Raw genomic sequence first — 282511 nt, 5'->3', positions numbered from 1 at the left:
TACTACGACAGAAAACAATCCATGACTGCGCTCCTTGACAGGGATGATCTAAAACCCTTGTCTCAAGGAAAAAAAATAATGCGGCTGAAATTCCTGTACGAGCTTTATAATAAAACTTGAAAACAGATCCAGACGTATAGCTACGACATCCAGTACGAGCATCAGTTCATACAAATCACCCTCATGCCTTTCAGTCTTGCACGCCAAGGGCTGACACATTCAAATTTTCATGTCTCATTCGGGCCATTGTTGAGTAGAACAGACTCGACGCCAATGTGTTCACAGGATGCCACTCAGCCGAGATGTTTCAGTAGAGGCTGGAAATGCTTTTTGTGTGAATGTGTTTGAAATGTTCTTCTCCCACTCTGTAATGCTCTGTAACTCTATAAAGGCCTAACAGTATTGGGAATAAAAATGACTAAATGCTTTATTTCATAAGTCCTTGCAGTAATTTAAGGTTTAACTGTGGCCAATGTTTAGGAGCTGTGGGTTTGTGGGCTGACATTTAAGCAAATACCGGATTTACATTTAAAGCTCGTAACTGCCCTTGTACCCTTGGCATACACTGAAACGCTAACAGTAAATAACTGATCAGAACACCTATTATGCACAATAGTTGTAATCGGTAAACTATTATATGACTTGTAATCACTCCGTGGCCGGTTTCTAAGCGTGGAATAGTCCACTGAGTAGTCCTGACTACGTTTCAGAGTCTGATTTAAGCCACTGTGACAAACGCAAGTGAACCTGGAAGGGAGATAATCTATTGGAGTACCTTCAGAATTGCTTGCATTTCAACTTGTGCTGATAGTACCCGTGTTGATGCAAACTAAAATTCCCTAGCAGGGATTCTTGAACATGAGAGTTAAAGAGCAAATAGCCGAGTATTGTTCCCATACTTGTCGCGTGTTTACAAGGATAGCCGTTTGAACACAGGCAAGGTGTCCCCTGTCGTAGTGGCGCAGAGTGTGCAGTCAAACATGCAGAATTTTACGAATAAATAACGGTGCCAACACATACATACATGTGGCTGAACAAATAGCGAATGTGTTTGTTTTTGTTTGTTTTTCAGACGCAGGCATTGCCAATTTACTGTGGCAAAAACCTAGCTCCTGCAGCAAAACTCCTTGTTGTGGCTTCAAGTGTTGCTTGGCAGATTGGTATGGATGCACAATTTGAAAAGAATGGCACAATAAAAACAAGCTAGGAAAGAACATGAACGGTGCAAGAGTGTGTGTCTCATCATTGCACGCAACAGAGCTGGAAATGCAGCACATGAGCTCTTGTACTAGAATACCCGAACACTATGCAAGCTGCTGCAATAAAGCTGCAGCTACGACCCAACTGTCTTTGCTTACTTCAGCACAAAATTCTCGTTTTCATAAGGCTTTTCCTCCTGCTATGTTTTGTTCTTGCATTTTTAAACGCGACCAGAGCTCCTCACTTAATGAATTCTTTCATTTCCCACACTCCGCATTGCCAGATTGGCGTCAAACTGTACGACATTACATTGATGCATAATTTTCTAAACGATCGCATCTGAAAAGGCCTCACTCTATATGTTACGCACTACGTATTGCAGGTTTAATACATATATAGGAATTATGCTGTGCCAGCACGCTGGTGCTATTTAAGCAGCTTCAATATCATTCATGACAGCATCACTAACTCATAAAAGGTGTTCTTAAATTTTAAAACTGTACTTTATGTCTGCGTTCGCAATATGTTGTAAGTATGGTGACCTGTATAATAGCTTTGAAAGAAGATGTTGCACATACTGGTGCTTTGTTCTTCAGTCAAGTTTTGCAGCAAGATTGAATTTTTTTATCCCCATCATTCAGTAAAGACTTGGCTTGTTTGCTTGTCTGGTTCGAAAGAAAAAAAAAATTATGAAGGTCCAATGCACTTGTTGAAGTCTAGCTGTGGTGTGATGATTTCATGATTCGGTTAAATAAATGCTATTCAACTAAATGTGATATCTTAATCTGATGCAATTTGTAATCTCGTGCAATGTTTGCCTGAATGCTAAACTGCTCTCAAGATATGTGCCGAAATGCAAAAACCAATTCGGATGGATGCACTGGGACATGTTGCAGCAACATCAGGAAAACGAAGGTGATGTATGATGCTTTTGAAGGAAGAATGGTGATTAGAGTTCTATCACAGGGTGACGCATCATCATCATCAGCCTACTTTATGTCCACTGCAGGACGAAGGCCTCTATCTCCAATTACCCCTCTCCTGCGCCAAGAGATATTCCAACTAGCACCGGCGAATTTCCTAATTTCTTCGCCCCACCTAGTCTGCCATCCTCGATTGCGCTTCCCTTGTCTCGGCACCCATTCTGTATCCCTAATGGTTTACTAGCTATCTGACCTACGCATTACATGACCTGTCCAGCTCCATTTCTTTCTCTTAATTTCAATTAGAATATTGGCTATCCCTGTTTGCTCTCTGATCCACACCGCTCTTTTTTTGTCTCTTAACGTTACGCCTAAGACTCATCGTTCCATCGCTCTTTACGCGGTCCTTAACTTGTTCTCAAGCTTTTCTCAGTCTCCAAGTCTCTGCTCCATATGTTAGTACCAGTAAAATGCACTGATTGTACACCTTTCTTTTCAATGATAATGGTAAGCTTCCAGTTAGGAGCTGACAATGTCTGCCCTATGAGCCCCAACCCATTTTTATTCTTATTTAATGCCGGTGTCACACATACATTTCTGATCGCGATCGAGGCTGATCCAGATTGGATTTCTCAATCGCGATCAACAATGGTTACTGCTACACGATCCAACGATCTGGATCGAGTTATTATCATCTGCTGATTGTCAGAAGCTCTCAGAACTGCATAATCTATTAGCTACAAATTCAGATTTGCAAGATATGGTTAAATTTGGACAATAGCTTATTATCGCTGGTAAAAGATTTTCAAAAGCTTTTTTATTGAGCTGGCTTGATCGACTTCTTGTTTTTAGACCGTGTAGCAACTTCACCGTGTAGCAACACCTGATCTGGATAAAGCTCGATCTGTATTGGCCCCGATCGCGATCATAAGTGTACGTGTGACACCAGTATAAATTTCCTTCTCATTATCAGGGTTCACTGTGAGTAATTGGCCTAGGTAAATGATTGCCTTCACAGACTCTAAAGGCTCGCTGGCAATCCTGAACTCTTGTTCCCTCGCCCGGCTATTGATCATTATCTTTGTCTTCTGAATATTAATCTTCAACCCCACTCTTACACTCTCTCTGTTAAGGGCCTCAATCATTTGTTGTGTCTCGTCCCCATTGTTACTGAACAGGACAATATCATCTGCAAACCGGTGGTTGTTTAGGTATTCACCGTCGATCCTCACTCCTGAGCCTTCCCAGTTTAATAGCTTGAATACTTCTTCCAAGCGCGCAGTGAATTGCATTGGAGAGATTGTGTCTCCTTGTCTGACCCCTTTCTTTACAGGTATCTGAATTTCTACTTTTCTTGTGGAAAATTAAGGTAGGTGTGGAATCTCTGTAGATATTTTCCAAGATATTTATGTAAGCGTCCTGTACTCTTTGATTATGTAATGCCTCTATGATTGCTGGTATCTCTACTGGATCAAATGCCTTTTCATAATCTATGAAAGCCATCTAGAGAGGCTGATTGTACTCTGCGGGTTTCTCGATTACCTGATTAATGACATGGATGTGATCCATTGTTGAGTATCCCTTCCTGAAGCCAGCCTATCTTTGGTTGACTCAAGTCCAGTGTTGCCCTTATTCTATTGGAGATTATTTTGGTAAACATTTTTATAATACAGGGAGTAAATAATGGGCCTATAATTTTTCAATTCTTTAACGTCTCCCTTTTTGTGGATTAGTATAATGTATGCATTCTTCCAGTTCTCTGGGACCCTAGAAGTTGATAGACACTTCGTATAGAGATGTTGCCAGTTTTTCAAGTATTATGTCTCCTCCATCTTTAATTAATCGACTGTTATATATAAATATATCTAGGCATTCAATACATCTTGTGTCACAAATTTGGAACATGCCCATTCTGGAGAATCAGCCAAAAATGGGCACATGCTTTACTCAATGGCCCAAGAATGCGGTAGCCCAAATATAAGAAAAGCAGAGTACCTGTTGAACGTCATGCACTATCCCATTAAGGGGTGTGCGTGTGTTTTAGAGATACCTATAGGAATTAAGTGCCACTTTATGTATAGGTTAACCTGCAAATAAAATTTTATGTTATATGGACTAGGCACAAAATGGACCAGTTGGCTCGAATAATTAAGCCAACTGAGACATGGACTGATTTTGCTGTCTGTTGGCAGGTAAGACTGTCGAATAACAATATACATATTATAATAGCAGCGCGCAGACCAACAAATGTAACTCAGAACATTCCTAGCTTTTATTTTGGTTTCCGAGCACAGCTGCTTCGCACATTGGCACAAATGCACAAACTGTTTCACGATCAGAAGGAAATGAAAAGGAAAAAAAAAATATTGTTGCATGCAATCTTTCTTTTTGAAGTTGATAGGACAAGAACAGAGGTCACTTGAGCTTTGCTAGCTACTTGTAACTAGTAGCTCAAGTAGCTAGCTGCAGGTCACATTCCTACAGTAGCTGTTCAGTAATCAGTCTTATTATATTACTTGCGTGACATATACGCAGTGGTGATCAATGGACGGCGAGTAGCCTGAAATATTCAACCGACAACATTGGACCAGTTTCTGACCCGTGATACGCTTGCTAAGTTATAGCAACTATGCTTCTATAAGTTTTGTAGTTGTTCAGAAAATATTATATTTATTTTCACTGTGCATGCAACTTCAGCAACAATTATATTATAACCAGCAGACAAATGCGGGCCCGTAAACGTAGGAGTGTGTTTCTATTTTATCGCGACCGCCACATTACTCGTCCTTGTGTCTTTTACTTAGCACACTACCATAATTAGAATGAACAACTAGGGTAGAGAACGTTCGAACTTCTGCTTAATCTTAGTACTTGTCTTTGTAGTGTTTAATGCCGTCTGCTTCAAAGTTCGCGGCTGCGAGGTTGTCACAAAAGGAGAAATGGCAGGAAAAGATTTCTCCATGATTTCTCTCTCTGAACCAAACCTTTTCCCGCAATATATAAACGCGGCGATATAACCTAATTAAAAGATGAAGCTAATTGGATCAAATTCACAATTTGCGAGTTCGAGAAGCGAAGGCAGCTAACTCAATGTGTGCTCAATCGCGCCTTTTGGCAGCCGTAAACAACACGTGATCGCACGTTTCTCCGCACGGAGCGCCGGTCGACGACCACGGAAGTGTGGTCATGGTTTAGTATTTTCTCGACTTTAAGACGTTTTTCGGTGATGCGAGGACTGCGGTGTGGACAGTCGTAAGCAAACTACGAGGCAATGACGCTCTTCTACTTGCCCGGTACGGCGAGCCTCCTCGAGGAGCTCGACAAGAAGCTTCTCGTGTTTCTCCGCGACGGACGCACCCTGATCGGTTACTTACGGAGCATCGACCAGTTCGCCAACTTGGTCCTGCACCAGACCATCGAGAGGATACACGTGGGCAGGCAGTACGGCGACATTCCCCGGGGCATCTTCGTCATTCGCGGCGACAACGTCGTGCTGCTGGGCGAGATCGACGAAGACAAGGAGAAGGACGCCGACCTCGAAGAAGTGAGCGTCGAGGACATACTCGAGGTGCAGCGCATCGAAGCGGACGCTAAGCAGGAGCTCGAGAAGCAGAGGGCGAAGGCAATGAAGGACAGGGGAATGCACTACCACCAGGAGATCACTCACGACGATTACTGACGACCCCTGCGTGCGCGCTCGCCGAGTGCGTTTGTGCGTGCATCCCTGGTGAATTTACTGGCGTTGAAAACGTTCCGTTGCCGTGTATGGACAAGGACACGCTTGTTTCTCATTTTTAAGACTCACGAACGAAAGCAAGTTCGTGGTTAAACAAGGCGCGATTGTTTCGTTTATGTGAATAAAGATTTCATTCAGTCACGGCTGGCTTGCTGTACGTGATTGACAGGGTGTGCTGCGAATATTTATTTCGTGGCCGACACCTTGTCAGTAGATATCTCTTGCTTCTCGTAAAGAGTCTAAAAGCCCGAATGCATGTTAGCTCGATAGATAGGGGACGAATTGTTATCTGCTCCTCTGCTTTTGTAGCAGCTCGCACGATGACAGTTGCCAAGTGGTTGGGACGGCGATACATGCCGTCATGGCCATCGTCATCAGCATCACCGCCGGCCCGAGAAGTTTATGCGGATGTTTGCGTGCGCCCCGGATCCCGTTGCTTGAAGCGCTGCACGTTGTGTAGGGTGTCCCGCTGGCGGCAACGCCGCGGTTCGCGTTGACATAACGCGCTACTCGATGCCCCCATGTTCATGTACCGGCCTCCTCGCGACAAACTCATTCGTTGCCAAACGCGACGACGTCTGTCCGATGACAGCGGCTGACGATGTCCGCCGTCAGGAAAAAGTCGACCGCCGACCCGAAAAGCGTTACCCCTTCACTCTGCGTGACAGAACTTGTCCAGGTAATTCTCAACTGCTTCCCCGAGCTCTGCACTTAGCAGAAAGCTGCCTTGGCTCCCTTGGCGGGCCAAAACTGTCGGCGTGTCCGGACTAGCGCGCTGTTTATCAGCGACGCCGCGGCACCAGATCTGACAGCTGCGTTCTCTCCTCTCGCGTTTCAGCTGACTCAGCTGGGCATTCCGCTGGAGCACGTCACATGGCCGCGTGTCACGGTCACCCCGAGCCAGTGGCTCTGCATTCGTCACACCATGACCTGCCGAAAGTGAGTTTACGGTCGTGCCTTGCCCGCGGAAGCTCGCGAGCGTGGCATCTGTCGGGGGCTCGCGCTGCAGGCCCACGCGCCCCAGTGCGCACGTTCTCGCTGTGTCAGGCACCTGGAATACGTTCACAAGCTCTGTCTGATGAAAAGACCGGAAGCTTCGCACTAATTGAAACACGAGAGCGGCAGGTCTATGCTGGGACCCATCGCCTATGCTCCCTCACGCATGCGGGGACACTCACGCGCTGAAATGGGACATCTTGGATTAGTTTGACATCGAGGAATGTGCCCACATCAAAAATACGTCCTCAAGGGTCATAGAATTTGCATGGTTGCCACTATCTTTGCCGATATAGCAGCAGTGTCTAAAGGAAACTTTACTTTTGCGTGGTACGCAGTTGTAGTCAAGCGACCCAAGGAGAGACAGAAGTATCTTCAGCCTTGCAATTTGTCATCTTACACTACTTTAGTCCCTGTGACATGCATACATGACACAGGTTTGGAATTTCTTCGACTTACCTTCAAGGTTACTGGGCCACATCTTTCACAAAAAAACAATTTTGGAGTGGCACAGAGACTGTGGAACTTTCATAGAGAGAACAAAGCCACAAACTGTGAATATTTAGATCTTTAGAATGATGCGCAGGTGTCATATGAGGCTTTGAAAACCATGTTTGCATGTAGCTGCTTGAATCCTGACCTTACCACCCTTCTTCAAGAGCAGTGACATGTTTCCTAAGCTATAGTGTGCAAATTTGCATGTTCATCGGAAGCAGGAAAAAGGCTTGTCAGAGGTAATTCGAACTGACCGGCACAAGGGGCATGACGCTTTATATGTCATTTGCTGCAGTGCTTCCAGCAGCGCCGACAGGTGCTCAGTGGTGACTGTGTTCAACCCACAGCGGTCTGCGCCGCAGACTTACAAGGTCGAGGCACGCTGTGCCAAGCTGAATCCAGACAAGCCCCTTTTAGCCATCACAGGTAAGAAATACATCATTGCAGTTAGCAACTGTGGGCATTTATTCAGCTGAAGTATCATTGAAGGAATGTTCACAGTTGTGCTCATGGATTATTCATGGGGTGTTGGAGAACATCTGACGAAGTGGTTAAAGGAGACAAATCAAGGCAAGAGAATGCCAGGGCATCAAGCGGTGCTGTGAAGGAAGCAGATGGGCACATATGACAAATGGAGTAAGCGCCAGAACATTGCTTATTAAAGGAGTGCAGATTCTCCATTGATATTTTTCGTACTCTTCTATAACAATAAAGTCCGGCACATGCATGATGGTGTGCCCAGTAATTCAATATGATCTTCATCACGCAGTTCCACATTTCATAATTCCCACCAGCAGGGTTGGATAGCCTTTGGGCCACTTTGATTATGCAGTCCCGGATTATCCGCAAATTGTCTGCAGCTTCCAGTCTGACTAGCACTGACAGAATGGCATGTCACAGGCATGTGATCCAGCTATCGGGAACCGTATCTCGTATCTGAACAACGTACCTGAACAGCAATCAGTGAGGGTCCAATTGCATACAACCCCAGCTATCGGTGTGAAACAGCCACATGCAATATGGTACACTTGCTCGTACAACAGTTTCACTGACCCGAAAAGCAAAATACACCTGTTTACTACACATATAGCAATGAGCATGACACATTTAGGAAACGTATCAAGAAAAGCAAGCATGTGCGCCTGATTGCTGTCCTTGTCTCTTAAAAGAAGACAAAAACTAAAGCTGTAGCAATTACATGGCTCATGAAAAGCTTGCATGATGGCACACAAAGCACCAATGTAACAGATGCGATAGCTGAGGGCACAATATTTGCCATCTGGAACGCGCAAAGCATGCAGAAGCACATGGCATCTTTTACAACATGGCGGCAAATGTTTTGCACATCTTTTTCCGACAGCTGTCGTCTGCTAGCTGCTTGCGCTTGTCCAAGCAAAAATCTGCTGGCAGCTCCAACAATCTGCAGGCAGTCCAAGACATCTGGTCCATGAAAAAAAATAAACACGTTTCTGACAACTCTTGAACTAGTGGGCGGAGCTTCCGAAGCTGTCCGAGCAAAATCGAATGTGGCACAGCAGTCCCAAGCAGGCTGGGACTGCTTGGGACTGGTAATCGAAAAGGCCATTTGTGGAGTAAATTATGAGTAAATTATGGAGTAAACATAAATTATGAGCAACCGAGGTCACAGAGTTCTGGTGAACCACCACAGTGTTGATGAAAGCATTTGCGTCTCCCGGCTGTGTTTCAGCAAATGCACATGCAGCCACTCTGAAAATGTGCCGCCACCATTGTCTTTAACGTCGCACTATTTTGGTCTCAACGATGACGTTTTCATGATGGCTGTCACAATGAGTTTGTAGAAGGGAGCAACATTTAGTGTGTAGGCTTTAAAATTGAAATAAATTACCTTTTAGCCATCTGCTGTCAGTCATACTTTGTGAAAGCATTCCTTGTAAGCATGGAAAGTTTGCATTGTAGTCAATTCAGCCTCTAAATTTTGTACGTACACTCCTTTAATGCTTTATGGCTTATATATGCACATGATCTGATGTTAGAGCTACCAGTGACGGTGATCATTAAATGTAAAGCAATAATGCTTTACATGATAGCAGTGGTTATGACACTGGCTCTCCATCAAAATCCAGCGACATAGACTTAAAAATTCACATTGCACTTTCACAAACATGACAGCAGTTTCGACTAGTATAATCTAAAGAAGGGATACGGACAGACTAGAAGCAGACAGGATGAGCGCTCATGCTAACGATCATTTTACTGTACCAACTCGCCCAACTTTCTATCCTTTTGCACCTCACAGAAGTTCCTCATCGACACAGGAGCCCAGGTTATCATCCCATCAGCGGCATGCACGGATTGTACTGTAAATTGATACAGTACCTGCAAGTTGTTAATGGCTCTCGCATATGTGTCTACAGGCAGCATTCGCTGATATTGAACCTGGGCCTCCGCTGACCTTTTCATTGGATCTTCCTGGAAGCTAATGTAGGGTGCACGATGATCGGTGCTGACTTCCTTACAGCCCATGGCCTCCTTGTCAATATAGGACAGGATCGCCTCCTCGACCCCAAGACATTTTTTTCCATTCAGGGCATTACTTTGTCGGCAACTATCACTTCCATGCTTCCTGCGCTTTAGTTGTCGATAGTCCTATCACAGCTTTGCTGCGCCAGTTTCCAGAATTGACTGCCCCACTTGACTCGAGGTGGTACACCACTACATCACCGCCGTAGACCCTCCTGTGTTCTCTTACCCTCGTCACCTGGCCCTTGACAACCTTAATGTCGCCCATGCTGAATTCAAACACATGTTGGAGAGGGGGATTGTTTGGCCATTTTCCAGCAACTGGACATCTCCTCTGCACATGGTACTGAAGAAAACCGGCAACTGGCTCCTCAACACAGACTATTACTGACGGTATCTACTACCCAATATTCATGACTACCCCCGCCTTGCACGGAGCCCACATATTTTCTAAGCTTGACTTGGTGCTGGCCTATCGTCACATATTAGTGGCAATTGAGGACATTCCCAAAACAGCCATAACATCACCGTTCGGCCTCTATAAGTTCTTACGGATGCTCTTTGGCCTACGCAACGGTACACAGTTATGTGAGCATTTCAACGTGACAGAGTTGAGGGCCCCATGTCGCAGAAAATCCGGCTTTGGTGTCCCACGTCTAGCGTCGATCGTCATTTCAATAAAAATCATTTCGAACCACACATACCCAACCATGCAGGCCCTCCATGTAGCACAAGGAAGTTACTGAACTAATTGAATTTCTAATTGAATATGTAAGAAAAATTGTAAAGTACGATTTACACACAACCTACAGTCATGATAGCGTTAAATAGTAATTTGAATATATGAGAAAACACATTTCTGTTACACGGAAACACAAACCCCTTTTCCAATGTTTCTACCGTTCATAGAGCAGCCATGGCCTCCACTGGCACACAAATCTCAAAGGCCATAAAGCGGCACACCCAGTTCCTTGCAAGACCTCCAGATGGCACTTGCCTCCGCCGCATCCTGGCCCACGCAAGAGGCCGCGTTTCTATTAGAAAGCTTGCCTTCATGCATAGCGTTCACTGCCAGCCTCTCCCGGCAAATATTACGGTTACATAAGCCGCGGCTGCTGGGAAGCATGAGAAGCGGTCGGGGATCTTTGAATGCCATCGCGTTCCACTCCTAAAGGCGAAGCTTAAGCGTCCTCCAAATTTTATCCGATCCATCGTGTGGCCTTCCATTTGCCTTCGTCTACGAGGATGACCTGTTGGTGGCGAGGTCATCTCTTCAAGAGCACTTGCAGGATCTTCACCTGCTCTTCGAGTACCTCTCCTGACATAGCATCGTTATTTATGTGACAAAGAGGGAATTTGGGCAAGCCAGATCTCGACTTCCTTGGCCTCCACGTGGACTCCACTGGCATGCGACCCTTTCAACAAAAGTGCGAACCATCATCGACTTTCCAAGGCCACGTCCGTCCCCAAATTATGGCAGTTCCTTGGTCTGATAAATTTCTACCACCACTTCTTACGGAACTTTTCCAACTATTCCTTTTCTATTACTATTCTTAGCACTATTACTTTTAGCTTTTTTTTCTGTGGTCTGACTGGCACTTCGGCCACATTATCACTGGGATCGGCCAGCCATGGACGGTAGATGATAAGGAACAAACAGAATAGAGCAAAAGGAATCCTTACATTATATCAGCCTTAGTTTGCCTACTCCATTGCTTTATGACTGCATGGAGCACAGAAATGGAGAAACGATGAAAACACAGAACTTGCATATTTGGCAAGAAAAGCACAGAGCTGGAAACAAATAGGTAGCTCCTTTTGATTGCCCAGTTTCTGTCACTGAAGAGGCCCTGCAACACATTTTGAACATGGTAAACAAACCTGCCTGGTCGCTAGACAATACTATCGTAATTATTGGAACACAATATTCTTGCTATACTCTGTGGGAAGTCCAAAGTTCGTACTTCAGCTATCTGTTGCTATTTGTTGTTTTTGCTGTTGTTGTCTTTAACGTATGGCATGTAGCCAGTAGGGGGATTAACCAAGGTTTGCAATTCAGGCTGGACCTGCATCAGTCATCTGCCTCCTCTTATTCACTCTTTGAGGGAGTGGCATTAGTTCACACAACTCTTGAATAAGAGCCTGCAGTTTTGTTTCAAACAAAACCTAGTTTTTTCCATCAAATTCCCAAGATCGCCAACACTTTTTGTGCATATTCCTATGCACTTTCACATATGGTCATTGGCTGGATTCCTTTAGACATGACTCAGTAGTGACTAAAGCAAAAGCAGAGTGATTTCATCTCTGACAGGGCGGTGGCCCTATCTGTTTTTGGCTTCAGATCAGTTCTACCCTCTGCCATGTCGGTCCTTTTGTACTTGCTCATTTTATGCAGTGCACAAGGTACAAGATGAGCACAATGTTTGCCACTGGCATTTGCAAATAGCAGAACCTCATTCATACGTTTTGGAGAAATGCTAGAAAGAAAACTTTCTAACCAGACAAACGTAAGATCCGAAGTAACTAAAAAAATTTGACAGGCTCGGCTGTAGTTGAAATCTACTTGATGCGAAGCGTTGCGCGAATTGTGGCATGAGGCACAAATTGCCGTCCGCTCGTCGAGCTGGTGCGGTTTCGGCAGCCCGAGATGCGTTTTGTTGTTTTCCTATTGGGTAGTGTTTTAAGAGACCTGCGGTAAACCGAAATGAAATAGAGCTGGTGGGCAATGCCACCAGGGCTAGACGTGAGGCTCACATCGCTGCCTGCAGCAGGGAACGGCAGTTTGTTTGGCTCATCTCCTACTAAAAGCGTGAAGTACGCTTCCAACGGCACTATGCCCTACGGGCTGTAGAACAGATAGGTGAAGTTGCTTATCGCAGTGGGTTGCCGATGATAGCTATTAATGCAGCGTGCGACGGCCCAGGAGGAGATTTGCTGGTGGCAGAATAAGAAACTTAGTGTGCGCCGGCATTTTCAGGTGAGACAGGCGGGCGTCCTTGTGACTGAGTAAATGAGAGCAGAGATGGATGAAAAAGCGAATGTGAAGCGTGGATGTAGTATGGTGATAGCGAAGAGAGCATGAGGAGGAAGGTGAGCAGGACCAAGAGGCACACAGTGGAGCAGGACGGTACATGGCAAAAGTGTGCGAACCAAATCGTAGTGCTGCGCAAGACGGGCTTTGCGGCAGCGATGGCTACGAGATGTCGCCAGAGTAGTACGCTTTGTCTGTTCACCGATGACGCCACCGATACCATATGTGGAAACGAAAGTGCTGCATGAGTGGAGGTCTTCTGCGGTGGCTGCTGTGAATTGCGCCCACGCGTCACCCATGCGCTGCCTCTCGCTGTCTCCCAGTTAGTGAGGGAGTTGCACCACGCTTCGCTCCGTTTGCAACGTGGCGCATGGGACAGATTGTCCACATCAGCCAATATGTTGCGAAATGAAAACACGCATACAGCGGCGCTCAAATTTTGCATTAGGGAGTATTGTAATTGTTGGTGAATTTTTCTTGTTTACATTTGATCTGGTGGTGCGAAAGCACATCATGCGATCGCAGTCTGCAGTAGAGAATGGTAGCATGTTTGGGTTATCGCCAATTAGATCAGTATATGCTTGCAATGACACCACGCAGTGTGAAACAGATAGGTGAAGATACTTATTGCAATAGGACTGGCGGCAATAGTTGTGAATGAGGGGTGCGACGGCCCAGAACGTGATAAAAATGTAACTTGACCTGAGCAAATGCTGTCAAAATTGAATGCATCACGGCAATGTGCTGTGGAAGTTTCAAGGCAGTGTGGTCACCTGTCTTTTGTATTTGTGTATTTTTTGGCTTACTTTTAGCCTCTTTCCACAATAACAGTAGCTTTCTTTAAAGACATGATCTTCTTTGGTGACTTCAGATTGATTTAGGGTCTCTGTGAGCTGGGTATTTGGGCACTTTTGTCTCGTCAAATTATACTATTTGAGGCCTTCTAGTGAACACAAGACAAAAAAAAAGGGTGTGAAAGTGAAGCTTAGAATGGCCCACCATGGTAGCTTAGCAGCTATGGTCTTACGCTGCTAAGCATGAGGTTACAGGATGAAATTCTGGCCACGGCGGGTGCATTTCAATGGGGGCAAAATGCAAAAATGCCTGTGTCCCATACATAGGGGGCACATTAAAGATCCCCAGGTGGTCAAAATTAATCCAGAGTCCCCCACTACGGCATGCCTCATAACCAAATTGTGGTTTTGGAATGTAAAACCCCAGAATTCATTGAAGCCATTCAAGGCTTGGAATGAAAAGTTAATGTAGAGCTAGTTACAGAGCAGTAATAATGCATGATAAGGAGTCCGAGCGGAGATCGCTAGGAGAAGCCTTCATCCTGCAGTGGGCGTAAAAATAAGCTTATGATTATGAATAATGCATAATTAGTGCAAAAAGGTTGAAGTGAAACACAGGTGCGCTTATTCAAACTGCACGCACCTAAAACCAGAACCAGAAGTGTGGCTTTACTCAACGAAAAATATGGGCCAATCCCGGAGATAGTGCAGTCTAAACAACAAACCACATACAACACTAATGCACCCAAGAAGACCTTGTCGTTCTTCAGTGACAACAGCAGTTGACTCGCTTTCTTTTTTTATTTACAGAAGGGCATTTTAGATGGCTAGTACAGCTCAGATGATTTTTTTTATTTATGTGTCCTTACACAATATATTCCAACTTCTTTTTTTTTGCAGACTGTATTTGTGAATTGTCTTGAAGTCTGCTTGTCCTTTTTATGTATAGCTCAGTTTGCAAAAGGCACTCATCTCATTTCCCACTTGACCTTCTCCCTGCTGGTTAAAAAAAAAAGAAAAGTTCAGCAGCATGTTACACTTCTGTAACACAGGAAGGTGAAAGCCTGCTGCACACATGGTAATGCATTAAGTTACGCAATCAGAGGGGTCAGACTTCTTGGAAGACGTAACAAGTTGCAGTGTGAAGTAAACGTATAGCACTGTAGGTCGACCTCCTCAGCAACACATGCGAGCACCTAATGCACTACCTAAGTGAGTGAGTAAAAACTTTATTGAATATAAATAAAGTAAGGTACGATGGTTGGGGCCCCTATTCCAGGGCCTGTAAGAGTTGGAGGACAATCCCATTGCTGGCAAACAGTTGTACGAGTTGGGGTCGGGCATGAAATGGGGGGGGGGAGGTAGCTGGACCATGCCGTCGTCCAACTCACTCACGCTTAGGACGTGGTTGTAGTGAGGAACTTGCTCTCACCAAGAACTAGGAGTACAGGATTTAATTAAAATATTTACATTACGACGGCAGGTAAATTTCAGCAGTCAAGCATGACTCCCAAATGGAGCCCGAAAAAGGAAGCACAAAGCACATGAGCACACTGAGCATCCGAAAAAAACTGCTGCTTAAAAACCCTCTGTCCTCCCTAGATCCCTAGTTGAGGGAAAACTGCCGTTCAACCTCCGTCCAATCGGACCATCCAAAGTCATCATTGGAGGCATAGTCGACCTGCCTTTGAGGGGGAGGGCTTACACTCTCACATCTGCACTTTGGATTCACAGAACACACTGAGGTGAGCGGGTCCTCGTAGACCTGGGTTGTCACGCTTGACCCCAGCCGGCACCTCTTGACTGCAGAGCAGACTCCTCAGGTAGCTGCCGCGACTATCAGCAGACTGTGACAAATTCTGGGGCCCATGAAAATGCACCACAAAACACCCTTTTCCATGAGTCCTCTTGCTCCAAGTGGACCGTGAAGGTGACAGCAAATCAAGTAACAATACTCGGTCCGCCGAACGTGGCTAGCCTTGCTAGCATCGCGGACTCTCCGAAGGAGGCGCATGGTTGATTAACTTTGCTGTGGTCGCCAGTTCTCCGAAGGAGGTACATGGTTGGTTAACTTTGCTGGCGTGGCCGCTTCTCCAAAGATGCGCATTATTGGCACTCCAAAGCCACTCGTCACAGCGTGCTGGGAAGGGTTCGAAGATCGCTACCCCTGCAGGACGATCGAAACAGCTGCGGCGGGCAGGGAAAGATTTGCAGGCCAGTATCCCTGCAGGCCGATCGTAACAGGCCCCAGTGGCACGAGCGGCTCGCTGGGCTTGGTCCAGAAGAGCCAATTGGCTCTCCCAACCCGCGTCTGCAAGCTATCTCTTTCACTGCCTATTCCTCATTAGTGGATGTCGGTGTAATATGGGGCTGTCTATGTGCGAAGGCCTCCTGGGGCACTCCCATGCTTTAGTGTGGGTGTTTCTGTGCACCCCGGGCACTCGTCAGTGAACCTCGTGGTGTGTATTCTGTGTAGGTGGAGCAGGTTGAGGTATGTGTTTGTCTGAATACGACGCCAGCCCCTCTCCTGTTGGCTGTTTAAATCGAAGTGACGACGTCCAAATGTCTCCGCTCCTGCCTTTGCTGTAGGAGGATGTCACGAGAATTCGGTGGAAGGTCGTCGCTTCGCCATGCCGTTGCTCAGACGTTTAACCCTTTGAGGGTCGATTTTTTTTCGCCATATGCGACCGCCCAATGTCGATTTTTTTTATTGCAGATTCCAATTCTTCTTAGGGATTTATTTCGAAAAAATTTTACCGAAATTTTTCTAGCATGACCGTAAAGTGAGAAAAAAATATTTTGCGTTGGTATATATGTACTCTTCATTCATAATTTAATTAATTATGAGGTTTAACGTGCCAAAACCACTTTCTGATTATGAGGCACGCCATAGTGGAGGACTCCGGAAATTTCGACCACCCGGGGTTCTTTAACGTGCACCTAAATCTAAGTACACGGGTGTTCTCGCATTTCGCCCCCATCAAAATGTGGCCGCCGTGGCCAGGATTCGTTCCCGCGACCTTGTGCTCAGCAGCCCAACACCATAGCCACTGAGCAACCACAGCGGGTGCTTCATTCATTCATACTTAATTCATGAATAACAACAATAAAAAAGGAAATAAATTTATCAGAATAAAAAATTTGATGCATTTTTATGCACATAGTTCAAGGCTTTGAAGATCCGCACACGAGAATATTTCGCAAGTCTCAAATGTTCCTGCTCTTGCAGTAATACATACGTCCATAGCGTAATCGAACTGCGTAGGTGCGCACACTCAAGAAAACTGTTTGGTTGTGTGCCCATGAAAAAAAAAAACATGTGACAAACTTTTGCTAATCTTCATCTTATCACCAAGCAGCTAGGGCAATTAGTTTTCACGAGTCTTAAAGAAAAAAAAACGAAAAGGAACGGGAATGCATGCATGGCGGCATCCTTCCTATGCGCACCCCTGTGAGCACTAAAAAGTGAGAAACAAGCGGTTGCCCTTTGAGCGATTAGTAACAAGGTAGCCATTACTTTTGCAAGCGCAAAAAGCCGAAACTGCCCGCGAAACAAAATCCAAACGGCCACCCACACACGCGCGCGCCAATGCGCGAGCGGTAGCGTATAGACGCGCAGGAACAAACTAGCGCTAAAACAAAGCATGCAATGAAAACTGAGAGAGGGAGGCGGGCGAAAAAAATTCCTTGTATCCCCACATAGTGGCAGCACATGACAGAAAAGAAAAAGTTTGGAAGTTGGCTCCCTTTTTAAACATACAGACAGTGCTGTAAATATACGGCATCGACCATTTTTGGACTTGTTCGCGGCGCCGTATATTTACGTCATTGACAGTCAAAGGGTTAATCCTCGAGCAATACGGACTGCCCTCGCGTTTCCTGCCAGTCCCTCGTGTGCCAGACACCATATGGTAGTGTGGTGCCCTTCTAGTTGATTGCCTAAAATTTTGAGCATTGATTGGGGTGCCGTTCCATTTAGAAACAGTGGCAAGCCGCTTGTGAGTCGGATAATATGACAGCCGAATTGGTTTGGCACTCGGCCTCCTGAATGGCCAAGGCAATGGCTGCAGCCTTTGCCACGCATGCCGAGGTGGTTTTGAAGGATGCTGTTGTTATGTTGTTCTTACATGTAGAAACTGTGGTGAAGGTGTCTGAGCTGTTTCGACTGGTTCGACTGGCATCCATATAATACACTCCCGGTCCCATGCCAAAACGTTTGGGAAGAGTCTTTTCCCTTGCTCTGCGTCGCCCAGGATGATACTTGAGGTGCATGTTTTTGATAACTGGGGCACTGCGATGTGTGATCGAACGTTGCGATCTATCTGTGCCGTTTCCTCTCCGCAATACTGGGGTCTCAGGGGAAAGCCTAACCTCGCCAATACTTCGCTTCCCTGAGTTGAAGAACAAAGTTGTTCTTTCTGAGCATATGACGTCGCGACTGGGTACTCGTCGAAAGTGTTGTGCAGACCCAGTCTCTCAAATCTCTCTGTGCTAGTGTATTCGGGAGACCAAGGGCGGCTTTGAAGCCCATTCTTGTTATTGTGTTTGCCTGTGTGATTTCTTGGTTTGTCAAGGCCTGATACGGAAGGGCGTATGTGATACAGCTAATTACGAATGCGTGAACCAGGCTGATGGTTTCTCCCTCACTTAGGCCGTCTCTTCTTACTGCTCGCCGTATCATTCTGGTCACGTTTCCTGTGACCCTCTTTAGTTTTTGAAGGGTGTGGAATGTTCCAGCATTCTGCTGTATCCACATCCCCAATATTCTGAGTGTCTCCACGAATCGGCGCCCCGTCGAGGGTCAGAGTGAGTGGCACCCAGTCCTTCTTCCTTGCGTATTTCGCACGCACCCAAATGAATTACGATTTTTCGGGTGTGCATGCCATGTTCGCTGCCCTCGCGTATTCCACGACTGCGTCTATGGCCTTTTGAAGAGTTTCTTGCTTGTCCCCATAGGACCCGTGGTGAGCCCAGAACGTGATGTCATCGGCATATATCGCACAGCCGAGATTCAGGTGTTTATCTAGCTCCAGGGCTAGCCTTCTCATCCCTACATTAAATAGCAGTGGAGAGAGTATAGCACCCTGAGAGGTACCTCTGTCGGGACAGTTGAAGGTGTTGGACCTCGTGGAGCCTAATCCGATTGTGGCTGTGCAGTCGCTGAGGAACAAGCGCACAAAGTTATAAATTCGGGTTCTGTAGTTCACCGCTTCCAGTCCCTCCAGAATAGTGTAGTGGGAGATGCTCTCGAAGGCCTTTTTGATGTCCAATGCCAGTACAAATTTATCGTCCGACCCTCTGTTGGGGTGCAAGACCTCGTGCTTTAGTAGTAGAAAAACTTCCTGCGCCGACATGTAGGGTCGGAAACCGAACAAGTTGGAGGGGAACATGTTGTTTAGCTCTATGTGGTTTGAGAGCCGGACCTGCACAACCTTTTCAAAGAGTTTCCCGCGCACGACATTAGGTAGATGGGTCGAAGGTTGTTGATGTTACGTGGCTTAGCTGGTTTAGGAATGAGAATAATTTTTGCTTCCTTCCATTCTTTTGGAAGGACGCCGTCCTCTGCCCAGATCGTGTTGTTAAAGAATTTGGTCAAGCTCTCTAGTGTGTCGTCACTTAGATTGCGAATCATTGCGTTCGTGACCTGATCTACCCCTGGAGCCTTGTCTTTCCTGAAGGAGTGTGCCGCTGCATAAGCCTCATCAAAGGTTATTGGGGGCGTCCAGTTCCACTTGGTCCTGACCTTCGTAAACGAATGCTCAATCGGAACAGTTCCTACGTATATCTGTTTAATTTTGTCTATCATGTCGGCTTCCCGACCTTCAAACTCATTTTCCAGCAGCTTGAGTGTGCGATTTGCGACTGTTTTTGTTCCTCCCGGGTCAATCGTACTTCGAAGAATGCACCATGTTTTCTTTGTAGTCAACGTTCCCCATAGCAAGTCGCTGAACTGACGCCAATTGCTGTCGCTTAACTTTTGTGTGTATTCGTTAGCTTCCTGCGCTAGCTGAGCTATCCATATTCTGAGTTTGTGATTAAGCTTCTACCTTTTCTATCTTTTTGTGAGGCCTCTCCAGGCTTCCCAGAGGTGCAAAAGGTGACGGTCCATGACTGGAGCCTCTGTTGTTGTTTCAATTGTTTTTGTGACCCCAGCATGAATAACTCTAATCCACTTGGCCCATTCTCCTACGTCTCTTACGCTGCCGATTGTTTTCTGTTTTTCACGAAATTTGGTGCAGTCGGATAGCCTTGCCTTGCTGATAGCTCTTCGAATCCTGGCTGCATTAACCGATATGCTTAAAATATAGTGACTGTATCGTAGGTTTTCCCCAAGGTTCGTCCATCGCATCTCACTTTCGTTGTTGGTGAACATTCTCGATTCGCGTTGGGAGATGCGGTAGGGTTAGCTGGAAAAGTTCATAGTGCTCTACGACGTCTGCTAACAAGATGCCCTTGGGATTGTCTCTACTGTAGCCCTAGTTTGAGTGTTGTGCGTTAAAGTCTCCTAACAATATTAATTTATCCCTACTGTGGGCGAGTTGCATCGCGGAGGCCACCACGTTTTCAATATCCGCCTGTTTTTCTCTGGGAGAACTATAAATGTTGACAATAATTGTTTTAGGTTTGCCCCTTTTCTGCAGCCAAATCGTGATTATCTGGTGCTGAATAGGTTCCCCCCAAAATGCGCTACCCAAAGGTTCTTTCATTCTTTCTTTCGTTCTTTGTTTCCTTCTTTCCTCCTTTTGGTCTTCCTTTTCTTCATTCTTTCTTTCGTTTCTTCATTCGTATTCAGCCATTGCATCTTTTCTTGCTTACACTGGTATGGGCCATTTCTGATGATGATACTTTTCGCATCACTGAGCTGGATGCAGCTTTTTTCGGGTGTGAGCCATTGCAACGAGCCACTTAAAGGAGCCCTGAACCTCTTTTTATCGAAGTGGAGAAAAGCATCTGAAGTGAAAATAGGCTATTTCAGAAATACTTTGCCTAAAAGGTACTTCAATACATTCAGCAGAAGCGGAGTTATTGGCAATCAAACATGACCTCTGCCATGCTCCTGTTCCTTCTTCAATGCCTTGCGCTGCAAAGGCTACGGCATAGTGGGGCTTGCCCACAATGCTCCGCCTTCTAAATGTCACCATGACGTGCAGTTCAAATTTCGTTTTAGATGTTAACGTAGACACCACAACTTGCGCCTTTGGTGCCCACGACGTGCTAAACATAAGCGAAACGTGGTTGTCCTCAGCGAGCCACAGTGCGCTTAGCCAGTAGACTCGTGGCAGCACCCCTCAGCAGCCGCGGTATCTACGCCATGTAGCCAACCCCAGCTTGATGTCAGCTATTCGCCAATAGCAGCGGTCTAAGGGAATGATGAAATAGTGTGTCTGATCGCGAAATAGTGTGTCTAGAAGAGAGTGAGGACAGGGCCTTCTGTTGAAAAGAAAGATGACCGCGATCTGCTTACAAGCTCCACGCACCGCATATGACAGCAAAACTTGACTGAGATGCTCACAGCAGCATATACTATCCATGGTCTATGTCATTTCACCAAGCCCAAGGGGTGGTTCAGGGCCCCTTTAAGGCTTTCACTTTAGTAATATTTTATAATCTGCCTCATCCACCATCTTTCCGTTGGCCACGTGTCCTATTGTCTCTACTTTAATTCTGTGACAGTAACGGTACTTCTTCAAGCTATGTAGTTCCACTTTTTTCTCTTTTCCCCCCCATAAATATTGCATGTTTACTGTGATTGTGGCTGACACGCAATTGTGACTGTGTAGACATAAAAAGGCATGACGTAATGTAATCAAGTGCAATTGCCACCAAAAAATCGGGCAGTGGTTCTTAGTAAGCCATTGCTAACTCCTCAACCCCTCTTTTCATTGAAGCTTTGAAACAAATCTCAATAATTGTGTGTGCATACTGCTTGACAAGTGATGATGGGTGTGTATGTCAAGATTAGGTAGAGGTGTCACCAGAAGTTTTGTTTGGCTTGTGGAGGTGTCACGGCCCCAGTGTCTGTGACAGCAGGCCTCATCCATGACTGGAGCATTCCTCTTACTTTCAGCCATGATGCTACTGGGACTGTCGTCTAGCACTGCTTGCATTAGCAGTTCCTAGAGGCTGAATGCACAGTGACAGCTTGTTGACATAAAATTTTCTTTCATGCTCTTCAAAAAGGATTTTAGTCGAGGTTTTAAGTAGTTCCTTTTTTTTATCCTCGTGTAGCTTCTGGCTTGGTTTGACCTACTCTCGTAGCTGAACTATGTTTGATTAAATGCAATGCTGTGTGTGTGTCACCAGATTTGTGGTTGATCAGGCATGCATCCTTGTGGCGCCTTGCTCACCGTTTCCCATTGCTGTGGTGTGCAGACCAGTGGGCGCTGTACCTGTACAGCACACGCACCAAGAAGCTGCTGCACAAGAGCCGGCTGGAACGAGACCTTGTCTACTGGGCCTGGGTCACACCATCCACGCTAGGACTTGTCACACGCGACGCTGTCTTCCATTGGGACTGCTCTTCGGGTAAGTGATCCCCCGACGCTGGTCTAGGTGATGCTGTTGGAGTGGAGTTGCGCTGGACTTCTTTCTCTGTGCTGAGCAGTTATGCGAGCTAGGTATTCTAGTTTTTTTGCCCATAGTCTCGTGGTTCCTGGTAACATCATGGCTTCTTGTGACTTCATTCTTATAGCCTTGGAAACGAAAGTAAAGCTTAGGATGTATTTGCCCACTCGTAGGGGTGCAAAGTGACAGTATAGCAGTGACATTCAAGTGAAGGCCAATCTTGAGCATGGTTTATGTAAACATTTGTTCAGTTATATTACTTGGGTTGCTAGATCATAGAGCTGCTTAGCGCAGTCATTCACTCCAGGCAGCACTGTCCTTGCTTTCTTTTTTTCTTGCAGCTGGTCCTGTGGCATAGAAGTTAGACTTGCTGCTTTTGTTTGTCCTTGATGCGCAGCTAATGGACTCTTATATGTGCGGTCCGTTTGTAAAGTTTGCAAATATTGCAAATATAACTAAATGCATGGTCTGTTTGTAAATTTTGCAAGCTTTGCAATTGTAAGTCAGTGGTGGAACAGTTGCGCCAATTGCACCAAACTGCACCGAGAGCAGTCCTTTGTGTCATCCTGCGCCAAAATGACATTTTAGTGGAAAGTTGCACCCAGCCTGTGCCAAAGCATGTATAAGAGCGAAACCCTCCTTCCGTCGATGCTTCGCAGCTAGCACAACTGAAATCAAATCACCATAGCATGCTATCATCATCATCATCATAGCAGGAAGCACAGGCCTGTCAATTGAGTTTCTCACTATATAGTTAGAAAGTCTATGGGCCCATCGAAGTCTTCCAGTTCGTCATCCGTACATTTTTCTCTGACGGATGTACAATGTAGTGTTGCTGTACTGTCTTGCTGGTGCTTTATTTTGGTGTTCATCGAACCCACCCACGTGGTACCGCGGAGTTTGCTGAAGGAGGATATCATATTTTAGGATTAAAGATAAGTTTTTTCATTGTCTGTGGGTGGTAGCAGGGCTTCGCAAAAGAGCCACTGCGATCAGAGTTGCACGTCGTGCATAATTAAGAATGGTATTAGTGAATGAGGTTGAATGTGGTACACCGCGAGAGCTGGCACTTCAGTGGGCGGCACCATGTTCATTGACGCAAAACATTTGCGTTGAGCTTGAGTTGCTGTGCTATTTCGGTGAAATAGCGTCGCTGATGCAAGCGCAAAACCGTATTTGCATCTCGCACATGCACAGTGGCGCTGACGCTATTTTTTGGAAACCCCTATTTGGAAAATCCGTAACGTGCATGGCATGATGTGAATATATTGCATGATGTCATGTTCGGTGCAGGCGTGCGTGCTCGATTGGTCTTGCAGTCACCCTTTGCCAACAAGCCGTGGCTGTCATACTATGTTGCAGCCTGAGTTAATAAACATGTGTTTGTTGGCACTCTGTCTGTGGTGCCTTCTCTGCACCATATTGACGAACCGTGCCATAGTGGGCTTTGTGTGTCGTGGTGGAGAGGAGCATCACATGCTTTCCTGACCATGCTTGCAGGGTAAGCCTCGTGCAGACCCATCTCCACAACGTACTGATAGTATTAGTTAAAATTTACATGGTATATGGTAAGCACACATGCTTTGGACCCTGTGCCAAAAGTGCTTGCTGCTGCGCCAAATCGGCCTTTTGCCTGTGCCAGGACCTGCGCCAAAAGGTAAAATAGCTGTTCCACCACTAGGTTGGCCAGCCTGTTTCCCTGCCAAGTGCAGAGACGCCAACAGTGACAAGCGTCGTTGCCAAAACGGCGGTGGTAGTAGCAAATGCCAGATGTTGTAGTTGATGTTTCATTGTGGGTGCCTGTGCACCTTGATTTCCTGGAACTACGGCTCTGTGGGTGATGAGATGACGTGCGGTGATGTTCCGCTCCACAGATGATGCGTTCCAGGCGCTCACACAAGGAGCCGAGGGGAGATTGTGCTGCTGAAGAGCAGGGAAGTGTTTGCAGGGCGGTTGTATTGTCACCCGGAGACGATGCCGTGGCTGCGATGGTTGGGTGGCTACTTCCGTGACTTTGTCGGCCAAAGCAGCAAGTCTGGTAAGGTCCATAGTAGAGGCTGTCACCAGGACCGTCTGCACATTAGCCGGGAGTCGTTGCAAAAACAATTCGCGCAACAGCACGTCATCGATGGGTCTCGCGTTGTTTCCCAGCAGCTGCCTCATTCGGCGAAGAAGTTGACTAGGGCGTCGGTCGCCAAGTCCTTCAGTGGACAGAAGCTGCTAAATGTGAGAACGCTGTGAAGCTGCTGTGCGCTGTAGCAAGGCTGCCTTGAGATCGTCTTAGGCAGCGGTAGACAATGGGGAGTTCAACAAATCCGCTACTTTGTCAATAGCAGCGGGCGAGAGCGCTGCAACGGCGTAATGAAACTTTGAGGCTTGAGAGCGGATACCAGTGACATGAAATTGTGATTCGGCCTGAAGAAACCATGCCGAAGGATGCTGGTCCCAGTACTGTGGGAGGCGGACAGCGATGGCCGAACAGGAGGGCTCACGGCGTTCCCTGGAAGCATTCTGGCCTTGAGCTCTCGTAGCTTTGGTCTGGTCCATGGTCGTCCCTACCGCAGGAGCATATGGCAGTATCACGGCCGCGGTCACCAAACTGTGGCAACGAGCGACCACGTAGACCGGTAAAGTTTTGGGCTCTTGTGGGAGAGGAAAAACTGACGCTCCTTCTCTTAGCATAGCATCCTTTTTAATAATGCTATTCGGAACGCTAGCCTGGGTTGGAGCGTGCCAGCCGCTCGTGCCTTTACGTAATTTACGTAATTTACTCGAGCATTTACGTAATTCTCATGCGACACTGATGCTGCCGCCGCTACAAGTTCATTGCAGTTACGCTGAATATACAAAGTTCTAACACAGCTCTCTGCTGAGGCTTGAAGAAATTTGCACTGTGCTTGTTTTTGAATGTGATACATAGCGCTCAATCTATTATGCCATCACATGCAGCTCCACACATCAATGTGCTCACCACCATGATAAGGCTCGATAGATGGCCTGTGGGTTGTGGCCAGGATAGCGAGGGGGTATTCTCTGACTGGTGTCAACCAAGCACCCAATGGTGAATGAGCAGAATTGAAGCTTGTTTTTCTTTGGGAACCCTGGCCGTACTTCATTCACCAGCGGTTTATGAGAGCCAAGCCCACTGCAACGTATATTCCAAATTTAGTGGTTATGTAATGAGATAAATGCACAGTGAATGATGGAACGAAAAATTTTAGGGGTAGCGTTAAGAAACAGGAAGATAGCAGTGTGAATTAGAGAGCAAACAAGAGTAGCCAATATTCTTGTGGAAAAAATCTGTGGATCCCAAGGGCTGTGGGAATCAGTTTAAGCGACATTTTCATTGGTGTTTGTGAAGAATGCTGTTGCTGTTTAGCAATCATTTGCAAGTAGAGACGACACAATACAGATGACAATCATTTCCACTGGAAACGGCCTCGCTGAACAGAAACTCTTTGCACTCGCTCATGCCTTTGACACATGATGACTAAGGAATAACAAAGATGGAACGGCCATGACGACATGAAGATGACAGTGTGAATGGCGAGGAAGGCAGGATAACAATGGCGTGACGACACTGGGATCACTACAGCAGCATGATGGAACCACCAGAACAGCATGACGACTACATGATGACCATGGGATCACGCTGCTGGAGTAAGGATGATGGCATGACGACGACGGGTTGCTGACCATGGGATGGCGACACTGGTGTGACAATGATGATGGGATGATGACTGCATGACAACCATGGCGTGACAATGACTGCCTGATGACCATGGGATGACGATGCTGAAGTGACGACAAAACGGCAGCCCTGTGATGAAGACAATGGCATGATGATATGACAACGAAGAAATTATTACAGTGGGCATGAAGGCGATGAAATGACGGTGTGTCGATGTTGGAGCTCACATGCATCACTTGCTGCTGTGGGCCGCATAATTCGCTCTATATCCGGTGTTTCTTTGCACTGTGTTCAGTACCATGGGCCGCCATGCTTTGCATTATATTCACTGTTTGCTTGCAATATGTCTGGTATCGTGGCACTACATCCAGTGTTTGCTTGCACTGTGTCCTGCACCGGCCAATCGGGCTGCCTTAATTTGCTCTGCATCCGGTGTTTATTTTCACTATGTTTGGCACCGACCAATTGTGCAAGACTAGCCAGCAGTTAGCAAGGATGGCAATGGTACGATGACGATGACATTACATTTAGCATGACGCATGCATTTGGCAAGACAGCCTTCACCAGCAGAAGCAGCAAGGATGTCAATGGAAGAGGCAAAAAAAGCGTTGCTTTAATATGAAGCTGGACAAGTCATGTAATGCATAGGAAAGATAACCGGTGCTATATTAGAGTTACAGAATGGATACCAAGAGAAGAAAAGGGCATTTGAGGACGGCGATGAATTAGGTAGTGTGATGAAGTTGCGAAATTTGCAGGCATAACTTGGAATCAGCTAGCACAAGACAGGTGTAATTGGAGATTCCTGAGAGAGGCCTTTGCCCTGCAGTGGACATAATAATAGGCTGATGATTATGATCAATGAGAGGAACAGTTACTAAGCTAAATAAGAGTAGCTAGTCCATGCTAAGGTGATAATCAAGAATAGCATCCCTACCACCAACAACACTGGAAGGGTCTTGCAAAATATGTAGTACTCAAGGCTCATGTGAAAGAAGCGAGTGCATTAAAGGGCCCTAAAACCACCTTTGAGATTCTTTAACACATTTCAAATAAACATGCACATTGTGTATAGAATTGTGTACATCACAAACATGACAGTACTGTGTGCCGCAGGGAAGCTACAAATCCAAAAAACAATTGTGCTCTCCCCTCTGGGCTTTTCTGGTCCATTCTTCACGCATTGTGACGCCAGCAGGGTCATGCATGGGACATCACCAGGGTAATAGCTGTTGATTGGTGCAGCTTTGAGGAATGTCAGTTCTGATCCATCTGCCAGCATGCGTCTGCCATGAATTTGCACACCCGCTCTTTCTTGTCGTGTTGCTTGCTTCTCATGCGCAGTCAACTGCTTTCACGTCGTGTAGCATGTTGTGTACAGCAGAAATTGTGTGTAGCCAAGAAGCGTGGAGTTCTGGTAAACAAAAGCTGATGGCGTTTTCAAACATGGAAGGAACACCAACGTAACTATCAGGATTGACGTGGTGTCCCCATGCTTCTTAGATAAGTACACTGGAAAAGTAGCAAGGACAAGAGCTCAGTGGGTTAGCAGCCCTTCATGTCTGTGGCACAATTCGCCAGAGTGTTGTAGAGTGTAACACTATCTTTTCCTTTTGTTGACTCCAGCCCCAACAGAGCCGGTGTTCATGTTTTCACTTCATGAGCGCATACGCAACACGGAACTCGTGGGCTACATCACAGACCCAGGCCTCAAGTGGCTGGCGGTCACTGGACTCTTCCAAGAGGTGGGTCCAAAACACGTGCTGTTTTCTTTTCTTCTTCTTTCTTTTTTGTGTTTTCTGGTAGTATAACTCGCATAAAACTTGCATTTTTAAAATTTAGCAGTAAAGCCGAGGTGCAGGTTCTATGCGAATTTCACCCTGAAATGTTACTTCACGGCAGTGCAGCCATGAAGCCACACCTTAAGGCAAAGTTCTTCACATCCAAAGGGAAAGCTAGCGAGAGTGTCGTCTGTCTGTCCCGGCTCCTTCCCTGGGCCGTGCAGGAGCAGGTGGTCTCTGGCCTGGTCCAGCTGTACAGCGTGGACCGGCGAGTGAGCCAGCTGCTGCCCGGCCAGTGTGCGCAGCTGTGCAGGCACCAGTTCCAGGGCCAGGCACACGCTTCGCAGCTGCTGCTGCTGGCCGACAGGGGACCCGCTGGACAGCGGCCCGAGGGCCGGCTCCACCTGTCCGAGCTGGGCCCGCCTGCCAGCACGGGTGGCGCCCTACGCGGGCCCATCGCCGAGACGCTGGAGTTCTTCGACCCCCTCGACAAGTTCGACTTCCCTGTGTGTCTGCAGGTCAGCTGGGGTTTTTGTTTTGCTCATTTTAATGAGCTTTCTTTAGAGGGATGCCACATAGGGGTAATAATTTAAAGGGTCCCTAAACTACCTCTTGCATTTTACTCATTTTAAATTAAATTCATGCATCATGTACAGGGCCGGTATTTTGTAGCGATGCCTTTGCCGATTCTATGCCTATTCAGGTTTTTCGCGCTTGGCCAGTGGTCAGAGCGACGGTCTGCCCACATTATCAACGGGATCAGACGGCTGTGTGTGGCGGATGATAAGAATAGCATAGAATAGGGCATAAGGCATCGCTACAAAATAGCGGCCCAGAATACTGTAATGATTATCTTTGGCAAATATGGCAAACAGAAATGACAGGAACAAAGGAACGACAACACAGTAGTGCAAACAATCACAAGGGCATTTATTGCACCTTTCATAGATCAATGCCTGTTAGCAGAGTTGCTATCCCCAAAACGTGCCGATAGGCGCGCGACAAATTTAGGAAGTCCGACTCACCGCGACCGGATAGTGAGCGAATATGTTCGCCCCATGCTGGATCCCAACGCCTGGTCGTTCGCGCGTACGGTCACGCGAACAGTGGCGCGTTCCAACGAGGCCTCGCTAGACGGTCTCGCAGAAGCATGGATCGGTGCACTCACGGAACGTCCGTGCAACCTGCCAATCCCGAACCAAAGAGGAAGCGCCGTCTCCTTTCCGCGCCCAAGTAACCCCGCCGTGAGGCGGCGTTAGCAGCGCAACACTCGCGCCATCTCTCGTACTGCGCTTCAGCCACACCGACCGCCGCGGGCCCCAGGCCACGCGGCGAAGCCGGATTACAGGAGATGGGAGCTATGCGGGAAAACAACGTATCAGGGGATGCGTGAGAATCGTGCATCCCCACAACCGACTTTGTTCTGCACCAGCTTGACCGACGGATAGTAGCCATATCGACCTTGCACATTTTGAAGCGCTGTCAATAGCTCAATACGAAGCCATGTCTGCCAAGGCATCTAGCCAGGAGTGACTAGGAGTGAGCATGCGCTGGCAAGTGTATGTGTGGTCTGACTTTAAGTTTTACATGTTTTGAGACTAGTTGAGTGTTTAAAACTATTAAAAATTAACTGAACAAGTAATTTAGCACAATAAAAACCACAGAAGTCATGAAAGGTAGACAAGGAGAAGTGCATGCTTCTCTTTGTCCACCTCTCTTGTGTTCTCTGGTGTTTATTGCGCTAAGTTACTTGTTCAGTTATAACCTGCCATGGTTGCTCAGTGGTTATGGTGTTGGGCTGCTGAGCATGAGGTCACGGGATCGAATCCTGGCCACGGCGGCTGCATTTCGATGGGGGCGAAATGTGAAAACACCTGTGTACTTAGATGTAGGTGCACGTTAAAGAACCCCAGGTGGTTGAAATTTCCGTAGTCCTCCACTACGGCGTGCCTCATAATCAAAGGTGGTTTTGGCACATAAAACCCCATAATTTAATTTTTTGTTCAGCTATAGAAAACCAACTATCCCAACAATCGAATCCCGACTCTTCTAGTACAAGTTAACTAGACCCAATGGCGACGACACTGATAAGCAGGGTGGCCAAAGTTTAATTTGTATGCAGGCAGCTGCGGCCGAGTGTGAGCAGACGATAGTCGGCTTCTTCCAGAAGTATGTAATTGCAATTGAAATTCAAAAGCGGATTTTTGGTTACTGCAGCCTGTTTATTAAACTGTGTTAATAACAATAACAGTAGAAAAGAGTAACAACAGTAACAGTAGGAAGAAGCGGACTGATCCAAACACCCTTCTTGATTGATGTCAGCTATTGACCAATAGCAGCTGTGTATGGGAATCTGCTATATGATGAAACATAGTAGCCAGAAAAAAATGAGGAGAAGCCTTCTGTTGAAAATAGAATGTGAGAAAAAGGTGACTCACCCCTCCGCTTGCGAGCTCCATGCGCCATGCCTGACTGCAAAATTGGTCCAACGTGTTCACAGCAGTGTATGCTATCTGCCGACTGTGTTTTTTCACCAAGCCCAAGGGGCAGTTCAGGGCCCCATTAACAACAATGCCATGCTCCCCTCCGGGCTTCCCTGGTATCTTCTTCATGCATTGTGATGCCAGCCGGGTCGTATGCGTGATGTCACCTGGGTAAAAGGTGTCGATTGGTCAGTCGGCAAGAGAAGAAATTGCCAAATTTGTCGACAGCTGGCCATGTGTCCTGAAAAGAAGGGGGGCTCGCCCATTATGTGCCACTTATCCTTCTGTGACGCTACTGTGCAGGTGGCGTAGTGAAGAGGGCAATGAGAGGAGCCCTTCTGGTTCTGCGACGCTGCACATAGCTTTTGCTGCACTGCACGGAACTAGTGAGTAAGCAGGAGGGTGTGCCTGCGGAGATGGTTGCGAAGGAGAGTGAGAAACAGAGCAGCCACGTAGTCGTTCATCGAATGCTTGTGACCTCGTTATTACATCATTCTGAAAAATTTTTGCAGCTCTGTGTTCACTATAGAGTGGCACACAGCTGCTACAATAAAAAGGATTTTCCAGCTTAAGGGGGTTAATGGGTCCTCTAACTTCTAATTAGTAAATTACGCTTTTGCAATAGCAAGAAGGTTTCTCTTGTAGCGAGAGGAGGCTTAGTGGTCAAGGAAGGATGCAAGAAACTAGGGGTGGGTGGTAAAATGCTGCGCTGAATTTTGCCACACCAGCCCACTGTGATGCCATAGATATTGACAGCTTATACTCGGCTTTAGTTAATTGTGTGTCTGTGAAAACGGATGGCACTGCACGCTAAAGGAAGCAAAGGCTCTACCTAGCAAGTTCCCAGAACTTTCTGTGCACAAGAACGACTCAAATACTAGAAAATGCTTTGAAATCCGCAATGTTACACTGATGTAACTGAGCTGTTGTTCTGCCACAAGATTCATTCAAGGCACATTTGGCCCTTAATTTTCTCCAACAAAAATTAACCTGTCTTCATCAAGCGAATGAAAATAAATCTTGTAAAGAATAAAAAATCGCCTTGCATTACCATATGTACAATTTTACAATTTATGTTGCCGAGTACACCAAAGCATCAATGTTGTGTTGTTTTGTTGTAAAATTGTCAAATCGGATGAACAGTTGAAGTTTTTGAGATGGTGCTTGTCATTGTTGGTAGAAGAATTGCAATGGAAATGTGTAGCAATGCCTAGAATAACTTTCGATCAAATTGATCGATTTCTCTAGGTGCGGTAACGAAAGAGTTGACCCCTTGTCCATGGACAGCCACATAGAACTCGCCATGTGATGCAAATGAGTTCCAAGGCAATAGCCATTGTTTTGGCGCATTCTTTCCCAGCCATTTACGGTGCATGCTTATGTCTGCAGTGTTACTTTTGCTAACGTAACGTGCATAAAGCCCCTAATTATGGGTGTGTAAGTATTCAGAACTTTTAGATAACAAATTGAATGTTGTCTGTATTTGATTCGGGTCCTCAGATGGAATAGTCACTATCCACAAATGTGAACATTCTTTAAATAGTTGTCAACTACTTCACATTGCCAGCTGTGCACGATTAAACATGAAACTTAAGCAAAAATGAAGCACATTTCACCTCTGCCATAGTGGATATAAGGAACTAGAAGTTAAGTAGCGTGCTGTGTCGCTGAGCTGGCCAGGTTATTCCAGCTAAATTACAATCATTCATACTCAAGCTTCAGTCAGACATGACTTTGGCAATAGGTATTGCTCGTTGCTATTTATCAATGCCGGAACTGTGTTCTCGCAGGGTTAAATCTAAATATGGTCGATTGCAACCATTTCGATATCACACAGGAACCATTTACAGCGATCGAGAAATAGTGCTTTCTCTGTTCTGCCATTGCTGCAGTCAACCGCGAATTTTCACTGTATTCTCGAAGATATACACAGATGCTAATGGGCTGTCGAGATTGCTTTTTGAACGTTCATTCTGCTAATTCAAAACCATGGATCCTCTGAAGAATCCTGCTTATCTGTTTATACCATTCCATTCAGGCTTTTGATAAACAGTACTTCATAACGGGCAGTACAATGACACAAACTTGCTAATGTAACAAATACTTGGATGTCAATACTGATTTATATTAATGCTTAAAAAGGCTGTCAATTATTCAAACACTATAAGAAAAAATTTTATATTCAATTGGTTCACTTTCAGCACTATTTTTGTTTCTTATTAGATTCAGTCTCAAAAATTACTATTTGCACAACCCTACACCTAATTAGATGGATGCTAAAAAGGAAATTAAGTTTAGTGCAACAGTTAATGACTTTTCAAAAAATACCAAAAGAGCCACGCTTGCCATGAAAGGTATCTTTATAAGCCAGAAAACGGCTAAAATTAAATGTAAGTGCTCAGGCTTTGTTGATTTTCATCACGTAAGATGGACTATATATTGCATTCTAAAAGAGCAAAAGATTAAACTCTCCAAGTTTCGCACACTTTTGCTGCACAAGGGGGCCAATATGTGAGAAGACACATTGAAATCTGTGACGTCACACTTGAGCGCCATTGATGAAGTTTCAGTGCGAAATTCAAGAAACTATAGTTTGGCCATCATCTTCTATTCTAGTAATCAACCTTTTACCGTGAAATTAATGAAAATAGCTTTCAAATGGTACTTTTTTAGTCTCTAAACTGAGTTAGTGTTTCCTTTTAGTGTCCCTCTAATCATCGGTGTGTGGCATGTGATCATGTGGCAATGGTGGGCTTTCTGTTCAGGTGTCCAGCAGCCAGGGCCTGGTGTACGTGCTGACCAAGTGCGGGGTCGTTCACCTGTGCGACCTGGAGACGGTGACGCCACTCTGTCTGCACGTCGTGTGTCCCGACATCACGTTCACTGCCTCGATCACACCCACTTGCGGGCTCATGGTTGTCTCGCGCAATGGCCAGGTGAGCTTCGGAACTTGATGTCAGTTGAAGAAAGATACAAGAAAAACCTGTTGGAAATGGAAAAGCAGTTCTTTAAAACAGTAATCGAAGTTAGTAGTGCTCTGTAATCTTGCTTTTAGAGAAACACTAAAGAGAAAAACAAATTATGTCAAAATCCATCTTACAATAAATGGTGACGTTAAAGGGGCCCTGAACCACCCCTCGGGCTTGGTAAAATAACATAGTCCGCGGGTAGCATACGCTGTTGTGAACATCTGAGCCAAGTTCTGCTGTCATACGTGGTCTGTGGAGCTCGCAAGCGGAGCGCGAAGTCACTTTTCTTTAAAAACGCTCTCGTTTCAAAAACCCCATGATCCTTGCTCTTTTCTGTATGCTCTATTTCGTCATAAAGCACACTCAAATATGCGATTGCTATTGGTTACTGCGCTCGGCTACACTGCGGCTGCCGCGAGGTGCCACCACGAGTGCTGCCACAGCGCACTGCGGCTGTCTGAGGACAGCCGCGTTTGGCTTACGTTTAGCGCGGCATAGGCACCAAATCGGAAATTTGAACTGCGCGCCACGGTGACGTCTCCACCGTAGCCTTCGCAGTGCAAGGCATTGGAGCAATAAGGGGAGCACAGCTGAGGCCGTGTTTGATTGCCGATAACTCCGCTTCTGCTGAATGCATTGAAGTACTTTTTGCAGCAAGGTGGTTCTGAAATAGCCTATCTTCACTTCAAATGTCTTTCTGCACTGTGATAAAAAGTGGTTCAGGGACCCTTTAATGCACTTAGCATTGTAACAATGTAGCGACATGACACATTTGCATCGCCAAAACGTGCCGTGGACAAGGCGTGTATGGAGCTGGGCTCTTCTTACGCGCTTCGCTCTTAAAGCTCCTCTATCTACAAAAGTAGCGCCAACCACTATCCTCCTCCTCCGCTCCACTCCCACGCTCGGCGTGGCCTCGACAGTGGTGACGCCTATGCTGGCCCTGCCGTAGCAGACGACGGCTAACATGCTACCGGAGGAAATCCGTGGAAAAGTTAGTTCGAGCCCCGTGGAGCAGTTTTTTGAGGTGGCGTTTTCCTTTGTCAGTCGGTAAATGGCCTTAATAATGTCGTATTGGAATTGCGTAAGAAAATAAAGAAAAGGACCATTATTTAAGGCGTGAAGTGCCCGCACGTTGAGAATTCGTGTTGTTGAAATATGACGCATGCACTCGGTGTGCTCAAACACGCACGTAATTACCTCAGTTTCAGGCTTTCACTATGTGAAAGTATGTGTACATGGTTTCGTAGGTTCATTTACGTACCTGCAGGATACTTTTGTTTGGCCGGCTTGGAGAGATTCCAACTGTCTGGCGCCAGCAGTGCCTGGCAACGCTTCTGCTCCGCACCTTTTACAGATGTGTGTAGCTCATGCACGGGTTGTGGCGGCCAGGAGCAACGTTGTCACACGTAGACAGTAATGATAACTTGAACAACATACCAGCACATGGAATCGTTATTTATTTTATTACAGTGCAAGTGGTTGGAATTTGATAGCAAGAACTAACTTGATGGCATAACTGAACAGAGGTTCCGAAAATAATTATCCCGCCTCCCCCTCATTAGCACTTTTGTTGAAGTGCTCATTTTATATCTGTATATACGTGCGTCTGTATCCTTTTGCGTTGTAAGTTTTTGCAGTGAAGCAGTGTTGCTTCAACTGGAACACTCAACGTACACAAGACACAGAAAAAAAAAGAAAATTGATTCTTGGTTTTTATGTGCCAGAACTACGATATTATTATAGGCATGCTGTAATGGGGGACTCCAAATTAATTTTGGCCAGCTGGGGTTCTTTAACGTGCCCTAAATGGATGGGACACTGGCGTCTTTGCATATCGCCTCCATCAAAATGCGGCCACCGCGGCCGTGATTTGATCCCGCGACCTCCCGTGATCAATCAATCTGCGCATACTTTCGTAGTACTGAGCAGCAATGGCAGTTGGAGCATGCAAAAAAATATACCAAAGCGTGACGCGTGCTTTCACATGACACAGATCAGCCAATGGGGGAGAGGAGGAGGCTGGGGCGACAGGAGGGATGGAGGAGGAAACGCCAGGGCGAGCGGGGTTGCTGAAAGATCTAAGAATGGCACTACTTCTGGAAAATTGAGGGGCTTTATTTGCTCTAGCCATGCTACGCCATCGAGTGGCGCTGCCACGAAGCCTGCATTTACCATGGGTGCAGATGTATCAGGTATGCAAGGTATTTGAGGACGTAATGACCACTTCAGGAATAGCATTGATATTTCAGACACGATTCTGTACACTCGTTCGAAAGTGCTTCTTTTGCTGCTTTTTTATAAGACAGTTAAATACGACCATCTCCAGCCTCAATTTATGACAGCCTCAATTAGTGACTGAGTTAGGATTCAACAATGTCTATATATTCGGTCTAGATAGTGCGTGTTGATGTTGTGCAGTGCTTCCAAATAACAAGTTTTAGAGAGTTTTTGTCGTTGTATGGCTGTTTGTTTGTCTTTCTCTCAGTGACGCCTGCCATACATAGCAGCTCACGGGTTTAGATATTCGGAACTAGGATGCCATAATGAGGGTGATGTGGCTGCAGAAGTTCGCAGCCAGACGTCCTTGGGTGACACGGGTGTGGGTGCAAGCTAATCTGTAACTTGGAAGTGGTGCCTAACGAAATCATGCACAGGAAGCTTGATTTTTTAACCCTTTAACCCCCAATCCCAAGCTGTACTCCTCACGGTAAGTTGTACCAATATCACCAATGATGAGTGAAATTCGTTCAGCCCAGTGCGCTGCTCCATCCACCAAAGATGAGTTACAGTCGACATTGATGGAAAACCGCCTTTAAGTATGTTTTTCTGGAATTAATTCTGGGTTTAAAAGGTTAATCTGCCACTTGAAGCTGATTGTCAGTGGCGATAATCAGGCTTTTCAGGGTTCTCTTATCATGACCTCCATTTTCTGGAGAAATTCAACCTTCTTAGTGGCATCTGACCACTGGTAGTGCCCAATCGTAACTTTGTCACAGGTCTTGATTGGCCACGAACTCTTGTCTCAGCCAGAACACAAACCATTTTGTACATTCAAGAAGGTAGTGATCTCCAAGCACAGCTTCGTCTCCAGCACCAGACTGAGACCATGGTTTAAATTTGCTCGACAGGTGACAGAGGGGTTGGCATGGACGATGTTAAGTGCTTAGGCAGATGGAACGAGAATGTCAATACCTATGGCAATTCTAAGCCGCGTCCTCAAATGCCTCGCGCACCCGATATAATCAGACAAGATTATGTGAATATACTACGTAATGCGGGTTCAATTCCTCCCAGCAGTGGAGAAATTTTAGAAGGTTATTTTGTCACTTGAAGAGTGGCACAAACCCAGTAAACCCAGTGGGTCTAATGGTTGGTTTTTAACCTGGTTTCCTCAGAACATCAGCCATGATGCTCTGCCCATGAGACCATGAATCACCCAGTGATGCAAGTTGGCAGGAAAACAGAGACACAGACAGACAGACAGATACACAAATAGGTAGTCATTCAGACACCGGAAAGTGCATGAAGTTGAAGCATTGAATTTGGGAGTCTGCGACAAAAGACAGTTTCATGCCGTGTCGATGATATCTTCACAACAACGGCACGAAGCAAAGCTAGGCATGCCTTCGGTTCCACTCACCCTCGCAGCTGATAGCATTGCCTGCAGTGGGACAACGCTATCGTGAAAAGCTTGCTTCAACGAGTCTCTGAAGGTTGAGGTTACGCCTCCAGTTCTAAACGCTACACCATCTCGGCCTGCCTGCTCTTTGCACACAAGGCAGCTTACCTTTAAAACACAGTGCACAGGCTGTATGTGCTGCCGTTCCCTCCCCCCCCTCCTCACGCACGCTTGAGTGTGTTACTGCAAGCTTGCTCCCCTCCTCCATTGCTCGCGTGGGAAGACGGCGCAGATCAAGGCACCATCCTTCTTGGCTCACTCTCGCAAGCTTTCATTCACACCAAAGCATACAGCGTGTGAGGCACGATAAAAGCTTATCGCCTTTACTTAATATGAAACATGACACCGCTCCACTTTGATGTTTGCTCCTGGTCGTGCAATATGCTTGAGTAGTGCGTTTGCCAGCAGCCGCTTGTAATTTAACTAATTTACCATCTGCGTCCGCAGCTGTTTCCATTTATTGTCTATGTATTGTTTCGCGGCGGCAATGAAATTTCATAATATTGATATTGTATATAAGTACACTTTGTTATATTGGAGATCTAAATGCGATGTGTTCTATGTACAAGGAGTTTTAAAAAGTTAAATAAAGTACAGTTGAACCCGGCCATATCGAACTCGCAGAAAAACGCCTATCAGTTCGATATATAGCATAATTCGACATAAGCCTACTAAATAATAGGGTGTCATAAAAGCACATACCATTTATAAAATCACTTTATTGATGAAACTAGGTTACTTTCACATGAAATAGTCCTGCATTTTATTCTGCTTGGGCAATTCCGCTGCCTCCGACGCACGCACGCACTTCTCCGCATTGTCTAAGGAGTTGGAGAAGCTAAGGCCGCAACCTTCCGCATTCGTGCAGAATCAACGAACTAGTGTGAACGCACCATTCACTTCGGAAGATGTAGGCAAAGGTCCATCGTTGCTTTTCTCATTGTGCCCACTTTCACTTGTGCTCGGTACGATGTCGGCAATGTAGTCTGTTTTTTGGCTCTCCTGTGGTTGAGACACTATCATTTGCACTCACAAACTCGTCCACCGTTGATTTTTCAACAGCTTCCGGAAATTCTGACAGCTCACTCCAAACCTCGGCAACATCGGCAACGGCTTTGTCGCATTCATCAGAATTTACAGTCATCACCGAGCACGCGGAAGCCAGCACGGCTGAACCACTCGTACATGGCCGTGCGTACGCGTCAGGTGCCACGGGCACCAGGTCGCAAGCTTGGCCGCTTTAGCCCTAATCTCCTCCTTATTCTTCAAGATCGTGCTGACAATGCTCCTCGGAATCTTGCATGCTGCGGGGGCATCCGACTTCTGACCACTTTCGACCCGATTTATGATTTCAAGCTTCATGATGAAAGGCGAATTCTGCCGCTCCATCATGGCAACACTGTGGGTATTCCGTGACTTCGGGAGAAGGTCCACAAGGCACTCACCCAATGATCCAGAAAAGCAGCGAGACAACTTGCACTTTCACCATCTTGCATGACGAGGGCACAAGAGCCTCTGATTGGCTGTCTGAGCAAGCGTTGCGGGTGGGCCAGGATCATTTCTTGCAGGGGGGTTATCGACAGCTCGCTCAACGCAGCGCGGTCACGCTAGGGAGAGCGGTTGGATGGAGCCATGCCGCCGGGTTTGCCCGCCACTGCGAGGGAAAGCCAACTTCTGGGGTCACTTTTCTGCCGCTTGACGTTCAATATATCGGGAGTCGCTGCTATTTTTGTTCAATGCAGGCGTAATTTTTGCTGTATATACTCATTCTAACTATACCTTGTCCAGAAATTGTCGATAGGTGACCGGTAGTGGGGAGGTCATGGAATTCGTGGAGAACTGCCAAGCGAAGGTGTTTAGAGATCACAAGGGGTAATGCAGGGCCGTCGGGGTGAACGTTGTGGCGGTATAGTAAGCCATCTTGAAGTGTGAATAAGCAAAAGGAAGTGTTGGTAAGTGACGATTCCAAGCGGTCAATGATGATAAGCAAGGACGGGTCATGGCACTGCTCATCGGCAACATGGAGCAGTGGAAAAACAGAACACAGGCGTCGGTGTCAGTATCAGACGTAGAGGTCGCGTCTTCGACTGGGTAACGAGAGAGGCAATCTGTGTCCTGGTGTTGGCATCCCGACTTGTAGGTCACTGTGTAGGGATATTCTTGTCGGAGGGCCCAACGACCAAGCCGGCCAGTAGGATCCTTGAGCGACGAAAGCCAACAGAGTGCATGATGGTCTGTGATTCCTGAGAAGGGCTTGCCATATAAATATGGGCGGAACTTTGAAACAGCCCAGACGAGAGCAATGTAGTTGCACTCAGTAATCGAATAGTTGTGCTCTGCAGTTGTCAGGAGCTGGCTAGCATAGGCTGTAATGCGATCGTGTCCGTGTTGGCATTGCGATAAGGCGGCGCTGATCCCACAACCACTGGCATCGGTTTGGACCTCTATAGGTGTGGAGGGGTCAAAGTGGGCCAAGACCGGTGGATTGGTGAGAATTGTGATAAGGCATGAAAATGGGGCAGCCTGAGGGGAACCCCACGTAAAAGGACGTCTTTCTTCAGAAGTTCAGTAAGGGGTCGAGTGATTGCTGTGAAATCTTTCACAAACCGTCAGAAATAAGAACGGAGCCCCACAAAACTCCGGATGTCTTTGGCAGACTGAGGTACAGGAAAAGCCATTACTGCTCGAACCTTCTCCGGGTTGGGTTGTACTCCGGAAGCACAGACGAGATGGCCTAGCACTGTAATCTGTCGGTGCCCGAAGTGGCACTTCGATGAGTTCAATTGGCGCCCAGCCTTGCGGAAGACTTCAAGGATAGCTGCGATGCGCTCAAGGTGCATCTCAAATGTAGGAGAAAACACAAGGACGTCGCTGAGGTAACAAAGGCAAGTTCACCATTTGAAACCTTGAAGCAGAGAGTCAATCATCCGTTCGAACGTGGCAGGGGCATTGCATAAACTGAACGGCATAACCTTGAATTGGTAGAGGCCATCTGGAGTGATGAAAGCAGTCTTTTCTTGGTCTTGCTCATCGACGAAAATCTGTCAATAAGCAGATCAAAGGTCGATGGATGAAAAGTATTTGGCACTGTGAAGACAATCAAGAGCGTCGTCGATGGTAATGGGTAAACGTCCTTTTTAATAATTCGGTTTAGGCAGCGGAAATCAACGCAGAAATGCCACATGCCATCTTTCTTTTTGACGAGCACAATCAGCGACGCCCAAGGACTCGACGAAGGCAAGCATCTTGTTTACTTCCTGCTGAATAACTTGCCGCTCTGCCATGGACATGCAATACGGTTGGCGGTGAATGGAAACAGCATCGCCAGTGTTTATCCGATGCTTAACAAGGGATGTCTGACCAAGTGGTCGATTGTCGGTGTCAAATATGTCACAGTAGGAAAGCAAAAGGCGATATAGGGCGGCTGCTTGGTCAGGTGCGAGGTCCAGAGTGACCATGGGACGCAAAGGGGCGTCAAGGTTCAAGGCGTCCTGCGGGTAATTAGGAGGATCTGGAGACGCGTCGGCTGCAAAAACAGTTACGTGGTTGTCTGTCACTGACCGGAGCGTGGCCACCGCTATGCCTTCAGGTAACACTTGCTTCGTCAAGCCAAAATTGATAACAGGGGGACATCCGATTAGCGGCCAGGGTTACGACAGAGTATGGCACAGAGATGTCGCACACCAGGAGGACATCATGAATAGGTGCTACGACATAGTCGCCATCAGGCACAGTTGTCGTTGAGGCCGATTCGGTGAAGCTTAGAGCTTTTGGAGGTAAGCGAACAAATGCTGTAGTGCAGAGGGTGTTCGGTTATTCAGGGTGAACGTCTGAAAGAAGAGGAAGCTCGAGGCACAGTGTAGCGGTGGAACAGTCGATGAGGGCAGAATGCGTCGTTAGAAAGTCGAGCCCGAAGGTTAGGTCATGAGGGCAACTGGTCAGCACGGTGAACAGGACTGGAACTTGGCGGCCAGCAATTCCTATGCAAGCAGTGCACATACCCTGACGGCAACAGTGCCGCCATTGGCGACACGTACGGCTCAATTGATGACAGGTGTAAGAACTTTTTTGAGGTGACGACATAGGTTAGCGCTCATTGTGAACACTTGGGCTCCAGTATCAATTAATGCCATCAACGGAACACCATCTACGTCTACTTCAATTAGGTTCATGTTGGTGAGGAGTATCAATGGAGGATTTGGACAGGACGAACATGACATGATGCAGCACTACCTCCAAGAGCTGCATGGCCTAGTTTTCCGTCCTTCGGTTTGGTGAGGAAAAGCGGCGAGGTTGGGGTGATGGGGAGCGACGGCGTTGAGGTGACGGCAATCGCACGGAGGAGCGGCTGTCAGGGGCATCAGAAGTAGGGTACAGACGGCGAAGTGAATAACGGCGAGCGTCGGCGTTATTCACCTTCGGCGTTATTCACGTTGTTCAGGAGCAGGGAATGAGCTCCACTACGGCAGCATCCAGGTGATGCGGCAGTGGCGGGATACATGACTAACGCGGTGGCAGCGGAAGCAGATCGGCTTGTTGTCTGGGGTTTGCCATTCAGCAGGATGCCATAGTCTGGGAGCGAAATACTGGTCATTACAGGTTGTAAACATGGGAATGGGTGCCAAATCAGGTCGGGAGACGGAGCAGGCGGTAGGGATGCCAAGGTTTGCAATTTCTTGCAGCACAACTGCTTGAATAACAGAAATAGTGGGGGCCGCTTGGTCAAAGGTACCGTCAGGGGGTCGTGGATGAAGGAGGGTTGAACTCGCCGCTTCAATCTCACGGCGAACGATACGTGTGGCGTTCTCTTGAAATGGCCCTGTGACGGTAGGAGCAGAGCAAGAAGACGGGGCAGGGGTGTTTGGGAGCCAGGAAAACTGTGGGACGACGCGGCGGGTTTTGGCTACCTCGAAGCAGCGGCATTCTTTGACGATGGCGTCGACGGTAGAAACGTCATTATAGATGAGCAAATTTAAAGCGTCGTCTGCGATGCCTTTTAGGATATGGCCCACCTTGTCAACCTCGGTCATGTGCTCGTCGACTTTCCGGCAAAGCGCGAGCTCTTCCTGTATGTAGGAGACATACAATTCGGTCGACGACTGGACACGGGTGGCAAGCTCTTTTTGTGCAGCCTGTTGGCAACCGGACGGGTTGCCAAATAGGCCACGAAGCTGCACTTTGAAAATGTCCCAGCTGGAGAGCTCTATCTCATGGGTGCGAAACCAGACACACGGTATCCCGTCCAGATAAAAAATCAAATTGGCAAGCATGATGGTAGGGTTCCAGTGGTGGCTTTGGCTAACGCGCTTATAGAACATGCTCAGCCAGTCGTCGACGTCAACGTCATTTTGAACAGAGAATGTCCCAGGATCACGGAGACTAGGGACCGTAACATACATTGTGGTTGGCGCCGCAGGTGTAGGTGGCGACGGGGTGGTTCCATGGGAAGCCATGGCTGAGAAGACGACGGTGTGGCCGCTTCGGAGCTCCGTGGCGAGGACCGAGAACGTTCCACCTCCACCACAATGTTACGCAAAGTACAAGTCAGTAAGACGAGCAACTATTTACAGGTTATATTTACAACAGCGGTTGCAGTGCTGACCGGTTAGATTCACCGCGCGAGCCCAGTTCGTTCTTCCTCCTCTTTTCTCGAGTGACGGCGCCCACGTGCCTCGTTCAGACAGTCAAATACCACATGCGTGTAGCAATATTTTTAACGCGGATGAGACCACATGTTTTTATCAGCTCCTGCCAGACTGGTCGATGCACTTGAAAGGGAAGCAGTGCAAAGGAGTGAAGAAGTTGCATCTTTGTGTGACAGTCCTGCTCTGCTGCAATGCAACAGGCATGAAGAAAATTAAATAGCTCGTCATCGGCAAGAACGCGAGGCCTCACTGCATGAAAAGCGTCACCTCCATGCCAACAAACATGCTCTGCATGCTTACTGCTTGTACCGTGCCAACAAACGAGCCTGGATGACCAGAGAACTCTTTTCCGAATGGCTCATCAAACTCCTCGACCAAATGAGGAGGGATGACCAAAGAATTCTACTGGTTGTCTAGGATGTCCGTGAAGCGACAAAAAAATATTTTGCGTTGGTATATATGTACTGTTTATTCATGAATAACAACAATAAAAAGGAAATAAACTTATAAGAATGAAAAATTTGATGCATTGTTATACACATAAGGCTTAGAAAATGCGCACACGAGAATATATCACCAGTGTCAAATGTTCCTGCTCTTACACTAATATTTACGTCTGTAGCATAATCGAACTGCGTAGGTGAGCACACTCAGGAAAACGGTGGTTGTGTGCCCGTCAAAAAAGCAAAACATGTGACAAACTTGCGCTAATCTTCATCTCATCGCCAACTAGAGGCAATTAGTTATCGCCATTCTCCAAAAAAAGAAAACAAAAGGAAACGCGTGCACGGCGGCATCCTTCCTATGCGCACCCCTGTGAGCATTAAACGAGCAAGAAACAGGTGGTTGCCCTTTGAGCGATTAGTAATGAGATAGCCATCAGTTTTGCGAGTGCAAGAAGCTTAAACCACCCATGGAACAAAACCCAAACTGCCGCCTGCCCGCGCGCGAATGGTAGTATATAGACGCGCTGGAGCAAACTAGCTCTAAAACAAACAATTCAACGAAAACTTAGGAAGGGAGGCACAAGAAAAAAATTCCCTGTATATTCCCACAAAGTGGCAGCACATGCCAGAAAAATAAAGTTAGGAACTCGGCACGCGTTTTAAGTGTACAGACGGTGCCATAAATATACGGCATCGACCATTTTGGACTTTTTCGCAGCGCCATATATTTACATCATTGACGCTCAAAGGGTTAACTGTATTGCAAAAATTAAGGCATCTTCAAAGATGGTTGTCCAAGAATACGGCCCAAGTTTACCGATGCTTTGCTTCACGCACACATGCTTGCTTTGGCCTAGACATTTCATGGCTCTGATTTTCTATCAATGCCTTTTGTGCTATTCTGTTTCATGCTTTATACACTTCGTCAGTAGTCAGAGCAACGATTTGCATACATTACCAGTGGAACCGGCTGGCCATGAACGGCAGATGATAAGAGTGGCATAGAATGGAGTGGAAGGCTGGGCTACAAAAGCACGGCTCGTATCTTGACAATTGTCATGCTGTCGCTACAGATAGATGAAAGTACAGTGAATGCATGCATTATATTCTCATCGGCGGCTACTACATTTACTAGACTTCGCTAGTGTTGGTTTCAAGGCGCCAGCGACATGGCGAACGGCCATGCTGGTGGCATGTGAAAATGAAGATGTTGCTATTTCTGCTCAACTCAGTGACCAAATTAGCAATGGCCATGCCATCAAAGTCTGAATTATCGCATGGCACGCTGTAAGCTGTCCGAAATTTCTGTCGTCCTTATACATTAAGTCGTTAGGGCTGTAAGGCAGTGCCATAGAGCTTTCTGAATAATCAAGCACGTCTGTCTTATTGGTCAGCGACCATATTAAAAGTGCCACTCTTGCCACAAGAAGACAAGAGGCTTACTAAGCCAGAAAAGGCAGAAAAAATGAACTATTACTGGTGGCAATGCCACGTTAAATTTCTCTGTCATGGATTTTGGTGAGTTCATTTTTTCTGCTGTAAAGATGGACTGTATTGTGTGCCGAAGGAGTGAAAAGCTGAACTTAACAAGTTTGAGAACTTTAACTGGACCGAGATGACCAAAATACAAAAACATACTTTGTAATCAGCAATGTCACACTGATATACGGGAGCTGGGGTTTCGGTACAAAATATTTAGGAATGGTACTTTGACAATCATTCTTTCTTCAGATAACCAGCCTATTACCGCAGAGGTAATGAAAATGTAGTTTTGAAAGCAAACTTTGTTGATCACTCTTAAGTTGATTTAGCTGTTCTGTTTTGTATTGCTTTAACTTAGGGGTGATCCTTGCTCTAGCGCTCAAAGAGGAAAGGAAGTGTGACATACTTAAGCCAGCATTTGGTGCTCTCTGCTCAGAAAGGGAATGAACTTTTGCCAGCTCCCAGCATTTCTGTGCTCAGGTGGGCTGCTGCGAGCCTTGATATGTTTTATTGGATCTTGCCGTTGAGTGCGGGAGTTGGCCGATATTGAGGGGGACTTGGAGAAATTAAGGTTTATTTACATTATGTACAGAATTATAAACAGGTAAAATAACAGTAAAAATTCATCAGCAGCCGGAAGCAAAATGTATGCTCTGGCCCGTGGCAAGAACGTCTCTCCCTTTCCGACGGTTCTCTGGCTTATAACCCTCTTCAGTTCGTCATTTTCTGTCATTTTCAGCCAATCGTCGAGCCCGTGCAGGTGTCGTTATTTTCATCCAATTGTAGGGTCCATTCAAAGTGGCCCCATGTTCGGACAATGGGGACACTCCCTGGACTCTATTTTCTGATGGCCGCATCCGTCCAGCGTTGCCTCCTTGCCTGGTCGTCCTTGGAACGACTTTCCAGTGCTGCAAAGCAGCTTTTCTCGGGACTAAGGTCAACTACCTTAAACCGTGCTGAACTCTAGGTACACTTTCGGGAAACGTCGCACAGGGGGGGGGGGGGGGGGAGACAAAAGCTACACGTGCGACACACGAGGGAGGAATAGCCAGCCTGTCTGGCGGGTCCAGTAGCATGGTCGATGTGCACTGGTGTACCATAATTAGAATGCGACGGCAAGTGATTGTGCCCAAAGAACTTGACCAATGCTAATCAGTGGTCTGTATCTTAACAGTGTCGTGAAAACAGCTCCACACAATGGAAACAGAGAACCTAAATGTAACAGTTTGCAAAGACTGGACAGAATAAAGAGACAAATGCTAGAGACAGCTGAAGTGCTTTGTTGTGTCATCCCAATTGTGGGCGTACGCTCTGCGTGAGACTAGGGCTGAAGGCGAGCTCCGGATCTAGCCACACGCAGTTATTCCATAGTACTTCCCGATCTGTAGCGCTTGTAATTTCAGCTACGTTAGGTTTGGGTGAATAAGACAACCAGCGGTGTTTATTTAACATTTTTTGTTACGAGCAGTAAGGAACACTTTCAGAGGGAATTCCACTCTGTAGTAAGTAACAAATAGGCTTGCCTCGTTGTGCATTATAGTCAGGCAAAGAGGTCACTAACGGGTTGCGGCAAGTATCCGTAACTGATAGGTTCAAGGTCGAGGCACCAGGGAGCGAGTCTCCCCCGGTGACGCTATTTTATGCCTTTTTACCTTTGTGAGAGGAATGTCCTCCTCACACGTTCGGTACCATTCCTTTTCTCACGAGTCGGGGGGTAGGGGCGGAAGGGTGCATGTCGCGAGAGCGAGGGAGGACTGGGAGAGGGCGTAGTGGGTCTCTCCCGTGTCTACACCAGCTCTCGACGCATTCGCAACATGCGAACGCGACGATGCAAATACATGGGAGGAAATGGGTGTGCATGCTTCCCACTCAATCAACACAAAGGAAATATGAAGGAAGCCCTAAAGGCACGATGACAGACATGTGTCTGTCAGTTTAAAAGTCATTCTGTTATATGGAGAAAAGACGGGGAATGCGGGAGATGGAAATTTAAGATGATGAGCAAAACGTGAACAATGTGAATGCAGGAGCCAACGTTTCGACAAGTGGACTTGTCTTCTTCAAGGCGACGTATGCTTTCCTCGCCACGGTATATATAGGTGGGGTTCTTCTAAAGGGGAGAGGGTGTGAGGCAGGAGGATGCGGAAACTAGGGAAAATGTGTTAGCGTGTCGAATTGTGAGTAAAGGGACGCTGTGTACCAGGTCAAAGCCAGGGCACAACCCTCCCCCACCCCCACCCCGGTCTGTCAACGCACACGCATTAGCCGGCGTGTCAAGGGCGTCTGACACGCCAGCTGACAAAAAAAAAGGAAAGAAAAGGAAAGGAAAACATAAAGAAAGGGGAGGGGGGGATACGCCAAGAAATCAAACTAAGTGTTGTTGCCTATAGCTTGAAGTTTAGCATAGCGAATAGATTCTAAAGCTCCCTTTGAAACGTTTATGCCTATTGGTTGCAATGTCGTGAACTTATGAATAAGGTATGATTCTCTGTATTTTCTTTCTCGTTCAGAACGGAAATTTGACTGTCAGATGTAGAGTTTAAGTTCATCAAAGTTATGACATGGTTGGTTGAAATGCTCGGCGATGGCTTTGGGAAGCTTTTTAGCTGTGTCCGCGCGATGTCCGTTTAATCTGACGTTTATTGATTGTCCTCTTTCACCGACATATTGTTTCTTACAGAATAATAATATATCGGTGAAACAGGACAATCGATGAACGTCAGATTGAACGGACATCGCGCGGACACAGCTAAATAGCTTCCCAAAGCCGTCGCCGAGCATTTAAACCAACCAGGTCATAACTTTGATGAACTTAACAGTCATATTTCCGATCTGAACGACAAAGAAAATACAGAGAATCATACCTTATCCACAAGTTCAAGACATTGCAACCAATAGGCATAAACGTTTCAAAAGGAGCTTTAGAATCTATTCGCTATGCTAAACTTCATGCTATAGGCAACAACACTTAGTCTGATTTCATGGCGTATCCCCCCCTCCCCTTTCTTTTTTCCACTTTCCTTTCCTTTTTTTTTTTTTTTTTTGTCAGCCGGCCTGTCAGACGCCCGTGACACGGCGGGTAACGCGCGTGCGTTTACAGACCGGGGTGAAAGGGGGGGGGGGGGGTTGTGCCCTGGCTTTGAGACCTTGTACACAGCCTCCCTTTACTCTCAATTCGACACGCTAACACATTTTTCCTCATTTCCGCATCCTCCCGCCTCACACCCTCTCCCCTTTAGAAGAACCCCACCTATATATACTGTGGCCAGGAAAGCATACGTCGCCTTGAAGAAGACAAGTCCACTTGGCGAAACGTTGGCTCCTGCATTCGCCTTGTTCATGTTTTGCTCATTCCCTTATATGGTCATTTAGCTTCATTTCTAAATTTGCATTCCAGCACATGACTATGACTCTGCTGAACTATAGTTTTACAGTGAACATTCATCTTTGTCGCACACAGCACCAATCCTGCCTTTTTTTCTATCAGGGCAATGAAAACCCCTTCCTCTCTTCGCACTTTGCCTTCTTAAGTAAGCTCACTTCAGCCCTTGCTGTGATGTGCCTCAGTGAACAGGCAGTTATTCGCCTGACGCAAGGCGAACGGGTTTGGGCGATTCATACTGCTGTTCGCCGTGCATGTGAAATCTGTAGCTGCTAAGTGCTGCAGAAATGGATGCAAGCTCACCGAAACCTCGCTTCATGTGTTCTTGGTGGGGATGCGCAGGTTCTCTTGGTGGAGATCAAAAAGGCTGCGCTTCTGCGGCGCATCATAGAGGTGGTGAACAGACCGGCCATCGCCACTCGACTGCGCCAGACCTTGCCCTGAGTGTGCTCCCTGACTGCCCCGGCACTGGTCAGAGGCAGTGCAAGTGCTACACTGGGTCAAAGTAATGCTCTTGTGTTTTGTCTAGTCATCGGGACTGAGTGTGATGGTCCACCAGGGTGCTGTGAAGTGTTTAATGTGTACTTACTCTTTGTGCCACTTGCTTTCCTAGTGCGTATAAGGTGCAGAGTCTGCCTTAGGTCACGGGCATGCTCTATTCTGTTTGTGTACATATAACCAGCACTGCATGCAACTTGTGTGTCCAGTTCAACTTCAAATGAGAGAGCAAACAAAAACTCTATCTTTGCGACTAGCACAGGTTGCACAGTGTTAAATTTTTGAAAAAGGTGATCTTCAAAATCAATGTTGTCTGGCATGTTTGGTCTTTGTTGCTGCTACTTGTGCTAGCTGTTAAAACGTGGCGTGGCTTCTGTACAGTGGAAGACGAATTTGTGTGCAAACCTTGCATTCTAATACAGTTGCATGACAGAGAGAATTTCGCCGTTAAATGCAGCTACATGGCAATGTGTATGGCATTGCCTTGGAAGCCATGTGTAAGGGGGAAACAATTCTAGTGTAACCTGCACTTCTGCTTTTTACTTAAATTTGTTTAAATTTTAGTGCTCATTATGCACGCAAAAGTATTTTGAGGGGCCTTGATTTTGTTGCATAGGATTACTGCGATAAAATGTTTTTCACAGGGATTTTGTTTCATATTCACGATGTAAGGGCATTGTAAGGGGACCGTTAACTACACTGAACAATGTGGTGACTCAGTTAAATAGGATTGAGCTGCGATTAACATTTGAATGCATTAATCACATAAGTGGGCTGTAGGGAGTGCACGAAACATTGCAAGTACGTTGCCGAGGCTTTTCAAAAAACAGCAGTGATTGAATGGCTGCGCTGCTTTCAATGGCAGCCCTGGCACTGCCCAGCATTCTGGCTGCTGCTTAAGCCAGACTGCTGGCTATGCATCTTCTCACATATAAAGCAGGAGGGCTGTCTAAAAGCAAGGACCAAAGTTTTCGTTTCATCCTTGTTCAGTATATATGGCTGGCTCTCAGTTCTCTGCCCGTGCTTTCCCTTTAAAAACTGCAGCACTTTCTTAAGTCGTGCAGGGTCTGTTTACTAGTATAGGGCTTTGCGTGCAAGGTGTGTACTGGCATAGGAGATGTAGTTAACCAAAACTCCATGGGCCTGCCCTGAACACAGAAGTCTTTCTTTGCAAGAAGGCAAACTTTTCGCATGTTCAATGAGTTTGTCAAACATTGATGTGTCTGCTTTATATATATATATATATATATATATATATATATATATATATATATATATATATATATATGTACATTGTTTGTGTTTCGTGCTGTGTTTCAGGCTGAGGATTTCATGCTGCGACACTGTGCGAATGTGTTGTGTTATAAATGCTTCCAGAATTGTTTTCACTGGAGCTGCATTGCAGCATGCTTGGGAAGTTACATGTTTTCAAGACTGAAGCAAAATGATCGTCCTTTCATTGTTGTACTTACTTTGATCCATTGCATTTGTACTACAGGGGGGGTATTCTGTAGCATTCCACCTAGTGGACTGTCCATTTCAGCCGCTGCTGATTGGCTGGGGCCACTCGTCTCCTCCTCGCTTGTACAGCTACATCCAGTCAGCAGTGGCCGAAATGGACAGTCGACTAGGTGGACTCCCACAGAATACCGCCCCAATATATTTTTAGGCTGCTCTATGAAAATGTTGTGCAGATAAGGAAGCAGGATGTAAACAGCTCTTCCGGCGAAACCACTGGCCTCTTGACGCTAAAAGTTCACGCAAAGTCAATATTTTATGGTGCATTTTGTTTACTAATATGTTTGGGTGCAGCTCCTTGCCTGTTTCATGGTGGATGAAGTGCAACTTCGTGTCGCCTTTGGCGATGTAGAAAAAAATAAAAGTTATCGGGGAGAACAATGGTGGCGCCATCTGTGGCTGATACAGCAAAATGCAGTGTGTGCCCTGCCTTGCTGTAGCAGTGGCAGATAGAGGCGCCATTGCATAGCTGGGAAAACCTGTGCTTCCTCTCTAGCACGGCCACAGATGAAGTGTGCTTCCAAATGATTCTGAATAAAAATTCCAAGTACTGCACCCAAGCATGCTATTATGCAGAATGCAGCTCGGAGTGTTTGCCTTTGGTGTGAAATTTGACTGCGAACAAGCCGGCGGTGCAGCTTGAGGGAGTGCTTATATACTTATCTCCCTTGTTTATGCAACATGCTGTAGACGCGTTAAAACAGCTGCACTTTTTTTCCTCCCTTGTTTTGGAATCAAGTAACTTTTCTCTCTCTACGTTAGTATATTTACCTTGATTTACTTTTCTTATATATATTTGTACTATATATATTGTTTTATGCCACCCTATGTTTAAATATGTGAGCATGCAAGTTCTGGTTGAGAGGTCATTGCCTTTTCTAGAATTATTGATCACCTAGGTGTTGCCCTCAACATCCGTTACTTGTAGGCACCGCTGAAGCTTATGATGTTGTCAGAGTCAGCTGTTGCGGTCCTTAAACCAGCAATTTCATTTTTTCTGTGCTTGAGTTAACTTGGAATGTGAAGTGACAGTGAAAAAGCTCGGCAGTGTTAATTCTGTTTTATTCTGCCATGCTTTACCAATTACTAGAGGCAGAGATGCTACATCAGAAAGGCTGCAAGTGTACGTTTCATTAAGTTTTCTTTAAGGTGACTGCTTTTTTTTAAACACACGACTTCCGTGTTTTTTAGGGCGATGCAAGCAGGAATGTTTGTCTAACACTTGGCTCCGCAAACTGCACGTCGAGTTAGCAATACCTGCAGTTCTTTTTCAGCTTTGAGCATTTTACAGCGAGTACGTAACACGTCTTTAGTAGCAATTTCCTTTTACGAACACGTCGCGGCATATGGTGCTTGTGTGCCTCTTGGAGGGGGCTCGGATGTAAGCAGGCACATCTTTTGCCGTGCCGAACTTTGAGTCATGTGAGTGCCACACTTTTGCCTTTAATGAAATCGAATTAACTGTGAGCCTGTTGCGAGGAGCTGCAACCACACTGTGGGTGCCAAGTATTGCTGATTTAACTGTACTTAATGTGTGCTAATTTAGTTATCACTGGGTAATTATTAGCTGATACCATTTCAGAGCGGTTGTGTGGCTTGTGATGTTTCATACACTCTCCACTGGCTCACTTGTTCGATTGCTTGTAAGTGACAGTTCTTTTTTGTGTGTGTGCGCGCAGTGTCCCACATACTGTATTTCCTTGCATTTAATCTCCAACCCCATTTTTGTTGCCTTGCTGATTACGACGAAAGTGGGGCGACTGTTTAGAATTAGGTGTAACTGAAAGACTGTTACTAAGTCCCAGTAACCCGCAGGCAGATTTTAAAAAGAACAGCATTTTTTTAACAGCTTTTGTTGCTTTTGTTGCAAGGTGTCCTGTCTTGTCTGACGATTTTGTCTTTCACTTTTGATGAGCAGTTCATGGGTCAGTGCTGTGCATCTTGTTGGCGGTTCAGTTGCTTTGTGTGCTTTGTTTAGTTTTCACCATGTTGCCCTTTGTTCATTTACTGGTTGCTTAGCCCTTCAGTGTTGAAGCTTGCTGTAGTGCTGAACGTTATCATCTCTCTCACTGTAGGCAGGCTTGACTCGGTAAGTTGAGACTGGATGAAGGGAACACTGTGGGTTGGCTGTGAAGACAACAGGTAATGCGTCGCATAGTTTGGCATTTGCGAGTCAGTCACTTAATAGTGGGTGACCTGGCATCTTAAAGCTACACTAAAAGCAAATACTAAGTTGACATGGACTGTTGAAATACCATTAGAGAAACCTTGCAGCACTTGTTTCGGGCCAAGAAAAGACTTAGCTTACAATAAAATTGCATCTGAAGGGTTCGAATACCTTTTTAAAAATTAAATCACCCGCTACCCAACCCGCGCAACTGGGGAAGTTGGGTGGCGGGAGGTGACGTGGCAAACGCCATCACCACTCTTTGCTGCCGTTGGTGAGTAAAATGGTGGCTGACAGACGGAGGTACAGAGCCAAGATTTTCTGCTGCAGCTGATTTTTGGTCAAGTGGCGTAGACCATTTGAGCACTCCGTGACATCACATAGAAGTTGAATACTCTGCTACTTGCAGTTTGAGCGAGTTTCGCGAGCCAGCAAAACAAGCGCAGCACTAAGCGATAACGAAACTACTAAAACGTGAAAGCGAAAACAAAACCTTTCGACCGCCTGTGTCGTCAAGGGTAACTACAATGAGTTCTTTTTTCTAAATATGAAATAGAACTGGACAAGTAGCATTCTATTTTGTCTTATTATACAATACAAGGGTGCTTCTTGCAATGAGTGGTTAAATACTAGGGACAGAATTTAACTGAGGAGTGCTTTCATCATCGGGCACATACTTGAATGCCCTGGGGGAGTTTATAATTATGTCCTGCATTTACCTCAATTTCATGATTATTATTAAGGCTCTGTTCGTGATAATATTGACACCTTAGAGATTCTCGAGCAATAATCTATCGCTTTAGCTTGACTTAATATTTGCCTTAAGTGTCCCTTCAAGCAAGTCTGGGTCCATTGCATTAAAACACATAGGTGCCAGAATGCAAAGAGTTTGGAAAAGAAAAGTGCTTTCATCATGCTTTCTTTTGCCTTATGGTTGTCTCAGATGTGCTGTAACTTTTGATCAGGTTCTTGTGGAGGGAAGCGGTAGGTATCAGTTAAATGAGAATTTTGAGCTAGCTGATGATTTACAGCATGTCATCATGATTTATCGGTGTTAGATGCAAGTTTCATGTTGCAGATTTGCTTTTAAGTAATATATCAGCTGTGCTTAGTTAATTATGGTGCAGCAAGTACCCTACTGGAGAGCAATGGGTATAGATTAAAGACTCCAGAATGAGGGTGTCAGAGACAAGCAAGCAGTGTCATCACACCCACTTTGCTTGGTGCATTTTTTATGATATGCTGGTTTCGCTGACTGGCCTTTCACTGCCAATTTAGTCCACGAGTCTACATTTGTATGAGAATTTATTTCACTGTGCTAGTAGCTTATGATTTAGTCATTCCTGGAACCAGGTGGGCTCTATCACCTATCGACATCCTGGTACCAGGCAGACTGTATTGTCGTTCATTTTCGTTGTTATTTATTCCCTTGTGTTCACCTCTTATCACTTTTTGTATTTTTGACACTGTTCATGTCGATGGCGCTCCTTGTGTTCCTGTATTTAATGTGTAAACAATTTTCACACCAAATAAGCTGGAGAGCTGTTGGTGGACCCCTTCATCTTTGTCAAAGGGGCTAATTCATACTGCGCGTCTTATTGCGCCAGTACTTCCATAGCTCTCTCAGAAGTGCGTTGAACTTTTAGCGTACACACAATGGTCTTGTGCTACGCTACACCACGTTATGTTTGAGTGGGGCACATTATTGACTACACTGTACTTGGGAGAAGCTGTCACTGAGCGCGTGGTTTCTGACATACCAAGATAACAACGTCAATCCTTTGGCGGCACTTTCGCCACTTTTGCAACATGTAACACTCAGCTCGGTCCCTGTGTCTGGTGGGGCTATTGTAACCTGTTGTTGGGGTCATTTCTATCATCAATCCTTTCAAATAACTTGCCAGTGCATTGTCATCACGGTCTGCAGCCTCTTTAAGTCGACCTGCACGACAAAGGTCTTACCCGGAGTTCCACCATCACCCTCGTCACGCATGAACCCAACCCAACCTGCATATTTCGAAGCTTTATCACTCCGTCTAATTATGGTATGTCATCAGCTGCATTTTTCATCCCTTTGCGGCTCCAGTCCATTACCCTAGCAAGCCACACTTGTCTGCTTTTGACATTGCAGCGGCCTGCTAAGCTCAGTCTTTTGTTTAACATCCATAATGATTGTGCAGTTTTCTTGTCAAGGATACCGGTAAAATTTCAGTATTCTTTCAATTTCTTGGCCTTGATCCGAATTCCCTGTGACTACTAATTGGCCATTCATGCATTCGTGACTGACGCCATTCAGTAAACAGTAATTAGTGAAATTCGAGTTCATTAGGTGGCTTACTAGCAATCATCACCCAGTTTTCTTATTTGTACCATTTACTTGAATTTCATTCTGCAAAAATAATTGCTTTGTGTCAACTTTGCTATTTTTAATGATTGGAGGTATTTGTTGCTTGAACGTCCTGTATATCTACGTTTAGGGCTCACGAACGCACCCATTTCTTGCTGAGGTCGCAGTCCGTGCTGAACCACTACACGTATAGGGTGCTTAAAGACTGGTTGGCTGTACTTAACAAGCTGCTTTATTTTCGCAACCTGCTTCCATGGTAGAGATCAGGTATATTTACTTTGCAGATTGAAAATGTAGTGCATGCTAATTTCTACACACTCAAAAACACACACACACAAAATAATAATAACAATAATAATAATGAAAAAGAAAGGAAAAAAACATTACCTGCCTGAGCAAATCTCTGTTGTTAAACTGCAACTGCGCGGAATTTTTATTTAATCACAAAAAAAGCCAGAAAAAAAACACGGCCCAGCATTCTTATTGATACCTGAGGCACAGACAGTATTTGCTTTCTGCTAATCTGGTTGCAGACCACTGTACTGCTTCACAGCCTCCGGAGAGTCTAAATTCATTTTTATAATTCCTTTTGTGCAAGAGACTTCTTTTTTTTTTGCAATATGATTTCTTGCTGGAAAGGTACTGTAAATTGCTTACACAATTGTCTTATGGAGATTGTAATTTTCATGTTGTTCACACATAGCCTGAATTTGTGGGAATGCAGAGATGCGATTGGGGACCTTAGCCGGAAAGGAAACAAAGCCGCTAACCACATAAAAGCCAGTTTCTTATGCTCTGGAATAGCATGCTTGAAACTCGCTTCGTGCAGAAAGCTGTTGTATCTCAGCATTGTTCTAGAACTTTTCTCTGTAAGAAAAAATCTAAATTAAATACTGTAACTAGCTGGGCCAGTTGGTCTTGCACCATTTTTGTGTCAAGTGCGAACGTTTAACGGAAGCACACTCGTGTCTTCTTGTTTCTGTGTTCCTGAAGAACTTTCGTTAAACTTCAAGCATGCATTGTACTTCCTGTTTGCTGCTACTGTTTCGCCCACTATTTGCACTTGTCAGAGCTCCCTGCGGGCTAACGGCTCCTCATAGATGTAGATAAAAGTTGTGTATTCACAGACTATTCGATGGCTGCCAACTCTTTTGATACCCTGTCTCTGCTTTGGAACATGTGCGTTCAATTAGAAAGCAGTCACTCAATGAATGTCTGCTGTTCTGCCTAGCAGTTTATCAGTAGTTCACCCTGTGTCGAGCTACCTCATGTGGACCACACTGCTTTTAAAGGGCCCCTAAGCCACCCTTGCCATTTTGAATATGTTGTAAACAAGCATGCACATTGTGCAAGGAATGCCACGGTGATCATTTGATGAACATGGAAGCACTGTACGCTGTGGGGAATCGACAAACTATGTAAAAAGAACAATCCTGTGCTCTTCAGGCTTTTATGGTCCCTTCACCCGTTGTTATGCCAGTAGGTCCACACGCGCGATGGCACCAGGGTAAATGCTCTTGATTAGTCGGTCAACAAGGGACAAGAGCACCAGTGTGCCCAGAAATGGCCTGGTGTTCTTAGAAGGAAAGGGGTGGGGGGTTGCCCATTGCGCGCCGCTGATCTTTCCGTGAAGCCTCCGCGCAGTATGTGTCGTGCGGAGGGTGATGGAGGCATACTATGAAGGAGCCCTTCTTCTGGTTATGTGTTCTGGTTGGCTGATGCAACCGCTAGCTTTCACTGCACTGAGCAGAGTTGGTGAGACAGACTATAGAGAGTGCCCGTGGGGAGGGTAGCAAAGGCGAGCGTGAAACCATAGTGGCTGCGTAGTCATTCATCAGACACCTATAACTTTGCTATTGCGACACCATTTCAAGAACTCCTGCAGCTGTGTGGTAATTGTAGAATGGCACACAGCTGCAATCATACAACAAATTTTCAAGCTCAGAGTGGTTTAGGGGCCCTTCAAGGTACCCAGGATGACTAGGTGTATTCTGAGGTACCAAGAGTGGGAAGCAGCCGTCAGTGCTTTTAGGATGAAGCAGTATTTCTCAGTCTGAGGTTTGTTGTAGCTTTCTGAATCTGTGGACTGTACCTGATGCTTTTGATTTGCAGAAGTCGGGTGGTCCAACACAACATTGGAAACTGCATGTGACAAACGTGTGCTGGGGATGGAATTTCCAGTGTCAATCAAGGAGACTCGGAGAATTGAGTTTTCACGGGATACTAACAGCCTCTCTTTAAGCCACATTTTGCACGCTTTCATGACCCATACTGTACACAGCAGGTTATCTCATCAGTCTCGCTATATGTTTCTGTGCTTGCTTTGCAACACTAGATTGCTTTCGATTCTACTAGCCCCGGCAGCTTAAGAAACAAAGACTGCGTTTAGGAAGGTGCCTGTCGTTGCATTAAAACTGCTGTGCGCTGGCGGGTTGTACAATGTGACCAATAACCAGCATTTGCAAGGAAAGTTTTCTGGAGAAGCAAAAACTGTAAAAGCTTTAAGATGCATAAATCTCCAAATGAGCAAGTGCATGGTCATTGCACATGATAAAGCCTAGTGCATCCTGGCAGCATGCTTTCATTGGCGCCTTCCAAAGTCAGTTTCCAGAACTACAATGAACTTATTGCAGATGGTGATGCTAAGCTTGTAGCAGTCTCTTGGACTGGAAAGAGCTATAGCCCCTAAATGGACCACAATGTTACATTACATCTAGTCAGGAAGCACACCTTTTCGTTTGCTAGGCCAGGCATGTGTCTTTGCCCAGCTTTACATGCATTTCCACCACTGTCTAAGCTTGGGCCTATGTTCAAGGCAGCCATGGTGTGGGGCAAGATTTTATGCATAATGACGTTGAGAATTGAGACAGGTGAAGATGTGTTGTAACATATGCTTGTCATATGTGAGGTGTCCCAACTGATATGCAGCAAGATTTAAAAAAAGAAGTGAAACCTTCTGCGTGGATGACACTAACCGTATGTTAGCAACCACTTGAAGAAGTTTCGTGCTCTTATTGAGCAATTAGCACTGATTAATAATGTAAGTCTTTGGTTATTAATTTCATGGCCACAGTGTCAATATGTGGCTTGTGAGGCACACTTAAGAATGCCACTTGTTTACGGTGTGTTACCTTTTGCATAGCTCTTTCTTTTGCAATTGAAAGAATGATGTTGCGATGTTCGAGTGGTGGGCTACACGTGCTTGTAGAGCGTTTTTTGGGCTGTCTTTCAGCTTCGAAAAGAAAGAGCTGTGCAAAAGGAAGCACATCATGAAGAACTGAAAATGGTGTTTTCAAATGTGCTTTACAAACTATACATTGACATTGTTGCCATAATGTTGATAATCAAAAACTTACTTTATTGATAGTTAATAAATACTTAGTGAGAACACCAAGCATACTGGAATCTTCTTCACGAGGTAGCTAAAACACAGTTGGTTTCATCCACACAAAAGGCTTCATTTCTCTTTAAAACTTACTCCATGTTAGCTGGGACACCCGGTACATGCTGTAAGTGACAGAGGACGACAAAGTAGCGTGGTCCCCTCCTCCTCAATATTAAGGTTTTTTCTCGGTGCCGTCCCGCTGGAATAACCTTATGCTATCTCGTCCATAACTGTGCCAAAATGGTTGTGCCTGCGAGTTGACGCGTCCGTGTTCATGTCCAGTAAGAGTAGGTTAAGTTTTGTAATATCCCCGACACTTGACTAAACTGTGGAAGACTATGACAGACACCGCATATGTTGTGTCTTCTTTCACTGTTTAATAATGCATCTAGCCTAAGAAGCTAACTATTGCGAGCGACCCTTGTTACGCAGGCTGTTCTGATCGTCGTTGAACTCCATCTGTATTGTAACTTTCCAAGTGCAATCAAAGCACAAGGAGGATCATAGCTTACTGCGATCAAGCTCAACAGTGCTTGAAAGCGACCATGTAGCAGTGCACCATGTGCATTGAGCTCCATACGCTTCTACTCGAGCATGCTCGAAAATGCGTCAAAAATGTGTGGCCAGGGCTAGATGCATGTTATAACTATCCAATAAGACTTAGTCAACCAGTGTGCTTGTAGCTATCCAATAGGACTTGGCTAACCAGTGTGCTGTTTGATGCTTTATCACCGAAGAAATTGCGAAAAAATGTGATGGTGTAAATATACCCCTTGTCGATTGACTACAGTTCAGTTGTAACACTTACAGTATTGCAATCGCAAACAAATGTGAACTGAAGTGCAGTGTGATCTGAATGGGAAACAAACACCAAAACTTCATGCACTGTGCACAAGTGGGTTGTGTACACAAATGGCTTGCCTATTAGTCTGGCAGTTGGCAATCACATCTCTTCTTGACTGAAGCAGTGACAACTTCCCTCTTCCTCTTTTATTTTTTTGGTCTTGGAAGTGTAGTGCTTCAGGCTTAATGTGTTTGTACTCATCTTTTGTGGCCTTCAAGAACTGCTCAGTGGGTGGATTGATAGAAAGTGTCAAACTATGACATATATGTTCAGTGTTTGCTGTTGTATGTATAAATGGTAAGAGAGCACCTAATATTTAGGCATGGCATTTATATGTGCTTCTTTTTGTTTTTTCTTCACTCGTTATTGAATGGACAGTGTTTGTGTGCATACATATATATACCTGTGCAGTCGCTTTGAAACTTCTGCCTTGAAGTATTGCAGCCTGCATTTGATACATCTGTGTACCGCCTTTGTAAAAGACATTTGATTTGTTAGCAGTCACCAAGCACCTTGACGTGAAATAAAGTGTTACCTGCATTAAGTAGCCTGCGAGTTTTATTGGGTGTAATTTAGGTGCATGAGTGTTGGACGTGCAAGTAGTATGTGTGGCCATAATTAAGTGGCAAGAATTCACTATTCTTGTTACCCTAGGGAAAACCATGAATAAATGTGCAGGAATGCTGTGTTTGTCACAGGGTAGAGTCAGAAACCAACATGCCGCTCATCATTTTTGATGTATACGATATCAAACACAATAAGACAAAAGTGCTAAGTTGATATTATTTGCTATCCACACGCATCTTGCTTTTGAAATGCCTGCAGTCATAGGTAATAACTGCTACTCGATGTAAACTAAATTTAATAAGTATAGTACCTTTGATGTGGTATGCTTGCACTTTTTTCGCTCTTTAGGGGGTGGGTGGGGGGGGGCTGAGATGGTGCAGAAGGCTGTATTTGAATGTGGCTTGGCATTTGAGCGTGTTTAACAAAAACAAGTGATTAACCCAACAGCTATAGAGTTCAGTCTCTTCAGGAAGAAATTTCATGGTTCAGCTGATGTGTTATTTGGGGAAGTAAGATTTATTGTGTACTCTACTACAGGCGTGCACAGAGATTTTAACCACTGGGTCCAAACTATGTCGCAATGCCTCTCCTCACAATCCACTTTCTTGCGTGCTGTCCACTGAGGGTCATTCGGCAGACACTCAACGACAAACGAAATGCAACTATAGAATATAATACTTATTCAGTATAATTGCTTGTCACACTTTTGCAATGTGCTAGTGCAATGGGTATTTTATTCACAGCTTTTGTCTAAATCACCTGCGACCATGCGCTATAGTACAACTGGTGCAAAAAAATTCTTTTTCTCCTTTTGTATGAAAAAACCTGCATGGCACTGATTGTCACGCAGTCTTAAATGTGTCATTTTCTTTTCGAAACTCACTTAGTACTGCAAGACTAAAAATTTACGTCTCCACAAAAATTTTGCGTCGTGCTTTTTAAGACAGTAAGCATTAACAACTAAGGATACAAACTAATGGGCAATTTGAGTGAAGGTTCAGGCGCTTGCACCTCATGTCTTCTCCCAATTAAAGCAAAAGCCCACACTCTTTTGACAAGCGAACGGATGACCGAAGCACCGTTATTAGATGGTGCATTACCTTGCTCAAACAAAAGGCAAAAGTGATGATCAAAGAGCAATCATGGGACACATTAACTGTATGGTGGCTGTGCACTCAATAATTGCGCCTTCTCCTAACCCCTAAGCAGGCCAGGAGTGGGTTTGTGGCTGCCCTGTACGCGTGCCTATCTACATGCACTACCGCCGCTGCTTCCACGCCTTTCAGTTAAAGCGTATGACGTCACTCGTAACCATAGGCGCCAACTACGCAGGGGGTATGACGCCTGAGCTCCCTCTGAAGTTTTCCGGGGGGCGGTGGGAGACAGAGCTAGCTTCCCCCCTTAAGTATTATTATCAGAGTTCTGTTACCCACATCATTTGAGGTTTCTTTTGAGTTGCCTCTACCTTTCCACTCACAGTTTTATTGTGGCTAAAAGCTTATTTCTGCATCATTGTCAGTGCGGACGTGCGCAGCCTTTAACTCATACTTTTGCTGTATTTCTGCAAATCCTGACAATAAAAGGACAAGCGCAATAGGAGCACCACCAGCAGCTGTCTCATCCATATTTCCTAACTTCAATTTTTTTTTAATATCCACTGTCAATATATTTAAATATACAGCGTGTCCCCCATAACTTTAGCCAAATTTTTAAAATGCGCAAATGCTACGTAGCTGGACAGAACAAAGGTAATGTTGTTTGCCGTCGCTTGGAGATGCTCAGATTAATGTTTTCATTATGCCTCCTTACATAATTAGTCTTAATTAATCACAACTTCTCAAATATAGTTCAATGAAAAGTGTCTAGTCACAAAATTGTAGAGGAACATGAAAAACTCCCGATATAGCTTTCTTTTGCTCAATGCGTGCTTACATAAGTTTTTCCATGCAATATTGCCGCGCGACTGGCCGCTCGAAGCGCGCTTACCCGGCACCTCCACCAAATGCAGTGAGGCTGTTCGCCTAGCAGCACTTGATCTGGTTTTGTGATATGTATATATAGCAGTTGCATTCGCTCGCCTCAAACGACGCCGGCGCGATGGCTCCGGCTTTCTGCACAAGTAATTAATAAACCCCCTTAGTAATTAAAGAAAAGCAAGCCCTCTGTGATGACTGTCGTCTGCTGTTGCGCCTGCAGGCGCCCCGCGAGGTCCCGAGGGCGCCTTTCTTTTATGTATGCGTGTACGTAGCGGCTGTAGCTATTTTGCCACCAATATGTCACCGATTTCTCTGCGCTGTCTAATAAACACAGGCGACAACGCGGGTGATTACTTGGCGATGAACACGCGAAGCCAGAACATGTGTTTTGTTTCGCTCAAATTTATCCCGCTGTAGCGCGCGCGCAGCGCTCTCCATTGTTTGCGAGGAATTGTGGGTAGACATCTGAGGTCGCCATCTTTTCTTTTTTTTGATCACGTGACCCCCCCGGTTGCGTAGTGAAGGCGAGGGAGGCTGGCAGGGAGGGCAAGGCGAGCTCGATCAAAAAGCTCGCCGCGGCCTTTAGTGGGTTTGTGCCGTGTTGTGTGACGCTGTGGTGGCCGCTGCACGAGAATGCTGTGATGTAAGCAACGAGATTGAGGATCGTTTGACCCGGGGACCGTGCTGCTAGCTCGCTCTGCTTCCTCTCCGTGTGTGTGTGTGCTGTGTTGTTGTTGGCCCCGCGCGCGGGGGTAGTATCCTCGCTTTTTATCACAGGGCGCTATGCGACTCCCGTGACCGTCGGAGACGCGGAGCATATCGTCGCCCGAGACGCTGGCCGAAGCGGTCCGCAGCGGAGGAGCTTTCGAGTTCACGCTCTGGCGACGCTGGTGCTCTAGCAGTCTGGGCTAACCCCCGCCGGGCAAGGCGGCGACGGCGGTGGAAACAGTACCGGTCCTGTGCGATCCGCGGCAGCAAACCGTTTCACGAAGGTGAAAGACCTTGGAGAGAGCTGCTCGTCGTGCCGTTTTGTTGTCGGGCAGCGCGGATTCGTCAGCGCTCTGCCGCTCAACACAAGGGTAGACGGCAACAGCGGCTGCAGGAAAGTGGCGCCCGCTGCTTGAAACTCGACTGCTCCTCCGATCGACCTTCTGTTACATTTTTTCTTGGTTCCGGGTCCATCTGCACAACGGTGCGGGCCGAACGGCCGCAACAAGCGTCGTCCGTTGCCGCGCCGCCGAGTTTCGTGTGTGCGATCGGTGTTGTGTGCATGTGCTGCGTGTGAGACCTGCTTGGATTCCCTGCGACGAGAACGGAAAGCGCGCTGGCCTCGCGGTGATGTCGGCGGGCGCAGCGGGGGGACAGCACCGGCGGAGACGCGAGTTTTGGCGGCGGACGCCGTCTACGGCCCTGTGATTGTGCTTCTCTCGAAGGGGGACCCCTGTGCCCCCCCAAGAAAGCATCCAAGCTGGCGTCGTTCAGTGCCCGAGAGAAGGCGGCCGTCATGTCCGAGTACCAATGGTGAGTTGCCGTTTTTAATCTCCCTTCCCCCCCGCACTCCAACCGGACCAGCGGCGTCTGCCACAGCTCGGTCGGTTGTCCCGAATGCGGCGAGATCAGTCTCTCGCGATTCCCTCCTTATAGTGACAATAACCGTGCCACGAGCTCGAGTTGCAGCCTGTCGCGGCGACGATCTCCCTGTTTGAACGCCTCGAGAACAAAGGCTCGCGTACGACTCGATGTTGCATGCAGCTGCTAAACACGGCGACCCGTAGGTTGTAATGGTTCGGCGTGTCTCAATTTATTTTCCCCTCTCTAGGCCTAATGCTGAGCCGAAACTGGCCCCGGCCGTGTGAACGGCGTCCCCCAAATGTGGGTCAGAGGCCGCGTACGTCAGACAGGTGTGAGTGGCCGCCGTGGCTGGCACTGTACCACACTCTACGGAAGCCGTATCCTGTGATGAAACGGGCCCATCGTACGAGCATCCTGGTCCTTGCGTTGTAGGTTTTGGTCATCCGCCTAGACACCCGGAGTCTGTCGGTATCGCGTTTTGTTTTGCTTGCGGAAATGGCATCGCCGGCGTCTAACATCTGCCCCGCGATGGGAAAGCGCGACGGAGAGGACTGCGCTGCTGAGAGGGGAAAGGGCCATCCTTTGAGCGGGTGCGCTCTATGAGAGGAAGTGCTGCTCCCTCTGGGTCTGTTTTTCTCACGGGTTCTTTTCACGTGAGAGCAGCGGAGCACCGTTTCCCAGATTGGATGCCTTATCTTGCATGCATGCGCCTCCATTGACTCCGGGCTCACCGCTGGATGCGGTCGATACCAGATTAGGAGGGCAACGCGTGAGACAGTAGACACAGTTGGGAGCTGACTGCTGAATCGGCGCGTGAAACGACTCGATTGTTCCTTTCTTGCATCCTTCGGAGGCACCTGGCGGCTTTGTTCTCATTGCCTGTTGATTGCGATCGTTTCACCCTTTGCGTGAGCGCGTCACACACGTCAAAACGGGTGGTTGAAACCACGTTTAAACATCTCGATGTTCCATGCACGCTTGCCAATTTTGTTGTTTGGTTGTCTTTAGCAGACGTTAACAAAAAAGGAAATAAATAAAACGTAAATTTCGTCGCTGGTCGATTCTGCTGCCCAAAAGAAAAAGTTAACAAAACGGTGTTATCGCATCCCGTCGACGATTGCGGATTACCTATCGTGGCTCGATCGTAGCAGCACTTTTGAACGGATGCCGCTTCAAGAGTGTGTCTGAGTTGGAGACGTGAGCGCCACGAGCGCTCCTCATCGTGTAGCTGAAAAAAGGAAGTGAACAGATACGTCGTTTGATGATTGAATCACCGCCGGTTGCGCTTCGTCGTACCACTGCGTGCCGCGCTCTCTCTCTCGCAAGGCAGTCCAGAGAACAGCCTGCCAGGCTAGTTGATTGTACTACTATACCTTTGTCATCTTTTAGTGCTTGACAAATAACCAACTGTCGACATACCGCCCATGATTTGTCAACCGTAGGCCATGTGGCAACATAAAGACGGCTGCGGGGCAGACAGCGTCGTCTGCTCGCTGCGGGCCGGGGGGAGTACGAAGGATATATAGTAATGAACCGAGGCCTTTCAGAAGGAGCGCGTGTGGTTAACGGGTGCCGTCAAAGAATAGCTCGAGCGTTTATCGCACAACCCATCGAGCGTCGTGGTCGCGCAAACCCGTCCTTTGTCAGGGCAGTTCGGTCAAGCCGGAAAGCAGCAGACGGCTCTCTCCATCGAGCGGCCTTCCCTTTGTTGTCGTTAACGAGCGCTGTCTCGCCCGGGTCAAGAACCCAAAGTAGCGGGACCGGTCGAACGTTTCGGCGTAGCCATTTCTCGTCAAAAAAATAAATAAAGACCGGGGACCACGCCGTCGCAGACGGTTTGCCGCGCGCCCGACCTGGCCCTTCGTGGAATCTGGGTTGCGGACGGATTCTGCGGAAGGAACCCCCTTTTCCCAAGTTCGAGTCACGGAACCGTGCCGCCTCTCCGCTTTTGCAACCCGCGTTGTCATCGCGAGATGTTGAATACGTGTGATTTTACACTGTATCGATAAGCATCGGCGGAACATAGCTGGCATGGCTTCTCCGCGCGGTTGTCTTGTTCGTAAGTATTGAGTTTTCTCGCCAAGCGTTGCGCAACACAGTGGACAGGCAGGCCGTACGTAAACGCGTACTTCTGTGAGTCTGGTTGCAATTCCAATAGAGTTCATTTGGGCTTGCCAGACCGATTATCGAAAGATGGCAGGCATCTACAAGACTGCAAGTCTCGCTGTCGCTCCGCAAGCCTTCTGGAAACGCCATTTGGTTTTTCGTATGCGTTAGATCCAGAATGCAGTTCGAACGATGAAGAAAATAGAGTATCACACATGCAACAGTGCAGCCACTGGCCTACTCGCTACGCTGACAATAATACCGCATTTTCGAAACTCGCTTGATCGTATTCTTCGTGACAGACCGCTACAATGGGCATCCTGTCCGCTCCCTTGTATTTTGCACTGAAATCGATATCCGTAAAAGTGATGGACCGATATTCAGAAGCATCCACACCATTCATAGCCGCTGAAATTAGAAGTACTGACATTTTTTCTTCTCTCTCTCTCTCTCGCGCGCGTTATGGCAAGTGTCAGACCGCCCTAATAATACCGGTGTCAGGCGGTGCATTTTCGATGGGGATCGACTTTCTCGACCGCAATCGGCCTCCCTTCCGCAGCATGCGAAAATGAGTCAATCACGATCGACCGGAAACGTGCCGCGTGACAGTAGTTTCGGTACCCTCTGGGTCGCGATCGGGGATCGTTGCTCGGAGCGCGCGTTGCTCGATCGCGTGTGTGCGTACTGACGTCATCACACATTATTGGCTCGCTCTTTTTGAGCGGATTTAGCGGGATTTCTAGGGGATTTTACCGCAGCCAAACCAAACTCGCCGGAGCGTTCTTATTTTCTTGCTTTCTCCTTCTTGTTGTGTGTAATGTCGTCACAACTAGCCCTACTGCTACGTATCGTCAGCCAGTTTCGCTATTAGTGACGACGTTGTGATGACGTCGCTGTCCGGGGATGTCGAGACCAACCTTTGCATCGAATTAAAATACGCGCTTGCCAACTTCCGCACCTGGAAAGCGTCGTCGTTCTATGCGCGAGAAATGTGCGGCAGAGATCCTACGAGTCCGCGTCAGTATACTCGTCTAATTAAAGCACTGAGCCCGCCCTCAGGACGGCAGAGAAAAATAAGGTTTTGTTGAACCTTGCGGATGAGCTGCGTTGGCAGCCGTGAGCCACACTCGGTACAACTGCTTCTGCTGGTGATCTGCGGAATATTCGAGATGGCGTATGCAAACGAATAAGCTTGTTACAGCGGTGTCTGCAAGGCGGGGTTTAAATTTTCGAACTGCGGCTTCGTTGAAGTAATGCGGCTAATACAGCGAGAGACGTTGGGCGAGTATACATGAACGGGAAGTAAGGAAACAGAGGGGCCCGACTTTTATTAGTCATATCATGACAAGCCAACAGACAAAGACACTAACCACAGCATTGGGGAAAATACTTGTACTTATTAATCTAATTAAAGAAACGATAAATTAATGTAAATGAAAAATCGATGAAAAAAACAACTGGCCGCAGCTGGCGCGTGAACCCACGTCTTCGCATTACGTGGGATAGAGCATCGCATGCGGAGACGTGTGTTCTTGCCCCACCTGCGGCCGGTTTTTTCATCCACTTTCCTTGCCATTAATTTATCATTCCTTTAATTAAGAGGAAGACGGGTGCTTCTGTCTAAGTACAGGTACAAGGAGAATTCGTTTTTCTCGGCAACCATTGCACCAAATTTGGCGGGGTTTGTTGCATTTAAAAGAAAAGCTTAAAATCTAGTGACTGTTAGTTTCGAATTTTCGATTTAGGTCGTAAATTTTTTATTAAAAAATGGCAAAAATCGAAAATTTTATGAAAACGAAACTATCATGTTTACAACTCTTGTAACTTAGCTATGAAAAATAGCACCACAATTCTGGGAATTGCATCTCATAGAACATCTAAAGCGGAGAAAATTGATATGCTATGCATGAATCTAAAAAAAAAATTTAGTATTATGGAAATACAGCTTTTGCAGAACCCTTGTACACGTCGTAACAAATTCACGTAAGATATAAAATGAGATATCAAATTTGTCCGCTTTCAATGACCTAGTGGATGTCGGTTACAGAACCGCGATATCTGTTTTTGATGCAGAGCTATAATTTGCAAACTTCGTGCTTCTATTTTTTTTTTCAAACCTACAAATTTTTGAAAATCCTTTTAACAAAATTGAGACCCTCAATCGAAATTCCGCTTCCAACAGTCACTAGAATTTAACTTTCTCTCTCACATGCAAGAAATTTACTTAAGATCGCTCGAGGTGTTATCTCAGAAAAATGTTCTTGCGTTTTACGCCGCGTAGGTGTTGGGCCCTAGCTAAAGCTTGCTCTTAAAATAATAAGTACAAGTATTTCCCCAATACTGTCCTTTTTGGCTTATTATGATATGAACATATATATATGTATTATATCGCCACAGCAAAGGAAGGGAGAAGGAAGACACACCGACAAATTAAATCAGCAAGTTCAACTGACCCAGGCGCGGTGACGCAACAACACCAATTTTACCACCGTCGCTTTCTTTCGCCGTCCGTGCGCTTCCGCGCAAAAAATAATGCCGTACCAACTACAGCCCACCAGTCTGCCCTTTTGAAGTTGTTGAATGTCACGGGCCAAAACCGCGATCTGATTATCGGGCGCGCGCCCCCGGTTGTGTAGCGTGCGCCCAGTGCGCGTTACACGGGACGTTTTTGGAGGGTTTACAGCGGTGATTCGCAGAGGAGAGAGAGAGAGAGAGAGAGAGAGAGAGAGAGAGAGAGAGAGAGAGAGAGAGAGAGAGAGAGAGAGAGCTCTTCGTTGAAAAGCAGTTTAGCCGGCGTATATTCATGCTACGACATGATACTCTGCAGAGAATGGGTCTAAGGGAAAGTAAGAAGGATACTCTACCCCATAGTCACACGGGGCACTTTCTGTCGCGGTCAAGCCCGATCGGAATCGAAATTTGTCGATTGCGATTGGCTCCCTTCCGCAACCTGCGCTGTAAGGAGCCAATTTTTAGTGAGATGCCGAATTTATTTAGTAGGGCGTGCGTGTTCAGCGGCAACCACACATACGTTGGCTAGCGCTCAGCCCTGCAATCCAAGCCTATAAGTGCAATGCGTTTCAGTGTCGGCGTCCTTGCAGTGCGGGTGTGTTTGTTGGCATAATTGTAACTGGGCTGCAAGAAAAATCGAAACCGTTTCGTGCCATACAGTGCGTTACGAAATGTATTATGTAAGGGTTACGCGTTTGGGCATACGCTGGCCAGCTAAATATGATCTGAACTGGCGCTCATTTCGTGGGGCAGTCGGGAAGGAAAGCTGCGCTGAATGAACGAGGCCGGTCAGTTTGGCCATTGCGTAGCTCATCAGTTTCGTTTTACATTTTAGCGCTCGATGTTGTGCCCTACTGTTACGTCTGCGTCGACTAACGGGCGGACGCCGTGCGTGGCGTTCGACGTCTATTTCTCGCGCGCACCGACGTATCCGGTCGCCGGGATAATTAATGGTTGGCGGCGAACGACCTGCTTGCTTCGGTGAAACTTCTTGGTCGCAAACAAATATCCAGCGGCAACCGCAGTCGTCACCCCAATTTGCACTCGGACATCACCGCATCCTGCACGGCCACACCACGCGAAATCGAGCCTTTTTTTTTTTTTTTTTGCCGCCGGCGAAAGTAAGCACGAGGATGTAAAGTTTCGTAATTAGTCAACCTTGTCGGCCAAATGGCGGTCCTAATGGAAATTTCGGCGAAACCGCGAACACCCCGTCGTTGTATTCGCGGCAGCGATGTGTCACGACGCGGCTTGCGCCGATTTGAGTCCGAAAATTTTAATAAACCGTCGTTAATATTGGCTGTCGTTCTTACATTGGCTTTATGGCGCCTGTGGCGTAACCGCGAATAAGCCCGAATGATCGAGCTCGTTCAGAATATTGATTGGCGAAGCAGGTCGGAAAGCCGTCGAACATTTTTATCCCTTTATTATTTTCGAAAATATCTTTGAGTGTTTTTTTTTTTTTTTTGTGGGCGAGCGATGTGATATACTGGCCAACATTCAGTCACCAGTATGTGACTTCACATTTATGCTGCGGTATTTTGCTATTTTAACTGAACGTCTCCAAGAATTAAAGCTTCATTACCAGAGGTATACGCTTCGCGAACGGCGCTCACATTACCTCTCTGGGTGTTCATTGTGGTCACTGCGGATATTTCTCGTTTCATTGTGCACAAATACGTTTAATTAGCTAAATCTATAGATTCACCGAGTCAACGAGATGTCAATGAAAAATTTGTGGATGATGTTGAGAAATGACCGACAATGTCACTTAAAGCTAACCTGCAGTTCGTAAAGATTTTTTTAGAGAAAAATAAAGCCTGTGACATAAATAAGAATAAATAAAAGACACCGATGTGACCGTGACGAGGCTTCTGCGCGCCAACGATTGTATCAATCTTTGCGCAAGCCTCGTCAAAAAGGGACACTTGGAAGGAGCGCCCGCGCATTTTGCTCGACGCGTCAGCAGTTTTTTGGCGCGTATCATCACCACCATAAAAACTTTATCTTCGGTCCTTATTAAGTCCTTGTCAAATGCGAGGTAGCGCGATCTTGTGACGGCTCGCTTTCCGAACCGTTGTAAAACCACGGCCCAGGATTGCACGTTCATAATATATACGCGATGTGCTAGATGACGACGTCAACCCCTGAAACCGCTTTTATGACTGGTGCAGCGAGGACGCATTGCCACGTTAATTTTTTTTTAAGATCTCGCAGCCTTTTTTTTATTTTCCTTTGCCTGTTCTTGTAGAAAGAAAGGACTACATAAGACCTAGGTTGCTGTATACGCTGCTATCGGTCATTCCTCGGCGTATTGCACAACCTTTGCATTGGAACCTTACTCAATAAGTAAGATTATAAATGTTACCTCATTAAACTTAAATATGTGTTGCTTGTTCACAATGAAAAAAAAAAAAGTGAGAAAACCTCAACTGAGCATTGACTCAAGCCCATAAAGGTAGACGTTGTTCACAGAAAGGCCTCGGTTATTTTTTTTTCTTTGCCACATTTAGTTAGCACATCCGCTACGTTAATGGTGGTTTCTGCCTATTGGGCTTCCTTTGTAGTTTCGTCCCACAGTCGGGTGTATGACGTCTTTTTCCCTGTCACGAATTTTTCTCGCCTAGCGGACTTCCGAAGAATAGATTTAGCGTCACTTGATAGTGTTCTGCAAAGTCAAGTAAACCACACATTTTCTTGATCTGCCGGTGCCTCACTTATATTGACATTTACCAAGTCGCGCCAAGACGCGTATTTGCTGCTCCACAACGGTCGCTTCGTGCTCCAAACCTGTTCCAAAGTGCCCACTTTGCTGCTCCAAAGCATCCTTGGCCGCTTCCACCCCTGCAATTGCGAATACCGATCCCAATTGGAAGTGTGGACCCTGTGACTGAGTGGTTGGAAGAAGGGCGCTGCGGCATTGTGTTGCAGTGGCCACAATAACGCTCGCCTGGTTAGATTTAGGTGCACGCTAAAAAAATAAAACAAATACCTCCACGTGGCCAAAGTTAATCCGGAGTCCCCCTACTGCTATATATATATATATATAAGAGACGACCCCTTGAAAAGCCAATTAACTATGTCTGCTGAAAATTCTCGCATCTTCAGGATCTTCAAAAGCGTACATCTGCAGAACGAATTAAGAATTTTAAGTTATTGAGCGAGGTTCGTGGAGTTTACGGAACGTGGACTCCATGCGAGAACTTCTCGACAGGGGGACACCGGACCCTCGTGAAGCTAACCTCCCTTCAGTGTCATGGACTGATAGACTGCCGAGAAATTTTCGTAAACATTCGTAATAGACGCGCGCCCCGGGTTTGGTTTAGAACTGCGTAAAAAAAGTTGCAGTGATCTGTCGTTCGGCCGGCACTGCAGAGCCCATAGCCTGTTCACGCTGAAAGGAGGAAAGCCCCGTGGCGTTGACTTATTCGTAGGCCGCGCAAGACACGCTCGACACAGAATGAAAGTCAGCGGGCTTGCATACTGTCAGTCTGGGTCATTCCGCGAACGGCCCACCCTCTAGCCGTTGCGTCGCCTTAGCAACCGTTTCTGTTCGCCTTCGGCGGTTTCGCAATTGCCGCCGTGTCTTCCACTGTATAGCCACCGGCACCCTTTGCAGGGGAAAAAATAAACGAAAGAAGCCGTTAGTGGTGGACCCACTGGGAACGCCAGCAGCCGTCTCTCGCCGGTCAGCGGGCAAGCGTGGCAACGATTATTATACGCGTCGTTTTGTGGCCCTCGAGGAAGTCGAGGAACTGCGTCGATAATGCGCGCGCCGGGTTTCCGAGAAGCATAACGGACCCCGAGGGTGTGCGGCGATCGCCCCACCCCCCCCCCCCCCCCCCCTGTCGCCCGACGCGCACGCACGCACCAACAAACCAACCCCGAATCGTGGCGTTATTTCCCGCTGTACGGAATTTGGGGCTGCGGGATAGCGCGTGCCGGAACGACCCCGCGATCAGCCCTGTTTTCTTCATCTTTTTTTTTTCTTCCTCGCCGCATAAACCATATTTGGGCTTCCAGACACCTCGAAGGCGTCGGGAATGTGAACCATCCGTCGACTGTGGCGAGTGCATCGGAGACATCATCGCGCGACGCCGTCTTAAGCGCCATTCCGGCACAATTCGTTGTTCTGGCTCGAGGGAAGGAAACGGGCCGCGATGGTGGAAGCACGACGTCAGGCAGCCTCCCGCGCAAGGCAGCTTCCTCCGACGACGCCCTTCCCACTCCTCTCTTCGGGCCCTGTCGTGCGCGTTTTACCCGCCGTGGCGGCGCACTCTCTATGACATTGCGCTACTACTAAAAGCCCAAGGGCGCGGGATTGAATCCCAGCCGCGGCGGCCGCATTTCGATGCGGGGGGGGGGGGGGTGAAATGCGAAACACGCCCGCGCGTTGTTGTGTGCACGTTAAAGAAACCCAGGTGCTCAAAAAATAATACGGAGTCCCTCACTCCGTCGTGCCGCGTAATCAAGTCGTGGTTCTGGCTCGTAAAACCCCGGTATTTTATTTATTTATTTATTGTCTGCCCGAGGTCTTGTCAGCCGGGTGGTGGGAGGCCTCGACCTAGGTTCAGAGGGGGATTGCTACGCACTACCGCGAAGGTAGACAAAAAAGAAAAAGACCATCCACATAGGTCGCAGGGTAAACTGCAAGAGACTACCGGCACGGCCGCTCGATCCAAAAGCACAAGGTGCATTGCATCGAGCGGCCGTGCTACCGGGACACAGTTGCGGACTGGCTCATTTGCGAACCCATACAAGTATTCACTCATACATCCGGGCTGCTTCTCACCTGAATGCGAAAAACTACGACGCCCACAAGCCGGACCTGACAGACATGTTGAGTGACTTCTCCGGGCCAAAAAACATACGGCGGAACTCCAACTTAACGGCACTTAACTTAACAGACTGGGAGCTAGCGGTGTCCAGCTCGGATCCCGCGGTCCAGCTGCGGACCGTCAACTGGGCTGTGGAGAACGCCCAAAGTGAAGGGCTTACGACCAGTTGACTTTGGGCGTTCACACACCTCCCACCGCCTGGCAGAGCAGAGAACCCAGTAATTCAAAGAATTCTTGAACATCTGACGAAAGTTCTTCCTCTTTCCGCTGTCCGCGCGTTGGCTCTTTGGTAGTACGCCTTTCGCGGTTGTCAGCGCTCTCGAGTTTTTATGTGTTGGGCCATGTAGTTAGTGGACGCGCTCGTCACCATCAGTGACTCAATCACTGAGGGAAATTTATTGTTAAGCTTATTTACCGTCGGCCCTCGCCACCCGAGATGCTATAGCTTTATTTAGCTCGGCCGTTATTCGGGTTAAACACAGGCGTACTGGGCATTTTTCTGGAAGAGCCGTGAGGGAAACGTGAGCGGTCTGCACGGTGCAGCCACCTGGTGGAGCAGAGCTCAACCAGACAAACACAGAGCTAATGTTGCAGTAACCAAGTGCATTTTACTTTGACGCGGCCGTAAATTTTCGGCAGCAACACGATTACACCACTGGCGAAAATTTACACCCGCAGCGAAGCAAAATAACTTTCGTTACTGCAGTATTAGATATGTATTTGTCTGGTTATAAGCTCCGCGCCATCAGGTGGCTGCACCGTGCAGGCCGCTCGCGTTTCCCTCTCCGCCCTTCCAGTAAAACGTCCAGTACGCCTGCGTTTAACCTAATTCCGCCATGCTGTCAAATTCGCGATATTGTCAGTTCTTATTGGCACAAAGGGCTGCTACGGCCTCTCTGATTCGCTCAAAATGCCGCCATTACAGAATTTTGCAATGTGTTCAAATTGGACGACGTACAGAATAGGCACTCCTGCTCTACTCTCCCCGCGCTCGGTTGCTAGAAATTACCGCTTGCCTATCACGTCGTGAGGGCCTCTTTGACCCGTGAGCCTTTTCTGTATATTTTTCATCGCTAGACTACACACATTGTCATGGTGCGCTCCCTCCTAGTCTCTTTTTCTTTCATTCCTCCGTGTATTCTGGGCACTTTCAAATTCCATCGTGTCGTGAATTCCGCCTCGTTGGCGTTTTGAACCAACCAGGGAGCGCGTATCAGCCCTGTGAGCCAATCAGAACTGGCAAGATGGCGGAATTTTACAGTGTCCAGACGTTGCCGGACTGGAGTATATGACTCCTGTGCAGCTCGTGTAGACCCTAATGCCAGAGTTTCCTCTCGTATTTTTTTTTTTTTTTTGTGAGATACTATTTGGTATGGACAACCGGAAACCACATGTCGCGTCGTGTAGAGGTCAACGCGCCTGTCTACAGAACGCGCTCCTAGCAGTCAGAGCAGCTTTCAGGGCGGCCATCGGGGCAAGCGAAGAAGACAAGGGGGCACCATGCAAATGTAGCAGCGCATGCTCATATCCATACGGTCTAACACGAGTTGTCATCGCTAGATTTCGGTGGCGCAGCCCCTAAAGACGCGGCTCGGACGTTCCACGACAAGCGTCGTCACATCTGGGTGCTCTCTATAGCGATTCCCCGCGCTCTCGCACATTTTTGCGTTGAGGCAGCGCACCATCTATAGTGGGTCTCGAAACTCTTAAATACTGTTCAATGTCGACATGCCATTTTTGAAAGCCTCGAAGATCCTCGCCCGAACATGTGGTTGCCGTGGCGTGATGTTAAGCGGATCCACCAGTGCGCGGCCGGTCGCGCTGGCGTATCTCGGAGGCCATGGCTCGGCGTTGCTATACGGCGACGTGCTTGGAGCTGGAAAATGCGTGCTGCAGCATTCCCTCCATAAATACGCGAATGAAAGTGTGATCTCGCCTATACGCCGAAGTGCGTGTGTTGGTGCGTGTACTGACTTATTCCTCCTCCTCCTCTCTCTGTTACCCCTCTCCTCCCCCCAAACTCGTTGCTTTTATCAGTCACTCTTTCTTTATTTGCGTCGTCTTTTTTGCGGTCGAGGCTGTCGTCGTTTCAAAGTGCGATTCATGCAGTAGCCTCATCGCTGCACCTAGGAATGTTTTGCCTCTACACACATCTGCACTGACTGCGAAAAAAAATGTTTGCGCGGATGAGCGCGCTCGCGCGCTCAGTTGCTGTGACGTGTTTGCATTTGCGCGTTTCAGCTCAATGTTTAATGCGCCCCGAATTTAACCTCCGGCTCTATCTGGGATAAGCACGCGCGCGCAGCAAATAAATAAACAAACAAATAGAAAAAACAAGAAACGAAAGAACAGGGAAATAAAATGGCTGCCAAGTAAAAGAAAGGAAAAAAAAATAAATGAGGCCAAGAAGGTCGAATGGTTTTTCGTTGCGGCGCGTCTTTCTTTATTGCGCCCCGCTTGCCTCCTTTCTCTCGCTGTTCATGCGCGTTGCAGAGCACGGTAACCTCGATCGCTCCTGTGTGACGCGATATAAGCACACATGTACAGTAAAAAAAGAAAGACCAAGGCTAAAACAATGCCCGGTCGTGCGTCCTGGTGCGAGCACAAGTCGTTTCCCTAAATCTATCCGACCCGCGGCACCCATTGTACACACACAATATATATATATATATATATATATATATATATATATATATATATATATATATATAGAGAGAGAGAGAGAGAGAGAGAGAGAGAGAGAGACAGATGACACCTTCCTTCAAAACGGGCCGGCGACAAACACTGACCTATATACAATTTCTTGGGCAAGTTGGTGCGATTTGGAAAACGTGATTTTTGGGACCTAAAAAAACACCCAAGGGAGAAGAAACACGCACACTGGCGCTCTGTGTGTGTTTCTCCCTGGCGAGTGTCTCTTTTTAGCGTCCAAAAATAATGTTTTCCAAACACTGACCTAGCCTATCTGATCTAATCAGGTTTTACTACATCTACTGCAGTGCTGTCTCCGCTTCATGTTTTCTTTCTCCTCTGTATCGTACGGCTAATCAGTCATGCCTGCAACAGCCCTCGATCCATCGACCGAGGACCGTTTCGTTTTTTTGTCCACCAATGTACTCTAGACGTTTCTTGCTTGTCTGGACCGCTCCCGAGCTAATCCTTCTGTCCGCTTTGAAACCACGTGCTTTCGGCAGGTGGACGCTCTCTGTACGGTTTTTGCTGAGTGAATTAGAGTTTTCAATTAGGGAATGCGAGCAGCACCGAAGCGTTGGAGGACGCGCACTCCATTGTGAGCACTTCGCAGTCTTTTGTGTTCGCTTTGGCTTCTTTGAGAAGCCTTGCACGCCCGGAGATTTGCGTCCCCCAACGCTTGGGTGCGGCTTGCGTTCCCTAGTCTAAAGCTATCTAATATCTTGGCATTCCATTACGATGTGTGGAGTCGTATCCTGGCTTTTGCGGCATTAGAGACAAGCCTCATCCTGTTGCGAATATTTCCTCCTGTGTGTTTTTTTAGAGCGCAGCCCTTTGGCGCCCGTTCTTGCGTTTCGCATCGCCGTTGTGCCTCGCCGTAACCAAGGTCATCATCTGCGCGCGCTCCTGCTGTCATCCCTCGCGCGCGGCGCGAGTCTTGCTCTCCCCTTCTCCTCGAAAGCCGGTCACGTGTTCTCGCCTATCCTCTCGCCACGTTCCTCCGTGCAGCGCCGTTGCGGTGACTCTCGCCGCTACCATCCACTTCGCCGTCCCCCTCTCCCGCTGTCGCGGCACTGCCGAGGTGCCGGCGGCGGGCGCTCCTTGCCGCCTCGTGCGTGATCCACGGCTTTGCGCCCCTCAGTCTCCGCGTCGCGTGGCTGTACGTCTCTCAGTCGTGTCGCTCGCTTCCCCGGTTGCGGGGCGCGTTCCTCAGTGGCATTTGTTGCGTCTGGCAGTGCCTGCGCCTGGCTGTTCTCCCGCCTCCACTCTTGCCCTATTCCTCCCCTTGCCTGGCGCAGTGCCGTTGCGGTGACTCGAAAGACAGTAATAGCGTTTCGTCCCCCTTACTTCTGCTTCCCACCCCAACCTTGTGCTGCCACATTGAAGCCTATGAGTGAATGAGCGTGTGACCTCTACTCAATATCCCTGCTCTCCACCCGTTCCCTCATCCCACCTGAGAATAACATTAAATAATTGCTAATCTCCCTCCCCCCCCTCTCCGCGACGGTGACCCACTATAAGATGGCGCGTCGCCGGAGCGCCGGCTCGATAGCGGCGGATCGCGGTGTGTGCTGCCCAATCGGAAACGCAGAACCGCCTCTGTTCGGCACTGCGTGTTTCGTATACGGTTGCCTGTTGTTGAAATAAGGCAGCATCTGCGCTCAAAGATCGCATTACCAAGAAGCGTAATCGTCGGCCCATTTTGTTGCCTCTGGCAGCCAGCTCGGGTCTCGAATAGCAAGGCACTGGCCTTTGTAGGAACCGAAGTGTGTGCCACTCGGATTCAGCTTTAGGAAATGGGGACTGGCTTGAGTTGGTCCGTACCCGAAACGATTGTCGCTAACCCTATCACTCGTTTTTTTCCCCGATAATGCAAGGGTCGCGTTCCTTTTAATTTTGAAGCAACTGGGAATACTCTTCTACCTGCACAGACATAATTGCTTCCTGAAGAAAGTCTTGTTTTTTTTTTCGGGGGGGGGGGGGGGACCCACGCCTACTTGTCTGTTCTCCGACGCCATTAGTAAAATGACGCATGTGTCATGCAAATGACAATTGTATGAACATCATTTATGTATAGTTAAAAGGAAGAGGTCTGGACACCGACCAAAAATGGTTTAAAATAGTTATTTACGTTTCGGCACCCCCACGGGAGCCTTGTTCACAATGAAAGAAGCGGCAGAGCTGGCGCCCCTTTTCATGTGCGTCTCAGAACATGATTAAGGCACCTGGCATACATGGGCGGCAGATTGCCTTCGTTGCGATTAAGAGTGTGCGCCGTGGTTTGGATGATTAGGGACTCAAGATAAAGACGCGAAGAATGATTTCGTTCCTTGGCAGAAATCTCGTGTGATTGCCAAGGAACGAAATCATTCTTCGCGTCTTTATCTTGAGTCCCTAATCATCCAAACCACGGCGCACACTCTTAATCGCAACGAAGGCAATCTGCCGCCCATGTATGCCAGGTGCCTTAATCATGTTCTGAGACGCACATGAAAAGGGGCGCCAGCTCTGCCGCTTCTTTCATTGTGAACAAGGCTCCCGTGGGGGTGCCGAAACGTAAATAACTATTTTAAACCATTTTTGGTCGGTGTCCAGACCTCTTCCTTTTAACTATGCATCATCCCGACCAGACGGGCTTCCGTCATACTCTCAACTTCGAACATCAGTTATGGTTTTGTGGCTGACCGCTGCATTGATCTGCTCGAAGAGCCACATATATGCGTCGCTCTTCTCCCTGCTTTCTCTCTCACCCCGACTGGCTGCGGGCCATGTGCAGTGGCCGTCGAGGGATACACAGGCGCAGTTATGAAAGCTACGTGGGCGCGGAGTTTTATGGCGTGCTTTACTGTCGCGGCCGGTCATTAGATATGCACCGACCTTCACCGACGGCCACTCGCACGGCCCGCTCCACGCTTTGGAGATGACGCACGCCTGGAAGCTGTTCGCCCCGCGAGATCGCATCATCATCATCATCAACAACGCAGGCGCCGGCACCGCGCCGGAGCGTCATGGAATTTGGAGGACGGGAAGACGTGCGCACCCTTTCACCGCGAGTCGCGTGGCTTCTGTCGTAATCAGTGCGGGGCTCATTTGACAGAAAACGTAGAAGCTTGGCCGCGGTCGCAACAAGCGCGGCGACGAAGGTTCCAGAGTTCTCCCAGCTTTGTTGAGGCCCGACAGAGCCCCCTCCCACTTTGTTAACTATTAGATGTTCGTCCGGTTGCGAATCTCCTCGGTCGTACGATTCCATCAGCTGCGAAATAACTTGAATGAAATGCGACTGCAACGATACGAGTGGTTCTTTCTGCATTCCGATCTAATATGCGAGTCCATCGTAATCTGTGCAACCACATAAGTCGCAGCAAGCCAGAAGTCTTCATCACATTTAGGTGGCGTAAGTTATTGTGCGGTGTGAGAATTTACGTTAAGATCCTGTTTAGAAGTCCTTTCGAGAAAGTCCCAAAATAATATGGCATCCTTCCAGCTAATAAAACAGTGTTCTATAGTTTCCGGTACATCGCCCAAACGATAAAGCAACCCGCCGTGTTGGCTTAGCGGCTATGGTGTTGGGCTGCTAAGCACGAGACCGCGGGTTCGAATCCCGGCCACGGCGGCCGCATTTCGATGGGGGCGAAATGCGGAAGCACCCGCGGGTACCTAGATTTATAGGTGCACGTTAAATAACCCCAGGCGGTCAAAGACCACTACGGCGTGCCTCATAATCAGATCGTGGTTTTGGCACGTAAAACTTCAAAATTAATTAATTAATTAATTAATCGGTTAATAGACTCAAAGTAGAGTGCTGTTAAACTACGTAAATAACCACGGCCTCCGAGATCTTCTGGCTTGCGCTGTCCTTGAGAGGCAGAGCGCTCCACCCGATTTTGGAGGACATGGCACAGCTGTGCTGGGCATACAAAACACAGCGGCGACGCGAAGCGCTGCTTTCGTCTGTTCAGTACGAAAAGAAATTTCAGGGCTCGAAAGGTCCCGCGGGTGTAGAAGAACAAAAGTTTCGGGTCTGACCAGACGACGAAGCAAACAAACTCGGAGCACATGGACAGGAGCCGGGCTTTTACACAAAGCGCGGTTCCGATTAATGTTGAATTCCAATGGCGGAGTCGGAGCAGCCGACGGACTCCGCGAGCGAGCACTCGACTCTGGCGCAGAGCAACGCCTCCAGATCCGCGAGTGGAACACAACCTGCGCCGCCGGAGCAAGGCGGAACCGGAACTTCTATCGCCGAATTACCCAGGATACCTTGCGTGTTGTCATTTCCTTCCGCTATTTGCTCCCAGCACCGCCGCACCGGTCACTTGTCTCTTTAGCGCCGTTCATCTGTTGTTTTTTTAAAAGTGCGGAATGGATATCTCGCCAAGCGTGCAGCAGCTTTTGCTTCCTCGCGAGTCGTGAGCGGTGGCGCCTCCCAGCAGACAAACGTGGTAAAGGAAATACGTCACGCAGAGTTCCGGTCCACTCCGCCGATTTTGGCGGAGCATCTTTTTCTGCTCCACGGACCGACTCCCGCTCTGAATCCCCTCCGACTCTCTCATTGGAACACCTTACTCCTGCCCTCACTCTGCCATTGGAACAAACTTGATCCGAAACGAGCAGAAAAACTTGCTCCGACTCCGCCATTGGAATTCAACATAAGTTCGGTTGTCATTTTTGGTCAGAGCATCTTGGTTTGCCATAGCTCTTCTATTTTTTTTTTTTTAGATGCTTGTTGTTACTGCTCATTCAAGCTGACTGCTCAGGATATTTCTGCTCTTCTTACTTTCATTTATTCGTTGCGAATGTTATTATCTTGAATTCATTTTTCTAATACATATCTTTAATACATTCGTGGAAGGCACCTGAGTGTTGGTCAGTGCCCCTACTTGGTATGTCCCACTGCCAAGATCATCACCATCATCATGACGTTTGCATTCATCACGTGTACGGCGTGCGTGGGAACGCGTATGCTAATCGTGGCTTATTTTAGTGTTGCGTTGTTTTTTTTCGTAGTCCGTACGAGGGTGTATGCGAAGTTTTCTTGTTTTTGATGTGACTTTTGGCAGTGACTGAAAGGGCGTATTCGCCTCATTCAACGCGTGGCGCTGCCGTGGTTTTTGCTTCGGTAGTCACCACATCCAGCCTGATTCATGCCCACTGCTGGACGAAGGCCTCTCTGCCAGCGGTCTCAATTTGCCGTTGTTTCTCGTCGCTGCGGTCGATTTTGACCTATGCCTCTCGGCTTTATCCCCGTTGAAGGCCGTTGACCCGCTCGCTGTTGTCGAGGCTGGGGCGGTTGGCCTTTGGGGGATTCACGGTATCGGGAATGCGTGGCCTGCCGCTCCATGCGCGCTGATCTTCCCAGTGGGGACAGTAGCTTTTGGGGACGCACTTTTCCTCCGTTATCTTGATTGCGCTGCTTGCATTACTTTTTTTTTTTTTTGCCAGCTGAGGCGAGAAACGTCATTCAAAGCGGCACACTCGCCGAGAGACCTTTGCTCAGAGGGGAGGGCCAAGCATATGTAACGGCGTGGAAATTTTCTCGTTATCCGTTCTCATATTCTTAACAGATCAACCTGTTATCCGTTCTGTGCATTGCAAGACCTGGCCATTTGCGCTTCTAGCTTTTCGGTCTCATAGACTGTCAGCCACTCCCGCTTGCTCTGTTGAACGGTGCGGCCGTCTTCCCTTCTCTCGAACGTTATACGCCTGTCGTTTAGCGTTCCTTCGCTTGGTGCGTGGTTCTTGGTTTCTCCTCGAGGTTTTTTGTCCTCGCAGTTACGGCCGCGTACGTACGTTAGCACTGGTAGAACGCACTGGTTGTGGGCTTCGTATCAGTTTGTTCGTATCGGGTTTTACTCGAGTGTTTCCGAGGTCTTTGTCTTCTCTTTGATCACCTTCTTGTTCTTTTTTCTTTTTTTGCGTAACTTGACATATGACACGCGATGGTAAGGTCAAACGAACTGGTGTGTGTGTGTATATACACACACTTGGCATATGAAGTAAAACGACAGCCGAACGCGCTCACCGGCGCGCACGTGGTGTACAATAGGCCTCGAACAAGTGGCTTTCACCAACAAGCACGAACACTAAGGATAATTTGCTAACGCAAATAACATGCGAAAATAAGCACTTGTATAAATTTTGCCCTGTTACAAATAGTACAAGATTTACATTTCTTTTATTCCGACAAGTTATTGCGCGTTATGTCCGGATATCATAAATGCGTCACACGTGTGTGTTATCTTTTATATTCACGCAAAATATTAATAAGACATTTGTTGTGAAAAAACAAGAGAGAGAGAGAGAGAGAGAGACTTCCCGTCAACGCTAAGGCTCGAACGCCTTAGTGTGAGCAAAGCGGGCGAAAGGGAACACCTGCTTACCAGTAGCGCGCCAGGTGTTGCGTGAGGGGAGAGGGCATCGCCGCGACGCCACGTCACCCTTGTCGTCGCTTTCGGAAGCCTCTGTTATCGGCACGTTCCTTGCCTGCGCAGATGCGAGCAGACGGCGAAAGCGATCGCGATCATCTGTGTTCGATGTGCTCCAATGTCGAAACTCAAGTACACGGCGCGTCTCCGCCGAGCAGAGCAAGAGAAGCCGGGGCACAGAAGACTGCACTTCGCCTTTGGCTATATTGGATACAAACAGCCAAAACGAGTACAGCTCGGTATGGATAGTTAGAGCGTTAGACGTGTGCACAGGATGATTTTTCGCCCAACCATTCCGGCCTCGAGAAATCGGAATCGATGCCAGCGAAAGTGCGAAACATGCAATCCGTATAGCGTGGGTTGTCTTGCGAGGATTGAGGGAGCGGGTTAGGTGAGGGCAGTGGATGGGAGGAGACGGAGAGGGAGAGAGTAGGCTCCGTTTTTATAGCACGAGTTAAAAACGGGATTCGCCGGACTCGCCAGCCCGGGGTCCGAGCGGTGTTCAAACTTTCATACTCAATCTTCTTCAGCCGTGCGCCCGGACCGCTTTCGCGTCGGACGTTCGTTCGGCGGTCCCGTTTCCTTCGTGCTCGCCTTGATGAGCGCTAAATTTTAATCCGGCTCTGGGCGTTGTGTCGTGGTTCCGTGGCGCACGGGCGACCAGCGAAGACTTTGCCAGAAGGCAACCGCAGCTTACTGCGCCTGTTTGTGCGTGCGCGGGCTGCGGCTTCGAGAGACAAAAACAGCAACGAGCACACAGCAGGGAAAACCGACGAGGAAAGCTGCTGGCGGTCGTCTGCCCGCGGATGCATAATGCAGCGGGAGGCGCGCGCATCGCTCTGCGCCGCGGTGTGTTTGTGCGCGTTCACGTAAATATGGAAGGGTAGTGCTTTGCCCCCGTCTTGCCCGCCGGCCTCACTGTACGCGTACGGGCGCGAATGTTTTTCTTTCCGTCTATCTATTTCGCGTGTTCTGAGGCTTGGCATCGAGACGCCGAAGGCGATTTGTCGCTTTTTTTTTTTAATGCATCTTGTCGCCCACACCCGATCTTTCTCGTTTTGGGTTTTTTTTCTTTCTCTCTTTCCTTTTGCTCCTTTATTTCTTCCACATCCTTACACGGCCCCTCCGAGGAATCTGAATGGTTGGTTGTCCGTACCGTTCCGCTGCTAAGGCGTCGTTGATGTCCCCTTTTGAGCGAAGCGCTTGTACCAGCGATTGAGCCAGGGCTCTCAATCTCGTGGTTTCGGAACCGGAGGGTGCTGATGGCAACGTTAACGACCCTCGATCGGGGTGTGAAAAAAAAGTAAAGAAGAAAATATAAAATAAACGTTTAGCAGATGTAGACGCAGGAGCCGCCGAGCTACGGCTAAAGACAGCGGCAGACTTCCGGCACCGCGCCTCTGCTATTGTGTGAAGACGATGTTGTTGTTCGTCTGCACAAATGGCACGTAGCCACCGCAGGGGATCGGCCACGAATTGGGCGGCTTGGAGGAATTGGATGAAACAAGTTTAGAAAAAAAAAAAAAGCTAGGGGAAGACGAATTCCGCTCGATGTTCAAAGTGACACAGTCATCACGCTAAAGTGGACCGAAAGATAGCTAAATAATTATTATAATTTACTGTTTTAGGAAGGCAGCCGATTGGTGTCGAGAATAAAGTCTTTCATCGCGGTGCTAAAAGTCATCGCGGCGTTGTCGTCGCGCGCGGATACGTCACGGCAGGGAGGCCATCGTTACTGCGGGAAAAATCGTCCGATGCTCTATGAGGGAAGCGGGACGGTCGCTACATTAAAGAAAAAATATCACTGACGCAACATTTTTTGACGTACTTCTTTTTTGTCGTTACGGGAAGTTCGTAGACCTCGAAACCCCACAGAACAAAGTAGCAGACCTCAGCGATACCTTCTGCTTTGAACAAATGCACTGAGACAGCATCATTCTCCCGCTGTGAAGACCGACATGTTATAATCCGCACTCTTCTATCTGTAATATCGCATTTATAATTAGAATTGAAACCTTTTGAAATTCTTGCTTTAAAGTGACTGATAACCAATTTTCACGATACCATTTTTCTTTAGTGCAGTAGACAGCTTACCGGTCAAGAGTGCCTAATCATGAACTACAGTAACGCGGAAAGCGCCGTGGCACATTATGTGAATTGCACTGGAAGCAGGCTGAAAACTGTTATATGTGAGCGCGATAGCAATTATGCGCCGGAATTGGTGGCAAGCAGACAAGTGCGGCCGCAACTGTGAGAAAATTGTTTCTCAGTTTATTAAGCCGATGCTCCTGCGATTCATGTTTTCTTGAGTGTTGAATTATTAATGCGAAAACATTCGAATGGCCTGTTCCCTGAAAAGCAGGGAACACCTGCTTTTCAGGTAGCGCTGCAGGAGTTGCGCGAGGGGGAGAGGGCGTCGCCTCGACGCCGCGTCACCCTCGCCGTCGCTCTCGGACGCCCCTCGTGAGGCTTATAGCGCGTTAAAAAGACAAGGACGAAAGTGAGACGTGACACACACAGGCGCTAACTTGCAACAATCTTTATTTCGAGCAGGGGACCCATACATATATACAACTTTTTTGCGTACGTCATACATGCGCTGTTTGCAAAAAAACCCTTACACACTATTGCGCAGGTACGATAACTCTTACGCTAACTCTTTAACTCTTTTTGCAAACAGCGCATCTATGATGTACGCAAAAAAGTTGTATATATGTATGGGTCCCTTGCTCGGACGCCCATGTTATCCGCACAAACTCTCGCCTGCGTTCTGTCTGCGCCTCGGTAAGGCCGTATCAAAACGTGCCAAGCTGGCCATGCGCCTCAATGCTTGCCCGCGATGAGTTCATTGCACGAAGCGCAGTTGAGCCGCGTTCAATTGGACATTAATGCTTTCGCATTCTCAACTCGTAAGAAGTGCTTAGGTGTCCTCAGCTTTTTTTTTTTTTTCTTTTCTATACGACGATTCGTGTTTTCCTGGTTTACTGTTCTACTGATTTGGTCAGTAACCAGCCAAGGGCGTTTTTTTTTTTTTTTTAGCCAAGCCTAGTTATGATCTCGAAAGCGAAATGGCGCTTTTACCCGCGATAGCGGTTAATCGTGTTGCCGTAGCAACGCGTCTGCTAGTATTGTAGTGCCGGCACCCACTTACGGCACAGCTAGTCGATGGCATTTTCTCTTTCACGGGGAGATCGCACAGCTTTGGGTACTTTACTCGCAAACTCGCGCGCGTACAACGACATGTGCGTTGCCATGCAGTGTGGTGAATCGTAGTTGTGAATGTGATATTACGGAAGAAAGAGAAGGGCGAGCTGTGAAAGTTTCGTGGAAAACACAATCAGGCGGCTGTGAGTCTTGTCAGTAATTTCTTGTCACAAGGAACACGATCGTTTAACAATACACGAAGGAACGCAGCTAAGGTTAGCACGCAAATGCAACGTAATTCCCAGAAAGTAATCTTGCAGCGACAACCGTGAGACACATATACAGACTTGTTTGCAAAACTGTAGGTAGCTTTCCCCTGACGTCACGGACGCGGCATCTCACCCGAACATGGCCGCCACGACGACGTCAATGCACGACATCGTCACGCGTAACTCGTTTCGCTTTTTGACAGAGAGGCCATTTATCTCGGGAACCTCACAAATCTCTCTCTCTCTCTCTCTCTCTCTCTCTCTCTCTCTCTGTTAACGATTTTTCGCTGGGCGCAAGACGCTACTTTCGTGCTGTAATGTTTATGCAGCTTCTAGACTTGATTGTGCCCCAATATGGCGGCCACCATGAGCTCAATGCAATTGTTTAGCATTGGAGCCTTATATAGTATCGTGGCTACAAACGAGCGGCGCTTTTGTGAACAAACGGGTACTTCCTTTTTTCTTGCCTGCTCGCCTCTTGAAACAACGAACTGTCTTTGTCAAATATAAATTTTAAGAACTTGACCGCATAACTTAAGTCCTGCGAGAAAATATACGTGAGCAGTGTTTACCGATATTTTTTTTCTTTTTTTTTTCAGCACGAAATTTAGCATGTTTCTGCTCTACCGCTGCTGTGACTCGCGCGATGTCGTTTTGCGATGACGGACGTGGCCTGCCGAGGTTCAGCTCATGTAACATTACCCTCTTCCGATGGGGTACTACTACGAGCACTTTTTCTTAATATTTTTCTTTTTGCTTTAGTCGATAGCTGGTGGTTCGACAGTCACTACGTGTGACCTGAATTTCTTGAACGCGGAACAGATCTTTAATTGCGCCGTCGTTCAATGCGGCCAACTCAGTACGGTGCGCCCAGTGGAGCGTGACTTCGGGCTTGTCGCGCAGGGATCCTTCCGTGCGTTACGGAAATCGGAGGCGGTGGCCACGGTCACGTGGTGTCGCGAACGGCGTGCACACGTGAGCTAGGGGCTACCCGCGCGGGTCAGTATTCCCCGGCGCACTTTGGCAGGCCGCACCGTGACCGTCCAGCAGCCTCGTCGATGTTACAACAGGGAGAGGGGAGGTGGACGCGAGAGAGCGTCGCAATCGGAGGAGCAAGCTTCTGCGCAGAGGCGCAGAATTAACGGCCAATGCAGCACGGCGGGTGTGGCTCGCGTACTGGACAGACCGGACCGGACCACGGCGCCGAAATGGCTGGGGGGCGCGCGTCGGCGTTTCACTGTGCCGCGTGACCGCCAGCACCAATTTCCTTGGCGTAAACGAGCTCGACACACACTCCTCGTTACGATTCCGCGCTCCACTTGGCGCGCGTTTTTTGAACGGGTTGCAACTGCCAGACATTTGTTGCGCCCGTTCGAGGAACTAAGCTCCGTGCCGTGATTACGGAGTCGGCGGCTATGTCCGATAAAGCTAAAGAAAGATAAAAGGGGGGGGGGGTGGAATGAAATACGCAGAGTGTCGTTACTATGTCATTGCCCATATAGAGATTCCTTCAGTTACTATCGGGGGAACTCTGGCGCTGCGATCGTCCAGCTACTGCGGGAATAATGGGTAGTGCACGGATTTGTCTAATCTTTGCGCTTGGGGCTTCAGACGTTCCTGTAGCTTCGTTTATCACGCTCTGTGCGGGCCTGAATTGGACTAATTTTCGAAGCAATTTATACTTTATTCTTATTGCGGGAAGTAATAAGACTCCGCGAGCAGGCATAATTGCTGCCAATTGCAGTGGTTCCGCGTGTCCATGCGTCCGCGGCGTAATGGTTTCAATATCGGGCTTATCTGCTAGAGGTCCTGAGTTTGTATCCTGCCGTCGGGCAGTCTTAATGCGTTTTACTTAATTACCTACAACGCACTTCTTTCTTAAAGAATGATCACGTAGCCCCGTTTAAGTCCAGAAGGACGAAGTTTAGGCAAATGCATGTACTACCCGTCATTCCCATGCTGGCTATAAATGACTCTGCTTGCTCCTCCCGCATACACTATCGCCACAGTTCCCGCTAGTAATTGTATGAAACTCTAGGTGTCACTACTCCTTCAAAGGATGCCAGGAGTGCGGTGCCCCCCCACTTAGTCTGTGGGGCCCTGTAGAAGCCTGGCCTCCGAGATCAGGTGGCGTGCGCAGCTAGTTCTCTGAGGTCATGATGCGAACGTGGGGCTTCCTACTATACAATTTCTAGAAGGAACACTGGAATTGTGATCGTTAAGCTGTACCGTGGGAATGATCGAGTGCTACGCTAAACATATTTGTCTAATATTTGTGCTTGTGGCTTCGCACGTTCTAGCGGCATTATCCATGACACTTTATCGTTCAAAGTTTCCAACATATATTTCTAAACGCACGAAGGCCATAAATTCCTGCGCGTACGAGTAGTCATTTCGAGTCGTTGCGTTCGTAACGTAATGTCTTGCAGAAAATTATCGATGTACAAAGCCGCAAATTCGTTTGGAGCCCGATGGACGACGTTTCGGCCAGATCCGTGTACTAAACGAAGCAGAACAACTCAATCTAGCAGGTTTCGAGAACTTTCTTTTTTCTACGACGGAAGGACCCAAATACGAGAAAATACTTAGTAATCCGTTACGTCACGCTGACGCATCGACTCCGCGTGTCGGGAACGAAATTGAAGGCAAATTTATACCTTCATTTCCGCCTCTAGTGGTAGTCAATGTAATCATCACTTTTCTGGCAAAAGGGGGGAATGATTACGAAGGTTAGAAATCATATAAGTATAGACTGATTTAAACCGAGAAACCGGTTATATATTAGTAACACTGGTGTCACGCGGTCACTTTTGATCGCGATCTTGATCGCAATCGTAGGCTAACGAGCATGTGGTCCTGAGAGTTGCAGACGATCGGCAGACGACGATAGCCAGTTACCCACCATGACAAAGGAAATAATATTTTATTCGGCAAAAATAAAGAGGTTTACGTTACGATTTTTACACCATGTTTCATGAGCGCTTCGGACCCACTCCAGTGCGTTAGAGATCACCCAGAATATATAGGGTGTTCCACGTAGCTTTAGCCAAACTTTAAAAATACGCAATTGCGGCCACTTAGCTGGGCAGAACAAAGGTAATGTTGTTTGGCGTCGCTTGGAGATGGTGGAATGATGTTTTTTTTTCATTCCGCCTAATGAAATAAATAGTCTTAATTAATCAACTTCTCAAATATAATTCGATGAAAGCTGTCTACGAGAAAATTTTAGAGCGACATAGAAAACTACCGATACAGCTTTCTGTTGCTCAATACGTGCTACATAGAAGTGTTTTGCCGAGCGTGAAAGAAGCCCGCGAATAAACGCAAAATTGTCGCGCCACTGGCTGCTGGAGGCACTTTGCGTGTATTCGCTGGCTTCTTTCACGCTCCGAAGAACACTTCTATGTAGCACGTATTGAGCAACAGAAAGCTGCATCGGGAGTTTTTTCATGCCGCTGTGCAATTTTCTCACAGACAGTTTTAATGTAATTGTAACATTTGAGAAGTCAATTAATTATTTAAGACTAGTTATGTAATCAAGCGGAATTAAAAAAAATAATAATTTGAGTGTCTCCAAGCGACGGCTAACAACATTATCATTGTTCTGTCCGGCTACGTGGCATTTGTATATTTTTAAGGTTTGGCTAAAGTGACGTGGGATAATACACCCGTATAGGGATGCCCAGCCTCTATCCCTATGGTTGTTGGACCGCGTATAGCAGCGATCGTTGTCGATCGCGATCAGGAAATTCGATTCCGATCGGGCTCGATGACGACCTAAAGTGACCGTGTGACGCCGGTATGAAGCATCCAACTAAAGAATGAAATTATCAAAAGAAAAAAAAATGACAGGGAAGGAAGGAGGCTTGGCTAAACGAGAAAAGACGCAGGAACGAAATTGACGTCACGGATTTCGACGGCTCTGGTCTATAGTAACCTTTTCATGGCGGGCTTCACCCACCTTGGGTGGTATCACCGGCTGGCCTGGAAACGTGGGCGAATCCCGAAGGAAGTGCTGCTCAAAGCGTTTCACGCGGGAAGAACGCGAGGAACTGGACGTTTGAAAAGAGCGCCTTTGGGCACGAGAGAAGCGTGCGTGCGACGATCGTGGCCGGTGGTTAAGAGCGTCGGGCTGACGTGCCGGACGACAGAGGCCCGATCCCACCCTTGGTCACGAGTTTATTTATTTATTTATAGCGTTGTAAACCGACTTGGCGCAATTTGTTAGAGGGTCACAGGGAACGCGAGGTGTGTCGAGCGTTACGCGTGACAGCGTTCACGAAATCGCGGAAGAGGTGCGAGCTATCTGTAGAAACGTCGCTCTGGTAAACGAGCATACATGAAGTGCAAGGTCACTCCTGACGCACGCGCGGGCGGCCGTCGAGACTGTGACAATCTTGAGCGCTGCGATAGCGATAACCGTACTTAAGAGAGTTAGCGCTGCTAAGTTCTTGCCCAGCGTTTTTTTTTTTCTTTTCTTTTTTTTACCTGTTGACATGGATTACGAGGCATTCTGTGAAAGGGTCAAATGCTTCGCAAATTTTGGTAAGCTTTATTGCTCCGCGCCGGCCGATATCGGAGAAAAACGCGTCTAAATTCGTGACGTCGCACTGACGTATACCGGCGCTCACGTTTTAGCGCGAAATGAAAGAAAGATCGAGCTTGGTGACCGTCATTTCCTCATCTCGTAACCAGCCTCTTGCCGCGAAATCGACTAAAATAGCCTCTCGAAAGGCTGCTTTATCGGCCCAATCTCGTTCGGTTCGTCTCCCTTCGTGTGCGCCTCGGATGTCCAGCCGAATGGAAGCGCGATCGCATGTCGCGCGGCTTCGCTTCTTCTGAAATAGATGCACGAGTGATCGCCCTTCGCCGCTGGCGGTGTCCGCGCAAGCTCCCCTCAAGGACGTCTTGCGCCGACTACGGGCGCGCAGCTGCCGATTACAAGACGCCCACGTGGTTGTGTGGCCGCCGAGTGGGGGCCGGGATTGCTTCACGCAGATAAGGCGAAGAGGAAAGGACAGCGGTCTCTGGAGGATAGGTTGCGGAGCACTTGGCAGTTCGCGCGGGGGAACATGTAGTCACATCTTTATGCAGAGAGAGAGAGAGAGAGAGAGGGGGGGGGCGCGTAAGCTGCAAGTCTGCTGCAAGCGCAAGTGGTTTTCTAGATTGCTAAAATACAGGGCGACTAAAAGGTGTAAATGTTATAAATAGCATCCCTTAGCTTCTCTTTGCCGTCTTTTATTTTCCTCCCGCCGAGTTCGCCCTCTCTGCTTTCTCCAATGCCGTCCACTTTCTTTACCGCGTGCGTCCTCGGCCGTCGCCTACAGACCGTGCGGCTAGCCGAATTCGCCGCTCCTTCTCGTTCTGCTCACAGCCGCAGGTAACAAATAATAATAATTTCGAAATGCTCCCTTAATGTACGGCGGTCGCCGGTGAGAACTTGTTCGGGTGATAATTAATCTCGTTGAGAGGTCAATTCCTCGTTGTCCAGCGCATAACGTTACGGCTGAAGCCTCCCTCTCTCTCTCCACGACGTTTTCCGGCGGCAATGCAAAAAAGCTGCCGAAGGTGCGGCGTCTTCGAGACCCCGCTTCATTTCGGGACGCCTTCGCTATTCCAGTGCTGCCTCACGATAGAGTGTATAAGCGCGACTGAACGAGGGCGTGGAAAGAAACACATACACAGGGACAGCGCTACGTTCAACTGTCGATTTTATTTTCCCACGCATCGATAAATATATACCGTACGAGCGGAAACAAACGAGACAGCGAAAAAGAACATTCAGTGGTGCATGTCGATGAACGGTACACGTGTCCAAGGCACGGTCAAAACATACACTGCAACGTCTACAGCGATAAACTGAGGAATCGTATCTCTTTTTTCAGATAGCGACACTGACGGCTTGCTCACCTTTCCTCTAATTTTGCAATTTCGTAGGCCTTCACAATTAATCTCCCTCGTCATCCTGCTATGAGCCCTATGCTAAGTAGAAGTAATTTCAAACGTGGGTTTGCGGGGACAATCTCGGCAATAAATTCCCCGATGGCCCGAGAATATACCTATAGTGACGTTATATTTATGCTCTTTTAGTCACTGGTCGATGCATCTGCCACTTTGACAACATACGTCCTTCCGCGCGAAAGCGGAATGGCATAGACAGCGTTATCAGTGCAGGTTACAAATTGTTTGCGATGCTGAGTAGAACATGCGTTCCTTTCGTTATTCTCTGAATTAACCTGTTCGCATATATCTTCTGTAGACGCTCAGGGGCAGAGAAAACCACGTTCACCTCCGACCTTGCCGCTATTCTTCTGAGACTATGTGAAATACAATGAACGTATGGTACCACAGCAACTTGATTTCATGCATCAACGACAAAGGGGACAACACTTCAGTGAACGAGGTTACGATTTTTGAAACCACCGAGTCAAAATTAGCCCCCCGTAGGCGATTTCATAAAGTTTTAGACTTGGGACTGTACTTTTCACCACAAAAGGTCTTCTAGAGTTATCAGCCGAGAGGCAGTAAGCCAGTCCTACCATTTAATTCCGCTCATTCAAAACTCGTAGAACGCGCAGTAGTAACATCGCGTATCAAAGTGGAAACAAGCTTCAGAAATCAGGCCAAGCGCCCGGCAGATTCTGGTTACCCGATGCGTATGCTCACCTCTGTCGCGGAGGGCTTGAACAGGAAGTGTACAGACGCATTGAACGGAAGCAGTACCACTGCTACAGCAAAGTTGTGGTACCATACATTCATTGTGTTTCACATAATCTCAGGAGAATAACGGCAAGGTCGGAGGTGGACGTGGTATTCTCTGCCCCTGAGCGCCTACAGAAGATATATGCAAACAGGTTAATTCAGAGAACGTATGCTGGTCAAAGTGGCAGATGCATCGATGTGAGACTAAAAGAGCATAAAAAATATCACTATAGGTATAATCTCGGGCCATCTGGAAATTAATTGCCGAGATTGTCCCTGCAAACCCACGTTTGAAATTACTCCTACTTTGTATAGGGCTCATAGCAGGATTACGAGGGAGATTAATTGTGAAGGCCTACGAAATTGCAAAATTAGAGGAAAGGTGAGCAAGCCATCAGTGTCGCTATCTGAAAAAAGAGATACGATTCCTCGGTTTATCGCTGTAACTGTTGCAGTGTATGTTTTGACCATGCCTTGGATACGTGTACCGTTCATCGACATGCACCACTGAATGTTCTTTTTCGCTGTCTCGTTTGTTTCCGCTCGTACGGTATATATTTCTCGATTAGTGCGAAAATAAAATCGACAGTTGAAAGTAGCGCTGTTCTCTGTGTGTCTGCTTCTTTATACGCCCTCGTTCAGTACACGCTCTGTCGTGGATTCAAACCAACTAGCCCGCCAACGTGTTTTTAACCAAGTGCTGCCCCGTTTTCGAAGTTGTCCACGCCGGTCTCCGAATTAGTCAAACGCCTTTACAACGAACGCCTCTACAGCGAGATGACCTGTATAGCGAAAGATGGATCATGTCCCGGCTGAAATCCCATGTTTCCTACGTATGGTGGTCGCCCCTAAAACGAATGCGCCTCTACAGCGAAGTAATTTGATGTCCTCGGCAGCTGATTTGCTGCTTTACAACGAACGCCGCGTAATAGCGATTGCCGTGGCTGATCTCCGCAGACGTCACGGAGGTGTACGCTCTGCGCCAGCACTAACGGCGTTGCTGTGTAGATATGCGTACTTGACGAGCGTGCCTATGTCAGAAGTAGTCCTGCTGCACTGCTCAAAGAAATCGCTCAATTCGTATGCGCGGCTTATTGCGACGCACAAGCGGGTGCGACGGTTGACGAATACGTTGCTTTTTGGGGACGACAAAATAATGTAACCGTGACTGACGACCGACGACGTCGCTAAAACAATCTAGGGCGGAAAGGACGCGGATGTGTATACGCAGGCCGACAACAGTGCCGAAGATCTTGTAAACGAACCGCGAATTTTGACGCCGAGGGAGGCGATCGATGGCAGCGTTGGGCGATCCGCAGCTTTGCTGTGCCTCCCGCTTTTCGCCGCTGGTCATGCTGCGCGAACCTCGATGCGATCAGGTTGGCCGCAGTCGTCAGTTCTGTCACATGGATTGTGCACACACACAAAAAAAAAAAAGTTGCCGACTTATTTCACTAATTCTGTCTTGAGTTTATGCTAGATAAATGTTTCTGTTATTGTGCCTACCTGTTTCATCAGCATCATCATCACCACCAGCCTGTTTTACGTCCACATGTCAGTACTGGTAAAATGCACTGATTGTGCACCTTCCTTTTCAATGATAATGGTAAGCTTCCAGTCAGGAGCCGGCAATGTCTGCCGTATGCGATCCAACCCATTTTTATTCTTCTGTGAATTTCCTTCTCATGATCAGGGTTCCCTGTGAAAAATTGACCTAGGTAAACGTTATCCTTTATAAACTCTAGAGGCAGATTGGCGATCCTGAACTCTTGTTACTTTGCCCGGCTGTTTATCATTATCTTTGTCTTCTGCGTAATACTCTTCAATCCCACTCTTACACTCTCTCTGTTAATGTCTTCAATCATTTGTTGTGACTCGTCTGCATTGTTGCTGAATAGAACGATGCCATCGGCAAATCGAAGGTTGCTGAGATATTCGCCGTCGATCTTTGCTCCTGAGCCTTCCCAGTTTAATAGTTTCAATATATACTTCTTCCAAGCACGCAGTGAATAGCATTGGAGAGATTGTGTCTCCCTGTCTGACCCCTTTCTTTATAGGTATCTCCCTGCTTGTGTAGAATTAAGGTAGCTGTAGAACCCCTGTAGATATTTTCCAAGGTAATTTACGTAAGCGTTCTGTGCTCCTTGATTACGCAATGCCGCCATGACTGTTGGTATCTCTACTGGATCAAATGCCCTTTCGTAATCTATGAAAGCCATATAGAGAGGCTTATTGTACGTAGAGCTTATTCATGTACGTGATCCATTGTAGAGTATCCTTCCTGAAGCCAGCCTGTTCCCTTGGTTGACTAAAGTCCAGTGTTGTCCTTATTCTATTTTAGATTATTGTGGTAAATATTTTATATCACACCGGGTTGGGAGTAGGCTAATGGGCCTATAATTTTTCAATTCTATGACGTCTCCCTTTTTTGTGGATTACTATAATGTTTGCATTCTTCCAGTTTTCTGGGACCCTTGCAGTCGATAGACACTTCGTATAAAGAGCCGCCAGTTTTCCAAGCATTATGTCTCCTCCACCTTTGATTAAATCGACTGTTATTCTATCTTCTCCTGCCGCTCTTCCTCGTTTCATGTCTTGCAGGGCCCTTCTGACGTCATCGTTAGTTATAGGAGGAGTTTCTGTATCCTGTTCATTAAGGTTTCTAATTGTGGTATCCTGACTCCTCTGGGTACTGTACAGGTCAGTACAGAATTCTTCCGCTGCTTTTACTATATCTTCGAGATTGCTGATGATATTGCCCTTCTTATCTTTCAGTGCATACATCTTGGTTTGTCCTATACCAAGTTTCTTTCTCACTGATTTCAGGCTGCATCCATTTCTTACGCCTTCTTGTCTTTCTCACGTTATAGTTTCGAATATAACTTATTTTCGCCTTGTTGATGAGTTTTGAGGGTTCCGCGAATTCTATCTTATCTCTTGAGTTGGCAACTTTCATTTTTTGTCGTTTCTTTATTAGGTCCTTTGTTACTTGGGAGAGCTTGCCTTCTGGTTGTCTTGGTGCCTTGCCTCCCACTTCAATTACTGTCTCTGAAACCAACCTAGTTACGGTTTCATTCATTAGCTCTATGTCATCATCATCTCTCTGTTCTAAGGCTGCATACTTGTTTCCAAGTACCAGCCTGAATTTGTCTGCTTTTACCCTTACTGCCTCAAGGTTGACCTGTTTCTTCTTGACCAATTTTGCTCTTTCTCTCTTCAAATTGCGGTGAATCCTAGCCTTCACTAACCTATGATCACTGCACTTTACCCTACCTATCACTTCTACATCCTGCACTATGCTGTATTAGCAGAAAGTACGAAGTCAATTTCACTTCTTGTCTCACCGTTAGGGCTTTCCCAGGTCCACTTTATGTTGCTACGCTTCCTGAAAAAGGTGTTCATTATTCTCAGCTTATTCATTCCTTTCTGCGAATTCTACCAGCACCTCTCCTCTAGCGCGTCTAGAATGGACGCCGTGGTTGCCCATTGCCTGTTCACGAGCCTGCTTTTCTCCCACTTTTGCACTGAAGTTACCCATTACTACTGTGTACCGAGTTTGCACATTTCTAGTCGCTAATCCAACATCTTCACAATACTGATCTACTTCCTCATCGTCGTGCCTGGATGTTGGAGCGTAGGCTTGTACTACCTTTAATCTATACCTCTTATTAAGCTTGATTATGACTACAGCTACTCTCTCTTTAATGCTGTAGAATTCGTAAATGTTGCCCGATATGTCCTAATAGATTAGGAATCCTACCCCGTATTGCTTCTTATCTAGGAGATCTCTATAGCAGAGTACATGTCCGTTATTCAGCAATGTATAAGCCTCACCAGTTCTTCTAATCTCGCTAAGTTGATGATATCCCAAACAACCAAACAATGTCTGATAATTGCTCAAAGAATCCTGCTAAGCTAGCCTCACTCTAGATGGTTCGGGTGTTAAACGTTGCAAGGGTCAGTTTCCATTGGCGGCGTATCCGGACCCAAAGATTCTTAGCACTCTCTGCTGCGTTACAGGTCTGACCGTCGCCTTGGTCAGGTGCTCCGCAGCTGCTGGGGGCTGAGGGCCATTGGGTAATTGAGTGAGCCATGTGGGAGGGTGTAGCCGAATATTGCACCAGGGAGGCCAATTCCTGTTCTGGTGAGGGAGTGTCTTGTTAAAGCTTAGTGGGGCTTCCTAATTTGATTGTACCTTGATTAGTGTAGTCTTATTAGCTCTCGGCATCTTTTGCCGGTGAAAGGCGTCACTCCAAGCCTGCAGATGTTGTGCATTGGAAGAGGTGAATTTCAAGCTCACCATGGTAAAAAAAAAATAAAAGAAAAAGAAAAAACCCTCGTGTAGCGGGATTCGAACTTCCGACTGTGGCAACCGAGCATGTAGCCAGCCATATATTGTGAGCGCTGTACGATGCGCGACCTTTTACAACGCAGTGGTGACCCCTTTAACGAAGGATTTTGGAGGTTCCGAGCGCTTCGTCGTGATGGCGTTTGAATGAGCTACGCTCAGCCTTTGTCTCTTCGTGCTCTCCCGCGCGTTCTGTAAGTGCGTGCACCCAAGTCGCGGTGCTGCCGAGTCTGCGTAGATCCACGGGCGTTTGCATTCGCCTGCGGTCGCTTGTACGACGTCATCCGTCATTGCGTACAGTAGTCGGTTGTTCCTCCCATCGCGATCAACACTCGACTTGCGCTCCCGCACCCGTCGTCGCTTTCTTCGCGGTCACCGCGTGCATATAGCCCGCGGAATACGCGCAACGGTGGGAAAAGAATGCGACTCGGCCGTCGCGCGCTGTTGGAACAAGCGCTCGTGAGGGCGAGGTCTGTTTGCCACACCCGGGAGATTTGAATTAAAAGAGTTGGCACCGAAGGCGAACTGGTATGCGCATTCTTTTATTATTTCTCTCTCTCCCTCTCTCATTCTCTCTCGTTGCGTTTAAACTAGGTCGCCGGGGGAAAGGCGAGCCTAGAGCGCGGCCGGGGTGTGATGCCCGACGGCGGCTCGCCACTTTTTTTTTTTTAATTAAACGGCGCCGCTGCCCCTCGAGGAGGCGGATGGAAGGGGGAGGTTGTTGCGGCCGTTCTCGCCACGGGGTTCATCTCCTTTCGAGGCGGGCTCGTGCCCGTTTTGTTGCGTAACGAGCGCCGTGGCGCGTGCTTTCTGCGAAAGGCGCTTTGTCGCAAGCGGTCGTGTGCGTGTTTGTGGGCGGGTGCTTTGGTACGTGCGCGACTGGCGCCCGCCTGTCCCCGGGTACGCGGCGTTGGTCGTGCCTTACACCATTCCACGGCTTCATTACGAGGAGGTCCGCGCGACCGCTCTTGCGTCATTCGCCGACTTTGCAATGCGTCTTTCTTGGCGTGCGTGTACACACACACACACAAAGAAAGGAAGAAAAGCGACAAAGGAATGAGAGCGGAATCGACTTACGCGGCGGTGTTGCCGAACGACCGTGTTCGGAGGCTTCGAGAGCTGTCGATGCTTTCTATTAACGCATGTAGCAGCGCCTATACTGGATTCCGGGGGACAAATACGATTGCTCGTCGGCAGGAAGTCTTGGCGCCTTGGCAGACCAGCTGCTGCGAGCAGCTTCTATATTTGTACGAGCGTGAAGTAAAAAAAAAACGAACAAACAAAGCAATGAAAGGCAGATTTAAACAACATATTGCTTAGTAGACGTCACCACGTAACGTGCTGGGATGATGTGTGCGGGACCACGTAACAAAACGACGTCTGCGACGATAAGTTCGCTAAGCCACTACAGTCTCGACACGAGAAAAGGGCTACGGACTCTGAAGTGCGCATCTGTTCGGCGAGGCAAGTACCGACGCACACAAAGTGTGAACTGTAAAGGTAGGCGTAAACGATCTGACCAAATTGACTTAGTCAAGGACTCTCCGCGCTGTGCAATAAAGTCTGCCTGTGACCTTCAGAAAACTTCTGGTCGCTCATTTTCCGCACCGAGGTTTGCCAAGGAAGCAAAAGTGCTTTGTGACGTGTAGTTAACTATAGGCACATTCTTCCATCCATTCTTGATCCCGATTCATCAAGTCTGTATTTCTAGCATCTCCTCCTGTATTTAGAAACCTGTCGTAACAACATGTGTCAATAATAAAACTTGAGTCTGATAAGTATAACACGCCTCGGGCGTCGAGCTCATGTACGTAGCTTTCTTGGGCATATTTCGGAGTAAAGTTCACTTATCACGTTTTTTAGCTACACAACAAAATAGGTGCCAGTTAGATCGTCCTGTGCTGTAAGGCTATTGCAAGTTGCTATTCTCTTGATTACTCGCTAAATGTAAGTCTAAACTGGAAGTCTTTTGGGACCTCTCGGGCGGGGGGGGGGGGGGGGAGGGGTTGTAATCATGAAAGTGGTCTGTATAGCTTCGCAAACAGCAGTCCTTTACTTCTCCTCCTATTGTCTCTCCCGATCCTTTAGTCCCTTCCTTAACGTGGTGTAACAGTCCACACCACTCGTGCCGACCTCGCCACATTTCTCTCTCTCTCTCTCTATTTAGTCCCACACACTCCCCACTCCGCAGGCCGCCGTTCACCTGTCAGCAGACTCGGATACAGTGGCAGCGCGGCCAGCGGTATTTCACTCCTTCGTTTTCTTGTTTTTGTTTTCCTAATAAATAAACAACAATTACTACTAGCACTACGAAGAACCGCGTCAGGTGTGAAGCGGGGGTTAAAAAGGCCCATGAGTATTTGCAAACGCAGTCTTCGGCCAGTGCTAGGGAATCCACATATATAAGTCGATCGTGAAAATGTTTACGCGATGACGGTTAGAAATTTTGAGTAAGCACTTCGCCTAGTGGCCTCGCCGACCGCTTTTCCAGGGTCCCTTTAATATTTGTCGATTATACGGTTTGCAGGACTTTATCAGGCAGTCTTGGGGACCTCGCTAGGATCCACACTAGGTCTACTCCATCTGCAAGTTTTCACACTTGTCCTGCCTGAAAAGTATTTTTGCCAATACGTTTACGGGGACAAAACCATTCAAGCCATCTAACGCGTCGGATGACATACATACAGTCACCAGAAAAAGTTTACGGGGCACGGGCTTCACGACAAATGCGCATTTCTGCTGTGTTAAGGCGTAGCGCTTCTAATTTAATGGATCACAGTGTAGTTCGCAAGAACTACCCGGCCCACGTGAACGATGTAACTAACCAAGCGGGTTGCAACCCCAACGAGCGGGCCAACTGCCTGGCGCGTGAATTCACGAACCGCGCCCGAGCTAACGGTCCGGCTCTTCCACACGATTGCCCCTTCAAAGATAATCTTACGACCTTTCATGAAATTACATCACATTACAGACACAGCAGGAGGAAATTCCCTCCCCCCAGCCTGAAACTGAACAGGGCTCACGCCGTTACTTTAAGGCTCCTACACACTAGGTCCTGCCTCACCCCCAGAGCGCTTAGTTGTATAGACCCCAAGTTCCCGCAGTCGTGCTCTAAATGCGGTCACGCATGCTGCTCCTTCGGCCAGATGCTCTGGCTGTGCCCGTACAACGCGGGCTCCGACCTTCAATACAAGTCCATGTGGGACGCCTTGCTGACGAGCTCGGATTTCAGGGACCAACTAAAGGCCTTCCAGAGGGCCCGCGACGTCGCGGAGAGTCACCACCTCCCTGTCCCGTCGTGGGCGGAGCCACCAACTTGACTGGGGAGCCTTCGGTTCCCCGCTATCAAGTTTCTCAGGAAACTCCGATAAAGTTCTTGTCACTGTCACTCCTACGGAACAAAGCCTTTAATTAGAGGCTACGCGCACAGGCTTCGCGGAAATTTGGCTCTTTCGAAAATGCCGCGCCTCGTAAACTTTTGCGGGTACATGCCTGCTCCGCGCCTGGAGTGCGTCAACGCAGGCTTCGCGCTGCTGAGCTCGTTCGGCAAGGCGAAGTGAGGAAAAGAAAGGCGCGCCCGCGTGCTTACATTTAGGCGCACGTTAAAGAACCCCCCAGGGGTCCGCAGTCTCCCGCTACAGCGTGCCTCATAATCAGATCGGGGTTTTATTACATCAAACCAGAGGATCGAATCGCGTTACCGGAGGTTTTCGTTTGTGCGAGTGGACCATATGGAGAGGTCGGAGGTGTCGAAGCGTGCGTCGGGCTCTTAACGGCCGACGTAGAACTCACTCAGCGCGGCCAAGTGAGCAAACAGCTTGCTTGTCGGCGTCATCGCAACAAGTGGCGAGGCAGAGGCCGCGTCCCCGCCTGATGGAGGGCGAGTACGACGGGAAAATGGTTCTGGCGGCGGGTGCCGTGGCTAGCGGTGTGCTGATCACCGAGCGCGGCCCTCTTCAAATGCCGCGCTCTGCGTCATCACCTTGAGGCGAAATCCGTTTAGGGGGAAGAGGGCGAGGGGCCGTGCAGTCGTGATGGGAGCGGTGGTAGAAGACAGTCGGCGCCGAATGACGCAGCCCGCTCGCGGGTCCCTTTCCTGCACGGGACGGCCGCATTCCTCCGACACGGGCTTCGGCAGCGCGGCCTCCTCCTCCTCGCGCTGGTTGTTCGGCTTTCGGGCTATCGGCCGCCGCAACGGAGTAGGGAGGGGGGTGCCGACCGGAACGAATTTGCATCGAGAATTGGGTTGTGCGCTCGGGCCGGCCCGAGTGGAAAACAATGGCTCTCGAAAATTGAGTCTCGTTCCCCGGCCATCTCTCTCTCTCTCTCTTGTTCGGCTTCGTGATTGGAAAACGGCCGACGTTCCTGTTCGCGTGGCATGCAGCGGTCGCGATGCAGTCTTGACAAATGCGTGGTTTGGCGTCTTGTTTAACACCGTGTACGTACAACGGGGCTGCGCGACTTCCCTTTCTTTCTTGAAGCTGCAAACAATGATTCGTTTTCCGCGTACGAGAGCGGGCTCTTTCGTTTTGCGTGGCTCTCGTCTTATTTCGGGTGCTGAGAGACTCGTAAGCCATAGCGCGTCTATCTATGCAGGGCAATATAGCCAAATTGGAAACGCCTTGCAGGTCGTCAAAATGGGGGGGGGGGAGAGAAGAAAATAAAATGGAAACAAAAGAAGTCGAACTGGTAAAGAGTGTTCTCTATACCCTGCGTCAAAATAATAATAATAATAATAATAATAATAATAATAATAATAATAATCAATGCAATAAATGAATAATGTACACCTTGAGTTGTCGATCTGGCCTGCTAGAGAGAAAGCTTTTGCGTCATTTTAAATCATGCGTCATCCTCGAGCTTTCGTTGAAACATAATGCGTGGAAGTCATGTTATCATGTGAGGCTGAGCGCACTGGATTGGCGTTCAATTCGTGCTTCTTCTTGCTTAGTATGAGTCTTTTTCTTCTCGGCGTACGTGATATTAATATTCTCAATGTGAATTTATTCGCCAGGTCGTAGGACGACTGTTGTGAATGTCACATGCTTAATGCTGCTCGTTTACAGTGTCCTCCGCCGCTGTGTCTTGAGTGGCTGTGTCGTTGCGCTTCTGAGCTCAAGGTTAGCGGTAGCAATCGCGGCCAGAGTGCAATAACGATTGTGAACTTCGATTAACGTGTACGTTAAAGAATTCCCCTGGGTGGTCGAAATAATCATGAGATCCCCGATACGGTGTGTCTCATAATCATATCGTAGTTTCGGCATGTAAAACTCCAGAATTTGATCATCTATAGTAAGTATCACCGGCCCTGATCCCGTAAGATAAGTACGATAGTTATACAGCTGAGCTGCACGTTTGACTCGTGCTTTCCGGGAAGTCAGACCAAATACTTATTTTGGCAGGACGGAATGATTGTCATCGGTCCTCATACATACCCTTTGAACGCAAATATAGATTCAGTTGGTAGTTCAGCGACGTGTCGTCGTCTTCCTTCCGGCCTGTCAAAATAAGTCTCTGCCTATTTTAGAGCGCAGCTCCGAAGCGCCCGTTCCTGCGTTGAGCGTTGGGGTGCCTCGGCGTCGTACCTCGCAACCGAGCGAACGAGCATACCGAAAGCGAACGCGGAGCGCAGCGTAAGATGAAAGAAAGGCGCGCGAGGAGGGAAAATACAGGCAGGAGGAGCAACACCACCTAGATTAGCTGGAGCAGGCGGAGGCTACAGCGAAAGCATGAGGCGGAAAGGGGAGGAGGAGCGGAGGAGAGACGGCCTGCTCATGCGGCGAGTTGCCGACGGCCACAGTATCTGCAGCCGCGTGGGCTATCTCATCTGCGCTTCCGAGGGGGCGGCGTGAGGTGGGGAAGGCTACCTACGCTCGTCCGCGGCGTCAGGTGCTGAAAAACCAGCGTGTGTGACGGGTTGCACTGCTCCTGCAAGGGGCGACGGCGAGCGGCTGCTAGCAAGGCTCGATGTGACGCTCCCTTGGGCGTTGTCGCCGCTGACACTGGTGGCACGACTTCGCCGCTCTCGTCGTTAGTGGAACCAGCGCGTGCGAAGGAAAGCGGTAGTGCCTCGCAAGACGGGCTGTGCGGAGACGATGGCTACGATATGGCGTCAGTGTAGCGCGCGTCGTGGGAACAAAGCGCTGCATGAGCTGCGTGGCGGCTGCTGTGAGTCGCGCCCACGCGCTGCCTCTCGCGATCTCCCCATTAGCGAGGTAGTCGCGCCATTTGCAATGTGCCACACGAGACAGATTTGCCGCGCCAGCTACGCTACTCACAGCGCTCTGTTCCTAACACAAACCGTGTACCTATACAACCATAATACAAGATCTTGACACGCGAAATGAAAACACGTATAGAGCTGCGCTCAAATTTCGCATTAGGGGGTATCGTAATCGTTGGCTAATCTTTTTTTTTTTTTTTCGGGAATTGTACGCAGAATATACTTGTCGGTGCTGTTTCTGTGTGCACTGTTTTCTCGCGACCCCATTGTCAGCTCCTTTCTTTCTTTAGCTCTCTCGCCGTACTGTCCGGTATGAGAATGTGTTCAGTGAAGGGCGGGGGGCAAGGGCTTCTCTTCTCTCTCTTATCTTTACTCGGCAAACATCGCGAGGCGGGTGCATTGCCCTCCGCCCCCGGAGGACGACGCGAGCGCGCGATGGGAATTGTTTACAGCGGGCGTCGCCTTTTTTTTTTTCTTCTTTTTTTTTTTTTTTTGTCCGCACCGGCTTAGTAAACGTGTTCCGGTTGCAGTGTTGCCGCTGGCGTGCTACGATGTGAGCAACGCGGTCTGCAATGTGCGCGGCGCGCGCTGTCGGCTTTGTTCAGCGCAATATATTGTGCCGGACGGACGTATAACGGGCTTCAATGAGAGTTATTTCGTCAAACGAGATCGATAAATTGTGCCTCTCGAAGAGCGATTAGGGGCGCTATAACGTAAAGCTATTCCAAACTTTTCTATTCCAAAAAGCCCACTGCGATTGGTTACAAACTTTTTTTGGACCACCCCCCACTTCACCTGGCTGTCACGCGACGTCACGAAAACCGTGATAGCTCTCCATCTGATATGACGTGTACACACTGATTATGCACAGTTTGACCGAACAAAACAAAAATAGTTATTTCTGATTCGACGTCTTTCTGCTATTAGCCGTCTGCTATTGGCCAAAGTTTTCGGCCTGCACCCACTTCACCTGTCTCTCACGCGAAGTCACAAAACCGGAAAAGCTTACCGCGTCAAAGTGACGCGTACGCGTTAAAGATGCATTAATATGCCGAGCAAAGCTGAATTTTCTTCCGAATAGCCGCAGGCTTCCCCGTTCCGAAAGGAATAAAAGATGGCTGTCGCCGATCGCTTCGGCACTGGCTACTCGCCCTTGCCGGAGAGCATGTGTTTATATGCGTGTAATAAAACTTTTTGCGTGGCCGTGTAACGTTTTCGAGAACTTTCGGCACGTTTACGACCTCGTTCTGCCAACTCTTCATTGCTGAGGATTCGTTTTAGCGTCATTCTTAAGCTTCCGTTGCATGCCGCCGCGATTGTCGACGGGCCACCACAAGCTAAGAGAAAGCGGACCGATCGCAGACGCCGGCACCACCCTCTTCATCCGGTTATCGATATTCATTGCAGTGGCTCGGCCCCATCGAATCCCTCTCCACTTGAGCATGATCCTCGTCTCTTGTGAGCTAATTAGATAAGCCGCTCAGTGCAAGCAATGTTATTCGTTTTTCAAGCAAACAAAAGTGAGCTCCCATGTACGAGGCGAGCATTTGATTGGTTTGTTCAGACAACCCTGCGGGTGACCGCCCGATGTTTGCGTCGGCGGTTACGCAAATTTGACGTCAGGAGAGTGGAATAAAAACATATTGGAATAGTTTTACGTTATACGACCCAGGTTGCGTCTTCTCGAGGGCGCACGCCCGGTACAGTTAGGAAAGACGCCAACAAGGCGACGAGAGGGAGGCAGTAGAAGAAAGCAGAAATCAAACCAATGGGGGTTTGAAGAGAAACAACGCTACATAAATTAAAGTAAATGATAAAGTATTCTCTCAAATCTCTCTTTATTTTATTTTGTGTGTGTGTATGTGTTAAGATGTTTATTACTAGAAGAAAACTTGAAGTCGGAGCTTCCTTCTTTTTTTTTTTTTCGGATTTCGCGCTGAAACCTCAGCTCGGTACGTTACTGTGACGTCACTGGTGTCAAAGGGTGTTTCGTATTTTGGCCGTTGTAGCGCAGTAAAATTTCTCGAAGCTTTTCCTTTGGCTTCCTCTAGCTAGAATACACTAGTCTATGCTTACGTTGCCTAGGCCTGAGCAGACTCCGTCAAAATACGTGACGTCACGGTGAACTATAGTGCGGAAACTTGGAGGCTGTGTCGCCACCAGTCTCTTCTGGTTTATCGAGCACGCGGAGGTGGTCTAACTAGCTCTGTGCACCCAAAGTTAAGGGGGACACGAATCGCCGAGCGTACACACGGGTGCGAAAGGAAGGCATACAAAGTAACGCGGAAACGGCGTCAACGGGCATTGGGTATACGCTAAGACGCTTGGAGGCGTTATTTCTAAAACTCCCTATTGGCTCTTTTTATGTTTCGGTATTGTAAAGGAGTAATTTACTAACACAGCTCAGCTTTTATTTGTCTCTAGCGCACCTGTAACGTCCCAAATTGGCACACGTGTTACGCAGTCGGGGGTATTCAGTGTTTAATTTCGACCACTCGGGGTCCTTTTACATGCACCTACGAACACGCTAGCTTTCTTTTTTCAATCCCCCCCGCCCTTCTCATAAAAGTGCTGTAGCCGCGACTGGATGCTCTCGAAAGAAGAGAGAGCGCGCTGCGCGTTCCTACGCGCACCGTGTGCACCACGTATACCAACCACGCGTGCTGCTACACGAGTCCCGAGCTACTTGCTGTACAACGTGGTTCGGACTTGCACGACGTGGAGAGTGCGTGTTCTGCAGAGGCCCGTTGCGGTGTTGTGCCTGCCACATTCTGCTGCTCGCGGCGGCGAGACATAACACGTGTTCAGTTAAACGTGCTTCCGAGGGGATCGGCACTATCGGCACGGCATTCAAGCAGTGAAGGCTGGCCGTAAGGTGATCTCGAATTGGCTGTGTACAGGAACACTGTGGTAATTCTCGCCGCGGCGCTGTCTGGTGAAACCTAGGAAGTTTCATGAAGGCTTCTTTCGTTCTTTCGTTCTTTCTTTCTGAAGTGCAAGCTCCTGTAGTTTCTTACCAGCGGAGGTGAAGGCAGCTTCCGCTGTACTTCACCTCCGCTGGTAAGAAGCTACGGGAGCTTGCCTGATATGGAATGCGCTCACACATCAAGGCCTTTAGTTCGGTTAATGTAATTGCTAGATTATTGGATTAATGTGAGTGGATTGGTAATTGAATTGCAAGTGTAATTAACATACAATAATAAAACATTGAAACAAGCCATAAAGCTTCTAGATACACGTTTCGTCTCACGTAGGTGTCTCTAAAGCACACATATCTCTCAGCGGAATAACGCATGATATTCAACGCTTCCTTTGATTTCCTTGTTTTTGGTTAGAACACGTTGGCGGGCTGTAGTTGCTTTGAATGCACAATAGAGTGCGTGAGCGCGACCGAACGAGGACGTATAGAAGGACACAGACGCACAGAGACGGCGCTTGCTCGGGCTGCCCCGCTTTTTTGCACCGTTGTACGTGCGTGGTGCCATGGGTGTGTGCCCGTTTCCGGCCAAGCGTCACAGTAACACAAGCTGCATGCGCATGTATTTTCTACTTCCCTGTGGATATGTACACCTCCCGTCGCCATCTTTCACCCTCGAGGGGCGCCACCTGCTGCCGTAGTGACTGGCCGCACTCTGTATGGGCTCCGCATTTCGAACCATCCACGAGCGGTTCCCCTGCCTTCTCACCACTGAAATACCATCAAACGACGCAGCTCGGCGAGCGGCATCGATCGAGCCCAATTTCTCCAAGATCTGGTGAGATCCTCACATTTTATTGGCTTTGGAAGTTCTGCACCACCGACGCCGCCGCGCTGGGCCTTACCTGCGTTCACCTCGCCAGCCTAGACGCGGGCGCGCGTCCTCTCCAACGCCCATTTACTCCGCTCAGATGGAGACCGACGACACCCGCTCCCCTGACACGATGGACGCCGACGCTTCGTCCGGTCAGGCCGAGGACGACACCAACTGGTTTCTCGTCGCTCGGAAAAAGAAACGCTTAGCAGAAGCTACTGCGAACTTGCCACCTCCTCCGACACCCGAAGCACCGCGCAAGAGGAACGCGCGACTCCCGCCACTGCCTGTCGACGACCACAAGATTGTGTTCCGCCCGAGAGACGGCCTGAACCTCGGTGCGTGGCCTCATACTTCTGTTGCTCGAGCCATCGGCATAGCAGCGGGGCTGGACAGCGCCGTGCTCAACGAGCTCATCATTCGTATCCGCACTGAACAAAACCTTGCGGTGCTCAGCACACCGGACGAGAACCTCGCGGCACGGCTGCAGAACGTTCGATTCATCTCCATGGGCGTCACTCAACACGCCGTCCAAGCGTACGTAGCAGCCCCAGACAACTCCTGCAAGGGTGTAGTCTCAGGCCTTGAGCCCAACACCACTACGACGACGCTGCTAGAAAACCTCCGCTGCTCAGAAGCCCCTGTCTTACACGCTCGCATGATGGGACCTACGAAAACGGCCCTGATCACATTCTCCGGCACCCACGTACCCCGCTACGTCCGTATGTACGGAGCAGAACTCCGCTGTCACGTATACCGACCGCGCCAACAGGTGTGTAGCTTGTGCTTGTCGATGGGCCATCGGGCGGACGTCTGTCCCACGCCCGACAAACCCCGTTGCCCGGCGTGTGGCATCTCAAACCCACCGAAGGAACATGAGTGCACACCTAAATGTATTCACTGCAACGGCGCTCATCCCGCTACTGACCCTCGCTGTCCATCGCGTCAACTGCCGCAACGCAACAAATCGCGCGTACTTCGTGAAAAAAACAAACATAAGGACGAGCGCCCCCCGCCCGGATCAGCGCAAGGCCAGCCTGGGACGACGACTCAGCAGAGCGCTCTGGAAACTATGACCCAAGTAGCACCGACACCGGGGAACTCGGCGGAGAACCCCTGGACTAGAGGACGCAGCCGCAGTCGCGGATCACCCGGGGATCGCCGCCAGACTGACAGGAGTCGTTCCAAGGGCCACTCCAAGGGCCGGACTCCCAGTACCAGCCGTTCGAGGGACCGCGGCCATAAAGGAGATGGATCTGCCAAGAAGGAGCAAGCGGTAAGCTGGGCAGCGCAGTTCCCACCTCTGTCTCCCTCTCCACATCTCCACACCCCTTCAGTCACACAACACGTTAAACCTAAACCCACGCAGCAACCCATGGTGACCGACAATGAGCCGCATCTTAATGACTCTGCACAAACCTCTCGCACCAACTACTGTACACAACAAGCACTGAACGAAATGGCCGTCTCTCTAAAGACAGAATTGGTTGCCATAATGCAGGCAGAAATGCAAAAAATGAAGGAGCTCATTATGGCTGAAGTCACAGCGCCACTTCAACAGCTAATACAACAGGCCCTGCAACCTGCTGTCCAGCAGATAGTGGCCGATATTAAACAACAAATAGCGGCTTCACTAGGCCAACTTTCGATCCCTCCGCCTTCATCCAAACGCTCCCTGTCCCCTTCACGTGAAACACAAAGATCACATCCTTACCTTCGTCCTGCCCGATTACCGTCACCGGACCGAAAACCCGCCTCACTGGGCCCGGAACACTCACTTCCCGGCACCTCCCAAGCCGATGAGCCGCCCCCCGGACAGTCTCCGGGTATAAAACACAAACAAATAATACTTGATCATGGCCAGCAACCGTAAAGGGACAAGCGCTACCCCCCAACCCCTAAGCGTGTGGCAATGGAATTGCAGGGGCTACCGCCGGAAACGCGGATCCCTTACGCCATTCATTGCCACACAGCCCCATCCCCCCGATGTAATAGCGTTGCAGGAAGTGCATTGTACTCCTACACTTCCCGGCTACAACACACACACAGACACAATAAATAGCAACACACCACACCTCACAGCCACTTTAGTGTCCAAACATTTGACCGTTATCGAACACACCCTCGAAAGTTCACCCATACCGCACGTACTTCTCGAATTGGTCCCGTGCTCTCGCTCCCATAGCAGCCTGTTTGTGCTTAATATCTACAGCGCACCTAATGCGAGGAAGCATCAGTTCGGACATCTTTTTGCACATCTATGCAAGGTGGCTAAACAGATGGTCATTGTAGGCGACTTCAATGCCCCGCACCCGGCCTGGGGTTACCAAACAGAAACACCGAAAGGACGCCGGCTTGCTCAAGTTCTTGCGTTACATCGCATGACTCTGCTGACAGAACCAGATCAGCCAACACGATTAGGCAACAGCGTAAGCAGAGACACGTGCCCTGATCTCACCATGGTCAGAGGGGTGGGTCAACACTCTTGGCGCAATCTCGTGGAGAACTTGGGCAGCGACCATTACATTCTAGCTACTGAACTGCAGGTACAACCAACACGCACTCCTGAACGTACTGTTAAGCTAATCAATTGGGATAAATTTAGGCGTAATCGGTCCTCCCTAGCTCCTCAGGACACCCTCTCCCTTCAGGAATGGATCAAACAGCTCCAAACTGATCTAAAAAGGGCAACTCAATACATCACTGCGACAACAGAGACACCCGATGTGGATCTCCATTTGCTCCATCTCTGGGAGGCCCGTAGAGGCCTGACCCGGCGGTGGCGCCGGCAAAAACATAATCGGAAACTTCGTCTGCGTATTGCCCGCCTAACTACGGAGGCAGATGACTACGCGAACACCCTCACTAATAACAATTGGCATAGCCTTTGCGATCGCCTCAGCGGCACGCTAAGCACACCTCTGACCTGGTCGCTACTCCGCGCATTATTAAACCCTACGCAAACCAAAATACACACTAGCAACAGAGTCCGCACCATCCTCCACAAATCAGGCCTCGATGACACTACTCTACTTCACACTCTACAGCAACGCTACATTGCTACAGGCACCCGCCCCACCTACAGAGACTACCCACACATAGATGCCACCTCCCTAGACGCCGATATTACAGAAGCCGAGGTTAGGGCGGCCTTACAGGGTATTAGGCGCAACACATCACCCGGGGCTGATGGGATTCAATACACACTCCTACGCAACCTAGATGATGGGGCCATTAAAGACTTAACTGCATTCTACAATGACCACTGGAGGAATGGCACGCTTCCACAGGAATGGCGCCATGCGGACATCATGCTAATTCCTAAGCAAGGCAAGCCACTGTCCCTCCAGAATCTCCGGCCTATATCCTTAACTTCATGTGTAGGTAAACTCTTCGAGCGCGTTGTACTTTCGCGGCTACAACCCTTCCTCGAAGACAGCCAATTCTTTCCGGATACACTCTTCGGCTACCGCCCTAACCTCACTGCGCAAGACATTTTGCTGCAGCTTAAGGAGGACGTTGTGGATGGCCCCACTACGGCACAAACCAGAGCTATTCTGGCCCTGGACCTCAAAAGGGCTTTCGACAACGTCTCCCACGATCTAATTCTCGACAATCTGGCTTCTTCCCAATGCGGCACACGTACCTATAACTATGTCAGAGCTTTCCTATCGGACCGCACAGCCACTATTGGCATAGGAGAGCTCCGGTCGGACGTCATCGCACTCACAGGTAGAGGAACACCACAGGGCTCGATCTTATCGCCCACCCTCTTCAACGTGGCTATGGCTAAGCTGCCCCCCTTACTAGACCAGATACCCACCATCCGGCACGCTCTCTATGCCGACGACGTTACGATCTGGGCAACCCAGGGATCCGACGGGGCCATCCAGGATGCTCTCCAGGAAGCTGTACGTGTTGTGCAGAACTATGCAGCCACGGGAGGCCTTTCCTGTGCAGCCGAAAAGTCCGAATTGCTCCTCGTGCACAGGCGGCGCCGCAGAACCGACGAATCCCCTAATATCTCCCTGATGTTGCACGGCAGCCCCATCCCTCAGGTAGCTAGACTCCGCATCTTGGGCCTCCACATTCAGTCGGATGGCAAAGCCTCGCACACAACGCACCTTTTGGGTCAGCAGATAGCACAAGTCACACATATGATAAACCGCATTACTAATCGTAGAAGAGGCCTTCGCGAGAAAGACGTCCTCCACATAGTCCAGGCTCTGATAATCAGCCGGCTCACATATCACCTCCCCTATCACAACCTCACCCTCACTCAAACTCAGAAGATGGACGCCCTTCTGCGGAAGGCAGTGAAAGCGGCTCTTGGGCTGCCTCCACATGCTTCCACAAAACGGCTTCTTCAGCTCGGTATCCACAACACCGTAGGCGAGCTTTTGGAGGCTCATCGCAATGGTCAGCTCCAACGTCTCAGACGCAGTCGTCAGGGCTGCGCTATACTTTCTCGCCTTGGCTACCCTGTCCCTGAGACACCCACACACGCCCCACAATATCGCCTCGCTCCTGCTCTACGCGCTAGCATACAAGTGGCTCCAATTCCCCGCAATATGCATCCCGAGCGACACGCCGGCCGTAGACGAGCCCGAACTCAGGCCCTGGCACGCATTTTTGGAGACCGCACCACAATTACACCGGTTTTGTACACGGACGCGGCCCGCTACCCAGAGAGGCGGGCCATGTGTTTAGCTGTAACTGACAATACAGACGCGCTTAGGGTGTGTGCCACAGTTCTAACAACGCACAGCTGCTCAGCAGAGGAAGGGGCAATAGCCCTGGCCATTGTCCATGCCTCGACCCTCTCCGCACAGGACACCCCCATCACCATAGTGACAGACTCGCAGGCTGCCTGCCGGGCCTTCGCGCAAGGACTCGTGACTGAACACACACATCGAATTCTCTCCTCTGTCCCCCCTCCCACGTTACACAGGGTGCGTATCGTCTGGACTCCTGGACACGCCTCTCTCCATGGTAATGAACGCGTTCATGCGGTAGCCCGAGGTCTGACTGGCCGGGCACCATCGGAAGAGCTGTCCAACCCAGACGACGCACCGCCAGAGCCCCTACAGTACACTGAGACGCTCGAGTACTACCGACAAAGTCGCCATAACTATCCCCCTCCTCATCCTTCGCTTAATAGAGCAGATGCCGCGGTCTGGCGGCAACTGCAGACCAATTCATTTCCTTGTCTCCACATGCTACATATCTTTCATCCCACCCTGTACCCTTCCTATTGTCCCCACTGTGGGGCCAAACCCACGGTGTATCACTCCATATGGGAATGCCCTAACCCTTCAGGTGTTCCTCCTATACCCAACCCTACCCTTTCCTCTTGGGAGTCTGCGCTGCTCAGCACAAGCCAGCAGGAACAGCAACGGCTGATCCAGCGGGCTCGCGAAGTCGCGCATGGCACTGGAGCCCTGGACTGAGGGCCCCACTCATCGAGGAAATTTTCTACTCGCTTTATGAAATAAATGTTTATTCTCTCTCTCTCACCCTCGACAATCGCAGGGTCGCCTTCGCCATCGTGACACCGCTGCGTCCACGTCTCGCAGTATTTGGTGCTTGCATTTCGGCATTACTTGCGAATAGCTAGTTCAACGCATGGTGGAAGCTTTGTCGGGCGGACGTATGCGTGGACTTGTCGAAAGGCGAAGGGTTCCGTGACACGGTCGTTCCCTGTGTGGACAGCGCAAGTACACCGCAGTCCAGCAGATTCCGTTCGGTCATTACCGTGACTTCGCGGCGAAGGCGAACTTTGAACATCGGCGTTCTTCGGGAACTATTTCTTTATTGCCTTTTTTTTTTCTTTTTTTTATCGCGAAAGCGTAGTTAGAGAGTAGGCGCTCACCGGTTTTGTGAGTGGAGCTTGCGCTGAATGCTTAAAGGGACACTAAAGGTTACTATTAAGTCAACGTGGACTGTTGAAATACCATCACAGAAACCTCGAAACGCTTGTTTCGTGCCAAGGAGAGACTTATTTTAAGTGAAAATGCTTTCTGAAGCGTCCGCGTACCTCTAGCGCAGTTCAAATCGCCCGCCCTCCGATCGAGGAGTACTGACATCATGGTCTCATAGTGACGTTGCGCCATCGGTGAGTAGAACGGCGTCCGCAGACGGCGCTACGGCTTTTCTGCGCAAAACGCGAACGCGCGGCCAGAAACAGAGCCAAGACAGAGCCGACAGCAGAGCGAAAGCGGGAGTATGGTGGCTAGCGGAAGGAGAAACGAATTACGTCCCACATTACGTCCCACGGCACACGGAGAGTCCGTTTTCGTTAAACTATAGGCTGCGGCGAGCTCGCAGCGTGGTCGGCGTGGTCTATGAGGAGCGACGAGCCTTTTCGCACTCGCAACAGGGCATAAAAATGTGCGAATCGACGCAAAACTCGGCCTAGAAACGTGCTTCGCCACAGTCCTGGCTCAATAGGACCCAAGCTGGCACGACCCAGATGTCGTTTCCCGCACCGCCACCAGGCGCCGCTACTATACCTCAAACTCCAGCGCAAGACGCCCATAAGCTGGTACTTCATTCTATGACGCTAACTTCGACGCTCGTCGCAATGGACCCTGACACCGACAGATTGGCTCGCGATGGTGGGCTCAACTTCAGCGATTTGAGCACCGACGAGCGCGACCTGCTGCTGAGGGCTCGCACTGCCGGCGTCGTTGCGTACTACGACGGCGGCCTCGACACCGGCTCTCCGGAGCGGGAAAGCAACGAGGGCTTCCCACGACATCACATGGACGTGGCATTCTCGCTGCTTGTTCCAAATGAAAATTTCGCGAGCAGAACCCTCACAGCACGACGCGATAACGAAACTACTGAAACTCCAAAGCGTGCGCGGCGCAGAGTCGAGCGCGCGGAGTCGAGCGAAAACGAAACCTTTCGAACAACCATATTACTGAAAGGTAACGTCAAAATGTTATTTTTTCTTAGAATCGAATATACGTAGACAAGTAGCATTTTTTTCCGTCTTATAATCGAATGAAATGATATTTTTAATACGAGTAGTTGAGTATTAGTAACACAAATTATGAGGAGTCCTTTCGTCATCGGGCTAGTACCGGAATGTCGCTGGGGGGTCTCAAATCGTGTCATGCATTTACCTCAATTTCTCGGTTACTAAAGCTCTGTTCGCGATTATATTGACGCCTTAGACGTTCTAGAACATTGCGCTACCACTTTAACTTGAGTTTCTGGTAACCTTTAGTGTCCCTTTAAGAGAAAGCTTAGCGAAATTCTTTTCATTAAAAGACTTATTTTTTTTTTTTTTTTTGTGCTGGCGTGCCTATGACCGCTCACATGCTGCGTTGCATATTATAATTTCTTCTCCGGTTTTTTTTTTATTTTTTCACTGACCTCTGGAACACTTGGATCCCCATCCCTTCCTACCTGACGAATTCTTAGGTCGCCGCCGAGTATATTTTGTGTCGATATCCGGCTCTTATTGGTTGTTGCTTTCATTCCTGTTTTGTAAACCCACACCTATACCTAAGGTTTCGAGCTCAGGTTGGCAATATTGAAACATTTAAAAAAGAAAAATTCCCCAGCGAAGAAAGGAAACGGGAGAGGCCGTATTTTGTGCAGTCCTCCATTTTGTCCTTTTCGCAAGACGTGTGCTTCGCAGCTCCTCGCTGTGTCAACTGTTCAACTTTATGCGGGACGCTGTCCACGCGGGAGCGTGTTTAGACCAGCTGGCAATGTGATTTAAGGGTATAAATGTATTTAAACACCTAAATGCAGCACAGTGTTCTGAAAGGGTGGAGCTTGAGTTCATTATTTATTTGATGCGGCGTTTTGCTTATTATATTGTGTTATATATACCAATGTTTTTTTTTATATATATTTCTGTGTTGCTTTGCCGCTGACTGACCATTGTATTACCCGGGATGTTGACCGTTGGCACGAGGCATGCAATGCTTGCCTCCTTTTGTCACAGCTCGTGGACATGTTGTAAAAGAAATGTCCGAATGAACTGAAAATGAAATTAGATGGCACGCATACACCGCCGTTACCACGTTTCAAAAGGGACACTCTCATCATCATCATCACTCCTGAACTATAGGGGAGAACGAGTCGCCCCTTAGGTCAAGTTGGGCCGGCCGCCAAAAACTCTGGACGCTTGCAGGTTCCCGCCGTGGGCGCGGACAGTGCAGGGTTGAACAGAGAACGTTGTTGAACGGCAAGCAGCCCACGAGAACCAATTAGGCAGCAGCGGCTCCTTATCAGCGGTAGTGCAGCGCCGCATGCCGTGCCGAGGGTGTATTATTCATTCAGGGTTCCAGGCTTCATTCCCTCCTCCCTGCGCAGCTGCCGTGAAAAATGGAAGTAACAAGCGCTGTCGTCGTGCTTGTTTTCTTGCGTGCGCGCATTGTTTTCTTCACTCTTTTTTCTTTTCTTCCCGCTACTTACCGAATACAGTGCGTGCGGTACATACGGCGGCATGTAGGGCGAAGCATTGCTGCCGCTGCTGCCTGCGTCCGGCTTTCTCGAGAAGTCGTCGTGTCTGCGCACTACTCTGAAGTACTGGTAAAAGAAGGGTGACGTCGTGGCCGAGGGGGGAGGGTGGCACGCGCACAAAGGACTCATTACGAGAGACCGGTGGCTCTCTCGCGGGCGCCCTTTTCTTATGCAGAAGAGGGTTAGCGGGGCGGCGGCGTCGTCTGTCGGTCTTGGGGACGAATGCATCTCTGCACGCACACGCGCGCGCTCGCCTCGTCGTCTTTGTCGTCTTTGTCGTCGAGTTTCTTTTATTTATTGACTTTTTTTTTTTTCACGGACACGATTTGCTCAGCCCCACTGCACCACTAATTCACGTTCACGCCAAGTCATCGGGGCCACGGAGAGGTGGGGGGGGGGGGACGCAGTGGAGGATGGTAGGGTAAGATTTCTCAATGTTCAGCCGGAGGTGCACACAGGGTCTTGTCGCAACGGCGGGACGCCTGTGGCACAGCTTGCGCGACTTTCGTTGCTGCTCTGGGGGAGGGGGCAGCGAGGGAAGGTGTCGCAAGCAGACGTGCGCAGGCCCGGTGTTGGGACAGTGCCGTGGAAGAACGACGCCGCCGTTCGTCTGCTGCCCACCACCCCGTTAATGAAGGAAGGAGTGGGTTGGTGGCGAATTTAAACAACTGGTAACGCGAAGTACTGCGACTAACGTGTGCGCCATGAGCAAAGAACGGAGTCGGGGAAGTTTTTTGAGCGGCGTGTCAGCCGAGAGGCAGGATCGGTGCGGAAAGAAGCGAAGACGTCGACTGTCTCTGCCTGCACGTCGGAGAGCCTTTGGGACGTCGCCGAGGTGGCGCGGGCTTTATAATCAACTCCGGGCAGCGTTGAAATTAAGCTTTCATTTCCTCGTCGCTGCTCTCGCCTTCCTCTCGCGCGCTGTCAGTCCGTAAGCGGATTTGTGCCGGGCGCTTTCTCATAATTAGCGCCGGCGTTTCGACACGAGCGCGCACCGGTTTTGTGTGTGTGTCGGTGTACGTCTTGTCGCAAGTGGGGCGGACTCGACTCTCTGGCTTTAGAAGCGGAGACGTTCGCCGTTTCCTTTAGATCTGCCTGGGTTCCTGGTGTTACGACGAGAAACGAGAAGCGACTTTGTTTTACATTACTGTTCGGAGGATCCGAAATTTCTTAGGAGGAATTGCGCAAGTCGACGGCGCGCTGTAATTACGCGATACGGCATGGAAAAAAAAAAAAAACAGACCAGTGCTTAGGAACAAGACAGCAGTGCGCTGACTTTTCTGGTCCCGAGGCCTTAGCCCGTTCTGGAAACGAGTGTATAGCTCTATCCCAGAAGCGACTGATACATATGGTATGTTATGGTACATTCGACTGGTCGCTTTAGCGCTCTGTCTGCGCGCTTTACATTCGACAGGTCGAAATCGAGCGTTCAGAACGCATTCGTCTGGTGCATTTGGAGCGCCCCACTCCTGCTCGGAGCGCGCGGAAGTGTTCTCATCTTCGAGATGGGAGCGCGACCGAGGTCCGACATGGCTCCTCCGATTGATCTGAAGGTTCGGTTTGTGTATGCTTCGTCTTTATCCAATCTGGTGGACTCCGAATTGCTGCAAACCGAACGGAGCTCGGTAGGAACCAGTCAAACGTACCACGAGGATGCCGAAGTGCGGAATCACGCTGCGTTAGAAGCTTAGAACATATGCGACATTTGGCCAGGATTGCACCGCACCGGAACTCCACAGCTGGCGCGTCGCCCAGTCGGAAGCACGGTTGTACGAATGCACGTGACCCTCCGCGTCAGGGTGTCGTCGTCTGCTCAATCGCGAGTAGCAGGAGGCAGAGGTTATTTACAGCACGTTTGCAGAGGGGCCCCGCTCCTGCCCCTGCACGCTCCTCCCAGCTGCTAGCTTCTGTGCAACCGTTAAACGAACATATTGCACGACAATAAGAAAAGTGGGAGGTTGGGGAAGTGACAACTTATCGTTAAGCGGCCTCATTACATGACCCCTCCTTGCTCTGTCATGGAGGGTTCCGCTTCCGGCCAAACCTTATGGTGAAGCATAGAAAACAAGAACATGTGCTGCAGAAGCTAGAGTATAGTGTACTAGAATCCATCATTTTAGTGTCCATGGAAGAAAAAAAAAAGAATGTCATACAGATACGGGCCTTTCGTAACGTGCTGTAACAAACCTCTCCTGCAGCAGGAACTTTTCTGCAGCGATAAATTCCACTCGTCTGCACTTGCTGAAGTGGTCGAGGAGGCGCCTTTCGTTCCATCTCGGTGAAGATTCCATCCGGAACGAGTTCATGGCATTTCCTGCACTTGAGACGGGCGTGGGGCGCAGAAGTAGTGCAAGGCGCGTGCAGGAGGTCGTGCCTGCACGAGCTTGAAAGTGGCACTGAAGTTGCTCACGAAGTGCTAGGCGCATTCGAGTGCCTGTACTTACTCTGAGCCCTGATTGGTAGGAGTGAGTGGACAGCTGGAGGTACTGCGTACGCTCGGGAGGACTGCGAAAATCGAACCTCGCATTCACTGCAGTTTGCGAGGCTTCTTTAGATGCACGTTTCTCTCCAACGATCACCACAATTTTTTACCAAAACAAGCTGCCTGTGGTTCCACTTTCTTGTACTGCTGTCGTGTAGTACGCGTGTGTGGCTTCTTCGATTCATGTATTCTATTTCTGCAACCATGCACAGAGCAGAGGTGTCCACTTCGAAGTCAACATATATGCCTACATTCGAACAAGAGAAAAATTACTCGCCATCCCGGTCCTGCGGCAGTGTATGTCCAGCGAAGCTGTGGAAAACCGCCACTACAACCGCTGAAGGGGTTATTCTTTGTAAATACGAAATCATTATACGGCCCATGACGCGAAAAATCCGGCGTTAACATCCGCTGGTACCAAGCTCATGTGACCAAGCGCTGACGTCACGTTTTGACATGATTGCCAAAGAAATTGCGTCATTACCTCAAACATCGCATGATGACGTTGCCACGTCAAACGTTACGTTACGTTGATCACGACATCGTCACTTCACTATATCACCCAATGAGGTCATCACGCCAAGCGTGACGTCATCGTTATGTCACTTGATGACGTCATGTAATGCCTCTTGGAGAAGCAGCACACTGCGCGCTTCTCGCTTCTTTGCACTGTCTCGGGGATCGGCCCACACTTTTGGTTTAGCAGAGGTTGCGCACGCAGATACGACAAATCCCCGACCAACTAGACGCAAACAGCTTCGCTGTGAAACAATGTGCCAGATGAGACGCCTAACATAGGCCCTAGCTCGATAATAAAATGAATCTATTGCTGTCCCTTCACGCGCTTCGTCAGTGGTTCCAACAGCGCTTCGTCTGCATTAACGCTATAGGATCGGCTGTCCGTGAGCGGCGATCGAATGATGAGAAAGCAAGACTCGAGCGAAAGCAATAGTTACCTGATCCTATCCCCGTTATCTTGTAATGAAATGTATTTGTCCGCATATTCCTACGGAAAAAATTAATCGGTTGTAGTGCCTGGATGGCCAATGCGGTTCCAGGCCAAAGCGCTCCCGTGTGGCCTGGACATGGAGAACCTAAGCCCGCTGGCGCGTATCTATTGTCTGTGCACAAAGGCCTATAAAAACCCTTGAAGCCTTTACACTGCTCTCGGCACCGTTGCACTATACTTTATCGCCATTGTATAGTTGCGAGCGCTTCAGCCTTGAAACATTCGCGACGGATAGTACTCATGCAGCAGTCGGCTAGCTCCTTTGATCTCCGTCTCTTGCCAACACCACCAACAGCAAAAAGGTTTTACCGTATCTTCCGGCGTATACGTCGCTGTTTTTTTCCCAAAATTTTCGCGTATTATACAACGGTGCGACATTATACAGGGGGATCATTTTTAAGCTTTACAATATTTCTTAAAGCAAGCCTGCTGCAGATAGTATAACTCTAGTCCGTGAGCTGGATTATTCACAGAGGCGGACATTGCATGCACTAGAATTTGAAACACCTATTCAAGTAGTTTTCAGAAATTCACCAATTATCTTCTGAATCAATTACTTTACGGCACATATTGCAATTTACGAATTGTAGCCGGTGAGTTGGCAGAGCGTATCCACGTGGAATGAATTTCCAGAATGACACCAGCTTGAAGGTATGCACCATCAAACTCGCCGTAAAAATCCACTGTTGTTCTACTTACACGCTCTCTTATGCGTTGAAGCAAAACAGTAACTGGAACGCCCATGTATTTCGTCCCACACATTGGGAAATAATATCTCGAAGCGGCTGTCATCCTGGAAATTCATTTCAAGTGGATACGTCCCGCAAGCTCACCGGCTACAATTCGTTAGTTGCAGTATGGGCCGTAAGGTAATTAAGCAATGAATTAGTGAATTTTTGTTAACTAGATGAATATCTGTTTCGATTTCTCGTGCTAGTAATTGTCGCCTCTACGAGTAATCCAGCTCAAGGACAAGAATTATGCTACCTGCCACAGGCGATTTTTACAAATTCCGTAAAACTTACAAATGATCATCCCACATTTATATAAAAAAGCATCCGTGCTAGAGCAACCAATATCTGCGGTTCTTCTTTTTTTTTTTTATGGGGGGGGGGGGGCTAGTGCTAGAAACCGTGCGCGGAAGCATTTTAAAAGAAGTGGAATCTTGTATTAACAGTGCCGTTCGTAACGATGTGTGCAGGCAGCGCGGCGGCAGCAGCAGGGTTCAGCAGCTAGCAGTGAACATAGGTGCTTCCCGTATTGGAGGTCGTGCTGTTATAGTTTAGTTTCCTAAAGAAAAGGTTAAACCCGCAGAACTGACGCAATAAATAACTAAAGGGTGCAACAATTGTTTACTGTTACGCTGTGCCGCACGTGTTACAAAAAGCACCACTTGATTATCAGCAGCATCAGTTACCCGTGCGACAAGTCCCCGTGCTTGCGGCTTCCGGTCGCCATTTCGCTTTAATTGTCCATATGGTATATGGACACTCCAAGCGCATTTCTTCCGTCGCCGTGATGTTGTGTATAAAGTCCTAAGGACGATAACACCGTCGCCGCGCGGTGTGCGAGTGGAAAGCACGCGAGGGAAGCCGACGATCGCGGCTCAATCTGGCGCGCGCGGAGGAAAGCGGGGAGGAAACGCGCTGTCTTCCGTCGCGCGGAAGGCCGTGGTGGGATGGGAGGGAGGTGGGGGGGGGGGTGCGTTGTGCTCCGGCAGCAGCTGCGCATTTCGCGATCGGGCGCGAGGGGAACTCATGATCGCGGCTCAATCTCGCGCGCCGTTGGCGGCAGGCGGGAAGCCAGCGTGGGAGAGAGTGTGTGGGTGGGGGTTCATCTCCGCCAACAAGTGCGTGCCTTGTACGGTCGTGCGCGCTGTATCTTGAAAATGATCTGCACACGGCTCGTACCTTTGTGCGCGCTGTGTGCTCGCCGCTCTTGCGTCGAAGCGGAAGACCGCACGAAGGTCACTTCGCTCGCTGCTGCTACCGCGTTGCTCACACCAGCGTTTCGACAGCGGCTGTCCGCGCTCATCGTGTGATGTGTTCATGTTCGCTCGTGCGCGCTGATACCATATGCTTGTCAATTCAGTTATTAAGTGAATGTTTCTAAGTTTATACGGCCGCTAAAGCTACTATCCCTACTTCGTATAGCTGTGCACTAATTTGCTATCGTAATCGATGGTTCGCCTTGCGGGCGAAAGTGCGGCTTTTTGCGTGTATGTGTGTGTTGGAGTAGGATGGCTAATTAGAGGGAAGTGCAATAAATATTGGTTTAAGAGGAGCGTTGGGTGTTGGTTGAATATTTTTCCTGCTAGAATTTGCGACTCGTAAAAGTTTTGCTTACAAAACTTTTGTGTTCTGAAATGGATAAGTTCGGAATTTCGCGAAGAGTGTGCATACGGGCATGGTTTCATTATGCCGAACGAGTTAAAATAGGCCATTTGCTTTCTTAGGAACTCGAGAAAAGTGGCGGGGAGTGGAGGGGGGGGGGTGCGACTTACAATCCGGAAAATACGGTATATCGAGCCTCTGCTCCAAGGACCATACGACATCAAAGTTTTTCCGCTACGGCGTAATAAAAAAAGCAAGAAAAAGAAAAGCACTGCCGAGAAAGACAAAGCGATATCCTGGTGTGTCTTGCCTACAACAGCGGTGAGCGGCGTACGATAACATTTTGTAAAGCAAGCAAGCAGTGAGTGGCGTACGATAACGAAGCCTTCGGCCGCTTATCTGGCTGTCGTCTCTCCTTCCATGCCCTTCCATCTGCGGCGGAGCGGGCGACAGCAAAGCGCGGTTCCTGACCTCGCCGGCACAAATAAAGCACGACATCGGATTGCATTGCGCACGCTTGTTTCACCTAGGGTGCGCGTCGGCAGGGTTGCCAGATCTTCGGGAGAAAAAGTAGCCGAACGTTTCCGGAATGTAGCCCCAAAAACGTCGCCAATTGTGGTAAAAGTACAGTTCACTATAGCAAAAGCTTTATTTGGTAGCCGAAAAAGTAGCCACAATCACGACAAACCAAGAATTGTAAATATTTGACGCAAGAAGAAAGAAGGCAATAAAAATAAGAAACTAGTTTTCTGCTTCACTTATGGCAAACAAAAATCACAGAACAAAAACATAAGCTCACTGTATGCTGTCCTTGCACCACTACGACATCTCTCCAAACGTTCCCATGCAATCTGTATGACATAACACACGTTCTACTCCCCTTGACGTGCAGTTGCAAGCACCTCTAAAGGAAACTTGCATACACACTGGCACCTGTAATGTCATCGCTGCCATGACATGTTTTCGGCTGTTGTAGTCGTTTCTGGTGCCAAGAAACATGGTCTTCAATATTCGCTATTGAGGGAACTGTTGCTGGGGGTGGGATTAGGACGTCACCTATTGCTTCTGTCCGATGTGGCACGCAAAAGCATGGTCTTGAAGATTAGTCATTTTCTGTTACTCAGCGAGAACTGCTTCAATTATCCGTCCCTGATAGTCTGGACTGCCCGAGGCGGTGATTTCAGCTAATGAGGGTTGCATATGAAGTGTCTCGAGCAGTCCTGGACAGACCGGGATGACAAGTCGAAGAGGCCCACTGGTCATATGGCAGCTATGATATATTTTCAGCTTCTGAATTTGCTTCCGGCACTTGCAAAACACAAAATCATTGACTTCGAGATCTAGCTTTTGGGGCTATTGCTTCAAGGCAGCCATCAGAGGGAGTACAATTTGAACTTTACCTGTACCAGTTACCACCGCCAAAAGTAGCCAAGTCGCTAACTACAAGTTTCGGTCACAAGAAGCCTCTAAATATAGCCAATTTGGTTAACAGTTGCCAAACCTGGCAACCTTGCTCATGGGGGAATGAAAAAGACTAAAAAGGAGCATCGCAGGATAATTTTGAAGCCTAGTGCCGCGGCTAGAGTAGCTTCAGGGCATGGAATCCACCAAGCCCATCGACTACGACGTCAAGTTGTAGAAAATGAGGGAAAAAAGAGTTTATTTAGCTTAGTTACATGGGTCTAGTGTGGAAGCCCACGCCATGCAGGAGCATATAAACATCTCAGTTCACATCAGGACTCTCTGTCGTCACTCTTGAAAAGTACCTGCTCTTAATCCTGTCATCTTCCCTAGGCGAGTCGACTAGGGAATCTGAAGACTGTCCAGCAGCAAGCCACCATCGTCGACTCCGTTGCGATACCACACCCATGGTATCGATAACCCACAGTAACTCCGCCTTGAAGAAACTGGTTTGGAATTTGTGGAAGAAAAAAATCATCCGGTGACACGTGGTTCGTTCGTCGTTGCCCACCCCGTTCCTCACTCAGTCTGGCAGGCGAAGCGTAGGCTGAGGGCCTTTTGTGGAACCCTGCAACAGCCGGTTTACACACTGTCTTTCTTCTTTGCTCTGTCAGCCAGGGAAAGGGCGACTGAGGTCTTTTCATGGAACCCTGCAGCAGCCGGTTTATACACTGTCTTGACGGCTGGATAAGTTCTGAGGGATGGTTGGCGATTTGACTCGTCTCATTAACTGCGCTCATCCATTCGTTGTCGTGGTTCCCTCCCGTTCATCATTTTCTCCGGTTTCTAGGTAGTGGTGGGGTGAGTGCTCTTTGTCATTGTCCGCGTCATGCTGACGTCTGGTTAGGAGGTACGGTGGTTTGACTTGTAGCAAACGTTCAGGTAACGCCCTTTGTGGTGTTAAGACATAACACTAGTCATGAAAAATATTAACAAAAGTTCATGGGAAATAACCCCTAACCTGCACGGAGAGTGTGGAGAGAGCTGAGCGGATGGCGAGGGCTGACCTTCAGAGGGCGTCTCAATATGTATTGTAAGGTTCGGCACCCTTGGAGGGCCTACTTCCCAATCGTCAACACATAGGTAGGCCCCGAAGAGAGGGAGGGACGGTGTCAGAGGAGGTCGGCTTGCCAAGGCTGTCTAACGTCATTCTCCCTCCTAGTTTTTTTTTTTCTTACATGTATGTATTCTGGACACTCAAATTCTGTGATGTTGTCAAATGCCGTCATGTTCGTGTTTTGAGCCAATCAGATCAAGAGTTAGCCGCCCTGTTAACCTATCAGAGCTGACAAGATGACAGAATTGCACGGGTGGTAGCCAATATGGTACCTTCAGATGGCTGCACCTCTACGGCGGTGTTGGAGGCAGGGAAGGTTTTATAGCATAGCATAACCAGATTATAATGATGTCGAATGGAACCGAATGCCATGGCCAAACCTGTATTTTGGCAGGCGCTGGACCTGAACCGAATTTCTTTGAATGTGCCAGAAAAGAAAAGTACACCTAATAACAATTACCAGTTTGGAACAGGATGTTTCAGCTATGTTGGGTGATGGCCTTCTGCTTTCAGCTTTCTATCAGTGAGCACCTTGTGCACCTTTACAGCCTAGTATTTGTGTTTGCTCACATAACTAGCAAGCGAGGCACTGTCCTGAGCATGGGAAGCAAGATTTTCCTTTCTGTCATATACAGTGTGCAGGTGGTATGTCTCTTCATCATTGCCACGTGAATGTGGGGAGGACACATGCTTAATGCGAAATAAAAAGTGCGTTGTGTAAGCAGTTCCGAGATGCAAACAATGTAAGAAGATGTCAGTGTGTTGTGGAAACTGAGGATCTAGCCTGTACTCAAGATGTGTGACAACTGCATATGAAATTCCTAAGGCCTCGTAAGATGGACTGTTTGTCAGACTGACACAGGGGATTAAGGCAGGTCTTCAAACTGTCATGAGCCACTTTTGTAGATGAATCCACAATTTCATTTTTTCTTTGATTCTGCAGTAGTTTGCAACCACCGAAATACTTTTTGTTGTCTTAACTCTGCAGCTTGAGGAATATCTTTTAGGGATGCATAGGTCACACACGTGTCTATTTGTTCTGAAATGGTACTTTCATTTTAGTTAAAGCCACCAAGGATTCTGTGATGATGAACCTATTTCGCGGCTTCCTTGACAATTTGATGAAGCCGAAGGCTAGTAAAATGGGCTAAAAGCTCTGATGTCGTTGAAGATGGATGTCCGTACCAGCACACATATTCTTCATGCAACTCTGGAATGACAAATGCAAATGTTTAATTTTCTGTAGTTTGGTTTTTGGTTTCTCAACCATGAACGTGACTTCATAGACTGGACCTTTTTAAACAGCAGCTGCGGCAGATTTTTGCCATCCGTGCTGATCGCTCCAAGGTCACGAAAAAGAAGCTTACCAAGCATGTTCAGCACACCACTGAGTCGTACACTACATATATAGAAGATGTCTTCGCCCTTTGTCATCGTGTCAAGAGCTCCATGGTGGAGAATGACCACGTGCGGCATTTACTCAGGCATTGGGACCGTTGCATTGCATTGCATTGGAACCCCACTACTGTAGCCGACATAATCGCTACATGCCAGCACCTCTATGAACTTCATTGTCTTATGTCTTTCATATGTCAGCCTTGTCCGCGTGTAGACCAATTGGTGGGAGAAAATGGTTACCTTCAAGTGCATAGCATCTTTCACAGAGCCAGTTGGCAGCATTGAGAGGTCAAACCGTGCAAATTACAAATTTTTTACATCATCTCCTTTTTGTGTTTGTCTTGTGCTGTTGTGCTCACTGAGTCTGAATCTTAATACCGCTGTGCCTCTCTTTCTTTTTATTCTTGCCATGCAGGGCGTACTCCTTGGTGGACTCATCACGTGTCTCCACCTTTCTCATCTCCATTCTGCTCATGGTGTATGGCAGCTTCAGGTGAGGCCATTTGTCACGTGTAGATGCAAGCCACTCAGAATGTTGGTTCGCACTCTTGCCCGCTGTCATGTGTTTGGGTGTGAAATTGATTTCCTTTTTTTGCTTAGTCATGGAAATGGGTGACAAAAAAGTACTGACACAAAAATATTGTGCGCTGCTTTCTTTCTTGCTTTCTTTTAAATGTCGAAGCATCAAATGAGGTGTTAAGCGAAATAGCTGGCATCTGTCATCTGGAGCAGTGAAACTGCTCCTAAATTCCCATTAGCTGTGCCGCCGCATCACAAGCGTGCCTCAAGACTGAGCAGAGCAGATGAAAGGGAACACCTGGTGCCGCAGTAGCACAGCAGGTGTTCCATGGCGTAATTAATGGGCAGATAGCTATTCAAAAAAAGAAATAAATATTGGACAAGCTTAGTATTTTCTGTCAGTACTCCTTTAATGCAACCTGAGTGCAATTTTCTATAGATGTGCGCGGTACTGTCAGGAATGTATAAAAATTGCATTGCATTTAGATGCCATTGCTCCGTATGGTCAGTGCCAGTACACTTTTATTTGTGTGTTGAGGGAGCATGTAGGAGGCACCGGGAGTATGAAGGAGGCACATCAAACCAGCAGCAAAAATATATCTTTTATTTGCAAGCACATGTGGCTTGATGAATCGGCATATTGTCTTGAATTGCCATGGTTGGCATTGGTGTCAGATGAAAAGTGTAGATTTTCTCAGTGAAGGAACAGTGCCGCCACCTGTCACTGTTATGGCAAAAGATGGGGTATGCCACAATATTTGTTGTAACAGGGGAGAATGGCACCACTGCTTTGTTGAGGCAGTTTTCCAGCCCCGCATGATGCATAGTTGTAGTTTATTCTGGATGAATTGGGTAATTAGTGCATCCAGACAATGGTATTAAACAAAATGCACTGCAAATTACCTATATTGCACAAAGCTTTGTTACAAGCAAGCCAGTGGTTGATCTAGATGAGTACTGTACATCCAGCTCCCTTATTTAAGCATCAGTTGGTAGCAATATGCCAAGTGCTGAAACAGCCTTATTTAACTCCTATTTAAGTCCTTTGCTCTGCGACTGCCTCTTGTAGAGTGTCTCCAAAGCATTGTAAGGACACACATTTGCTTGTTAAAAACTAGTGTCATTGCGGAACTTAAAGGGGTCCTGCAACATTTATATTGGAAGGCATGGAATGTGTCCACTTTAAAAAGAGCATCTCCTCCTGAAACTTTTACATAAAAATGTTTTTAAATGCACCTTGTACTTATGGAGTTACCAGCTATTGCTGCCCCTGTCATGCCTATTGTGGCCTTTTTCAGTCTTTTTGTTGATTATATGTTGTGTCCAAAGGTTTACCACCACACTGTTGTGGAATGATGCCCACTTTGCTCTGGCTATCACTGCGCTGAGCTTTGGTATCAGCATGGTCTTCCAGCATGAAGGCCATAGTATATTACTACAGTGGTATCACTTTGCCCATCTGGCAGGAGTATTGTTAGACGGAGATCACGTCTGTAATGTTCTTGTATTGAGTTCAGTTGTTTCGAAATAGGTCATTAGATAGCATGTTTCTATTGTATTTTAGCAGTGTATGTGTTGACAAAAGACTAAAGGAAAAACATAGTGGATATAATTATTAGTGCGCAGTGCTGACAAATAAGTGCAATGTTGCTCACATGTAGGGTGCAATGATTGCTCCTGTTTCACATACACCTATAGGAGAGTGAAGTACCATATAGACTCGTGAAAGGCCTGGACCCGTGGAAGGCCACATACGTGCATTGGCGAATTTTCGCACGCTGTGTACTTCCGCGTGCCACTACTAGATGGTGAGAGCTGCGCATTGATCTCTGATGCAATAAATAGTGCATCCAGGGATCCAGGGTGTGCAGAAGTGAAAGCTGCACTGGCATAATTTTGGCCAAATGTTTCAGTCCCATGTGAGAGCCGTACCGTAACAAAATTGGGAAAAAAATTCACTGACTATTACAATACTCTCTAATGCGAAATTTGAGTGCAGCTCTATACATGTTCTTATTTCATGTGTAGATATTTTGTATTATGATTATATAGGTACACAGTTTATATCAGGAAGAGAATGCTGTGAGTAGCATGGCTGGCACGGACAATCTGTCTTGTGCAGCATGTTGCAAATGGAGCAAAGCGCAGTGCTACTGGCTTGCTAATTGGGAGATCTCAAGAGCCAGCATGTGGATGATGCATCGGCATGATTCGCAGCAGCCGTCACAGGCAGACCTCCACTCATGCAGTGCTTTGTTTCCATATATGGTATTGGTGGACGTGCTCGCTGCAAGCCACCGGTGAGCATATGGCAACGTGCTCCTCTGGCACCATCTCGTAGGGATCATCACCGCAGAGCCCTTCTTGTGTGGCACTATGCCTTCATTCTCGCGCTTTCACCATACCCTCTCCTCAACTTTCCTCCTTGTGCTTACCACTATTGCCGTCTTCATCTGCCGCTGTGCTTTGTGTTCATTCTTTCATCTTTTGCTGTGCTCGTTCGCTCGGTTATGTCGAGGGATGCCGCCAAGTGGCGCCGACGCTCAATGTAGCAACAGGTGCCAAAGAGCTGTGCTCTAAAGAAAGTGCAGCCCTTGTGTGAGTCTATACGGTACGCACACTGGCTCTGGGAGAAATTAGAAATGTGTACTAAGATGTTAGTGAGACCTGCGCTCTAAAAAAAAAAAAAGTTCGGCCCTTACACAAATCTATACGTTGTGTGCACTGACTTAGGGAGAAACGAGAAATGTGCTGTAAGATGTCAGTACCCTTTGAGACCACATAGTTGACTCTAGACTTCTGCTTATTATGTTATATTGAGTTTACCTCTTATGGATATATGCATTGCTACAAGTAACTTAAACATATAAGAAAATGTGGGGTGCTTTTGGCAATCCTCCTTTGCTTGATGTGTTCTCACTGCTTCATGCAGAAACATCAAGAGTAAATTTGGAAGTTTTTATGTCAATACATGTTAGTTCTCGGTTATTGCAAGAAGCAGCTAGTTCATCCAGAATACGTCTGGGCATTCTTCTCTTCTGACTCATAACTACTGTCACTGCAGGTAAATGTGAATCACAGTGTCTCCAGCACTGTCATGGTGGTATATTGGTTTCAGATAGGTCACACATTGAAGATGTAACTGTAGGAGGGCACAAGTGGGGGAGAGGCTAGTTGTTAAAACTTGATTCAAAATTTTTAAATAGTGCAATGGGGCGCAGGACAGTAGAAGGACAGGACATTGCAAGTACTAAATTAGAGCTTAAAAATTCTTTCAAAATGCCCAATGTATACTTGAAGTGGGTTCGGGGACTGAGCTTAGGCACTATAGCAGAGATGACTACTGTATTTAGGTGTTGCAATAAAGGTTTCGCACCTGGATGCACACGGTATTGCCGTGTTGCGTAATGGAGTAGTAAATGGTATCTCTTTTCTACGCAGGTCACTCAACATGGAGCAAGAGCAGAAAGAGCGCAACGGCCAGGGAGCTGAAAATAGTTAGTGGCCTCCTTTTATCGTTGCTTTTGATTTCTGTTCAGCTCTGGAGCTTCGGGTGCTTGCTGTTTCATTCAAGCGCTGCATTTAGTGTTGCTCACAATGCCATCACAAAAACTCACATGGAAGCGATTGGTTTGGAGGAAGGGTGAGATTATGATTTTTTGTGTAGTAGATTCAATTGGGCACCTAAGAGAAGTATTATTTGAACGAGGTAGTTAGATTATACTTCTGGAATACTAAATAATGTGTCATTCTTGCCTTGATTGTAGGTCTAGTAAGCCAGATAATAAATTAAAGAAAAGCAATAATGTATGGTGATGCTGCATTGAAATTGCTGCACCAGCTCTCCGTAGTGTCAAGGATTTGCACAGCACCTGTACAGGACCAGTTAAGTTTTATTAGTAACAAAAGATTAAGACACATCTGGAAATAAGCAAAAGCTCAGCATTATAACATTTGTCACTTTCTTTTTTTTGCACTAAAAGTGTCAAGTGCACAAGAATACCAAGGTTCATGATGTGCTGACATCAGTGACAGTGCAATTAATGTCTGAAAAGTGTGGCTACTATTTTCTCCCCTATTCTTCAGCCTTTTCTTACGCCAGGAAATGCATATGAAGTTCTGAAAGGATGCTCTGCTAGTTTAAATTGATTTAGCCCCACTTTTTTTTAGTGTCCCTATAAATTAGTGAAAGGTTTCAACGTTGTAACAGTAGAACGTGCAAGAGATTTACTGTGTGCCATGGGGAAGCAGGATCACAATTGGGTAGGTCACATTGAGTCAACTTCACTCTTACAATGGATATCGTAGCTTTAGTGAGGAAACTGTCTGCTTATCTGTGTGTGTGGTCATTTGTGCCAGGCCTATTTTTGTCACGGCTTCCATAAAAGTAACTAGAGTGCCGTGTTTGTTATCTTGGCATCAACAATCCAGTATTTGTCTAGCAAGAGTAGATATTGTTCCTTTTCCTTTTTTTTCCCTTGATTGCCTTTGTACCTGAGGTTCTTATCTAGAAGTAACTGTGTGATTCCTGATAACACGGGGCCACGGACTTCCAATAAATGAAACAGGACACTGATTTTTTTGTACTTGCATTCTCTTTCTTCCACATTTACCCATAAGATGATGTGAAATGCATCATTGTATTCAGGATTTACATTTATTCACTACAAGTCTATTGAGTGTGAAATGTGCTACAAAGGCTAGGGTTAACAAATTGTAGAAGCACCGTGTTTAAAAAAAAATTCAGATTTGCCTAAGGCAGCATTTCAGCAATAAAGAAGGAATTATGAGTGAAATAATGGCTTAAATGCAAGCCTAGGTTTTGGTTATGAAATGTAGATTACACTGACTAATACACTCGTATCATGCATGTTTTTGCCAAGAATATATTATATTACCTGGTTGTATTGTTATGTGCTGGTTTTGTTTGCATTTAGTTTCCTGCACCTAATTACCACTCTTAGTCACCATTGTGAACTTTTCTCACATCAATGGGCCAATTTTTCGATGGTGCTTTTGATCTCGTGAAGAAATCTATCTAGGTGTAACAGAAGTCGCAAAATGTTGACAGGCCTCTTCGAGGAACGTGTGTTTCTTTGGCTGGCTGGTCTTTGTACTACTTGTTTCTTTTGGCTGTTTCTATTGCAATTAGAGATCATTTCACTAGGCACTCCGCAAACATGAAAGATGCAATCCATTGCATATACAAGTTACAACACTGTGAGCAGTGTGTATAGCTGTATAATTTCTGTGTAGCCATATATGTAAGTTTACTTTCGCTGTTTCTACTGTCGTCTCATAACTCGGCAATCTTCATAAATCTGCAGGTTGCATTTCATCTTTCATTTGTCATTTCATCTCACATAACTGTTGCCAGAGATATTTCATTTCTGTTTGCTTTCAGTTTAAAAAAAAAAGAAAAGCATGAGCTTAGACTGAAGCGCCTGTAAACCCAACAGAGGCTCTGACTGTTAATAATAAATTACTACAACAGTGTAAATGTAAAACTGAACAAATGTACACAGGAAACTGGAGATTTGAAGTGATGAGCAGTGCTAGAACAAGGAGTGTGACGGTGAGTATACTTGTCTTTGTCTAGGCAGACCCTTCTGAAGACAGGTCATTTATTGGAATGTTGAAAGCTGCCTTGTGACAGTTCCCTTCTGACAGTTCCCTTGTAACATACAAACAACAACCATACAGTGACAAGTCCCCTTGTCACTATTGATCAGTTCAAATGTACCAGTTCCTAGAAAAGATTGCTAGAAGCTTATGGTATACAGAAAATAATGTATGAAAGCATGTTGCACATTGCAATTTGATTGTTTGATAACACCTTGCCCTAAGTGCTGAAGCATTTCTTTTATATCCAATACTATAAGCTTTACAGGGTCGCTATAATGCCTTGCCACGTGATGCTGAATACACAAGTTCTTGTTGCATCATTGAAGCAGACCAGCATTGTGTTTGGATAGTACCTAGGTGGGAAACCGTGCCAAATGCCAATGGCTCCCTAACTACCACGAAATAGTTAAGATGTCGAGCTGGAGCAACGTAATTACGGTATCATTGGCAGGGCCTGTTCCTCTGCCTGTACCCTTAACAAACATTGTTATACAAGTTTGAACAGTCTCTTTGTACAGTGCAGTACTTACTATCACAGTACACCATGTAAACTACGCACATTCATTTGGAAAGATTGTGCGCTTGTTGGAAGGGCAGGAGGGAAAAGATGTGTGATGCAACGTTCAGGGCAATTTCTTATGGCAAAACCACTTGTGCTTTAGCTTAAGTTTACAATGTTCAATTTCAACTGAAAGGACAGACATAGACATGGCAGTGGTACGGACGTACACAATTTAGCAAAAACCATCAGCTGAATGTTCCATGCTCTCTGTGTAGGCAAATGAGATAAACATGGCACAAGCAGTAAAAACAGATAAGAAAAAAGAGAATTAATTGTGGACAGTAAGCTGTGAACATGGCTTAGTAAATTGAGATACACAAGGAAAGTGGGACCAGGCAAGTACCAGCACTGTGTCACATAAGCATATCCATACTCAACAGTTATGCCAACACCTTCACACAACTTTTGCTATAGTTCATAATCCCTCTTTGTGGTGGCTCAGTAGCCGTTATGCTTTGCTGCTGACCATGAAGTCGCGCATTTGATTTCCAGTGGCATTGACAGCCGCACTCCGACAGAAACAGAATGCAAAAACTTCCTACTACAGAGTTTTGGGGGCACGTTAGTAAAGCAAATTTTTTTTTATGTGTGGAACTTTCCTTGTCCTTGATTTTTTTCTGCTAGTAATTAACAATTTCTAACGAAATAAATGAAATTTAAAGAAAACTTCACAATTCTAAACTGATTTATTCTTCCCATTATGTAACCTGCTAAAGACCATAGATAAATGAGGTCTAGCCCCCATAACCACCTAGTCCAAACTTCTGTTGATCCTTTGAGTTGTCTTTACAGTTTTACAGTTGTACATTGACATACGGCAATGGTCTGACCATGGGTTCTCTCCCCCTGTGTGTGTGCGCAGATGTGCAGACACTGGACACGATGCAAGCTCTATGCCTTCCACTGGGCGCTTCCATCTCCCTTCTGGTCATGTTCTTCTTCTTCGACTCCATGCAGATGCTGTTTGCCATCTGCACTGCAAGTGAGTGCTGCACCCCGTTAGCCTATAATTGACATAGTTTAAGATTTTAAGGTGAGAGCAATATTATGGCATTTTAAGATGAATGGGAAAGGGAGTGCTTGCAATGTACAACAGTTGATCTCAGATATATCAAATCTCGGATATATAGAATTATTATCTGTATTCAACAGTTGTAAAATCGCCTTAAATTCTATGCAGAAATACAGCGATGTACTATGCATACATCGAACTCCTGTCTACCGCCACATTCGAGATACCGAACGCTGTGCCTCTGCAAGGGTGCTTCTCCTAACGGGGTCGTGATAACTTCTTGCGTCATCAGAAATATTCATGTCGATGAAACGGCACTGTTTTGGCACATGCTGTCAAATAAGGCATTGAATGTGAAGGGCAGTACATGCCATGGAGGAAAAATTAGCAAGGTATTTGTCTCAAAATATGGATGGCTCATGCATGACGGGTCTGATTTGCACTCCAGAATGGCAGATTTTTTTAGTAAGCTTCGCCGCACAACGCAGTTGTGTAATGCGGTGAAGCATACCAGTAGAGGAAAGAACTAACTGCCGTGCAGTGAAGCACACGCTGCCTGTGGCCGTTTGTCATTGGGAAGGATATCGCTATGGTGCTTCAATATTGCAAAAGGTTTCCCTGTCCAATACGCACATTCCACAAGAAAGCGTGGATCGCACTCAATATTTTAAAGTTTCTGCGAAGGGCATCTGACCTCAACTCCCACTTGGACAGATCTTTACAATACAATTTGGATTGAACAAAACCACTGCACGCCATATCCGCCTCTCCTGGAAAGATGTGCATGTATGTACCTTATTTTGACTAACAAAATATAGGGGCAAAGACAGCGACTCGCTCTCATAAATGTGCAAAGCACATCAAGAATAAGCATGATCAACAGAATGAAAAATTTTGCAGATATTTTTTCAGCAATAGAAGGAAAACCCCAGACGTGAAACTGGAAGTGCGATTCAACCCAAGCCACCTGAGGCTTCATTCTTAATTTGTATAGACAGCTCTCGTCATATGTGAACCATAGGTGTACATTTCATTTGCTTTACATCACAATGTGTGTCACCACTGCAGCTGGGTACTTTGCATCACCCCGTCTCCTCTGACCTTGCTTTCAAAAGACAGTGAGTTGTGTGGCAAACTTCTTTCTCGTCCTGTGTTCCTGTTCTAGTCTAACAAATGACGCTTGCTGTCTGTCATTCAGTGTCGGCCGAAGACATTTAGTAAGAAACTTTGTCCTGAATACTGAAACTCGACAAGAAAAAAAAAATCTGGTAAGTTGCCTGTAGGCAATGCTCATGAATACAGGGTTAAATGTTTTCAGGAATCATACAAATTGCACTTTCTTGATTGATACTGTATTCTTATTAGTACTGTTAACCTCAATAGGACGAACATGGGTCCAACAAGTTATCTGATATAACAAAGTAAATATAAAGTGTTTCTTTAAGATATAATGAGGGTGTTTTAGTGTTTTATGTAGCTTCATTATCACTAGGTTCAACTCTGCAAGAGCCTACAACAATTGTTTTATTCAGATCTTGTGGGTATGCGCGACTCTCATGCGTCCCCTGATTTGTTGTTTTCCCGCATAGCTCCCGTCTCCTGTAATCCGGCTTCGCCGCATAGCTTGGTGCTCGCGGCAGTCAGTGTGGTTGAAGCGCATTGCGAGAGATGGCACCAGTGTGGCTCTGCTAACGCCACCTAACAGCGGGGTTACTTGGGCACGGAAAGGAGAAGGCTCTTCCTCTTTGTCTCAGGGTCGGCTAGCAGCGCAGACGTTCTGCACGTATGCTGATCCATGCTTCTGTGAGACCGTCTCGTAAAGCCTGCCCTGGAATGGACGAACACAATCGTTTGAACGCGCCACTATTCATGTAACTGTACAGATGAATGACCAGGCGTTAGTGTCCAACATGGGGTGAACATATTTGCTCGCTATCCGGTTGTGATGAGTCGGACTTCTGCGATTTGTCGCGCGCCGATTGGCATGATTTGTGGATAGCAACTCGGCCAGCAGGCATTAGTCTATGAAAGGTGCAATAAATGCCCTTGTGATTGTTTGCACTGCTGTGTTGTCGTCCCTTTGTCCCTAGAGCACGGGTGAGAAACCCGCAATATATTCTTTTGTCTTAAGATTATACCGGTACATATTTTACAGCCAAGCTGTAAATGGGTAGCCGATTCGTCCGTGCATCCATCTGTCAGTTGTCTGTATGCCAAAAACTCCTCCGATGCAACCCCATGCTCATGTGCGTAAAAAAGAGAGAGAGAGAGAGGCATGCAATTAGCCAACACCTAGATAGCACAAGGCCAGTTTACTCTGGTCCATGACGTCACGCTACCTGGCCCGAAATTTCCATTGACAAGGCTGGTGTGATGAAAGCCACGTAAAAATCACTGATGCCTAATTGGGAGCATTCTCATTAGATTCTATGGCAGTCAGGCCAGGTAACATGACTTCATGGATTGGAGTGAAAAGGCCTTATGCTATCTAAGGGGTGCTGGATTAGCTGCGCCAGTAGGGACGTTGTTCTTCTGCATCACATCCTAATGCATGTGCAGCAGTTTCGCTCCAACTCCAAAATGGTAGGCTGCGCATGATACGTACTCCTTAGGAGCAGGCAGCTTTCGATCAGCAATGCCGCAAGCAGAACTGGGAACGAGCTTGTCTTCACTGTGCTGATTCTGCAGCCCGGGCACAAGAGCAGGCTTGTGCAGCCGAGCGCAAGCAGTGACTGCGTATAGAGGATCCGGCAGCCTACCAAGCTGTCGTTCAATGAACCGTTGGGATTAACCCAGTGATAAACACAAGGTCCGCACGTTTTAGCTTCACTGGTTAACCATCTGTACATAGTTCTTGGGAGGTGATCTTTTCTTCTTCAGTGTTCCTTGTGGTCATTTCTGATGAAAATAGTGAGCTCGGTTTGTTTAGATAACCTGGTGGTCTGTAATGTTTATATATTGTGGGAATTTATAAGCTATTCTTTGTCATCTGTACATGATCATCATCATGTGGGTTTCATATGGGGTTCTTCTTCATCATCGCTTGTGGGGCTGGCTCTCGAGTGTGATCCTTGCTGTGGGCGTGGTCGGTTCGCCCAGTCTTTGACGCGGAATAAACGTCGTGATAACTGCTGCGTCACAATATTATTTAGAAAATTTGCCTTCATTGTATAACTATGCATCTCTCGGACTGCACGAGAGATGGAATGGGAAAGGATAGGCCTAACATTTAGAAATATGGACAAATGGCAGAACAGATTAGAGAATAAACATTGGTAGTGGGTATTTTAGTTGAAATTAAAAGGTAGAAAGGCAGATCATTACAATAACCATTGTTCTCACCTACAGTAACAGATTGGGTGCCAAGATAAGCACAGTCGAGCGTAGCTGGGGACTGATTATATGAATGAAATGGCGTGATTAGGAAACTTCAGGCATAACCTGAAGATGGCTGACACCAGACTGTGGTAATCGGAGACCTCATTGGTCTGGTGATATTGATTATAATGTTGTGACCCTCGTGTATTCATTTTTGTTCTGTGCAGTAATCGCCACCATTGCCCTAGCCTTCCTGCTCCTGCCCATGTGCCAGTACCTCATAAGGCCGTGCTCCAGTGGCAAAAAGTAAGTCAGCCCCATACGTACACCACTTGTGCCTTCAGTCGGCAGCCGAGTGTTCTGGTTGCCTGAACCGGCCAAGCAGGTCAAACAGCCAGTTAATTGGGTACAGCCAGGCGTATATGTAACCCCACGCCTAATGACTCTGTGTTGGTATCCCACAATGCCGCTGGGGTTTTAAACAGCCGCTCCCTCTGCGCACTGCATCTCCTGCCTTATGACTGCAATTGCAGCATTACACAAGCTGACCTCGACAGGCTCGGAACAAAGGTGCACAAAGTGGGGGCTTGAAACTGTCACCAAAAATTGCACACACAGACTGCGCTAAGGAATGCATGATGTTCAACTTGCCACCCAGGAATGCAAGAATCAAGCATGTCGCAATTTAAGCCTCGAAGCTTTGAAAACAGTGTTGAATTCCGAGGCCTAATTAGGACGTGCCCAACACAATTGCTCCCGTTATGCTGACCTGGATTTTGTGGAATGCATCCATGAGTATCGGTTTGACAAAGTGGGCAAGGAGGAACACACAGTGTTTTGCTTCTCGCTGAAGACAGCTGCTTTTTTATAGTTGCTGGATGGTCGCCATATCAAGCCCTGTTCAGTCCAGACATAGATGGAAGAGAAGGCGGCATCTAAGTCTGCAACAGTGCAGGATACTCTAGCAAACTCCGTTAGCAGTTCCACATAGAGTGCATGCTTATTTGCAACATGTGTGTAATGCTGAAGTAACATGTTAGTAGGACAAGAAGAAGGTTATAACCACGGTGCCTGGTTTTCGTAATTCACAACCACATGAAGCCACAGACAATGACAACAAGAAAAGCATAAGGGGAACTACATGTTTGGGTAATTGAAAATGTAGAATTTTTAAATAGATAAATGAAATTGGATGAAAAAACAACTGACTGCAGGTGGTGCATAAACCCACATCTTCGCATTACACGTGTGAAGCTTATACCAATTGAGCTACCGCAGCGCTGTTTTCCTGTACACTTTCATAGGTATTTATGTATATGTCCTAAATAAAGTTAACCATGAGAGTGTTAGCCACCACCACCACTCACGGCCTAGGTGAGGGCTGTACATCATCTCTGCTGCAAGGTGTCACGTGATACGTGGAGGTGTCACGCATCATGTGACGCCTTTCGGCAGAAAGGATTTTTTACATGGTGCTGCATGGTGGCGCTGAAGTGTCCTGTTGCCGCTGAGATCGGTCCCTCTCTTCCTCTCTTCTTCCTATTGCAGAATTTCATTTGGAACGTGTGGCCGCTTCACGGCAGCAGAGCTGGTCTCTTTTTCCCTCTCCGTGGCCATTGTGTGTGTCTGGGTGCTCACGGGACACTGGTTACTCATGGACGGTGGGTATTGCCCAATTACTTCCTGTTCTGTTTTAATAAGCAGGACGCCTTTGACAGCTTATAACGGCTACCAATACAGTGCAGCATATTCATAAATGAAGCGCCGAGGCTGTCAAGATCAGAGTGAGCCGAGAGTGGATGCATTTTGAACGATGCAGTCGGTCGAGCCGCAGCATGTTGCGGGTCTTGTAGGTATGCGCATAGTTCTGAATTTGATAAATTTGTGCGCTGTGGTTTCAGTTGTCCAGGTAGAGGATATTCAAAGCCAAACTTGTGTACATTGTATTCAGGCGCAACATCTCACAACTAGTTTATCTAGCTTGCAGTGTTTGATGCAATATTTTCTGCAATGCTTCCTGAAAGAGCCCCGAAGCTTATTTTTTCTTTATTCTCATTCTTTTTTCCTTCTGTGCTTTGGGTTAGCATGGAATTTAGTACTAACAATTTCTTTTTCTTGAACAATTCTTTTGCACGCTCAATTGTGCATTGGCTTTCATTAGCGTTGCGCTAAGGCATCAAAAATGTTCACTAACTTGATAATTTTTCCGTGCCTCACAATTTTGTGTCTTGAGGCAATTGTTTCGCACAAGAACTTGGACATTACATGTTTAAGTAGTGGAGGTAAATGTTACCTATGTTTCCTATGGTTAAAACAGAAAAGCTTAAAACTAAAAGTAACACGAAGAAAACAATAATTGAGAAAGAACCTAGAGAAGTCAAAATGGCAAATGTCAATGTCTGATGTCAAAGCAGTATTGAATTTCTATCAAGTTAGAGAGAACAAAAATTCATAGTGAAACTGACATTTGCATGCATATTATGCTCATTGCTATAAGTGTATGTGAACAAACATACGTACAGATAGTATATCTGGCCCGTTTAAGTAATAAATAGTTGCATCATTGAGGCTAATATTGATTAAAGTAGACTATATTTTTGTCACTCAACTTTACCTAATAGTATGTGACTATCCAGTTGCTTATGCCAGTTCATGGTGCAGCTGCGGTAATGAAGTGCCATTTTGCGTTTTGAGACCAATGATGCAATCAACACTGGCTAGGTACTAACATCTCTATTCATTGAAGAATGTAGTTCTTGTAACGGCCTTATTTTGTTGCAGGTGCAATTATTATCTGCAAAAGCATGCATGAATCAAGTTCTCATTTAAAGTTCTTCCAGTTTCAGATTGCACTATCAAAAACACTATTGCTTATAGCGATGTCTTAGTGCACTTAAATTTTAACAGAGGAGGATGTCACTGCTACCATAGATAAATTGCACAAAACTGCCCTTTAGCTCGAGGTCACGATTATACTGTAACTGCATGAGTCAGTCTTTTGCAACAATAATTTCTTACAATGTATTTTTATCCATTAGCAACAAACAAAGAGAGCTATAAATCCTTAAGCACAACACTTTATTTTATACCAACAACAAAAAAATTTTTTCGGGTCCATTTACAACACAATACCAAATTTTAGTAAAAGTGAGCATGTAGATTACATAAGACTTTGCAATCAATGACAATAATCTCTTTGCTGTTGGTCTTGCATAGTTTGCAGTTTAGCATTAGCCAGTGCTAGATATCTTAGTGGAACCTTGCCCATGTGCCTGTGCTTAGTTCATGACCTCTTTTGATACCTCATTTAATTGACATCCCTGCCTGCTTCTTTCTGTTTTCACAGGGCAATGGTAAGCTAAACTAATCATTTTTGTATCCTCGGGATTTTCACTGTGCATGCTGGAGAGGGAGAAAAAAAATGCGGGAAGTGGTGGTGCGCGTTTGCCTGCCGATGTTTGGGATCACTCGGGTTTGATGATGCAAGCTGTGTCTCGGAGTGGATTGTCATGCCTGCACAATGGAGAGCTGCAAAACATTTGTGGTATTAGGTGTACATTTCTCAGCTGCACTAGCTTATCCAGTTTCTGGCATTTTAAGGTCAGTGTCTTACCTGGAGAATACATGTGTAGGACATAGGTAGGACATAGGCATATGGGGCTGAAGGGGGGATTAGGGGGAACATGATGTGATAAGGACAAGGAATAGAGTCTGCAAATGCTAGTTGGGGACAAATTGTATAACAGACCTTCATGCTGCAATGGATGCCAAAGAGGCTGATCATGTTATGAGGACGATGCCACAGTATATAATGAACTAGGTCGGGGAATGCGAGTGACTGCGGAGGCCTCTTGATTGGCCAGCTTGACCCCTTCACAGTGGGGATACACTTACGGAACACTTGGAACAGAAATAGTATGTGCCGGTTAAAGTAACGAATCCTGTAATAAAACAGATACCTGCTGTTTTCCGTGTTCGCTTTTTGCCTTGATGTCCTTTCGTCTCGAGACGTTTTCTTTTTCGTGAGTACGCAAAATGTACCATTTCTAGTATTGGCAGGTTAAAGCAAGCAGCTGTGAATTTAGTGCCATGTACGAGTAATGTTGCTATCCCAAAACGACACATCTCAGCACAGCCGCAAAATGCACAATTCCTGCCTTAGAATCCTGGGTGATGTTTTGTGTGCTTATGCAGTTTTGTTTTTGTTTCTGCTCCTTAAGATCCTTTATTTGTGGAAATTTCTTGTTTGCAACTTTGTCATTATGTTTTTGTGCATTCACTGTGATCAATGACTGCTTGTTCCTGCAGCGTTTCGCAAATCATGGTGGTGCAAGACTGTTGCTAGCTAATGCTGACAAGAACCGACATTGTGACAGGAACAAGTGCCACAAATTACCAGCTTGCCTAAAATCACACATTGCTTCACAGAAACAGGACATGTGGTCAACTTTGGCATCAAAAGAATGCAAAATTTTTTTGCCATACATGCTTGTATTGCGCCATTATGAAAGGATGGGCTTCATGAATATTCAGGCTTCAAGCTACAGCTACCTTATCACATTTAAATCTTTTGGCTGTTGGTTAACTGTAGTAGTTGTGAAATTTTGTCATTTTTGTCGCTTATACTTTTTTGGCCTGTTTAACTGAGAAGCAGTCTTGGAAGTGTGGACGTGAACTGGTGCTGTGTAGAGCGTGGCAAAGGGCATGCCATAGGAAGCTTCCTATGATATAACTAATAAGGGCCCTTCCGTTAACCCCCTTTCTTCTCATTTAAAGGGCATACCAGTGACTTGTAACAGTGTTTTGCATTTTGCGTCCAATTCTGATGCCACTTGCATAAAATGGTGGGCCACTTTAAAAGGTAGAAGAGCACTAGGGGATCTATTGGTAAGCCTAAGTATCAATGTTGGTAATTTCCGTTGATGATACTAGGACTAACTTGTTCTTTTGTTAGTGCTTGCGCGCCTATGCTATCGTCTGTTGCTGTCTACTGTGCCACTCTGTTCTTGCGTTAATTTCTTGCTTTTTAGTGGTTTCGAGACATCCGGGCAAAATGGAAGTACATCTGCTTTAGCTTTGTTTGTGCGAAACCTTTTCCTCTTTCTTTTTTTTTTAAGAATAAGAAACAAAGTGACCATGAGTTGATCAATTTATTTGACGAGCATTGCAAACTGTTGCCACAGATGTCCACAATGTTCGTGCATGAGCACAGCACAAGAAGTTTTTGAGTAGTACCGTGCATGTCACGGGTCACCAGATCAGCCAGGAAGAAAGTGGGCCAGGTTACCGAAACAGTGCGTGAATAACATCTAGGAAGACACAAACTGGGGTGGAGCTAAGCAGAGGGAGAGAGCCAGGAACGATTCAACGTGCAGCGTCCATGTTGCACGACATGTGTCGATCAAATGCACTTAAGGCGCCGGAGGCGGTGTCCGTGTCCGACTTCATCATCTTTGTTTTCTCTTCGGAAATAAGGCTGCGTGAGTTACCACGACTGCGAGGGCCATATGGAGACTTTCAAAGTTTGGCTATTTGTGGCAAATCATGCAAACAGAAGAGACAGCAAAAACAACAAAGACATGAGAAGTGCTTCCCTTATCACCTCCTTTGTCGTGTCTATTCTGTTTGCATTATCAGCCATGAACATTGACCAATGGGTCCAGTCTTGAGCATTGTGCTGTTTTGATATGTGTTTGAGCACGCACATTTTGACCACTGCAACTGACTCTGCCCCCTTTGTTTTCCCCCCCTCCTCCGCCCATCTCCATCCACTTTCTTGACGATGCAGCGATGGGAATGGGTCTGTGTGTGGCGTTTATAGCATTTGTGCGACTGCCCAGCCTCAAGGTGTCCACCCTGCTCCTCACGGGGCTCCTCATATACGACGTCTTCTGGGTGAGTGTGAACGACCACACAGTGCAGAAAGGGGGGGGGGGGGTGGATCTTTGACTGCGCCATTCCCGTGCATTCTGCATTACGTACCCATCATCTATAAAGTTGTGAACGTCTTACCATTGAAGTTTGTTATTTAAAGGAGATTTCTGTGTGGAGTGTTAAAGCTGCCCTTTGATTTCTGCAAGAGAATATGATGGCGCTGTATGTCAGCATTGACCTAGTCATTTTTTGGCACATCAGTGTGCCCTGTGGTGCACTGGTTCCAGCATGAAAGTTTTAGTTAGATGGTGCGCTCATATATTCTGACATATGGCAGTAAAGAAGAATAAATGTCCCGATATTGTAGGTATTTATTTCCTCATGCCTTGAACATGTAAAAAGTAATTTTACACTGGCGGATGAATGGTGGAGAACATTGCAAAGGACCCCTGGTTCTGCAAGAATGTGTTTCTGTATCCATTGCTGCCCGCTCTCTGGAAAAAGATTAGTGCGATCATCCTCTAGGTCTTGAATTGAGTCTTGAATACAAGAGTATGCTTTTTGTACAAACCACAGCATCTGTCTACTTTGCAGCATTGTTCAAATTCAAATGCATCTGTGTTCAGCTGTATTGGGAGCAGTGCTAGCAGTAGCAGGGCTAATGGTACTGTGCTTGTACGCACGGATGGCTATGTCTAAGTGTGTGCACTTCCTATATTTTTTAACTATATTTTTAACTATATTTTTTATCATGGGTACCAAAATTGGTATTGGCTTAAAAAGTTGAAAATTATGCGTTCAAAAACAAAGCACTGTTTGTTGGCCATGCTCATGAACACCCAGCGGTCCAAGAGTGTGAAGACTGTAATTGAGCTACCTGTGTCGTTATGACCACATTGGTACCTAAATGTGAAAGTTGGATGCATTCTCCCTTTTTGTTTTCTTTAATAAATTCTCTAATTTAAATTTTTCTTCTATACTAGTTTTGCATAGAAAACATAAGCATCCATAGCTGGTCTGCAAACAAGATGGTCAAGGTAAAAGTGGAAAGCTTGTAGTGCTGATGTTAAAGAGACAGTAAGACAATCAATAAATCAAGATGAAGCAGTAGGTTATTGTTGCAAGGTTTCCAGAGCAACAGCTTTCTTTAAAACAGAGCTTTTGAAAGCAAGAAAATTACATAGTGATAGGACTAGGACAGGATTACCACCGCTGCTGAGAAAATGTGATGCCACCTCCCTTTGATGTAACATTTTCCATTTATGACAGGCAATTTGCAGTCAGCCATGGATAATAACAAAAGCTCATTTCAGTAGACTCTCGTTAATACAAATTCAAAGGGACTGTAAACACTTATTTGTTTTATCAGAAGTTTGTTTTAGCAGAACTGATTTACGATAACTCAGATCTGTGGCACCAAACTGTCTGCAAAATAAAACTGTCAACTGAAACAACATTAAAACGAAAAGCCAGATCTAAAAACAAAGTTATTGGAATTGCATGATACAAAGAATTGCTTTATGCAACCCTTATGCAATTGCATAATTCTTTCTTGTGGTCGCTGTGCAAACCTTTGCATTTACACGAAAAGCCGAGAACTTGCCTTGCTTGCTCGGAAAATTCTTCAGTGCCCTCATGAAGAAAAGCGCACAGCGGTAGCCTGGGCATTTTCAGCCTCACCGTGTGTAAACACCACTGGTTCCTGTGGTTTATGGGTATTATCCTTACGATAATTATTAGCCTGAAGAAGCACCATGAGCATCTCCTCAGTTATTGTTTCTGTAGTGCTAGCCCTGCAGATTTTCACATCATCTTCAACTCTGGCATAGCTGTCGGGGCTCACTGACATGGCAACTCGAAGAGGTCATGCAACCACGTCTTTCATAAAGCGGCCGGTCGCAACTGGTCGCTTTGGTCGAAAAGCGACTGTTCAGTCGCTTTTCGACGAAAGGTCAGTCGCTCGGCACTCAACTTTTTAGTCTTGCGACTGCTGTTAGAAAACTGTCGAACGAATAAGCAGTGCAGGAGCTGAACGTTTGTATATGCCTATATTTATTTTGCATGGCTATGGGGGCGCAAACGGATGGAAATGGTATCAATCACGAGACATTTCGGTGGGGTGATAGGTAGGTTGGGCTAGCCAGTGTGAACATCGGTCACCGTGTGTTGCCCTTTGGTCGTCAGTCGTGGTTGGTCGCACGACTTCTGTCAATCACCAGTGTGAATGAGCCCTTTAACGTTCACAAAACACAGCTTGCCTTTCATGCAGCTAGTAGAATCCCTACCTTGAACTCTGCCCATCTGTGCCTCTCGCTGAGTCGAGCATCAAGCTCCTATGATGGCTGCAGAAGAAGTTTGGCTCAACTGAATGAGCAGTTCGTGTTGAGCAGAATATCTTTGTATTAGGTCTTTGGGGAACCAAGCAAACATTCACACGCTGTTTGCCATACCTGAAAATTTGGCTCGACTGGGTTCATCTTAATGGCAGTCTACTGTACATTGCATTTTACAACATAAGAAAAACGCCATGTGGCCAATTTTTGTTCAGTTTTCGTGTAGATGAAGTCACTGCTGTTACCTCTTTGCACTGTTGTGTCTGCACTGATTGCAAGAGCATGGCGCCCTCTATGTTTGAGCCTTTGACTAGGAAGCACATGGTAGAGCCGTGCAGAACATGACCTAGGCGATCACTGGCATGGCTGCATGAGAGGCCTCAGCTAACATTCTTACTTGCTGACATAAGAAGCTGACACCTGAAGTAATCGAAGCATATGAAATCCATTCAAAAAAGTTTGGAAGAGCTGATTCCAGCTAATTGTTACGTGACATATTGTCACTCAAAGCTTGTGGCAACTGGTGAACAGCACTTATGAATGGAAAGCTTTGTGATTTCGATGCCCCATTGTTTGCACATGCTCGAATTACAGAATAAGCTAGCGCTCCATTTTGTTGCAATTTTCTCTGTATCTAAGGCATCCCTTGGCAATAAAACAAACATTCCGGGGATTCTAAAAGAGTAGTCAAATATTCTAGATTTATTTGATGCTTGCCTTTAAGCCTTTAATGATGGCACAGATAAATACCCCCCAAAAATTTAAAAATTTTCTGTCTAAATGTGCAAAACACATAGAGAATAAGCATAATCAATGAAAATAAAAAATAATTTACAGAAGCTTATTCAGCAGCAGGAGATAAACACCAGGCAGAAAAGTGAAAGTGGGCTTTGCCCTAAGCTACCTATGGCTCCATTTGGAATTTGTACAGACAGCTCCTGCCATATGTGAACCATGGACGTACATCTAATTTGCTTTACACCATGTGTGTGACATACTACGGCAGCTTGAGATCTCGCATCGGTCTGTCTCTTTTGACCGTGCTTTCAGAAGAAAGCAGCTCTCGTTCCAAACTTATTCCTTGCCCTGTCCTTCAGCTCTGAACCAAGACATGATGCTTGCTGCCTGTTTACACTGCGGCAGCCAAAGACGTTTAGCCAGAAACCTTTAGACTCAATACCGAAACTGCAAAAAGATAAAAGAATATGTATATATATAATATATATTTGTGCAGTGTGGTATCTGCAGGCAACACTCGTGGGTAGTTATATCCTCCCTTTAATCTCGGCAATCTCTCCTTTACTTTCTTTTTCAGCTTTCTCAACGGTCACTGCTCACACTTTGTATTGTCATTATGGAGGCAAGCAGCTCGGGCATGGCCTCTGCTAAGAGTTACTGTACTAATAATAATCTACGTTGGCGTGACAGGGTAGAGTTACTGCATGTCTTAGGGTGCCACATACTGTGCTCAACCCGTGTGCTCCCTCAAGCAGCAATTGTCTTTTTGTCTCGTTCTCTGTGCAGGTGTTTTTCTCCTCTTATATCTTCAATGCCAATGTCATGGTCAAAGTGGCCACGCGGCCAGCAGACAATCCTGTAAGTGTTTGCGTGTTTGGTGTTTCTTGTCACGAATTTTCGTAGGTTGCATATCTGATTTCAGCAGGTTTCTGCGCTGTGTCGGTATCTGTGTGTGTATGCATGTGGCATTGTCTCGAACATGAAATTTTTTTTTTCTTACATGTTTGTTCTTGGTTAAAGGGATGATAATCACATTTCCAGACCTTGTGGGTAGTACGCAATCAATGAGCAAGTCTTGCATCCTTTGCCAACAAGCATTCCAAGCAAATTGTTTAGCTATCGCTTTCTGAAACCCTGGAAATTGATGTCACAGAGAATAATGGTGACATCATGTCAAGAAATGAAATGCTATGTCTTTATTAAAAGCAAGTCTGTAATGGATGCTTTTGCTAGGTTTTGCTCCTTGCTGTGTCTTTTTCCTTCCTATTGCATGACGGTCGGCACACGTATCCCTCATGTGCAATAAATATCTAGCAGGGCCAGCATTCAGTGTGAACAAGCTTTTTGGATGTCACTTTAGGATGATACCTATTGACCAAGACGTTGGGCAGAATTCCCACCACTCTAATGAGGTGCTGCACCGCAAGCCTCGTTACACAAAAGCTTTGTTCATAAAAGTGATTGGTCGAGAATATGGCTCCAGTTAGTAGTGCTCTATTTTCATCTTTTGTGTCATCTTCAGTGCCATCTTGACACCATGCTGTACACAACGATATCGCAACCAGTTAAACATCTAAGGTGGTATCTCGATTTACGTGGTCTTTGAAAACATTGATTGTCCAAATGTGTGTTGTACTTGATGTGGCCTCTTGAATTGCATTGTATTTTCACTAGCTGCATGCAGGGTGCCAACAACTCTTGCTGCATCTTAACACTAGGGCTCTGGTTGACCAGATGGATTTGAGGAAACAGGCAGATAACCTGCTGAAGGCAAGCCCAAATAAAAACAAATCTTGCGCCGAAATGTCCCAATATGTACCGTGTCGCATCCAAGTATATTTTAATATACCACATTGTTCTGATTAAGTATACTTACTGAATACTGTACCTATATCTATGTAAAGTTTCCATGAACTGTGTGGCGAAAGCATAGAGAGAAAAATGGCCAAGGTAGCAGTCATGTAGTCTTTTGTGAATGCCACCTTGTGCCCAGCATAGATGAGGAATCGGCTTTGGATTGCTGTCCTTGTTTCCGCCACAAAATGTGCTCCTGTCCGACTGCAACCAAGTTTTTGCTTACGAGCCATGCTGCATCGCACACAGCGCTTGTGTTCTGGTGGTGCATGCTCACTAACTGCCCTGTTTTTTGTCCCCCCCCCCCCCCCCAGGTGGGCCTGGTTGCCAAGAAGCTCCACCTGGGCAGCATGGTTAGGGAGGCCCCTAAGCTGTCGCTCCCTGGAAAGCTGGTTTTTCCAAGGTGATTAACCACGCGTGCATCTCATGGGGTACGAGGAGGGTCGCATGCTGTGCCGGATTTCGCAGGACCGTTCTTAATGTCGCCGGAGAGTCTTAACTTTTGAACTTGTGGGCACGTTCATCTGCCTGCGGTTGAGGCACAGTGAGGCGCAGCCAAGTGGGCTAGTTGGGAACAAATTCGCAGCTGTGTTTAGCATGGACAGAAAACAAGGGCAAGTGGCAGAAGACAAAAACACAAGTGCTTGTGTTATTCCCTTCTTTCTCTTGTGATTGTTTTTCTCTCGCACATATGCAGTTATGAATCCCTTCAGAGCAGCTTTGTATGGGCTCCAGCTGTGCAGGTTGTCTTGACATTGTTGAAGCTGTTGCTGAAGCTGCTTTTTCTGTACTCGTCAGCGATGGTCCTGTGCAGAGGGTATTTATGCCTATCATGAAAGGGCTTCTCATAGAGGCAGCATAGATCAGTGGCATATGGTACACATTATGGTAAAACTTAGCCAGTCAACGTGAGCCCAAAATGTGACCAATTCTATGATGCTGTGATGCGAAGCTCTTAATCAACTTTGAGACCTCTTCAGTTACGGTGCTTTCTCTTCTACCATTACCTGCATCTGGGAAACTAAGAGCCAGTGTTCAAGTGCACACGGTATGCAAGTAGTTACTGCAGTGTAAGGCCTTGACCACATGATGTCTGACGATTGCTCGATGGCGCTGCGGTGTTTGTTAATTGTTGTGGCATTGAAAGCGAATTTGAAGAAGTAGTGTGAAGCTTTTACAATTGTGGTTTTAATGAATCCCTTGACAAAAAATGGGTGTTCCTTTCTGTGGCAATGTTAATTGTGGGTCGTCATTAGTGTGTAAATTTGCGATAGCAGAATATTTGAAATGGAATCTTCTGTGATGGCTATTTTGAAAATGTAATGTACAGTATGGTCAACCGTTTAATGTTAACGGGAGCACCCACTTGGCATTCTAACATCAGTTGCGGCCTAGATATGGCATGGAGGCGTGCCGAAAACACATGCTCATATGCACGCACACATGCACGCACGCATACCTAATATTATGACCCAGCTGATCGTAGCACAGAGACACAAAGCAGCTTGTAGCTTTAAGTTACTCGCAGGTGGATGACAGTACTATTTCTCTTTTGTGAAACTTTCTGCACCTTGTTGGTCTTCGCAGCTCTAATTCGACCTATTGGATAAATGTTTCAATTATATTCGTGATAAGTAGCGGTGTGTGGATACCAAGTAGTCGATTCCGATTCGAATATCATACCGAATCAAGAAAAAAAAAAAGCTGAATATTGAATCGAATGTGAAACGTCAGAAAATTTTTCACAAAATTTAATGCTTACAAATTTTGAGCAAGAAAATGTGGTGCTACACATGCTCAGGAGTCTCCTAGCATTGCATAAACAACAATGTCAACAAGCTGTCAATAACATAGGGACATAGAAATCAAGTTATACAGTGCGGTCTGCTCTTATTAATGGGAACACCAGATGAATATGCCAGCGCTTGACCACAGCTCAGATCTAGAATAGGAAGGTCTGGAAAATATATTTTTTTTTATAGATAGAATCTCTCTTGAATAGAATCAAGTGCATTTTTCTTCTGAAGCTGATGAATTAGCGACATTCTGTTGTACTGAATACCAATGAGGTACTCGGTTTAATAGTGGACCTGTGTTTTGCAGCAATCTTTTATTTGTTGCATCAAAAGTTTTGCTTTCCTGATTTTCTCCAACATGCAGAAGGACTATCCCAACTTTACGGCAGGTGGGTTATTGTAAGGCCAATCTGCGCGATGAACGAAGGAACCCCGCATCATGTGACTCAATCGGCACTCCGCGCGTAGCTGCCATTCGGTGTTGTTTGCCACCTGTCAAAGAATCTGAATTCTGGAGGGTTACGGCAAGTTCGTGACGCTTGCACCGAGCTCGATGCAATCCACGCATCGGGCTTGTGTTGGGGAGCGCTCGCAGTGACAAAGTCCACTGCCCCGTCGGCCGAAGCAACCCGCTGTCCTTTTTATTGAATGGTAAATAATTCGATTCGCGAATCAAATTACTTGGACATTCACTATTTGATTCGATTCGGCGATATTCAATATTCGCACACCCCTAATTATAAGTGTTCCTCCACAGGAGTGGGCTATACTACTGTGCAGCAATATGGTAACATGCAGGCTTACCATCTTTTATTCACTTCTGGTTACCTTTTGTTGCTCAAGTTTGCTTCTATTACCGTTGTGTGAGTAATGCCTAAGAACAGATGAGCAGGGGTCTGCTTGGAGCCTATGTTTCGACATGGGGACTATACTTGATCGAGGCTTACGAAGCCGCTTGGCTCAGGGCTGAGGATCCCCTCGTTTGCTCACTGTTAGTCGATTCATGTCTCCGGCTTCCCATGATCCCTGTGCCATACGTAGTGGCAGGCCGAATAGAGTTAGAGAGAAAATGAATATAATAGAGTGAGAACATAAGACATCTATTTTGGTTCATTGATTAATTGCAGGGTGATAGTGATCCTGGCCGGGACAGCATGTCAAGTCTGTTCCAATTCTCTTCATTTTGAAGCTTTACCAGTAGTCTGGGTGGGCCTTGGCATGTTCGACTGGTTTTAAGCGGTGGACGATAAGAAAGGAATAAAATCAAGTGAAAGGAGTTCTTATATTGTGTGCTGGCGCATATTATACAAGGGATTGTTGCCTTTGTCTTGTGGGATGTGTTTAAGTTTTCCTCCCCCACACGCCACATTCTCTCATCCTTGTCACCTCGCTCCCTCTCCTGGCTGCAGTGTGCATAGCAGTGGCCACTTCTCCATGCTGGGATTAGGTGATATCGTGAGTACCCTCTCTCTTCGTCTCTTTTTCCCCCCTTCATACTTTTCCAGCTTAAAGTAACACTAAAAGATATTCTGCCCATTCTGATAAATCACTCCTCCCAAAACTATCACTTTCACTTTTTTGGTGGAAAAAGTGTAGGTTATATTAGTGGAGAAAATGAAGACCAAATGTGCTGCTTCTTAATTTGTTGCCTGAATTGTGGCCCGAGGGGCATCATTATTGCAGCACTTTTCATGACATTTTCATGTACAGTTGAACTTAATTTTAACGAAGTAGCAGTCAACATGAAAATGTCTTTGTTATTTCTGACATATGTTATAAGCACATATTCATTGCATGCTGATATTGCCAAGACACACTTCAAGTTTTGTACTTCATAATATCCGATAATTCGTTACATCTGTGTTGGTTATATAGAGATTCGATTGTATTCAGACGCATTCAATGTGTGAAAAGTCCAATAAAGCTTGTCATTTCAGTTTAAGTTTACCATTTTTTTCAATGCAGCAAGGTGCTCCCTCGTAAGTGAATTGTTAACGTGGCTACTAGCACCTTCCAAAATCTTTCAGTGTTAACGAAGATTTGGTGTGGCTATATTGAGGTGATGTCTCATATCTTTATATATATATCTTTATATATCAATATCTTTTTCACCATACCAGGCTTCCACTGATGGTAAAACAGACCTGTTTGGTGTTATAGAAATGCCTCCTACTAATATAGCTTAACTTCATACCTTCTTAAATTTTTAACGCCATTTGGTAGTGTAATTAGGCATATTGCATCCAAGTCAACATTGAAATCGCTTCAACGCAAAATTTCTTGCAAATGCTAATCACATTTAAAATTCCATAAACTCATGTTAAACGCATGCACTTCTTTTTTTGTGTCACCAATGCCTGCAGTCATTGTGTGTCACAATCTTGTTAGAAGTTTAGTAGCCACTGTACTAACTGCCGCGTGCAGCATTTTTTGCACCAGTGGTAACCGAGCAATGACTGCTACACCAGTAAATATATTGGCACACACTTTCACAGCTATATACATGCTTGAGAGGACACCAAGTTCTCAACAAATGTTCGCAGACTTTGTGGTCATAATGAGCCTTTTGTACATTACGTAGCTGTCATGGCCTGCAACCTGCTTAAGTATTTACGAGTCGTAGAATAGCAATTTGCATTTGTAGGGCCGCATTTGTGCTAGGCATTCTACAATCACGTGCGTAAACTACATCTTAAGGTTCGTTGCGCCCGGTACCTCGTGATTCGCTACAGTATGTGCTTGCCTGCCGAGCTCTGCCTGAAGGCACAGTTCACGGTGTCCTTCTGTTGGAGAAGAGGGGGAGAGAAAGTTGCCTGGTGATTAGCAGCACATTGACCTGCCTTTCTAAGCTCAATCTGGGCATGGTCACCCTTGCCGGTTTGAGGAGGCATAACGCCGCGTCCATGCTCGTGTCGTTTCTGCAGGTGATGCCAGGCCTGCTTCTGTGCTTCGTGCTGCGCTACGACGCCTACAAGAAGGCCCAGCTGAGCTCGGCTGAGACGGGCGTGCCGCCACCCAACCACCTCAACAAGATCTCCTACTTCCACTGCTCCCTCATTGGCTACTTCCTGGGTGGGTCTTTCCTCTCGGTGACGTCACCGTTGTATCATTCGCGCCTAACTGCAGAGAGGCGAACCCTGATACATCCTGCTACATTTCAGCAACATATGAGAAGCAAAGAGAAGCATAGCGCAAAATTTTTGTGTCACTGCACCCTTTATGGTCATGGCTGACCGTTTTGATAGCAGTCGAAGAGAGCTCAGTAAAGGCTAGGAAGCCATGGCGTTCAAGTGTCGTGTTACCAGTTGAGGCATCGCCCCCCTCCTTGCTGCTGACTGACCATTTGATTTCTTGACTTTGCTAGAACTGTTTTATAGTGCTGGTAACAATAATTCTCTCTTGTGTTTAACATGAATGCTTTTCCCTGAATAAAACCTGTTTGAAGTTCACCACTATGTTTCGTCCCTTCTGTGCCTCTGGGTGTTCTTTTTTCTGCGCCTCCAAGTGAATTCTCTAAACTGGCAGGCCTGCTGACGGCCACGGTGTCCTCGGAGGTGTTCAAGGCTGCCCAGCCTGCGCTGCTCTACCTGGTTCCTTTCACGTTACTTCCGCTGCTGACCATGGCCTACCTCAAGGTGAGCTCAAGCGGGACGTGTGCCGAGTGTGCTGTCCAGATGCCCTTACTTATGCGCACGTACATGCGTGTGTGGTCTGTTCTGTTTATGGCTCGCTCGAATGCAGTAGGCCGATCGCATGGGCAGCAGGCAGAAAGAAAACATGAACTTCACAGAAGGAGAAGGGATCGGTGCTGGTCTCATTTCGAATTTTGAACAGTGCAACACTGAACAAGGACAAAAGAAGTGGATGCACACAGTGCTAACTTCTAGCAACTTCTTCATTCCGAAAGAGCAGATACACAGGCAAACCTCGATATAATGATAGTCACGATGTAACGAACTATTTTGATTTCCCGATCTTAGTTCCATTAAAAACTCTTTTTTTTTTCTTTTTGCGATTTAACGAAGTAATTTCGTTACACGGTTTCTATTTAACAAATGTTTAGGTCATTTCAGGCATGTACTTGAAGCCTGTATGGCTACTAAATCTATAGCAAAAAACTATAAACATGTCCGCCTAGGCAAAAGTTATTGCAGGTGTCCTTCCACATCGAAAGTTTGATGACAAAAACGCCGTCAAAGTGCGCGTGCCGGGACGCGATAGGGAGGAAACACCGCTGCGTCATTTGTTGCGGGGCATGCGACAGCTCACAGCGCTCGGAGACATGATCAGGCGTGCGCTAGAGGGGGAGGGGAAGGCATAAATGTGCGCCTCTTTGCCCTCTCCCCCATCGCGCGTGCGTCTCTACCTTGCACACGACCATGCGCAGGCCACGCGCCATATCATGGAGGTAATCTCCTTGCGGCAAGTGCAAAGTGCGAGCTGAGACGGTTGGTGCATTAATGCGCATTGGGTTCTTGATCGTGTAATGTTGGCGGTCATGTAATCTCAAGTTTCCGAGATACAGTGTGAAGCGCTCGTGCACGTTATGACGGTGAGTTCACGGTCATCGAGTGAGATCTGTTAGTGCTTGCCCGAGTGCGTGTGACACCAATAAAACTATGACCCTTTTAACGCGATAGCGTTAAGGAGCTCGTGTCGCAGAAAAGCCGGTGTCGTCGGCGTCGGCGTCCGCGGCGTTGGCCGTGAGCGATAAATCACGGCAGGCACTTCATAAATAAAAAGCAACTTCCAAGATGGGCTGGGTGGGAATCGAACCAGGGTCTCCGGAGTGTGAGACGGAGACGTTACCACTGAGCCACGAGTTCGATGCTTCAAAGCGGTACAAAAGCGCCTCTAGTGATCGCGGTATTACCTTAGAAACGAGCTGTTTCTAAGGCTCAGGCGTGCGTCGCTTGCTGAGGCGTACATTTCGTTGTCGCGCCGAACGCTGCGTTGCTCGACGCTCACCGCGTCCGATGCGGGGCGCGTAGTCGCTGTGCCGTAGCCCAATACCCCTTGGCGGGTCGACGGGAACGCTGTCGCGTTCCACTCTTGAAGGCGAAGCTTAAGCGTCCTCCAATTTTTACTTCGTGCAGTTGTCTTTCCTGCATATCGCCATCAATGCTCCGTTTATTTTATTTTATTTTTGCTGCTCAGGACGAATATCCGTATCATTTTACACTTTTGTTTGTAATTTGTGGGTGCCGGCGATGGACACTAAGCATGGTCAGCCATGGTGTCCATGATATGCGGCGCCGAGCGACGCAGCGCAAGCAAATCTCGGACGCCATGAGCCATGTCGACGCATTACTCTCGGCGCGATTTGCACCGCAGGCACTGGCGCTCATAAGCGCACTACATTATGAGCCGTCCTTGTGGCGATTTGTTTGTAGGTGCTTAATAACATGATACTATCCCCCAGGAATGCTCTGCAAATTTGTGAATTTGTTTTTACTGCTGAAACTTTAAAACGTCGAATTAACTAAATTCGCAACTTAACGAAGTTTTGTGTTGCAAGTTTAGCTTCATTGTATCAAGGTTCGACATATATAAAACAGATAGAAATAGAGAACAAGCGTGGGAATAAGAGATTGATTGAAACTGATATGTAATCATGTCATGTCACTCTTGCCATAGACACCAAGATAATGTAGCTTTCCACTGGGTAGTGCAAGTGAAGACTGATCTCAAGGATTTCACTAGTCAACTGATTGCAGTGCCTGGGAATAATCTTCATGGGCTTAAGGTCCAGGCTGCCACCACATTGCTGGCAATGACTTGCCATTCTAGTATCGTCCTCTTACATGTAAGGAACATATGTTAGAGCTTCTACAACCTCAAAAATATGTCTGCACTCCTTCAAGCTAGACAGGTGCTTTCTAGGCAGCGATGCGAGCTCAAGTTCCACACCTTGGTTTTTCTCGCAGGGTGACTTGAGGCGGATGTGGAGCGAGCCGTTCATCAGCAGCCCGCCTTCCAAGCATCTGGACGTCTGACAGACATCGTGTGCACGTCTGTTTCTTCTGCCGCTACCGTTCTCGCCTACATGCCCACACATCTGAGCACATGCGTGTGTGTGTGTGGGACGTTGACTGACAAGCTGCATGCGATAGTGCTTGGAAGAAAAATGCATCGACCTCATCACTTCAGCACCTCACGCAACCTGCCTCTCATCGTCATCTCCCCCTGGGGACAATGACCGTTGGCCGTGACTGGAAGTCATTGCACTGTGGCTGGTCTGTTGGGGGGGGGGGCACGTGCACATTCATCATCCCTCCATCTAGAGGTTTGGGTTGGACTTTGCACCCATCTGTGACTGGCTGGCACATTGCTCGTAGGCCACTGTGAGTGGAGGAACGGAGTGCGGCGGAACCTGTGCACAGTGATGTGTCCAGAGTCATGCCGTGGCTGTCTTGAGCAGATGTTTGTGTTGACGGGTGAAAGATGGAAGTCGAAAAGAGGCGAGCCTCAGGTGCATCCTAGGCAGGAGCTACCCCATAGTTTGTGCCTGTCATGCATGGCATTTCTTTTTCTTCTCTTTAGTATTGTCTGTTATCGACCCCAAGTGGTAGACATTAGCACACGTGAAAGAGTCTAAAAAGAACAAAAAGAAAAGAAAGCGACAGATTGTAGAAGAACAGCGAATCAGGGACATTGGAAGTTTTCCATATTGTAAGCATCACACAGGAAAACGAGCGCTCGTCTTTTGCTCTCCTTGAGACGACCTTTCCCATCTGAGCACTGCTTCCAACATGGGTAACTTATACCAGTGTCACGCGGCCACTTTTGATCGCGATGAAGCCCGATCCAGATCTAAATGCTCTACGGCGATTGGCTCCCTCACGCAGCTTGCCCAAAGGAGCCAATCACTGACCACAAAATTCTATTCGAATCGGGCTTGATCACGATCAAAAGTGTGCTATGTGTGCTACACCTGCACTATATATTGCCTGTTTCAATAAGCTTCTACAGTCCAGAGTGGTAGAGTCGTGTGTGTTCTAAAGCTTTTAGAAAGAAGAAAATTAGAAGGATGGCATTTTGGGGCATTCTTGCAACGGGCTCAACTGCACTTGCCAGTGCCATCTCTAGCTCGGAAGAGGCTCCCATGTGCTCTGTATACTGGGTGCATTGGCCTGTCTTGTTGCAAAGTCTGAGATGGCAACAGGAAGCAGGGAGAGTGCGCGGTTGATGGTGTTTCTGTTGCTTGCCTATAGGTCATGTCCAAAACATGATGACCACAACGTGGTTCTAGCTCTGAAGTCACTTCCGACACGTGCAGTTCACGAAAGCAAAGCCTTCGAGATCTGTTTCAGTTACTGTGGAGATACGGATGCTAGGGGCTGGCTTTGAACGCTACCTGTTCAACCATTCTCGCTTCGTTTCTCCCGTTGTAGTGCAAGCTCATGCTCTGTGACCGTTTAGCGCGGAACGCAGGTCAGTATGCCAAAAAACAATACTTTTTTTCTAGCTCGATTTTATGAGATGTGAAAGGGTTGGACCGGCAGCCTGTCCTGTTGGCGAGCAACAGGAGATTGACATCTGAAGACGGTGTGCTGATCTTGCCCATTGTCGTCCCGCCTGTGGCCAAAGTTGGCAGAGCAGAGAGAGTTGCCGAGCCGCTCAAGAGATACTAATTAGTCTGGAGCACAACTTAACACTCTTAGTGACCCCAGAGCCACACTACCTGCATTCTCTATTCACAGCTAAGCTTCATTTCTTTACTGATTTGCAAGCCTTTATTTGTTTTCTTTTTTCTTCACAGTAGAGTCTTGCAGGTATGATTGCATTTCGTTGAGGATGCAAAAGCTGTGCTCTTTGATTGCCTCCTGAATCACCCCATATAGTCGTGAAAAGATACATACTGGTGTGCTGCATTGGTTGCACCTTTGCTGTTGAAAGAGCAGGGCCAATTTAATTAAGTATGTATCTTTAGTCGTCTTGCCAAGCTGACTTGCAAGAGCAACTGCAGGGCGTTATGCTATCTTTTGTAGAAATGTTGCTATCAACCAACAGCTGCAATATGTTCGTATTTTTCAGGAAAGCAAGTAGCAAAAGCTTGAGCCGGGACACCTTGGCACTCCCTATCGCTCAGGTTGATTAACTCTATTCATCACATAAAAGTTACTGAAAACTTGTCCATCAGGCTCATGGTGCGGTGTCTCTATAACGCTGCACGTAACAGTTCCAGGACAGGCACCATTCTGCTTGCTTTCCTGTGAAAGTGGCACCAAAAAAAATATGTTGCTTCACCCTAAGTATGAAGCAGTTGCAGTGATGGCTTGCATCTGTGCGTTGTCATCTGCTGCCTGCCAAATGATATGCGCATTGTATTGGAGAAATTTGTCAAAAATGCCTGATTCGCATAAAGTGCTACAATAGACATTATGCAAAATCTGCAAGTGCACTTCACCACACATCTTCCTTTCACATAACCAAGATGGCAGACTTCTCGCTAAAATCATAATCGGAAGTGTCAACATGCGGGATGGTGACATAATTCCCGCCACCGTCAATTCCCCGCACCATCCAAGCTTTAGAAACACGCGTCTCAGCTTTGACAGCGCTACTAACGTGGGAACATGGCCACATTGGTTAGGGCAAGGCAGCTGTGTGGGAAAGCCTGCATACAGACTTTCACATATCGTCTATTTCGTTTTTTTTTAGTATGCTAGCATAGACTAAGTCAAAACAGCACATTCTGGCTGAATGTAAACATCATGGCTGACACACAAAAAAATTTGTCTCGGTGTCAATATGTCATCATAGATCCTGTGACACAGAGTCAGCTGTCAGGCAACGTTCAACCTATGAGTGTTGCGGTCATAGAACGTCCGAGATTTATGGGTACTGTGACAGCGCTGTGTGCATCTTGTCTCTCTGTCTCAAGTTGGATTGTTCAAAAATGCTACAAAGTACTGTGACGAGCCCATAACAGCTGTTGGATATTTGAGGAAAAGTGAATTGGCATGCAAGTAACATGTTCCACTGCCGCTGCTTGCAAAGCAAGCATCTTGCTTTTGGGGCAGGAGCTCTTGCCCCATCCAGTTTCTCTGTTAAGCCTTCTGCCTGACACGGCCACCTTGTGCAACCCCTTTTGTGTGCTGCAACTTATTTATGGAACCATCGTCATTCGTCATGTCCGCTCATTTTGCTGCAGCTATGCGCATTTCTTGTGCCACCCATTGCAAGGTGCAGGAGTGGCCAAGAATCTTGCTGCTGAAGAACGCTGCCACATTTGCGTTGGGTACTATCGGTTCTTGGCGTGCAGTTGACAAATGCCTCACTTGGAGTGGATTGCCCGAGCATCGTTTACACATTTGCCGAGCACAGTTTGCACAGGGCCGCACTTAGTTGTTCTGGTTCACTGCCAGGTTCAAATGTGCTTGGAGTGCCTAAAGCAAATGCAATGGCCAAATGTACTGTACTTGCTGTTGAGTTCGCCAGCTGTATTGGGAATCATTAAGCTGAAACTGTACTCGTGCCTCAACGTGCAGTGGAGGTGATGAAAGAGCCCAAGACAATGATGACCACCCAATTTGAAGAGTTCTGTGGTGCTATGTGAAAATTGAGGATATCGGCAGTTCGTCACACTTGATTACAAGGTAGCTGTTGCTACTGCATTTGTGTACATCTTTTAGCATTGTGGTGTTGTGGAAGCGAGTCTATTCTCATTAAGCATATCGCATTTGTGTACACCTTTAGCCTTTAATGTTAAGAAACATAGCTAAACACTAGTAATGACACCTTTTGCAAACTCTGGATTGAAGTCTACAGAAGCTTCCAAATCAGCCAGCCAGCAGCCCGTCAGTTACGCCTTGTTATGTTCACTGCAGCTTTCTGGTTGCGTGAACAACATATTCGCTCTCAGTTTCCTTCCTGTCCTTTATGACCTTAGGTTTTGTCATGGCAGCACAATACAGCATATCACCTACTGTGATGGTTGTCTAAAAGCTTAATACCAGTACGGTACAGGTCCTCTGCACATCACGCAGACTTCGGCCATGATGCATGTTCAGTAGCGTAGTCCAGGCCATCAAGACCTAAGCCAATGGCACCCATAGCCAACTACAGTAAACCCTTGTCATAACGAAATAGCTTTATTCAAAGCTTTAGAGCACAGCTCTCAGGCACCCGTTCCTGTGTTGAGTGTTGGCGTACCTCGGTGTGAGGAGGAAAATGGAGGAGGAGGATATGGCGAAAGCGTGAAAATAAATGCATAGGGCCGTGCGAAACATGTTCTGCGGCGACGATGCTTACGAGATGGCGCCAAAGTAGTGCGTGTCGTCTATTCACCGATGACGCCATCGATAAGGCATGTGGCGAGCGCATCCACCGATACCATATATGGAAACAAAGCCCTGCATGAGTGGAGGTCTACCTGCCATGGCTGCTGTGAATCGCACCCCCACATCACCCATGGAGTACCACTGCCTCTTGCGATCTCGCAATTAGCGGGTCAGTCGTGCCACATTTCAGTCTGTTTGCAACGTGCCGCGCAAGACAGATTGTCTGCACCAGCCAATATATCGCAAAATGAAGACACATATGGAGCTGCGCTCAAATTTCACATTAGGGAGCATCGTAATCGTTGGTGAATTTTTTTGTGGTTCCGACCAAGGAAGTTAAAGAAAAGAACATCTGCTGGAGTAGAAGTCGCCTATGCCGGCCTATGAGCTCAGGTGAAGCTGGTGGCGGCAATCTTGCGGAAAGCAGGAAGCGGCCTCCCAAGGGCTTCGCAGCGTTTTGCGCCAACTTTTCCAGCAGTGTTTAATTGCTTAATGAATTTTGAAGTTCAAATGCAACACTGTGGGCTATGAGGCAAGCCATTTTGAAGGTCTCCGGATTGCAGATATACGAGTGTTGGGGCATTTTTCCATCTTAACGGCATCAATATGCAGCTGCCGCAATGTAAACAAAAATTCATGCAATAATTAGCGTTTATTCACTTTCTTTAATGCAGTGTAGAAGTTGATCAATCATGAAAGCTGTCAGAACAAAAAACAATTAAAAACTGAAAATGTAGCATGAGAAGTAGCAGTACATGCAACAAACATAAGTATTCATTATTATCTTCATTATCATCAGGTCTTGCCAGTGCTTTGCCATCCTCATGGGATGGAGGGTCTCGGAACTTTGGTTGCGACTGTTTCCTTTTAGCCTGGAATATAAAATTTTTCCTTTAGTCTAGAGCAAGGTAATGCTAATCTGCAACCTTATTTAAATGAGAAGAATAGCGTTAACATGTCAACTGCTTGTACGTCAACTTTCCCATATACGCCCGAGCACGCTAGCACATTTTGAGACCCGCACAGCACCACGCATGGCAAGATACAACGGCCCGAAACACGAGCTGCAATGACTGCCGTGCTTTTGCACCCCCCCCCCCCCTCCGCAAGATGGCGATTCAGCGGCTTCACTTTACAGCCACTCACTCCACTCCAGTGGTTTTTCTTTAACCTCCTTGGTTTCAACTAAATTACTTGCTTTGTAGATTGGATTAGTATTCGGAGTTATGATTGGCACAGGACTTTGGTTGGTATGGAGTTGAGAGTGGGGAAACTGACATGGGGCCACTTATTGCAGCAAAGACAGCGACCCTTTGGTTTTCTTTGTATCAAGCTGGAAAGGCAAAAAGCCCTGCAAAGGCGAATCTGCCATGTGGCGGCAGCTCCTTGGGACTATGACTTTGTCATGCCATGCTAGCAGACAGATGAGGCAGCTCTTCACTGTCATCAGCAGAATTTTGCCATCATCATGTTGTATTGTAGCTTTGTCTCTACATACTTTGTTATGACAAGTGTTCACTGTTTTCTGACTTCTCTTTCTACATGTTCTGAGCACGAGTGACCCAGTGGTGCATACCTCTATGCATGTTGCCCTGCAGGGTAGTATAATGTACATTCATGTGCATTCGTTTGCTGATGTAGGGAAAATAGCTGTGGCTTTTGTCTCCTGTATAAGATTTTCGCAGTTCGGTGTAGAATTGTTTGCTGGCCTGTACTTATTCCAATGCTTTTATTTTCTTCTTTCAGACTTTGGCACAAAACTTAACAGGGGTACTAAAGGCGAACATTAAGTCAAGCTGGAGTGACAGAATAGGGTTCCAGAATGTCCGAGTGTCACTTTTATTGAGAACAAAGCTTTTTTGCAAGTGAGATAGCGACATAAACATGGGACAGTGTTTGCTTCGCCATTGTGAACGCATGTCTCATTTGTAATTGCTGAAGGGTACTAAGTAGATATACAGTAGTTCAATTCTGGTGTTAAAAAGATAATTACGTTGCAATCAAATGTAAAGAGCAATGCATTTGCTCAATCAAATATAACGCCAAAGAAAGAGCTCCTTTTCGAGGCAGCATTTGTTACGTGGCGCCCCCTTTGTGTGCGACCCACTGCAGAAATTGGTGCAGAGCGTGACCTCTAAAATTGTCAGTGCAGAATAAAACACGTGCATGATGCAATTTAGCCTAATCTGTTCATGTTATGTGCTTTGCTCAAAACATGCACTGTTTTTTCAATGTTGTTTTTTTGAGTGACTAAGTGGTGTCTTGGCAAAGAACAAGTGAACCATAAGCTATGTCACTCTAACCTGACATAATGTTTGCCTTTAGTTCCACCCGAACCTTCGGAAGCTTGCACAAATTTTCAGTGATACTAGCTTTGTGATGGTGTTATGAAATGCACATCCTGCCTATCAAAGTCTGCATGAGACTTTAAGTGACTAAAGGCCAACGCACCTCAGTGGTTTAAATCTGAGCACACCTCTTTGTGTTACCAGACGTTAGTGCACAAACTTTTGAGGCTTACGTACCCCTCTTGACATGGCAGGTGGCCTTTTTGATCTCGCCTGCACTGTCGGCACAGTCCAAATGTCCAGGCTAACTTAGCGCACAGGGAGCCTCGAACTCCTATCTGCTTTTAAGCAAGAACCTTTCTCTTGCAACATTTTGCCAGAGAAGCCGGGTGTTCTGCAGAGTGTAGGCCTTGACAGCTAGCAGATGGGGAACTTGACGCAGAGGTCGCAGTTGCAGAGCCCCAGATCGAGCATCGTGCTGTATCAGAGAGTACAGTTGAACCTCACAATAATGAAATCGGCAGGGAACGCGAAAAAATTTGCTTTTGCGAGAATTTTGTTGTTGCGAAGTGAGACAGCACAGATAGGTAATGCATTGCAGAACGAAACTTCACTGTCAAAATTCCGTTAGCTTACATTGGCAAGCTTTACTCGAGGATATAGAACCGCATTGACGACAGTACAAAGTGCGCCACATGCGTCGATTGGCATGGCAGTGGCAGCACTGCCATGGAGCAGTATTCTCGGTCACTTGCTTTTTGAGATACGGTCACTTGAGCGAGATTTTACATAACTCGACACTGGGCGCAGAGCATCAGTGATCCACGCCATGTTGACGCATCTATTGGCCAGCACAAATGTGATCGTATCTTGTATAACCGAAGGCAGTCTAGGTTATGGCCCCTTCGCGCGAATGTACGTACGGCACTGAATCCGCATGTGATGCCTATCGAGTGTCACCAAAACCAGCGTATTGAAGCAAGGGATGCGTAATTCCGGACAGCCGCTCAGTCACGGCCCAATGTGTGGCACTCCATGCCGCGACCGCCATTTCAAGCACCGTAAACGATTCCGCGTAGGTGGGACGGGGATTTCCTTGTCTTTGCTGCATTTTTCTCACTGAGACGCACATTACACACGGCACATGTGTGCAAAAACTGTCGTCACATGCCTATAGCAACATGCGTGCTGCTTCAAACGGGCGATCAACAAACGACGTGTTTCCAGTGCAGGCAATCGCTTCCGGCGCTTGGTTGTTTTTGTAAACAAAAATGGCGCCGCCCGTGCAAGTGTTGCAGTGGTATTTTACGCAATTTTAGTGCGAAGCAATCACATTTGAGCACATTTGGAGCCTGCTAGCCTTGCACGAGTAAGTAATATGCGGGGTTAATTTCTGGCAAATTTCGTTGAAGCAAGATTGCAGTAGGGCAACATTTTGTTGTCGAGAGGTATGAAATGCATTGAATCCTATGGGCTTTTGCCAGGGATACGAAAATATTTCATTGTCGCGGGATTTCATTACCGCGGGTTTCGACTGTACTAGCAGCCATTGCTGTGACGGTTGAAAAAAAAAAAAAAAAGAAAGCTTGCTTCTTGTGATCAGAGGCCGCAGCCACTAAAGAAATGAACTGCAGTGCTTGGACAATGCTTCTTGTGAGGATACAGCATTGGGCGTGCAGCTTCGGCCACTCCAGTGACTGCCAATCCTTCAGTCCTTCCCCATTGCACACTTCGTAGTAGACGTGCACACTCAGCACGCCTTATTTCAGTTGAACGCACAGGCCTCTTTGTTTCTGCTACCACAAGGCTGGAGAAAGCTAAGCTTAGGGGTTGAAGTCCCGCAACCCTCTGTCCCCCGGTTACATCTGCAAGCATCGCTAGTCTGCCAGAGATCATTCGCATCGTCGATATTTGATAGGTTCTTGCCCCTCTGTCTAACAAGGCCACTGGCCTGCTTGCAATTTGCAGAGGAGGTGTCTCTGTTGTGTGGCAGCTTTGTGATCTTTCAGTCAGTCAGTTGGTCGTCGCAATCGTCTAAAGCATTTCGTCTTTCCCAGTCTTCCCGGGGTTTCTTAGGAACGCGCCAATGTGATGCGGCTTTCTCCGAGTGTTGTTCTTTTTTTTGTAGGTCGTTGATTATTTATTGCATTCCTGTACACACAGTTGAGAACCAGGTGACAGCAGCTCTATGCGCGATATGTGATGCTGAGGGCACCTCTCTCTCTCTCTCCTTTGAGACTCAGATCGTTTCATATTAGATTATACATATTATATATATATATATAAATATATACATATGAAATGTGTGTATATACATATGATGAAATGTGAGTTTGCGGCTTCCAGTTGGACAAAGCCACGGCGATGTGCCACTGCGACTTTTATCGTTGTACTATTGAGATTAGCGCTTGACAAAACATAGAGTGAGCTGCAGTGGCAAAAGGGTTTTATATCCATGTGTCTGTGTGTTTTGTGGCTTGTTCCTTATACATATATATATAAATATATAACAAATGTTGTAAGAGACCTTAATTCATGTGGAAGCACAAAAAGTATATTTCATGCCTGATTGTGTGAATTGCGTGGTGTGGGCTACGGTGTGATTGATCTGACGCACACCTCGGTGTCTCCTAATTAAAGGCCAAGCACAAAAAGTGTGTTGAGACGAATGGACTGCTGTTGTTTTAGACTCCTTTCTTTTTGTGTGTCTGTGTGTCTGTCTGGTTTTTTTAATAAAGCCTCACTGCTGCTTGTTCCCTGCTGCTTGTTTTGCACTACTCGGCATTGCCGAGAATCTGTGCCATTTCACTAAAGTGCCTCCATACTGTTGCTGCAATGATGTGTTATGAAGAAACTCCCAAAGTTTCGGGAACTGAGCTGAGCAACACACCGCCAACAAAAGTGTTGGCACTGCCCTGTTGAGCTCGAGGTCACAGTTTCGATCGTGGCTGCCGCATGTCCGTGGAGGTGAAATCCACTCGTGTACTTGTGCACTCGGATTTCTCGGAGTCGCCCACTGCGGCGTGCCTCATAATGAGATCGTGGTTAAACAACTTTTGTCTGATTACTATCGGCTTTATGATTGACAAGAGAATTGTGATTGAGTTAGCTATGCACCAACAGAAAATTCAATTATAGAAATGGTGGAACAGTTGATCTGAAACAGTGTGCACTGAACTCTGCACGGCAGAGGGAGCAAAGGAGGGATGATGATGACAGCAACAAGCGATTTACTATTAATTAAGTCTCATAGAATGAGAATAACACATTGTGCACTGGTTGGAGTGTTCCATGTACAAGCTTTAGTCTATCTTCATTCGGTTGCTATGAATTAAGTGTGACATTTTCGTATTATTTTGATACCGCCATCATTCTAATGTTTCGTGGTTTGCAGTGTGTAGAAGGAATACTTGCTTATGTGTGATGTCGATAGGAAATTAAAATGAATTTAATTGACTTTGTTTGAACCTTTGATAAGATTGAGTACGGGTGTCAAAAAAACGTAACATATTTTAGTAGAGGCCTTATAAATATTTTGTAAGCTAATAATTGCATGCCACTCATAGACAATGTTCCCCTCAAGTAGCCATGTTTCTTTATTGACTCTTTTTTAGTGTACAGTACATAGCTGTTTCATTTAAGGTCTGACGTGATCACTAATCTGCAGTATTTGTATTCGCTGACAGAAGATAAACAATGACCGTTAACCGGGTGTGCATAGGATACTGGCCTCTTTTTTTGTGTTGTTGACACTGTTTAGTCATGGACTCCCATAATAGCCACATGCCTAATTCAACAAGAATTATTTTTTTAATGCAGCTAGCATTCTTTGGAAATTTCATGCACTATAAGGGTTCAATCTATCTGCATCTCTAACCGTTTTCTTGGTGACTTGCTTCACTGGGTAATTCATGGTCAGTGCCACTGGGCATGAGCTGCCTCTTCAACGAAAAAAATAAAATACCTTCAATTTCACCATTGCTGAACGGAGTCTATTCACACAGGCACCCACACGTCAACTTCGTGGCAGCACCACTAGATGGCACGGCATATTCAGTCGGAAGTGCGAGAGAGAAGCCCAGCTGCATAAATGCCTCGTATGTGACACATTTCGGTGGTGGCAATACAGTACGGCACTACATTGTTTCAATGCTAATCGCATTAAAATCGACAGTCATCCCGGGATGGTTTCTGACAAATTTCCTTTAATTTAGACATTTTTTGATGCTGCTAAAGTACTATAAGCTACACCCCTGAACTTGGCAGGCGACAATTTTTACCACTAATAGCTGCTTGCCAATATTTTGTGCAAAAATTAGGAAAAGGAAATTTCTACGACAATGGTGATACTCCCTAATGCGAATTTCGAGTACAGCTGTGTAGGTGTTTTGAATTCGCAGTATATTGTGGCAAATAATTTAGTTCTGAAGGAGAAGGTGCTCTCGGCGGCAGCGCTGAGCCTCTGCTCGGGCAACCGGTTCAGCAGCTGTGGCAGACGAAGCATTTCCACTGGTTGCATCGCTCATTGTTCAGAAAGAAAGTGGGAACACGGGAATGTGTAGATCGCACGGAGTGCATTCTCTAGCGGCGCCGCCGCCGCAGGCAAAGTGGTGCATGTGCAGTGGGTCCGAAGCCCACGCCAGCACTTTGTTTCCATGCTGGTCACATGCCTGGTCGTGCGGCACTCCGCTTTCCTCCTCGCCATTTTGCCATACCCTCCTCTGCTTTCCACCTCCTGGTTGAGCTGCACCCTCCTCTGCACTTTCCTTTTCGTGTCTTTCATCCCTCCGCTGCGCTCTGCATTCGCTTTAATTTTTCGCTGTGCTTGTTCGCTCGGTTGCGGTGACGCCGAGGCTCGCTGGAGGAATGGCCGCCTAAGAGCTGTGCTCTAAAATAAATGTTTTATTGCGACCAGTGATTAGGCAACGAGGACAAGCAAGAACAACAAGGACGAGTGCCCGTACTTGCCGTTCTTCCTTGTCCCTGTTGTTCTTCTTTGTGCGCATCACCTAAGCGCTATGGTCCCAATAACTATCAAACCAACTAGCCCGAAAGTCTGTAAACAAATCGGTCCACCATACAATTCTGCATTGGCTATCGTTCAATTATTGCAGTAGATAGCTATAGATGTGGGCTTGAAGATAAGCTCATTAAGCTGAAAGAAAATAGTATACTATACTTAAGCAGCCTCCAGTGCAACTCCTATTGCAACAGCAGTTACTCCACCAAAGCCCCAAACTTCGTACAAAGCTCGTGATGACCTCTGTGAATGCACTCAACTCTGCACAGCAACGACGATGATGGTGGCAAAATGACAGTCACAATTGCGATGGCAGAATGACAACATGCTGACGATGGTGGCATGACAACGACACTTAATTGACCGACATCTAAGACAGCAGAAAGCCAACCTTTGTCTGAGGAAATGTTCAGAATTAGTTCAGCGCTGGAAGGCTGTGCTGCATACGACTGCTTTGTCACTTGCTAGTCATGATGCATTTGCGGGTTGCCTGCTGTTGCTTCCGAAACACGTGCACAAATAGCGCATTACTGACTAGAACGTGTCTCTGCCACACACGCTGCAAATCGCACACCAATTGCCAAGCAAAAAAGTTGCACGATAGCACTGTGGTTTGCGTGCTGAGCTCCCAACCACATGTTGCTAGAGTTCCATTACTTTTATCTCCAGCTGCGACTGTGAACCAAGTTTTGTCTTTTTTTGCCAAATGATGAGGGGGCGAGGAGGTGGTGTGACAATGGCAGTGTGAAAAATGGACAACAAACAACAAGAATTACAACGTAACTGCCAGACAGACGGATCAGACTCAGTTACAGGCTCTTCTCCGCATATCACAGTGAAGTTTAGCCAGACAGGTCTTTTAACTGCAGCCAATCCCCTGCAAAGACCACAAGTAAGTATGAGGTACGATACTGGCCTTGTAAATGTCTCCAAGGGCTATGCACTACATATTCCTGCATTGAAAGTCACATAAGCTTCAAGCAGGACATGCACGGAATGGCTCTGTGCACAATCCCAACGTAATACTTCTACCAAAAACTGTGTCTAACAAGGTATCGTCAGGCTCCAACCTTCTAGCCGCCTTTTGGACAAGTTGCATGATGCACAAGAGGCTTCAGACAAAATGATATAGACCAGCGCAAATACTTCGTAAAGCTTGGCGGTAAAATTCTGTGTGACTACGCCCGCGTCTCCTACTTGCAAGACTGTCGTGGACACTTGCTAGAAAGCTTGAAACGAGTTGCTGGGAAGGTATTTGCGGGATATATTCAACACAACTCAGGGCGCATATAACGCTCAGCAGTACAAAAGTTGAATTTTTGTGTAACTTGAAATGTCGGCATAAAAAGAAGGTGCTGGCCGTACAGACAAAAGTGCTCTGTTTATTGTGCAATTTTTTCCGCACTTCTTTTTGCAGTCTAGAATCATGCATACAGTAAAAATGTCATGTCACATTTCCACTCACTAATCATTGTGATATATTAACAAGAAATCGCCCGCCATAGTTGCTTAGTGGCTTTAGTATTGTGCTGCTAAGCACGAGGTCGTGGGATCAAATACCGACCACAAAATGCAAAAACACCTGTGTACTTAGATTTAGGTGTACGTTAAAGGACCCTAGCTGGTCAAATTTAATCCGGAGTCCACCTACTACAGCGTGCCTCATAGTCAAATTATGGTTTCGGCACATAAAACCCCATAATTTAATCTTTCATTTAACAAGAAATCCTTAACCAATGTACAATTGCAACTGCAGGCGCAATATAAAAAAGAATTGTTGAAAGAAGGAAGGCTGACAAGAAAATCACATTAGAGTAATGGTGCTATGACCTTGTAGTGACTTGGGATTATGATTTTCACAGAAAAGCTTCCATACTGAAGAATCCTTTTATAGTACGATCCTTATTAAACCAAAGGCCATTTGTAAAATCAAGACTAAAAGCCCTATGCATAAACTGCTACACTAGCTGAAGACTTGCAGTAGCAACTTTAGGTCTCACTAGCACACTGCAACACTGACTCTCATGCCTTTGCTCATCAGTCACTGCTTCAGGTGCATGTTGACGAACTCGCGTTAGTGAAGGTTGGAGACTGTAAGGCCAAGGTGAGCTGTTTGCAGCAGAGTGATATTTGGTGCTTCTAGAACGCATATGGCGAATGTTTATCATTACTCTAAGGACATATTTCATGCATACCTTTGTGTTTTTTTTCCACATTTTCTTGCGATGTGACATGACACTCGAGAGGCTTAAGACAAAACGACAAGAACCACATAAGCAACTTAGTAAAGCTTGCAAGCAGGATTTTGTATGACTAGACATCTCGGAAACACTTATGACACACTTAAGAGGCCTCAGATAGAAGGCTTCATGAAGCAGTGCAAACGTCGAGTAAAAAAAATTAATTGTAATACTAAAAAAGAGGGGAAAAATAATAATACTATTTGAGGACAAAACTAGCATAATATTCACGTTTAAATTAGTTGGCAATTTAAACTTAATCAGCTGGTTCCGCAAAGTTCGTGTTTGTGTGCAGTGTACACAATTTTGAACTCAACTGAACAAAGTTAAAATTTGAATGTAAGTGGAAGGTATTAATAAGGGGATATTGACATAGAGACATGACTGTGCTTTTTTTTTTTTTTGGAATAGTGCATATGAACAGCAAAATGGCAAGAAGAAAATAATTTATACCCGCCGTGGTTGTTTAGTGGCTTTGCTGTTGCGCTGCCAGCACGAGGTTGCGGGATCAAGTTTGTTCTTTATTCTATGGCCACATTATCGATAGGGGCGAAATGCAAAAACACCCGCGTACTTAGATTTATAGGTGCGCGTTATAAGGTACCCCAGGTGGTCAAAATTAATCCGGAGTCCCCCACTATGGCGTGCCACATAATCAGATCGTGGTTTCGGCACGTAAAACCCCATAATGAATTTCTTCTAATTAAAAAAGAAACGTAGATGCGCACATGACGCAGACAAACATTGATAAATTTTTGTTTAGAATGCTCGAGCGACATAATATTTGCACCGCGGGCGCTCGCTCGTAGCAGCTGCTTAATGATACGCTCAAAGGTCGCGAGATTGTGAAGTGGCTCGTATTGTGAACTCTACACTCGCCGCTTCATATTGTTATCTGTGGTTGACAAAGAGATCGACAGAAACACAAATGCCACGCCGCCAAAATAGGACAAAAAATAGCACAGCACAAAAAGTAACTGGCATCTGCGGTGAACGCATCAGTAAGGCAGCTACATTCCAACTGCGTGATGGCTGCGCGGACCTTGATGAGCCCAGGACACATCCTGTCTGCTTTGGCGAAGCTAGTCCAAGATAGGCAGGGCACTCAATTGGGACAAAACTGATGAACTTGCTTATCAACAATTCGCACATGGAGCCCGAGTCGCGCGCGCCTGAACGTTTGCGTATACGCGAACCGTGCGGCGCGTGTTTCGGTTTCGCATGCGCGGAACAAATCCGCGAGATGACGCCAGTGACGCTTTCTTTCTCCCACATTTGACATCATCATCATCATTGGCGAGTGTTTCGCTTTCTTTGTTTTTGTGTTTTTCTTGCTCCAGCGCGCAGCGCGCGCTGTCGCCATGACAGAGTTGGTCTGTTTCTTTTTCTCCGTCAGGTTGGCCGGGCGCGCAGGCGGCGGCGATTTATTTTTCCTCGTTCTCATCTAGGATGTGGTCGGGCCGGTGAGAGGGGAGCCCGTTGTAGTAGCAAGCGAAACATCAGCGGCGGAGCGCTGCGGCAGAGCCTGCTCTGTTTTAAGTATATATAACGGCTGAATTTTTCTTCCCAGCGGCGCGATGAGTGCGGTGAAGAATTCGAACGTGCCCAATCCTCCGAGCTCCAAGAAGCGCAGCGGAGGCTTTCTCCGCCAGGCCAAGTCTCGCAAGGACCACCCGGCCGACTTGGAGCCCATCACCGAAGAGGAACTCGCCAAAAAGGAATCCATCTCCCCGGAGGACGTTCTCAGACTACAGAAGATCACCGAAGGTAAGGGCACCGGTTCCCTTGGCGAACAGCGTTCGAAGGTGTGAACGGCGGCGCCTCTTTTTCTCGCAATGTTGCAAAGCGGTGGCGCCCTGCTGACTACCTGACGCCGCGCTCTCATCAGCTGTTTGTTACCGTTTTGCTGCGGCCGTGTGACGACGCGCGCTGCGACGCGTGCTCGTCTGCTAATAGCAGTGGCGCGTGTACCGTACGTGCTTGTGCTGCCGGCTCGCGCGTTTTATCAGTATTATTGATCTGGCATCGGCCTTTCTTTTTCTCTCCTTTATTTGTGGTCGCGGCCGCGCTCGCGAAGGTCGCCGTTCCCTCCTGCCGTCCTTCTCTTCGCAGAACGGGTGTTGCGGTCGGCGTTCTATGTATTCCATTTGCAGCGATCTATACATGTCGCCGGCGCGTCTACTCGTGTTCTCGTATGGTCTTGATTTAGCCGCTACGTTCAGGGCCCTAGTCCAAACATATGGCGCAGCGACTCTGGAGCTGCGGCCTTAATTCTTTAATTATTGCGGGTCGCCTGCATAAATAATTGATTTGAACGCCTGTCATAATGGAGCACGATCTTGGGACGGATGCCGCGGTAAAGGGAGCTGACATCCGAAACTGCTGCGAAGAGAATGGCGTTCCGTGAAGCCTGTGAGCAGACGCGCGAGATGTGCTGCTGCGAAGCCTTCTGGAGGGTGAATGCGAAACCGCGAAGAGACGCAAGGTTGAGCTCGCGCATATGTTTCGTGTCGAGAGTTGGCATATGTGCGACGTTTGCATCTCTTATTAGACCTGGCACGACTTCGCGAATGCGTCGATTACTTCCTTTATGAAGAGAGCGCTATAGCGTGTTGCGAGAGATTATGCGGCAGGTCCGGACCTCGCGCATCCTTCGTGTTTCTTCGAGCTTTAGTCCACCGATTATGTCCTTTAATTAAACGAGCGCGAGGTCGCGCTTTAGAGGCGCTCCTGTGTAACGGCCGCATCTTTCGTCACGGCTATGCAATAGCGTGCACACGCACTGTCATTGTGTGGATGCGCTTGCCGACCCTAAAACGTTGTGGTTTCGACACCACTGCGGCGTCGACCGGCACGGTCAAGTTTCGCGATGCGATGATGCACCTCTCTCGCGCTTGCTTGCGTTCACGACAGTTTACGCCGCGGGATGCGGTGTGCGGGAAGAATAGGATGAGGGGCGTGTGACCGACCCGCGCCTCACGACGTCAGCGGTCGTTTCCCGTCAAAGGAATTCGCTCACCGCAGCGGAAAGCAGATTATTGCAAGCCGTCTCGAACGCGCGCGTGTGTTTGGATTGCCACACGGAAGTCTCAGCTCCTTGCTTTTGTGCCTTCGGAACTGTGCGCAGTAGGGCCTGGCGAACGTGCGCAGGCGCGGTGCACCCTATTATATGTACCGTACTACGTGCCGCGAGGGCTGAGTAATACGGTAGTAGTGCGAGGAAACGGATGCTGGGCTGATATGCCGTCTGCGCTGTTGTCGGGCGCTGATAAACCACACGTCGTCGCTGCGATGCGTTGTTGCGGTCGGCGCGCGGTGCGTGTCGCATTACTTGGAAGTGGTTTGGAGCGTTGCGTTCGGCTGAAATGGTATAGCGCTAGGATTGCAGTGCTAGGGCAGGCTAGGAACGCGAATATATATATATACACACAAAGAAAGAAAGAGGCTCACTTACGAATATGACGCTGCGGAGATAATCACGCAAATCTTGTTGAGATGTCTTAATTTATATCCTAAATGTAGATAAAAATGCGATCGTTCTCCACGAGGCTTTGTAACTTCAAGACAGTGACGAACGGGTAAACATGAACGCGGTAAACGTACGCGGAATAATTTTGGAACATCGATGATGCATTTAGATAAAGAACCAGAGTGACGTCGAGTAAAGATTGGCACATGTGGCCTCAGAGTTACGTAATCGTAGATTTAATATAGACATTAGGTAGAGTGAAAATGAAATGACATATAAAAATAGTAAAGTCGCATACGAACTGAAATAATACACAGTCGAACGCCTTTATAACGAAGTGCCGAACGAAATAGAGGAAACACCGACTCAAAAGGGATTTGTGAAGTTTTTGAAGACGTTTCGGCTTCCGCACGGATGGAAGCCGAAGCTTCCTAACAGCTTTTTGACTTATCCTTTTTGGTAGGCATTGTCATTATATATTTCGTTCAACATGCGTCCTCCCGACCGGACGACATGTCGACAAATCATTCGCTATATTGGTCACTTCGTTGTAAAGGTCGCGCACCGTGCGGCTGCCAATATAGCATGGTATACGCACGTTCGACAAAAGAAAACCTTTGTTTAGCATGAATTCAATAGAGATTTAGTGAGGTAACTGTAGTGATGCTAACCCTGTGCCGATGTCGTAACCCATGCTAATGACCAATAATTAGCTTCTATAAGCTAAGAAGCTTTCTTCTATAGCGGCCGCCATTTTCATGCATGAGTGCACGTGGCCACTCGGGGAAGCTTTGAAAATGCGGAAACCACGGAAGAACTTGTTTTTCTGGCAACGAAAGCCTACAAGCACACGCACAGAGCCAGTGCTGGCACAACTCGGCGACGTCTGGTACAGGTTTTATCGGGCCTAGCGAGTGTGTGACGCGTCGCCGTTCGACCGCTTTTGTTCCGCAACGGTTTATGGTGGGGTGGCGTGCGACTAATTTATATGCGCGGTTTACTAACCAGTATTCTGTTTTTCTTCTTTTTTTTCTTCTCGCGTCGAAAGTAAGCTGGGAGAATTTTACGGCTGCGGCGGGGAAAGTAGACGCTGTGGTACAGCAACGGCAGCCTGTGGGGGAGCCGTCAGCCTGCCAAAGCCTGTGCACTCCGCTCCATATGATGTCTTGCTACCTGTCCGGACTGCCATACTATGTAATGCAGATGCTCCCAAATAAGCCGCGCGCGGTGACTTTGACGTCACCTCTTTCGTCACGCCGAGCTTTTCGGGCCTAGTAGACAAAGCAACAGCGCGCGCATGCGATCCCATAGATGAGATGAATACATATATATAGAAAAGTATCAGTCATAGCTCCCGTAGTATAGCCTTCTGAGCCGTTTCCTTTTTTTTCCTTTTCTTTTTTTTTCTTTGAAAGAAGTCCTATTAGGGTTATTATAATTACACGAAGGTATTTCGCCCTCGCCAGCAGCAGTACTTGAGATAGCTATTCCGGCGGCTAGCTTCCCACGCTATGCGTGCCGCCCTCGCACCTGTTTAAGCTTTTTCCTAGACGCTAGAGCTATACAATGTCCGCGCAACCTTGAGCGATCGGAAAGCGCGTTTTCCATTCTTGGCCGGCGGAGAGGGGAGACTTCGTTCCGGCCGCGAAGCTCTCTACATCTCAGTAAGGTGCCTGGTGGTGGTCTCGTGCTGACGATGCCCTCTCGGTGAGCGCATATTTCCCCCCTCATCTTTTAAGAGATTCAATACATACAAGCATTTGTCTCGCAAACCAGATTTATTTCAAGGGAATTTTCCACGTCTCAATAATTTCTCTCGTCGTATTCGAGTGCTGATTGCCGTGTAATAGTTTGTTAACGAAGCTTCCCCTCAAGTCTAAATATTTTAAGGCAGTTTTCCTAGTCTCTAAAGCCGCTCGAGTTCACGCTGCTCCTCTGGCGGCCATTTTTCCAAGAAATTATGCCTTCCAACCACACAGAATAGCAAAAATCGACTGTCGCGGACAACATCAGCCCCTTTCCACATAAGTATGAGGCTCGGAGCAAGAGCTATGGCGCTTGAAAGTAACCGCTGGCTTGACGAACCAACCGACTGAGCTACCTTTCCGGGCAACATTGAAGGATCACGAGTTCAAATCACAAGTTATGTTCCTTTTTTTCCCCTTTTTTTTCCTTTCTTTTTAATGTCTTTTCCTTCATTTTATCACTGTACGTAAACCCTCCTAAAAAAATATATATATATATATCCTTAATTATGTGTGGCTACACATGTGCAGGTCATAAATACCAGGTTCTCTAGCCGAGTGCCATCCATGCGGTATAACCGAGCTCAGATTGGCCCACCTTGACTGATCAAATTGGGCACCACTGTAGGTTAAATGAGGCGTACAACTCCTGCGGGACCCGCCGTGGTTGCTCAGTGGTCATGGTGTTAGACTGCTGAGCACGAGGTCGCGGGATCGGACCCCGGCCACGGCGGCCGCATTTCGATGGGGGCGAAATGCGAAAACACCCGTGTACTTAGAATTTGGTGCACGTTAAAGAACCCCAGGTGGTCGAAATTTTCGGAGTCCTCCACTAAGGCGTGCATAATCAGAAAGTGGTTTTGTCACGCAAAACCCCATTCTCGAATTTTTAATTGAACTCCTGCGGGGACGGTAGAGTATCCGTCTCCAGCTAGTGCAAAAGGACCGTGATTCAAATCCCGGTGCAGCGCAATTCTCCACCGGAAAATACAAAAAAAAAACGTGTGTTGAGAAAATTGCACAAACAGGCCTGGAGTGCGGCCTGATCCCGGTGACCAGAACCGGTAACGCACTCTCTCACCAGAGCAGGATTGGCCACCCTGGTGCAGTACTGGGCCACAACCTCCTATATGAATACAACAATCAAACCCCGGCCCTCAGTCCCCAGCAGCCGCGAAGCAACTGACCAAGGCGGTGGTCAGATCTGTGACGCTGCAGAGGGTGCTAAGAATACCTGGCTCCGGACAGGCCGCCATTGGAATCTGAACCTGGCAACGTTTAACGTTAGAACGCTATCTAGTGAGGCGAGTCTAGCAGTGTTATTGGAGGAATTAGAGGGTAGTAAATGGGATATAATAGGGCTCAGTGAGGTTAGGAGGACAAAAGAAGCATATACAGTGCTAAAAAGCGGGCATGTACTGTGTTACCGGGGCTTAGCGGAGAGACGAGAACTAGGAGTCGGATTCCTGATTAATAAGGAAATAGCTGGTAACATACAGGAATTCTAGTAGCGTGACGTCATAAATCAGTGCACGGGCCTCGTGGTACGACCTATGAAGGAGAGGGCACAGACCTAGTAGCATGACGTCATAAAGCATGAGTGCACAGGCCTGCCAGCCGCGACGGCGCTCGAACGCAGCAACTGCAGGTGCTTTCCAGCGAAGCCGTGAGTCAGCAGACGTGCCCGTGTAGTACTTCAGATAGGCGTGAGAACTCGCTCGTATAGACGGCGCTTTGATGTATCAATGGTCAGATCGGCATACGTCAGTGCAGGATTTGTTAATGCGATAGCGTTGTTATGTAGGTGGACCTCTCGCACGCTTTGTGGGTAACCGTCTGGCGAAAAATACGGGCCGATCCCGAAGGCAGCGCAGTCACTGCAGCAGTGCCCCGGAGCGCTGTAGCTGTCACGGGGGAAGAATGCGAGGAAAGGCTGGGCACACGCGCCAGGCGTTTCAAAGAGGCAGGCACCGTCAAACAGAGAACTCGAGGCGCACTGTGACGCGATGGCGTCACAGTGCGCGCGAAATCGCAAAATAGATGCGAGGTACGTACGGAAGCGTCACTTTGATGGATGCGAATAATGTGCAAGGTGGCACCTCTGACGCACGCGCGCGCGCAGCTGTCGAGGGAGTGTAGGCGTGGGATATACGTCAGATACGCAGAGAGTTAGCGGTGCTAAGTTTTGGCCTAGTCCTTATTATTATTGTTTGCTCCATTCTGTACAGCTTACCTTAATTGCCTTCGTCGTCAAAATTATTTGCATCGCAAAACTGTGCACTATTGGCGGGCACTTTTCTAAAACAGGTTTGAGTGCCCCATACACGGTGTCACTGGAGACAGTCCTGCGTTACAAATCGCACAAAACGCGATAGGGGCGGAGGGTGTAAGACTATACGTACACACACACTGTCGCACGCACGAAAAATTTTGCGCCATTTATTGGGATAATCTTGTCCTCGGGCTAAGAGTCGATCGTCATCTATCTTACGTGTGTATGAATTTCTTTAATTAGGGCTGAGCCCTCCCGGTAACTTTCGGGTCACGAACGGCATGCGCGTGCCAGCGTGAAATTGCGTTCCTGACAGGAAAGTAGGCGAGATCGATGACGATCATCGCTGGACAAACTGAGCCACACGGGGTGCAGAATTCATTAGGGTTTTATGCTCGTAGATAAATTTTGTTTGTTTCCCTGTGGTACGCTCCTGAAACATTCCGAACGTTTCGGCCTGGTCGTCGTTCTTGCGGACGTTTTTCACGAACGCCGTCTGTCCGGTGCCTCCACGAACAATGTGCGCCTCTGAGCGTTCTGTGGCCAAAAATGAAACGTGGCTCTAGCCCGGTATTTCGGCTATTTCCGTACGCTTGTTGGTCTCAAAAGGCGCGCGGGCTATATTTAGCGGAGAAATATCCGAAGGGGGGATATTTGTCGGGTGATTTCCCGGCCCTTCACTGCGACGACATGGTAGCGGTATTCGCGTATATCCTTAATTTCCTTTTGCCGCGTGAAAAAAGCTGTCATGTTTTCGTCTATTTTCGAAATATGATGTTTTTGTTGATATAGCTATAGCCGACGGTTGCTACCACAATCCATGATACCACTAGCAGCTTCTGCGGCAGTTTAAAGGCAATTGACGGCGCCTGTATTTTGCCTTTGTTGTCGTGGCGTTTCGCTGCTCAGCATTAGGTCGCGAGTTCGATACCCGGCCGCAGCGGCCGCGTTCTCTACAGGGGCGGAGTCCAAAGGAAAACAAACGCTGGTCTACTTATTATTTCGGTGCGTGTTAAAGAACTCCAGGTGGTCGAAATTAATATGGGGCACGTGTTCCCGCTTTATATACGGGGTGATCACTTCTATATATGTCTTACGGAAGAAAAAAAAAAATGCCTGTGACGGATAGCATAATTCTAGTCCTTGAGCTGGGTTATTCAGAGTGGCGGACATTGTAGCAAGAGAAGTCGAAACACGTACTCAACAAACTAAAACATAACTAATTAACTTCTTAGTTAATTACTTTACCACATGTTGCAATTTACGCATTGTAGCCGTTTGCATGGCGTATCCACTTCGAATGGACTTCCTGAATGGCATCAGTTTGGAGATATATCCCCCCTTAATCTTGTCCTGAAAAGGTACTGTCGCATTTACGTCTTTGACAGAATGCTGTTGTTCTATGTGTTAGAGCGCAAAAGTAACTGTAACACGCATATCCGTTTTGTCCCACACTTTGAGAAATAATATTTCGACACTGTTGTCCTCCTGGAAATTAATTTCAAGTGGATACACGTTGCAAGACACCAGCTACATTTCGTAAATAGCAATATGTGCCTTCATGTAATTAAGAAGTAAATTAGTGCCTTTCTGTTAATTAGTTGAAGATGTGTTTCGATTTCTCGTGCTAGTAATGTCCGTCACTTCGAATAGTCCAGCTTTAGGACAAGGATTACGCCGACTTTTCCCCAGGCGATTGTTTTTAAAATTTCGTAAAGCTTAAATATGATCACCCCACAGATACGGGGTCGCGAAAAATAACTCTTGAATAGAAAAAAACATGAGCACTAAGTTTCTGGCTTACTTTATTATGTAACCTTGTCATATTGACCAGCGTGTCCCAGACCCTTCGCGTGAAGTCGTTTGCGAAACGGCATTACATTTTACGGCACTTATAGCTTCTTCTTCTTCTTATTATTATTATTATTAGTCCGCATTTCTCGATACAGCGCTATGTAGGCAAAGAGTTTTCTAGCAAGACGTCGTTGCGCTTTGACGATTGGCTGACCTCAATTCTTCAGTTGTATTCATACCGGCCATGTTTTGCGATTATATCGTAAACTTACGATATCTGATTTGCGTGGGGTTTAGTAATCTTTTTTTTTTTTTTCGAAAGAATGCGAATGCAGACCCCTGTAGATCTTCAGAGCCTCATTTTTCGGACCCTCTCGATTATTAGGGCCTACCCGCAGCACCGCCATCTACTCCACCAAATAAATTTATAGTGGCTACCGAAATTTCGGCCGCCGTTGCCTGAATATTTCATGAATAAACATGAATGTTTTCGTTTGTTTGTGACGCAGATCATTATAGCTGTGACTTGAACAGAGGATGACCTGTTCAAAGCACCGGTTCAGAACAAATGCGGTGGATTACCGTGGCAGACAATGAATATATTGAGTAATAAAACAATTTTAACGTTTCTGACCAAGGAATTGGTTTAAAACGCTGACTTTAGTATTTTTCCAGTTTCAAGGTTGACTTGCCTACAATTTCGCTTAAGAGGCATTGGTATCCATATATGTGGTCTGCAAGCAAGACGGCTAAAGAAAAAAAAAATGGAATGCTTGTAACGCTGATACAGAAAGTAACACCAAGAGAAAAAAAAAAGATGTTGCACAATGCCGAAGTGGTAGGTTCCTGCTTCAAGGTACAGGGGTTCTGGAACATTTTCGGGAGGGGTCGGGGGCAGGGGCAAGTATTATCGTCTTTGTATCTTGTGTTATTTATTTTTTTTCTAAATATTTTTTTTCTAAATATTTGTCAGTTCCTTTTTATTTACATTACATTTTATTATTTTGATAATTAGTATAATTTTAATGACATCAGTTATTAATGTTTTAATTCATTTTAACCGTGTTAAATTTTACATATTCGCACCCTCGCTTATTCTGCATTGGTTTACGCTTTAAAAATTATTGGAATTTTCAAAAGTACTGAAAACCTGCGCAGACCGCGCTAATGACAAAACAGGTTCGAAAGCTGCGACAAATCTTTTTTAATATTTCTGCATTCGCTCCCGCAGTGAAGCAAATGTGAACCGACACAAGTACGCAAATGTGATACAAGTAGACAAGAAAGTAGGTACAAGGCTATTATCGCCCACTGACGAGCTTCGTGGCTGGCATGACAAGAGGGCGTTGGGCATGCTGGAGAGCTTGTAAAAGGAGGCCGAAGGTCGCTGTTCGTTCTGCCGCTCTACTCACGAACTCTTTCACAACGGCATCCAAGTGCCGTTCTGCAGTTCTCTTCTTGTGCTCGTGGAGGAGGAGAAGGTGTGTCAGCCTCCTCTGCGTCATTCGATTGCGTAAAAATGTTTTTACTCGCCTCGGAGCACTGAAAGATCGCCCTCCTGGAGGGGCTCACGCAGGCACAGAGAACACCAGTTGCAGGTGCCGGACAACCTGGTCCATCGTCTTATGCATATCTGCAGACTTCCCGTGCAGAATTTGTAGAAATGCGTTCACTTGCGGGTGTAGCCTCGTCACGCAGGAGCGTTGGGAGAAGCACCGAGTTGCGCTGAAAGGCTGCCGATGTCAAAATCTGCAGCGTGTGCTCCTAAAAGCTCATTTAGGTCGTTTGCCGCGAAGTATCGACCTTCAGCAGCGTCATTCAAAATGCGTTCGAGGCTATTCAGCTGCTCCATGTCAGGCTCTTCAAGTCGCCGTCGGATCTCGCTGGTAATACGATCGGTAGCGGCAAAAAACTCATTTCTCTGTCACGACTTACCGTCGTGCGCTGCAGACTCCTCAGGCTTGCATGTGAGCTGAAGCGTTCTGAACGGCTGCGAAACTCTGGGCACACGAGGTTCCTTAGACCTAACTCTGTTGCTCTTGAGTTCGTCTGCTGCCATAGGACGTCAAATGAGGCGCCAGACAGAGAGTATTTGCTGCTGCTGCTGCTGCTGCAGCGCAGGAGCAGAATTTCAGTGTAAACGGTCGGAACCCTGCCCCTCTTGGGAAAACGTTGGGGAGGGGACGCCCTCCCTCCCTCCCCCCGCCACCTGGTACAGGAGTCCTTCGGGGTGTCCAGAACACCACTTTTACTAGGAACACAGCTTTCGAAGGGATGAAATGACATAAACATAGCACTAGCACTGGATCGCCTCCGGCAGAGTTGCAGAACACATGTGCTAGCTCCGTTGACGTAACACTTCCTATTGCGGATAGTCTGTCTACGGTCTGCCACGGACAATAACGAAAGCGTTCAATTATAGAGTTTCCTTTCGATAATGTCATTGATTTAAAGAAAAGTTAATTAACGACATAATGTTACTTCATAAATTGTACTGGCGATGATCGCGCGCATAGATTATGATGTCCGCCCTTGCTTGGTCAGCAAAAAATATTTGATGAATGAATTAAATTAGTAATCGTAAACTGAAACACGCGGCATAAATGACGTCGAGACGATACAGTTCAGACATTTCTGTTCAACAAGATATATTTTTTATAGCGGTTCGTCGCAAATGTTTGTGTCGGAAGCAGTTCTTCGAAGTCTGGGAAACGTGCAGTCGGCGTCGAAAGTTTACAGTCCGCAGCGGGATATAAGAAGAGGTTTTTCGAGTGGTTTGTTACCGTAGCCGGTGCAACAGTACAGCACTGTGCTGTCGCATGCACAATATAGTGTACTAGCACTGGCTGAAAATACGAATACCTCGCTGAGGTCCGAGGCTGCGAAGATATTCAGTGTTTTTTCTCAGATCTCGCGGTCCGTAAACTTGTGACATTGACCGTATACGTGACGGCATCTGCAGGAATGAATGTGGCATTCTCGTCCACACTCATTCAGAGGAACAGTACATAAACAGCACGACGTAAATTCGGAAAACGAAACATTCTTTCATTTATTACGGGCAAGAAAGTTTCCTTACTAGCGGTAGCTTTAACTGAGGGACGCTAAAGTGAAAAATGATTCCTTCTGCATCAGTAAATTGCCGTTCTACAACACCAAAAACACCATTCTTACAACGATAAGACGTTTGGTAAGCCAGAAAAAGCGCAAGAACGAAATACGTGTGGCGACGCCTACTTAAGTTCCCGCACCTGGGAGCTGTGACGTCGTGGATTTTGATGGCATCTTCCAGGGCCTACTAATTATGCATAGCGGTACAGATTGACTACATTGTGTTCTAAAGGAACCAAGTATTAAACATGGCAAGTTTCGGGAATCTTTATTCAGCCTACGCGGCCCAAATGCGAAAACATACTTCGGAATCCCTGACGTCACGCTGACGTACCGGCGCTGGGGTTTCGGCGCGAAATTCAAATACTGATACTTGAACCTTCATTTTCTCTTCTAATAATCAAACTATTTTTTTGAAATGACTGCCTGCAGGGTTCTGAAACAATGCTTCATTAGTCTAAACTGATTTGTTGTTTCGCTTTAGTGTCCCTTTAAAGATGAAGTTTACCGTTGTGACTTTCGCGCACAAATGGCACCACTCGTACGTCATCATTGTCACGTGACAGACTCGGTGCCGCAGCGTTTCGCGTGTCTGACCGCACTTGGTTGGAAGAAGTTTCCAGTTCTCGTCAGGTCTGGTCCTTGGTTCATTTAGGATGCAACGCATTCATTGTTTATCGATTAACTGTAGTTCGGTGCTGAAGCTGTCAAAATGCATGACGTCACGCCCAGCTAGAGCGCGAAATTCAAGGTGGCCTCGCAACCTGTCTTTCGTTTATTGCGTTTTTTATGGCTTACTTAGATTATGCTCACGGTGTAAGACTGACGTATTTTTGCTAGTACTTCAGTATAATTTGTGTCGTCTTGAACTGCGCGAACAAACTTTCAATTTTGACGTATACTTGTGTCGTTCGGCATCCGGGATGCCTCTGCAACAAAGCTTTGAACATCTGTTTTTTCAAACCACGTGGGCGACGTGGTTCAAACCACGAGACTTGGAACTATGCGGCAGATCGCGTCATCGACATAAATTGGATGTCGCGTGACGTAAAAGATATTGCGTGACGTACACTGTATAGCCTGTGGTAGAGATTTCGTGGCGTTCAGCGAGCATTACTGACCAGTGACGTCACAAGCGAGTGTTGGGACGCGCACCTGCGTGCAGTTCGGCAGGCTCAGCATTCTCCGTCTGGAAAGTGCGCCGCCTGCGCACTTTGTCATTGCGCGCGTTATTCGGCGCGCAGCAGCAACAAACGTCATTCTTTAGTTGTGTGCCCCACACAATCCTGCCAGGAACTGCCTAGACAATGGACACAGAAACGCTGAACAGCAATTATTAAAATGAGCGCAGCTAGGGGACGGCGATTATTTTGCTTGACGTGTGCATTTTGTGAAGTAAATTTACACAATCAGATTTTTTTTTCTTCGGTAATCGCTCGTTGACGGACGAAGAACAAGATCTGCATAATATCAAATGAGCTGTGCTCGGCCGTGACGATAGCTTTGTCCAGAAAAGATTAGACCTCTAACAAGCTTAAATTTTCATTACTTGACCATGCAGCTCGCGCCTAGGCACAGAACTGGTTCAACAGTACACATTGCAAGCTTTGACACCTCCGTAGATATCCCGCAATTTTAGCCTCGCGCGCGGACACGATCGCTCCAATAATGATTGTTTGCGTCGCGGGTCTTGCGGGTAATAACCGTTACGGTTGAGCGGACAGCGTCGCAGCATCGACGATATGGAAGCTTTTTTTTTTTTTTTTTTTTGAGGTTTAAAAGGCAACTTCGAAGTGGCACCACAGACAATATCAGATACCGGATGTATGCAGTGTCCGTGCCAGATAAACATGCAAATGAACCGGCCGCGATCGGGCCAGCAACCATTATACGCAAAGCCGGATGCACGTGACAGTTGCTCAATGAAACGTGATGCGCATTATATGTACCTGCTCGCATGCGCGTCGCCAACGACTCAATGCAGCGTGCGCTGGCGTCGCCGCGATCTATATATATAGCTGCGCCTTTAATTCATTCTTTGATTGACGTCTTGTCGCATGCACTGGCAAAACATGTGTGACTCAGATGCGTGCAGCGTAGGATTGTCGCGTGATGCTGGACCTTTGGACAAATGTCACAGCGGCAGGAACCAAGAGGTCTTTAAACTTGTACAGCTCCTTGGACGGATCACACTGCGCGCGCGCCGTAGCACGCCAAACTTCCGGCGCGAGGGAGTTTTTGCCATGAATCATTCTTCGCTGCGGCCGCAGCCACGCAGTCTAGACGTCGGCATAGAAAGTTTGGGCGACTGCGGCGGGGGTCGGAGAAAGGCGCGCTCGCCATAAATTAACCGTTAATGCACGCGTCCTGCAACGGTCTTGGCGCTGGCTTTATTTTGGTCCGAAGGCTCTCTCTCCCGCGCGACATCCATAATACTCTGGGCGCGCTAAAACCGTGCAGTGTAGCGAGAGCCGCGATGCGGCGGTGAAAGTAGTTCCGGGCATTATACGCCTACCTCGAGGGCGCACGTGTGTTGCTGCAATGCCGTACTCTCAGTATTCCCAAAAGCGGAGTCATACAGGGCAGCCATAGGATCACTCGGACCCGAATAGTACGCCGCCGCACATTTTGCGCAGTCGTCTGCGTGCCGATCTGGCATCCTTTGCGCCGCGGAGGTACACAACGCGCTCGCTTCAGCGCCCACTGCACGGTTTTAGTGCGCGGAAGCTGCGGCAATTCGGTGGCGCGGAAACAATGGCCAGCCAGCGTAGCCAGCGTGCAGTCTCCCTGCAGCCTTGCGTGCTACGCTGCGACGGCTCGGTGAAGATAAGGAGCCGCGCGCCCTTTCTCGATTCTCCCTCCCCCTCTCCCAGTCCACCTCCATCTGGGTCACGGCCTACATTTCCGAGGGCCGCCGCGGTGCCCGCGAATTTCCTTTGCCATCGCTCGGCGCTCTCGCGAGACGCCTGTAAAAACCTTTTCGAGGTGTCATTGATAGCTTGCAGTGCTGCCGTCGTCACGGACGGACGCGTTTTCGTGTGTGCAGCGAAGGGGGTAAATGCGCGGCCCGACCTTTCCGGCTTGACACGATTCCCAACGTATTATTTCCTTGCGCTGACGCGGCGCCGTGAAGGTAAAGTGCGATCGTGATAGCAGAAGATAACCAACGGAGGTCAACGCCCGTGGGCCCGTGCAGCCTAAAGGCTTGGCTGCTTGCTATCAGTGAGGGATCGCCTGTGAGAGACCAACCCATGTTTCAGAATCTGACTGCAAGACTTTAAGTGGCTGTTTCGTGGGGTTTGGCATCCTGAGTTGCTATTTATTTTTAACAGGTGTGAACGTCTCAAATGTGCTCTGGGTTGTGAGAGTTGTCGCAGTTTAGTGCTGACGCGTAAAGAACATTACAGGAGTTTCTGTATACCGCCCACACAGGATATGCAGTCGTCACAGGTATAAGTCAAACTCACAATCTCGTGCTTATGCTGAAGACAGTAGTAGCCTTGTGTCAAAGTGAAAATTTCGTGTATGTTGCACTGTGTTATTGTCACGTGTAATATTCATAATTTTTCACTTTCATTCACTTTTCTTTGGCATTGGATACCTAAAGCTTTGTAATTTGTACCTACATTTATGCATATGGTGCTCTTAAGATATACAGCCTACACTGCACATAAAGTTCCTTCTACAGTGCACCAAATTGTACACCTCAGAACGCCGAATGCTTCTAATGCATGTTACTTTAAAATGACATGGTAGGTATATATGCACCAAGTTGTACCTGCAGTGATATATAGTTATTGCATGACTGTTTGTTGTAAGTTCATGTGTCATACAAGGGGTCAAATGGCTGCTTTAAAACTAAAAAAAGAACAAAGAGAAACCTGACTCAGCCCTGTGCTGTCACAGCAAGCTGTGAAGATAGTAATTAAAACCAGAAACAATGTTAATTAGTTTCACGAGAAAGTGTGTGCCTAACGTACCAAATAACCAAACAGTCTTTAAGTTCAAAAGCTATGTAGCCTACAACCTTGACTTGAATATGTTCACAGATGTCCTCTAGTAGTGGGTCTTAATGTGAACATTTTGGCTATGTTTAACAAAATTATGCGCGGTTGACATGCACCCATGTTCTCGAAAAGATTGTGCATAGGAAACTAAGGAGACGTATGTCGAGCATGCAAATGCCACGCGTCAATGACTCGCCCCATACATATGGCACTCAACAGTGGCACATTCATTCGTTCAGAGCATTATTAACTAGGCGGAGCCCAGCCATCCGCTGAGGTCATTGAGCACTTTCATTCTTCAGGTCGTTAGGGAGTGCCTCTAGCTCCTGCCAAATGCATTGAATTCATTAGCAGCCAGAAGGAGACATGTGCTATGTGGGCACCCCAGCAGGGGTAGACTTCTCCTGCTGAATGGCATAATAAATTAAACTGGTGCAGTTATGAATGTGTATTCTGTTCTGTAATGGCTGTTTTGTGTTTTCTTTTTCGGTGAGGAGCCGAGGATCAGGTGAATACCTTTCTGAATTGATGAAAGCCTCTGCATCAAAGATAGCTTGTTGTATCACGAGCAAGTTTGGTGCTATTCTTTTCTGCTATGAACCAGCTGTGAGTGAGATAACTGCCACAGGCAGCTGGCAGAATCTTAGACTGTTGGCTTATATGCATTCTGCAAGCTCGCCTTTGCGTGTAGTTTTGAAAAACTGTGTGTTCCAGTGTTTGGCATCAAGAAGCATTGGAACAGTGCGAGACCTAGTTACAATAAAAACGTGAAATTGTGTGTCAATGTGTGTTGACAGTGACACATGAACAACACATCACATTGTCGTTAGACAGTGCTTCACATAGCATTATTTCCTACAGATGTGGTATTTGAGTTACTTTCTTAAAGATGGAGACATTCCTATCTGTTCAACTTGAAGACAGTTCATTGTGCCCTGCGGGAGAAATTTCTTTCTTTTTTTTGTACTTTTTACTGGCTGTAGCCAGTCCTCCGCATGGGCTGGAAGTGTTTCATTGTCTTCAAAGACCATTGTACTGAGTATGCACGTACATACCCCAGCTGTTAGAGCAGGGGACGTTGTGTGCTTATGCCTGCGATAGTTCACTTCTAGCTAGCAACAGCTGGATCCACCCTAGCAGCCTGCAAGCGATGGCCCTTTGTTGCTATGTGCTCACTTGAGTTGCTGAATTTTCGAATCTGGCATGCTCTGTGGATAGTACACCTTTGAGGTTTTAGGGGACGATGGGAGTGTGAAAATGGCAAAATATCCTCAATAAATCTCATTGCCGATTCCCCCCCCCCCCCTTTTGACTTGCATCGTTTGTGCACGCACTGTACTCTGATGTGGCAGAAATTCGAAGCAAATTTTAGGGAATGCAGTGAAAGGTACATTTCGGCCTGAATAAAATGCAGATTTCTTTGTGCTTCAACACCTGCCGCTTAGCACTTCTGCTGCCACTGTCCATGGCAATTGGTGAATAGACGAAGCTGCCTGCTATTGAAAGGGGTCACCCGGGAATTCCGTATTTTAACACGAAACAAAGGAGACATTTTTGTACGTCATCTCGGTATCCTCACATGACGTCCAAGTGCTTTTTTTTTTCCTTTTGTGATACTAGTTATAGCATTGTGCAAAAAACTGTATTAAGGGGTACCGAGGGGTTTGAATTTTTTTTTATTATTATAAGCATACGAAAGCCAATGGCGAGGGCTATTGAGTTGGAATTGAGGTCTTGTTCACTGTCCTTTGCATGCGTACTTGTTTTCCTGCAATAAAGTTTTATCATGTTGTTTGAAATGTGCTTAGTGTAAGTATCAGTTGCTTTGTACAAAATCTTTAGAGTATACGTGACAAATAAATGAAGAATTTGTTTTTAACAGGCACTATTCAGTATTATCTTCTTAAAGAGCTTTGACATTTGTAAAGAAAATTTATATTGATAAATGGTAATTAATTAAACAAAAAATTCCCAAGTGTCCTTGGCTATCGCCCAGAGACGCAAAGGTGAAAGCCTTGTAAAGCCTACTGTAATTCACCTTAATCCACCTTAGTAATCCTACTTCAACCTTAATCCTTCTTGATCCACTCTAATCTTCTTTAATTGACCTTACCTTAATCCACTTCACTTGACCTTAATCGACCTTAATCCACCTTAATCCAGTCACTAATCATTAATTAACTTTGTTAATCCTTAATCATCCCTTATGCATGGCTGGACATGCTTTGGTTTACTTGTGGCCTTCCTTGGGTCATGGGATATTTTCTCTACCTCATATGCAACCTTGAAACAGTGACATTATAACAACCTGGGAAAGAGCAGACAAAAGTAATGGAAAACAGGGGGGAAACGATGTGCCTTTTAGAAACCGAGCGGTTGAATTAAACATAAAGGAGCAATAAATTTGCAGTAGCCTTCATATTCTAATTCAACAACAAGATAAATGAAAGTGGAAGAAAACACAACTTGCCGCTGGTGGGAGCTGAACCCACAACCTTTGCAGGACTTGCTGTGCTGTACCAAATTCAGATATGGCAATGATTGTCCTTCTGTCCAGCTTTATCATATTTAGTATATACTTGTATTTATAACCTTTTCCTGGTAGTATTAGACATCGCCACTCGTGGTCATGACGGCCACGTGTGGAAATTCCGCTAAACTTTAGGCATTGCGCAGTCTATTTTACCTTTGGCTAATAAGGCCTTTGCATGTCACCTGAAGACATCAGGGCTGCCAAAATTTAAACACCCTCGCCATGTGAATAGTTACAAACTTAATTCAGAATGGACTCTGCATTCCACTTTGCAAAACTGCTTTCCTTGCCTGTCGCGTTCATATTGTCCCAACTGTGGCGCGAGTATTTTTGGCCGAAGCTCCCAGCCGCTGTTAAACATTACGTTGGAAAATCGAGGGACAAACACACTAGTCAGCAGGAACTGACGTAACAAGAACTGTCTGTGTAATACCATGCGATAGTCACTTCTTCTTTGTCTTCTTCTTTGTTATGTTTCCTTTAAATGACGATTTATCCTCTTATCGTCGTCTTTGCCACACTAGGACAATAATATGGTTGTTGCAAGATATGGTGTCCCTTTGTTCCTTTTATTTCATCTTACAAAGGAGGTGGTTGAAGCACATTTCACAGATAGTCGATAATTTGCATAAAAGATAGGTCTTGTCAATTATCTTCAAGGCCAGTTTTCGTAGTAAAGGCCCCTCAGTTAGCTCAAGAAGACCTTCCTTTCTTTCTTCTTCTTTCTTTCTTTCTTTCTTTCTTTTTTTAGTTGATTCTTTCTGAACAGAAACTGGAAAACTAGAGCAAAATATCTTTTGAGTCAGTGTGGTGGCATATAATAAATTTGTTGAATTTAACAGAGCTTGTGGATTAATGGCTCTTGTAGTACTACATAAAAATAATGTTTGGCGACTAAAGAAAACTGGAGATTTTGAGTCTTTAATTTACCTAATCGCACATGTTCTTTCTTGCCTTTCTTTTTCACCAGGATACCTCTGCTCCCCTGATGCCAATGTCTACGACATTGACTTCACACGCTTCAAGATCCGAGACATGGAGAGTGGCATGGTGCTGTTTGAAATCGCAAAGCCGCCGCCCCCGTCTACACCTGGTGAGGATGGATTCGTGATTGATCGATTCATATCCAAACTGTGTTGGGCCTATGAGACACTGTAGTCAAGGGCTCTGAATTAATCTTGACCACTGGGAAGTTTCTTAACATGCTCCTAAACCTAAGCACACGTGCATTTTTGCACTCTGCCCCCATCAGAATATAGCTGCCTTGATTGTGAATTAAACCCATGACCTTGTGCTTGGCAGTAGAGTGCTGTAGCACTTAGCCACTGTGATGGTTATGCTTTGTGAGGGAGGGCGAGTTTGCTGTACATGTTTTTGATCCTGGGCATTTATGTGTCGCACTGGAAGTGAGTCGGCATTGTTACTTGCCCGGCACAGATTTGAACTAACCTGCAGGCTTCAAAAGAGCAGGGTCAACCTAATGCTGTTTCTCAGATGGTTACAAATTTACCGGCTTTTGCAACAATGGCACCAAGCAGTGTTTTACTGGCAGTTTGCACCTTGTGCACTTAATTTAATTACTGTACTGATGTCTCACAACTGGTGAATTTTTTTTTAATTTCTGCCATTTATTTATGTCCGTTCACATACTAGGCAATCCTTTTGAGGCAGTACCTTTTACCAAGGTAAAACCTCACCCAGCCACTGCCAAAAGCTGTAATACAATTGACATAACTGCTGACAACCAATTGATTCACTTGTTGCTGTCCATTTAAGTTTCCACTGTAGGTCCCATAAATGCGCATCAAGTGCATAGGTTCTGCGCTGAAGCTACTTTGATTCTGATGCGCGAGTGCTACGATTCTTTTCATGGCTTTTTGCCTCTTGCGCTTGGGCATGCACTCACACCTCTGACGCGTGCATTTCGTCAAGTCTGGCTTGACAAAATGTGTTTTCTGGCTGCTGGCAAAGCAGATGGCACATGCTACCACAGTAACCACTTAGGCTCCATGATATGGTTACAGATACTGTACGGTGTCGGGTGTGGCATGAGCTGTAGACCACACAGCAGTCATTATACTGTAGCTGTATGATCAAATGAGCCTCGCACCGTCCAATGCTGCAGAAGACTGTCTAGCAGTCTGCGAAGACTTGCAGTGATTTGCAGTGGGGCCTTTAACACTGGGATGCCCAAGCGCAGCACTACATCCAGGGAAATCCTAATAACTTGTCCACCTTTACTTTTGGCCATGGAGAGTACGTTAGTACAGTAGTTATTGTATTAGTAAGTGGCTTGCTGAACTATCTACAACTGTAGAGGGACTTTCTCTAGCATATCAGAAAAACTTCTATATGCTGTGCATTACGATTCCTGTGCTTAGATCTGGATTTTGAGGTATCAAAATGGCTTAGCATGGTATGATACATTGGACATTACAGGGTTAAACTTCTGATGCAGATGGCACTGTGGCTTATTTGCACCTATGCAAAGTTTCTTTGGTGCAGCAGCCAAGTTTTGCTATGGTGCGCCAATGCACAGGATACAGGTATGACTGTACTATGGCTGGGAATGCCATCGGGGTTGCTGAGCTTGGCTCAACCAGCCATTTAGGTGCTACTGGATTACAGCAGCTGATTTATAATTCATTTGCTTTTGTCACTGTCAGGCACCAGCCACATGTTCTTGATTAAATAATACACATACATTGATATCAAAAAGCAACAACGAATTCTATCCATAACATGCACTTGTAACATGTCATGGATTCTTGTATAGCTTCTACTAATGCAATGTGCAGCCTCTATAATTAATCGCACATATTTTTGCTCAATGGACAACATGACCTTAAGCTCTATTAAACGTCGCAGCAGCCAAGCCAGTGCGTTGAATTTAAGTTGCAGCTCAGACAGGATGCCACTCTTGTTCACTGGACAGTGTGACAGAGTGTAGAAAATTAGGTGCCACGGGACAACACGTACAGTCACGTTCAGTGTGAGCTGCAACACGGTGCTCGTGGTCCAAGGGGCTCCAAGACAGCGGGACAGGGCCAACACATAAAAAATTGGTTTAACAAATTTCAATAATTCAAATGGCTTTCTTCAATTTGTCATATGTACTGTATTTACTTGCATAATGATCGCACTCACATAATGATTGCACCCCTGAATTTTGTCGTCAAAATTCAATTTTTTTCTTTCCTGTGTAATGGTCGGACCCCGAACTTGTCCCAGCGATATGTCGTGTGCCAAGTCTAGCTAATGGTGATCGCGCCTACCATCTGTCGAATGCTGTCGAATGCTACACAAACGACTCTCGAAGACATACCAAGCGGTCTGCATGCACCAAACATTCTTAAGCAGATGCCCCATTCCATTCCTCACTTTCCGCACTTCCATGAAAAAAAAGCTACAACTAAACTTACCTTGGCTTTATTATTTGTAGGCTTCATTATGGTTTTAGTGAACAACAACAACAAAAAAGGCACCTTTCGATTCTTCTTGTCTGCACTCGTGGGCACGCAAGAAATCGTGAGCGGCAACAATAGTGACTACGTTCACACTGATACGTTAGAAGTGTACCCTATATATACGCCGACTCTTGTAACACAGTTAAGATATTCCCCCACCCTTAATGGAAACGTGCCATATCAGGATAGTAGTGAAGACAAATGCCGCAGTTTCCGCAGCATGCCCGCCATGTGTTTCTATGTCACTGGCAGCTATGTGCGCCCATCTCTGTTTCTGTCCCCTCAAAGTGGACATGGCTGCATTATTATCACAGACTTGCCGATATTAACGATGTTATTCAATACTGATACCAAAGAAACAGTTTCAGTGTGCTTAATGTACTCACGAGAAGAAAAACAATTGCGTTGGGTGCATTTGGCTTGCTCTGCTAGCCGCCATTTTTGTTTTGGTGTCCCGCACTGTTACAGCAGAAGCCGCCTGTTTGTTGACCTGTTGTCATCCCGCAGCAAACGTGGGATGAAAAAAAAGATCTTTTTGCAGGCAATTTAACCCGCCTAATGATCGCACCCCTAAATTTGCGTCAAATTTTTTCAACAAGAAAGTGTGATCATTATGCGAGTAAATACGGTAAGTGCCACTGTGCGGTCCTTGTGCCCCCTCAACCATGGGCACCGTGTTGCAGCACACATTGGACACGACTGTACGTAACGTAAGCCTGGTGGTACAGTTAAACTCCAATATAACAAACATAAATACTATAGCAGATTATATATAATGAAGCAAATTTAACATTTTTGTAACTGATAATAGTGTGTAATGAATGTATGCTTATAATGAATATTATGGAGATATTTCTGTATTGGATGCAACTTTGTTATAACGAGGCCTGTCAGTTGTGGTAGTGAAGAGAGGTCTGATTGAGATCTGTTGTGGGCAGCGCTGCATGCACATTGCCACTGCGTTGATCGTCCATGAACAGGCACACAAGGAACATTCATTCCAGCATCATACAATGCAGCACTACTTTGCGTTTCCATGCTAATCATTTAAAAAGATGTCACGCTGACCGCTGCTTCATTTTTTGCTCAAATTTCGCAGCAAGATTGCATATTTTAGGCCCCATCATTCGGCAAAGTACTTGGTGCCATTGTTTGCATGGTTTTTTCGGGTCTTATAGTTACGAACATGCAATGAAAGCCAGTCCACTTTCCTACATCAGTCTCCATTTCTCGTGGCAAGATGCACCTAGAACAGTGGGGTATAATTTTTTTTCTTCAGGAACTGGACAAGGCAGAGATGCCAAGTGTTTCGTTGAATGATGCAGCCCAAGATGTACGAACTTGCTGCAAAATTTTAGGGAAGATGCAGTAGCAATAAGTGCAGAACCTTCTTTTAAAATTGGTAGAAGGAAGACACAGTCCACTGTGCACAGTGCCTATTATGAAAAAGGACGCACAAGCACATGTGCCGCATTCGGCAGGGGCCTCTTACTGCGCCATCGCTAGGTGACTGCGAGAAGCTTTACAGATGTTAGCAACAACAGGTGGTGCTTCGAGCTTTTATTGCTCAACTGTAGCTGCGGCTTCACATTCGTAGCTCTTCCTGGTGCTCATTGCTGGCTCTAGTAGCTGTCGAGCCTTTCCTAGTTGCCCTTTGGTGGTTCCTAGGAAGCCGACGTATGCACAGTACGTTCCCTTTCATAAAGTCGTTGCATGTACTTGTGTGCAGCTGTGCTATATCGGAAATTGCTGTTGGATCTGGAGCACAAGCCCTTTTGCGCGCCCATGCTGTTCTCATTCGTGGGACAGTGTGGCATTGGGATTTTTTTGTATGGGGTTTCTTCATTAATTAAGTAAAGCTCCTCTCATGCAACAAGCAGACCTTCCTTGCAGTAGCAGGGGGATGTGCCTTTGTGACGCAGAATTGCAGTGGGTTGTGCCAAGCTGCAAAAGCGAACTCACGTTCACATCCCGCTCTTTGTGCAGAGCAAGGCTGCGGGCAACTTTTTTGCAAAATGCACCCAAGGTTTTCATAGTCTGGGTCAAGGAGGAAGCCCTGGGCTGTGTGCATCAACTTTGCATCTTGTACGCTTACAGATGGGGACGCCGCAGGCGAAGAGCAGCAACTCGAGGGCGAGTGCCAGGACCCCAACGCAGGGCGCTTTGTCCGGTACCAGTTCACTCCACAGTTCCTCAAGCTCAAGACGGTGGGGGCCACGTGAGTCTCTCTCCTAAACGTTTCCGCATTTAGCGAAGTCAGAATTTGACACAGTATGGTGGAATAGTTGCTTGACAGGCTTATGGTTTACAGTGTATAAAGTGCATCAGTATGAAGAGGAACACGACTTAGTAATGTATCGCAATCTTTCAGCACTAAATCATGTCACTGGAACATGAAATAAACTGTATTGAATTGAAGTCTGCCCCTTCTACAATGCCACAAAGACAGCACCGGCACCTTTTTAAGTTGCTAGCTACGTTTTGTGGTGATGGGGCCAGCTGTACTTGTTTCATGCAATGTAACAAAGGCCATTGTTCATATAACTAGTAATTTAAAGAAGTAATTACTGCTCCATCATAGTAACAGTTGAAGAAGGGGCCAAGTTGTTCTCAATAAGTTGGGTCACATTAGTAAACACTCTTGCTTTTACGCGCAAGCATGACTAGCCACCTCGTGAAATCGGCGGTGTCTGTTTGAAGCCGCGAAGCAAGCGAATGAGGAAGGTGCCCAGAGGGGAAGAGAATCGCGCGCCAAGGAAAGTACAAAAGAGGGCACTGAGTGCGCGGCAGTCACTCCACCTAGAGGAATGTGTTGCTAACATTGAACAAGGTGAGGATGGAGAAATGAAGCGAAGTGTCATGGAGGAGCAAGGTGCACGCTGGGTGGACCCTTTAGGTTGACCTCCTCTGGCGTTCGCTACAGGTTTTCTTTGCGATGCATATGTACCAGGTTCGTCTCGTGATGACGTCATCCTCGCGCGCCGTAAGCTGTGTGTGCAAGTGAACGTGTGTGATGGTGAGCCGACGATCGGCTCACTCTCGCATGCGCAAGGGGAGGCAGCGCACTGTATTTAATTGCGTGCATGGCTCCGAGGGAAGAAAGGGGACGTCGTGTGCAGGTTTTATCTTGAAAGCAGTCTGCTTTAGGGCCAGTGTTTTGACAGCGAGTGTCTGCAGTCGTCAAATGTGGAGTGTTCATGTTTGCCTGTCTGCGCTGACATGTTAAGTAATTAAGATAGTAAGCAAATGCTTGCTATGAGGCGTTCTACTCTGGCGGCTGCTGCATACGGTGCAGTCGCGCAAGCCCTGTCTTGCATACGATCTGCGATGGAGACAGTGCAGGCGTCTAGGCGCGCCGAGGGCCGATAGCGTCGTGTGTGCTATAGCACCCATAGGCTTGCACGTCACCCGTGTCTACATGCAACATAACGAACCTTTTACTTATGTGTTGGTGAGCGTGTAAATTTTTCCAGTTATAGTATTACTTGCCCAACTAGACTACTTTCTAAAAAATATATTAATTCTGGGGTATTACGTGCCAGAACCATAATCTGATTATGAGGCAAGCTGCAGTGGAGGACTCCAGATTAGTGTTGAAACTCTGGGGTTCTTTAACATGCACTCATAGCAAGGTAGACAGGCATTTCTGCATTCTGCCCAAATCGGACTATGGCCACTGCGGCAGGGTATCAAACCCATGACCTCGAGCTCAGCAGCACAACACCATAGCCACTGAGCTACCGTGGCAGGTCAACGAATTTCCAACAGATGGTTACATTTAACACTAAATGCTTATGTTTAACACTGAATTTGCATTTAAATTCACGCACTTTTGCTCGTCCTGTGCTGAAATGAAAGGAAGTTCCATGAGATAGATTATTCTGCAAGAGACCTACTGCATTTACTCGTGTGAGGTCCACAGTTTCTTTTTTTTTCCAGATATTTAAAAGGTGCGGGATTTACATGAGGCTGTCTTATGACTATTCGCTCAAACATGAAACTGCGCCCCGACTGCTATGCAGAGCAACACGACCATTGGTGGCTGACAAGGAACCACCCGATGTTTCGGACACAAACTACGCAGTGAAAATGTCAGAAAAAATTGTAAATAGGATTGTTTGTTTTCAGTGTGCCAAGACAGTTGAAAATTGGTTTACAGACTTTTGTTTGGTGTTGCGCTGCATTCAAATAAAATTTGCTTGAAATTTCATGATGGCCAACTCTGCCAGTACAGTTCACCCATCAGGTAGCCCAATGTGCCTTGAGGGTCGTTGGGAGTTGCAGACACTGTGGACACTCCAGTTTCGCACGGCCAAAGCTTATGGCTTGCGAGTGGTTTTCTGATTAGAGCATTTTCGTGTTTTGCATGTAGTATTTGAGTAAGCAAATCACAGTTTACCCTGAGCTTTGTTTTATTTAGTGCAGTAGGCAGCCTGTTAGCCTGCGAGGCAACATGTACAGCAGGAGCCTGGGCTCTTGTCGCTCATATAACTGATCCTGGTAAGCGTGACACATTTCACTCATTTGGAATAGCCTGCAGAAATCTATAAGGTGGAAAAAGTTTATTGAAAGGAAAAATTGTCATCTACCTGAGATCAGCATTGAGCCACAAGGGAAACCCAAATGGGTTTAAATTGGCACTGCAACAACTTTTTGAACAGGGTTAGAAAACGTTCACAATTTTAGACGCGGTTGCCATGAACATGTCTGCCAAATATTATTCTTCTATATGCAGCAGGGAGCCCACAATCTCGCATAAAAGATTACTCATTCTCCTCTGTGGCTTTCAAGGCTCCCTTTATTGTGCCCTATCTATGACTTCATAGGCCCATGCGGCAGTCCATAGATGCCAGCCATGGGGTGAATGCTTGCGATCTAAAGTTAATCCCAAGCAAAAGCTTCCACATGTGAGCACACCACTCCAGTCTTCTAGCAGATGAGGAAGCGGCACTGTCAGCATGTCATCCCAACAGTGCTTCTTGGTCACACTTGAGCACCTTTGTCGGACAACAAACTTTAAAGGTTACGATTATGTGTACCATGAAAAGAAAAAAAAGAAAAGCTAAGGAAGGAGCAATAAGCAGAGCATTGCTATCAGCGCTGCCCCAGCTGAGAGGAAACATTATGTAGAGGAGGAATGGGGTCAGTAAGCATTGCAGTCTTCAAATCTCTATTATTAGGTCCTTCTCCAAAAATTTCTGTGGGAACGTTTTCATCGAAAGGCAAAAAAGCGAAGGAAGGAGCAATAAGCAGAGCATTGCTATCAGCTTGCAAGGCTCCTTCAGGGCGTTGGTCTCAGGTTTGATATCTGGACCAGGACGAATTTTTCTTCAGCTGCTACGCTTTCTTCCCAAAAAGCCAGTTTCAGGCTTCCTTTGTTGCTTTATGCCACTCTCAAATGAATGATAGTTTTCCCTTTCATATGTGGAACGTGCTGGGGTGCATACAACGCAAACTTGCCTGCTGCGTGGTGCCTGGCATTGCATTTCATTGCCCTCTCTCGCATTTTTATTCCTGGCCTTTCAGAGTGGAGTTCACAGTGGGGAGCAAGCCCGTGAGCAAGTTCCGCATGATTGAGCGGCATTTCTTCCGTGACAAGCTGCTCAAGACATTTGACTTTGAGTTTGGCTTCTGCATCCCCAACAGCAAGAACACATGCGAGCACATCTACGAGTTCCCCTCCCTCTCCCAGGAGCTGTGTGAGTGCTGCATGTATAAGTGAATGCTTGCCTCATCAACTCGCATCACACCCAGTCACGCAACAGCGGTAAAAAAGATGTCTCTCGTAACCCCGTATCCAGTAATCTCATATCATCGTTTGGTATACCATATACACAAATGCCACAACCCTTCTTTTTATCCAGTACTCCCATATGATCAAATGGGACACCATACAAGAGCCTCTGTGTTCCCTTATGGGTATATGGGTTTTTTGAATATGCGAGTTAAGAGGAAGCTTTAGCTCGGGAGTTCCTATCTAAATACATAAGAGCAGGGAAACGGATTTTCTTGGCAACCACTGCACCAGTCTTGCTAAGGCTTGTTGCATTTAAAGAAAGAAGTTAAAGTTAGTCACTGTAGGCAGTGGATTTCTGCCAATAATTAAAAAAGTATTCTTGGAAATTGCAAAATTTTAACAAACTCATGTTTCATTTTTGCAACTCTAACTCGGTTCTAACAACTGTAAATCAGCAATTCTGTAAACTGCATCTAATAGTACTTCTGTACAAAGTTCATATATACAAGCTCTGTAATATAGCACTAATCTGTGACTAGGACTTTTACGAAACCCTTGTAAACATAGTAACAATTTCACATACACGTTAAGCTCATATATCAGATTTGTCCCGTTTGAAATTCTCTAACAGATGCAGTTTATGGAACTCCAATGTATGTTTTTGGTGTGGAGTTACAGATTTTGAAACTTCATGCTTCTGTTTTTGTGAAATTTACCCACCGTATTTACTCGAATCTAGGCCGGCCCCGAGTCTAAGCCGACCCCTGAATGTCCGAAGTCTGAAGCATATTTTAAAAACTTACCTCGAATGTAAGCTGAACAAAAGAGTGAGGACAGCGTTCACAAAATGAAAACAGTATTTATTTAATATGAACGTACCGAGCTCATTCTGTGTGATCATCGCTGTTAGCCTCGTACGCTTGCAAGCTCACATGCGCGGACAGTGTGGCACGGCTTGTACGCGTCGAAATGCAGCATGATCACGGTGAACAGCTCCTCTCTGTTGTTGCACGCTTATCTTCCTTATCGCTATCATCTCCTCATTGCAGCACGCGCAAAAGGCATCTCTCATTGCCCCCTCCAACGACAGGCAGTTTTCTCATCAATGTTAAAGCCCCAGCCGGCTTGAATGTTTGACGAGGTCTCTGCGGCTAGCACAACTTTTTGTTTGTGGCATTTGCCTGTTTGGTGCCATTACGATAACGCCATGCCTAACGCCACTTTAGCCGCGGTACCAATACGACCACGACCTACTGAACGCCAGACCTGCATAGATGACGAGAAGTTTATTTGAGGGATCGCGAGCCATTTGTGCACAAGCATGAGTAATAGCGAGTGTGAGAGAGAAAATGTGGGGGCTTTTGCTCCTTGAATATATGACTGTGCCTAGGAACTTCGGAGCAGGCTTCTTAGCGTGCATTGTATGCGTTTGTCCCTAGGCATGCCGGCATAGTAGTAGGCGTAGTAGGGTCGAGTTTACGCTCGGATGCTGGCTACCGGCGCGGTGAAATAGGTGAAGCAGCGGGCACTGTTGGCCCATTTGCTGACCGCTGTGACCGCGTTGACCTGTGGTTGGTACATTATGTTGTCAGGTCGTCTTTCGTCAGCGTATTCTTTGTTTCTAGGCTTCGTCGGGATGGCAGCATCTCATTGGTGTAGCGTCGAGAAAGACTTCGCCGTCTTCATCGGTGGCGGAGTATCTTTGTCCGTTCAACGAACAGCAACCGCACCTCCATCGGTTGCTGCTTTTAGTTTTCTGGATATGGGCTCACGGACTGGCCCCGGGCTGGGCCAGTGTATGGTCAGTGCTACAGTGACAGGTAGCGGCCTGGTGGCGGCGAACGGTACGGTCATCGAGGGCTCCACGGAGTGGCGGCGAGGTAGTCGGCGATATCGCGAGGTCGTACGCCAAGGTGTAGTCACAGTGCTTTAACGGCAAACTGTCGCAGTCCCATCTCTAGGTATGGGCATCGGCAGGAGATGAGACCCGCTTCTCCGCAGTGGTAGCAGAGCGGGCGGTAGTCGGGAGCGCGCCAGACATCAGTCTTCCTTGGGCAGTTTCACTGGATGATGGGTAGGCGTGATGGCGGCAGCGGTGGACGACAGAATTGCATTGTTACAGGGCCCTGACGTGGTCGCGGAGGGGGACCTTGACGGCAGCCGACGGTGGCGTAGGTCATCACTTTTGGCTGGGGCTGCGTTGATTATGGTTGCACCTCACGAACTTAAGGATCGCTGAACCTCTTATTTGACGATGTCAGCGATTGAGGCCACCTGAGGCTGCGACCTTGGAAAGAGCTTCTGGAGTTCCTCGCGAATGACCGCTCTGATGGTCTCCCGCAGGTCGTCGCTGCCGAGTGCTTGAGCATCGGCACGGTTTGCGGTCAGCAATCGGCGATTATATTGCTTTGTCCGCATATCGAGCGTCCTCTCAATTATTTTGGCCTCGGAAATAAATTCGGTAACAGTCTTAGGCGGGTTGCATATCAATCCGCCGAAAAGCTCTTGTTTCAAACCATGCATCAAGAAGCAAAGTTTTTTTCTCTTCCTCTATGTCTGGGTCGGCGTGTCGGAAGAAGTCATCTCCTCCGTAAAGATTGCGATGTTCTCATTCGGCAGCTGCATGCGGGCTTCCAGTAGAGCTTGGGTTTGCTCTTTGTGCAGGATGCTCGTGAACGCCTGCAAGAAACCGTTGAGGAAGGGGACCCATGTAGACGGGGTTGATTCCTGGTTCTCAAACCACATCCTGGCGGCGTCTTCTACAGCAAAATACACATGTCAGAGCTTGTCGTCGGAGTTCCAGTCATTGAATGTAGCAAACCTTTGATATGTTTTCAGCCAGTTATCTGGTTCTCCAAATGATAATCCACCGAAGGTCGGAAGGCACGATGGGGGACGCTGGGGCTGCCATGGGGGTTGACTTGGCAACAATCTTCCTTGTCCTCTCAGGCAAAAATCTGTGCTCTGGGAGAATTCCTTGCAGCCTGCGGTTACCTCGCTGATTCTTGGTGATGCTGGTCTTGTCTTCCGCTTTCATGCTTGGATCACGGCTTTGTCGGGGCGTCCGGTACATGAACACAAAGCACCTCCACCAAATGTCACGTAGTAGTAGTGACGGTGAAGAAAGCAGCAAAACTGGGAATGATGAAACTGCTGCTTATTGGGTGAACTTGTGCCCTGAAGGACAGGCTAGACTCAAAGAATGGCAACAGTGGCAAAGACAGTTGGTGATTGTCGAAAATCTCGTCGGCGTTTCAAGCATGTCAGCTTTTATACATCAGCCATCGAAGGTTCCAGAGTAATTGTTGGTGGTCACGTGTCTTCCAGAAAGTTCTACACAACTCGCGTTGCACGTGTAGTCAGATTACACAAGCTTGGGTGACAACAGATGGCAGAAAGAACAATCGATAATCTTCAAGAAACTTTTGATACATGCGGGCGCATCCCGTGCTGAGCGATAACATTTGTTAGACCGTAAAAAGCGGTCACCCGAAAAAGATATACAAGTGCACGTGTCAATATCGATGTCTGCGATCTCAAAATGACAAAAAAAGTAATTTCGTCTTCGCTCTGCCTATCTACGCACGACAGCTGCATGCAGCTGTGTCTGCTGCGCATTGCCTCCTAGACAGCAGCAGCATGCTGTGTCGGGTAGTCTACTGTGACCTCCAAGTAGTGCCACGAGCTCTCTTGCTGCCGAGACACTCAACTTTTAGGCGGGTCTTTGCTCCTTTGGCTTCCTCCCTGTGTAGCTTTCAGGGCACTAGCAGAGAGAAAAAAGTGAGAGGAAGTTGCGCAAGAGTGCGATAACTCCGTTTATGCTTGAATTATTAGAAAAATCTTTGTGGTGCGAAATTCAGGAGACGACGACCTTTAATAGTGAGGCTATTCTATGATTAGCTGGAAAAGTGTTTCAGAGCCCCCTAAAGGAGTACATATTGACGCAAAATGTTTTAAGCTCTGCTTTTTCAGCTTAATCAGTAGCCATTGATCCAGTAATCATGGTAAAGAAACTAGTTTTGTTCAGTGCACAATATTTTAGTTATATGCTCGTACGTTATTACCAGTCACGGTTGCAATCTTGAAGGGCACTTCGTGCCCCGTGATGTCAAAGGCATGCTTGAAAACGATGATCACGTAAGCTTGTGGACCTGTGATGCACATCCATCTACCATGCCAACTGGGCTCCTGTTTTGTCTGCTAGTTTGGTGGGAAACCTGTGCATTGCTACACCATCGCAGTGCTTTGTTGGGCAGAAGTTTAATATGCAGTGTGATCCTGGCTTTAGAGGGTTTCAGCGTGTCTGCAAGCTTCTTACAATTTGTGGTTCACTGGGCAACCGGAGAAGTGTACGACAGGAACTACGTAATCCTGTTAGGGACATCTGGTGACACAGTGTCTAACCAGAGTGCATGCGAAACTAATACTACAACTTACATATTCTACCTAATTGCTAGTATAAAGAGTTGGTACCGACATTATCATTAACATACTGAGCTTTATATTAATTTCCTTCAACAATAACACTGAAGTGACAAGAAACATTTTTTTGAATGCAATGTACTACTGTAAAATTCCAAGCAAGCGTCCCCCCTACGGTGAATCCAAGAAAGCTCGTGGAGGGTGGGAGGTAGAGGGGCCCTTGCGCGGTCGCAGAATGAAATTCAAGGGCTACAGGCCCCGGATCCAGCAGCCAGCAAGCTAGGCTTATACTATCTCCCAGCAGATACATGCTCGCCTGGCTTGCTTGTTCGATTCCGTCGGCATCGATGAAATCAAATGTATTGCAATTTAAGTGCAACATAGTAGTGTATATGGTGTGCTGACCAACAAAGGCACTTTATTGCGAGCTGCATGTGGTCGTGTTGCAAGTGCCACTGGTCTCCGATTCGACAGCCCAGCGAGCTAAGCCTGCCGGCTCCTAGTCGTGGGCAGCTGGCTGTCAACAGAGCCGACAGTGCGAATGTGACTTCGAGGAAACACGTCTACACTGCTCGCATAGTCGTGCTTATATTGGCATCTTATTTAATACGAGAGATCTGTGCAAAAATGTTTTCACTTTATTTGCAACGTCATTCCGAGCGTCCACGCAGGGGCGCCAGTTTTGGGCAAAGCTACGTGCTGCTAGCTCATTTGTGCCATGTGCCCTGAATTGTCATGTGCAGCAAGTTGGGCTCTGACACGTATGCCAAGTCGGATTCCTACTTTGCACGTTTGACCAAAATAGCGACTGACGAAGGCCATGGCGTGGATGTGGCTATGCAGACACCTGGCTCTGGTGAACAAGCCTCAGCAGTAGTGTGCCTAAGCACTAAATTACTTTCTCACCAAATTGTGTTATTTTATGTATTTAATATGCAATGTTGTAAAAAGTTGACAAAGAGCTGCAGCCAAGCAGTCCGGTGAAAGTGCACGAAGCGGTGAACAGAGTGAAGAAAGGGAGAGGGCGCTTGCTCGGTAGTTGGTGTCAATTTCAAGTTACTTGAAAATGGAGGGGTGGGGGCACTTTCTCAGAATTTTACGGTAGTTAACCAAGTTATCACAAGATATCGCCACCAGATTTGCTACTTATGGCCACAGCACCAGTATTTTGCTACTTATGGCCACAGCACCAGTAACCTGGTAACCTGCAAATGATAAGTGTGCATATACACTTGGTGTACACACGTACATATACTCTTTGCTTGCAGTCAGTGCAAGATACCCAATGCAAACAGTGCTGAAATGTTTTTTGAATGGCAACTCAAGCCACTGATATCGCATGCTACTCAAATCAGTCGCCGAAACGCGTGAAGTAACATTGTTTGCAAATAGGTTTTACGCTGATGATAGAGGTCCAACCTAGGACCTCCTATCTTGTGCTTTTTTACTTTGGCTGAAATGCGTTGTGCGATAGCGGCAGTGATGCTTGATTTTTGTTGTTTTTATAGCATTCATTGTACTTCTTTAAATCTTGGAATGTTACCCCACTAGAGTAATGCCCTCTGGGGGCATGTAGTGAAGTTAATCTTAAAAAAAAGTTCTGCTTTTACCGATTCTCCACTTGCACCAACCTCAAAATTAATATTTGTTCTAAGCTGCATTTACTATTGATACTTTACAGATGACACCTATGAGCTTGCAGCAATGAAATGTTCCAGTATCTTGAGCTAACATTTAATTTGTCGGTATCCCTTTGCAGGGACAGGCATCCGCGAATCGCCATAGTTCCGCCAATGGAAAGATTGCCTATCGCATTGGCTAAAACGAGCCCTGTTTTGCTCATTAAATGTAAATTTATGTTTTTTATTCTTCACTAAAAGTCATGAAAAATGACCTTTGTTGCCCCACACAGCAAAAACATGAATATGCATAAGTGACCTATCACATGACCTTCTGCTAGTGTAAGCAGTTCTTGGTCATTTTATTCATATATTAATGCAATACACTTTTTTCTATTGAAAGTTGTTCTAACTTACAATATACAAATAAGCCTTGGTTTTTGGTGAGTTGGCTTGGCGCGTCTATTGACAGAATAATGATGCCAGGGGACAGCCAGTCATGACGTAGGTGGGTACTTGGGGAAAGATGTGTTACAAATGTAAGGAAGGTCTGTACAACAATGCAAACTTGTATACCAGCTTGTTATTTTCAAAAGTGGTTGAGAAGGTATAAGTGCAGGTGGTTAGCCACAGTTGCAGTCACTCCTGTTGAAGCAGAATTGTGGGCCACTTTCACAATATGCGAGGCGGGTTATCAGCATCGGAGCTCCCACTTCTCACCATTGCTGGAGGAGGGACTCTTTCTTTTTTAGAAGCTGCTTAGATCGAAAAATTCGGCTTGCTAAGTATCTACGTGTTTTTGGAAGTAACCACTGCAGGTGTAAACACTACAGAGGGTGAGCTTTTGGTTTGCCATAAAAAATTGCGTTCTTAAAAATGAGAAGTTGATCCCTTTAAGGTTCACATGAGGTTTTAGCATAGTATCCCATGCGATCATGTAGTATTATTGAATATGGGTTAAGAGGCACGTGTGTACAGTAACCGATACGATCCTGTGGGATCATTGGATGTGAGAGTTATGGAGCTATGATGCCTTTGTATAGTACCCTGTATGATCTTATGAATCTCATGGTCTTGTGACCTAATGAATGTCCATGGGTGCTAAGAGGCACATGAGGTTTTTGTACAGTATTTTGTGTGGGCACATGAGGCTTTTCTGTGTATCCTGTGGTACCGCGTGGGATTATTTGTGTTTGTGGTGCAATGTACATTTACACACTCTCACTCTCTCATACATTTGACTGCAGGTGACGAGATGATCGCCAATCCATTTGAGACCCGGTCGGACAGCTTCTACTTCGTGGACGACAAGCTGATCATGCACAACAAGGCAGACTATGCCTACAACGGGGGTCTCCAGCACCAGTAGAAAGCCCGGCGGTGGCCCTTCTTTCCTCATTTTCTCCGCTCTGCTGCCAGGTTCGCGCACCACTTGGCTGGGATCACCGGGGGCCACACGGTGACACCTGCATCTCGCCTGCAGACTCCCCACGCCCCGTCTAGGACACAGCCCGTGCACGCACACACACACATACACACACTCCTCCGCGCCTGCCATTAGGTCATCGCCACATGCACACGGCTTTGTTGCTGCGTGGGAGGATGGGCTTTCCTCCTTTATTCTCCATTCTGTGCCGGAAGCGGCAGCACAGTTGTAGCTGTCAACCATAAAAAGATGTGTACAGCCCTCGCACAAGAGCACCTTGGCATGTCTTGGCTGAGTAGGAGTTTCTAAAGGTGGGCACAGATCACTTCTCGTGTTAGCCTGCCGGTCTGCGGAACATGCCTTCAAGAAAGAAGCTTGAGATGGGCGGCTGCTGTTGGAAAAAAAACTAGAGTTGACATTGTGTACGTCATCTTTTAGTCAATGCCTCACTTTTCTTTTTCTGGGTCCGTTCTTTGTTTGTTTGTTTGTTTGCTTGCTTGTCGGTATGTTTCACAACAGTATTTTGTGGGGAGCTTCAAAAGAAAAAGAGTTGGGTGAGAAAACTGTTGTCAAGGGGGAGAGACAAATGGTGGAGAATAAGATATGAGGAGGAATAAACACCTCCCACAGAGTCACCAATCACTTCCTGTTTCATTAATTGGGCAGTATTGACATCTTGAACATAACGTCACCATGCCAGTGCGACACGAAAAAATATACCACAATAAGCTGTATCCATTATCACAAGTTTACTGCAATGTAGGCAACTCTTGAATGCTTCTCTGGGGTGCTAAGCTTTACATGGTTAGGGTAGGTATAGTGGGGAGGAGGATAGCCTTTTTATTTTTTTTTTTCTGTACGAGTGGTCTCATTCAACGCTTACTGTGTTGAGCCAGGCGTGACCACGTTCACTAGTCTGGTGCTTGCTGGCAGAAGCACTTGTCCGAAATGACTACCAGCTCAAAATTTATTTAAGGAGCATTTGAAGGGTTCTCAATGGTTCCTGCTAGGCAAAAAGCTTAAAACTCGAGCTCAGCAAGTATCGAGAGCTATATGGCGCATGGCGTGTGTTTGCAAAACGAGGGAATATTTGTTTCCTTGCGCTTTTCTGGTGTGCCCACAGTTTGAAAAATTAATATTATAGTGTTGGCTAATTTCAGTGCTATAGCTTTAACCAGTGGCACATTTTGTGCATCATTTCAGTTTGGTATATTAGGGATTTTGAAATACTTTATAGCATTGCTACGCACACTTTCTTTTTGTTTTCAGTACCTGGTCTTCGTGATGACCTCTTCGAGGTAGCAGTGGAGATGAGTGTCCGACGTTCTTTCGCTGTACAGCTATGTTTAATGGCTGTGGTCTGCTTTGGAAGCAAACTCATTACGTAGTGTCACAGATGCGGTGGTAATAATGCAAGCTCAAAAATCATCCGAGCGTGGCCAGTTTAATCACATCACCATACTCTTGTTTCTGTTTTGATTCTGCTATGCTGCTTTCTTTTATAAGCTTTCCTCGGTTCAGGTATCATCATTAAGGAAGAAAGTGTTACTAACTTTAAATCAACTTGTGGTGGGTCACAGAGATTGCTTTTCACTGTCATGTCACATCATGTGAGAAAAGAATGTGGTTTTATTGCAAGGGACAAGCATCGCTACAACTAATGCGAGTATATATATTGCAAACTCTTGTTTGTCTTTACTGTCAGTTCCGGTGAACCGAATTGTTCATTCGACTTACGGGCCCAGTGTGCTGAAGTAGCTGTCGGTGCAAAATAAGCCAGCTTTTGCAATAAGATGATGAACCTTCACTGTCAAGCATACATTTCTGTCTAATAGGGCTTCTCTTACTATCTCCGCTGCAAAAACTGCCTGTGCTAATGTCAGAAAAATGCTTCCTGCCTCAGTTTGACTAATAAATTTGGAGCAAAATCAGCGTCGCCACATTTCGGCAGAAGCACAGGTCACTGAAAGAGCGTAAGCAGGGTGATTTTTGTTGAACTTTTCTTTTGTAATTTTTCCGAAAAGAGGTTACAGTCTAGCAATAAAAGACAGTTATGGCATAAGAAGCAAGCAGCATGACTGCTTGGTAGTTAGTATGCTGCTAACGCAGAGCATAAGCATGGTGTTAAAAGTAGTGCAGGGATGGGAGAATTAAGTGTCTACAAACCAGAAGAGTCATTGCTATGGCTGCCAATAGAGAATGGTTGTGAACATACTCTCAGCGGTCGAAGCTGCCATTGAGTCGCACAAAACTGGTGGTTGCATTGAGGAAGTCCGCACAGCGTAATGAAATTGTGCAAATTCCTTTGTAATTTTTTATTTCTCTCCTGTATTTTGTATGTGGATATCGTTTCACATTGTCTTAAAAGAACAGCTGCGACACTTGTTTTTCAGTTTTTTTGTCAGTGTTTATTTAATTGTCTCAAGTTGTGCTTTTGCTTTTCATACAATAAAGTTTTAAGTTGCCGTAAGCTTGGGGCTATTTTATTGCTTGAAAAGAAGGCCGGGCGTTTCGCCTGCTCTCAGCTTCCGCAGGGCTTCACTTCTGTGGAGTGAAAGGCCTGCACTGGCTTGCCGAGTTATGCCATGGTGGTGCATGACTTGGCATTATTGCAGGGAAATATTATCGCTGCAAAACTTGCGGCACGAACAGCCAACTAACTGTTCCTTGTACATGCGCTCAAGGTGGTAGTCGCTAACATGGCACAGTATATGCCAGTATGCAATCTCAAGGAAAAACGGATCTCGTAAAGTAATAATATATATGTAGTCTGACATGACTCATGGAGCCACGTTTGGCGTAGTTTAATAGTCTTAAGAGGAAGCTTTAGCTCGAGTGCTCCTATCTAAATACATGTAAAAGGAGAATTCGTTTTTCTCGGCAACCACTGCACCAAATTTGACGAGGTTTGTTGCATTTAAAAGACAAACTTAAAATCTAGTGACTGTTGGTTTCGAATTTTTGAGTTAGATCGTCAATTTTTTATTAAAAATTGGCAAAAATAGAAAATTTTCAAAAAACGAAACTATCTAGTTTACAACTCTGTAACTTAACCACTAAAAATGATAATACAATTCTGTGAATTGTATCTAATAGCACATCTAAAGCGGACAAAATTGATATGTTACACATAAATATAAAAAAATTTAATCATAGAGAAATACAACTTTTGCAAAACCGTTGTAACCAACGTAACAAATTCACATAAGATGTAAAATGACATACTGAATTTGTCCGCTTTGAATGATCTAATGGATGCCGTTTACAGAACCGCGATATCTGTTCTTGATGCAGAGCTATGAATTTATAAACTTCGTGCTTCTATTTTTTTCAAATGGTCAAATATTTGAAAATCGTTTTAAGAAAATTCAAGCCCTAAATCGAAATTCCGCTTCCAACAGTCACTAGAATTTAACATTCTCTTTCAAATGCGACAAATTTCATTAAAATCGGTCCAGGGGTTATCTCATAAAAACGTTTTTGCGTTTTACATGTATTTGAATAGGCCGCGTCGGAGTTGGGCCCGAGCTAAAGCTTCCTCTTAAACAAAAGCACTTGAACCGAGGGCAAATAATACCTTTTGAAATGTCATGTGCGTGCAAATGAAGCTTTTGCTGCTGACTGCTTTCATAAACTGCTTTTGAACAATATATATGTGTGTGTGTGTTTTTATGTAGAAAGCAAAGAAGCGAGTTAGATGTTGGGAATAGGCATGTAGCCAGAATTTCTTTTGGGGGGGGGGGGGGGGAGGGGGCTAAGGTTGCATTATTCTCATGCTTGGTGCATAATAATGCACCTATTACCTTGGACAACAACTGGCCTGCTTGAAGGCATGTACCATCCTGTAGTTTTCTAGGGCAGGTGTTCTAAGGTTAGGCGCTTCCGTAAAAACTTGGGGAAGGGGGGGGGTGGCCCCCTTCCCAACTTGCTATGCCACTGGCTGGGAACCGATTGTTTAATAACATGCGAAGCACTTGCACTTTGCATTGGTACATCTGTTGCCATGCAGGATTGCCAGGTTCCAAACATGAAAAGTAGCCTCGAGTAGTGTCTGAAAGTAGAAAAAAAAGTGGCAAGTAGCCAGCTCAGCTTTAGGTGACAAAACAAGTGAGAAAGGTAGCCAAGGTATACTTGGAAACATTGATATGTGACATTTGCACTGACCTTGACACTTGGATGTGACCTAGACTGGTGTCATAAATGGCATTGCAGAGGCACGGACAGGATCAGTTTCAACATTGTGGTGTGGTTGTGCTTTGCTCTCTTCAACCCAACTTTCTGCTTTCTTACACAATGCAAGTAGAACTGCTGAATTTGCAAGTTGTCGGGGTATGCTGAAATGCGCAGGTCATGCTGAGACAACTACATAATCTGTTGCACGGAGGGTCAGAGAATGCGCTGTGAGGTGGATCAAAGAAACTGTGCACATCATGCTAAATCTGTATGCAAGTGATCTGTGCCTGTTTATTTGTTGCACAGGCACTGCATAGTAGGAGCAGTTTCAATAAGAGTAACGGGAGGAATATAATAATGCCCCATCATTTGTGACAAAACATGCAACTGCCCTGCTTTTGTTGCAGCCATCTCATTTCCTTCTTGCCATGAGGTGTTAGAAGGGTTGCAAATGCAGCATTAATTTGTGGCAGTTTCAAGTGTCCGTGGGCCTGATGATCAATGGCTCCTGAGTAACCACTGTATAATGGTGTTGAGATGCGCAAGCTTGTGTGATTAGGCTTAAGTTTGCATGCTTGGGTCATGTGTGGTCTGCGTATGACTTTCAGAGATGCTCCTCCTCACACAGCATTTTGGTGACTGTGCTTCATTGCTCACAGTTTTGTAGTTTCACACTGCCTCTTATGGTTTTGTTTGCAGCAGTGCACACTGTGTGATACTTAACAGAGAGAGTGTGGAAACAAAAGAGGCAGTATAGTTTGCATGGCACAGGACTAATGCAAGTGGCAGGGTTACCAGATATCAAACACAAGAAGCAGCCAGACAAGCTTGTTGATGAGAATAGTAGCCAAGCTGCAACTGAATGGTCACCTCAGGCATTCATGCTCTGTGCCAGTAATTGAGGACGCCTTACACCGATAGCAAAGGAATGAGGGTGATACGTATTAACATTAGCTCCAGAAAGAGAAGTTACAATTGTAGAGTAGCACTGGGCATCCTGTTGGTGTAGTGCAAAACATAAATGTGTTATATATTGCAAACTAATTTCTGCTGAAGTACTTGATAGTGATAGATTTTATGTGGGTTGAGTGAGTGATTCATTTTAAGAAAACTAACCCAGGTAGTAAGCAGCCGAGCCAGTTTGGTGCAATGTAGCCGAAGCTGGCAACCCTGCCTGTCGTTGTGTGCAGTGTGATGAAAGTTCAGTGGCATGCTTTATCAGTTCAGTTTGCATCTCCGCAGGATCTTATCTGTATTGATGCACTCCCTGTCAAGAGTTTGATGATGAAATTGCTCTTCCGAGTGCTTTGTCTTTTCTTAATGCTTTACAAGCCTGAGATGTGACCAGGATGCTTGTTTGTTTGCCTCGCGTTGTACACTTTCCAAGCTGTGCCTTTTTTGAGGCTGCTTCGATACACTAGCTGTCTGTCTTTAAGAGTGTCGTCTTAGAATGGTACTTGTATCGACACTATATATTTTGCTTTAGTCATGTTTGGGGCATAATGCTGCTAATTTTGTCACACACTGTTGTGTGATGCACATTTTACAGTTGTTTTATTTTGAGCCATTTAGCCTGTAACATAACCAACATTCAGCTATAGTTTGTCTCAAAGTGTACATTTTTAAGATAGATTGTTTATGTATGTGTTACAAGTGATGACAAATCATTGCACCTACAATATTTTGGATCTATATTGTTGCCTTGCCATTTCCCTATTCTACAGAGTGCTGCAATCGCGTGGTGAAAAGGAAAACACTGCAGCTTGATGGCGAAGCGGGGAGTCATGCATTCTCAATATTGTGGTTTTGGGATCCAGGGACAAATTGATATGTGGACAGCCACAGTTTGCATTACAGGATGACAAACATGAGTAACAAGACTTGTTGGCACAAGGTATGCTCACAGCAAAGTTGCAGTACGTCTTGTGACAGTTCTGACCGTACAAGTGTTTAGTCCCCTTCAGCCAGCTAGTCGCAACAAAGCTTGAAATACGGGCTCGGCAAGTCTGGCTTGTGTGACGTCAGTTGGAAAGCAAAAGTACTAGTGCTGCCATTGCACCTACCTCTCTTATCTCTGCAGTTTTTGCTTTAGAGCAGATAAGCACATCTTCCTGTCTGGAAGGCCTACCCTGCCTTCTTGCCCTCCCTTCACTAGCTGCGCCTGTTTCTGATTAGCTTTGCAATATAGGGCAAAAGGAAATGGCGTTGTTACAATAGCCTCTGCACACGACATCGACATGCAACAGTCGCAGCACTTCAGCCACTGCAGGTACTTACTGTTCTTTTTGTTTTGGTTGTGGAGGCTTCACAACTGTGGGCTGAGAAATTAAGCTGGCAAGTGTGTAAAATGTACTTGTGGAATTCGTGGGTGTAGAATTTCATCAACGCGAAGCATTTCGATCAATGCAAAGGGATTTTAACCATGGCATTAGACTGCGAGGCATGGCTTGGCACAGGTCATTGTTGTGTGGAAGTAATTTCTTTATTACCTTGCCCTATACACGCACAGCTGTTTTAAGATGCATAGCACTTGAGGGCTGTGCATTGTTTTTGTATAATGGATTAGCACCTTGAATCTTAGCCTCGGAGCACAAGCGTTATTTCTGCTTGCGCTTTTGCGTTATGCAGAGGAGGAGAAGCGCTGCTGACAATGTGTGCCAATGCGGTATTTATGCCTATTGCTTCTGTCTGTTTTCTTGAATATTCAAATAGTCTATTAAATGAACTGAAAATCCACAGATGGCTTGTTCTGTACAATCTGCTTTAGCTTTCTTTCACAATATGATGACGCACACCCATGTCTTTACACTGCTAGTCCACAAAGTACTTGTTCTAAGATGCCTGTGCTGAAGACCTGAGCGTGGATATGTGCACAGTGCGATGATGCAAAGATCAGAGAAAGATTAGGAGGCTTCATTTTAGGTTTAGCAAGATCACATTTGTTTGTTGCAGGTGTTTGTGTCTCGTCAATATGTTCTCTATTTCTATGACCATATTTGCAACTTCTGTTTACAGTTTATTTTGTTGTGATTGAGCTCTCTTGGAATGACAAAGCAAAGTTTTGTAAGTTATGATTTGCACAGTGTGCCTTGCTGTATAGCTGCACACTGCCAAGATCAGAAGATGTTTCAGTACTTCCTGTTTCACCAAGGCAGCACTGCTGGCTCTGTTCTGTACAATGTACTTTGGCTCTTTTTTCACAGTGTTATGACGCACACCCTTGTCCTTGCACTGCTGGTTCATCCTGAGCAGTGCAAGGTGTAGTCATGGTGACGTGCTTAAAACCCTTCTCGCAGATTAACTGTGTTGAGTACCTTTTGGTACCAGTCACTGCAACTCACCTGTATGCATGCATGGGTTGAATGCTGCTCCGGTATACACTGCACCTGTTAATGTTCTTGTAGTGCTGCCAGATGGAGACATTGCTCTTGCAAAGGCTGGTGGATCAAGATGGCCATTGACAAAGTTGTGTGCACATTTGCTGTCGGAAATTGTACAGCCTCCCTCCTTAAAAGCACATGAATCGCATCACGAACCCCCCAATCCTCTGCAAAACATTTCTAGCCTCTCCTTTGCTTACCCACTTGCTGATATAGTGACCGCTACATTCACATGGACTTGGCACACTTTGGGCACCTACGAAATGCTGTATGCTAGTCCATTCACCATTTCCCAAGTTGATGCTTTCAGCTAGATTTCTCTCGTGGTGATTGCAGTTGTCCTATTTGTCACATGTCCTCTTGGTATTAAGAACTGGTCCTTGTTGTGAATTCAGAATGCCTACAATGAAAACTACTGCATTGAGTGTGGTGCTGGTTGCATTGTGTTGCTCGTATACATGCACACTTTAGTCATAAGCTGTACTCAAGCACGGAACACAAACCTTTATGTGAAGGGGCAAGAGAACAGGAGCAATGGTTTCGTTTGGTACAGTGCCTGTGTGGCATATTTAAGAGTCCGCTTCTGAGAATTCACTGAAAGTGTTTCAGTGGTTTCTACCTTTCTACACTGTGATTGCATCTGTGGAGGCTTGTTTGAGCAAAGCTAATCATTCTCGCTGGCATGTTTACTCTCTACCATGTTATATTACGAGAATAACCATTATATATTATATACCATACATGAAAGCAGCACTGTGAATAATGAATTAAAGGCCTATGCTTCACCTGAATTTGTTGTCATCATTGCAGCAATCTCGCTTGAAAAATTAATTTCTGTGCCGAAGGCATAGACTAACGGAAACGTAAACTTCCTGCTGACAAGACTTTCATATGAATATGTATTTGTTGAGCAGCCATTTCTTTCTTTTTTAAATGAAATGAACTTCAGCAAAACTGTCAGCTTTGGGATTGGCTGCATGTGCCTCATGGATGGATAGATGTGAAGATTTTTAAATGTAACTGCATAAAATAGCCGCATGTTATGAAGGCGATGGTGTAAACAGAAGTGTGGACACAAAATGTGGGCCGACTCCTCCCCCTCCTGCCAAAACACTTTTGTGCAAGAATTCCACTTGCACCATCAAGAGCTTCCTCGCTTCATTCAGTCTGCTCCGGTCAGGATGCCTGTGGAGGTGTGCAACTAATCAAAATTTCTTTTCGAGTAATGCTGTATAAATTGCAACCTGCCGGGGTGACTTAGCAGCTATGGTGTTGCACTGCTAAGCACGAGGGTGCGGCATCAAATCCAGGCCACGGTGGCCGCATTTCGATGGGGGTGAAATCCAAAATGCAAGTGTCTGGTGCATTGGGGGCACTATGCATTGTGCCCCCATGGTGATCAAAATTAATCCGGAGTCCCCCACTATGGCGTGCCTCATAATTCACAGTTTTAGCACTTAAAACCCCATAATTAAATTCTGCATAAATTGCACAATGATTATTCAATGTTCCAGTTCCAGTCTCGGAACACAAGGAGTACTCATGTTTTATTTACGTGTATTATGGAGTATAACCTAAATTTCCATTCTAAGGAAGCGCTTTTGGACGTAGCAGTTGCACGTTGTGGTGTGTTCAGTGTTTCTCAGTTCATAACCCTACCAGCCATGTTGGGAGTGCATTAACTCTGCAGAGGTGTCGAAGCGGAGTACAAAAGCAACACCTCCGCATTCGATCTCTTGTTATGCACTGCATGGCTTCAACAATAACTACCGGCTTTTATTTTGAGAAAACTGGGCGTAATTTTTTCGGTTTTTAATTCCACCTAAAAAAATTTACTTTCAGTAAATGTATTTCTTTATGTGGAGTTTCACTTGCCTTTTGTTCACTAATTTTGTATGTAGGCGCTGGAACGCTCTGTATGATTACATATCTTGCAAGTCAACGCAAGTCTTGTCTGACATACCGAATAAAGTTTTTGAGAAGCAGCCTAGCAAGGGTGCGATGGCGTGCAGTAAGCATGAATATTCATGAACTAACGGTGAGTGCATAGGACATTCGAACATGCATAGGATGAGACCCGCTGTGGCGGCATAGTGGCACTTAGGTGTTGCGCTGCTATGTACAACGGCATGGGATCGAACCCTGGCCGCGGACGAGGCCGCATTTCGATGGGGGCGAAATGCAAAAACGCCTTTGTACATTCACGTACATGGTGCATGTTAAAGATCCCCTGGTGGTCAAAATTAATCTGCAGTCTTCCACTACGGCCTGCCTCATAATAATATCGTTGTTATAAGACGCCAGTATTTAATTTTAATAGAATGATACTCTAAACGCTATGCGAGTACAGTTCTTGCTCCAACAAATAATTTGAAAAAGTCGCAGTTCTGCCCGAAAGGCGAGGCGTTGATTGCCATAGCAAATTAGCTATACAGTGTAAAGTTTGTAGTTCTATCAGCTGCATAAACTGCTGTAAACATTCGCTTACTAGTTTAGCAAAAGTGCTGTCACACGCCTATTGACAAACACGAACAGATCGCAATCATTGACCGCGGACACTCGCTGTCTGAGCGCTGGAGTGACGAAGAGCAGCAGCATCGGCGAGCGAATTCCCCTTCGTTCTGCCTCTCACCTCAATGCAGACTAGGCGCGCGAGAACATAGCACAAAGCCATCAGCTATCTCAGGCGGCCTAGCTAGCCTTCGAACCCATCGCAGATTGGCTCTAAGATAGGGTGGCTGCGCTCAACCGCCGCAGCCAGAGTAGAAGAGGAGGTGCGCCACTGACTAGCCCACTCCCCACCTTCCTAGTGCACACGAGAAGACCGTGCATCCTCCCCGCCTTCCTTCCTTGCACGTCCGAGGGGACGCCGCCGCGTCAAGTCCAATCAAGCCACCATCCTTCCCTACTCACCCTCGCAAGCTTTCCCTAGCACCTACAGTATAGCCCCTATCTACAGCATACGCCGCGCGGCCTGGATGTTATCGCACTTTGACTTTATACGGAACATCATGGCGACGGCGACGGCAGAACTTCGTCTGGAGTGTCCGTATAGCTGCAATTGGAATAATAAAAAGACAATGACAAGCAGCTACACTACTCTAGCTGTGCCTACTGCGAAGCATATAGTTTCCCCACAATAATTGTATAGAACTCTATGCTGCGTTGTGAACTTGCCCAGTTCGTCCACTGCAATGGCCCATCCCCAATCATTTGTGCACCTCCCTCCCATCTCCGCTTCTCGCTTTCGTTGCAGCAATAGGCAGAATGGAAACAAATAAAGAGAATATTATGTAGAAACCATCGGCGATGATTGTTAACGTAAGCAAATAGCCAAACCCTTCTAGAAAGCTATTCACTTTATGAAAGTAATGATGCGCTTGCAGGCATGCATTGTTGCAGAGAGGACATTTAGATAGCAATGTTGTTTCAATGCATAATTCTGTAGAGAAAACCCACACAATGTAGCGGTGCCGTAGTCGCAGCTGCCAGAGGAGCCCAGTGACAAGAAAACAATGACATCCTGTGGATACTGTATATGGACATCCACTGCGAGGACATGGATATTTCAGGGATGTGGACGTCATTTGGCCTCACTTTTCGCGTCCTGCAGACATGCGTTGCCTGACCACAAGGGACATCATGGGGGCATGCAGCGTGCATATTACAGACATATGCCAGGACCTTTTGCACAGTGTTTGCTAGAATGTCTGGCTATTCCGTTTGCAACACACACTGTATGACAGATGCAATGGGCATAAAAAACATATGCACCGCGTGCTCAGTGCAAACGTTGCGAATGCACGCACGCGTTTGGAAGTGTAGTATACTTCTGATTCTTGGCCTTCCACCACGCGCAAGCGGCTCATTGAACTAACTGAAGTTTACAAAGTAAATTCCATCAGAAAATTCGCAAAGCACGACATGATAGCTACACATTGTAGTTCGAACACGCGAGAGTGAGTGAGTAAAGACTTTATTGAAAAACAAGGTATTGAGAAGTGACCTTGTGGTTAGGTGGCCACAAGCCACTGGGCCCAGGCAGTTTCTACAGCTTTCTTGACTTTGGCCTGTTGGTCAAGGTCGGAGCTGAACAACACGGTTTCCCACTGCTCATTATTACTTATTTCGTGATTCGTGTGATATTCCTCTGGGCACGACTACATAACGTGAAGCAGATCTGCTTTATTGCTTGCAATGGTTACAGGTATTAGGGTATACATAGTATGCACGTGACGTCACATCCGTTGCTGTCGTCTGCTTCCGCCACCTTGGGGTACCTTATCAACAGGCGCACACATAGGCGTATAGGTTCCCCAAGATGGCGCTGCTCTAAACCGGAAGTCGCGGAGTATCGTTGAATGACGTACGTACATACTATGTATTGGTCCAAGTAGTAGTAGTGATAGGTTACGGGGTTGGGTAGGTGTTTGAAGTCACCTCCAAGCTACTTGTCGCTTGTTAAAGGGAAGCTGAAACGGTTTTCAATTTCCATGAATTGCTGGGGTTTGGAAGAACAGACCTAATAATTTACGGTTCTGAATTTTTTTTTCTTCGTTTTATTCATATAAGGGGCGGAAATCGCTTTCTAAAATCACCCCCGCGAACACGCCCCCGTCGCTTCCCGGAGCGCCGGGTGAGGAGGCAGCCGGAGGAGAGAACCGGCGACAGTGACGTCAATCCCGGGGACGTGCTGCTGGACCGGCGTGCTGGCATGTTTCTTTCCGTCCTGCGCTTTACTAAACGACGCTACGAGAGGTCTGCCGCCGCTCACGTTTCTTTTCTTTTGCGATTTTCGTGAACTGTTCTTCCTTTCTGTGCTGCGTGAGTGCCTACAGCCAAGGGCGCCCAGCATGCCCTCGTTCTGTGCAGCACACGGCTGCGGGAACACTGGCGGGCGAGACGACGTGGTGTTTCACTTGTTCCCGAAGGACAAGAAGCTTGCAGCGCAGTGGGTCCGTGCGGTGAGGAGAGATAATTTCGTGCCGACGAAGTCAACTGTGCTGTGCTCGGCCCATTTCCGCGACAGTGATTATCATCGGAGCTTGACAATGATGCGGGCAATTGGTATTCCAGTTAAATCGTCGCGACTGAAGCCCGGCGTTGTCCCGTCTATATTCTCCCACAAGAGAAACACCTCGCCACCTCCAAGAGCGGCCTTCGCCAAGAGGAGAAGGCGTGAGGTAAGAGTATTAATGTGCACACGGGCAATTTTTTGACAGATGATCACCTGAGTGTCGAACAAACGGCCTTGCAGAAGCGAGGTGGAGGGACGGCAGAGTTCCGAGTCGACCTGCGCGTGCGGCGCTGCGCCAGCGCCGCTGATTTGCTTTTGCTTGTGTGGCTTTTTTTTTAGTTTTCCAAACCGCCGCCGCGAACAGTTGCGCTAGTGCTCACCCCCAGCTACTTCAACCCCGTGGCCGGCCGCACGCTCGGGCAGCAAGCATTTTCAGCGAGAGCACGGAAGGACGCAAACGCACGCACGCGAAACAATCGATCAGCTGAGTGCTTGGTGATCTGTTGGTGTCGCTAGATCTTGATTACCAGATTCTATTTCAGTGACACTGTGATTCTCAGCCCCGTGGGCGCCGGCTTTCGCGTTTGCGGCTTCTTCATGCACGATGGTTTACTTCTGCATACCGTTGTGAAAGTCAAGCGGCCGAGCATCAAGAGGAATTTCATTTCATGAGTTCCCCGTGACCGATATTAGGAACCAATGGTGGAAACCTGAAAAAAAAAAAATAAATGGCTGGAGCTTAGCGAAGGTTAAGCCATGGATATTTCGAAGCGAAAAGGTTCGGTGATGCTTATGGTTTAGCTTATATATAGTTATGCTTTGTGATTTAGCCAATGGTTATTCTTACGGTTTAGCTTATGGTTATGCTTTGATTTAGCCTATGGATATGCTTACGGTTTAACTTATGAATATGCTTATGGTTTAAGTTATGGATATGCTTACGGTTTAGCTTATGGTTATGCTCGATGATTTAGTCTATGGTTATGCTTATGGTTTCACTTATGGATATGCTTTGGTAAGCTTATGGTTATGCTATACTTGTGCCTTGTGTAGTTATGCAAATTGCTTATCAATGATATATACCATACGTTATGCAGGATTATTAATCTTCTTTATTCATCATTGTTGGGCACATTGTCTTGTGATTTCTGTACAGCTCTCTGTATCGGTAGTATCACTCTCTTCTCCTTCCATGTTGAATGCGCACGCCGGTTATATAGTCGGCCTCCGCGATAAACACGCGCTTGCGGCGAACGTCAAACGACGACGCATAGCGCGCGGCAGTGGCCACCTGCGCCGACTCCGAACACGCGAGCCAATTACGACATACGCCGGCTCGCGCGACACGCGGTGTTGACTAGCGTAGCGAAGCTTCTCGATTCAAAAGCCCAACTCCAGAAATGTGCTTAAAGAGTAGTGACTATCTGTGTGATGGCACAAAAAAAGCGCCCTTGGAATTTTTCAAGCTAGACTTTCGTTATCCTTTGGTAAAGCGGCGTAAATAAATACGTCACAGCACATTTTTACGATTGTGGCATGCACTGCAATTAAAACTACTCACGTTCTGCCGCGCCCTCAACGGCACGTCACTTCAGTGAACGTGCCGAATGCAGCAAAGGAACGCGTGGGCCCTGCAAAGCAGTACGTAGTACGTTCATTGCGTCCGGCTCGCGACTAGCGAAACCTACGGGAGAGTGAAGTGCGAGCGCGTTCAGGCCTCGGCTAGCGCGGAAAGTGCACACCAGACCATATTGGCACCACAGCACTAACCAACATTTTAGCAGACAATGAGGGAAAAAAAAAAAAAACTCTAAGGGATTACACTATTTCCACCCTAGCAGCCGCGCGGCCGCGCCTTCAAAGTAGTTTCAAATTTCATTTCATTTCATTGAAATTTCAGTTTCAATTTCATTGGTATCTTCGCTGTGCACTGCACAGCGAAGATACCAAATATCTGGGGCATGTATCGCATGTGTCGACGCACATTTTTCTAGCCGCACCCTGTCAATAATGTGAAATGCCGAGTTTACTGCAGCTCCTCTGCGAATTTTTACCGTCATCGCCGTACTCCTGAAGGCAGGGCCGGAGCGTTTCGGGCGTTGCTGTGAGGGTGAGCACTGGCGGCCTCTACCGGCACGCTTGGTCCCTACTCAATGATCACGTGGTATTTCTTCGGCCGCGCGCTGCCGTAGGCGACCACGGGATGCGCAGGTCGCTCTTTACACAGTGGGTCGTGGCATAGAGTTTCCTACAAGTAATTTTTGTAGGAAACTATGGGTCGTGGTTCCTACTGGTGTGGTTTGAGTTTGTTGGATGGATGGATGGATGGCGGCTATACCCTTTGTAGCGAGCGGCGGCTGGCGCCACCTAGCCTTTTGCTCCCCCTCCTATTTTATTTTTTTTCCTTTCTTTATATCCTCTCTTCCTTATAGGGAAGCTGAGACGGTTTTCAATTTCCATGAATTGCTGGGATTGGGAAGAACAGACCTAATAATTTACGGTTCCGAAATTTTTTTTTCGTTTTGTTAATATAAGGGGCGGAAATCGCTTTATAAATCACCCGCGCCGACACGCCCCCATCCACGGAGCGCCGGGTGAGATTGTTGCCAGAGGAGAGAACCGGCGAGAGCGACGTCATGGGCGGAGACCGAGCCAACCGAGCTGCGGACCGGCGTACTGACATGTGCTGGCATACCTCTTTCCGTCCTGCGCTTTACTGAACGACGCTACGAGACATCTGTCGCCGCCGCCGCCGCCGCTCACGTTTGTTTTGCGATTTTCGTAAACTGTTCTTTCCTTCTGTGCTGCGTGAGTGCCTACAGCCAAGGGCGCCCAACATGCCCTCGTTCTGTGCAGCATTCGGCTGCGCGAACACAGGCGGGCGAGACGATGTGGTGTTTCACAAATTCCCGAAGGAAAAGAAGCTTGCAGCGCAGTGGGTACGTGCGGTGAGGAGATATAAGTTCGTGCCGACGAAATCAACTGTACTGTGCTCGGACCATTTTCGCGACAGTGACTATCATCGGAGCTTGACAACGATGCGGGCAATCGGTATTCCAGTTAAATCGGCGCGACTGAAGCCCGGCGTTGTTCCGTCTATATTCTCCTACAAGAGAAAGACCTCGCCACCTCCAAAAGCGGCCTTCGCCAAGAGGAGAAAGTGTGAGGTAAAGCCTGTTTAGCCTGTGGCTCATTTCACATGATTGCGATTTCAATAATGCGACTGGTGCGACGCCCAGGGTTGCTTACTGCCAGGTTTTGTGGCACACGCTGCATAATTCTTTAATTGTAGTGAATAAAACGTTTACACTATAATATTATTGACTTCTCTTGATCAGAAGCAAATAATATGTACGTTTACTAATTTAGAAACGTTAGGTAAGATTTGTCTTGGAGTGCGCGACGGCGGTTTCTGTAGTTCAGTGCGACATCGCGCACGTAAACAGCTGTTCGCAGGTGGTTCGGCTGTTCTTTATTCTATGGTTCAGCGCTGTGTGTGTTCTTATCTACCTTCTATGACCGTTTCGTTCTGCCTGCGCTACAACAATCTACAAGATGACCTATCGACAAGTTCATATAGCTACCCTCACCGCATATGCAGTATTCGGAATTCGGCTGCCGCGAAGTTGTCGTGTCACACCAACAAGATCCTCGCGCTACCCGTGATCGGCGTCAGCTTCTGGAGAAATGATGCGTGTATATTGCCCGTCATTGCGCATATGTGGTGCCTGCTCCTAACCATATTCTTACGCCAAACGCAACAAGAAGCACCAACCCGAACGCCCGCGTGTGCCCCTGAACGAAGCCTCAAACGATCTGTGTGATTACGACGTGGAATGAAAATTGTGTTGTGAAATTCAACCTTAGCGCTAGCCTGGTTCGTCCATCGCCGTGCTTGCGCTGCGAATATATATATGGGAGTCCTCTCTAAATATTTCTAAAGGCGCAAAAGCCGACGCATCAAATGTTTCGAGCAGTTACCGTCACTTTTGTAGCTGTACGTTGTAACATAGCATTCTAAAAGACGCGCTTCTCGTCCGCTTTGTTGTCCCGTGTCTCGCGCTGGTAGTATACTCGGAACTTCTAACAAGAAGACCATATCAATACGCGCTATTCATGATGCAGGATCGTAGGCCCACGGCAGGCGCACTTGCCGTAGAATTTTTCAGCTTTCTGCTCAGCCTCGCACGGCTCTCACGGTTAGCCTGTATTGTGGAAATAAATATTATTATTATATTATTAATGTTATTAGATATTATAGTTTCTTCACTGTAATTTATAGCAATCATCCAGATTTCTTAAGCTAGTCATGCATTTAACCTGTATTAGATCAACATTGTTATGATATGCTTATGGGAGTCATTTCAAACTAGATTGCTCAGCCAGAAAAAGTACAAATGCAAGTCTCAATGTTCATTCCAATTTGGTATTCCTAAACAGATTACATTGGCAGAATTTTATGCCTGCTTGCATTTCCTGCAATTCAATGTTCAGAGCTGGAAAAACTGATTCCTTTTCTTGCTGTCGAAAGGCTGCTACAATGTCGATAGCAAGCTACAATTATTCATTTTGAAAGTGTTAAGCAATGACTATATGTCTAAGCTTATCAATGCGTTTTTGTTCCACGAACACAATTAAGTTTTCTCTCTCCCTCATTGACAGCCATGGAATGAAACCGTTCACTTTCATAAGTATCAGGATGCGAACATTCTGAAATTTGTCCTGAGCATTTGTCTGCATCCAATAGTGTGCATGTTTGTATCAAGTTCTGGGGTCACAATCGCAGTGATCTACACATATTGTTATATTGCAACAAACAAATTTATTTAACTGTGTTTTCAAATCTACAATGTGGCTGTGCATTAGTGATTACATTAATAAGCAGAAAAAAAACTGCAGATTCAGTGTACGTGTTGGAATCTATGCGAAGTGAAGTTTTTGTTAAGTGGTCAATTAAATGCTGTTAAAGTAACTGCGATATATACAATTTGTCTTAATTTCAACAATCGAACATGTCATCTTTTGCGAGCTTTGCTTATGCACCGCATAGGTCACGACCTTAATGTCATGTAATCTTTATGCATGACACTGTTCACAAACCATACCGAAACGCAAATGGCAGTTAATGTAGATGCACGCTGCGAGACATCAACACAGTGACGTTTGTTGAGCAAGGAATGGTGCTAGGTGTATGCAGATGAATGAATGACGTGCTTATGTACTTATTTATTTATATACCTCGCAGGCTGCAAGGTTGGAGTATTATGCGAGGGGGAATAATAAAGTTGTTACAAAAGGAAGAAGGGCACAACATTAAGAAAAAAGAACAGCAAAAAAAGCAGTACCAATACATTGCACCAACTAGCCCAACGTATTTTACTGGCACAACATTATACAATACTTAACAAACAATAACAGAAAAAGTTACTGCCCATGCACCCTGTACAGAGGGTAAACCAGCGAAGCTGAAATGTGCGGCCCCGGTGTTTATCACTGGGTTAATTCCAATGGTCTATTCAAGTCTTTCTATATTATTGGTTATGTCTGTGTTTCTTAATGAGGTTATGCACATGTTTGGCTTGGGTTTATCACATTATTTATTTGTAATGCCACACACCGCACTTTGCAAGATCACGATCATGGAAAGTGCAATGGGGGGGGGAGGGGGAGTGGTTCATTGTGTTAATCCAGCGGGTCCATTAAAGTCTTTCTGAATTATGTTACGCACTTGTGTTTTGTAATGCGTTAATCATAATGTTTATGACTCAGTTATGCACTGTAGTTACCAAGTGACACAACGGGGCTGCACATTTCATTTAATTAAATACAGGGACACATTTTTTAACCTATTGGGAAGTCGGAGAGAGACTGCTGCATGCGCGCTCTGCTGCTAGAGCTGCTGCTGCTACTCGTGAATTCATTAACTATATTGCAACAGAAATATGATGGACAAGAACGAAGTGAACACACAGAGCGCTTCCTTGTCTGTTGTCTATCTGTTGCACTTTAATTAATAATGAATACACACAAACTCATCTAGTTTTCAGTTATCTTGTCAGCCTTATAAGCCCTCTTGTGTCCTGGAATATCTGCATGGCTATGTAGCCTGTAATTTAATTTCTGGCCATGTGCTTACAAGTCGCATGTCAATCTCCTGATTTTCCTGACAATCTTGTGTGATGTGCAGACCCAGACAGTTTCTGGTGAACCCATGCAGGGTGTTGTGCAGGGTGTAATCTGCACTACAAGTGCTGCTTTGATTGCTTTCAGTTCAGCTTTTCTAGGTGTAGGATGACCTGGAATGGCACTCACTTATATGGGGTTTAGTTTTATGTAGTGTCATACTACTGTTACACTGCTATTGCCAGATCAGTGTACATATTATATGTGCCTTATGTTTGCTTGCATCTTCATGGTTAGCAACCTCCTCTGTGTGTTTGGCAGTTGCATATAGTCTCCTGGCCTAATTGTTTGCCCCCATATTTCATGGTATGGGCCTGTTGTGTTTCTAGTTCAGGTACTCTCGAGGTTGTATTTCTGAAGGGAGGGGTAGTCGTCTTTGCATCTCACATGCTAGCTGGCATAGTATCTTGGGACGAGGTTCAGTTGTTGAGACAAAGAATTTGTGCTGCAGGCTGCAACTGTACTCTGTCTAGGTGCTTGTTCGTTAGCTCTTTCTCATAGAGGTCTTCAAGCATGGTAAAGTTGGAAAGACCTGTTATTACTACCCGATGCCTGTATTCGATGGGTTGTCTTTTTTGTGTGCTGCTGGTAATTCATACTGTACCATACCTTGGACACAAGCACAGCATCTGCGATTTTCCATAGTATCCACTTGTCCACCCCCATGATTTCGAGATTATTCTTTTCACCAGGTGTGGAAGTTGCATCCAGGCATTGCATAATTGTTTCACCCACGTGCCGTCATGGGCTTACACTAGCTCAGGATTTGTAGATGTTGACTTGTGGGCATATTTGTCCAGCTGTGTGGATCACAATGTGCAATCTGGGGTAGTTCTTGATTCTCGTCTTTCTTTTTTTTCGACGCCATATGAGCGGACTTATCAGAAAGCGAGAGGCCAGACTGGCCAAGAAAGTCTGCAGTGTTGTCGAGGGCTTGTTGCATCATTCTTGATTTCTATAGAAGATAGCTTTCCCATAGACTGTAATACATCATCGGCTGTAGCGTTTCTTGTAGTACGCCCGTGTTGTTGGTGTGTGTGGGCCAAATGTACCTCCAACTCTCACCTGGAATTTTCTATCTTTCAGAAAGTTACTGTTTAAGTGCTCTACCAGAAATTATTTTGCTCATCGTTCCTCTTATTAGAGTAGCATGAGGCAGTACTGCTGTTAAAAGCCTCTTCACTCTCTTCATTCTTTTATAAGCGGTATTACACAATGTCCTGCAATAAAGTTTCTGCTGCTTATGGCCCACTCATATCTGCCAGAAGGAACAACTCTTGAAAAGGTTTTCTTTGTGCTATGTGTGCGACGTAGTATGAGCATTCATGCCTTGACATTTATACATCTGTAGAACCAGCTTCCTGACTGAGTACTTGCTATACCTGATCATGCTTATTTGTGCAGAGCTGTTGAACAATACATATTGGTGCAGTGAATATTTACACACTCGAATTATCACGAAAGATGGTTGTTTGACAATTCTGCCCTTTGCTTTCTATTGGTGTTAGATTTTGCATAAGTATGCCCCCCCCCCCCCCCTATGCAATAGTATTTTGAAGTTTAAGGGTTCAATAAAAGGTGATGAACTAAATCTAAGTGCAAGAGCTTTTTTTTACCTATGACTCCCATCGAAATGTGACTTCCATGTCTGGGAAATCAACCCCTCGCCTTGTGTTAGCAGCAGAATGCTATAGCCGCAGTGGCAGGTGAACAAATTGAAGAACAATATTTCTGTCAATAATTTTTTTTTCTTGCCTGTATGTAAGTAAAGTTTGGAATAAGTTTGTCATTGCAAAAAAAGCCCAGTTTGTGGTCCTTTATTGAATAAACCACATATTGTGTATAGTTGAAATGCAGAAATTTGTTCCAAAATCCTCGGGTGATATATGTTCTTGCAAGTAGCATGGTATTTCATTACTTATAAAGATAGTAATCGCAGCGGATATCGTTATATGGGTTTACGCACTAATATATGTAATCACAAACTTATTAGAAACTTACTAGAAACATGTAAGGCATGAATGTTTCTGCACACTTGAGCAGCTGTGAACGTGCAAGAACTGCTTGTACTGGCTGAACTGGCTGACTTCACTGCACAGTTCTGATTTACTTTTCTTCAGCGTGTCGTTTTATACTGCTTTATCCCCACAAGAACAGGCCGTTTGCCTGCTTTTCGCATTGTTGCACGAGTTCTACATGATTGTGCAGGAGGGTATGTTGTCACTGTGCCACTATAGCAAGCAATTTACTTAATCTACTAGCTCTAGAGTTAATTACCTTTCAAAGCAAGTGTTAATACAGATGCAGTAAGGATACAAAGTCCGCAACATAGTCAACGTTTATTGGTTTCTGTGCAAGAAAAAAAAAATTCTCCAGAGAAGAGGTGCAACTTAACGTGCATGTAATATTTTATTCAAGCCACGGATTTAATGCTATCGTAGCAAATTCATTACGATAGCCGACACTTTTGCTCTGTCAAATTTAATACGAGGTAAGATAAGCTTTCAAGATGCATCGGGAAATTCACGCTTGAAAACCGACAAGAAAATGCAACTGAACGGTACCGCGTTCAGCGCAACGTTGAAACTTCGGGTACTTTGCTGTCTTGTCATTTGCCTTTGCCGAGGTTGAAATAATTCAAGCTGCTCCGTAAGCGCGATTTTTGCATGCTACTCAACAAAAGAAAATTGTGACGACCTCGTCGTCTGCTGGGGATCGAACACCTCCTAGCACTGACAACTCGCAAAGGCGTACGAAGCAAACGTGAAAATGCACTTTATTTGCTGCGTAGCATGTCAACAAACGTACATAAATGGGAGAATCGAATATGCGGTACAAGTTATTTATTCTCCCTTCGCGTACGTACCGAATTCTACGATCCACGTCTCCGCGCATTGCACTTGTCGTGCGAGACGCCATTTTCCAAAACAAACCGGCGGAATAGCTCCGTTGACAGCTCTCCGCGCAATTTCGAAGGAAAATCGCAGCGATCGGTGCGACGGTGCTATAGTGGCACAGTGACAACGTACCCTCCTGCACAATCATGTAGAACTCGTGCAACAATGCGGAAAGCAGGCAAACGGCCTGTTCTTGTGGGGATAAAACAGTAAAAAACGACACGCTGAAGAAAAGTAAATCAAAACTGCAGTGAAGTCAGCCAGTACAAGCAGTTCTTGCATGTTCACAGCTGATCAAGTGTGCAGAAACATTATTGCCTTACATGTTTCTAGTAAGTTTCTAATAAGTTTGTGTCACATATATTAGTGTGTAAACACATATAACGATATCCGCTGCGATTACTATCTTTATAAGTAATGAAATACCATGCTACTTGTAAGAACATATATCACCCGAGGATTTTAGAACAAATTTCTGCATTTCAGCTATACACAATATGGGGTATATTCAATAAAGGACCGCAAACTGGGCTTTTTTTGCAATGAAAAACTTATTCCAAACTTTACTTACATACAGGCAGGAAAAAAAAAAGCATTATAGACAGAAATATTGTTCCTCAATATGTTCACCTGCCACTGTGGCTATAGCATTCCGCTGCTAACACAAGGCGAGGGGTTGATTTGCCAGCCATGGAAGTCGCATTTCGATGGGAGTCATAGGTAAAAAAAAAGCTCTTGCACTTATATTTAGTTCATCACCTTTTATTGTACCCTTAAACTTCCAAATACTATTGCATAGGGGGGCATGCTTATGCAAAATCTAACACCAATAGAAAGCAAAGGGCAGAATTGTAAAACAACCATCTTTCGTGATAATTTGAGTGTGTAAATATTCATTGCATGAATATGTATTGTTCAACAGCACTGCACAAATAAGCATGATCAGGTATAGCAAGTACTCTGTCAGGAAGCTGGTTCTACAGATGTATAAATGTCAAGGCATGAATGCTCATACTACGTCGCACACATAGCACAAAGAAAACCTTTTTCAAGAGTTGTCCCTTCTGGCAGATATGAGTGGGCCATAAGCAGCAGAAACTTTATTGCAGGACATTGTGTAATACCGCTTATGAAAGAATGAAGAGAGTGAAGAGGCTTTTAACAGCAGTACTACCTCATGTCACTCTAATAAGAGGAACGATGAGCAAAAAAATTTCTGGTAGAGCACTTAAACAGTAACTTTCTGAAAGACAGAAAATTCCAGCTGAGAGTTGGAGGTACATTTGGCCCACACACACCAACAACACGGGCGTACTACAAGAAACGCTACAGCCGATGATGTATTACAGTCTATGGGAAAGCTATCTTCTATAGAAATCAAGAATGATGCAACAAGCCCTCGACAACACTGCAGACTTTCTTGGCCAGTCTGGCCTCTCGCTTTCTGATAAGTCCGCTCATATGGCGTCGAAAAAAAAGAAAGACGAGAATCAAGAACTACCCCAGATTGCACATTGTGATCCACACAGCTGGACAAATATGCCCACAAGTCAACATCCACAAATCCTGAGCTAGTGTAAGCCCATGACGTTACGTGGGTGAAACAATTATGCAATGCCTGGATGCAACTTCCACACCTGGTGAAAAGAATAATCTCGAAATCATGGGGTTGGACAAGTGGATACTATGGAAAATCGCAGATGCTGTGCTTGTGTCCAAGGTATGGTACAGTATGAATTACCAGCTGCACACAAAAAAGACAACTCATCGAATACAGGCATCGGGTAGTAATAACAGGTCTTTCCAACTTTATCATGCTTGAAGACCACTATGAGAAAGAGCTAACGAACAAGCACCTAGACAGAGTATATGTATATGTATATGCAGCCTGCAGCACAAATTCTTTGTCTCAAGAGCTCAGAACCTCGTCCCAAGATACTATGCCAGCTGGCATGTGAGATGCAAAGACAACTACCCCTCGCTTCAGAAATGCAACCTCGGGAGTACCTGAACTTGAAACACAACAGGCCCATACCGAGAAATAGGGGGGCAAACAATTAGGCCAGGAGACTATGCAACTGCCAAACACACAGAGCAGGTTGCTAATCATGAAGATGCAAGCAAACATAAGGCACATATAATATGTACACTGATCTGGCAATAGCAGTGTAACAGTAGTATGACTCTCCCGCCTACCCTGAGTTTTCCTCAGAAAAAGAAAGACATCTTTGAAGGATAGATCAAAATTGGTGCTTGATGCAGCCAAACATAACTAAAAATGCTACAGAAAGAAAATACAGAAAAATTCCAAGTTCAGGAAAAAATCATTACAATTGCCAATCCTGCATGCCAGCACCTTTCAAGAAACACTGTTGTTATTCCAATAGACAGACTGACAGCTTGCTTATGCAAGCACATTCTTCCAGTTCCATGCCATTGGGAAAAAAATGAGTTTCCTGGAAGGTAGCCACATGCACACATGGTGATCACAATGTTTTTTTCCCTGGACTTGTATATCTATATGTATTTTCTCCCTTTCCTTCTTTTATGTTTGGTTTCATCAAGCACTAGTCTTTATCAGGTTTTATTGCTGTACTACTCTCTGGTAACCTTTATAGATCACTGCATTTTCACAATAAACTTTTTAATTCGAAGTTCGCGTACCCTGTTCTTACTGCTTCACACTATACATTCTTGCTACATTGGCCAAATAAACGATTTTATAAGGTACACAGAAGCATCATAAGGGCTATTAAAGTGACTTGTTGCACTCTAAAAAAAATATGAATAGCCTGACTGCAAATGGCACCAGAGAACACATAGGACAAACAAGAAAACCGAGATGATCTAACAACCAAAAGTTTAATGTACACACCGAGTAAATGCTCGCAGACAAGCAATAGACTGAACATACACAAAAAGGAGAAACAAAAATTCATGTGCATTTTCTGACAGGAAATGCATCCATTTCTAACAGAGGCCATGCTGACAAGATTAACCCAGCATTTTTAGATCTTCAGCTTCCGTAATTTCTCTAGGCAGCCGATCTGCACAGAATGCTAGCTTCTTCCTCTACAATGCACGCTCAGATGTGGAGAATACTTGTAGAGGAAGCTAGCATTGTGTGCAGATCGGCTGCCTAGAGAAATTATAGAAGCTGTAGATGCAAATACACTGGGAGAATCTTGTGTCAGCATGGCCTCTGTTACACTGTCAGAGATAAATGCGTTTCTTGTTGGGATCTGTATGGACACACATCATATCTTGCTTCGGCCTTTTGTGTAATTTCGATTTATTGCTTGTCGACCAGCATTTACTCGTCATGTTCAATAAACTTGCATTTGTTAATACACCTCATGATTGTCTTGGTCTCTAGCAGAAAGGTGTTCATTATTTTTACAGTGAAGCTGTATATGCCTAGGCGAAACACTCGTGGTCGGATCACAAAAACCCTAGTGTGGGGGTGTGAGCCATTGTTTAAGGGGGTGTGAGCCATTGCATTCGTCTTGCATGATGGACGGAGAAATTTCTTGTTGGGTAGACATAGAAATGCTTATGCATTTCAAACATACATTTATCTACGTATTATTGCAGGGAAGGGACACAGAGGGGGATGGGGTTAAGACAAGATCATGATGTCATTATTATCTCGCAGCAAAGGTGTGGTGGGCCATTGGCCACAGCGATAGTGACGTCGTTTCTCTCTAGCAGCAGAGCGCGCGTGCAGCAGTCTCTCTCCGACTTCCTAATAGGTTCAAAAATGTGTTCCTGTATTTAATTAAATGAAATGTGCAGCCCCGGTGTGTCACTTGGTAACTACAGTGCATAAGTGAGTCATAAACATTATGATTAACGCATTACAAAACACAAGTGCGTACATAATTCAGAAAGACTTTGATGGACCCGCTGGATTAACACAATGAGCCCCTCATTGCACTTTCCATTATGGAGATCTTGCAAAGTGCGATGTGTGGCATTACAAATAAACAATGTGATAAACCCAAGCCAAACATGTGCATAACCTCATTAAGAAACACAGACATAACCAACAATATCGAAAGACTTGAATAAACCATTGGAATTAACCCAGTGATAAACACCGGGGCCGCACATTTCAGCTTCGCTGGTTTACCGTCTGTACAGGGTGCATGGGCAGTAACTTTTTCTGTTATTGTTTGTTAAGTATTGTATAATGTTGTGCCAGTAAAATACGTTGGGCTAGTTGGTGCAATGTATTGGTACTGCTTTTTTTTGCTGTTTTTTTTTCTTAATGTTGTGCCCTTCTTCCTTTTGTAACAACTTTATTATTCCCCCTCGCATAATACTCCAACCTTGCAGCCTGCGAGGTATATAAATAAATAAGTACATAAGCACGTCATTCATTCATCTGCATACACCTAGCACCATTCCTTGCTCAACAAACGTCACTGTGTTGATGTCTCGCAGCGTGCATCTACATTAACTGCCATTTGCGTTTCGGTATGGTTTGTGAACAGTGTAATGCATAAAGATTACATGACATTAAGGTCGTGACCTATGCGGTGCATAAGCAAACCTCGCAAAAGATTACATGTTCGATTGTTGAAATTAAGACAAATTGTATATATCGCAGTTACTTTAACAGCATTTAATTGACCACTTGACAAAAACTTCACTTCGCATAGATTCCAACACGTACACTGAATCTGCAGTTTTTTTTTCTGCTTATTAATGTAACCACTAATGCACAGCCACATTGTAGATTTGAAAACACAGTTAAATAAATTTGTTTGTTGCAATATAACAATATGTGTAGATCACTGCGATTATAACCCCAGAACTTGATACAAACATGCACACTATAGGATGCAGACAAATGCTCAGGACAAATTTCAGAATGTTTGCATCCTGATACTTATGAAAGTGAACGGTTTCATTCCATGGCTGTCAATGAGGGAGAGAGAAAACTTAATTGTGTTCGTGGAACAAAAATGCATTGATAAGCTTAGACATATAGTCATTGCTTAACACTTTCGAAATGAATAATTATAGCTTGCTATCGACATTGAAGCAGCCTTTCGACAGCAAGAAAAGGAATCAGGTTTTCCAGCTCTGAACATTGAATTGCAGGAAATGCAAGCAGGCATAAAATTCTGCCAATGTAATCTGGTTAGTATTACCAAATTGGAATAAACATTGAGACTTGCATTTGTACTTTCTCTGGCTGAGCAATCTAGTTTGAAATGACTCCCATAAGCATGTCATAACAATGTTGATCTAATACAGGTTAAATGCATGACTAGCTTAAGAAATCTGGATGATTGCTATAAATTACAGTGAAGAAACTATAATATCTAATAACATTAATAATATAATAATAATAATATTTATTTCCACAAAACAGGCTAACCGTGAGAGCCGTGCGAGGCTGAGCAGAAAGCTGAAAAATTCTACGGCAAGTGCGCCTGCCGTGGGCCTACGATCCTGCATCATGAATAGCGCGTATTGATATGGTCTTCTTGTTAGAAGTTCCGAGTATACTACCAGCGCGAGACACGGCACAACAAAGCGGACGAGAAGCGTGTCTTTTAGAATGCTATGTTACAACGTACAGGTTTCTACAAAAGTGACGGTAACTGCTCGAAACATTTGATGCGTCGGCTTTTGCGCCTTTAGAAATATTTAGAGAGGGCTCCCATATATATATTCGCAGCGCAAGCACGGCGATGGACGAACCAGGCTAGCACTAAGGTTGAATTTCACAACACAATTTTCATTCCACGTCGTAATCACACAGATCGTTTGAGGCTTCGTTCAGGGGCACACGCGGGCGTTCGGGTTGGTGCTTCTTGTTGCGTTTGGCGTAAGAATATGGTTAGGAGCAGGCACCACATATGCGCAATGACGGGCAATATACACGCATCATTTCTCCAGAAGCTGACGCCGAGCACGGGTAGCGCGAGGATCTTGTTGGGCTGACACAACTTCGTGGCAGCCGAATTCCGAATACTGCATATGCGGTGAGGGTAGCTATATGAACTTGTCGATAGGTCATCTTGTAGATTGTTTTAGCGCAGGCAGAACGAAACGGTCATAGAAGGTAGATGAGACAACACACAGCGCTGAATCATAGAATAAAGAACCGCTGAACCACCTGCGAACAGCTGTTTACGTGCGCGATGTCGCACTGAACTACAGAAACTGCCGTCGCGCACTCCAAGACAAATCTTAATTAACGTTTTTAAATTAGTAAACGTACATATTATTTGCTTCTAAGCAAGAGAAGTCAATAATATTATAGTGTAAACGCTTTATTCACTAAAATAAAAGAATTATGCAGCGTGTGCCACAAAACCTGGCAGTAAGCAACCCTGGGCGTCGCACCAGTCGCATTGTTGAAGTCGCAATCATGTGAAACGAGTCCTCTGAAAATCGCATTGCGACGCGTGCGACAGCACCGATTTTCGTCGTTGCAGTCGCATCATGTGAAACAGGCTTAAGGGTTTTAATGTGCACACGGGCAATTTTTTACCAGATGATCACCTTAGTGTCGAACAAACGGTCTACGACGAAGCGAGGTGGAGGCACAGCCGGGAATATGCACCTACGTGCAGAGTGCTTGCCGTTTTTATCCTGTTTTGCCTCTCCTCTTTGTCACGGAGCACTGTACTACAGCTGTTTGTTGGGCGCTGTTCTGATACGGTGAAATAACTGGCCGGAAGTACGCTTGCGCATTCAGTGATATTTGTTATTCGTCCTACCTCGCGGTGCCCGCAGATTTAGCTCTTCAGCATTCGTGTTCAAATCGCACGACATGAGGCGTTACGGTAATATTTTCATGCTCGCGTTAGAGTAGTTGAACTCGGCGTGTAAGAACTTCGTTCCGTAGATTTATACTTATACGGCTGCTAACACGTTCTTTTAAAAAAAAAGTTCTTTTCGGTATTTTTTAATTGCAGCCCGTCGCGGCAGCTTCACGTGCATGCTCGCGCGAGCAAACGCCGCTGGCACGCTGCGAAGCATAGACGGAAACGCGCGCAGTAATAAATTTTGGTGACCGGACTTCGAGCGTAGCTTCCACAGCGTTGCACCTGAGGTATCAAATGGAGTGTAGGCTTGCCTAGTGACATTCGACGTACGGTTCAGTTATCGTGTTTACCACACGGCGGTGCTAAAACTGCCTAATATCTTTATGTCAACACTAGCATGGAGCACGCATACCGATTCTTGATCGAGCCACACTCGCAAAGTCGTCGAACCATAGTATGAATATTGCACATATAATACCTCTGGTCATCTCTGGATGTATATGATAAGCAACTTCCATGACTGTACCTCACAGCACTGCATGTGCGCGCTTTGAAACGCGGCACTTATGTTCGCGATCGTGTATCAACGCTGAAAAAACCACGGGACTTTAGACAAGCAGCGGCAAGGTGCTTGACATCGCGGAATTGCACCCGTGTTTAGAATCTAATGAGAAGTTAGTGCTTCGGCATTCTTCCAGCAGCATGTTCCCAGTGACACTTTAGCGCATTTTTTCTCCCGTCATTGCAACGTGCAGCTACATGAAAAAAAACAACAACATACGTACCAGCTAAGATTTCCAGCGCGCGTGAAGGCGCACACATCGCTCTCGCTGTTGGCACACTTAACATCGTCGTTGCCGCCGTTGCCGCCATCGTTTTCCGCATCGGCTGTGGGTTCAAACATGTACGGAGAAAATACAAGCTGTCGGAGACAGCGAGAACGTTCCATCTTACAACTCAGCTATGAAGCCAGAACAGCAGAACCGCGCGCTACCAGAGAAAAAGGAATGGTGCTACGCTCTTAAACGGAGACATGCGGCGGCGCCGACCGGCGACTACCGCCAACGACGTCACAGCGGCCCCGACCAATCACGGGCAACAGCGGCGTTCGCGCGATGCCCTGAGGCGCTGGTGCGCGTTTTCTTGAAAAAACAGCCGCTTGCGTTTGTTTCCGCCCTTTTTGAACCAGATATTCATGTTCAGGGGACTCAAAACTGTAGAATGCCGCAGAGAACTCATTTTTTTCGAAAAGTGTTTCAGCTTCCCTTTAAACTAGTTTTCACTCCCCTCCTCCCCCCAATATAACTATCTAAAAAAAGTAGAGAAAAGATTATCTCCCCGATTCATGGTATTATCTCTCCCTTGACTTCCTCCACCAATCCTCTAGCCTCCCCTTCGTTACTGCCACTCTTTTGTCGTCTATTTGCCCTTGTTCCTATGGAAAACCCAATGCCCCTTCCATATCTGCCCCTGTTCCCTCTGCCAGAGTCGGGCGAAGGTCTGTGCATCTCAGCACTATATGCTCAGTGGTCTCCATTTCGGCTCCGCAAGCTGTGCACCAAATGTCCACGTCTTCAAATTTAGCCCTGTATGTTTTCATTCTCAAAACCCCCGTCCTAGCTTCGAATAATAGTGAGCTGCCCCGCGAGTTATCAAATAAGAGCTCTCTCTTAATCTCCTGTTTTTGTGACACATAGATAGCGCTGGCTTTCCGAGCATTCTTTCTTCCCACATTTTAGAGCGCAGCTCTTTGGCGTCCGTTCCTGGGTTTCGCGTCGTCGTCGTCGTCGGCGTCGTCGTCGGCCTCGTAACCAGCTCCGCCCCCCTTTCATCCCCCCAGCGCTAGCAGCGACCGACTGATACCGCTGGATGCCGCTGACGCCGCTAGAGAGTCAAGATAACGTGACTGCATAGAACACCGTCGCCGCCATGCAGAAAGAGGAGGAAAGGGTCCCCCCCCCCCTGTTCTTGTGTGGCGGATAGCTGGGGTTGACTCACTATCGCCGTCAGCGGCATCAGTCAGTCGCTGCTATCTCTTCCCTCCTCCCTTTATCGTGTTGTCCGCTTGCTGCGCGCGCTTCTGCCCCCATCGTTTGCCGCTGGGTGTACACGCCGCCCCCCTCCGCTTCCGCTTACTGCTGGTTGCTCTCGACGGCGGCGATGAGCCTCCGCTTCGGCGGCGCGAACTGCAGGGTCTTCTCGGCGGCGGCGATGAGCTTCTGCTTCAGCCTCGCTTACTGCTGGTTGCTCTCGACGGCGGCGATGAGCCTCCGCTTCGGCGGCGCGAACGGCAGGGTCTTCTCGGCGGCGGCGCTTAGCCTCTGCTTCCCCCACGGCTGTGACAACCTCGCGAGGCACTTGTATAGATCTCGTCTTTGAGAATCAATCATTGGTGTACCAAGTCGAACATATATCAGTCTATTTCTCCGACCACAAAGCTTCCTTCATGACTGTCAAGAACTGTTAGTGGAATCTTTGTTAAAGGAATACGTGTGAAAAATAAAAAAAAAATTATGTGATAGCGCATACATGTGTTGCTCGATTTCTTTGCCTCAATCTATCCAAAAGGTGAAACAGCTTATTTGCTGCGCTCAAATTTAGCATTAGGAAGTAACGTAATCGTCGGTAATTTTTTCTTTCCGTCTCCTTCACCTCTTTTCCCACACTAGAACCACGTTGGACCCCCTCCCTCGGCTGTAGGTATCTATTCCTCAGCTTCCTCGTTCTGAGTGTCCACTTTGTGTTCAAACTTGTCATGTATAGATATTTGTACACTTTTCCTGCCCACCCTTTTTCCTCCAGTGCTGAGAGTCTCTGTTCATATTTTAGCTTACTTATTGCCTCTCTACCTTCCAATGACGTCCATCCCATGTCCCCCTGCACTCCCTCATTAGGGGTGTTCCCGTGTGCTCCTAAGGCCAACCTGCCTACAGCCTACACTTCTCTGTCTCTTTTCCATGCGTTCCTGAACTTCCGATTTCATGCACAGTACTGAATTTCCAAATCTGAGGCCAGGTACCATAACCCCTTTCCATATGCCCCTAACCACCTCGTACCTATTATAGTTCCATAGTGCCTTGTGTTTCATTACAGCTGAGTTCCTTTTCACTTTTTCAATCATAATTTTTTCCTGTTCTTCCAAGTACTTTTAGCCATATGCCCAAATACTTGTATTTTTCAACATGATCAATCTTAGTGCTTTGTATTTCCAATGGCTCCCCCCTTTCTTCATTGTATACTATTATCCCAGACTTCTCTCTACTGAATTGCATTCCCAATTTTTCTCCCTCCTCTCCACATATGCTCATTAGTCCCTGTAGCCCTACTCGGGTGTCAGCAAGTAGTACAATATCATCTGCATACATCAGTCCGGCTATAACTTGAGCCACCTTTTGCCCTTCCAGCATATAGCTTATGTCGGTTCCTATTGTGCTCTGTTCTAGTCTCTTTTCCATTTGGCTCATGTAAATCATAAAAAGCAGAGGCGACAATGGACAGCCCTGCCTGAGACCTCTTCTTATTTTAGCTGGCTTAGTAGTTTCCCCTTTCCATGTTATCTCTACCTCATTATCTGTATAAACTTGTTGTAGGAACTCAATCATCTTTCTATCTAGACCATATTCCCTCAACTGGCTCCATAACTTTTCTCGGTTTACATTATCATAGGCTCCTCTAATGTCTAAAAAAAGCTATCCATAGTGGTTTCTGCCTGGCTGTCGCTATCTCTATGCACTGTGTTATAACAAATAAATTATCATCTAGCCTTCTGTTCCTTCTAAATCCATTCTGCAGTTCTCCCAAGATCTCTTCACGTTCTGCCCATTCCTCCATTGTCTTTTTCACCATCTGTATTGCTACTCTGTATATGACTGATGTGACAGTTATTGGCCTGTAGGATTTAATGTTGTCCTTGCTTCCCTTACCTTTGTAAACTAATATCATTCTGCTTGATTTACAGTCCTGTGGAACATCTCCCCCTACAACTATTTGTTCAATAAGTTGTCGTAATATTAATTTACTTTTCTGGCCTAATATGCTTATCAATTTCATAGGTATGCCATCAAGTCCTGTCGCTGTTCCCCCGGGGACCTTGTGTTCAATTCTGTCCCATTCCTTACTTGTCATCATTCTGTTCTCCTCCTCTAATTCTGTCCTGCTGTTGTCATTGTTCTCCATTTCGCTACCCTCTGGCTCTGCAAATGCTGCCTCTATTGTTAACCTAATATATTCCTGAGCTTCCTCTCCCTCTCCCTTTGTTCCTTCTGGTGTGTTCAGTGAGTGCTGAACCACCTCTGTCTTCTTACTCTGTTGCCTTATATGTTCCCAAAACTTCTTAGAGGCATTTCTGTCTTTCTTTCGTATCTCTAACAACCACTGTACCCCAACTTTTGCTATCTTGGCTTGAATTAATGCCGGTGCTTCTCTTTTCATTTCAAGGTAATTCTCCCATTTTGTCTCCACTTCTTCTGGTGGGGCTCCCCTTTTCTTTGCTGCTCTGTGTTTTCTGCACGCATCTTTGCGTTGCTCTATGGCCTCCTTAACTTCTCGGTCCCACCAGCTTTTCGGTTTATGTTTTCCCTGCTTACTTCCTAGTTTACTAATATGTCCCTTCTCTAGCTCTCGTTTAAAAATACCTATTAACTCGTCGTATGTCCATGCCCTTTGCAGTTGCTTGGATACTATGTTTTCAATGTTTTTCCCCACTTCTTGTAGCTGCCTGTCATACAGTTTGCTCATATCTTTCCTTTCTTTAGTTTCTATCAGTGGTACTGTCTTTCCAAAACTGATTTTGATGCGTTTGTGATCACTCCCCAGGCTTTTTGTACCTTCCTCATCAATTTCCATACCTCCCAACCGTTCATACAGATTGTGGGACATTAGGCAGTTGTCGATTGTCGAGTGGGAGTTATTTCTTTCCCATGTTATTTTCCCGTCGCATTTAATTTCAGTATTAACTATCACGAAATCATGAGCCTTACAAAAATCTACTAACATCTGCCCTGTAGCATCTGTCGCCCCGTCAAAGTATTCCAAATGTGCATTCATGTCCCCTATGATGATTATCTCCCGTTTCATAGCTAACTCTCTGATGTCCTTGGCCATACATTTGAAATCTTTTGCATTCTCCTCTTTCGACTCATTCCCCGTTTTCAGATACACAACTCCCAGGATTGTCTCAACATTCCCTACGGTGCCCTTGAGCCACATGTGCTCAGTGCAGCTCTCCTTTACCCTTTCCCAGTCCTGTCCCTTCACTAGCGCCCCAAGGCCTCCTCCTCTGCGTTCTTTCCTTTTTCTGTTGCACCCAACCCAGGTGTATCCCGCAATGAATGGTGGCTCTTCCTCATCTCTTAAATGGGTTTCAGCAACTCCATATACCTGAAAATTTTCCGTTTGTTCTTCTATTTCGTCCCACTTAATGCGATTTCTTCCCCCCTGCATATGTTGATGAACCCCACATTTACTGCCTTCTTCTTCCTCTTCCTCCTCCGTGCTCCTGTCCTGCCCCCCCTCCCCTGTCCTTTATCTTTTATGCTTTGGCATGCAGGGTCGCCCTGCGTGCCTGCAAAAAAGCCTGCGCCCTACAACCCACCCTCGTTCCTACCTGCCATCCCGCTGGTGTAGTGTAGGGAATGCCATCCGGGCCGAAAGGGGGGAAGTTTTTCCCCCCGATCATTCTGTTCACCTCCAACCCATCACACCTGAGGGCTCGCCCCAACTCCCTAATCATTACATTTGCCGCCACTACCTGTTCTTCAATGAAAGGGCCCTGTCCCCTGACCTCTGGGACAGTATACACAGGGCAATGTGCACCGCCTCAGAGGTCGCCCTTAATTTCGCCACTCCCTCCTGAATCTGTCTGCCCAGCATTCGCCCCCTATTCTGCAGGACGTCATTCACCCCAGCGTGCAAAATTACCAGGTTTCTTCCCTCTCTGTTTTCATTCAGTTTGTTTTTGGCTCTCTCCGCCACAGCTTCGAATCGAGCCCCCGGCATGCATTCGACCTTCACCCGTCTGTCATACTGCACTGTTCTGAGGAGTGCTGTTTGCATTCGCGATACGTTGGAGCTTCCAACGACCCAGACCTTTCTGTCTTCAATCAAATCTTGCCTCCCTCCTGTCTCTGTCGGCTGGGTCTTCCCTGCCTCCTCGCCTTCTCTGCCTCTTGTCGTCTCATCCCTCTGTACCTGTGTCTCCCGCGGTCCCCACGTTAACGTGTCCGCCCCCCCCCCCCATTCTGCTCCACTGGGTGATCCTCCCGCTTCCTTTTCCTTCAATTCCTGCTGTGCCTCCCTCTCAGCTTCTCTCTCTCTCATCTCTTTCAATTGTTATTCCAATTGCTGCCCTTTCTCTCGCTCCTCACTCCATTTCCGTTCTACAGCCTCCATTCTTGAGGCCCACTCCCTCTCGACCCTTTCCTCAAACTCTGCGCGCTTCGTTTTTTCTTTCTCGAGTTCCTCCTTTGTCCTCGCCATTTCACTCTTTAGCTGCTTCTCCAAATTCTCAATCACCTTACACAGCCTGCACACGAAGCCGTTCCCTTCGCCTCCGCCACGGTTTTGAATGTCGTTTCATCCAAATAACACCATCGTTCACGCCTCTCACACTGGACGAGGTCCCCACCTTCCTCCTTGGCTTTCCTAGCCGGTCGTCCCATGAATTCTCTTGTCCTACTGTTATTTAACGGTGTAAAAGCGAGGAAAAAAATTAACTATAATAAAGACCACTGGGAATCTCTAGAAGAATAAAGAGAGCTAGTAAAATAACCAAACCAATAACCAGGGGAAAAAAGAAAAAGAGAGAAAAGGACAAAGATAAAGAAAACACACTTTTAGCCCTAACTATTAAACTTTTAGTCCTAACTGTTATGTGTTGGCCACGACCTACTTTATCGCCCTACTTTGGCTAAGTGTTCGCCTGGCTTCGCAGTGCTCCAATTCTCTGCAACCTACGTTTCTATGCTGGCCCTATCTTCATTCAGATTTCCCGCCGCTGCAATTTGAAATAAAAATAGAAATAGAACTTAGCTGTCGGCATCCGTCCGTCTCGGCTCCGTCTTGCTAGCGATCCTGCAGCTTTGCGGGTCAATGTTGCCAGACTGCCTGCCAAATTTGACGGGGAAAAACACCGTCAAATGTAGCGAATGCAACGACGCCGTTTCCGAAGCGCACAGAGTTACTAGATCACATGCGCGCGGGCTCCCAGCTCCCACCGGAAAGTTGCTGCATAACCATGCATAATCCGCGCGCTTTCGAACCGCTTGCTTGTTGTGGGCCCTGTTCTCCGACGGTACGAAGCGCTTTCTTTCGCTGCACACGCTGTGGCTGGTCGGCGCGGGACGAGGCTTTCCCTGGATGTGAGACTGAGACGCGTCGCATAATAGGTTGCAGTGTTATGCAACGCGTCTCAGTTTCAGAAAAGTCTTTGTTGCGACCGACGTAAGCCCCAGGAGACTGCCTGTGCAAATCAAGGCTATGCAACCCTTTTCTACCGCTGCAGCGAGAGTGCGCAGCGATATATCGCGCCCTGAGTGTTATGCGACGCGTCTCAGTTTCAGATCCAGGGAAAGCCTCGCCCCGCGCGGACCACCCACAGCGTGTGCAGCGAAAGAAAGCGCTTCGTACCGTCGGAGAACAGGGCCCACAACAAGCAAGCGGTTCGAAAGCGCGCGGGTTATGCAGCAACTTTCCGGTACTGTCGGGAGCTGGGAGCCTGCGCGCGTGTGATCTGGTAACTCCGTGCGCTTCGGGAACGGCATCGTCGCATTCGCTACATTTGACGGTGTCTTTCCCCGTCAAATTTGGCAGGCCGTCTGGCAACATTGACCCGCAAAGCTGGCAACAAACTTCAACCACACCAGTCAGAACTGAGCGAACTGAGGCACTGCCGGGAATGTGCACATGCGTGCGAAGTGCTTGCCAGTTTCATTCTGTTTTGCCACTCCGCTTTGTCACGGAACATTGTACTACAGCTGTTTGTTCGGCGCTGTTTTGATACGGTGAAATAACTGGCCGGGGGTACGCTTGCGCATTCAGTGATATTTGGTATTCGCCTACCACGCGGTGCCCGCAGGTTTAGCTGTTCAGCACTCGTGTTCAAAATCGCACATGAGGTGTTACGGTAATATTTTCATGCTCGCTTTAGAATAGTTGAACTCAGCGTGTAAAAACTTCGTTCCGTAGCCTTCGCACTCACAGCTTGCTACCAGCAGCGAAATGCCGCAAGAACGAGCGTCGGCACATCCGCGCCCGTGGCAAGGCGAACGGGGCCAAATAATGAAGTAACGTTGTGAGGTACTGAACTGGTCAACGTTCGACGTGGTCTAGCCCAATACTGGCATCGCTGCTGGACAAAAAATGTTTTCTTGCCCTTGTACCTAGAGAACTAGCTGGCAAATGGCAAAGTTATTATTTGAAAGTGACTATATTACATTACTCATTACTGTCTTATTACGCTCATTGATTTGAATTACATTACCAATTACCGCTTTAAGAAAGTAATGGTATTACTTTACGATTGCTTACAAAAAGTTTTCATGTATACAAGAAGCAAAAAGCAAAGTATAAAGGGACGCCAACCTTTCTTCAAGGTAACGTACACATGCCGACATTTCATGCCCTCCCCCCATGTCACCACACTACCAACGTTCTGGCGTCGTACACAGCTTACTGGTGCATATTTAACGCATTTAATTAATTACTTTAGCCATGAAATTACAGACGAAATAATTCGCATTACTGAATCACTAGACAACTAGTCCAACACATAAATTACTGAAAAAGTATTTCAGTTATTGTAAGTAATCCAACTGCTGTCATGTATATGCTGATATGCTGAAATTCATGACATCCATGCCTTGCACTCTTTCAGATACTAGCAGAGCTCCTTGAGAGTCGAGCCCCTGATGAACCTGTTCCACTACCATCATCAATCGAAGATATTGAAGCAGCCAGTGTGACACGGGCAGCTGGTGTTCAGCGGAATCGCCCCGAAACTGCACACAAGAGCGTTCAAGTTCTGTTACAACCAGTAAAATCTTTCAGGGCGTCACAAGCAGACATAAAAAAGTGCAGGTTCATTTCACGTGGGACGCAGACAAAGCTTCGGGGTGTTTAAGTCGGTAAGATCACCTGACATTAGTCTGATTCTTTGTGCACATTGAAGCAATTCATGTTTTAATGAAGATAATTTTATGAATAAGAATGTGCAGCATAGTTTTTTCAGTAATAGCCTGAGTTGTAAATTAATTTGAAATGAATGGGTTCCTGGACATTCTTTACACCTTATGACAATGATGGTGGGATAATACTGGGCTATGAAATAATTGCATGAACGTTTCAAGAATTGTTCTTTTTTTCTTTTCAGGTGCCCAGGTTGGCAACTTCATGGTAGATGTTGCTACTCAGGTGATGAATGTGGCAGAGCCGTGTTATGAGAGTGACAGCCTAAGTGACAGTGAACCTGCTTCTGATTTCGACGATGATTACAGTCCTGACAATCCTGACAGTCCTCATTTATTTACCTCTGCAAAATTCCTCTAATTTGAGACATCTCTTCCAGGCGCTGTCTGTAATAAGACAGTAAAGACGAAATATCAAGCAACATTCGTAGCTTTGTGGGCACCTACCAAAGCTGAATGATGCTTACTGGTATAATGTTTCAAGCTGCAATTTTACTTGACAATTTACACTGAGTTTAGCAAATGCTCCGTATTGATGTTTGCATAGTAACAATGTTATTCCTCGCTTGTATTTAAAAAAAGCATAACTACATGGTGCGTTAGTGCAAGCAAAGTTGATCTTTTTTACATGGCAGTCACACTGTGGGTGTTGAAGGGAGAAACCTTTCAGCTGCTGTTATTACACATACTCCTACAAAGCACTGAATAATTTTAAGCTTCAAGAAATGATTTCATATCTGGGGGATTTAAGTACAGTGAAAAAGAGAGTTGTACTCTGATGAATACATAATGGCAATGGAAAAAATTTCATGAAATGCTCTTTGGAAACACGCAGAACAATTCAAATAGAGAAAAACTAACTTGCTGCATTTTGTAGAGCATTTCATTAGTACATCAGCACATCTATGCGCACTTACCTAAATGGAATCCCAGAAATGTTTGAAGCCTGTATATGAGCCAGTTCTGGAGGGGTATTTCTTCCGAACAACTTCAAGCACACAGCTTGGCAGAATTCGACGGTTGTTCTTTCCTAACGTTTTACATACTAGCCAGACAAACTGGCGGTATGCTGCATACCTCCACTGCCTGTAAAAAATTGCTTTTGCTTCACTCTTTTTCCATTGGTTATGTCATTTTCACACCTGTTTGTAAACTTCTTGCCTTGTCCAGCCGGTTCGACTCCTTTCTGACCAAGTGCCACTTCCAGTACTGCCCTGCTGAGGCACACAGTCCTGAATAGTCTTGAACTTGCTACGCACTGCGTGCGCTCCTGTTTATTCCTAATCTCTTGCACCTCCTGGCAGCACAAGCAGTTCTCTTCATCTTCCACCAATACGCAGCACATGCAGGTGCACCTAGTTTAATGAAAGCCTGACTAGGCCCACATTGATGCACTCGAGAAATGCGAACATTTGCAGCCATGAGCGTCTGGTAACGCAGCTTTAGCGTAGCCGGATAGCCTTACGACAAATGCTGAAACGCGTTGTTGCTAGCGTTGCTATACTCGGTTTCATACATCAGGTGCAACGCTGTGGAGGCTAGAGATACTTCTTGCAGTGGCTGCGTTCGCACTTAGAAAGAGTTCGGTGTTTCTTGATCCGAATTTTGTGAAAATTTTCGTTGTATAAGCTCAGTTCTGAATAAAAAAAAAGAATTTACCCATAGAAACAATCCATGTACTTATACAGCTGCTAACACGTTGTTTTAAATCAATTTGCTTTTCGGTATTCTTTAACTGCAGCCCGTCGCGGCAGCTTCACGTGCATGCTCGCGTGAGCAAACGCCGCTGGCACATGAAGCATAGACGGAAACGCGCGGAGTAATAAATTTTGGTGACCGGACTTGCATTATATAGCTTCCACAGCGTTGCACCTGAGATATGAAATGGAGTATAGGCTTGCCGAGCGACATTCGATGTACGGTTGCAGTTACCGTAAAGTGACCGTGTTTACCACACGGCGGTGCTAAAACTGCCTAATATCTTTATGTCAACACTAGCATGCAGCACGCATACCGATTCTTGATCGAGCCACAATCGCAATGTCGTCGAACCATAGTATGAATATTGCACATATAATCCCCCTGGCCATCTCTGGATGTGTATGATAACAGGGTTCATGCGGGTCCTTGAAACCCTTGAATTTGAGAAGATTGTTTTCAAGGCCTTGAGAATTCTGGTATTTTCGCAGATCCTTGAAAAACCTTGAATTTCCTCAATTTTTTATTTTTAATAAACTTCCAGTGATTGTATTTGATAAAATTGCAACCCACCTGAGTTCCCGCTGCAATTTTGTTAAATATAGGGTGCAAGTTTCGTACAAACTCAAATAAGTACATGGCTAGCAGGCGCTCGTGAACGTCTGGCCACAATGACGCTGGCTTGTCCCCCGTTTCCTCTCACCCATTTCCTGGGGCGCTATTCATTCCGCCATTTTCTTCGTTGCGTGACGTAGGTGCGACGAAAATGGCGCTGGTGGCCCCGTTTTGCTTACGTAACGTGACGCTAACTTGACGTTTCGCCTAAGAAACTGAAGGCACTGAATGTAGCGTTATCGGTAAAGCAAAACAGTTTTCCTCCGCAGTAAAAATAAAGCAGCTATCTCAAAGCGTATGATTATTCCATCGAAAACGCTTCCCGCTTCCGTCGTCTGCTGCGTACAAGCCGTCGTCTGCTTCAATAGCTAGGATGCGTGTCCCCGGAAAATGGAATGAGTCATCGCATGTTGGCGCCGACGCGCTTGCTTTCTTGCTTGAGACAACATACGCGACCTACCAGTGGTGATGCGCGCACGTTCTAGGCCACGTTATCGTTATCTCGTGAAACGCAAGTGACTCAGCCCGACTCGTCTGGCTGAGAAACGGCCGAATATCACCGATAGCGTTGCGCGCGCCAGAGATATCCACTAGCGCGACGCAAGCGCCGGCGCTGCCTCCTCTTGTTCATTTCGCTGGTTACTCGCACCGCGGGAGGAAACTTCAAGGTGCCGCCTTGCGTACATTTCTTTTTATAAATTACGAAGAGGCCGTTGTCATAACTTTTGATTGTGCGAAAAGGCATTAATCTTGATTGCAATACAAATGCAGCAGTGAAAAGTGGACAACATTGCCGAAAGTTTGCTATGTTCAACCAATATTATTTCGTATAAACGCGTTCTTTTAAAGAATGATGGCCCCAAACACAAATGCCAACACCACCCGAGAGCGATGCAAATACTATGAGCACGCGTTATGAACAAAAGATTTTCGTGGCGCCAAACGACGGGGAAAATGTGGCGATACGCATTCCTCTCGGCTGCTCATTAGCATAATTCGCGCGGCTCGTTGCAGCAAAAATTATGACGGAAAATTTCAGCAATGGCGGCCCAGCGCAACGTCACGCATCGTCAAAATGACGTTTACGAAACAGCCCTTCCTGTGACGCGCTTCACGGGAGATTCCTTCAGCCAATCAGCAAGCTGGCATGGCGGCTATCTTGGATCGCCGCAACATATTCGCGAAATTGTAGATGCATTGCACTGGCTTCTGTACGCTACACTCTAAGAACAGTTTACACCCTTTAGCGTGCCCCTTCTGCCACACAACGAGAATCGTCATCTGCCTTGATGCGTTTCCTTTCTTTAACGCTGCGAGCCCGGTACTTTCCAGTAACGAACGGCACGCGCGTTATCAGCATGATAACATTGCCGAGAGGAAATGCTATCATGCTGCACTCCGAAGGGTGCAAACTGTTCTTAGAGTGTACCGCTCACTTTCTTTTTGAAGCGCTAACGTCGCAATACAGCTGCCAAGGACCAAAAAATACATTAGTCGGTAAAATTTGCAGCGCCACGTCACGTTTCGTCATTTTTGATGAAAACGCAAAATTGCATTTCGCAAAACTTCCGTTTCCCGGCACAAATTTCAAGGCACGTGAGCTCTCCACAGCCAATCAGTGAGTCAACATGGCGGTTAATGGCGGCCGTGCAGCCGCCATGCGTGTCGAGAATAGCGCCCCTGTGTTACTTTCCAGTTGGATGGATGGATGGAAGGTAGGAACGTCCCCTTTGAAACGGGGTGATGGCAGTTGCCACCATGCTCAGCTTTCTATTTTGCCTTTTATTTTTGTTTACCTGTGTTGTGTATTATTAAAATTCGCGATTTTCTTTGAATACGTCTTCCTACCCTTTTAACCTTATGACACCTCTCTGCTTTTGAGCCACCAATCCTCCAATCGCCTTTTGCTAATTTCCACGGCATATTTATTTACATGACTATTGTTATCTCTGAACCCCAGGGCCTCAGGAAGCGTGACTGTGGCCGCATCGACATCAGGATGGATACCATCACATCTTAGTATGAGGTGTCCCATTGTTTCTGCAGATTTACCACACACAGTACATGTGTCTTCTTCGTTAAATTTCTTCTTATAGCTCCGCGTTCTAAGACATCCTGACCTAGCTTCAAAGAGTAGGGCACTGCCTCTTGAGTTATCATAAAACGCTTCCTTCCTAATCTGCTGTTTCCAGTATCGATATAGTTTCACGCTATGCTTCTTTTCCATTGAATTTGTCCAGTTTTTACCTTCCGCATTTTTAACCTGTCGTTTAACGCTCTGTCTTTCTTCGTCCTCGTGTCTGGCAAACTTACTGGTTAGCTTCCTAGTTCTTTTCCGCCATTGCGAGTCAACGCTCTTTCTGTATAGGTATTTAAATACCTTAACTGCCCGCCTGTTATCCTCCAATTTCCTCACACGTTTTTCGTATAGGATTTTACTCTGAGCTTCCCGTGCTTAGAACGATGCCCAGCCCATATCTCCCTGTACTGCTTCGTTTGTGGTTTTCCAATGGGCACCTAGTGCTAGTCTTCCCACAGCTCTCTGATTTACTTCTAGTCTCGACTGAACCTCTGCCCTTAAACACAGGACCGCATTCCCGAAAGCAAGCCCCGGCACCATTACTCCCTTCCAAATACCTCTCAGTACCTCATACCTGTTGTACCCCCACAATGCCTTACGCTTCATTATCCCGGCATCTCTTCGCCCTTTTGCTATGAGAGACTGTTCGTGCTTTTCCTTGTACATCTGCCCTTTGTTTATCCATACCCCGAGATATTTGTATTCGGCCACTCGGGGTATTTCATGGCCTTGTATTGTAAGCTCCTGATCAGTTTTATCGTTGAAAAACATCCCACCGGACTTAGCTGCACTAAAACTGAAACCTAAACTGTCTCCTTCGTCTCCACAGTAATTAACCAGAGTTTGCAAATCTTCCTGGCTATCTGCTAACAGTACAATATCGTCCGCATACATTAAACCCGGTAGTCGTCGCTCAACAACCTTTCCGCCTAATCTTTACGACAGATTATACACTAGATTGCTTCGTTGTAACCTTCTTTCCGTGCAACCGTTTGCATCTTTTAATGCAAACGGTTGTTTTAAAACACTTCTGGTCCAGTCAATTCCTAGTTCCGTACACAGCTTCCCGATGATTAAGGCCGAGGGATCCCTTTTGGAGGCCACGTTGTTCCACAAGGTACGGCACTAGAGCTCGGGCCCATTATGTTCCAACCTACTTCAATAAATTACCGCACAGCACATTCTGTGCAAAAACGAAATATAAGTTAAAGAGACTGCTAAGGCGTATCTGTTCGTAAAGGCGTACTTGTTCCGTTTATTTACCGTTATTGCTTGTGTTCGTGCATGTGATTGTGCCAATATTCCTTTGCACCATGACGGTCAGTCTGGTATATGGTTATGCATTATCTCATGGTAATTTTTGTTCACACGGATTGCTGTACTTCTGTGTTTCATTATGCTCAATGAACTTTCTTTTCATAGACATTGTATAAATTCTAATAACCTTTTTTGGTGTTCTATACTTGAGTTCGCTGCTTATAACTGGTCTATCAATGTACCGTGTATGGTTTTGCTGCCTGCCAGGCGCTGCCGCTCAAGCCTTCAAAAGCTTTGGCAGGCCTGTATGAATGTACTGATTTGATTATTGGCAATAACGGTATTATTATTATTATTATTATTATTATTATTATTATTATTATTATTATTATTATTATTATTATTATTATTATTATTATTATTATTATTATTATATAAAGCATGAACAGCAGTGGTGATAGAGGACAACCTTGCCTTAATCCTTTGAATGAATGTGTGGTTTTTATTGGCACAAGGGCCAGGTATGGCCAAAGAGCACCCTTAATCCTTTGTGTACCTCGGCAGTTGTCGTACTCTTTAATTCCTTCCCATGTTATTTCAACATTATTTTCTCGATATATTTCCTGTAGAAAATCAATTACCTCATGACCGATACCTTCATCTTTTAATATTTAATATGTTCCCCAGGAGTTCTCTGTTCACGTTGTCGTATGCACCGCTTATGTCAAGAAAGGCTAAATACAGAGGTCTATTTTCCGCCTTAGCTATTTCTATGCACTGGGTAAGCACGAACAGGCTATCATCTACGCCTACCACTTCTGAACCCGTTCTGAAGTTCTCCGAGTATTCTATTACTTTCAACCCATGACTGCATCTTTAATTTCACCGCCTGCATCGCCAACCTATATATATAACTGATGTTATCATAATTGGTCGGAAGGATTTTATGTTCTTATCACCGTTCCCTTTATAAATCAAATTCATTATACTCTGTTTCCAGATGTGCGGAATTTACTTATTTGTTATGACTGCCTCCAATGCTTTTATCAGCGTTTCCTTGCTTCTTGGGCCAAGTTCATTAATTAACTTGATTGGAATTTCGTCTATCCCCGCGGACGTGCATTTTGGAACATTTGCTTCCGCCTTTTTCCAGTTAAGAATGGTCAGTTCTAAGCTGTTTTCTATTATGCTATCCTGTGTTGCTCCCTCATTTGGGGCGATTACCCTATCGTCTTTGCTAAATGACTCTGCTATAACTGAACCAATGTAGTTCACAGCGTCATCTCCCTCCAAACAATTTCCTTCGGCATCGTGAATCTGTTCCTGCTTTCTGTGATTCGCTTTACCCAGCTAGCTTATATGGTTCCAGAATTTTCTTGGCCCCCATTTAGTTGCATTGTGAACTTCAGCCAGCCAGCGATCAGAGGACTGCTTTATTTTAGCCTGGATGAGGACCTGCACTTGTTTCTTTTGTCGATAAGATTCCCATTTTTGGCCTATTTCCTCTTCAGATAACTGCGCCCTCTTTTCTTCTCTGTGTTCCCGTGATGCCAACCGTCGTTGTTCGATGGCCTCTCTAATTTCCTTATTCCACCAACTTCGTGGCTTCCTCTTTCCTCTCCAGTGGTTTACTCCTTTTACTTCTTTTATTTTTGTACTAATGAGTAGTTCTAACTGATTATAATCCCACCTTTCCATGGGATCTTTCTCTATTGCTGCCTCTATGCCGGCCGCTATATTTGCGCTATTTGTTCGTCATTTAATTTTGCGTACTCTTTTTGACTTCCCTGCATTTCTCTTTTGATCAGGGCTCCCAACTGTAGACTAATACGCTTATGATCACTTCCGAGGCTGTGCTTCCCCTCTTCGTCTATTTCCATTATTGCGAACTTGCTATACAACCTCTGCGACATTAAGCAGTAGTCAATGGTCGTTTGTCTGTTACGGGACTCCCACATGATTTGTCCCTCACACTTATTTTCTCTATTTATTATAACTAGGTTATGTCGTTCACAGAAGTCTAGCATCGACTTCCCATTACAATCTGTGTATCCATCCAGATCCTCGATGGGGCCATTCATGTCACCCAGCAGACCAATATCGGCACCTTCTCCAAACTGTTTTATATCGTCATCGAGACACTTCACTAGATCCTTGTTCTCTTGCCTGCATTTGTCCCCTGTCCCTAAATAAAATACTCCTGGGCATGTCTTTTTACCGGCAATTGTACATGATATCCAGACAAGTTGAGTATAGAAATGGCCGCCACTGTGTGTGCGGTTGCGCGGTCGAATCGTGACATTTTGTGCATGTTTAGCGGTTGCGTGTGCGGTTGTATCGTCACGTTTTGTGCACATGTAACGCTTATGCATGTGTGTGTGGTTCCATCCTGACATTTTGTGCCCTCGTAGCGCTCATATGTATATGTGCGGTTCTATCGCGAGATTTAGTGCGCGTGTAGTGCTTGGGTGTGCGTGTACGGCAGTGTTATAACATTTTGTGCATCTGCAGCGTAGTGCGTGCCAGTAAACGTGCGTGCCAAAAATGCCTGGAAAATGCAAATTTCAGCGGTCGTGGCTGAACAACGACAACTACCGAGTGTGGCTTGCGCCGGACATGTCAAATCTGCACAAGGTAAAATGCAAAGTTTGCTGTAAGTGTTTCGACATCACTGCCATGGGGGAGTCAGCACTAAAAAGCCACCTAAAAAGTGCAAAACATAGAGAGCACATGCAAGCCGCCGGAAGTAGCTGCATGATAAGGAGCTTCCTGACGATATCTGAATTAGAGCTGTGCACGGGCTCGGGCCATTTGGAGATTCTCTTACTCGGGCTTGGGCCGGGCCCGGGCCAAGGAAGCCACGTACCCGAAACTTGCTCTTCTTGCTAAGAGGCTATTAGCCATTCCGGCCACCAGTTCAAGCAGTGAACGAAACTTCAGCGCTGCCGGATTCATAATGCAGGAGCGCCTCACTTGCCTTAACCCTTCATCAATGGACAACTTGTTGTTTTTGCACAATAGCTTAGAATAACAATTCTGTGCGCGCGCTGCATCTGTATATATTCACGATTTTGTCATATGGAATTCAACATCATAGTTGAAAGCGAGTTCAGCATTATAAGGCCATTTAAATAAACTGATTTTCCTGATATTGTTTCTTTTTGTGTCGGCGTCGCCTTATTGCAGGTCGTGCCGGGCCCGGGCCGGGCCTTAACTCGGCCTAAGGCCGGGCCGGGCGAACTCAGGCTTCTTTAGCGTCAGGCCGGACCGAGCCGCCTGTGGTAGTGTAGGGCCCGGGCCGGGCGCGGGCTCAGAATTGCGGCCCGTGCACGGCTCTAATCTGAATGTCAAGCGAATGAACCACAGCCAGCGCCATCGCAGTCGTCAAACTTGATGGATGCGTTCAAGAAGCATGAACTTGTGATGGACGCAGAAATTGTGTGGACATTGAAGGTTATAACATCGCACTATTCATATCATTCGTCATCACAGGTGATTGAATTGTTTAAGAGGATGTTTCCAGACGGTGAGGTGGCACAATCTTCCACACGCGGAGAGCAGAAGTGCTCGTATATCGCGTGCCATGGTTTGAGGCCATTTTCTTTCCTCTCCACGGCGGCAGATAGAGAACAGCGACTACTACGTTGTCTTGTTCGACGAGTCTCTGAATGAGAATTGCCAGCAAAAGCAAATGTACGCTCATTTAAGGTACTGAGGTGCATCACAGTCGGACATTATACGCTACTTCACATCTGTGTTTATGGGCCATGCCAGGGCTGAACACCTGCAAGAAAACTACTTGATGCCTTAGAACCACTTCCGTTACATAAAATAGTGCAACTATCAATGGACAGACCCAATGTGAATTTCAAGGCATTCAAAGGCCTGCAGGAGCACCTACAGAAAAACTATCGGATGAGGTGCTTAGACTTGGACAGCTGTTGCTTGCACAGTATGCGTAATGCCTACAAGGCAGGTCTTACAGCAAGCAAATGGAGCTTGGACATTTTGCTCTCAAGTATGAATAGGTTGTTTCTTGATGCACCTGCCCGAAAAGAAGACTTTGTAGCTGTCACCGGACAAACTCTGTTTCCTCTCAAGTTTTGTGCACATCGGTGGATTGAGAACGTCCTGGTGATAGAGCGGGTTCTGCTTCTCTGGCGTGACATCAAAGAGTATGTGGAAATGGCAAGAAGCAAGGAAGTGAACCTTCCCAAGTGTGCTTCTTTTCAGAATGTTTGTGACTTTTGCTGTGACCCACTAGTGGTAGCAAAGCTGAAGTTTGCACTTGCTATTGCGATGACCCTCGAGCCATTTTTGGCACACTTTCAGACAGATAAGCCAGCTATGTTCTTTTTGGCAAAGCACCTTGAGAATAATGTCAGAAAATTGCTAACAAAGTTTCTCAAGTCTTCTGTTCTCTGTTCATCACTGGCATTCACTGGCCTCCTGAAGATTGATTTGGAGGATTTAAACAACCATGTGCCACACGAGTAGATGGTGGTCACACAGCGGAGCAGCTTCTTAAAAGCGACAAAGTAAGTGTGAAAGCTGCATTTGCATTTCGCATGCAGTGCAAGCAGTTTCTTCTAAGTGTCACAAAAAAGATCCTGGAGAAGAGCCCCCTGCGATATCCCATTGTGAGAGGCCTCTCTTCACAAGACCCCAGGCAGATGTCATCGAAGCCGGATGAGTGTCTGGAAGGCTTAAAGAAAGTTCTGGATGCACTCATTTCAGCAGTGAGAATCCATGAGCATTCAAGGAATACTGTGCTTGCACAGTTAATTGAGCTGCTACAGGAGTGCAAACATGAGTTGCAGCTATTTGAAAGGAGCTCGCATACACTTGACAAGTTTTTCTGTGAACTTTTAAAGGTTGACTCAGCATATGCTGAGCTTTGGAGGGTTGTAAAACGGCTGCTTGCACTTTGTCATGGCCAAGCAAGTGTAGAGAGAGGATTCACCGTGAATCGCCAGGTTTCAGTAGAGAACACGAAAGAAGTGTCTCACATTTCACAGCACATTATCTGTGATACTCTAAATGTAGCAGGTGGCATTTTCAATGTGCCCATCACAGAGGAATTGAGAGCATCTGTGGCTTCTATGAGGAACCAATACCGTGCCTTTTTGGAAACGGAAAAAGCAGGAGCGTGAAGATGCGAAACAGAGGAAGAAACGCTGCATTGATGAAGAGATTGAAACTCTCAGAAGGAAGAAAACGAAACTAGAAGCCGTTGTTGCAGAATTGACAGCTTCAGCAGACCCATATGCAGAAAAAGCAGAGGCAACCAGTGACCTGACTTGCATCATGAAGTCAAACAGCCTAAGGAAGACTGCCAAGAGCAAGCAGCAGGGTATCTTGGACATTGACGAAAAAATTCAGGAGAAGCAAAATGAGGCCACCTAAGGGCTGAGTGACTGTTTGCTTGGTTGATATTCAGCGAGTAAATGTTTGCATCTTCTAACACAACTGAAAGTGGTCATCCGTGTAACTCTAACAAACAATGATGAGAAGTGGTCGAAAAAGGAAATATCGCTGGAGCCATCGTTTTGTCTGAAGACAAGTTTCCTTGTTAAAGCGTTGGCTCCAGCGACAATCCCCCTTTTCAGTGAATTCTCATCTTTTCAAGCCTCTGTCTACCCCTGAACATCAGTCTTATATGGATTTCTAACAGGGAATGTGGACCTTGAAAATCCACACACAGGGCCTTGAAAGTCCTTGAAAACCCTTGAATTTTTGTCATATACACCAGCATGAACACTGGATAAGCAACTTCCATGACTGTACCTCGCAGCGCTCATTCTGCGTGGTTTGAAACGCAGCACTTATGTTCGCGATCGTGTATCAACACGCAAAAAAAAAAAACACGGGACTTTAGACAAGCAGCGGCAAGGTGCTTGACATCGCGGAATTGCACCCGTGTTTACAATCGCATGAGAAGTTAGTGCTTCGGAATTCTTCCAGCAGCAAGTTCCCAGTGACACTATAGCGCATTTTTTCTCCCGTCATTGGAACATGCAGCTACATGAAAAAAAGAAACATACGTACCAGTTAAGATTTCTAACGCGCGAGAGGGTGCACACATCGCTCTCGCTGTTGGCACACTCAACTTCGTTTTCCGTATCGGCTGTCGGTTCGAACATGTACGGCGAAAATACAAGCTGTCCGAGACAGCGAGAACGTTCCATAATGCTTACAACTTGGCTGTGAAGCCAGACCAAAACAGCGTGCTACGCCCTGAAACGGTGGTGCCGACCGGTGATCCCCGTGAATGACGTCACAGCGGTCCCGACCAATCACGGGCAACAGCGGCGTTCGCGCGATGCCCTGAGGCGCTGGTGCGCATTTTCTTGCAAAAAACAACCGCTTGCGTTTGTTTCCGCCCTTTTTAAACGAGATATTCGTGTTCAGTGGACTCAAAACTGTGGAATGCCGCTGGGAACTCATTTTTTTTTCTCGAAAAGTGTTTCGGCTTCCCTTTAAGCGATATGTATGCTGGCGGGTACACCGTCCTGGCTAACCTGTAGTGCTGAGTTATTTCCTGGCAACTGACCATGCGATCCCTCTCGGATCCTAGCATGAGCCGCCCGGGTGCTCGCTCGTGTGCGCGGAGTTGAGCCGCGATCACCGGCTCACCCTCGCACGCTTTCAGTCGCACATACGGCGCACGGCGACATTATCGCCCTTGGACTTACGTGGGCGCTATTCTGAAAGAAAACTTGGTCTCAGCGGTTGTTTTGTTGGACTTGCCAGTACGCAACCGACACTGCCAACTTTCAAAAGTGAGAGGAGCAAATGGCCTACTCTTCCCCCCCTACACGCACACACACTTCTGACATCGGGGAAGGGGGGGGGCAAGTGCTCCCCTTCCCTGTAGATACGCATATGCATGCGTCTCAAAGAGCCAGGGCAGTTTGCGATCGGCAACGAAACTCGGTCGTGCGAGAGCACGCACCCTTTGCATCGTCGCCTTTGTGTCGGCGTTGAAAGTCAAGCCACCGCTGACCTCGGACCACGACGACAATAAAAATAATTAAAGAGCGAAAGAGCCAAAGAAATATATTGGCCTAGAAAAGAAGTTACTGGCTTGCCAAGGCACCTCGCGTTACGTTCAGAACCAATCTTCGAATATAAGTCGATATAATTTTGCCCTAAAACAGCGTGAAGCTGGGATTAGTTGGTTCACTGTCTCGAAGCACGGCCGCTGGAGTGGAAAACGGGAACACAAAAGCACGAAGTGGTCACTTTGTGCTTCTTTGACCATGTTTTCAGAGATGGAGTGAGATTGTGAAGAGGAAGACGCGCATTTTCTGCGGTCCTTTAGGGAGCAATTAGTGCCTTGGGGAAGGGGACATAAAGAGGAAAAAAAGAGACAAGTTCGTCGCAGTCGCAGGAGCTGTGGCTGACAGCGCCAGGCAGGTGGCGTACTTACAGATTTGGCAGCCGCCCCGTGTCCATCCCACTAGCCAAAGTGCGCGCATGAAGGCAGAGCTGTGGTGCCGGCGAGGGGAACAGAAGTTGCGACGCCGAGACTGCTGGCAAGCTGAGGCGTCGAAACGACGTGGACGTAGAAGCCCTCTCCTTCGAGTAGGCGGGGCAGAAGCAGAGCAGGTGCTCAGTCGTCTCTGCACACCGCACGCTGTTAGGGTTGGCGTCTGACACCACGTGGCGAGAGGTCATTCACCCTACCGCTGAGCCGGAGCCCACGAGCGACCTCATCCCCGTCGCCTCTCATGGTCGTGGCATCGTGCGTGCTGACCTCATCCTCGTCGCCTCTCATGGTCGTGGCATCGTGTATGCTGACCTCATCCCCGTCACCTCTCATGGTCGTGGCATCGTGTGTGCTTACCTCATCCCCTTCCTCCCCCCTGAACCGGAGCCCACGGGGGCCCTCTCTCCGTGCCTGTCACGTGTCATTCGACGGAAGCAGGATCCCGCCCACAACTTGTAGAGAGCCTATTTAAGGGGCTCCGAAATGTACTTTGGGAGACTTCATACGAGACTTCATACTTGATACTTCATACTTCACGCTTTTATTATTTTCTTTCAACTACCTTTGAATAAACAGTGCAAGTTTCGCACTAGCAAATCGTCTCGCCCCTGCTTCGTCGCCATGATCTACCGGATGCCTGCAGCCCGCCGACAACTTCACGCTACCCAATAAGTAATGTCGGTCGAGCTTCGATAGGCAGGCGTCGCTACATCTCGGCAGCAGTACGGTACGCCACCCTGGAGTACGCAACAAACTGGCTGGCAGCGATTGGGATACGGAATCCCGGAGACCCCAACTTGGACGACAACTACAAGATCGTAGCCTCTTCGTCCTGGCAACAACGTTCGGAAGGAAGGTGTCTGGATCATGACTGCATGTGGTGAGGGCACGGCTTTTCTTCACTGAGATATCACTTGGCGTTTACGTATTTTTTGGAAAGTACATAGCAGTGATTTTTCTTTAAACCGTTGACGGAAGTTTGAGTACGTCAAGGTTGTATAGAGTGAAGGTTTAGCAGCACTAAGGGCAGCCATGAATTTAAAGGCGCTAAAGAAGCCGGAATTGTTGAGCTTGGCCAAAGAGTTGGGCCTTCAAATTGCCGAATCAAAGAGAAAGCCGGAGATCATTGAGGCAATCGAAGCCACCGGGGCAGACGGCGAGGAACTGACGGAATGCCTAGAGGGCATTAAAGAAAATGAGGAAAAAGAGGAGCGCGAGCGGGCCGCGCGTGAGGCCAAAGAAGAGCGAGCCGCACGTGAGGCCAAAGAAGAGCGCGACCTCGAAATGAAGCGCCTAGAGATTGAGCTCTTGAAAGCACAAAATAGCGAAAGACCTAGCACAGAGGCACGTGAAAGCGAGCGCAGAATGACAGACTTGATGGCACCCTACGCAGTAGGAGGGGACATAGGTCTTTTTCTGGTGCAGTTTGAGCGCACGTGTGAGAAGGCAAAATTCGCGAGAAGCACGTGGCCGCAACGCTTGCTTACGTTACTGCCACGTGAGGTAGCTGATATTATCGCCCGCATGGGGAAAGAAGAAGCAGAGGACTTCGATGAAGTCAAATCAAATCTGCTCAAAAAGTATAGATTATCAACTGAAGCATTCAGGCGAAAGTTCAAGGAAGTCGAGAATACCAAAAGAGAGTTATATTCAGATTTTGCATACACCTTGGAGGTAAACCTGAAGGAATGGCTCAGAGAAGAGGGTGCACTCGGCGATGCCGAAGAGACAATGCAGTGCGTTGCTTTAGAACAGTTCTACCGCCGGCTGCCAGTAAATATCAAGCATTGGGTTCAGGATAGGCCAGGCGTAGACACTGTTTCGAGAGCGGCCGATCTCGCTGAGGAGTACGTAACTCGCCGTGCGGACGAAGGCAGCGAAGCTCCTAAGGATGAGATGAATAAATGCAGACCCGACAAGCCAAAACGATGGTCAAAGTCGAGTCAGCATAAAACAAAGGAAAGATCAGATTCAGGGAAAAGTAGTGACGAGGACAGCGAAGGAGAAAAGGAGTCACCCGAACAGAGGGCAGAAAAGCAAAAGAAAAAGGCTTTCGAGGCCAAGAAACCAGTAGTTTGCTACAACTGCCGGCAAACGGGGCATATCTCCGTGGGATGCAGAAATCCCAAACTAGTGTTGATGTCACTAAGTAGTAACGCAGAGAATCTGAACTTGCTCGAACCGTACATTCGAGACCTCGTGGTAAACGGCAAACCGTGTAGAGTGCTTCGCGACTCTGCAGCCACAATGGACGTAGTGCATCCGCCGTACGTAGAGGCAGGCCAGTTCACGGGGGAATGTGCTTCGATAAAGCAAGCCGTAGAGGCCTCCAGTGTTTGTCTCCCGGTGGCCAAAATTCGTATTGAAGGCCCTTTCGGAGTACTGGACACTGAAGCCGCCGTCTCGGCACATCTCCCGCCGCAGTATCCATATTTGTTTTCTAACCAATCAGAGGATTTGCTACGACGCAAGGGAATCGGCGGCCTGTCTGGACAGGCCGCCATTGGAATATGAACCTGGCAACGTTTAACGCTAGAACGTTATCTAGTGAGGCGAGTCTAGCAGTGCTATTGGAGGAATTAGAGGGCAGTAAATGGGATATAATAGGGCTCAGTGAAGTTAGGAGGCCGAAAGAAGCATATACAGTGCTAAATAGCGGGCACGTCCTGTGCTACCGGGGCTTAGCGGATAGAAGAGAACTAGGAGTCGGATTCCTGATTAATAAGAATATAGCTGGTAACATACAGGAATTCTATAGCATTAACGAGAGGGTGGCAGGTCTTGTTGTGAAACTTAATAAGAGGTACAAAATGAAGATTGTACAGGTCTACGCCCCTACATCCAGTCATGATGACCAGGAAGTCGAAAGCTTCTATGAAGACGTGGAATCGGCGGTGGGGAGAGTGAAAACTAAATACACTATACTAATGGGCGACTTTAATGCCAAGGTAGGGAAGAAGCAGGCTGGAGACAAGGCAGTGGGGGAATATGACATAGGCACTAGGAATAGCAGGGGAGAGTTATTAGTAGAGTTTGCGGAACAGAATAATATGAGGATAATGAATACCTTCTTCCGCAAGCGGGATAGCCGAAAGTGGACGTGGAGGAGCCCGAACGGCGAGACTAGAAATGAAATAGACTTCATACTCTGCGCTAACCCTGGCATCATACAAGATGTGGACGTGCTCGGCAAGGTGCGCTGCGGTGACCACAGGATGGTAAGAACTCGAATTAGCCTAGACCTGAGGAGGGAACGGAAGAAACTGGTACATAAGAAGCCGATCAATGAGTTAGCGGTAAGAGGGAAAATAGAGGAATTCCAGATCAAGCTACAGAACAGGTATTCAGCTTTAACTCAGGAAGAGGACCTTAGTGTTGAAGCAATGAACGACAATCTTGTGGGCATCATTAAGGAGTGTGCAATGGAAGTCGGTGGTAACTCCGTTAGGCAGGATACCAGCAAACTATCGCAGGAGACGAAAGATCTGATCAAGAAACGCCAATGTATGAAAGCATCTAACCCTACAGCTAGAATAGAACTGGCAGAACTTTCGAAGTTAATCAACAAGCGTAAGACAGCTGACATAAGGAAGTATAATATGGATAGAATTGAACATGCTCTCAGGAGCGGAGGAAGCCTAAAAACAGTGAAGAAGAAACTAGGAATTGGCAAGAATCGGATGTATGCGTTAAGAGACAAAGCCGGCAATATCATTACTAATATGAATGAGATAGTTCAAGTGGCTGAGGAGTTCTATAGAGATTTATACAGTACCAGTGGCACCCACGACGATAATGGAAGAGAAAATAGTCTAGAGGAATTCGAAATCCGGAAGGTAACGCCGGAAGAAGTAAAGAAAGCCTTAGGAGATATGCAAAGGGGGAAGGCAGCTGGGGAGGATCAGGTAACAGCAGATTTGTTGAAGGATGGTGGACAGATTGTTCTAGAGAAACTGGCCACCCTGTATACGCAATGCCTCATGACCTCGAGCGTACCGGAATCTTGGAAGAACGCTAACATAATCCTAATCCATAAGAAAGGGGACGCCAAAGACTTGAAAAATTATAGACCGATCAGCTTACTGTCCGTTGCCTACAAACTATATTTACTAAGGTAATCGCAAATAGAATCAGGAACACCTTAGACTTCTGCCAAGCAAAGGACCAGGCAGGATTCCGTAAAGGCTGCTCAACAATAGACCATATTCACACTATCAATCAAGTGATAGAGAAATGTGCAGAATATAAGCAACCGTTGTATATAGCTTTCATTGATTACGAGAAAGCGTTTGATTCAGTCGAAACCTCAGCAGTCATGGAGGCATTACGGAATCAGGGTGTAGATGAGCCATATGTAAAAATACTGGAAGATATCTATAGCGGCTCCACAGCCACCGTAGTCCTCCATAAAGCAAGCAACAAAATCCCAATAAAGAAAGGCGTCAGGCAGGGAGATACGATATCTCCAATGCTATTCACAGCGTGTTTACAGGAGGTATTCAGAGACCTGGATTGGGAAGAATTGGGGATAAAAGTTAATGGAGAATACCTTAGTAACTTGCGATTCGCTGATGATATTGCCTTGCTTAGTAACTCAGGGGACCAATTGCAATGCATGCTCACTGACCTGGAGAGGCAAAGCAGAAGAGTGGGTCTAAAAATTAATATGCAGAAAACTAAAGTAATGCTTAACAGTCTCGGGAGAGAACAGCAACTTACAATAGGCAGCGAGGCACTGGAAGTCGTAAGGGAATACATCTACTTAGGGCAGGTAGTGACGGCGGATCCGGATCATGAGACGGAAATAATCAGAAGAATAAGAATGGGCTGGAGTGCGTTTGGCAGGCATTCCCAAATCATGAACAGCAGGTTGCCGTTATGCCTCAAGAGAAAAGTATATAATAGCTGTGTCTTACCAGTACTCACCTACGGGGCAGAAACCTGGAGGCTTACGAAAAGGGTTCTACTCAAATTGAGGACGACACAACGAGCTATGGAAAGAAGAATGATAGGTGTAACGTTAAGGGATAAGAAAAGAGCAGATTGGGTGAGGGAACAAACGCGAGTTAATGACATCTTAGTTGAAATCAAGAAAAAGAAATGGGCATGGGCAGGACATGTAATGAGGAGGGAAGATAACCGATGGTCATTAAGGGTTACGGACTGGATCCCAAGGGAAGGGAAGCGTAGCAGGGGGCGGCAGAAAGTTAGGTGGGCGGATGAGATTAAGAAGTTTGCAGGGACGGCATGGCCACAATTAGTACATGACCGGGGTTGTTGGAGAAGTATGGGAGAGGCCTTTGCCCTGCAGTGGGCGTAACCAGGCTGATGATGAAGGGAATCGGGTTTAGTGAGGGAACAGTGCAAGCCCTAACTTGTTCCAAGGAGTGTACGAATGTCCAGTGGTTGAGAAAACAAGTTTGAAGGAGGATTCGTCCACCAGTACCGAACAGGATAGCCCTATAGGGGATGAGGCGGAAAGTACGCTAGCTAATGAAAAAACCAGGAAAGCAGCGGAGCCTGAAATGTCGCGAGAGGCAGAATGTAGGAGAAAGTTGTTAAACGTAAGCCCTGCCACAATGATTGTCGAGCAGGAAATGCGTAAAGCACAAAACAACGCTGAGCATTACTATGACAGGACGGCTCGCACGCGACGCTTTGAAGTTTGGGAAAAGCGAATGATCGTGAAACCCTCTTTGAATAACCAACCTGAGGAAATGCCTGTCGACTTTCCAGAGTTACCAGCAGTGACGGAGACAAAAGACACTGACGAGACCATTGATAAGTTAGTAGAACAGGCGGAGTTGAATCCCAATCAAAGGGCCGAGCTGAGGGAACTCGTGTTTGAATTTAAAGACATATTTTCAGATATACCGGGCAGGACAACTGCGATCGTTCACGATATCGAGTTAACCTCGTCGGACCCTGTTCGTTCAAAAGCTTATCGCGTTTCGCCTCGTCAACGTGAAGTCATGACCGCTGAAATAAACAAGATGTTAGAGTTAGGTGTAATCGAGTCAGGAGAGAGTGATTATACCTCACCTCTTATCTTGGTTGAGGTCCCAGGAAAAGAGCCGCGGCCATGTATCGACTACCGCAGGCTCAATTTAATCACGAAGGACCAGACTTATTTAATACCGCATATCGAGGAAAGGCTTGATAAAGTGAGCAGTGCTAATTTCATTTCTACGCTGGATTTAGTCAGAGGGTATTGGCAGGTTCCGTTGACCGAGAGGGCAAGCAGGCTTGCAGCGTTTATTTCCCCGATGGGAACCTTTCGTCCGAAAGTCCTGAGTTTTGGATTGAAGAATGCGCCATATTGCTTCTCTAGCCTTATGGACCAGCTGTTACGAGGAATGGGGGACTTTGCACTTCTCTATCTCGATGACATAGCTATCTTTTCTTCATAATGGGCGGACCATATGCAACACCTGCGAACCGTGTTGTGTCGGATACGAGAGGCGAACTTAACTGTTAAGGCTCCCAAATGCCAATTAGGGCGCGCGGAGGTAGCTTATCTAGGTCATGTAATAGGGCAAGGCCATCGTCGGCCTTCCGAGGTTAAACTGACCGCGATAGACAACTTCCCGCAACCACGCACCAAGCGGGACATCAGATCATTACTTGGCTTGGCGGGTTATTACCAAAGATATATTCCGCGGTATTCCGAGATTGCAAGTCCTTTAACGGATGCTCTCAGAAAAACAGAACCACAAACGGTAAAGTGGGATGACGCAAAAGAAAAGGCTTTTAGTATACTGAAGAACGCACTAACGAGTCAGCCAGTGTTGAACGCGCCCGACTACTCTAAGCCATTCATTCTTCAGTGTGATGCCAGTGACAGGGGTATGGGGGTGGCAGTCTGTCAAAAGAAAGATGACGAGAACGAACACCCTGTACTGTACGCCAGTAGAAAGCTTTCAGTTCGTGAGGAAGCATACAGTGCATCAGAAAAGGAATGCGCCTGCGTAGTTTGGGCGGTACAGAAGCTAGCTTGCTATATCGCTGGCTCAAGATTCACCATAGAGACTGACCACTGTCCCCTCACATGGCTGCAGTCCATGTCTACGAAAAACGGTCGATTTTTGCGCTGGAGTTTGGCTCTTCAACAGTACACCTTCGGTATTCGCTACAAGAAGGGTAAGCTTAACGGCAATGCCGACGGTTTAAGTCGTTGCCCCTAGAGTATCGAAAGCCTCATGCTCATCCGGGTTTCCGTGGCATATTTTTCGTGCATTCATATGTTTTTTCCGAAGTGAAGCCGATTGTTAGCTGATTTTAATAACCACGTCTTAGCGCTTTCAAGAAATGGCTGTTTTTAGTGTTAAGGGGGGGAGGACGCGCGTAGGAAATGGGAAAGGTGTAGCGGGTTTTCTTTTTTGTTAAAAGTCTTGGGGGAGAGTGGCCTTGTGCTCGCTGCTTTGTGGTTGTGGGTCCGGCACTGTTCTGGGGTGATTGCTTGCCCACGCAGGAGACGAAAAGTTGCGAGACCTGCTTGCAAAGACCAATTTCACCGGACCGGACCAAGGAGAAAAGTCACAAGAGCGCCACGAGGACGGAAGACCACACCCCGGAATCTACCTGCTACGAACGAAGGGTTCGGGACCTCTACGGGGAATCCTGATACCGAAACGCCGATCCCTCGTACAGCGGGTGCTGGCCCCTACACGTCGGGATCTTCCTCCCCCGCCGGAGATGCTGTTAGGGTTGGCGTCTGACACCACGTGGCGAGAGGTCATTCACCCTACCCCCTGAGCCGGAGCCCACGAGCGACCTCATCCCCGTCGCCTCTCATGGTCGTGGCATCGTGTGTACTGACCTCATCCCCGTCGCCTCTCATGGTCGTGGCATCGTGTGTGCTTACCTCATCCCCTTCCCCCACTCCTGAGCCGGAGCCCACGGGGGCCCTCTCTCCGTGCCTGTCACGTGTCATTCGACGGAAGCAAGATCCCGCCCACAACTTGTAGAGAGCCTATTTAAGGGGCTCCGAAATGTACTTTGGGAGACTTCATACGAGACTTCATACTTGATACTTCATACTTCATGCTTTTCTTATTTTCTTTCAACTACCTTTGAATAAACAGTGCAAGTTTCGCACTAGCAAATCGTCTCTCTCGCCCCTGCTTCGTCGCCATGATCTACCGTATGCCTGCAGCCCGCCGACAACGCCACGCTAAGTAATGTCGGTCGAGCTTCGATAGGCAGGCGTCGCAACTTCTCGACAGCAGTACGGTACGCTACCCTGGAGTACGCAACAACGCTTAGTAGGCCGCGGATGCAGTCTGCTGGCTGAGTAATCATGCCTCCTTTCACCTTTTCAGTACCGGCAGCACTGAACCACCAGACGACTGAGCTTTGCAGAAAGGCTAGCTTATCGGTTCCGGATTAAGAGGAAGCTGTAGCTCCGTTGCTCCTATCTAAATCCATGTAGAAGGAGTATTCGTTTTTCTGGGCAACCACTGCACCAAATTTGGCGGAGTTTGTTGCATTTAACAGAAACATTTAAAATCTTGTGACTATTGGGTTCGAACTTTCTTTATTTAGGTCGTCAATTTTCTTTATTTAAAAGTGGCAAAAATCGAAAATTTTCAGAAAGCGAAACTATCAAGTTTTCAACTCTAACTCCGCAAGGAAAAATTATGTAACAAATATGTGAATTGCATCTGATAGTACATCTAAAGCGGACAAAATTGATATGTTACACATGAATCTCGAAACGTTTCGTAATATGTAAATACAGGTTTTGCAGAACCCTTGTACACAAGGTATGGAATTCACGTAGGATATCAAATGACGTATCAAATTTGTCCGCTTTCAGTGATCTAGTGGGTACCGTTTACAGAACCGCTCTATCTATTCTTGATGCAGAGCTATTAACTTATAACATTCGTGCTTCGATTTTTTTTAGCTCTCGAATTTTTGAAAATCTTTTTTCAGAAAATTCAGGCCCTAAATCGAAATTCCGCTCCCCACAATCATTATAATTTAATTTTCTCTCTCAAATGCAACAAATTTAATTAAAATCGGTCCAGGGATTATCTCAGAAAAACTTCTTGCGTTTTACATGTACTTGAATAGGCCGCGTCGGAGTTGGGCCTGAGCTAAAGCTTCCTCGAGGAAGCTTTAACTCAGGTGCTCCTATCTAAATACATGAAAAAAAAATAATTCGTTTTTCACGGCAACCACTGCACCAAATTTGACGAGGTTTGTTGCATTTAAAAGGAAGCCTTAAAATCTAGCGACTGTTACTGTCGAATTTTTTATTTAGGTCGTCAATTTTATATTCAAAGTTTTCAAAAATCGAAAATTTTCAGAACACGAAACTATCATGTTTAAAATTGTGTAACTCAGCAATGAAAAACGATGTCACAATTATGTGAATTGCATATAATAGTACATCTAAAGCGGACAAAAATCATATGTCACACATGAATCTAAAAAAATTAGTAATATGGAAATACAGCTTTTGCAGGACCCTTGCACGCAACGTAACGAATTCACGTAAGAAATAAATTGACACATTGAATTTTCTCGCTTTGAATGATCTAACAGATGCCGTTTACGGAACCGCAATATCTGTTTTTGAGGCAGAGATATTAATTTGTAAACTTCGTGCTTCTATCTTTTTCGAAATTTCAAATGTTCTAAATTTCTTAAAACAAATTTGAGGCCCTAAGTCGAAATTCCGCTTCCAACAGTCACTAGAATTTATTTTTCTCTCTCAAATGCAACCAATTTCATTAAAATCGGTCCAAGGGTTATCTCAGAAAAGCGATTCTGCGTTTTACATGTATTTGAACAGGCCGCGTTGGAGTTGGGCCTTGGCTGAAGATTCCTCTTAAGAATAGATACGCCATAGATCACGTTTTGACAACGATGCGAAATAGTTACGATGCCCAGAAGGGGAACGAAGTCAAAGGCGACGGAATTTTCAAGTGGAGTGTGCGTTGACTTGCACCACGACAAGCGTGATTAGGGACCTCTGGGAGGGCTTTTGTCTTTCAGTGGAATTGATATACATGGTGTTTTAGCTAGCTTTAGCTAGACTTGAAAAATATGCCGATGCAGACGACGCGACCAAATGCATATTGATCACTTTCGTATGTAGTTCGTCACGCTACTTTCTGTATTTTACTTAATTCGATAATTAATTAGTCACGATTAATTAACCAACTTCTGAAGCAACGAAGCTAGGAAAAAAATTCAAATTAGAAAGTTGCAGAGTGCCCAATCAACGAAAATTAGAGAACGAGTTGTTCAGGTTTATTTCTGGCCATGGAGAGTGCATCTAAAGAAAAATGAAACTTTACTCGAGTCATGCCTTAATTAGTACAGTAATTCATAAATTATTAATTAATTTGCTGAACTATCCACATCTTAAATCTCTCCGAGGTATCAAAATCGATACTGTAGGCTATGTGGCAAGTTTCTTGTGCTTAAATAATAATTTTGAGGCATCAAAGCAGCACAACGTGTGTGAGACTTTAGGGATTACAGGGTTACTAAAATTGGAGGCCGCTTAAGCTTCGCCTTTAAGAGTGGAACGCTATAGCGTTCAAAGACCCCTTAGTGCTTTTCATGCTTCCTGGCAACTGCAGCTTATGTAACTGTAACGTTTACCGGGAAACGCTAGCTGCGAACGCTATGCACGAAAGCGAGCTTTCTGGTAGAAACGCGGCCTCTTGCGTGGGTCGACCTCCTGTTATTGTTTCGCAGTTTAATATTGCAGTTTGAGAATAACTAACATTTAGTCAAGCAATGAACGGGGCTAGTTGGTGGACGTTCATGATTATATTGCGCTTAGTGTTACACTGACGAATATAAGGAGCAAGACGCGGACGTAAGTAGCGCAAGCTGCCAAGTGTTTAATACTAAGGGTGTCTACCAGCCGGGAAAACCGGGAATTCTCAGGGATCTTGAGTAGTCTGAAAAAAACACAGGGAAAACTCAGGGAAAGCGTAGAAAGCACGGTGCGTTGCATAACGCCGGTTCCCGAAAGCCAGCTTCGCCTCTGTGCAGAAATGTTACTTGGTGAATCATACGCAAAAGTATTGCAGTGAAGCATAACAAGCGTGGGAAGGGGCTATTGCCACGGGACACAGTATTATTATACTGTGTCTACTGTATTATACAGTATTAATTATACACGCGTGAACCCGGAGGTGCTGTCAGAAGCTGGCACGTGTATTTGCGCTCCCGTAACCTGTCGTTTAGACAGCGTCCAGTTTGCACAATGTACACTTTCCCGAAATCTAGTGGGATTTGGTAAACCACTGAACTAGCACATTCCACGTACTTTTTCACATGCTTAGTCTGACAGAATGTAGCACTTGGATTGCGTTCTTTGAATTCTGCGTTCACCCTCTTGCACATGCATTTTAGTTTTTGCGGAGTTGAGAACAGTACTTGAACATCATGGCGTTGGGCTGTCTTTTTTATTCTATGTGACAACCCATGCATGTAAGGCAACACCACGTGTTTTTTCAATTTTTCTTTTTCCGGTGTTTTCTGCCTTTCCCTGTTGACTGATTTCGGGCAACATGTTTTCACAGATTTGCACCACCATACTTTTTGGGTAACCACTGTTTCTCAAGCGGCTTACTTGCAAATCAACGCTCTCCCCCTATAAGGTTTGGAGGACAATCCCATCACTGGCAACCAGTTGTAAGGTTTAGACGTAGTTGAAGGGAGGGACTTCCCATCGCTGGCTACCAGTTGTACGGTTTGTAGTCGGGCATGAACTATGTGGTAGCTGGCCCATGCCGTCGTCCAACTCACCCACGCTTGGGACTTGTTTATAGGGAGGAACTTGCTCTCATCGAGAACTAGGAGTACATGATTTAATTACAATAATTACATTAAAACATGATATACATTTCAACAGTCTAGCATACTCCCACATGGAGCATGCAAGACGAAGCACACAGCACACGAGCACAAAGCTCCAAGCACACCGCTTGTCGAGCACACCGCTGCTTAAAAGCACTCTGTCCTCCCCAGATCCCCAGGTGAGGGAAAATTGCTGTCCAACCTTCGTCCAATCGGACCGTCCACAGTCGTTTGAGGCGTAGTCGACCCGCCTTTGAGGGGGAGCGCTCACACACTCACGTACGCACTTTGGATTCCCAGAACCCACTGAGTTGAGCGGGTCCTCGTAGCCAGGTTGTCACGCTTGACCCCAGCCGGCGCCTCTTAATTCCAGAACTGACTTCTCCAGTAGCCGCCACAACTGTCAGCAGACTGTGACGAATTCCGGGGTGCGCGAAAACATACCACAAAACACCCTTTTCCGAGAAGCTCTCTTGCTGCAAACAGACCATGAAGGCAACAGCGAATCAGGTAACAATACATGGTCCGCCAAACGTGGCTTGACTTGCAGGTGCCGTCGACGCGACGAAGGAGGCGCCTGGTGGATTAACTTTGCTGTGGTCTCCATCTCCGAAGGAAGTGCATGGCTGGTTAACGTCGCTGGCGTCGCCGGTTCTCTGAAGGACGCCACCCCGCCGAACGATCGAAACAACTGCAGCGGGCCGCGAAAGGTTCGCAGGTCAGTACCCCTGCAGACCGATCGTAACACCCCACAACATGGCGGCATGATTTTTCAACTGCTTGACTGATGCAAGCCTTGGCGATGCCTCTTTTATGATTTTAGAATGGCAAGAGTCATATCCCAGGATTTCTTTCTCTCCTCTAGTTTTGTAGCACCAGCACATGTGGGAACCGCTGAGTCTTATGTTTATGTCGCAGTACTGCAATCGACCTTCGGTAGGAGTCTCGTGCGTGAATTCTAGACCTTCACGCGCTTTCTTGAACATGCTGATAACAGTGTCTAGGCTAACTGGTTCACTCTGGTTTTCTTCCATGCACACCAAATAATTGTCAGCATATCTAAGACAGGTAGTTCTGTTAGTTTCTTTAAACAAGACGCCAAGTTTTCTATCTCCCACACTCAAAAATAAGTTCGAAAGCAGAGAGCTATACAGGAACCAATAGCGATACCATCCTCCTGCTCATGCACACTGTCACCACATTCGATAAACGCACCTTGTAGATACCAGTTTTAGCAAGTTCACAAAACTGGAAATGCTGCACTTGCACACGTCCTTTAATTTGATGTAGTCGAACATGTCGATGGCTTCTTCTGCAGCTTGTAGCACCGCTGGCCTCGGCACACTGTAAAACAGGTCCTTCACGTCTATTGAAAAACAAGACGTCGGCGGGCTGCACTTTTGTGTTGCAATAACTTCGTCGGAGTTGCGGGTCAAGACCGGGTCGTCGAAAGGTAAGGAGCTCAAACATGCCTGAAGGTAGTCCGCGATGCATCTTTGCCAGGTTCCGCGGTCTTCAACGATCTTCCTAAAAGGAATTCCCCCTTTGTGGGTTTTTGCCGGGAAAAATGACTTCAGAGGGAGTTCTTTGCTCTCTTTCACGCGCTTTGGCAATCTTGTCAAGCCCATGCTTTCGCATGTCTTCCAGGCTTCGCTTTTCAGTTTTGCACTTGCTTCGTAGGTAATTTCGCCTTTTGCATGATTCTTGCGGATCGCTTCTTGGGCGGATCTTTCGTATTCAGGAGCGTCCATCACGAGAAACACGCCTCTTTTGTCCGAGAGGAGCAGTTTTAGATTTTCTGTCTTGAGGTGCTTGGTCACTGTGCTTGTTCCTGCTAGCCTAGGTGTTTTCACTAAGCTCTGCAGCAATGCACCAATGCCATGATGTTCAACTACTGTTCTCCGCTCCGCAAAAACTAAAAGGCATGTGCAAGAGGCATGTGCGCAGGATCCAAAGAAAGCAATCCAAGTGCTACATTCTGTCAGACTAAGTACGTGGAATGTGCTTGTTCAGTGGTTTACCAAATCCCGCTATATTGCGGGAAAGTGTAAATTTGGCAAACCGGACGCTGTCTAAACGACAGGTCACGGGAGCACAAATACACGTGCCAGCTTCTGATAGCACCTGGCAACTTGCTGCGCACTGCAAACAGTACAAATGCTCTCCGCTACCAGAAAGCGCCACAGTCATTGGCACATCAAAAACAAAAACGGAGCGGGAAATATGGGAGGTACTTGCGACAGCAAAAGAAAAAGAGGTGTGCGTAAGCACTCCGTCCATCGTGCTTATCGAAGCTGAGGTCGAGTTTGCCAGGGCGAACGGGTGCAAGGGAACGATGTATTTCTGGCCCTAAGTATCATCAGATGTCGTCACCTTGTCATATCTCTTTATATCTCCTCCCATCCCCACGCGCCATTTCTCCTTGTATATAAGCGTGTTCTTTAACAGTACCAAACAGTTGTTAGTTTGCGCTACGTACGTCCGCGTCTTGTCCCTTATATTCGTCAGTGTAACATTACGCGCAATACAACCATGAAGAACTAACATAAGGGACATGCGCTGTGGGTGTTTTTTTATGCATTTGTTTGTGGGCTGCCGTTCTCGAAATTCTGAGAAATAACTTTGTAAAGAATGAAAGACAAAGTATGAGCAACTTTGGCGGTAGAAGAGGGGTTGGGTATGCGTGGTTCGGAATTGGGTTCGAAATTCATTTTGCCGAGGCGACGTCCTTACGCCGGACGCCGTTGCTCTACGTGATTACATGTGAGTGAGTGAGGGCTCGGACAGTAATTTGAAAATGTGCCGTGTATACAATGCTTCGTTTTTTTGTATGTTGTCACGTGGTAGTGACGGTTGAGGACACAGCAACAAAACTGTCAATGGCGAAACTAACTTTATTGCATGGGCGAACCTGTGCCCAGAATAAACAGGCTACGCTCAATGTTCAACGAAAACGGCGAACGCAGTCGGCGATCGTCGAAAATCTGATCAGCGGGTCAAGCACGTCGGCCTTTATACATCAGTCGTCGAACGTTCCATAGTAATCCCTGGGACCCGCGTGTCTTCCACAAAGTTCTACACTATTCGCGTGGCGCATACATGCAATCAGGGGCGCGATCTTGTACGCGTTCCAAAATAGAACGGAGGCGGTCCGTTCGATCGAGCCGCACACGATTGGTCAATTTGAACCGCAACGAATGCCATGACGTCAATTGTCACGTGAGCCGTGACGTCTTGCTGCTCATAATCATTCCGTGTCGTCGGCTAACGGACGAACGCCACGGAACGGACGGAGAGTCCGTCCGGAGAACCCCCTAGTGGAGATCAGTGCTCCGGAGCGATAGAACGGATTGGAACGGCTACCAGACGGCTTGGATTGGATTAAAACGTAAGTGCTTGGGACAGTTAGCATCTTTCGTATCCGGTTCAATCCGATTCCGCGCTCCCAACAGTTGGAGAACACGGCGTTTTTCCCTGCCGTGCCTTTTCGTGTCGCCTGTGCGGCTGCTGCAGTCGCGCAGAGACGACGACCCGGGGTAGATGATGCATTTGAAGAGTTGACGGAAGAAGAGTTCCAGCAGTATTTTCGTCTGTCCAAACGAACAGTACGTAGCTTGTGCGACGAGCTTGACCCTTTCATTGGATGCCAACGAGCCAGTGGCCTTTCCACAGAAAGGAAGGTGTTGTGCGCGCTGCGATTCTTCGGCACCGGAAGCTTCCAGAGGAGCGTTGGTCGCGAGGAACACGTAGGCATGGCACAGTCGGCCGTGAGCAGCACCATTCACGAGGTGACGGAGGCCATCATTTCCGTGTCTGCCCGGAGAAAGTTGGTGGACTTTCCATTGACACCGGCTGCCAAGGATGAGGCAAAGGCGGCGTTTGCGCGACGCGGCGCCATTCCAGGCGTGCTAGCGTGCGTCGATGGGACATTGATCGCCATTATGAAGCCAGAGGGACTCAGCCCGGCTGACACGGCGAGCTTCATGTCGAGAAAGGGTTATTACGCCCTAAACGTCATGGTCGTAAGTACCGTTGGAATGTTTTACTTCAAACTGTGGTTGCCATTTTTACTCGCCCATAGTTGCAATTGTTCAGTTTAATGCCCAAGCTGGCATAACAAGTAATGTAACGATTAAAAGAGGATATGCGGGGAGCTGTTTACGAGCTCGTTGAAATCTGACATGTCGGAAGTAATGATGAGCGCCATGTGGTGCATAATCAGTCTGCCGTTCCAAAATTATGTTTTAAATGCGCAGCAGTCGTGGCAGAAATGGATACACTGTAGGGAAGACACGATGGAAGCATTTTGAACATGGAAGTACTTACAACCATTGCATGGGCTGGCTTTGGCTCGTATGGGGGTTCTTGCGCAATATCGGGCCTCGAGTTTTCATTTAGCTATCAATTAGTGCGAACCATAGGCGTCCACACAAGGGGGGGGCGCATTGCCCCCCCCCCCCAATTGCAAGACCCTGTGCACGCCTATGGCTGAAACAGTCTGCTACTTGTACCAGCGTACGTGTATTCTTTTGTGCATATGAATGGCAAAACGGATTTCGAGCATATCTGCAACGCTATTTTGTATTGCTCCCCATTGCAGGTGTGCAACGCGGAACTTCGCATTCTTGTTGTGGACCCCCGGTTCCCTGGTTCGTGCCACGACTCTTGGGTGTGGCAGCATAACCCACTGCGTGCACGCCTAGCCGCACGACTGCAGCCTGGCGAGTATCTGCTTGGTTAGCATTTGTAATGCGTACCCCTAACTAGGGCAGAGCACTCAGCTGTCACTTTCTGTAATAGGAGACTCAGGATATCCTCTCGAGCCATGGCTGCTTGTTCCAGTACCTGGCAGCCATGCCGGCACCACCTCTGAAGGCCACTACAACCAGGAGCACGCATCCATGCGCATTGTTGTGGAGAGATGTATCGGGTTGTTGAAAAGCAAGTTCCGCTGCTTGCAGCGCTTTCGGACACTGCTATACAGCCCCGATAGAGCAGCGCGAATCATTTATGCATGCGTTGCTCTGCATAACATTGCCTTGGACGCGGGCGACTGGACATTGGACGATTATGGTGGGGAAGTGCCACCAGCTGAGGAGCCAGAGGAGCCAGGAGACATCCAGGTGCTGGCACCACACGACGTGTTCCTCAGAGGAAGGCAGCAGTGCAGCGCCGTTGTCATCCTTTTCTGAAGGACACAGGAATGGTGAGTTTTCATAATACATAATTTATTTATACAAAGTCCAGTGCCTTTTAGGCTATCACAGGGCTGTGTTTGTACAGCGGAAAATACATTAAAAAATTTGTATACACAACAAGTGCACCTCCATACGGATGGTCAATGTTCCAAATCCACACATCCGATAGATTATGATAATTTAAACACAAACGAAGTACACTTCATTTCGCCAAAGACTTGAAAAATTATAGACCGATCAGCTTACTGTCCGTTGCCTACAAAGTATTTACTAAGGTAATTGCAAATAGAATCAGGAACACCTTAGAGTTCCGTCAACCAAAGGACCAGGCAGGATTCCGTAAAGGCTACTCAACAATAGACCATATTCACACTAGCAATCAGGTGATAGAAAAATTTGCGGAATATAACCAACCTTTATATATAGCTTTCATTGATTACGAGAAAGCGTTTGATTCAGTCGAAACCTCAGCAGTCATGGAGGCATTGCGGAATCAGGGTGTAGACGAGCCGTATGTAAAAATACTGAAAGATATCTATAGCGGCTCCACAGCCACCGTAGTCCTCCATAAAGAAAGCAACAAAATCCCAATAAAGAAAGGCGTCAGGCAGGGAGATACGATCTCTCCAATGCTATTCACAGCATGTTTACAAGAGGTATTCAGAGACCTGGATTGGGAAGAATTGGGGATATCAGTTAATGGAGAATACCTTAGTAACTTGCGATTCGCTGATGATATTGCCTTGCTTAGTAACTCAGGGGACCAGCTGCAACGCATGCTCACTGACCTGGAGAGGCAAAGCAGAAAGGTGGATCTAAAAATTAATCTGCAGAAAACTAAAGTAATGTTTAACAGTCTCTGAAGAGAACAGCAGTTTACGATTGGTAGTGAGGCACTAGAAGTGGTAAGGGAATACATCTACTTAGGACAGGTAGTGACTGCGGATCCGGATCACGAGACTGAAATAATCAGAAGAATTAGAATGGGCTGGGGCGCGTTTGGCAGGCAATTCTCAGATCATGAACAGCAGGTTGCCATTATCCCTTAAGAGAAAAGTGTATAACAGCTGTGTCTTACCAGTACTCACGTACGGGGCAGAAACCTGGAGGCTTACGAAAAGGGTTCTACTTAAATTGAGGACGACGCAACGAGCTATGGAAAGAAGAATGATGGGTGTAACGTTAAAGGATAAGAAAAGAGCAGATTTGGTGAGGGAACAAACGCGAGTTAATGATATCTTAGTTGAAATCAAGAAAAAGAAATGGGCATGGGCAGGACGCGTTATGTGGAGGGAAGATAACCGATGGTCATTAAGGGTTACGGACTGGATTCCAAGGGAAGGGAAGCGTAGCAGGGGGCGGCAGAAAGTTAGGTGGGCGGATGAGATTAAGTTTGCAGGGACTACATGACCGGGGTAGTTGGAGAAGTATGGGAGAGGCCTTTGCCCTGCAGTGGGCGTAACCAGGATGATGATGATGATGAAGTACACTTATACAAAGAATCCTTTAAATAGAATGCCACAGCCGCGGAAACAATTGCACCCTCGTCACTATGCAAGAGTCTCCAAGGCTGCCACTTATTAACAGTAGTACTCGTGAAGCAGTCGTAAGGCAATGCTTCATGCCCCTTCATCTGAAGAACTGCATTCGCTGCTGCTCCCAAGCTAGCATTGTCTTATGCAATATGGACATCACAAAGTACTTCGTTCCTAGTGGAACATGAAACGCAGTAGCAGCATGAAAGTGCAGCCTTTTCTTTAAATATCACATGAAATATGAAATAAAAACATCCCTTGACCCATCGTAGTCATGACAGACTTGATGGAAGCAATACATATGATTGGCACTCTGTACTCATGGTCACCATCAGCGATAGGTGCGAAAAATTTTCATAAAACACACCAGAATGAATGCAACCGCCGCATCCTGTGCATTCGGACGCTCAGTGTACGTTGGTAGGAGCGAGACAATATGCTTGCTAGCCATCTCTTGTGCTAGGTGTATCAAAAGTTCTGTGCAAGCATGAATACGCAGGCGAGGCAAGCAAGTAAAGCGTAATGAATGCGGATTCAAACACAAACAAAATGTAACGCCGAGTGTAGTGACAGCATTACACTCTTCACATCATGTCCAAATGGGTAGATGTAAATTAACGTAAAAGCGCAAAAAATAGATAGGTCAACTTTATCACACTCTATGATGACAAGTACATCACAAACCTTGTAGTACAACATGCTTCAGGTAGCAAAGCATGTGACAACATTGCAACATCAGCATCACACAATTCGTTTCCTCCACGGCACGTAAAACTTGCAGTTACATTTACGTGACCTTGCAAGAAAGTATGACTATCCCAGGTATGTCCGTTCCCTTGTCAGTGTTATGAGTCACTGACTAGAAGCATTCATTTCTCAGCAGCAATTGTAGTGCGATGCTAAACAACAGGTGAATCATAATTGTAAAAAGGTGAGTGCACTTGCCAGCTGTGATGAAACATGTTACATAAAACATGAATAATTGGCTCTACAATCTCACAGCACCCAGAAAGTGTCACGCGTGAAAGTTATTCTTGCAATGACTCCCTTGGAACGAAGACTAGAGGAAACCAATCACTGGTGTGATGCAATGATGATGGTCATTTTCATTTGTGAAACTATGCAACTTAAAGAGTGACTAGTTTGGTGCTCTGAAAAAAAGACGACATTGTAGTCGTTGCACCTTAGCCTCACTGTGCCGAAATGAAAATATCACAGTGCAAACACTATGCGGTAACACTTCATAATGAGTGCAGTAAGCTACAACACAGTGAAGCAATATAAATATCGCAGTACAAAACCCATACACAGAAATCGACAACTATTTGTAACGATTCCAGTGTGAATGACTAGGCGCCTTCGAAATGTGTAAATAAAAAAAGCACGCTGGCATTGCAGCTGGATAAGCATAAATAGAAAGAGGCAAATACCACAGAACAAAAATGGGTGCACGCATTGCACCTCTCAACCAAAAAATCCTCCTCTATTACTCAGAGGAAACTCAAACAATACATAAACAAAACAAACGAAACTGGTGAAACAAATGAATAAAATGGTAAGTTAATTTCTCTCTTGCTGCAGGTGCGCAGCGATGTCTTGCGCTATGGCGCGCACCTGCTCCAGGATCCCCTCCTGAGCTGCTGCCGTCCGCTCTGCCGCGACAGCGAGGCGGGTGGTGGAGGCCTCGATTCTGCGCAGCACCTGGAATGAATAATCGTGGTGGAACTGTTCGCATCAGTTGCTGATTACTCGCAACCAGCTCACGGCTGGAAGCTGCTGTTGTGAAGAATTGCAACGTGCACAACAATTCCCTCTCTGCTGAAGAGCCACTGGCCTGATATCATCCTTTGGCAGTGTCAAGCGTCGCGTACAAGCTATGCCCTCTTCGTTTGGACATACAAAGACCTGCTGGAACTACTCTTCCGTCATCTACTCTAACGCATCTCTCACCACCAAACAGCCCTTTTCAGGGCTAATCAACCTTTCGTCCGGCGGCTGATCGTTGGCAAGACACGTTACCGAGCCCTCTATACAACGCATACTTCTTGTTTACATCCCAAGCTGATTTGTTTTTGAGATTCATGATTTACTTATAACAAAGCATAAAGAATATTTATGTCCTTCATGTAAAGTGACACCAAAGGGCCTATACCAACCTGCAGCATCTCGTCGCCCTGTTCCAGGCTGCGGGCGCACTGCGACGACATCGTCGTCAAGGTATCCACCCGTCGCGGTCGCTGTCGACGTGGTGGCCGAACAGGGCGCTGCAACACTGAAAGCATACAGCATTTTCTATAGTTGCACTGCATTTTATGGTACGAATAAAAGTGGCTATGGCCATGTTATGGCTTATTGGGCTAGTTCAATAAAATACAAGAGCTCATCTTATTTAACCGCTTGAGGATCAATAACTTACCAGGTGCAGCGGCCACCCTTTCGGTAGGCGACGCGCCGCGCGGTGGATCCTCTGCCGCTGTAGAGTAAACACATTAAAAGTTTACGAACTGCACACACACTTGGCGACAATTAAAACGCTCATTCCTCTGATGCTTACGTGTCGCCGTGCTTCTCACGCCCGCAGCCTCGTCTGTACCTTGGACGACTACTTCCATGGCGGAGGTGGGGACGTCAGCCTGCTGGAAAGTGTCATAAGCGTGGCTATTCGTCACAATGCCTATGTTACAAGTTTTCGTACTAATTTGCGAAAATATTGTGCAATTATTGAGTGCTTAATGATCCCATGTGTTACCGTCCTCGTGCACTTCCGTGAAGGCATTTTAATTCTGTGTTAATCACTTATCCCCCCTTTTCCCGAAAGCGCAGCCAACTGAGATTCTAGTTGATTAACCTACCTGCTTTTCCATTCTCTCCTACGCTATTTTCCTGTTCACCAACGGTGTCGCGTTCCGCTAAAGGTACCACTTACAGATAATGGCAAACTCTAAACCGGCACCGTTCAGGAACCCATGATATTACGGGGGCAGTGTGCTTACCTCTTGGTAGGGTAGGTCGGTCAAGCCGTGGAGGCGGACCGTCCCGGTCAGCTGCAGGACTCTGCCATGAAAACCATGTAGCCGCCCTCCTCCTGTGCTTCTGAAAATACACGCCAATGTCGAAGGACAAATCGCCCAGACCATTGGACGGTCACTCACCTTTGCTCTTCGGCAATTGCAGCAGCGTTGCGGCGGGCCTCAAACACTTGCTTTCGCCACCACTCTTGCCACTGCTCAGTGGTTTTCGTGACAGGGCCTTGCGTGTTCAGAGCGTCGGCTAGCTGCTGCCACAGCCGTCGGCGGTCGCCAGCAGTGAAGCGCGGCCCCAGCTTGCTGGATCTTATAGCCAGCTGGGGATGCTGTTACATGAAGGCGACCACCGTCTCCTTCTGTGCCTCCGACACGCACGGCCCCTTCACTGGTGCTTCCACGTTTAGCGCCATGGCTTCAACTGAACGACTGAACCAACCGCTTCAAAATTCGCGCCGTGTGCTTGAAACGGGGTGGTAGCTAGCGCCATCACTAAACGTTTCGCAAAACTGCGACACCACCTAGCGCCATTTGAAGACATTAACCGCAATATTTTGTTTCAGTCGTTTTACATTCCAAATTGAATCTTTGAAAAGCAACACCAACACATTTTGCTACTCACTCATAATAGCAAAAGATTTCTCAACATGTTGCAAACGCTTCTCAATATATTATATGGTCCCCAAGCAGACGTCAAAAGCGTGACGCAGGCTTCCACTTCGCTCATTGGCTGTTTGCTTCCTCTCGTTCTCGCGAACACTGCGGACCGCCTATTTCGTGACGTTTAGAACGGAGGCGGTCCGTTCTATTTTGGAACGCGTACAAGATCGCACCCCAGATTACACAAGGTTCGGTGACAGACATCGGATGGAGCCATCGATAACATTCTAGAAACTTCCGATACATGCAGGTGCGTCCTGAGCTGTGCGATAACATTTGTTAGGCGGTGAAACGTGGTCGCCCGATAAAGATAAGCAAGTACACGTGTCAATATGTTGTCGCCCTGGCGGAATTGTGCCGTGATTGTGACTCAGTGTTCGCATCATCTCTTATTGAAATAAACTTTTTCTAAACACGCCACATTTTCTGCGACACGGGCTCCTTAGCGCTGTCGCGTTAATGTGTAATTACAGAATGTTCGCCCCCGAGGAAGTGGATCCATTAGAGTTAGAAAAATTGTCGGCCATCATTCTTGCAGCGCTAAAGATCAGCAGGAGTATATGAAGCACCGTTTATCGCGGAAATTATTAGAAAGGCGCCAGGTGTTCAGGCCTTAGGCCTTAGTGTCAGGGGGAGGGTGTCCATCACCCATCTTCCACGCTCGGCGAAGACCCAGCGCCCACAGAGCGCTGGGTCTGCGCTGATTCAGCTGCAGGACAGCAAGTGCTGGGAGGCGGTCGGTTGCTAGAAAAGAAGGCGCGTCCTGGCGAAACGTGTCATTCTCGGTATTTCCAGCGAACGCTCCACGCTCTTATTGCGAAAAAGTGAATCATCGATATTATAAATTATAAAAGCTATTTGTATTTCCACCGGGCAATTTATATAAACGTCGTGAAATTGGCTGCTCAGCATAATCTGCAACCGAAAATGAAAAATCGCTAAGTTACGTTTAGCGAACTAGCTAGATTCTGCGTTTTCTGCAACACCATCTGGTATACGCGATTAATCGATGACGTCACCCACAGTTCCATACTAGTGCCAAGAATTTCCCAAGCACCAAAATGACCCATTATAGCGTCATTTTCCCGAAATGTTCAAAGACCTCATATATTCCCGTAACTATATAATTGTCCAATGCCGCTTCCTGCTAGCGTTTATTCTAGCCACATTTTCCAAGTCTTTCCCTCAACATGGAGCTTCTACTACACTGCACGCAAACTTGCGTACCACGAAACATGCACTGGCTGTACTGGTTCGCCTGTATACGCGCAAATCGCGCACCAAGTCAGCGCGTCCTATCCGTTTTGTGATAGGCCATCGAACATCAGTATTGGCGGCGAGCTCCACCACTGGAAAAGCTGGCACCACAGTCGGCGTGACGTGCCATGAGGGATCACGTGGGCACAGCGGCCGCGTCGGCTGCTTCGGAAGCGCCGAAGCGAGCTGAAAACCTGCGCCACGGTTCTGATTAAGTGATGAGGCTTTACCGCCTTGGGTGTCAACTTGACAACATCTGAAACTACTACAATAGATAGTGGCTGCCTTTGGAGGCGTGCAGCATGGTAGGCTACTGCTCGGTGCCGCAGTGCCGGACGTATACGCAACGGAGCCCGGTGTCAGCCTTATTCACACGTAGCCGCAGGGCAAGGAGCTGCGTGAAGCTTGGCTGGCGAAACTTAGAACCGGCAGACAGCCATCGGCTACAACTCGGGTATGCAGCAAGCACACACGTGAGGAATATTTCTGCTACGGCGCCGGCACTGCGCGATGTTCGGCGAGTAGCAGAAAACGCGCACTGAGGCGCTCGACCGTGCCCGCTGCCCGGCTAATGTCAGGACGGTTTGGCCTATGAACTTGTTGATGCTAGATACTGGCAAGTTCACTGGAACCGAAAGGGAGCGGTAAGACGCACATTAAAGAAAGGCATGGCATATGGTCATGTTTGTGTTAAGAATTAGTGCACTGGATTGCAAAAAAGAAGCAGAGGGAAATCGCACGCTGAAAAGACCGATAGACATACAGTGCGACGCAACTTGAGAAATAATATTGATATGTCCAAGAATTTAGAATACAAAAGATTGAATCGTCACGACGGCACATCGCAGTCGCCGTAGGCGCCGAAACCTCTATTACGAAATTATTTTTGAACAGTTCTGATAGCGTCCACGCAACAATTGATGCCTACTAGTGTACTGGCAAATGCTCAGATGCTGCGGCCTAAAGCTCACGGCGCGGTCCAAAAAACGCACTCACAGCGAAAGCAAAACATGGTGCGTGGACTTGCTTGCAGACGCGCAGTCGGTCGCTGCGAACCCGTGCGATCGCTGCATTGATGCTTCATTATGTTGTGCTCCATTCTGTTATACAGACAGCCCACTATAAGAACATATTTCACATAGTTTGCTCTCAGCGTTTGCCTACCTTTCACGCAAGAAGCCGGTTCGGGAGACTCCATCGCGGCGACCGTGCGCAGTGGCTTACACTGTTCATATTCGGTAAAGAGATAGCGTCTGTAAACGATTCTGTGCTTTACGTTTGCCCAAGATTATTATATCGACAGTCAAAAACTTCCCTCGTTTTGAGCGTACCTACATAAATGTCCAGGAGGGCTGCCGCGTGGTATTTTAATAAGCGCCGTAAGCGAAACCTATGAGGAGCGCGCCGCGTGATCCCTCATACTACGCAAGGGTGGCGCAGATGGCGACTCCGTAACTCCTCGGTTCCTTCGGCAAAGGTGAGAGACCGCCCCGCGTCGTCTGTGTTGCCGGTCCTTCGGCAGAAAAGTCCATACCGAGGTTCATCCAAACGATAGGCCGACCAGTGCCGCCCTCTGGCGACAGAGCGCCCAGCTTCCGCTAAGCGTGCTCGTCTCCCCTACCCATGCCCCTACCACTCGGAAGATGGCTACGCTACAGACAGACAGACAAAGAACTTTAATAACAAAGTCCTGAGAAGCTTTGCCCTAGGGCAGAGCTGCGGGCCCCTCCCACGTGGGGACTGGTAGGCCGAGCCTAACCGCCGCATCGTGGGCTCTCTGGACAGCCCAAGTTTGACTTGCATATTCTGAGCTCCGGATGGCAGAGCTCCATTCTTGTTCTGTGATGCGATTGGGTCCCTGTAACGAGGGGCATCGCCAGAGCATGTGTGCGAGATTGCTAACAGCCCCACAGTCGGGGCAAGTAGAGCTGAAAGCCTCTGGAGTGATCGTGTGGAAAAGGGCCAGGTTCGGATAACACTGCGTCTGAAGCATGCGTAAAGTGGACGCCAGAGGTCTAGCCAGTTTGCAGTGAGGGGGAGGATAAGTCCTCCTACCCAGGTGATAGTGCGTAGCAATTTCGCTGAAAGTAGTGAGAGTGTCCCGAAACTCGAGAACCCCGGAGTCTGAGCTCAATCTTGCTCCCGCGCGGTGGGTTTGTGCGCGCGCTTGGGAGTGGGCAATGTCATTAAGATTGGGAAACGAGTCAAGCTGGGGGTCGAGGTGAGCCGGAAACCACGTGATGGTGTGCGGAGAGATTATCTTGTTCTTGAGAATCTTGTGAGCCTCCTCAGCGATGGATCCTGAAGCGAAGGCCCTGACCGCCGATCTCGAATCAGTGAAAATTTGTGATCTGCTGTTGTCTAGGAGTGCTATAGCAACTGCGACCTGCTCCGCTCTAGTTGGTGTTGAGCACTTCAGGGAAGCCGCATTCACTATCTGTCCGTTGTGATCAACGAGGGCAATGGCGAAGTTAGACGACTGTCCATATTGGGCTGCGTCGACAAAACATGCCGAGTAAGGATCGTCTTTGGTACGCTTGAGGAGGGCGAAGGCTCTTGCCCTGCGTCTGCCTACGTTGTGTCGAGGATGAACATTACGGGGAAACGGTGCAATTCGTATGTTGTTCCTTTGATTTTCTGATATTTCATATTTCCTCTCTTCCATGAGGATAGGGTTGATCCCAAGAACTGCCAGGATATTCTTTCCAGCCGGGGTACAGGATAGACGGGCCAGTTGGGCTGACTCCTGGGCCTCGATTATCTCGTCCAATGTGTTGTGCACTCCTAGTTGCATAAGGAGGTCCGTGCTCGCCCGTAACGGAATGCCTAGTACTTTTTTATACTTTTTCTGATGAGAGTGTTTAATCGTTTCTTCTCGAAGTTATACCAGTTGTGCATGGCTGCCACATAAACTATATGACTCATGAGGAAGGCGTGGAACAATTACCGGAGGCGGTTGTCTTCCTTTAAGCCTCCACGCCTATTCGAGACTCTGTTGATGAGTCTCATCATGTTCTCAGTCTTGGCTGTGAGCTTGTTGAGCGTAGTATTATACTGCCATTGGATTCGATGAACATGCCAAGGACCCGAATGGTGTCTAGTCTGGGGATGGTACAGCAGCTTTTAGTGTGGAGTTTCATGTTTATTTCAGACAACGGTTTCCATCCTCTAGGTTTTGGACCTGTCCTGACTGGCCTGTAGAGGAGGAGCTCAGACTTGCTCGGGGAGCATCTAAGCCCCGCATTTTCCAGGTATACATCTCTGTTTGATCTACAGCCTCCTGTAAGCCTAATTCAACAGCTCCCTCGCTTCCTCCGGTGCACGAGATTGTGATGTCATCAGCGTAGAGCGTATGATTGATCCCTTCTATGTTGGAGAGCCTTTGCGATAATTTCTTCATGGCGATGTTAAAAAGCAGTGGTGAGACTACCGCTCCTTGTGGCGTGCCTCTGGGGCCCAAACTGAAATTGTCGGACTTGAGGTCACCGATTTTGAGCGTGGCCTTGCGATCCCGTAGGAACGAGCTTATGTATCTGTGGGAGGCGTCTCCCAAATTGAGCTCTGAGATGGAGTTTAGAATGTGAGCATGCGATACATTATCAAAGGCTTTCTCTAGGTCTAAGCCTAGGATGCCTCTTATATCTCTTGTGGTGTTGTCAATGATTTGACATTTGACGAGTTTCATGACGTCTTGCGTTGACAGGGCCGGACGAAAGCCGATCATGTTGTACGGAAACAATCCTTGTTTCTCGATGTGCTTAGAAATTCGATTGTGTATGACATGTTCCGCTACTTTCCCCACGCAGGACGTGAGGGAAATGGGTCTGAGGTTTGAGAGACTCGGGGGCCTTCCATGCTTTCGGATGAGGATGATCGAGGCCATTTTCCAGGACTCCGGGACAACCCCTCGTTCCCATATTCCGTTAATCTCCTCTGTCAACCATTCTATAGAGCAGTCGTCCAGGTTTCGGAGGGCGCGGTTAGGGATGCTATCAGGACCAGGGACAGACCTGCCATTTAGATTCTGGAGAGCTTCCCTTACTTCGCATGCCTTGAAGGGGTTATCTAGCTCGGGGCAAGATGAGCCTTTGTAGGGGGGATAGTCGTCGTCACTCGAGTTGCCCAGTGGTAGATACTTGCGAGCTAATCTGTCGAGTACGGTCTGCAATGTCTCTGATTGTGATGCCTGGTGTAGAAACTTCGCTATCACTTGTCTTTGGTTTGACTTGGTATTGGTATCATCAAGCAGATGCTTGAGTAGGTTCCATTTAGCTCCAACTCTCATCTGGCCATCCACAGAATTGCAGACCTCATCCCACTGTTGTCTGCTCAAGGTTTGGCAGTGATCTTATATAGTTCTGTTGAGCTCCGCGATCTTTTTTCGGAGCCTTCGGTTGAGTTTCTGCCCTTTCCATCGTTTCAACAGTGACGTTTTAGCTTCTAGAAGATGAGCGAGGCGGCTGTCCATCCTGTCCACCTCCAGTTCAGTCTGGATTTTCTTTGTCGCCAGGCTGATGTTCTCCTTTAACTGTTCAGCCCACTGCTCCAGGCTAAGTGCTGAGTCATGCGTTTGTGCTCGCTCTTCCCGAATCTTGCGAAAGTAATCCCAATCTGTAATAATCAACTCTTTGAGGTCCCCGCTTCTCACGTTGACGGAGGTGGCCAGAATGTTGTGATCACTGCCAAGGTCAACTTGGAGGTTGGACCAAGATGCCGATTCCACATTCCGTATGAAAAAGAGATCGGGTGTGGTATCCCTAGAGCAGGAGTTGCCGATCCTGGTCGGAAAAGCCGGATCTGTTATAAGCGTGAGGTTATTATTGACTGTAGTTTGCCATAGGTCAACGCCCTTGCGATTAGCTTGGTACCCCCATGCTTGATGCGGAGCGTTGAAGTCTCCGGCCACCAGGAGTGGAAATGTCTTGGCCTTGCTTGTAGCCCTGTTAATAATTGCCGCGAATCTTTGCCTGAGGTCTTTGGGTGTACTGTATATGTTAAGTATAAATATACTTGTCTTGAATGGTCCGCTGGGGATGATTTCAACAAGCGAGTGTTCAACCTTATTGGATTCAAGATTCAGATCGTGGGCTATGAACGCACATTTGTTCGTGACTAATGTGCTTATTCCCCTCTTCCCATCAGCATATTGGGTATGCGATTTATAGCCTGGAAGGGTGACCTTATCCGTGAGCGTTTCTTCTAATAAGATTACATGTGGCTTTTCCGAGTGG

The 282511-nt window shown here is 46.7% G+C and overlaps 4 protein-coding genes, 2 long non-coding RNA genes and 1 pseudogene across 7 annotated transcripts; 6 read left to right on the top strand and 1 right to left on the bottom strand.

Moving 5' to 3' along the window:
• The first annotated feature begins 5245 nt into the window (after nucleotides 1–5245).
• On the top strand, nucleotides 5246–6000 carry LSm1 (U6 snRNA-associated Sm-like protein LSm1). Its single transcript, XM_075686588.1, has one exon. It carries the CDS (start codon nucleotides 5395–5397, stop codon nucleotides 5800–5802), a length of 408 nt encoding a protein of 135 aa, XP_075542703.1. The 5' UTR covers nucleotides 5246–5394; the 3' UTR covers nucleotides 5803–6000.
• An 86-nt stretch (nucleotides 6001–6086) lies between these two features.
• LOC142576448 (clathrin heavy chain 1-like) lies at nucleotides 6087–49525 on the top strand. Its single transcript, XM_075686587.1, has 8 exons — nucleotides 6087–6538; nucleotides 6698–6798; nucleotides 7646–7776; nucleotides 22051–22203; nucleotides 27560–27678; nucleotides 27939–28232; nucleotides 32963–33133; nucleotides 48146–49525. Exons 1-8 carry the CDS (start codon nucleotides 6461–6463, stop codon nucleotides 48245–48247), a joined length of 1149 nt encoding a protein of 382 aa, XP_075542702.1. The 5' UTR covers nucleotides 6087–6460; the 3' UTR covers nucleotides 48248–49525.
• A 12080-nt stretch (nucleotides 49526–61605) lies between these two features.
• On the top strand, nucleotides 61606–162908 carry SppL (signal peptide peptidase-like protein). The gene is made up of 13 exons (XM_075686583.1): nucleotides 61606–62626; nucleotides 124365–124442; nucleotides 127910–127965; nucleotides 131518–131637; nucleotides 135213–135291; nucleotides 136534–136646; nucleotides 140774–140880; nucleotides 144717–144788; nucleotides 146099–146187; nucleotides 148990–149035; nucleotides 150505–150652; nucleotides 151106–151215; nucleotides 153508–162908. Exons 1-13 carry the CDS (start codon nucleotides 62610–62612, stop codon nucleotides 153574–153576), a joined length of 1104 nt encoding a protein of 367 aa, XP_075542698.1. The 5' UTR covers nucleotides 61606–62609; the 3' UTR covers nucleotides 153577–162908.
• Nucleotides 162909–168766: 5858 nt separating this feature from the next.
• On the top strand, nucleotides 168767–205833 carry unc-119 (unc-119 lipid binding chaperone). The gene is made up of 5 exons (XM_075686584.1): nucleotides 168767–169181; nucleotides 187316–187438; nucleotides 191910–192030; nucleotides 195339–195511; nucleotides 202838–205833. The coding sequence occupies exons 1-5, from the start codon at nucleotides 168992–168994 to the stop codon at nucleotides 202957–202959; spliced, it is 729 nt and encodes a 242-aa protein (XP_075542699.1). The 5' UTR covers nucleotides 168767–168991; the 3' UTR covers nucleotides 202960–205833.
• Nucleotides 205834–206954: 1121 nt separating this feature from the next.
• On the bottom strand, nucleotides 206955–232719 carry LOC142576442 (uncharacterized). 2 transcript variants are annotated; one of them, XR_012826846.1, is made up of 2 exons: nucleotides 232240–232719; nucleotides 206955–207350 (listed from the first exon to the last, which is right to left on the bottom strand). It is a non-coding gene; the product is annotated as an uncharacterized LOC142576442 (long non-coding RNA). The 2 variants fall into 2 exon arrangements; XR_012826845.1 differs by lacking the exon at nucleotides 232240–232719 and adding an exon at nucleotides 210531–211338.
• LOC142576443 (uncharacterized) lies at nucleotides 218191–246951 on the top strand. Its single transcript, XR_012826847.1, has 3 exons — nucleotides 218191–218753; nucleotides 240327–240576; nucleotides 240822–246951. It is a non-coding gene; the product is annotated as an uncharacterized LOC142576443 (long non-coding RNA).
• Nucleotides 246952–248830: 1879 nt separating this feature from the next.
• On the top strand, nucleotides 248831–252304 carry LOC142574837 (uncharacterized; annotated as a pseudogene).
• The last annotated feature ends 30207 nt before the right edge of the window (nucleotides 252305–282511 follow it).

This window comes from Dermacentor variabilis, chromosome 3 (assembly GCF_050947875.1).
Source record: "Dermacentor variabilis isolate Ectoservices chromosome 3, ASM5094787v1, whole genome shotgun sequence".
In the NCBI taxonomy this organism is placed as follows: domain Eukaryota; kingdom Metazoa; phylum Arthropoda; class Arachnida; order Ixodida; family Ixodidae; genus Dermacentor; species Dermacentor variabilis.
The sequence above is the reverse complement of the archived record's forward strand: the minus strand, read 5'-3'. Positions and strand labels throughout refer to the sequence as shown.

Coding starts and splice junctions, on each gene's coding strand:
- LSm1 (XM_075686588.1), top strand. CDS start 5,395: ATGACGCTCTTCTACTTGCCCGGTACGGCGAGCCTCCTCGAGGAGCTC.
- LOC142576448 (XM_075686587.1), top strand. CDS start 6,461: ATGTCCGCCGTCAGGAAAAAGTCGACCGCCGACCCGAAAAGCGTTACC. Junction 7,777..22,050: donor GCCCCTTTTAGCCATCACAG/GTAAGAAATACA, acceptor TGTGGTGTGCAG/ACCAGTGGGCGCTGTACCTG. Junction 33,134..48,145: donor TTGTCTCGCGCAATGGCCAG/GTGAGCTTCGGA, acceptor GGGGATGCGCAG/GTTCTCTTGGTGGAGATCAA.
- SppL (XM_075686583.1), top strand. Junction 136,647..140,773: donor ACACTGGTTACTCATGGACG/GTGGGTATTGCC, acceptor TTGACGATGCAG/CGATGGGAATGGGTCTGTGT. Junction 151,216..153,507: donor TGACCATGGCCTACCTCAAG/GTGAGCTCAAGC, acceptor TTTTTCTCGCAG/GGTGACTTGAGGCGGATGTG.
- unc-119 (XM_075686584.1), top strand. CDS start 168,992: ATGAGTGCGGTGAAGAATTCGAACGTGCCCAATCCTCCGAGCTCCAAG. Junction 192,031..195,338: donor CTCAAGACGGTGGGGGCCAC/GTGAGTCTCTCT, acceptor CTGGCCTTTCAG/AGTGGAGTTCACAGTGGGGA. Junction 195,512..202,837: donor CTCCCTCTCCCAGGAGCTGT/GTGAGTGCTGCA, acceptor ATTTGACTGCAG/GTGACGAGATGATCGCCAAT.